Genomic DNA, 288,358 nt, shown 5'->3' with positions numbered 1-288,358 from the left:
TCTTGAACATGAACAGTTCCAAACAAGGCTGTTGTGACTCTGCAGCCAAACTGGACTGAAGTATACAGAGGAGAGAGGATCACTCTCAGATGTGAGATCAAAGATGGAGGAGACACTGAGTGGGAGTATGAATGGAGAACAACCAGCTCAGAAAAACCTTCAGATCAAAATGAACACAGTATTACATCTGTGACTGGATCCCACAGTGGAGACTACAGGTGTAAGGGCAGAAAGAAACATACACAGCATTCTTCAACAGATTGGAGTGATCCCATCAAACTGACAGTATCATACGGTAAGTCACATCACATTTCTTTCAGTGAAGATTATACAGCTCATTAACAGCCTGTTTTTGTTCATGTATATGTTTGAAGTAAATCTTCAGTGGGTACTGATTGTGCAGAATGTATCTGATCCACTATCAATACATGTTTTCATTTAAAAAATAATTTTCGAACAGAACTCCGCCCTGTCATCACTGTGTCTCCATCATGGCTGAGTGCTGGAGCCTCAGTAACTCTGAACTGCAGTGTTAAAGATCCATCTGCAGGATGGAGGTTCTACTGGTATAAGATGGTTCCTGATCCATCAGACAAGTCCAAGTCCTTCGCCTTTAGATTTGAGCTGCTACCTGGCAGCAGCAGTGGGACTGAACAGGATTCCTACATTGTTCGTGGACGGACACTAACAGCAGGATATAGTTGCAGAGTTGGAAGAGGAGATCCAGTTTATTACTCTGAGTACAGTTACTCTAGGTATACCTGGTCTTCAGGTCAGTTTGTTTCTATCTCTTAAGAGACAGATGTTATATCAGCTCTGTTCATCTTGTTTCTGAATGATGAGAAACAAACAGTATCTTGAAAAAAGTTAATTAATTTACTGGTCTTATGATCTTGCCTCTCACTCACTAGCATCAAGCTAAACTTCATGCTTTCCACCTTACTGGGTGGAATTTACTTGTTTCCTTCTGTCCTCACTCTTTAACACAACACACAAAAAGACAGATATGATATCTTGGCTAAAACTCTCATTTACAAAAAGTACTTTTAGTCTGGATACATAAGCTCTTCTTCTGCTTACATCAGCTGGAGTCACTTTGTTGTCTATCATTTAAAAATGTTCTCAAAATCATAGCAAGAGGTCAAAGTAGAAATCATAATTTTACCAAAATACTGAACTTTGTTACAATAAAAACAAAGCTAAGGACTATTTGAGTGGAAGGATTTTCTATCTGAAGATCTCTGTGCTCTGTTTGACCTCTTATCACATGTTGTTTTTCAGATATTCACTCATCAGCATCTCTCACAGTGAATCCTGACAGTGCTCAACACTTCACCTCTTACTATAACTCTGTCTCACTGAGCTGTGAGGGAAACTCTACTAAGTGGACGGTGAGGGCATTTTCAACTGCCTCCGTCCTATGGAAAAACTGCTCCCATTGGAAGACAATGACTGGATCAGGATGCTACATGGACACTCACAGCCGCCGTAGTAAAGTGTACTGGTGTGAGTCTGATTCAGGAGAGTTCAGCAACGCAGTCAACATCACTGTACAGGGTATGATTTCATTACATTATGCTTTTATTTGACTTATTACTTCAAACATCCCGTTGTGTGTTGAGGAGGACAGCACACTGACATGTTAAGAGTTCTGCCCAACACTCTGCTTCATCATCTCTCCAGTAATTAATGGTTTTCACTTCATGAACATAGTTGAGTATTTAATCACACTGTGATTTGAACCATGTATAAATATAGAATATAGATTTGTGGCTGATGTGTTCTTCAGTTTTTAGGTCCATGATCACCATTTAAAGTCCAGTGTGAAGGATTTAGTGATATTTAGCTGTGAGTTTACAGATTCAGCCAACCGAAAGGGTTCTTGAACATTAGACACACAGGGTGTATGAAGATGAAACGTCAGATTTTCACTGTTAAATCAGTGACAACAATGTAAAAGAAAAAAACCCAGTATGTCTTTTCTCATCTCTCTACATCAGCTCATTCTCAAGTTCCTCAACCAGCTGATCTCTGACTGAAACCTGGTATTCTTTGACTGTTTAACAGATGGAGATATGATCCTGCTGAGCCCTGCCCGTCCTGTGACTGAAGGACATTCTGTTAGTCTGAGCTGCAAATTAAGAAGTCAAACATTTGACTCCATTGTGTTTTTCTATCACAATGAGAAAGTCATTCAAAATGACAGCAGATGGGAGTTAAAAATCTCTGAAGTGTCAAAGTCAGATGAAGGATTCTACAAGTGTCAACACTCAGGAAGAGAGTCAGCACAGAGCTGGATGTCAGTTCAGGGTGAGTAGGATTAAAACAATTGCTGCATTTTCTTGTAAAGTGTTTGTTTTTCAATAGGACAGAAATTTAGACGAATATAATTTTCCTCGTTGATCAGTTGTATCCAAAGCACGATCAGACAGACCCATAGTGACGACACTGTGGGAGACAGAAGTCTGTGTTATAAGTTCACTCTGTGATGGACTGACAGTCTGTCCAGGATGTAACTTCGCTCTCATCACATGTGACCTTGATAATCACCCTGTGACCCTGCAAAGGATTAAAGGCCACTGGTAATTGAGAATATAACATTTGTCTTTCAACAATTAAAACCACAGTGAAAGTGTTCAACTTGGCTCTTCAACATTTAAACAAGGTTTTACCTTCACAAATGTAACATTCAGTGGTGAAACTTAAAAATTAGATAAAGAAACACAGAAAAGAGAGACATGAGATGGAAGAGAAGTTAGTGACCAAGTTTAAACTAATATGTCTCCAGTATTTATAAAATCATTCAGTGTTAATTTTAATTTACAGTTCCAGTATTTCTGAGCTGTGTGGGATGCACTATATAAAATGGACCTAATCACAGTGACATTAATTTCCTTTTTTTATGTATTTGTTATAAATCAAACAGCAAACAGACCAAAGGCTGAACTGAGGGCTGATGACAGAGACATTCCTGTAGGGGGCAGTGTGACCCTGACCTGCTCTGTGAACCCATCATCATCTGGTTGGAAATACTTCTGGTACAGAGGAGAGAAAACCTCTGAACCTCTGACCTCTCAACTCTCAGCTGGACCAATCAGAGTCTCAGAGGGAGGAGTCTACTGGTGCAGAGGAGGAAGAGGAGAGCCAGTTAACTACACAGAGTACAGTGATTCAGTCACTATCTACAAAATCAGTGAGCTTGACTTTTGTATTGGAAACAGAATAAAGATATATGTTGTATTCATTGATTGAAAAACATTGCATGTTTGATGTAGATTTAACTTTTCTTCATTTTTGTTTTCTTTCTGTGAATTCTTGAACATGAACAGTTCCAAACAAGGCTGTTGTGACTCTGCAGCCAAACTGGACTGAAGTATACAGAGGAGAGAGGATCACTCTCAGATGTGAGATCAAAGATGGAGGAGACACTGAGTGGGAGTATGAATGGAGAACAACCAGCTCAGAAAAACCTTCAGATCAAAATGAACACAGTATTTCATCTGTGACTGGATCCCACAGTGGAGACTACAGGTGTAAGGGCAGAAAGAAACATACGCAGCATTCTTCAACAGATTGGAGTGATCCCATCAAACTGACAGTATCCGACAGTAAGTCACATCACATTTCTTTCAGTGAAGATTATACAGCTCATTAACAGCCTGTTTTTGTTCATGTATATGTTTGAAGTAAATCTTCAGTGGGTACTGATTGTGCAGAATGTATCTGATCCACTATCAATACACGTTTTCGTTCAAAAAATCATTTTCCAACAGAACTCCGGCCTGTCATCACTGTGTCGCCATCATGGCTGAGTGCTGGAGCCTCAGTGACTCTGAACTGCAGTGTTAAAGATCCATCTGCTGGATGGAGGTTCTACTGGTATAAGAGGGTTCCCATATCATCAGGCAATTTCTACACCTACTCCTATGGGCTGCTGCTTGGCAGCAGCAGTGGGACTGAACAGGATTTCTACATTGTTCATGGACAGACACACACAGCAGAATATATGTGCAGAGCTGGAAGAGGAGATCCAGAGTATTACTCTTATTACAGTGACTTTAAGTTTGTCTGGTCTGCAGGTCAGTGTGTGTGTGTGTGTGTGTAAGAAACAGATGTTATATCAGCTCTGTTCATCTTGTTTCTAAATGATGAGAAACAAGCATTATTTTGAAAAAAAGAAAATTAATTTATTGTTGTCTTATGATCTTGTCTCTCTCTCACTAGCATCAAGCTAAACTTCATGCTTTCCACCTTACTGGGTGGAATTTACTTGTTTCCTTCTGTCTTCACTCTTTAACACAACACACAAAAAGACAGATATGATATCTTGGCTAAAACTCTGCTCTCATTTACAAAAAGTACTTTTAGTCTGGATACTTCAGCTCTTCTTCTGCTTACAGCAGCTGGAGTCACTTGGTTGTCTATCATTTTAAAAGTTACTCAAAATTGTTGCAAGACGTCAAAGTAGAAATCATAATTTTACCAAAATACTGAAATTTGTGGCAATAAAAACAAAGCTAAGGACTATTTGAATGGAGGCATTTCATATCTGCAGATCTCTGTGCTCTGTTTGACCTCTTATCACATGTTGTTTTTCAGATATTCACTCATCAGCATCTCTCACAGTGAGTCCTGACAGAGCTCAACACTTCACCTCTGACTCTGTCTCACTGAGCTGTGAGGGAAACTCTACTAAGTGGAGAGTGATGAGGTCATCACCTAAGGAGAGATATCCGTTTGACTGCTCCACCTGGGGGACAATGACTGGATCAACATGCAACATAAACACTGACAGGACCAGTGATGCAGTGTACTGGTGTCAGTCTGGATCAGGAGAGTTCAGTAATGCAGTCAACATCACTGTACAGGGTATGATTTCATTACATCATGTTTTTCTTTTACTTTGACATCCCGTTGTGTGTTGAGGAGGACAGCACACTGACATGTTAAGAGTTCTGCCCAACACTCTGCTTCATCATCTCTCCAGTAATTAATGGTTTTCACTTAATAAACATAGTTGAGTTTTTAATCACACTGTGATTTTAACCATGTATAAATAAAGAATATAGATTTGTGGCTGATGTGTTCTTCAGTTTTTAGGTCCATGATCACCATTTAAAGTCCAGTGTGAAGGATTTAGTGATATTTAGCTGTGAGTTTACAGATTCAGCCAACTGAAAGGCTTCTTGAACATTAGACACACAAGGTGTACGAAGATGAAACGTCACATTTTATGATCACTGTTAAATCAGTGACAACAATGTAAAAGAAAAAAACCCAGTATGTCTTTTCTCATCTCTCTACATCAGCTCATTCTCAAGTTCCTCAACCAGCTGATCTCTGACTGAAACCTGGTATTCTTTGACTGTTTAACAGGTGGAGATATGATCCTGCTGAGCCCTGCCCGTCCTGTGACTGAAGGACATTCTGTTAGTCTGAGGTGCAAATTAAGAAGTCAAACATTTGACTCCATTGTGTTTTTCTATCACAATGAGAAAGTCATTCAACGTGACAGCAGATGGGAGTTAAAAATCTCTGAAGTGTCAAAGTCAGATGAAGGATTCTACAAGTGTCAACACTCAGGACGAGAGTCAGCACAGAGCTGGATGTCAGTTCAGGGTGAGTAGGATTAAAACAATTGCTGCATTTTCTTGTAAACTGTTTGTTTCTGAATGAGAAATAAATTCAGATGAATATTGTTTTCCTAGTTATTCCAGCGGTGTCCAGGCCTGACAGCTCTTCATTTCCTGTACTGTTGATTGTTGGGCTGGTTTGTGGAATCGTTCTTGTTATTCCTCTGCTCGTTTTGTTTTGCTACAGAGCGTCCAAGGGTGAGACCTTCTTCTTCTGTTATTACATGTTCTTTAATTATTCTAATAGACTCACATACTCTGACCTCATGAGAGAGAACAGCAGTATAACAACCATCTAACAACAAGTGTCTCTTTCACAGATTCAGGCTTCGTCAGGTAGGTGCAACACTCTCTCATCTCATGTTGAACGTAACATCAACACATTTTTATGTTCTTATTTAAATGTTCTGCATCTGATATGTGTTGTAGACCAGTCCAGTCTGAGGGCGCCAACGTAAATCGTGTGGACTCCGAGAATGATCATTACTCTGCTCTTCTCCATGGTAAGCAGTTAAGCTAATCTTTTTTTGTTAGGTATCATATTTGAGATTATCTCATACATTTTTAGTCTGTTTAATAAGTATTGTAAACTCATCTTATCTTGATATTTATTTCTCTGTAGGTGATGTTTGTCTCAATGACACAATCAGAGGCCGTCAAGAAGCTGAACATGGTACAGTTTATACCTTTTATTCACCATGGAGCTCAAATAAGAGTATTAACTGCCAACGATTCTCTGATCAATCCTGTATAATTAATCCAATAATCTCACATATTATTTCATTGATCGTAAAAACACTGAGTGAGTCTTGAGTTTTTTATTGTGGGGGAGGAGAGAGAGAGAGAGGACAGTGAAATGTGATAAAACATGTTGATCGTGACATCGTCCTGAAGCTTTTGGTTGACTTTGTTTCTTTCAGCTCCATAAAGAAATCTGTATCAACTAAACCAACAGAACAGAAGACAACATGAAAAACTCCATCTGTACTTTGACAGCTTCTCTGTGATCACTGTGTGCAGCTGTGCTGAACAAATAACACACAGCATTTTGTAAAGTTAATCTAACAGCAGCTCATTTAAAATAACTGTACCATATGGTTTTAATCTTCTGTTGTATTTGGTATTAAGAGTTTAGATCATCACATGTAATCATTGAAATGTTTGTTGTTTATGTCCGGTATGTTGTGACACCTTTGTTGTTGTTTGTTGTTGCAGAGAACAAATATTACGTGTGGACACTCGGTACGAGGTGATAGTGCCACTTTAAAGTCAGCTTCTTTTGTAGCTTCTGATTAAAAAGAGTTAAACATTTGATGTATTTTATGTGATAAACATCCTGTTAACATACAAGCTTCCTCCGTCATTTTATAAATGCTTGATATTCTCTATATTTCATGTTTTTATATATCTAAATGTATGTTTTAAAAGTTGGTTGACCATTTTCTGCATCAATAAACTTGTTCCATCAATAAGCTGTCAGCAGTGTTCCTCATAGATTTAGAGGGGAACCAGGACCGGAGTGGGACTCATTTTCAGCCCTGGAGTTTCATCCCTCAGACCGGCCCACTTTAGATCACAACTCGTTATATTAAAATAATGTAATTATAACTTTACATGTTAAGCCTATAATAGTGCACTGTTCTCTTAAGCCTTGTAATTCTGTGTATTATTTCTAATATAACTCCACTTCAGGGCAGCTGTACCTCAGTGGGTAGAGCTGGAGGACCAGTGATTGGAAGGTTGCTGGTTCGAATCCCGGCTCCCTGGGCGGAACTGAGCTACCTGTCGGACTATCCTTGAGCTACTGAACCCAAAATTGCTCCTAATGTGCAGCCTCTGCCATCAGTATGGGTCCTGCGATGAGCTGGTGACTCATCAAGGGTGTACCCTTGACTTGGCCAATTGAGTAACTGGATTTGGCCCCAGTAACCCCGCAACCCCCTTGCAAAAGGTGCGATAAAGTGGTAACATCCCTGTGACCGTGATGGAGAATGCGGAAAGAAAACGGAACGGAACTCCAATTCTGCACAAGAAATGTTTGTATATGTATAATATAATTATAACTTTACATGTTAAGCCTATAATAGCGCACTGTTCTCTAAAGCCTTGTAATTCCATGTATTATTTCTAAAATAACTCAAATTCAGCACAAGTAATGGTTGCTTCACAATGTGGATTTATTTCAACATGAGTGCACATCTCAACACAACAGATTCTTTCACCAAATCCAAAAAGGAATAAAATAATTAAATATTACATTTAAAAAATAAGAAAATGTAAAAAAAAAAAAAAGTGTTAAAAATTAAAAATTGTCATAAAAGTGTTAAAAATTGTCATAATTCTCAACACAAATCAACCTTTTTTCAAGTCGGTTTCATTATTGTAGTGCTGAATCATCTATCATCATTAATTATCTCAGGGCATTTATCATACAGAGCAGGTCTACACCATACTCTTCATTATAGTAATTATAATAATATTCAGTGAATGAACAATCCTACCTGCCCACTCTGGACCTGTGCTGGGCTCATGGCTGCTGCTTCATGCAGCATCTTATATCTGAGGGGCTACAAGACAAAGTTTCCCAGTTATATTTCATCGCATCACACTATCATTTAAATGATGTAACTTCAGGTTAGCAGGCTATATGTTACAATGCCATGCAATTCATTGACTTGATGGGCTAATTAATTAACTTGAACGTTGCAGGTAAAGTTGCATTTTGTTAATCTTGCCTTCTTACCCGTTTCATCATTTTCATTGGTTGTTTCAGACCACGAGCTCGTTTTATTGAAAAAGCTGCAGATTTTTGCACATTTGGCTGCATCTGTCTCCAGTGACTTTTCTCTTTTTAATTCTCACGTTTTCAGCCTGGACAAGGCCTCTCATCACTTCCTCCTCCTTACATGACAATCAGTCAGTGTGTTTGTGTTCAACATTTTTGATCCCACCTGATGAAGACTTGTTCTCATTCTTCATCCACTAATGACTGAAGACTCACAAACTCATATATGTTTTTATTTAATTTAACTCAGTGGAAACAAACTAGGATTTCAACAATGCTTAACTTAAAGTTTGATATTATATATTATCCTATTATAATATAATGAAGAATTTATACCTTTGTCTTTTCACCCGTTTAAAAAGCATCAATTACTTTAACCAGAAAATTTGTATTTCCTGCGAAAATACAGTGTGAATGCTGAGGGCTGAAACGATTTGGGAAATCTGCTGAACGTGCTGCCGAAAATGCATAAAACTATAAGAATGTTGAAATAAAGGCGAAAAAGTGTAGATTAAGAGGGCAGGAAGAGGTAAAAATGGTGAAAGAAAGCAAAACAAGGTGAAAAGTTATAGGCTAAAAGAGCTTAAATAGGTGAAAAGAGGATGATAGGGATGAAAAGCTGTAGGGTAGGGGGGCTGGAAGAGGTTAAAAAGGTGAAAAGAATATGAAAATCTGTAGATTAAGAGGGCTGGAGGATGTTAAAGGTGTGAAGAAAAGGTGAAAAGCTGTAGAGTAAGCAGGCTAGAAAAGGTAAAAATGGTGAAAAAAACGCAAAAAATGTGAAAAGTTAAAGGCTGACGAGGACCAAAAAGAGGTGAAAAAGGATGAAAAGCTTTAGAGTGAGAGGGCTGGAAGAGGTTAAAAAGGTGAAAAGAATATGAAAATCTGTAGATTAAGAGGGCTGGAGGATGTTAAAGGTGTGAAGAAAAGGTGAAAAGCTGTAGAGTAAGCAGGCTAGAAAAGGTAAAAATGGTGAAAAAAACGCAAAAAATGTGAAAAGTTAAAGGCTGACGAGGACCAAAAAGAGGTGAAAAAGGATGAAAAGCTTTAGAGTGAGAGGGCTGGAAGAGGTTAAAAAGGTGAAAACATAAGAGAAGCTGTAGAGTAAGAGGGCTGGAAGCAGTTAAAAAGGTAAAAAAATAAATAAAGTGAAAATCTGTTGATTAAGAGGGCTGAAAGATGCTAAAATGGTGAAAATAGGTCAAAAGCTGTAGAGTATGAGGACTGGAAGAGGTTAAAATGGTGATAAAATATGACTAGCTCTAGGGTAAGAGGGCTTGAAGAGGTTAAGAAGGTGAAAAAAAGTATGAAAATGTAAAAAAGTTTAAGGGTGAAACAGCTCAAATACGTGAAACAAGGATGAAAAGGTAAAAATATGTAGAGTAAGAGTGCTGGTTAAGCTAATCTTCATGTTCTCTATCACTTCTGGTTCTTTCACTTTCCAACCAGTTGTCACCAGTGATGTGTGAGACATGCTCACTGGGATCAGTCAGCTGGATGATGGACTTCATACAGAAACAACTTTAACTAAACATCTTGTGGAAACAAAACATTTAAATCTTGACTCTAAACATTGAGTCTATAGAGGACATGTTCAACTATGAGACACATGATAACAAATTAAATCATGTTCCTGTTTATTTGCAGTTGTTGTCTCATGACTTTATATGGAGACACTGTTTATGTGTTTCTAATGTATCAGTGTTCCCGGCCGCATTTGAATGCAGCATTAGCCCCCTAATGAGCTGTCCGTGGTGCTGAAACCCTGAAGTCCCTGAACATCTCTCCTTTCTCCTCTGTCTCATTACATATTACCTCCCTCATTACATATTTGCATAAATAAATCTATGTCTATATGAGAGACGTTGTCTTGACTCTTTAAGTCTTTTAATGTCAGACACCCACAAGATGTAAACAACTCAAAGAGTTTTTCAGCTGCAAAGTTTATAGTAATACATTTTAACACTCACAGTTACAAACTGACTTTCAGGCCACGTTAATAAATAGAATGTTAAAAAAAACAAGATAATAGATGAATTTATGTGTTTTTATTGCTTCAGTCACAAATCACATGATGAAAGGTCCTCACATCGAGCCGTGACACGACAACTCTGAAATGCCACATTTAACCTTCTGTTCGTGTATTTATTTGTCTTTGTTTGCACAGAGATGGTTCATGTGAGGAACGTCCAGGGTCAAACTCACTTCTTTTGACAGCTAACAGGAGTGTTTGAGCCCAATAATAATATATCAAAATAATGACCTGAACCATAAACTGTACAAAGAGAAGATAAAATCATAAAGATGAACCAGGTTCACTTCAAAATACCTTTCAGACAAACTGCCAAGTAATGAAATATAATGAACATTTACTCTCAGTTTATCTAATTTAACTTTGTTTGTGACTAATTAAATCTCTGAACTGAATGTTGGACTTCCTCATGAACAGACTTCAGTCAGTTCCGTTGTAAGATATCCAACAAACCAAAAGCAAGGCTGAATACAATGTGAATAATTTAGATTAATGAACTTTGTGGATAATTTGGAGCAATTAGTTTCTCACATCTTTTGTCAGCCAATTTTGAAAAAATAGCACAGAATACTTTGTTACATGTTATATGTAATTCATCACAGACAGCTGCACTGACCCAGTGCCCAGCTCTGTGTGATTACTGAGACCATTCTAGTGTTTCATTGTGTCTCAAGCAAATCAACTCTCACTGTCTTTAACCTGCTTTCTATCAATAATCTCTCACTTCATGGATGGTTTGTTCAGAGTTTGAAGTCCACCTCCATCTGTGTGACCCTGCTCCTACCTGGTCCTGGAGAAGTTCGACCAGCAGAGGGCGCCCTAAGACTCCCTTAAGAAATCATGTAATTTTCAGACGTGTCGCATTGGGAGGAATTAAACAAACTTTGTGTAAGTGCTCTTACATATTGTAAGTTATTGATGCTTTCTTGTGAATTTAGCATTAAATAAAAACATTCAGATGTTACTTTTCATGTCTGTGTCTGAAGAGTTTCTTACCTCCAAGCAGCTGTTTAACTCAAACAACTCAACAGCATTCAGATTATGTAGCAACAACACTGAAGATAAGAAACTTCCTGTGAGCAGCTGCAACTTCCGTCAGTGTTCACATCAGAACTGAGTGATCAATACATCCTGCTGGAGTCCAGACAAGGATGGTAAGAATAATAATAATAATGAAAATAATGATGATAATAATAACAATAATAATAATAAGAAGAAGGAGAACGCGAAAAAAAATGATGATATACAAGGGTTTTTAAACCAATATGAAAACATATGGACTGAGGGAAATAAATACAAGTGTACTGTACTCAAAATACAACATGACATCAAGAATAAGTTGTTATAACACATCCAGGAAAACATAAAACCATTACATGTTATCCTGTCATAGACTCACTATTTCATTGTGTTCATTGTGTTGTTGTTGTTTTTGTTGTACAATTACACTGTGTGTATGTGTGCTTCATACTCTCTAAACTGAATTTAATATAAAATGAGGTCAGATCTTTTATTTGGTGTCAATTATATATAATAATATGTAACATTTCTACATTAAAATGTCTAAAATGACTTTTGTCATATATACATTTCACATTTCACTTTTATTTTGAAACTATCTCTGGTGCCAGTTTAGTATAAATCATGAATAAATGAAAATGAGACATTAAAAAGTTCCACAGTATGAAGCATCATGTTGAGACATTAAGATAACTGACATGCAGGACAACATTTGTCTGAACAGGCTCGACTCCAAGTCACATAATGAAGAGTGACTAGTGACACAAAGAGGAAGAGACTTTTCAAACTAACGTGACTTCAGTTAAAATTCCTTTTGTCCCCTCTAAATCTATGAGGAACACTGCTGACAGCTTATTGATGGAAAAAATGTATTGATGCGGAAAATGGTCAACCACCTTTTAGAAATACATTTATATATATATATATATATATATATATATATAAAAATATGAAATATAGAGAATATCAAGCATTTTTAAAATGACAGGAGAAGCTTGTATGTTAACAGGATGTTTTTCACTTGAGATACATTAAATGTTATGAAAGTTTAACTCTTTTTAATCAGAAGCTACAAAATAAGCTGACTTTAAAGTGGCACTATCACCTCGTACCGAGTGTCTGCACATAATACTTGTTCTCTGCAACAACAAACAACAACAAAGGTGTCAGAACATACTGGACATAAACAACGCAGGTGGTAGAGTGGGTCGACCTATGGCCAGAGGGTTGGCGTTTCAATCCCCGCCCAGCCAAACTGCATCATGGTCATTGTGTCCCTGGGCAAGACAGTTCACCCACCTTGCCTCGTGTGAATGTGTATGACTGCTCTATGTTTGTGGTGGTGGTTGGAGGGCCGAATGGCAGCCACACTTCTGTCAGTCTGCCCCAGCACAGCTGTGGCTGCTATCATAGTTTACCATCACCAGTATGACTGTGTGTGAATGAATGGAACCTGGAACCCTGTCAGGTGCTTTGGGTGTCTTGAAAAGCGCCATACAAATCCAATCCATTATTATCATCATTATTATTGTAAACAACCAAACATTTCAGTGATCATATGTGATTATCTAAACTCTTTATACCAAATACAACAGAAGATTAAAACCATATGATACACTTGTTTTAAATGAGCTGCTGTTAGATTAACTTTACAAAATGCTGTGTGTGTTATTGGTTCAGGACAGCTGCACACAGTGATCACAGAGAATCTGCCAAAGTACAGATGGAGATGGATGTTGTCGTCGGTTCCGTTGGTTCATTTGATGCAGATTTGTTTATTGAGCTGAAAGAAACAGAAAGTCAACAAGATTCAGGACGACATCACGATCAACATGTTTGACCATATTTTACTGTCCACTCTCTCTCTTTCTCTCCCTCCTTTCTATTTCCCCCAACCACCACCACCACCACACTCCAAATACAAAAGTCACTCTGTGTTTTTACGATCAATAAAAGAATATGTGAGATCATTAGATTAATCTTAAAGGATTTATCAGTGAATTATTGAGAGTTAACTGTCTTCTTCTAGCATCTCTTACAGGTCAATGGTAAATAAAAGGTATAAACTGTACCATTTTCAGCTTCTTGATGGCCTCCGATTGTGTCATAGAGACAAACATCACCTACAGAGAAATGAAAATAAAGACAAGGTGAGTTTAATAACTTCAATTGTCACAAATGACGAATCATGTGAGGCTTCAGATTCTTTGGATCATTTAAAATGTGTTTATAAGTTAAAAAAGACAATCCAACAATTCTTTCCTTCAAATGATAATATTAGCTTGATGCTTTGAAGAATTCTGGTGTTTCTTAACTCAACTCCAGTCTTTCATCTTGTTCACCAACGAGGAAGTGTTTCAGGGACGGCTGATTGTTCTCGAGACGACTACAAGTCAGCTTTCCATTGTCACTCTTCACCTAACTCGATTCTTGTGTGTGTTTATCAAATTCTATATCTGTGATGAAGTTGCTTTTCTTTCAGGGAGATGTTTGGACCCACAGATGAAGTCATTCACTGTGGATTTCAAAATGGACTCTGAACTGAACTCAGTGACCCAGAATTCACCATTGTTCAAACCTGGGTGCAAAGTTCAGTTTTAATCTACTATTGGTCAGGGAGACAGACCCCCCTCTTATCAGAACTCCAGCGCCTTCCTTGTTCTTTCTCTCACTTGATGCCGTCTACTCCTTCGACTTCTTATTCTCAAGGGCTCCTCTCCACCTCCCCCCATGGGGCTGCCTTCTCTCAAGGTCTCCTCTTCTGGGCCTAACAAGCTGCAGAGAACTGCAAGCTGCATTTGCAGCAGGCCCAAAGATCTTCTCCTCACTGCAGCGTCACAAGGTCCTGCCAGCATTCCAGATCAGTTAGAACCAGCAGCTGCGACGCAAAGCTTGCCAACTTCACAATCTAAGGAAAAACCAAGCTAGTAAGCACAAGCTTCTGTTCTTGCAAATGAAAGGAACAAACTGTTTCCTCCTCTGCCAACTTTCATCCGAACTTGAACAACAACAGCATTCAACATTGGAATCCAACCTTTTCCTGCAACCACAAGCACTTTCTCTTCAAAGGCTGCTTACCTTGAACTGGGCTTAGGTAGCATACCATAGCATAGCTTGGCACAGGACATTTAGATCTTGTTGATGTAATTGACATGGGTTGCTTTCCTAGATGGCCAATTCAATGTTAGTCAAATGCTGTCTCACACAGACTTAATTTGGTTGTAGTTGTCAAGTTAATTATTGATTTAATCAGAGTTACTAAGAGTTCAGGACCTTTTTATGAGACTGAATTATCTTCTTCAAGGGTGGTGCCCCAAGGTGATATAATGTAAATTGGATCATACATTTATCATAATTAATAATTATCCCTGATGATCATTAATTAATATTGATTGCCAAGTTTAACCTAAAACTCCCTTTTTATGTTACATAAACACTACTTAATTGTGCCTTGTATGAACAAACATAATGGTACCCCGTGCGAGGTAGTGTACTACGACAATCATTAAAAAATATGCAACATTAATTTCAGCATAAATAGGCCTGTGCCAAAATATGAGAGACACATCTTGAACCCTTTATCCAAAAGTCTTTACATTTACCCCCCCCCCCCCCCAGTCTAATACAGGAGAAGACATCGATTTGTACTAATTGGTTGATTTGTACTTTCCCGCCACCCCACTCCGGCAGCATGGCTCTCCTGCGGGCCGCCGGGACATATCTAGCCGTCCCCCGGCCCTCCCTCACATATTTCCCCCGGTCTAGGATTCCAGTAAGGATTCAAGGGGGTATACATCAGGCAATGGTGGAATCCGGCTGCATGAATTCTATAATCTATCTGGGCCTAGTCCAACCCAGGGCTTTGGTGGAGACATCCTGGGTGGAGATAAGGTGTGTGCATGGGTTATTCACAACTATCCCGTGGTGCCAGTGGAAATTAGACATGGGGGGGAAAAGCATAGCTTTAAGGCTGCAGTAAGCTCCCGCCTGGTGCACCCTCTAATTTTGAGTCAGTGTGTGGGGGTGCATTCACGACCGTTAGGGACATGGGATATGTGTGCGGTGCTCAGTGGCGTTGTGAGGTTGTCTGATGCTGCAGAAAGTGGGGAGAAATCTTCTATGGATTGTAGTAAGGGAAGCCTCCTGCGAAGACCCCGTTGGTTCCCTTATTACACTCCATGGAAGATTTTCCACTGGAACAGGCTTTTGATGATACTCTATGCTTTGCCCTGGACCAAGTGATAAAAATTGATGGTCATTCGGTGTGCCATATGTGCAGGAGAACAGCCACAATTGGGATAGGTTAGATCCTCTGTTGTCTGCAGTGAGTAATAATGAAGTTCAGTAAGTCCTGGACCTTAGAGCAAAACTCCACACACTTGGGCAGCTATCATGGGAGAATTTGCTTAAAGTGATAGTTCGGGTTTTTTGAAGTGGGGTCATATATAGTACATATCTATAGTTGATCTGTTTCCTTGAATCACCGATCAGCGCAGCCTCAGTTTGGAAAAGTAGAGAGCTGCTCCAGCCCAGACGCTCACTTTGTACTGCAGTGAACAGGGTTCAGCACTTGGCACTACATTTTCTCAACCGCAGAACCCCCGTATCCCTACGCATGAGCACTAATGCAGAAGGATACAGAGAGTTAAGTTTCGTTTTTATCGTAAGTGAACCTCTCGTCCAGCTGCCGCTCTTAGATCAACTGTTGTCCAGTTACGTTAATGCGTAGGGATATGAAGGTTCTGTGGTTGAGAAAATGTAGTGCCAAAAGAAAGCGCAGTCTGACAGTGATGTAAAGCGGTGTGAATTTTACCTATACAACGTACACTTGAACTGATGTAAAAAAAATTACGTGAGCCTTGTTTTAGATGGTTAATTTCGCTTTTTTGCTGAACCCCATTCAGTGCAGTACAAAGCTGAGCATCTGGGCTGGAGCGGCTCTCTACTTCTCCAAACTGAGGCTGCGCTGATCGGTGATTATGGTAGGAAACAGATCGACTATAGATATGTACTTTATATGACCCCACTTCAAAAAACCCAAAATATCCCTTTAAGGCCCAGGAGCATCAACAGTGCACAATAGAGGAATAGTACTGGGAGATAAAGTGCTTGTATTGCTCCCGTCATCCAGCTCAAAATTACTCGCCAAGTGGCAAGGACCCTTCGTGGACACACGAAGAATGTGCAGTGTCGACTATGAGGTGCTGCATTCTGACGGGAGGGGCAACACAGGTTTACTACATCAACCTCCTCAAAGCCTGGAGAGAGGCGGAGCCTGTTTCCCTGGTGACAACGGTGACAGAGAGAGATGAGCTGGGGCCTAAGGTGCCAAAATCCGCTAATTCCCCCTCGTTCCTCTGTGGTGACCATTTCACACCATCCCAGGGAGCAGATGTTGCAAGGTTGCATCAGCGTGACACTGATGTGTTCTCCCCCTGCCAGGATGTACAGACCTCATAGCCCCACATCGAGGTGCACTTGGGCATGACAGTGCGTTCACAGCCCTATCGGTTACCAGAACACAAGGGAAAAGTGATTCAGGAGGAATCGGCGGCAATGCTGGGGATGGGAGTAATAGAAGAGTCTAACAGTACCTGGTGTAGCCCCATAGTTCTGGTGGCCAAGAAGGATGGGACTGTTCAACCAGATGGCTCCCTGGCCTAAGTCGGGCGGTGGAGGTATGTGGAGGTGAGCGTGGTCGAGGTGTGGCTGCAGGAGAGAAAAAAGGGTGGAGAGCGCTCAGGAGAGCAGCACCAGGTGAGTGATTGGCAGAGCTGGCATACAGTTACTATTCACTCTCTCCCTTTAGATGCAGTAGCGTGCTGGACCTCAGATGGAGGAAGCCTGGGGGATGCACAGGAGAAAAGCCTGGGAGTGAGACGCACGAGCCGCATTCAACACATTGTGAAATATTGTGTATTATTTTTGTATGCGATTCGAGAAATAAAGGCTTAAATTGATCTATTGTGTGCGTTGTACCTAACGAGACGACTCACGGTAGCCATGAACAGGCTACACATGCAATGCCCCTTTAGAAAACTTGAGTCTGGAAATGATTTGATGCTCAGACTCACACTTTCTGACCACTTTCTGATTATGTGTTGATGTTATGTTCAACATGAGATGAGAGAGTGTTGCACCTACCTGACAAAGCCTGAATCTGTGAAAGAGACACTTGTTGTTACATGTATAACTCAGTCTAAAATATGTGATTTCAGACAAATAAATATGCTCAAGGATCGTCAATAGGTCATTCACAATTAAATTATATTGTCTTATTCTAGTATTTCTAACAGCTCCATGATGAATAAAGGTATAAACTGTACCATGTTCAGCTTCTTGACGGTCTCCGATTGTGTCATAGAGACAAACATCACCTACAAAGAAGTGAGTATCAACCAATGGTTAGTTTGCAATACCTTTTTAAATAAACTAAGAAATTATTAGATCATCTAAAATATAATATGTATCAAATAAAAATTTGTTCATCTGCTTACCGTGGAGAGGAGAAGAGTATAGATCATTCTCATAGTCCACATGGTCTGCATTGGTGCTCTCAGACTGGACTGGTCTACAACATGTATCAGGTTCAGAACATTTAAATAGTTCAACATGAGATGAGAGAGTGTTGCACCTACCTGACGTTGCACCTACCTGACGAAACATGAATCTGTGAAGAGACACTTGTTGTTAGATAGTTGTTATACTGCTGTTCTCTCTCAGGAGGTCAGAGTATGTGAGTGTATTTGAATAATAAAAGAACATGTAATAACAGAAGAAGAAGGTCTCACCCTTGGACGCTCTGTAGCAAAACAAAACAAGCAGAGGAATAACAAGAACGATTCCACAAACCAGCCCAACAATCAACAGTACAGGAAATGAAGAGCTGTCAGGCCTGGACACCGCTGGAATAACTAGGCAAACAATATTTGTGTGAATTTATTTCTCAGTCAAAAACAAGCAGTTTACAAGAAAATGCAGCAATTGTTTTAATCCTACTCACCCTGAACTGACACCCAGCTCTGTGCCGACTCTCGTCCTGAGTGTTGACACTTGTAGAATCCTTCATCTGACTTTGACACTGCAGAGACATTTAACTCCCATCTGCTGTCACTTTGAATGACTTTCTCATTGTGATAGAAAAACACAATGGAGTCAAATGTTTGACTTCTTAATTTGCAGCTCAGAATAACAGAATGTCCTTCAGTCACAGGACGGGCAGGGCTCAGCAGGATCATATCTCCACCTGTTAAACAGTCAAAGAATACCAGGTTTCAGTCAGAGATCAGCTGGTTGAGGAACTTGAGAATGAGCTGATGTAGAGAGATGAGAAAAGACATACTGGGTTTTTTTTCTTTTACATTGTTGTCACTGATTTAACATTGATCATAACACCTGATGTCTCATCTTCATAGACCTTGTGTGTCTAATGTTCAAGAACCCTTTCAGTTGGCTGAATCTGTAAATTAACAGCTAAATATCACTAAATCCTTCACACTGGACTTTAAATGGTGTTCATGGACCTAAGAACTGAACAACTGGTCAGCTACAAATCTATTATCTGTATGTATAAATGGTTAAAATCATTGTGTGGAAACCATTAATTACTGGAGAGATGATGAAGGAGAGTGTTGGGCAGAACTCTTAACATGTCAGTGTGCTGTCCTCCTCAACACACAACGGGATGTTTGAAATAATAAGTCAAAGACAAACATGATGTAATGAAATCATACCCTGTACAGTGATGTTGACTGCATTGCTGAGCTCTCCTGATCCAGACTCACACCAGTACACTGCATCAGTGGTATTGTCAGTGTTTATGTTGCATGTCGATCCAGTCATTGTGCCCCAGGTGGAGCCTGGGGCACAATGACCGACCGGTAGTTGCCCTCAGGTGATGACCTCCACACTCTCCACTTAGTAGAGGTTCCCTTACATCTAAGTGAGACAGGGTAAGAGGTGAAGCGTTGAGCTCTGTCAGGACTCACTGTGAGAGATGCTGATGAGTGAATATCTGAAAAACAACATGTGATAAGAGGTCAAACAGAGCACAGAGATCTTCAGATAGAAAATACCTCCATTCAAATAGTCCTTTGCTTTGTTTTCATTGTAACAAAGTTCAGTATTTTGGTAAAATTATTATGTCTACTTTCACCTATTGCGACAATTTTGACTACATTTTAAAATGATAGACAACCAAGTGACTACAGCTGCTGTAAGCAGAAGAAGAGCTCAAGTATCCAGACTAAAAGTACTTTTTGCAAATGATAGAGTTTTTGCCACAATATCATATCTGTCTTTTTGTGTGTTGTGTTAAAAAGTGAGGACAGAAAGAATGTTTAGCTTGACGCTAGTGGAGACAAGATAATAAGACCACAATAAATCAGCTTGCTTTTTCAAGTTACTGTTTGTTTATCATTATTTAGAAACAAGATGAAAGGTCCCATATTATACTGTCTATAAGTCGCTCTGCTGAGCTCTAATCAGAGCACTCTGTTTCTGTGCCTGCACCTTATAATGCTAAAACGCTCCGTCTGTCAATGCCAACTTGGGGAGCCCTTCCTGCTATGTCACTCTCAGGGATGCGCTTATGTTTACGGTGGATGTAACACTGTGGCTCGCGGAGATTTTTTGTTCAACCGAACCAGTTTGACCCAGAATCGGACCCAGAAGGAGAGGCTCCTGAAGTAGTACAGACTCTGCGGCTGCAGCAGGATGTTTCAGAATGGTTAGTGTGTCTGAAAAATGTTTGTTTTTGTTTGTATGTGTTGTTACAGTTATTACCACATAGCTGATGGCTAACAGCTAGCGAAAGCTGTGTTTGTCTCCAAGACAGTCTCCAAACTCTTGGACACTGTTCGCATTGTCTCTGTCTCCAGTCTGCGTGTGTCCAGACTTTTTACTGAGACAACCAAGCTCCTTCGTAATATTATTAAGATCAAACTCACTTCAAACGCCAATGCATAGCGGACCAAAGTGGAGCTAACTAGTCAGCCAGGTTTCAGCTGACTTCACCATACTCGTCGGCAACTGTAAATACTATCAAACCGCGGCGACACTTCTCGGTGGCTCAGATGCAGGTGCTGGGTCCGGTATGGTTGAGACTGATCTTTTTACGAGGGTCAGTGTCAAGGCAAAGCTAGCACACACATACAAGCTAACACGAACAGCAGACAGCACGTTGTCGTTAAAAATGAAACACAACCACTGTCTCCTCTGTTGTTCTGTAGCTTGGATGGAATATAAGCACTTCTGTTAATTTATACAACCAACAACAGAGCAATTACGTGTCTAGCTCTGAGCGACAACGTTGCGAAACACTGCTGTGTCACTGCTGGACACACCAAACTTAATCTCGGGGATGAACACCCCCTGTCTGATATCTCCTATCACCGCGCAGAGGAGGCCGGCCGATGATAATGACTCTTTCCATTACGTAACGAAAGGAGCAGAATCTGAACAGCCTGTAGGAGCGCCGTGTTATCAGTGGGTGGGCTGCATAGACCATGCAGGAATTACTTGTTTTCCTCATTCTAGGAGTTGGCAGGCTCAGGGAAGACCAGCTTATATATGTAGAGAGTAGAGAAAACATGTTTTTTTATGATAGGGGACCTTGAACAGAGTTGATATAACATCTGTTTCTTAAGAGATAGAAACAAACTGACCTGAAGACCAGGTATACTTAGGGTAACTGGTATAAGAGGAATACACTGGATCTCCTCTTCCAGCTCTGCACCTATATCCTGCTGTGTGTGTCTGTCCATGAACAATGTAGGAGTCCTGTTCAGTCCCACTGCTGCTGTTGAGTAGCTGCTCAACTCTGTAGGGGTTGTCTGATGGATCAGGAACCATCTTATACCAGTAGAACTTCCATCCTGCAGATGGATCTTTAACTCTGCAGTTCAGAGTTACTGAGGCTCCAGCACTCAGCCATGATGGAGACACAGTGAGGATAGGAAGGGGTCCTGTTGGAAATTGATTTTTTAAATAAAAACATGTATTGGTAGTAGATCAGATACATTCTGCACAACCAGAACATACTGATGATTCACTTTCAATATATACATGGACAAAAACAGCCTGTTAATGAGCTGTATAATCTTCACTTTGAAAGAAATGTGATGTGACTTACTGTCTGATACTGTCAGTTTGATGGGATCACTCCAATCTGTTGAAGAATGCTGCATATGTTTCTTTCTGCCCTTACACCTGTAGTCTCCACTGTGGGATCCAGTCACAGATGTAATTCTGTGTTCATTTTGATCTGAAGGTTTTCCTGAGCTGGTTGTTCTCCATTCATACTCCCACTCAGTGTCTCCTCCATCTTTGATCTCACATCTGAGAGTGATCCTCTCTCCTCTGTATACTTCAGTCCAGTTTGGCTGCAGAGTCACAACAGCCTTGTTTGGAACTGTTCATGTTCAAGAATTTCCAGAAAGGAAACAAAAGTGTACAGAAGCCCAGAGGGACAAGTGAGAATTCATTTCTTCTGGTGCTCCCTTTTCTAAGTTACACATTTTTTTTTCATGTGTTTAAGACTGCAAAATTCATCCTAAGGGAAATTCAGTGTCTCTTTCTGTAATACTTATTTTGACCTCCAGAGGCAGAAGTGCACCACTGCTATGTCCTGAATCACACTTCATAAATGTGATTATGTCATCATGTCTCATAAATAAGTTATACTGTTGCTTCTGAACTCTGTGACAGTAACAATAACTTTACAGAGCTGCTGGATACAGTTAAGAGTGATTTTCTTACTCATACATAGAGAATAGAGAGAAATAAAGTTTAAGGACGTACAGAAATTATACCAAAGAGCAGTGAAACTGTTCTGGAGGTTTGCAGTTTATGATTACTTTGATTATATCAGACACTTTAGTTTGGTTAATAATTTGTCATCATCTGTTTGTGAAGCATTTGACAACTTGTGACTGTTGCAGCTCCCAGAGGTCATAACGAGAAACACAGCATGTGGCAGCAAACACACCACGTCACCGCCCACAATGACTGAGTGAGTGACAGACTGTTGTAAGTGACTGTATCACACAACCATACACAGTGTTGGGCCATAATGAAGACTAAAAACTAAAGTATCTTTACAGTCACTAAACTTATTCCAGTGTGAAGTCAGTGGCATCATGCAGAGCTACACTTTCCAAGTAGCTTCCCTGAACAACTGAGCACTAATCCAGTCATTTCATAATGTGCTCTGAGTAAAATGACACATATATGGAAAAACACAGCTGCTCAAACAAGTGATCAAGAGTGATACAGCAGGTGACATACAGGACAAACATAATCAGTAAATATAGAAAAGATAACTAGTCACCTTCAGCATGTCCGTACAGGAGTGTATTCAGCACTAAAATAAAGATGAAAACTTCATTAGACCAGAATCAAATACAAAATCCAGCTGGAGTTTCATCAGTGGCAACTATTGTTTATCAATCAACAGTATCACACAGTTCTGTGATGATATAAAGCTACAGAGCTGGGAGACACATTTAAAAACCTCTTCAATATATAAAGGCCTGGTAAATAAGCAATACATGTAATTCCACAGCTATATACATAATACCTGTGATCATATACTGTACATGCATTGTCCAGGTACGTGTGCACAAACTAGTGCGTCAGTAACCAGTTGAGTAATAAACTTAACATAATCCTCCAATCTGAACCAAGACAAACAGCAACAAAGTTCATGTCTACACAACTACTACACTGATATAAATACTGACGATCACATAGAAAGTCACAGATGTACTCACAGAATAACCCGAGCACACCGAGCAGAGCGTGACCCATCTTCACATCCAGCACCGACACTGTCACTCTGCTTCTGATCAGACTTCCTACTTTGTATTGATTTATATGCAGCAGAGAGAAAAGAGAAGTTACATTTCTTAGAAATGTGAGAGCAGAGATTTGTATCAGCTTCTTCCTCAGAATGTCACTGTGACTGTTGTTGCTTCACTTTAACATGAAGCTCAGACTAATGCAGGGGTGTTGACCACAGCAGATTTTGACAAGATTATGTTTCCTGTCCAATGTGAATAAATGATAAGCTCATCTCCCTCACGAAAGTGGCATTAACAGTAATTGCACATACACGAAACATAGTATTAAATCATATCAGACCCTATACTAACATTATATTTTAGATATGTTTGTGCATCCACACTGCCTGTGTTTTGTTGTGGGCCTGTGTTATGTGTACACTATGTCACCCATACAATCTTCTTAAAAATCGACATCAGCAAATACTCACCAGAGTAAAACAGTTGTTTCATGTTTGGCTTTAGAAAATCAAGAATTGCTTAAGTTTTCCAAGTGTTGTTTTATTTTAGTTAAAGAATTAAATTTGACAAATTAGAAAAGATTTTCAGTCGGGTGTCTTCACATAGTAATCTAAAAAGGTGAAGAAGAACTTCTCATCAGCATGAATTAAATATGTTTTCAGTCCACTTATAGATGTGATACTGTGATAACAAGATTAGACAGGGCCACCATTCACACCTCAGCAGTGTTTTTTTTCCTCTTGTGGTAGAAGTTGAGTCGAGTACAGCAGGGTGACATTTTCAGCTGCAAAAGAGTCAAAGAACATGAAAAGTTTAAAATCAGATCACTATTACTTAGAGAGTACTACAACTTTATGAGAATGAGGCTCTCAGGTAACCTTGACTTGGCCTCCTGGGACTCAACTACAGCCGCCCTCGTCTCAGAGGTAAAAAGGAGCACATGCATTGTGTCGGTATCAGTTAGTGTGGTTTGGCGCCCCCTGTGGTGATCTGTGGAAGAAGCTTTTATTTCACCTGCACAGTGACTGGGGTCTATCAAGTACACTGACTGACTGACTCATCCACCTGATAGTGTTCATTTATAATAAAGTTTAGGACGTTTCATTGACCTGTCTCTGTATTAACTTAAATCACATGTCCTTATCATTGCTACCTGGTAACCTCACACTGGTACACTCAGTTACAGTCCTTTAAGAAGAAGAAGACTCCCAGTACAGCTCAGTGCTGCACCGTCAGGACTTACTGTTATAGTCAATGAACACTGGTCTGAAAAACTTAGATATTACTCTCCTTGATTCACCACTTTGTCTAGTATGAGATAATAAGTTCTCCACTAGTCTGCATACCTCAACACACCATCAGGCCAAGTGACAAGTGTTTCTTTCTGCAATACTCACTGTGACCACAGGAGGTGCACCTGTACCACTACTCATATACTGAATAAGACGAAAAGCATCCATGGTGCTCCAGTGGAGTTTTCATTTCTCTCTGCACTCCAAACACAACCTGCATCTATTATATGTTAACAAGTTATGTAACATGACTGTCATGTTTCTTTTGGTGAGGAATATGTCAAACATGGCACTAGTCTGCCCTCAGTGTCACAGCTGCAGTTCTGGGTATTATCAGCAAGTCACATCAAGGATTTACATTTTATGACCTCATACGTATTATTATTCATATTCTGATATATCAGCATTTTGTTGTCACACAATAGTTAATGTTCATAGTGTTCAGTGTCAGTGTCAGCAGTTAGAGTACAGTGTGTTTTTGTTGTCTCATGTTTTATGATTAAAATACCAGTTTAACATCAACAGTAGTAGTTACCAGCGGGCTCCAGCAGCGGGAGCATACAGCTGTTATAATAAGGTGTCCTCAGCCATCATCTCTGTCTTTATCTTGGGCGCTGTTTAGCTCAGTTGGTAGAGTGCGAGCCCCAGATGCCAAGTCTCCGCAGCGGACCCGGGTTCAACTCCTGGTCTTGGTCCCTTTCCTGCGTGTCACTCCCCCTCTCCCTATTTCCTGTCATATCTTCAGCTGTTCTATCAATAAAGGCCAAAAAAAAAAAAATTCTGTCTTCATCTGAGGCTCTGCACAACATTTAACTGTTTCTGTAAAAGCAAAGAAGAAATACGTTAATTCTATTGTGCAAAAGCAGCCCAGGTTCATGTTAACATGTGTAACATCTGCCCACAGTGCAGGAAGTGGTCACAATGAGGGAATTTCATTGGATAAAACACATTTTTTCAAAAGTTTTCACCAAAATGAACGGAAAATCTTAATGTATATTGTTTTCCGAATCAACAAGTTGGCCTAGATAGTTAAGATCGTGTTATAGACAGAGCTTCATGACATGTTTACAGTTACTTGTAACGCAACTCTTAAAATTTAGGGTTTTTTAAAATGAGTCTGGTGAGTCTATTTTCTCCAAAGAAGCAGTGTTTACTGGATATGTTACATTTTCAATGTTTACCATCCATATGTGATATTCTTGAATACATTTGTTGTAAATGTTGAAATCAGCTGAAACAGCTGTTGGGAGGTAAGAAACACGTCAGACACAGAAGCAGACAAGATTCACTTTAAAGACAAAGAACTGACACTTTTTACAAAGAAAGAAACATCTGAATGTTTTGTATTTAATGCCGGATTTGAAAGAAGGCACCAATTATTTATAATTTGTTGGAGCCGTTTCACAAAGTTTGTAAAGTGTCTCATCAGGATGCGACAACTCTTAAAATCACATGATTGTTAAGGGAGTCTGGTGACGTTGTCGTTGCTAGTAAATGTACTTAATTGCTTGGAACAAGTCCATGAATTTCACACACACACACACACACATGCAGCCGCTCATTTCTTGCACCAATTAGATCAAGTTGGTCAAAACAAGTTAAAGAGTTAAAGTTAGTCATATTGTTTGTATTGTTTGTCACGTGATCGTCCGTCTCCTCCACACATGTTCAGTCTTCCTGCCAGAGAGTGCGCAGTTAACAAAGAGTTCCATGTGAAGGAATGAAAGAGGATGTGTTGATGTGCACAGTTTAGTCTTTAGGACCAGAGATGAGACGTAAAGAGGCTCTGCTTCATGTTTACAGTCCGATCACTGAGGAGCGACACTAAAAGTCAAACTAACAAGTCGGTGATGTGGTGAGTTTACTCTCGACTGACTCAGAGGAGATTTGCAGCCTCCAGATCAGTTCCAGCAGCGGTTTTAACCTGAAACGGGACCTCCACCTCCTCAGTGATGTTCCTCACACTGTCACGACTGGAAGCGTTTCAGCGACAGAAGACGTCCTGCAGGTGAACTTTACTGTGTAACACGTTTCTGCAAACAGAGGAATGAGGAAAATGAGGAGGGGTTTTTCTTTTTTCGTCATGAACTTCATCATTAAATTTGAGACTTCAACATTAAAGTCGATCAGCTCATAAACAGTGCATGAGGCAAGAATGAGTTTGCTGATTTTCTAATTTTATCCTTATGTTATTTAAATATACATTTTGTACTTTAACTTTGGGTTTGCAGTTTAAATATTTTTCTAACAGTCATTGATGAGTAAATTTAATTGACGTTGTATATTTGTTAATCTTTTCTGTCTATAACAGGCTATTTCATTTAAGTTCAATACTCGCGATACTGCAGCTTTTAGAGGAAGCAGCCTCACACTCTGGCTCCAGAGGGGTCGTTGACCTGAGTGTAGCAGTGGACCTCAGACTAGCAGTGGAGACACAGGGTTATCATACCGTGTCTTTTCCTATATTGTTTTTAGGCCAATTTTATGGATAACTGAGTGACACTTGTGGAATAAAGGTTTTCTTTTTTTTCAACATTACCTGGACGTGGAGTGAATTATTACAGTTTTTCTCAATTGTTTACACACAAAAATTGGTACTTGAGACACAATGACCACAACATCTAACTCATGCACCAACCCCCTGAACCAATTCTGCTAAACTACAAGCACAATTCCTGCTTTACACTTAAACTGCAGTTCTAAAACACACTTTTTTCAAAACACAACACACAATTCTCTGCATTTGGCACAATTTTTATAAGGAAAATCTCTTGTTTTCATTCAAAATTCTAAGTCAATTGCCCTACTATGTGTACTGACCCATCACATGGGCAAACACCTAGACACTCTACACAACACACTCATTCCACCAGATCAGATCAAGTACGTTGTCATTTGGGACAATGTAAGTTTCCACTGGGCTGCTCTGGTTCGTAACTGGTTCACTGCCCAACCACGCTTTATAGTGGTTTATCTCCCTCCATATTCTCCATTCCTCAATCCTAGTTGGAATTTTTTTTTCTGCCTAGTGATGGAAAGTGTATGACCAAAATCCACAAATTTGAATGCCCCTTCTCCAAGCTATGGAAGACACATGTGAATATATACAAGTTAGAGGTTGTGATGCTTTGGGCATAGCAACCACTTTTAGTGTTTACATAAGCATAAGGCAAAAACTGTGAAGTCAAAAACCATCCAAAGTACTGAATACAGCTATGTTTTGCATAAAGCACATCTGTGTGTTGTTGCTGCTAGGAAAGAGTGCAAACAAAGGTGCATGTGTTTTGTGTTATGATGCTAAAAACAGTTTTGAAATGGGATTGTTAGGTTTTGTTTCAAGAGTTTCATTTTGCCCTATAAGTTAGGAGTTTATCTACATGTGCTGTGTCTTACTCGACCTGTGTGTTAAGTTATGACACAGTGAGCCAAAGTCTGCAACATGTGTGTAAGCATTAGGCAAAAACTGTAAACACATGCACCTTTGTTTGCACTCTTTCCTCGCAGCAACAACACACAGATGTACTTTATGCAAAACACTGCTGTATTCAGTACTTTTTGACTTTCAAAGTCTTGTACAGATTTTTATTTTTATTTTTTTTGTGAAAGATTGATCCACTACAGTTGATCTAGACACATGAAAACAGAGAGACCCATTTTTTTTTATTTTTTTTTTTGTCTTTCAGGTTTTTGCAAAAGTAAAATAAATTTTTTTTTAAAAAAAGACACAAAGAAGTGGTACATCTAGAATGTCCTACAAAACATAGTGTTGTAATGGAACTATTCAAAAATATTTAGGCTATGGACCCTGTCTCCTGTTGGCATTTGGCTACATTACCTCATCCACATCACAGGCACGTTGAGTGCAATAAATCTATTATGGTTGATGAACCAGTCCCGGACCGGAGCAGCCCGATGGGGACTGACATTATACCAGAAGACAACAAACTGGGGCTGCTCTGGCCCATCCTAGACAACTCTCTCATGAGGTGTGTCCAGAAAGCGAATAATGAGGGCTGTGTTGTAAGCCCGAGGATGAAGTGGTGATGCAGTGTCACTGTTGCCTGCTCTCCTTCTTCGTCCTCTTCCTTGTCCTGCTGCTGCTCTTCCTCTCCCTCTCCCTCTTTTTGCCTCCACGTTTCCAAAGTTGGCACAAAGGAGCTGAGCTCACATCAGGTGTATCTGTAGTGCTATGGCTTAGACTGATTGGTCTACAATTAGATTTTAAATGTGTGTGAGTCTGTGTGCTATTCCAATTTGAGTTGTGTTTTTTATTTTAAATAGATGTGTTTTCCCAATGATTGCATGAGTCTTCCTTTTTGAACAATGTGTCTTATGTAAAAAAACAGTGTGTAGCGTTTTGCAAGAAGTGTGTTGGAGAATTTCAAACACAGTGCAAAGCATATATTGTGTTTACAGGGTTGGTGCTTTTGTTTAGGGCATGGTCACCAAAGTTAGAGGTTGTGATGCTTTGGACATAGCAAGCACTTCTAGTGTTTAAGCATTAGGCAAAAACTGTAATGTTTTGATGCTAAAAACGGTTTGGAAATGGGATTGTTAGGTTTTGTTTTAAGAGTTTCATTTTGCCTTATAAGTAAGGAGTTTATCTACATGTGCTTTGTCTTACTCGACCTGTGTGTTAAGTTATGACACAGTGAGCCAAAGTCTACAACATGTGTGTAAGCAATCGGCAAAAACTGTAAGCAATCATGCTTTATTTTTACAGTCCAACAGAACAGTCCACAGGCAATACTGTACTACTGTACTCACTGAGTCCTGTACTGATATGTAGGACTGCAATTTTCTGGTGAGAGTAGATGTCTTACCTATTCTCATTTCGGAAAGTCTAGATGATGGATGCTACAGTGTACCTGCTCAAATTTGGCTGTACTCTTTGCCCAGTCTGCCTCATTGTTAGACCACATGGTCAACCAAAGTGGCTCGGATCTGACCAGAGATTACGGGCCTTGGCCTTCCTTGTCCTCCTCCTCTTACTCTCACTCCTCTGGCTCTGCCTCTGTTTCCAATGTTGTCATCCATTGCTCCAAAACAGAAGAGCTCACATGTTGCCTTTTTATGCTAAAGCTAATTGTAAAACTGTGTGACAGGTCTTTGCCCATGTGATGAGTCAGTGTGCATATTAGGGCAATTAACTTTATTTTGAATGACAGTGTGTTCCTTGTGAAAACAAGAGATTCTCTACATGAAAATTGTGCCAAATGCAGAAAATTGTGTGTAGTGATTTGAAAAATGTGTGTTTTAGAAGTGCAGTTTGAGTGTAAAGCAGGGAATGTGCTTGTAGTTTAGCAGAGCTGGTTCAGGGGGGTGGTACATGAGCTACATGTTGGGGTCATTGTGTTTCAAGTACCAGCATTTGTGTGTTGAGAAATTGAGAAAAACTTTAATACATGACTGCAGCTGAGAAGATTTCATTTTTCTCTCATGTTAGATGTCATGTTAGGAGTGTGATGAATTGATTTTAAACTTAATGTTCTTAGACTCCTTTGCAGATGAAAATGCCACCCTGCTTTACTCGACTCAACTTCCACCACAAGAGAGAGAAAAAAACAACCACTTTTCAGTTGGGAATGATGACACTGTCTAACACTATCTATGACACCATCATGTTGACACTTCACTGGAAACTTATTTCAGTCATGCTGATAAGAACTGGCTTCAGGTGTTACGCTAAGACACTCTGCAGTTTATTTTAGTATTTTGTTCATGTGATTTTATTTTCCCTCATGATGATCCTATTTGATATCTGGAGTCATTGTAGTTACATGAGGCAAAAACAAAGTCATCTCAGGACAGGTCACTTCTTAATGATTAGAAGTTGTGAAACATTGATAGCTAACATAAAACTCTGCCTTTTTAGATTCATATCTGAAGACACCCCATTGACAATCTTTTTTAATTTGTCAAATGTAATTCTTTAACTGAAGAAAACACCACTTTGAAAACATCTTTATTTTCTAAAGTCAAACACGAAACAGCTGTTTCACTCTAGTGATGTAGTATTTTTAAGAAGACTGTATGGGCGACATGGTGTACACATAACACAGACCCACAATAAAACACAGGCAGTGTGGATGCACAAACATATCTACAATATAATGTTAGTATATGGTCTGATATGATTAATGTTATGTTTCATGTATTTGCAATACTTTCCGGTAAGGCCCGTTTTGTGAGGGAGATGGGTCTTATCATTTAGTGACGGTTGACAGGAAATGTAATCTTGTCAAAATCTGCTGTGATCAACACCCCTCCAGTGGTTTGAGCTTGTTTTGAGGTGTTAAAGTGAAGTAAGAACAGAGTCACACAGACACTCTGAGGAAGAAGCTGATAAAAAATCTGCTCTCGCATTTCTAAGAAATGTAACTTCTCTTTTCTCTGTGCTGCATATTAATCAATACAAAGTAGGAAGTTTGATCAGAAGCAGAGTGACAGTGTCGGTGCTGGATGTGAAGATGGGTCACGCTCTGCTCGGTGTGCTCGGGTTATTCTGTGAGTACATCTGTGACTTTCTATGTGATTGTCAGTATTTATATCAGTGTAGTAGCTGTGTAGACATGAACTTTGTTGCTGTTTGTCATGGTTCAGATTGGAGGATTATGTTAAGTTTATTACTCAACTGGTTACTTACGCACTAGTTTATGCACACGTACCTGGACAATGCATGTACAGTATATGATCACAGGTATTATGTATATAGCTGTGGAATTACATGTATGGCTTATTTACCAGGCCTTTATATATTGAAGAGGTTTTTAGATGTGTTTCCCACCTCTGTAGCTCTGTATCATCACAGAACTGTGTGATACTGTTGATTGATAAACAATAGTTGTCACTGATGAAACTCCAGCTGGATTTTGTATTTGATTCTGGTCTAATGAAGTTTTCATCTTTATTTTAGTGCTGAATACACTCCTGTACGGACATGCTGAAGGTGACTAGTTATCTTTTCTATATTTACTGATTATGTTTGTCCTGTATGTCACCTGCTGTATCACTCTTGATCACTTGTTTTAGCAGCTCTGTTTTTCCTTATATGTGTCATTTTACTCAGTGCACATTATGAAATGGCTGGATTAGTGCTCAGTTGTTCAGGGAAGCTACTTGGAAAGTGTAGCTCTGCATGATGCCACTGACCTCACACTGGAATACGTTTAGTGACTGTAAAGATACTTTAGTTTTCAGTCTTCATTATGGCCCAATACTGTGTATAGTTGTGTGATACAGTCACTTACAACAGTCTGTCACTCACTCAGTCATTGTGGGCGGTGACGTGGTGTGTTTGCTGCCACATGCTGTGTTTCTTGTTATGACCTCTGGGAGCTGCAACAGTCACAAGTTGTCAAATGCTTCACAAACAGATGATGACAAATTATTAACCAAAGTAAAGTGTCTAATATAATCAATGTAATCATAAACTACAAAACTCCAGAACAGTTTCAATGCTCTTCGGCATAATTTCTGCACTTCTATAAACTTTATTTCTCTTGATTCTATTCTCCTCTTCTCTCTTTATTGTTACTGTCACAGAGTTCAGCAGCAACAGTATAACTTATTTATAAGCCATTTTGATATAATAATGTTTTGCACCGTGTATGTATGATTTGTGAACTAAAAACCTTTGACTGGTTTAGACAGTTCACAACAAACTATCAGACATAATTTCTTTGTGAAAGCCAAATACAGAACTCAACCATAGAAATAAGCCGTCCTCTGTTTTCCCTGCAAAGGCTCAGAGGTGATAATTGAACATTTAACAGCTGTTTAACAGCTGCTAGTGGCTTTTCACCATCAAGACTCGCATATGTTGTGTTTTTGGTGATGGTCTATGTTGTTTTTTTCAGCAGGGCAGTGAAAATGTTCAACTTGGCTCTTTAACACTTAAACAAGGTTTCACCTTCACAAATGTAACATTCAGTAGAGAAACTTAAGAATTAGATGAAGAAACCCAGAAAAGAGAGACATGACATCTAAGAGAGGTCCTTGACCAAGTTTAAACAAGTACATACACCACATATAATGTTCAGAACAGCACCAAACTTCAACTTCGGGGCATCAAAACTCCCCTTGCTTAGCTGGATTTTTATGGTGAGAGGAGCACAGCTCTCCACTGTCCTCCAACAGCTTCCTGTTGAGGTCTTTCCCTCAACAGGAAGCTGTTGGAGGACAGTGGAGAGCTGTGCTCCTCTCACGATAAAGATTCAGTTATGCTAGGGGAATCTTGATGCCTCGGACTATGTGCTGAGACACTATTTGTACTGTTGCTGAAGTTTGGTGCTGTTCTGAGCATTATTTGTGGCTTTTTCATGGTGGTTTCTTGTTGGAGGTGTATACTGCAGTGTATTGTTATCATGCAGTCTTTTTCTGGGGTTGCTAACTGTGCATTCAGACCAATAGCGCACAAAGAGAAAAATCCGCCTTGTCTGCCTTGTCCGCCTTGTCCACTCCACCTAAGTCACTTAGTCACCCTGTCCGTTCTTACTTCTAAAGTTAAAGAGCCTGCATGCCACTCGCGTTAAACACCACCACGCAACTACTGCTGTAGCACAGCCCATCCATTTACCAACATTGTTGATCACGGAAAGTTACTTGATGAACAGTAACTTGATAACGCACTATGCGCGCGCACACACACACACACACACACACAAACACACGCGCACACACACACACACGCTTAGACACATGCACAGCCACTGGAGAAACTGCCATTGCAGGGATGGACTGGCCATCGGGAGTACCAGGATTTTTCCCGGTGGGCCGATGGACGGCCGTTTTTTATTTTATTTTTATTCATTGATTTATTTATTTCTGCTGCGCCTATTCGCCAATCTCTCTCTCTCTGCCGACCCCATGAGAGAGAGAGAATGGCGAAAAAATCAAACTGAGCTTCGGCGTCTGTCCGAGGAGGATAGCAACAGGGCCAGGCTGCCTGGTGGAAGGAGGAAGAAGTCTAGCGAAGTCTAGGAGCTTGAGATAAACATGCGTGGATGGGTGATCAGCAAACGGGCACGCCACGAGAGAGTTTTCCGCATGATGATCAGGGCAATGCGACACAATTATTTGGTTATTTACGGTATGATAACTCTCCCGGCTGGGAAGAGAGACAAGCTTCACACAGCTCAACTGCAGACACAGTGGAGAGGTGACGAGTAATGACCATAATCTAGGTTTCAGGCGCCATCTTTGAACGAATGTTTGGTAGGAACCAAAGTTACGCGGGTGTTTCTCTCGGACCGACCTGACCGAGGGACGATAGCAGAACGAGACATCCCCATTGGTTATCGCATGGCTTTTCCACCTAGACGCGTCATAGCTCATTACATAAAGTTGGAGGATTTTTAACTTTTTTTCTCTCCTAATCTGCCTATTCCTCTGCCTTTTCCACCTTTCCCTCCTTGTCCGCCTGGCTCCCGATACACAATGAATGACTTCCGGGATATTTCTCCTCTTTGTGCACTTTCGGTCTGAACGCACAGTAAGACTCACTAAATTAGCGGTCTGCTACCTTGATCGCTGGACAGGGGGTCTAACACACTTTTACACAGTGTCACGGTGTGTTTGACCATGGATTAAACTTACAACGGAATATCCCTTTAATTTCCTTGTTTCTGTCTTTGTTCTAAATCAAACAGCAAACAGACCAAAGGCTGAACTGAGGGCTGATGACACAGACATTCCTGTAGGGGGCAGTGTGACCCTGACCTGCTCTGTGAACCCATCATCATCTGGTTGGAAATACTTCTGGTACAGAGGAGAGAAAACCTCTGAACCTCTGACCTCTCAACTCTCAGCTGGACCAATCAGAGTCTCAGAGGGAGGAGTCTACTGGTGCAGAGGAGGAAGAGGAGAGCCAGTTAACTACACAGAGTACAGTGATTCAGTCACTATCTACAAAATCAGTGAGTTTGACTTTTGTATAGGAAACAGAATAAAGATATATGTTGTATTCATTGATTGAAAAACATTGCTTGATGTAGATTTATCTTTTATAATTTTTGTTTCCTTTCTGTGAATTCTTGAACATGAACAGTTACAAACAAGGCTGTTGTGACTCTGCAGCCAAACTGGACTGAAGTATACAGAGGAGAGACGATCACTCTCAGATGTGAGATCAAAGATGGAGGAGACACTGAGTGGGAGTATGAATGGAGAACAACCAGCTCAGAAAAACCTTCAGATCAAAATGAACACAGTATTACATCTGTGACTGGATCCCACAGTGGAGACTACAGGTGTAAGGGCAGAAAGAAACATACGCAGCATTCTTCAACAGATTGGAGTGATCCCATCAAACTGACAGTATCAGACAGTAAGTCACATCACATTTCTTTCAAAGTGAAGATTATACAGCTCATTAAAAGCCTGTTTTTGTTCATGTATATGTTTTAAAGTAAATCTTCAGTATGTACTGATTGTGCAGAATGAATCTGATCCACTATCAATACATGATTTAATTTAAAGAATCATTTTCCAACAGAACTCCGGCCTGTCATCACTGTGTCTCCATCATGGCTGAGTGCTGGAGCCTCAGTAACTCTGAACTGCAGTGTTGAGGATCCATCTGCAGGATGGAGGTTTTACTGGTATAAGATGGTTCCTGATCCATCAGACAAGTCCAAGTCCTTCGCCTTTAGATTTGAGCTGCTACCTGGCAGCAGCAGTGGGACTGAACAGGATTCCTACATTGTTCGTGGACGGACACTAACAGCAGGATATAGTTGCAGAGTTGGAAGAGGAGATCCAGTGTATTACTCGGAGTACAGTTACTCTGGGTATACCTGGTCTTCAGGTCAGTTTGTTTCTATCTCTTAAGAAACAGATGTTATATCAGCTCTGTTCATCTTGATTCTAAATGATGAGAAACAAGCAGTATCTTGAAAAAAGTTAATTAATTTACTGGTCTTATGATCTTGCCTCTCTCTCGCTAGCATCATGCTAAACTTCATGCTTTCCACGTTACTGCGTGGAATTTACTTGTTTCCTTCTGTCCTCACTCTATAACACAACACACAAAAACACAGATATGATATCTTGGCTGAAACTCTGCTGCCATTTACAAAAAGTACTTTTAGTCTGGACACTTAAGCTCTTAAGTAAAATGTTCTCAAAATTGTAGCAAGAGGTCAAAGTCGAAATCATAATTTTACCAAAATACTGAACTTTGTTACAATAAAAACAAAGCTAAGGACTATTTGAATGTAGACATTTTCTATCTGAAGATCTTTGTGCGCTGTTTGACCTTTTATCACATGTTGTTCTTCAGATATTCACTCATCAGCATCTCTCACAGTGAGTCCTGACAGCGCTCAACACTTCACCTCTGAGTCTGACTCTGTCTCACTGAGCTGTGAGGGAAACTCTACAAAGTGGACGGCGAGGGCGTTTTCAACTGCTTCAGTCTCATGGTTAGACTGCTCCCATTGGAAGACAATGACTGGATCAGGATGCTACATGGACACTCACAGCCGCCGTAGTAAAGTGTACTGGTGTGAGTCTGATTCAGGAGAGTTCAGTAACGCAGTCAACATCACTGTACAGGGTATGATTTCATTACATTATGTTTTTCTTTGACTTATTACTTAAAACATCCCGTTGTGTGTTGAGGAGGACAGCACACTGACATGTTAAGAGTTCTGCCCAACACTCTGCTTCATCATCTCTCCACTAATTAATGGTTTTCACTTCATAAACATAGTTGAGTATTTAATCACACTGTGATTTTAACCATGTATAAATATAGAATATAGATTTGTGGCTGATGTGTTCTTCAGTTTTTAGGTCCATGATCACCATTTAAAGTCCAGTGTGAAGGATTTAGTGACATTTAGCAGTGAGTTTAAAGATTCAGCCAACTGAAAGGGTTCTTAAACATCAGACACACAAGATGTATGAAGATGAAACATCAGATTTTATGATCACTGTTAAATCAGTGACAACAATGTAAAAGAAAAAAACCCAGTATGTCTTTTCTCATCTCTCTACATCAGCTCATTCTCAAGTTCCTCAACCAGCTGATCTCTGACTGAAACCTCGTATTCTTTGACTGTTTAACAGATGGAGATATGATCCTGCTGAGCCCTGCCCGTCCTGTGATTGAAGGACATTCTGTTAGTCTGAGCTGCAAATTAAAAAGAAGAAAATTTGACTCCATTGTGTTTTTCTATCACAATGAGAAAGTCATTCAAAATGACAGCAGATGGGAGTTAAAAATCTCTGCGGTGTCAAAGTCAGATGAAGGATTCTACAAGTGTCAACACTCAGGACGAGAGTCAGCACAGAGCTGGATGTCAGTTCAGGGTGAGTAGGATTAAAACAATTGCTGCATTTTCTTGTAAACTGTTTATTTTTAACTGGGAAAGAAATTTAGAGAAATATTGTTTTCCTAGTTGATCAGTTGCATCCAAAGCACAATCAGACAGACCCAAAGTGACGACACTGTGGGAGACAGAAGTCTGTGCTATGAGTTCACTCTGTCCAGGATGTAACCTCGCTCTCATCAAATGTGAACTGGATAATCACCCTGTGATAAAGGATAAGAAGCAACTAATAGTTAATAATTTAACATTTGTTTTTCATCAATTAAAACCACAGTGAAAGTGTTAAACCTAGCTCTTCAACACTTTGACAGGGTTTTGCCTTCACAGATGTAACATTCATTAGTGCAACTTAAAAGAGAGACATGACATGTAAGAGAGGTTCTTGACCAAATTTAAAGTAAAATGTTTTCAGTATTTATAAAATAATTCAGTGTTAATATTAATTTACTGTTAAGGTATTTCTGACCTGTGTGTGCTGCCCTTTATAAACAGCAAACAGACCAAAGGCTGAACTGATGGCTGATGACAGAGACATTCCTGTAGGGGGCAGTGTGACCCTGACCTGCTTTGTGAACCCATCATCATCTGGTTGGAAATACTTCTGGTACAGAGAAGAGAAAACCTCTGAACCTCTGACCTCTCAACTCTCAGCTGGACCAATCAGAGTCTCAGAGGGAGGAGTCTACTGGTGCAGAGGAGGAAGAGGAGAGCCAGTTAACTACACAGAGTACAGTGATTCAGTCACTATCTACAAAATCAGTGAGTTTGACTTTTATTATGGAAACAGAATAAAGATACATGTTGTATAGCGACTATCCTGCCCTCCTGTAGTCACTGTGCATGGGAGTGGGAGACTGTTTTTGACGCACTCAACAAACAACTGTCCATGCGGTTGTCCATGTTCGGGTGGTGTTCCCATTTGATAGACAAAAAGTTACAACAAAACATGTGGGGTGAGTGAGTGAGCCAGGTGAGCAAGTGGTAAAAACCGCATGATCCTCCACCCCATGCTGCCCCTCATTACCGACACCCGTGACTATAAAGAAAACGCTATACTGCCACACGTCGAGACCTGATGAAACCCAAAAGACAAACAAATAAACAGATGTGGCTCCTAAACACCGGCCCCTAATTGTGATGATAAAACAATTATACAAAGCAAAAAATGGAGTCACAAAACAATCTAATCTACTGTCTTCTTTCTTCTGTGTCAATATCCTCCAACACGTGTGACTCAACGTGGGGTCATGACCTTTACACTGCTTGAAGCAAGAAGAGCTTGGATATGGGCCGCTCCAAATGCCCTGTCTTTGTCTTCAACTGTACTGAACATACAAATCCTTTCTTGTCCAGGTAAGTCTTTGTTACTCTTCCCGTAATCCATGATCCACGAGGAGCTGGTTGATCCATGACAACAAGTCTTCAATCAAGAAACTTCCTCCACTTTTGCCATTCCTGCAGTAATGGCAAATATTCCCTCATCCACCTTTTCCAAAACAGATCTGAAAGATATTGAACCTGCCTCCATCTTCTCTTGATGTAAAGGCCAGGAGCATGAGTGGGCTTACCTTTGAGCAAAAAGATATGATTTGGAGTGAGAGCTTCCAAGTCATTGACATCATCAGAGACCTTGGTTATGGGGCGGTCATTGAGAATAGCCTCCACTTGGCACAGGATAGCATGCAGGCTTTCATCATTCAAAGATTGTTGTCGCAGAACAGAAAAGACGACCTTTCTAAACATCGTGATGAGTCGCTCCCACACACCGCCATGATGGGATGCGGAAGGGGTGTTGAACAGCCAATCACGCCCCTCTGCAGGAGAACGCCTTGAATCTTCCTGTGGTCTATGGCTTTTCTTAACTCTCGCTCTACTCCAACAAAGTTTGTGCCATTGTCTGACCTCAAACTGGACACTTGACCTCTGCGACACACAAATCTTTGTATGGCATTAACACAAGAGTCCATGTCTAGAAAATTTGCAATCTCCAAATGTACGGCTGTGCTTGTCATGCAGGTGAATATTACTCAACACCTTTTGACCATAGCACATCCTCTCTTGACCTCAATGGGCCCGAAGTAGTCCACTCCTACATTGGTGAAAGGAGGCAAGTCTGGAATAATTCTCTCCTTTGGCATGTCAACCATTTTCTGCTCACTTGGCTGTCGTCGATCCTGTTAGCAAACCACACATTCAGATATTATTTTTCGACAGGCAGAGTTAGCATTTGTAATCCAATACTTTTGTCGCAAATGTGAGAGCATGTGATTTCTCCCAGCATGGCCAAGTTGTTGATGAACTTATCGCAGAATGAGATTAGATATATGATGACCTTTGGACAGTATTACAGGATGTTTCAGCTCCTCAGGTAAAGCTGACCTACTGAGTCTTCCACCCACTCAACAAACCATCCTGCAACACAGGATCCAGCTTGTAGGTGTCACTGGTTTTCTTTACACCTGATCCTCCACTCCCCAATGAAGTGATTTCTTCCATTAATGCTGCCCGCTGACTGAAGCCAATAATGGCAGATTCTATTCTGAGAGGTCACTCCCACAAAGCGGTTGACCTTCGATAGCATCTCTGGCCTTTCTCATCTCTTCTTCAACTGATTGCATGGGTGAGCTGGCAAAAGATTTAACTATCTCCTTCCTTTTTCTCTTTGGCTTAGGAGAATAGTTTTGAGCCTAAGGAACCAGGCAACTGAGGTCTTGAGCTTAGTCCACCAAGAAAAGTGATGAATAAGTTTTGTAGTGGCATCCTCAGAGCCAGAGGTGATGGCGTTTGCCCTTAGGTTCCTTTTGACCTCTGGATCCTCTTTCATAATGGGCTGTGGAGCGACAGGTTGTGGCCAATCTACTTCTGGCTTTCGAAGAATGTCTGGACCCTCAATCCACCTTTTACATGCCAGGAAGTTGTCCACAGACAGATCTCTGGATGTTTGATCAGCAGGATTGCTCTTTGAGCTGACATACCTCCACTGAACCGCATTTGTTGCTTCTGTTATAGAGGCTACTCTATTTGCCATAAGGGTGTGGAATCTTTTGGTATCATTATTGATTTACTTCAGCACAGTCTGATTGTCAATTCAGAAGCAGGGCTCCTCCAAATGCAATGGCAGTTCTTTCCTGAGCGTGTTGTCATTTTTAACTGCAAGCACAGCAGCAGTAAGTTCAAGGTGAGGAATTGTTGTTTGTTATAACGGTGCAACTCTAGCGTTTCCCAACATAAATGGAAGATATCTCTCTTTATCCTGGTTCCCCAACCTCAGGTAGAACACTGTGCCATAACCATGATGGTCACTGGCATTTGCCAAGTGATGTATCGTTTCTCCAAATTCTTTTGCTTTGATGCAGGGATCCACCTTAAACTCCACCACTTTCTCCAGGTCCATTAGCCACATTTTTTGCAACAGCGTCTTTTGCAACAAGGTGAGTGTTGACAAAAATCCTAATGAGTCATAGATGGAACTGACAATTGAAAGAATACCTCTTCTGGTATGTGGTCTCTTTTCCACTGCAGGCTTGAATGAGAAAGTGTCACTCTCAGCACACCAACTCAACCCAAGCAGTGTCTCCATTGGCAAGTTGTCCTGTTCCAACTACAGCTGCCTTGTGTTTTGGACCGCTTTACCTCCGGAATAGATGACAACATCTTTTGACTATTGCTGGTCCACTTTACCAGCTGAAATCCTCCCTTTGCGCAAATGTCAGCAAGATCAACAACCAATGACAGTGCATCCTCTTCTGTTGGCAGAGATTTCAAACAATAGTCGACATAAAAGTTGTTGTAGAGTCTTTGTGCCCTGTAAATTCAACTTCTTCATGCAACTGCATGCAACTGGTGGTACAAAAGTTTGCTGTACTTCCAGGGTCTAAAAAGGCATAGGTCTGCAGCACCTTATCTCCTTTCACAGACTTCAACTGTACAGGAATGATGGAAAGAGTACAGTCTTGGTCTCCTGCCCCAGTACAAACACCTGCTTGCAGAGAGACAAGTGCACTACTATCTGGTGTTTCTTGAGGTTTGCTGCCTTTGTCTTTATTATGAATATGCAGAATAGTTGGGTACTTTAGATTTATCACATGACAGACTAATTCTGCATTCCTTGCTGATGTGGCCAACCTTCAAAAATCCTTAACAGATTTCTTTATCTCTAAAAAACTCAATTTTTGAGGATTTTTTTTTTCAGTTTTGAGCATTTGGATAATAGATGTGGTTCTTTACGAGGACAGACTTCTGATGACTTCTGACTTCTTACTATATCTTGTACACTATGGGCATATGAGGTGCAGTGGGGTTGGTAGATGCAATGGTTGTTGCAAAGCTGCTTCCTTTGATGTTGCTCCGGGTTCGCGGCTCGCTCCTGTTAAGAGGCTTTGTTAATGTGCTTGGACATGGCTCTGAAATATCACCAAAGAGTGGATGAGACAAGATCTTGACTTGATTCTCCAGAAGGTTCACCATATTGGGAAAGGTGCCTTAATAGCACATGTCTACATGTTGTATTAATTGATTGAAAAACATTATATGTTTGATATGGATTTAACTTTTCTTCATTTTTGTTTCCTTTCTGTGAATTCTTGAACATGAACAGTTACAAACAAGGCTGTTGTGACTCTGCAGCCAAACTGGTCTGAAGTATACAGAGGAGAGAGGATCTCTCTCAGATGTGAGATCAAAGATGGAGGAGACACTGAGTGGGAGTATGAATGGAGAACAACCAGCTCAGAAAAACCTTCAGATCAAAATGAACACAGTATTACATCTGTGACTGGATCCCACAGTGGAGACTACAGGTGTAAGGGCAGAAAGAAACATACGCAGCATTCTTCAACAGATTGGAGTGATCCCATCAAACTGACAGTATCAGACAGTAAGTCACATCACATTTCTTTCAGAGTGAACATTATACAGCTCATTAAAAGGCTGTTTTTGTTCATATATATTTTAAAAGTGAATCTTCAGTATGTACTGATTTTGCAGAATGTATCTGATCCACTATCAATGGATGTTTTAATCTAAACAATCTTTTTCCAACAGAACCCCTTCCTGTCCTCACTGTGTCTTCATCATGGCTGAGTGCTGGAGCCTCAGTAACTCTGCACTGCAGTATTGAAGATCTGTCTGCTGGATGGAAGTTCTACTGGTATAAAACTGTTCCTGAGCCATCAGGCAACTTCTACTACAGAGCTAAGCAGCTACCTGGCAGCAGCAGTTGGACTGAACAGGATTCCTACATTGTTCATGGACAGACGCACACAGCACGATATATGTGCAGAGCTGGAAGAGGAGATCCAGAGTATTCCACTTATGACAGTGAACCCAAGTTTGTTTGGTCTGCAGGTCAGTTTGTTTCTTTCTGTTTGTTTCTAAATGATGACAAACAAACAGTGTCTTCAAGAAAAGTAAATTAATTAACTGTGGTCTCATGATATTGCCTCTCTCTCACTAGCATCAAGCTAAACTTGATGCTTTCCACCTTACTGGGTGGAATTTACTTGTTTCCTTCTGTCTTCACTCTTTAACACAACACACAAAAAGACAGATATGATATCTTGGCTAAAACTTTGCTCTCATTTACAAAAAGAACTTTTAGTCTGGATACTTGAGCTCTTCTTCTGCTTACAGCAGCTGGAGTCACTTGGTTGTCTATCATTTTAAAATGTACTCAAAAGTGTAGGAAGAGGTTAAAGTAGAAATCATAATTTTACCAAAATATTGAACTTTGTTAGAGTAAAAACAAAGCTAAGGTCTATCTGAATGGAGGCATTTTCTATCTGAAGATTGCTGTGCTCTTTGACCTCTTATCACAAGTTGTTTTTCAGATATTCACTCATCAGCATCTCTCACAGTGAGTCCTAACAGAGCTCAACACTTCACCTCTGACTCTGTCTCTCTGAGCTGTGAGGGAAACTCTGCTGAGTGGAGAGTGATGAGGTCATCACCTGAGGGCAGATACTGGTCAGTCTGCACCACCTGGGGGATAATGACTGGATCAACATGCATCATAAACACCGACAGCACCAGTGATACAGTGTACTGGTGTGAGTCTGGATCAGGAGAGTTCAGCAACGCAGTCAACATCACTGTTCAGGGTATGATTTCATTTCATTAGGTTTTTCTTTGACTTATTATTTCAAACATCCCGTTGTGTGTTGAGGAGGACAGCACACTGACATGTTAAGAGTTCTGCCCAACACTCTGCTTCATCATCTCTCCACTTAATAAACATAGTTGAGGATTTAATCACACTGTGATTTTAACCATGTATAAATATATAATATAGATTTGTGGCTGATGTGTTCTTCAGTTTTTAGGTCCATGATCACCATTTAAAGTCCAATGTGAAGGATTTAGTGATATTTAGCTGTGAGTTTACAGATTCAGCGAACTGAAAGGGTTCTTGAACATTAGACACACAAGGTGTATGAAGATGAAACGTCACATTTTATGATCACTGTTAAATCAGTGACAACAATGTGAAAGAAAAAAACCCAGTATGTCTTTTCTCATCTCTCTACATCAGCTCATTCTCAAGTTCCTCAACCAGCTGATCTCTGACTGAAACCTTGTATTCTTTGACTGTTTAACAGATGGAGATATGATCCTGCTGAGCCCTGCCCGTCCTGTGACTGAAGGACATTCTGTTAGTCTGAGCTGCAAATTAAGAAGTCAAACATTTGACTCCACTGTGTTTTTCTATCACAATGAGAAAGTCATTCAAAATGACAGCAGATGGGAGTTAAAGATCTCTGCAGTGTCAAAGTCAGATGAAGGATTCTACAAGTGTCAACACTCAGGACGAGAGTCAGCACAGAGCTGGATGTCAGTTCAGGGTGAGTAGGATTAAAACAATTGCTGTATTTTCTTGTAAACTGTTTGTTTTTGACTGGGAAATAAATTCAGATGAATATTGTTTTCCTAGTTATTCCAGCGGTGTCCAGGCCTGACAGCTCTTCATTTCCTGTACTGTTGATTGTTGGGCTGGTTTGTGGAATCCTTCTTGTTATTCCTCTGCTCGTTTTGTTTTGCTACAGAGCATCCAAGGGTGAGACCTTCTTCTTCTGTTATTACATGTTTTTTAATAATTCTAATACACACACATACTCTGACCTCATGAGAGAGAACAGCAGTATAACAACCATCTAACAACAAGTGTCTCTTTCACAGATTCAGGCTTCGTCAGGTAGGTGCAACACTCTCTCATGTCATGTTGAACGTAACATCAACACATTTTTATGTTCCTGTTTAAATGTTCTGTATCTGATACGTGTTGTAGACCAGTCCAGTCTGAGAGCACCAACGCAGATCATGTGGACTACGAGAATGATCATTACTCCGCTCTTCTGCATGGTAAGCAGTTAAACTAAACTTTATTTGTCACATATTATATTTAAAGTTATCTGACAAAATATTAGTTTGTGTAATAAGTATTGTAAAGTAAACTTGGCTTGATTTTAATTTCTCTGTAGGTGATATTCGTCTCTATAATGCAATCGGAGACCGCCAAGAAGCTGAACATGGTACAGTTTATACCTTTTATTCACCATGCAGCTGTTAGAAATACCAGCATGAGACAATTTAGTTTAACTGTAAAATACTTATTGACAATCCTTGAGCATATTTGTTTGTCTGAAATGATATATTTTAGACTGAGATACACATCTTACAACAAGTGTCTCTTTCACAGATTCAGGCTTCGTCAGGTAGGTGCAACACTCTCTCATCTCATGTTGAACGTAACATCAACACATTTTTATGTTTCTATTTAAATGTTCTGCATCTGATACATATTGTAGACCAGTCCAGTCTGAGAGCGCCAACGTAGATCATGTGGACCACGAGAATGATCATGACTCCGCTCTTCTCCACGGTAAGCAGTTAAACTAATATTCATTTGTTACATATTATATTTAAGATTATCTAATAAAATATTAGTTGTGTAATAACTATGCAAGGTAACCTTGGATTGATTTTCATTTCTCTGTAGCTGATGTTTGTCTCTATAACACAATCGGAGACCGCCAAGAAGCTGAACATGGTACAGTTTATACCTTTTATTCACCATGAAGCTGTTAGAAATACTAGAATAAGACAATTTAGTTTGACAGTAAAAGACTTATTGATGATCCTTGATTATATTTGTTTTTCTGAAATGACATATTTTAGACAGTTGCACATCTTACAACAAATGTCTTTTTCACAGATTCAGGCTTCGTCAGGTAGGTGCAACACTCTCATGAAAGTAACATCAACACATTTTATGTTCCTATTTAAATGTTCTGTATCTGATACGTGTTGTAGACCAGTCCAGTCTGAGAGCGCCAACTCAGATCGTGTGGACGACGAGAATGATCATTACTCTGCTCTTCTCCACGGTAAGCAGTTAAACTAATGTCATAAATCTAATCTTATATATTTACACAGTGGGGTCCAAAAGTCTGAGACCATTGAAAATCTCTAATATTGTCACGTGAACCTGGAAATAATCAGAAAGTGTGAGTCTGAGCATCAAATCATTTCTAGACTCAAAGTTTCTAAAGGGAAGGTGCAATTAACAATACAAAATGTGAAGCACTTGACAGAAACTGAATCAGTTGTATCCAAAGACACAAAGTGACCACAACATCAGAAGATCAATAAATCACACTTCACTCTGTTGGTCCTGTATTACACGAGGCACAATTAAGTAATTTTTATGCAACATTAGAAGAGAGTTTTAGGTTAAATTTGGCAATCAATAATAATGAATGATTATCAGGGACAATTATTAACTAACTCTGCGGCTCTTTGACTTTAAGTTTTGCTTAAACTGTGGTTTATGGCTGTAATGCTAGCTGGGTGCAGAAAGGGAATCTGAGGCGCTGTCACTGTCTAAGGGATTATGACTGTGCACTGAACTGTGGTCAGAGAAGCTGTGGTCATCATCTGAGCAGTTTGTTGACTGGTCATAATTGTGGGCCAAGATTTCTGCATATGGCCCTCTACAGCTCCTTCTGTCTGCATGCCTATCGCGACGCAGTTGGTGGTCATGGCGGTCACAATTGTTGTCCCTATGCATCTTTTTGTCACCCCCCTTTGGCTTGTTGGCAAGGTGATGTTTTGAGGCAGGAGACTTCTGAGACACTGCTCTGTTTAAGCAGACAGGCTCAGGTGTCTTATCCCTGGATTTGGGAGTGACAACAGTTTCCCAAATCACATATATCATCTTCCTTATCTCATTCAGTGGGATGTTTTCTTGGCACATCGTAATTGCATTGTGACTGCGTACACATGGTTAAAGGTTATTCACAAACAAAGACTTAAAGGTAGGGTTCTCTTCTAAGGCTGGTGCATTCTTGCCTTGAAAGTTAGCATGCCTCAAACGCATAATAATAATAATAATCTCTGGGATGTTCACAAAAGGGGAATGTTTAATTTCGATGGCTGCTGCATCAGCAGTAGAAGAGAAGTCTTCTTTCAAGGCAAAGCTCTCTATAGTCTTTTCTGACCCTGGGAGGTTATGAATGTATGAAATTACAAACAGCTTTAGAGCTGGTGTTCCACACAAGTTTGACTTTCTCCCTCTCGATTGCATCGGACAAGTCAATTAGACAACGTTCAAGTAAAAAGATCCTCAACATGGTGATTACAGTTGTCTGGCTCAAAATGTTGAATGTCCCTAGCTATAAACTCATGCTCTTCAAGGCGGGGGGACTCTAAGCGTTTCTATTGACAACACATGCTGCATTTCTGTCTAGCTGAGAGACAGTGGCAGGACGGCTGTTATCACTCTCATGGAGGTGCAGAGAGGAGGCAGAGCACTCCTGCAGTGATCTGGTCCCCCTTTCAGAGGGATGGTCACTGATGAAGGTGTCATGCATCAAAGACTGGGAACAGTGGATAGAATATCTTCTTGGGGATAAACTACCTGTGACCTCCCTGTCTCTTTCTAAAGGATGGGAAGTCAAGTTACTGTTATCTCTGTCTCTCAGTGGAGGTTGAGGAAGGGTCAGTTGAGAACCATTCACATCTTCTGAATGGAGAGGGAGTTAACCTTCCATCAAGGGAGGAGTCTGAATCGAAGTAACCAGAATCACATTGGCTGAACGACTGTGGTGGGGAGAGAATTCCTGACCTAAACCATAACCACTCTTCCTTGTGTGAACAAAGATCTAACTCTTCTGAGTGCAGGTCATCTACATAGCACATGGCTTACTTATTAGCAATTTGAGCTTCATGGAGGAGACTAGAATTATGCACTCTAAGGAGTTCTAACTCCTGTTCTAGGGTTGTTTTGCTCCGAACAGCAAGGCTTGTTTGCCTTTGGAAGATCAGAAGCAAACATCTTAACAACTGGCCTGTTGATTGGTTCTGCGCATCACACCTGTCCTTAAGTAGGGACTCTATCTCTTCATTGCACTTCAATGCACTGAGATTTAAACTGCTAATGACTTCAGGGCTGCAGGGTTGTACACTACATACCAGGGAAGAAAGCAATGGCTTTACATAGGGGCTCTCCATTGTTAAACAAGTTGACCAACACCGATCAGTGTGGCTGGCTATGGTGTTGCTTTGGCAAACACTCTCTAATGTAGCTTGGGGGAAGTACACTAACCTAATCAAAGTGTGTTATGGCTTACGCTATAGGTTGTTGCTTTCTGTGGAGGAGGGGTGGCTATGGGCATACATATTGGGGCCAATGGAGATGTCTCACACGGGGCACCATTACGTATATGCCCCGGGGGGGGGCACCATTATTTTGGATATTGGGTACAATCTGGCTGCGTTTTTTTGAGCCTATGAACACATTTTAAATGAGCCAGTGAATCTGAGGTTTCACATGATTGATTAGTTGTAACAGTTAAAGTGATTAAACTCACCTTGTCTTGATTTTCATTTCTCTGTAGGTGATGTTTGTCCCTATGACACAATCAGAGGCCGTCAAGAAGCTGATTATGGTACAGTTTATTTTATTCACCATGGAGCTGTTAGAAATACCATAATAAGACAATTAACTGTCAATGATTCAATGATCAATCTTGAAGATTAATCCAATAATCTTGCATGTTCTTTTATTGATCGTAAAACCACTGAGAGAAAGAAGGGCGAGGACAGAGAGAAGGGAGGGAGAGAAAGGGAGGGGAGGGGAGAGAGGACAGTGATATGTGATAAAACATGTTGATCGTGACGTCCTCCTGAACCTGTCTTGTTGACTTTCTGTTTCTTTCAGCTCAATAAAGAAATCCTTAGCAACTAAACCAACGGAACGGGCGACAACATGAAAAATTCCCTCTGTACTTTGACAGCTTTTCTGTGATCACTGTGTGCAGCTGTGCTGAACAAATAACACACAGCATTTTGTAAAGTTAATCTAACAGCAGCTCATTTAAAGTAACTGTATCATATGATTTTAATCTTCTGTTGTATTTGGTATAAAGAGTTTAGATCATCACATATAATCAGTGAAATGTTTTGTTGTTTACGTCCGGTATGTTCTGACACCTTTGTTGTTGTTTGCTGTTGCAGAGAACAAATATTATGTGTAGACACTCGGTACGAGGTGATAGTGCCACTTTAAAGTCAGCTTTTTTGTAGCTTTTGATTAAAGAAAAGTTAAACATTCATAACATACTGTGGAACTGTTCATACCCATTTACATTTCTTCATGTTTTTACTAAAATGGCACCAGAGGTACTTTCAAAATAAAAGTCAGGAGAATAAATGAAAACATTTTAGGGGTTTTAAACATTATTTGGAACATTTAAGATAGTATTAGCTCAAAACTCAAAGTATATGAAAAAGGTTATTTTAGACATTTTAATGTTGAAATGTTACGTATTATTATAAAAACTCGACACCAGATACAAGTTCTGACCTCATTTTATATTACATCCAGTTATGACAGTATGAATCACACATACAGGATGTACAGGCCTACACTGTATAATAAAACAACAACACACAAATTAACTCATTGAAATGGTAGTGAGTTAATTATGGAGCCAGAACAGTGACTTTAAAAATCAAAAAAAAAAAAATCGACATTGAAAACAAAACCAGTACTGAAAAAGGAAACATTGTCATTGAAACATTTGTATTGAAAACAGTTTTATTGGCACTGAAACAAGTATTGGCACTGAAAAAAAAGAAATTCAGATAATTCAAATCCAAAAATCTTATTTTATTTTATTGGGATTTTTTTGTATTTTTCAATGACAATCTTCAGATTTTTTCTTCATGTCACTTTTTTTTCAGTGGCAGATTTTTTTACAATGTCAGTTTTTTTTCCAGTGTCACTGATTTTCAGTTTCAACTTTCTGTCACTGTTTTGGCGTCGAGAGGGAGGAGCCTAAGGGGAGGGGCAAGTAGAGTGTGGTTTGCATATCATTTGAGAAGGTAATGGCAGCAGCCTGCGGGCGGGGCTGGACGGTCCAGCCATAAGACACCATGTACGACCTGTGTGCCGGCCGTTTCTGGGCAATACAGAGTCCAACTACCTCGCAGACTTTTCTTCAAGCTCTCACCTGATGTGTCCAAGTCTCTGTGTAGGTGGTTCTCTCCCGGAGCTCCCTAGCTTCGGTCTCTATATGCATATGGAGTGTGGTAGTAGTACCGGGGTGCCGAGCCCACTTTCAACCTCTGCAGGTCTTCTAAACTTTGAGCTACAGATACAGTTCCCACTTCTCAGTAGTTAGAAGACATTGAACTATTCATCTTGCATTCAACTTTTTAAAATCTTTAACAGTTTCTAAATGATCACAGTTTTAGTTCTGTGTTTTCGCCCCTCTTCAGATTTTACAATGGGTGTGTATTGCAGAATGTTCAGAGCTGCAGAGTCGAGAGCAGCTGGAAAAACTTATGGAAAAGTTCTCTTCAGCTTGATTTGGATCTGAAAGCTTTTACTTCTCATAGACAATATATACACAGAAATGTATGAAATCTTATTTCAGATGTAAGACTTAGAGTTTTGGCTGTAGCAGCCCCAGACGGACAAGCACTCCAGCAACTCCTCCATAAGCCACAATGTTGATTTTGAGCCTACATTTCTGGAGGAGAGAAGACGAGTTTTGCACTTTTTCTGCATCAAAATCACTACATTTCAATCGTGATGGTTCTATTTGACAGATTATAACCAATCAAGTCTTTTTTACCTGTTGAAATACATTTACAGGGCCAATACAACTCATAGAAGGAAGTATTTCACCTGCCAAAAAGTGATTGCATTTCCTACCTTGTGACTGAAAGGTTGTTTCTGCATCACAATGACTCGATTTTACTTTTGGTGGTTATATTTGACAGATTATAGCCCCCTCACTACGTATAAACTGTAGATATACCTTTACCTGTTCAGAGTTTGTAGGGATTTCTTGAGGAGCACCACAAGACATTCATCTCTTTCAGCGGTCTTCAACATCTGGAATTGTAGGAAATGTTGGATCAGTTCTTAGGGATTCCTTGAAGGTGGAGAGTGAGGCGGAGTCTCTGATGAGGACATGATCAGCCATTGTAGAACAGAAAATGTCCTCAGTGTAAACGCCGCCTATGAAAACTTGTAGCAGTCTGAATCTAGCCATGAACCCTTGAAGGCCCCACATCATCTTCAGAACCAGCAGGGTTCTCCTCCTGTACGAGACTCATCTCCACGTCTGTGGAGGGTCCTTCAGCACCAGATCCAGAGGACACATGTGGTCCACTTGGTCTGCAGAATTTTATCCACCAAATAAATCAAAGCCTGCTAGACCACCAGCCACAAACATGGACACCGCTACAGCGATGACAGTCCCACTGCAGGTTCCCTTATGTTCTCCAGCTGGTCACTGCGTTTGCTGCATAGGGGAGCAAACAGAGGAATCAGATCCAGGAGGACATGATGTGATGTGTCCATAACAGCCTGAAAACTGAAGACACACAGCTGAACTACACATGATGTGTCACTGTCAACACAACTCTTTGCTTTCTCTTCTTTGCTACTGTGTTATTGATTACATCATGACCTGTTTACACTGTTTGCTCCCAGTCAGCTCCAGTAGACGGCCTCATACCAACTACACAAACTTGCCTCTTGTGAAAGATACTCAACTGTTTGACACTTTTACTGGAGGGAAACTAAATCTACTGAAAGCTGAAGTTGGTAATTCTGTTCAGAAGCATTTTTTTTATATCTGTATAAAATCTCTCAACATCCAGACAGCCATCTGAATATCCCACTGGCCTTGTTCATACTCACTACCCTGTCAGCTTGTTCGTGGCCAAAAATGTCTACCAACAGATTGAGTATGTATTTTTTTATATTTTGAATGTTTTTGCTGCTTTTACTGCATAAAATGTTTAATTAATATCAGTTCTTATCATAAGTACAAAATATTAATTCCTTTTAAATTTGTTAACCCCTCAATTGCCAATTTGTTTGCACAATGCACTTGTTGGAAAACTACCACAAAAATGACCACTGCCTATCTTTTCGGTGCTACCGTTTTATCTTGTATTATCAGTAACACAGTCTGAGATATGTAACTGATAAACAACAACATTGATTATTATGCATTGTTATTTTTGTGCAGGGAAGGCAAAGTAGATAGAACTCCCTCTCAGCTTGTTCGTGGCCAAAAATGTCCACCTCCAGTTTACATTTCCAAAATACTATAAAACAAATACAAATATATATGTATATGTGTATATGTATATATATATATATTTATATATATTTATATATATATATATATGTATGTATATATATATATATATATATATATATATATATATATATATATATATGTATGTATATATAAAGAAATCCACCTTTTTCTAGTTTTTTTAATTTCTCATCTGTCCTGGTCATGAAAACTATGGTTTGTTTCAAAATCTGAATTTTAACCCTTTAAATGCTAATGATTTATAAGGGAGAAAAGCATTAAACCTTTGGTTTTACCAAATAATACATGCTACCTGAATTATTCTTCAGCCATCATTGCAGCTTATTGTGTGTGAATGATAAGCAGTATCAATGATTTTAATGCTTCAGTAGTTTTTTGTGCAGTGACAGAAAAACATAAAAACTCCCTCTCAGCTTGTTCGTGGCCAAAAATTGCCACCCGCTGTTTAGATTTCCAAAATGTTATCAAATCAATATATGTATATAAAAAATTCCACTTTTACTGACTTAATTTTTTGAATATGCATCAGTCCTAGTCATGAAAACCAAAATTTCATTCAAATTCTGAATTTTAACCCTTTAAATGCCTATTAGATCATATAATGCTAATGACTTATAAGGGAGAAAAGCATTAAATCACCATGTTTTTACAAAATAATACGTGCTACCTGAATTATTCTTTAACCATCATTGCAGTTTAATGAGTTTCAACAATAAGCACTATCAATGATTTTTATGCTTCATTAGTTTTTTGTGCTGTGACAGAAAAACATAAAAACTATCTCCCAGCTTGTTCCCAGTTGTTGAAAAATGCACACTAAAGTGCCCTCTTGGGTGCCAAAACGCGCGCTGAAGCGCCCTCTTTGGAGCCAAGACGCATGCTGAAGTGCCCTCTTGGGAGCAAAAAAGCACGCTAAAGTGCCCTCTTGGCTGGCAAAACACACCAAACTGCCCCCCTTGGCTGGTTAAAACATGATAAACTGCCCTCTTGGGTGACAAAAACATGCGCTAAAGTGCCCTCTTGGGAGCCAAAAATGCGCACTGATGTGCCCTCTTCAGTTGCGAGAACGCGCTGTTTGTGCCGTTTTTTTGCTTTTCACCCCTGCCTTTCAAAAGGTCTGTGCATGCCACTGGTCGAAGTCCACAACGACCTTTGAATGCAACAAGCTGCTCGTCAACACACACATCAACCCCTGGATTAAACAAGAGGGGGAGGCAAGCCACCCACTTTTCCCACAGGATGCGAAATGCAGCGAGCTTATCATTCCTGAAGCGTCCTAGGTGGGAGAGCCTGTCATGAAAGCAGATGTTAGCACTGATCTAAGTGAAACCGCAGAGCGGCATCGTAGCATGAAACATGGCCTGTCCTGTCTTTGCATCCCACATGCCACGTGTTGCTTCATGTCATGAGCGGTAGACGCCAGCCAGAATCAGAATCCCAATGTAGGCTCTCATATCCACTTCATCCACATCCCTCCAATCCTCACACCTTCGCCTCCAATGCAGGTTTGTGTTGGTGCACAGCAGCTGAATAATCTCCTCTGTTATAAACAGGTCAAAGGCAGACCTCATGTTGCTGTTGCGGGCAACTGCATACGGGGTGGGCCCTGGGGTGAAACCAGTGGATACTGGATTGTGGTGCAAGGTCTCTTCAGCAGTGGGAAACCACACAATTTTCCAATGACGAGACATCCACTCACCCGCCAGCTCTGCCATCAGCTGATCGGCCTCCACCGCTGTGTCTGTATCGTCCTCTTCCCCTGAGGAAGAGGAATCAGGCAATGGCTTGAAGTCGTTATCAGTGGTGTTGCTGTCATCCTCTGAGGAAGGTGTCCCATCATCTTCAGGAGAGGACGTGTCCTCATCTTGGGTAGAAGATTTCTCCTCCTCAAGCGCAGAGGATTTCTCCCCATCTTCACTCTCTGAGCCCATCACATACTCAAGGGCTTCAGTCAGGGAATATGATCTTCTCACCATCTTGCCAGATAAAGAACGATCTGGGAGCTGATAGGCTCACTTATAGCATTAGTACTTTCTGCACCTGCATAAACTCCAGGACAGACTTATAAACAGTGTCAGACCTTGTTTTTGTTTCTCCAGAAGCCAGAGGTCAAGATGACCTGTTATCCTTTTTTTTGGAGAGCAGCTATTTCAGTATGTAAGGGCTATTGTGTTGTTGTGCTCAAAGCTACAGGTGTTTTCAACCTGTGCATCAAAGCCAAGTTTGCCTTGGAAACTCAAAGCTCAACAGCTTGTACCAAGAGAAATTCACTGAAACTTCGAGGTATGATACACTGTAATTTATGTCACTCTATCTCGCTAATACATATTTGCAGGCACATTTTTTTCATGCACAAAAACACATCATTACCTAACATCCTTACGATCACCCCTTTGTCAAAATGGTGTCATTCGTTTGCTTCAATAGAGTGCAGTAAGCCATCATATGCCCATAGTGGAAACTAAGAATATTACCTGAAATTGCTACCTTGCCCAAAAATGGAGAAATGACACAATCTGGTAGAAAACATTAAAAACTAAAAAGTGTTGAGTTTAGAATGAGAGCCATTTTACCTAAATAATATGATTTTATACTGTAAATCACAAGGAATTAAAAAATCTAGTTTTCATGGGTTTCAATTGGCCAAAAGTGTCCAAGATAGAGCCACGAGGACAATTGTAGATATACAGTATAGTATTGACATATTTAAAGAGCAGGTATTGAAAATAAAAAAAATAAAAAACAGAAAAAAATCCAGACCCTTGGGAAATACCATTCAATATGCATTAACACAGCTAAAATGGTCAACGAAAAGGAAGTGAGGTGGACACAAATGGCCAGCATAGAGTCCAGAGGGATATAAAATAATATGGAGAAAAAACTTCCATGTTCTCTGTCAGCAGCAGGTCTGTAATGACTTTATCCAATCAAATAAGTGCCTGAGGATATTGTAAGGACAGATGACCTGTCAATCAAACTGTCCTGACCCACCCACCCTGCGCTGACTCCGCCCATTACGCACTATGAGTGACCGGAGTGTCTTCACCGCACTGCAGCAGCCGTTAACGGACCAGAATTAGAAAGTACAGACACACTTTTCATTAGCAGCTGTAGCTACAGCAGCTTGTACTGATAAACAGAGCAAGAAAAGAAAGACGAGCTGGAGTAGTACAGACAAAAATACGCTGGTGGCTCAAGAGCTGAAACCAGAGTCAACACTGGAGCAACTGTTGAAAGATGGCGACTGATGGAGTCCTGAACACATGTTAACGGTTTCTCTGTTGGACAGGTAATGAGCTGCTTTGTAATGGTTCGGAAATGTGTTATTAATCTGTGTTATGTAGTCAACGTAGCTACCGTTGGCTCCTTATTTTGCCGTGGTGTGTATTAACCCAACACTAACATGTTAGCATCATCAGTTTGTAGCTAACGTTTGCTAGCTAGTTATGATTGAGTACTGCCAGTATTTCCATGTGACATCACCGTTTCTATGCAGACCAACATCCACGAGTACTGTGGATCTGATCCATATAGCAGTGTTAACACATGCACTGCTACTTTGGACTGTTTGGCCTTTTTCCAGAGGAGCTGTATGTGAGAGGCCACTAATTCTTGTTTGCTACACATGTGAAAGGTCAAGTCCACTGTTCAGAGGTCATGTGGAGATTACATTTATCTGTGAATATGCTTGTATTGTCTTACAGAGACACCTGGTGTCACAAGAAACTAACATGAACAACATTTTCTCTAAATGAGAGGGGAACTGTTTTTTATCTGAGAGGGTTATATTATATGTGATTTAATAATAATAAAAGCATTACAAAACATCAGGGAAAGCAAATTAAAAAAGGTGACTCATTAGTTGTGATTTTAAAGTAGTTATAGATGTGCTCTGGTGCAAACTGTGGGGGAGAGCATTCCATAGTGTGGGGCCAGCCACACTGAAGTCCCTGTCAGCCATTGTGCGTAGTCTGTAGGGGGGAATGGAGAGGAGATGTGCATCAGAGGAACGTCATGAACTGGGTGGCATGTAGGGGTGAAGAAGACAGGATAGGTAGGGAGGCGCCAGGCCATGAAGACATTTAAAGACCAGGAGAAGTGCTTTAAAAGTGATCCGATATTGGACTGGGAGCCAGTGCAGGTGCTGAAGGGTAGGGGTGATGTGTTCCCAGGAACGGGTGTGAGTTAGAACTCTGGCAGCTGAGTTTTGGACATACTGAAGTTTTTTTAGTCAGTGGGTGGGTATACCGAGGAGAAGGCTATTGCTGTAGTCCAATCTAGATGTAACAAATGCATGAATGAGTGTTTCTGTGACAGAGTGAGATGGAGAGGGGTGGAGTCTAGAAAAGTTCTTGAGATGGAAGAAGGCTGTTTTTGTGATGTTTTTGATATGTGAGTCAAAGTCTAAGGTGATTCCTAAATTTCTAACTTCAGCAACAGAGGATGTGATGAACCCAGGGATGGTGAAGCACAGATGGGAGGTTTTGCTGAGAGTGGCTGGGGGAACAATGATGATGGCCTCGGATTTGTCTCGGTTAAGTTTGGGGTAGTTGTAGTTCATCCAGTTGTTGATATCATGAAGGCAGTCAGTCAGGTTGGATGGTGGTAAAGTGTCTGACGGTTTTGTGTGAATTTATAGTTGTGTGTCATCGGCATAGCAGTGAAAGTTGAAGCCATGCCGGCAGATAATGTGACCAAGAGAGAGAATGTAAATGATTCATTGTAATGGACCATGAACTGAGCCCAGGGGAACACCGTGAGAGCTGTTAATTGAGACAGACTGTTGTCTGGCTGTAAGGTAGGACTTGAGTCATTAAAGTCAGGTGTCGGTGAGGCCAAGTAATGTTTCTAGCCAGTTCAGCAAAAGGGTGTGACAGACAGTATCAAAGGCAGCAGTGAGATCAAGGAGGATGACTATGTTAAGGTGTCCAGAGTCAGCAGTAAAAAGGAGGTCTTTGATGACCTTTATTAGTGCAGTTTCTGCACTGTTTTTTTCCTAAAACCAATTTGACCTCTTTCCATAGGTTTTAGTGTGACATATGGAGAACTGAAAATGTCACCATGCTTTACTTGACTCAACTTCTATCATAAGAGAAAAAACAACCACTTTTCAGTTGTGAAACATGACATTGTGTAATTCTTGCATCATATGTATATGTTGAAATTTAACTGGAAACATATTTCACTCATGCTGATGAGAACTGCCTTCACGTGTTCTCCATCCATCCATCCGTTTTCGTCCGCTTATCCGGGGCCGGGTCGTGGGGGCAGCTGCCTGAGCAGGGACACCCAGACTGTCCTCTCCCCGGACACTGCCTCCAGCTCCTCCGGGACATGCCAGGAAAACCTGCCAGGAACACCTCCCAAGGGAGGCGTCCCGGGGGCATCCGAAACAGATGCCTGAGCCACCTCAGCTGGCTCCTCTCGATGTGGAGGAGCAGCGGCTTTACTCCGAACTCCTCCCGGGTGACAGAGCTCATCACCCTATCTCTAAGGGAGCGCCCTGCCACCCTTTGGAGGAAACTCATTTTGGCCGCTTGTATCCGGGATCTTATTCTTTCAGTCATGACTGGGAGGTCCTATGGCCATGAACTTTGACCCAAAGTTCATGGCCATAGGTGAGGGTAGGAACGTAGATTGACTGGTAAATCGAGAGCTTTGCTTTTCGGCTCAGCTCTCTCTTCACCACGACAGACCGATACAACAACCGCATTACTGCAGCCACTGCACCGATCAGCCTGTCAATCTCACGCTCCAACCTTCCCTCACTCGTGAAGAAGACCCCAAGATACTTAAACTCCTCCACTTGAGGCAGGAACTCTACCAACCTGTAGGGAGCAAGCCACCTTTTTCCGGTCGAGAGGTTCACGTGTTCTTCTCACTCTAAAACATGCTGCAGTTTATTTTAGTATTTTGCTCATGATATTTTATTTCCCCTCATGATGATCCTATTTGATATCTGGAGTCAGTGTAGTAACATGAGGTAAAAACAAAGTCTTTACTCCATCTTATCAGGCTGCAGTTCACAGGACAGGTAACGTCTTAAAGATTAAAATTTGTGAAACATTGATAGCTGATATAAAACTCTGCCTTTTTAGATTAATATCTGAAGACACCTGACTGATAATCTTTTCTATTTTGTCAAATTTAATTATTTAACTAAATAAAACACCACCTCGAAAACTTAAGAAATTCTTCATTTTCTAAAGACAATCAAGAAACAAAACACAGGCTCTGTGGATGCGACAACGGTTGGACAGAATAACAATACCATTTTTTTGTGATATAATATGATTAAATCCAATGGTTTTGTTTGTTGGGTGTGAGATGAAGTTGAGGAACACACTTTTGTGAGGGAGATGAGCTTATGGACAGGAAATGTAAGCATTGCAAAATATGCTATAGTCAGCACCCCTCTTGTAGTTTGAGCTTGTTAAGGGGAAGCAAGAACAGCATCAGAGAGACACTCTGAAGAAGAAGCTGATACAAATCTCTGCTCTCACATTTCTAAGAAATCTAACTTCTCTTTTCTCTCTGCTGCATTTTTACCAGTACAAAGTAGGAAGTTTGATCAGAAGCAGAGTGACAGTGTCGGTGCTGGATGTGAAGATGGGTCATGCTCTGCTCGGTGTGCTCGGGTTATTCTGTGAGTACATCTGTGACTTTCTATGTGATTGTCAGTATTTATATCAGTGTAGTAGTTGTGTAGACATGAACTTTGTTGCTGTTTGTCTTGGTTCAGATTGGAGGATTATGTTAAGTTTATTACTCAGCTAGTTACTTACGCATTAGTTTGTGCACACGTACCTGGACAATGCATGTACAGTATATGATCACAGGTATTATGTATATAGCTGTGGAATTACATGTATTGCTTATTTACCAGGCCTTTATATATTGAAGAGGTTTTTAAATGTGTTTCCCACCTCTGTAGCTCTGTATATCACAGAACTGTGTGATACTGTTGATTGAAAAACAATAGTTGTCACTGATGAAACTCCAGCTGGATTCTGTATTTGATTCTGGTCTAATGAAGTTTTCATCTTTATTTCAGTGCTGAATACACTCCTGTACGGACATGCTGAAGGTGACTAATTATCTTTTCTATATTTCTTGATTATGTTTGTCCTGTATGTCACCTGCTGTATCACTCTTGATCACTTGTTTTAGCAGCTGTGTTTTTCCATACATGTGTCATTTTACTCAGTACACATTATGAAATGATTGGATTAGTGCTCAGTTGTTCCGGGAAGCTACTTGGAAAGTGTAGCTCTGCATGATGTCACTGACTTCACACTGGAATAAGTTTAGTGACTGTTAAGATACTTTAGTTTGGTTCACTGAAGCTGTGTAGAAACAGCTTTTCAAACTGCTTTGTTAGAAATTAAAATATCAAATCTAATCCTAAATTATAACCGAATGTTACACAAAAGTCACAAAAATGCCACTCAGGTGAGTTTTACTCCAAAAGAGTCAACTTTGACGTTTAAACATAAAGAAAAGAGCAAGACAATAAAGCTCACTACTCATGGGGAAGTGCAGAATGTCTGTTTGGTTTTGTATCTAATGTCCAACAGACACTTGCCTTCCAAAAACTAGAGTCCAGATGAGAGCACAGCTGGTACAGTAAAAGAGGACAGAGAGGAGAAGCAATGGTGAAATAAAATAATAATAATAATTATTATTATTATATTATTATTATTACCACAGTATCACAGTTTCAATGCTCATTGGCATAATTTCTGTACGTCTTTAAATTTTATTTCTCTATATTCTCTATGTATGAGTTATAAAATCACTCTTAACTGTATCCAGCAGCTCTGTAAAGTTATTGTTACTGTCACTGAGTTCAGCACCAACAGTGTAACTTATTTATGAGATATAATCAGGGGTGCACAAAACTTTTTCAGTGAGTTGCTCAGTTGAGTACTAGGAGATGGTGTTTAGTACCCACCCCATATGTAGCGTGGTCTTAATAAGTGCAGTTTTCCTCACTGTCCTCTGCTTCAGCTCCCTGTATGGTAGATGATGAAGATGCTGCAGACTCACCTCCCTGTCCTTGGTCTAGCCTCTGATTAGCTGTCTCCATCCACAGGTCAACAGCTTGCTTTGGGTCAAATGTCTCTGTGGTCTGCTTTGACAGGTGAATGTGCATCAGCGCTGAGAGACGAGCATGTGACAGATGAGATCTGTACTTGGTTTTTATTATGTTGAGATGTGAGAATCCCCTCTCACAAGCTGCACTGCTTGGCAGTGTAATAGACAGCTTAACCACCTGGTTGATGTTGGAGTAAGCATCTGGGTTACTTGTATTTACTATTTGGACCAAGTCATACACAGAAGAGGCTCCCAGGCATTTGCCTGCCTGCTTTATGTCAGACTTTGGCAGAAAAAGAGGACTCAGATGTAGGTTGGCAGCGGTAAAGACAGGTTTTATTTCCTGAACAGTATCTACTGAAGACAGAGTGACAGAGCAATAGGCTATGGAAATCTTTTGTCCAAAGGACAAACAAACAACAAACCACACTACAAGAACAGAAAACACTCCCGCAGGAGGAAAAGTAAATATAACTACTATGATCCTGTCAAACACGCTCTATGAAAACTTGCAAACAAAAATCACTCAGAGAGGAAAATGCACACTGCTATAAAATTATCTACTCTTACTATGCTGAAAAACTTTCAAACAAAATCGCTCCAACAGAGGAAAATCAAAACGCTATGAAGAAACTGACTGAACAAACAAATGGCTGACCAAAAAATTATTAAATCAAAATCGCTCTTCTATGGAGGAATACTATTAAATGAAAACAAAACTTGGCAATACTTAACTTGATCAAGGCAAGGCTGTGAACGAAGGCTGAAGTACTTTACAGGACAAACAAAATACTCTGACATTGAGGACAGGGCAAGACAAAGAAACCATCGTGCTTTCTTTAGCTGGTTTAACCTGACTTACATGAAACGTCGGATGCACTCATAGGGACCGGGGCAGACGAAGCCAAACAGCTGCAGGACCCACATTATTAACCCATTATTTTCAATTCGCCAGCGAAAAGGACAAGAACGTAAAACACACACTCTGCGTTGGTGAAAAGCTTCTGTCGACTGCAAAAAATTCCACTTCAAATTAAAAAAACTGGTAGATCCTGAGTTTTACCCCTGTCCAGGATGTACTAGACCAGCTCTCCGTTATAAAGGGTTAGATCCCTATAACCTATAAAAGGTTGCTAAAAAGTGGGAATTTTAAATAGGATTTTAAGCTGGTAATGAGGAGACTCACCTAGCTTCTTGACACCTGACATGAATAGCCCTTGAGTCAGATACGGCCACCAGCCACGCCCGTTATGGCAGCTCTCCGGTAAATTATCAGTGCACTTGGTATGGTGCTAGGTTTGATTTTAAGGGCAATTGGTAAACCCTAAGGGCCTGTTTCAAATTGGTGGGCTAGAGTTACCTTTAAGAACCTTTAAGATATTATGCACACTTAACACCTGACTTTTACTTCCATCAAAGACACATAAAATCAATGTCCACAACTTTAACTTTAACTATATTATGTAGGTTTTATTGCATAGATTTCAGCAAGGGCAAAACATACAGCGCAATACTTATTTCAATTACTCTCAATCATTATCAAAAATACTAATTGATAAATCACAATACTTTAAATAACAAATTAATCTAAAAGAGCTGAGGCCTGTTTAGAAATACTTAAATTTAGGTGAGATGGAGAGGGTCAGGTCTATCTAATGGCTTGCCTTTCCCTTCCTGCTGAATTCCAAGCCCTTGAAGCAAATCACCACCCCGGCCGGAGGTCTCGTAACTTCCTCAAAGTCCAAACTTCACACCAGCAGCGTGAACAAAAGTATTCCTTCATCTGTTTCTGCTGAAGATTTCTTGAAGTCCTTTCTGCGATGTTTAGGCTGCTCACATTCTCCATCTCAGATGATTCTTCAAGGCTTGAGCGAGTGGAAGAATGGACTTTTGTCCGAGCTCTGTTGGTCTTATCCCCTTCATTTCAGAGGTTGGCTTTAGTTTTGTCCATATTTGGGCAATTTTTTAACATCTCTTCATCCACTGGCTGATCACTTCTCAATTAAGATTTCGTAATACCTTAACATGCACCGGTCACGATCTGTGCCCGTGCCCAACGTGTAATCAGGTTATGACACATCCTCTCGGCCTTATGCTAGCCCAACCAGTTCTTTAACATTTCATCATGAGCTCAGCTCAACATCTTTTTACTGATTTATCATTAGCTTTCCAAACTTTAACACGTTGGTTTTAATCACATTATACACTTTTCCACCACATTCACAACAGTTTTACATGTTCCAGTTTATCAGGTTATTTAGACTATGATCAGTGCAAGTGAGTGTTTTCCCTAACCACAAATTGTACCACTTTCTTGTTCTCCCTAGCAACCACATTTGCCCTTCCTTGCTTTACTTTTAATGCTTCAGCATTCCCTTCATTACTTTGCTAACATTCTTAACACATTTGATTAATTAACTAATACCCAATTAAAACCATAATCATTCAATCAATCAATTCTTTTACTTTGCAAATTCAGTATTTAACTCTTACTCTGATCCTCAGAGACAGAGTGACAAGCTGAGTGCAGTTCCCTATTTTACACAGGCAACATGTACCCCTCCCTCTTTCACTTCCTTATTCAACATTTCATTCATAATGATAAAAAAATGATTATAATATATTTTCTCTTAAATGAATATATCGCAAACATAATGCAGCAGGCCAAGCTTTAACATGTTGTAGAATCATCTCTACAACATGTTAAAGTGTGTGTGTGTGTGTGTGTGTGTGTGTGTGTGTGTGTGTGTGTGTGTGTGCATGCATACTGATATCTCTCAGCCAGGAGTAGATGGATCTCAACTCTTCTGACAAAACGCATGAGTATTCTAACGCGTTACTTTTGTTTATAGGTAACGCTGTAACGTAACTTATTACTTTTAATTGATGGTAACGTTGTAACCTAACTTTCCAAAGTAACTATACCCAACACTGGAACCGACACTTCCATTTCATTGTCTGGGAACAGAGGAGGCTGATAACCTAGGGCACAATGAAAAGGGGAAAGACCGGTAGCTGATGTAGGCAACAAATTATGTGCATATTCTACCCAAACCAGGGGTTTGCTTCATGACGTCAGGCTGGCTTTTGCTTTGATGAGTTGGCAAAACTCTCTCCAGAACCGGGACACAAACTGGGGCCCCCGGTCATAAACAATGTCTCTGGAAAATCCATGAACTGGAAACACAATGTTCATCATAACCTCACCGTTTCCTTGGCAGGTGGTAGTTTCGGTAGAGCGATGAATTTGACCATTTTGGAGAAACGTTCAACCACGGTGAGAACCGTGGTGTTACCTTGTGAGACCGGGAGCCCTGTGATGAAGTCAATCGAAATGTCCGACCACCATCTGGATGGGATAGGAAGGGGCTGGAGAAGCCCCATGCGGGACCTGGAAGATGTCTTATTTATTTATTTTTTTAATTTTAATTTATTTGCACAAAACAACAAAAAAATAGATAAAATTAACAACTTGCAGAGAAAGCAGATTGTGCAGGTGTGGTCAGAAAACCCGGTGGGGCTTATAGAGTGAATCTCACCTCCTTACTTCAATACAACATTAATAAAAAATAATAATCCACAACATAATAATAATAATAATAACAATAATAATAATAAAACAAACAACAATAATAACAATAATAATAATCAACAAAATAACCAGTAACCCTAAAATAATTTACAGCATAAAATCAATATACAGAAGATAGGAATAAAATGTATGTATGTGTATGAGAACATGTAAACTTAAGCATAAGTACAGTATATCAAGTCAGGTTCATCAAGAATATCCTAAGCTTATGTTTGAATTGATTTACAGAAATAGACTGGGATGAAATATGAATATATCTGTTCCATAGTTCTGCCCCTCTGTATCTTATAGAGAATCGACAGAGTTCAGTACGGAACTTTGGGAGATGTAACCAATTAGCCTGTCTTGTATTGAGTTTATGTACGTCACTGTTAAACTGAAAAAATGCTTCACAGGGCAAAGAAAACTGATAATGCTGAAATATATTTTTGAAAATAAATACGCAAGTTAGATATTTGTTTAAGTTAAAGACTGATAAGATATTCAGTTGTTTGAACAGAGGGGCTGAGTGACCAGACCAGTCACTGTATGTAGCAATTCTGCAGAATCGTTTTTGTAATATATAAAGTTTATGCAGATGGGTAGGGTATGTAGCTCCCCAAATTATATTGCAATATATTAGATATGGATAGATTAAACTATAAAATAGAGTTAGGAGAAATTTTTGATGAACCAAACTTTGAAATCTACAAATGATTCCAATAGATTTCGATATTTTATTACAGACAAAATGAATATGACTCTTCCAACTTAAATGTTCATCAATCAAAACTCCAAGGAAGTTTGTCGAGGAAACCTGAGTAATTGGATTATTTCCTATGGACAGACAAATGTTAGAATTACAGTATTTCTTATTTTTTGAAGTAAATATAATAAAATTAGATTTTTTAACATTAAGAGATAATTTATTTAATTTAAACCATTTGGAAATATTATCTAAATCATTATTAGCTTTGCCCATAAGTACAGATAAAACAGTATGTGAGAAAAATAAATTAGTATCATCAGCAAAAAGTACAGGAAACATAAAAGATAATGCTGCTGTCAAGTCATTGATATAGATAAGAAATAAGAGTGGTCCTAAAATAGATCCCTGTGGGACACCGCAAGTTAAATTAGCTCGCTCTGATACAAAGCCATTAATGGAAACAAACTGTTGTCGATTATGAACATAATTATAAAACCATATACGAGTTGTTCCAGAAAAAACATAATGTGACAGCTTTTGGAGTAAAATGTCATAGTTAACAGTATCAAAGGCTTTGGATAAGTCAAGAAAAATCCCCAAACCATATTCATTATTGTTAAATGCAGTATGAATTCTGTCAACCAGTTCAAGCATAGCCATATCAGTAGAATACTTTTTCCCAAACCCGTATTGATGTTCATAAAGAATATTGCACTCCTGGAGATGTTCCATCATTCTGTTATAAACCAGTTTCTCTAAAATCTTTGAGAAACATGGAAGGACAGAAATAGGGCGATAATTAGTAAAAAGACTATGGGCTCCGGATTTTTACACAGGGATTACTTTACTTTAGCAATTTTGAAGTTATTGGGTATTATTCCTGTTTCAAGGGATTTAGCAAAGATATAAGTCAATGGCTTGATAATGGTGGAGCTAGTATTAATAATTAAGCTTGACCTAATCTCATCATGACCAGCAGCTGAATCTTTCAAACTGACAATTATGTCCATAATTTCTTTCTCAGTAGGACGATTAAAGTTCTGTATAGAAGGATAGCAACCATTCAAGAACTCTGATGGAGACCCAGCAATATGATTTATCCTCTGAGATAGAACTGTGCCAATATTTCCAAAATAATTATTAAAAGCACATGCAATATCAGAAGGGTCAGAGTATTTTCTATTTTCATCAATAAACTGGGAAGGAAGAGTAGCTGAGGCCTTTTTCCTGTTTAGGAGCTGATTAATGATCCTCAAAGTACTTTTGGTGTTATTTGAGGCCTCATCAAATTTGTCTGAAAAGTATTTTTTCTTTGCATTTCTAATAAGATGATTGTTTTTGTTTCGATAAGTTTTATAATTATCAGTATTCAGTGGAGATGGATTACTAAAACATTTTTTATACAACCTATTCTTAGCTAGCAAAGACTTCCGGAGACTTGGGGTAAACCAGGGTTTTCTGGTAGAACTATTCTTTTTTGTTTGTTTACTAACCAAGGGAAAACACTTATTAAATACAGCGTTGAAAGACATAAAGAAAGATTGATATGCTTGTTCTGCATCATCATAAGTATATACATCATCCCAGGAAATGACATCGATCATCATCTCAAATTGGTTAAAATTTCTTTTGTTGAACACTCTAAAAACTTTCTCTCTTTCCTGATAACTAACTGAGGTCACTGACGCAAGATGAAATACAGGAAAATGGTCAGATATATCAGAATAAAAGACACCTGCCTTCCATAAATTGTTAAAATAGTTGGTAAATATCTGTCTTATTCTTATGTCTTATTCCGTGCACAGACTGAACATGCCTCGATGTACTACTGGACCTCCGGTTCCATAACCGCCCAGCAGAACAGACAGAATAGACGGTTATAAGGGCAACCTTTAGATGATGGGGCTTAGCTTGCTTTACCTCATTTTCTATAGGCCAAGTCACCGCTCAAACCACACAGTTCAGTGGAAGGATGGTTTCGGGTTGCTTGGTCTCTGGCTCTGGATCGAATAGGTGTGACAAGACATCGGGCTTATTGTTTCAAGACCCCGGCCTGTAAGAGATAGAAAAGGAGAAGCGATTAAAGAACAGCGGCCACCTGACCTGCCCTTCCGATAAACTAAAAATGTTTGTGATCTGTCCAGACAGTGAATGGATGTTCGGCCCCCTCCAACCAATGTCTCCACCCCTCCAAATCCATGAGTAATTCTCGACTGCCGACATCATAGTTCCGTTCAGCTCTTAACAGCCGTCTTGAAAGGAAGGCACAGGGATGCATCTTACCGTCTGTCTCCAACCACTGAGATAATACCGCTTCCACTCCCTCGTTTGACCCATCCACCTCCACCACGAATTGGCACTGTGGGTGTGGCAGAGTGAGAATGGGAGCTGTGGTAAATCGATGCATGAGGGTCTGGAACGCCTTCTCAGCTTCTGGAGACCAGCGGAATGGCACCTGAGTGGAAGCAAGAGCATGGAGAGGGGCAGCTATTGCCCTGAAGCCTCTGACACCGCTTATAAAAGTTAGCAAATCCCAAGAATGGCTGAACCTTTTTGCAGCTGTCTGGTGTAGGCCACTCTGCCACAGCGCTAACTTTAGCCGGGTCCATCTGCACTTTTCCAGGAGCTACAATGAGGCCCAGGGACGAGACAGATTTGGGATGGAAAACACTCTTTTCTGCTTTGACGTATAGATGGTTATCTAACAGTCTCTTAAGAACCTGGTTAACATAGTCTGGGTGGCAAGTTCAGGAGAATAGATCAGAATGTCTTCCAAGTAAACGTACACAAACTGATCAAGAAAATCTCTCATAACATCATTTATCATCGCCTAAAATACGGCAGGGGCGTTGGTGATACCAAATGCCAGAGTATACTGTCAGACTTTGGCAGAAAGTGATGCAGTGTACTGGTGTGAGTCTAGATCAGGAAAGTCTACTAACGCAGTCAACATTACTGTACAGGGTATGATTTCATTACATTGTGTTTTTCTTTGACTTATTATTTCAAACATCCCGTTGTGTGTTGAGGAGGACAGCGCACTGACATGTTAAGAGTTCTGCCCAACACTCTGCTTCATTATCTCTCCACTAATTAATGGTTTTCACTTAATAAACATAGTTGAGTATTTAATCACACTGTGATTTTAACCATGTATAAATATAGAATATAGATTTGTGGCTGATGTGTTCTTCATTTTTTAGGTCCATGATCACTATTTAAAGTCCAGTGTGAAGGACTTATGGTTACACTTTCTACGAAACCCATTCTTATAACGTATTATGATGCGATCATATTACGGTTATAATTATTTATAATTGGTATTATAATTACTTATACCTGTTCATGATGTGTTATAATAACAATTATAAACAAATTAGGATGTTTTTTTATAATGTTTTATAAGGGTTCAAGCATCATAATGTATCATAAAGTATTATACCTAATCTGTCATGAACGCATTATAATCACTATTATTATGCTTTATAACGTGATTATAATTTATTTTAAGTGTTATGTCAAATAATGGCCGTATGAGAGGGTATTATGCTTAAATAAACCATTATAAGCAGTCATTGGATGCCACCAGAGTGTCTTTACTTCCAATGACCGCTTATAATGGTTTATAACCACTGTTTAAGCATTATACACTCTCATACGGCCATTATTTGATATAGCACTCTTATAAAACATTATTAAAAAAACGTATAATCTGTTTATAATTGTCATTATAACACGTCATGAACATGTATAAGTATATATATTAATATAACACCAATTATAAATCATTATAACTTCATTATAACCGTATACTGATCGCATCACAATGCGTTATAGGAAGGGGCTTCATATAAAGTGTTACCGGATTGGGTGATATTTAGCTATGAGTTTACAGATTCAGCCAGCTGAAAGGGTTCTTGAACATTAGACACACAAGGTGTATGAAGATGAAATGTCACATTTTATGATCACTGTTAAATCAGTGACAACAATGTAAAAGAAAAAACCCAGTATGTCTTTTCTCATCTCTCTACATCAGCTCATTCTCAAGTTCCTCAACCAGCTGATCTCTGACTGAAACCTGGTATTCTTTGACTGTTTAACAGGTGGAGATATGATCCTGCTGAGCCCTGCCCGTCCTGTGACTGAAGGACATTCTGTTAGTCTGAGCTGCAAATTAAGAAGTCAAACATTTGACTCCACTGTGTTTTTCTATCACAATGAGAAAGTCATTCAAAATGACAGCAGATGGGAGTTAAAGATCTCTGCAGTGTCAAAGTCAGATGAAGGATTCTACAAGTGTCAACACTCAGGACGAGAGTCAGCACAGAGCTGGATGTCAGTTCAGGGTGAGTAGGATTAAAACAGTTGCTGCATTTTCTTGTAAACTGTTTGTTTTTGACTGAGAAATAAATTCAGATTAATATTGTTTTCCTATTTATTCCAGCAGTGTCCAGGCCTGACAGCTCTTCAGTTCCTGTACTGTTGATTGTTGGGCTGGTTTGTGGAATCGTTCTTTTTATTCCTCTGCTCGTTTTGTTTTGCTACAGAGCGTCCAAGGGTGAGACCTTCCTCTTCTATTATTACATGTTCTTTAATTATTCTAATACACACACATACTCTGACCTCATGAGAGAGAACAGCAGTATAACAACCATCTAACAACAAGTGTCTCTTTCACAGATCCATGCTTCGTCAGGTAGGTGCAACACTCTCTCATTTCATGGTGAACGTGACATCAACTCATTTTTATGTTCCTGTTTAAATGTTCTGCTTCTGATACGTGTTGTAGAACAGTCCAGTCTGAGAGCACCAACGCAGATCATGTGGATGACAAGAATGATCATTGCTCTGCTCTTCTCCACGGTAAGCACTTAAACTAATCTTATCAATCTAATCTTATATATTATACAGTGGGGTCCAAAAGTCTGAGGCCATTGAAAATCTCTAATATTGTCACGTGAACCTGGAAATAATCAGAAAACGTGAGTTTGAGCATCAAATCATTTCCAGACTCAATCTTTCTAAAGGGGCAGCGCATGTAACAATACAAACTGTGAAACACTTGACAGAACCTGGATCAGTTGTATCCAGAGACAGACACAAAGTGACCACACCATCAGAAGATCAATAAATCAAGCTTCACTCTCTGAAAGATAGAAAAGCAACTTCATCACAGATACAGAATTGGATAAACACACACAAGAATCCAATCAGGAGAAGTGTGACAAAGGAAAGCTGTCTTGTAGTCGTCTCAAGGATGATCAGCCGTTCCTAAAACACTTCTTAAGGCCCCCACACACCACCCAGACTCAAACCAACAGCCAACTGCCTTTATCCGATCAGTCCGTTGCCTCTTGTCCGCCCCGTTCGGCAGAAAAGTAGCATTGAACACACCGCTTCAACGTGCAGCCAACTCCATGTTAGCATGCATGTTCTGCGCTTATGCACGCAACTCTCTTTACTTTTGATCAAAACAAAATTTAACTATTTCAGACAAAAACAGCTGCATACTAAACATGCAGCGAGGCATTACCAAACGAACACTGATTAATTTGTCCTGAACGGACACAATAACAGCTAGTCTCGTGCCAGTACTGCAAAACATGAACACAAGAAATGACGGAACGGAGTGCGCAGAAAAACAAAGAGCACACAGTATTCTGCCCCTCCCACACACACCGCTGATTCACTAGCACACAACCAATCAGAGAATCCAATGGCTCAGACGGCCAACGGCCCACCTCCTCAGACTTCGCATGTTGAATCGGATCAGACAATGCCCGCATGGCTCCAACAGCTTTCGACGCAGCTGAACACACCGAACAGATTTGTTTCCGACCTCGTCCGAGTCTCTCCAAACGCTTCAGACGTCCAACGGTTGTGCCGGTGTGTTCCTGCCTTTAGTTGGTGAACAAGACGAAAGACTGGAGGTGGGTTAAGAAACACCAGAATTCTGCAAAGAATCAACTTTGAACTCAAACTGTTAAGCTGATATTATCATTTTGCAGAATAGAATTGTTGGGTTGTCTCAGTATTTTTGAGCCTATAAAGACATTTTAAATGATCCAGAGAATCTGAGGTCTCACATGATTCATTACTTGTTACAGTTAAAGTGATTAAACTCAACGTATCTTGAAATTTCAGATCAGAGGCCGTCAAGTAGCTGAGCATGGTACAGTTTATACCTTTTATTCACCATGGACCTGTCAGAAATACTATAAGATAATAAGACTATTAATTGTCAATGATCCATGGGGTGGGGGGGCAGGAATTGAGAGAAACAGCGGAGGAGAGAAGAAGAGAGGACAGTGAAATGTGATAAAACATGTTGATCGTGACATCGTCCTGAGTCTTTTTGTTGACTTTCTGTTTCTTTCAGCTCAATAAAGAAATCTGCATCAACTAAACCAACAGAACAGACGACAACATGAAAAACTCCATCTGTACTTTGACAGCTTCTCTGTGATCACTGTGTGCAGCTGTGCTGAACAAATAACACACACAGCTTTTTGTAAAGTTAATCTAACAGCAGCTCATTTAAAATAACTGTATCATATGATTTTAATCTTCTGTTGTATTTGGTATAAAGAGTTTAGATCATCACATATAATCATTGAAATGTTTGGCTGTTTATGTCCGGTATGTTCTGACACCTTTGTTGTTGTTTGTTGTTGCAGAGAACAAATATTATGTGTGGACACTCGGTACGAGGTGATAGTGCCACTTTAAAGTCAGCTTCTTTTGTAGCTTCTGATTAAAAAGACATTTTCAACATTTAATGTATTTTATGTGAAAAACATCCTGTTAACACACAAGCTTCTTCTGTCATTTTAAAAATGCTTGATATTCTCTGTATTTCATGTTTTTATATCTATAAATGTATTTTCAAAACGTGGTTGACCATTTTCTGCATCAATAAACTTGTTCCATCAATAAGCTGTCAGCAGTGTTCCTCATAGATTCAGAGGGAACAAAAGGAATATAACTGGAGTGACTTTAGTTTGAAAAGTCTCTTCCTCTTTGTGTCACTACTCACTCTTCATCATGTGAATTAGAGTCGAGCCCGTTCAGACAAATGTTGTCCTGCATGTCAGTTATCTTCATGTCTCAACATGATGCTTCATACTGTGGAACTGTTTTATATCTTATTTACATTTCTTTATGTTTTTACTAAACTGGCACCAGAGGTAGTTTCAAAATAAAAGTCAGGAGAGTAAATGTAACCATTTTAGGGGGTTTGAACATTGTTCGAAACATTTAAGATAATATTAGCTCAAAACTCAGCGTATACGAAAAAGGTCATTGTCACTCCGTCCTACTCGATCCCAACACTCTGGACTCACGGACTCAAGTTAAATCATTTGTAATGTCGTTATACCAGCCTCCCTTCACAAATCACGTGATTTTAAGAGTTGTATTGTCATGATAAAGGTAAACATTGTATAAACTACAACACATTCTAAATCCTTGCTGCCTGCCTGTTAATTCGGCATTTAATACAAAACTAAGTTGTTTCTTTCTTTGTAAAAAGTGTCGGTTTCTCAAGATTAAAGTTCCATGTCTGAAGTATTTCTTACCTCCCAGCAGCTGTTTGAACACATTGTTATCAGTGATTTAACTATTTACACCCCATTTAATTCAAGAATACAATTGAATGTAAACATGTACAATTTTTGAAATACATTAACTTATATAGGCTGCTTTTTTGGAGAAAGAAAAATGAAGTCACCAGAGTCCCTAGAAAAATGCTTAATTTTTTGACTTGTTGCAGTAGGAGGAACTGTATAAACTTTGTGAAACGCTGTCTACAACTCCGTCTTAACTATTTGAGCCTTCTTATTAATTTGTGAAAGCAAAACTCAAAACTCAATTATAACTCTGGTCAATCATCAGACTCACCATTTAGTTTCACTTTGTATGGCATGATGTACTCCATCATACTGTTTATTTTTTATTGTCTTTCAGCAGTATATCTAAAAAAAAAATAAATAAATAAAAAAAAAACTGAACTTGTAGATTCAACATGAGATGATTTTTTTTTTAGAACATTTTGTTGTTTGATCATCACAGCAGGTTGGAATATTTTTTTTAAACTTTGGCAGAAATTTGACAACATTGTGAAGATCGTATATTTCTATATTCACACAAAATAAAACAAATGAAATATAAACACCAGGGTTGGAGACCTACGTAGCAGGCCTCTGTCATTTTCAAAAAACAACTTATCTTAAAGGACACACTGAACTCACACAACATCTGCTGTATAATAAAAAGGAAATGAAATAATAGCACATATTAAATACAAATTAAGATAATAAGTCTCGTGTTAAATCTGCAATGACACAAGTCTTGAGGGAGATGAGGAATAACATGCATCATGGAACCAGAGGAGGGCAGCAGATACACACACACAAATCAAAAATCAAAATAAACCTGTGGTTCTCCTTCAGCATGAAGCTGCAGTCGACATACAGTATATTGTACTTACCACCTGATTCAATGAGGCAACAGAAGAAAAAATGATTTTGTTGAAAACGTATACAATGAATCACAGACTCTCAATGCCACATGAGAAAAAATTTTTCACATAAACTTGAACTATTAAAACCCTGAAAAGACATTCCTGGCAAGACAAAACAATGTCTGATGCCAGATGTTAAATAAATGTTAATTTATTCACTTCTCTGTGTTGTGTGACTTATGCTGAACCTGTTCAAAAATATATCTAAATCTAGAAACACCTCATGTTTCTGGGACAGAATGAGTCACATCTGATCCAGCTGCCCTCATCTGGCCCCATCATTCGCCTCAGTTGTAAATCTCTGCAACTGAAATAAACTTCAGTATAAGTTTGTTTCTGCACCTTGACATCAACATGATCACTGTCTTGTACAACAACTGTGTGAGTATTTTAACAAATCGGACATTTAAAAAAAAAAGAAAAATGATTCTTCACTGTGAACAAAGCCTGACCCATCAGTTCTGTTGTTACGGTTGGTTACCTGAAGGTTAATTTTGTATAGAACCAGTCACAAAGCTCTTTAACATAACTTCATGGTAGAAAACTGAAAATGACACATTTAAACAAGTTTGCTGATTTCACATTTCTTCTCAAAGAAAATCAACAGCCAGAAGTAATATTAGTATTTTTTGTGTCATCTTCGCAAGTTTCAGTTATTGAAACTGAGTGAAACAAGATAAAAGGAATCTGAACCTGCTGCGTTGGCGTGATGTTTACATGGAAACAAATCTCCTCATAAAATCGAACACCATGATCTGTCGGCTTGATGCAAAAGTTTCTGTAGCAAGTCACTTATTTCATTTTCATGTTTTTGCTGCAGATTTTTCTTTTCCTCCTCATTTTCCTCCCTCCTCATTTCCTCTTTTTGTTTATTCAGTAAGTCACGGATTTTATCCAGACTCCCTCTCTCCTTGGAAACACATTTCACCAGGTCAGAAATTTGACTATGATGTTTTTTCCTCATTTGTTCTTCATTGTGGGCTGAAAGTGCCTTTAAGATGTCGTACTGTTCCTCATGCTGTCTCTCCTTGTCTGCAATATCCTCGGTGTATTTCTTCTGGAATTCATTCAACTCTTCGGCTTTCTTTCTGGCTTCTTCTTCATACGTCTTCTTCAGTTTCTGCAATTCATTGTTGTAGGTCTCCACAATGTGTTTTTTCTCTTGTTCCTCTTGTTCTCTTCTGATTTGATCCTCTTCCTTTCTCTTCTTTTCATCATGTTTTCTCACTTTTTCATATTCTTCTTGAAGCTTTCTCAGTCTTTCTTGTTCCTCCTGTCGTCTCTGTTCATCTTCTCTGTATCGTTTTTCCCACCATTCTGTTTGTTTTCTCACCTCGTTCTCTCGCTCTTTTCTCATCTCTTCTCTGCTCTCCTCCACTTTTTTGTAAATGTTTTCCTTTGATTCTGCCTCTGATCTTATTTTTTGCTCCAAAGCTTGAACTCTCTGTTTCCACTCCTGTTTCTGACTTTCTTCCTCTTGTTTTCTCTTCCTGTTCTCTTCTTCTCTGATTTCCCGTTCTTTCCTTCTCTCTTCACGTTCTTTCTCGATGCTTTTCTCCTTCTCTTCAAGTTGTTTTTCTCTCATCTTTCTCTCCTCTTCAGTTTTTGCTCTCTGTTCTTCTAGTCTTCTTTTCATTTCATTCATTTCCTCCTCATGTTTTCTCTGAAGTTCCTCCATCTTTCTCTTCATCTCTTCTTCTTTCTCCTTCAGGATCTTTTCCATCTCTTTCTGTATCGCTGCCTCGGCCTCTTGCAGCATCTCATTAGTGTAGCAGCTGCCTCCATTTTCTTCCACCATGGTGTTAATCTTGGTTATCAGCTCATCGACCTGCTTGTGGTTGTGTTTATCCCGGTTATTGAACACATGATATCTTCCTCCACAGTCACGGATCAGATTCTTAAATGAATCATCACATTTCTTGTCAATGTAATCTTCAATGGACACCTCCTCATATTCTAGTAGATCTCCTCCGGTAAACAGAATGATGGTGAACCTTTCAGAATTCTTCCCGAAGCCTTTCTGGATAAGTTTTAATGTCTCCTTCTCCTCTTGTGTTAATCTGCCAATTGACATCACCAACAGGAAGACATGAGGTCCTGGAGCAAGAAGACTGATGCATTTCACCATCTCCTTATTGACTTCTTCATGGTTCAGAGTTGTGTCGAACAGACCAGGAGTGTCGACCACAAACACAGGATGACCGTTCACTTCACATCGTTCTTTCTGACAATGTTTGGTAACTGAATGTTGGTTTAATTCAGCATTAAACACTCTTCTTCCTACGATGGTGTTTCCTGAATCGCTTTTTCCACTACCAGTCTTTCCAATCAGCACGATCCTGAGACACGTTGGACTCTGTTCCTCATCAGCTGCAAAACAATAAGACCTGGAGTTATTTCAAATATTCAGAGTTGCTAAGATATAGCATCAAGTGCTACAAATGCTTCAGAAGACAGAAAAAACATTTTCAAAGTACTTACAAGTGATGTTGTTTTTCTTTCTCAGACTCTCACGTTCAGCTTGCTGCTTGATGAGCTTATCCCTTTGTGCATGTGCTAATGTTTCAGTTGTGTAGCAGGATGGTTTAATTCTTTCCACGATGTTGAACAGATCTGGGATCTGCTGCTTGTTGTTGATGTTGAGAACAAAGTATCTTTCTCCATAGCTCTGACGGAGCTCCTGAATGTCTCTGTTCTTGCTAACGAAGTCAACAACAGCTGGAGCTGTAGGATCTGAGTCCACAGTGAACAGAATCATGGTGAAGCGATTGACTCGCCAGCTGAATGTGTCCTGGATGGTCTTTAACTCTAACTTGTCTTCATCGGTGAGAGAACCCACAGGTAGGACCAGGATAAAGGCGTGGACGCCCTCAGGATGACAGAGGGAGATACACCTGAGTGATTCCTCCATCACCTCCTCCTGAGGTTTTCCACACAAGGCAGGCAGCTCCACCAGAGTAACCCAACGTCCACATACCTCTCCCTGGTTTTTAACACACTCTGATGAGTTGGAGACTGAAGGAAACGCTGTCTGACCTAAAATGGCCTTCACTGCTGATGTCTTCACTGCTCCTCTCCTCCCACACAGAACCAGGTTTACAGCTGGTCTGATGTGTTCAGACTTTGGTCTGATGGTCTCTTCACTGAAGGTGAGGAAGGCTCCTTTGTTTTTATGCACAATGTTCTCAATCTTCTGCATTAACGACCCGTGGTTGTCTTCAGACATGTTGTAGTGTCTTCCTTCACAGTCTTCAAGGAGCTGACGCAGAGTAGATCTAGTTTCCTTCCACTTTTGTGTGGTGATGACCATCGAGTGTTTAAAAGAGTCTCGACCAAACAAACTCAGGATGAACCTCAGTGTATCTCTGTTCTTCTGTGTGAATTTGGAGGGCTTCACTAGCAGCAGGAGAACATTTGGTCCAGGGCGACACAGATCATCACACTTCACCATCTCATCGGCAAATGCTGCCACAGACAGACTGAACATGTCTGGAGTTTTTACTACACTAAGATAGTTTCCCTTCCACTCTCTCCAGGCGTCCACAACTTGTTTGGAATGTTTTGGTATATTAAAATGTTGACTCTGCAGGATGAAGTTACCCAGCTTTGTCATTTTGTCTTCACTTTTCCCCATCAGTACAATCCTGACTGTAGGTGTTAAAACTGCAGGTGCTGAAAAAAAGGGGGTGGAGCACATTAGGGTTGATGGAAACAGGTAAGTTGTCCCAAATTCAAACACTGGGCCACAGCTGGCAGTTAGATCTAAAGATCACCCATAGCAGTGGGTATCAACCTTTTTTGGGGGACAGGACCCCTTCATCTATTGTCCAGGCCCCTAATTGCCCCCATCAGATAATATGTTTGGTAATATGTTAAGCTGAATGACTTCCCCGAAACTGATTTGGTTTGAAAGATAACATCCAACATTAAAAAGGTGTCAGCAGGCTTACTCTATACATACTCGGCTAGCTGCTTAACCCACTGCATTGTGATGGAGGCAGTGAAAGTAATCATATTACTATAGTGCATTACTAAGTACTGTTATGGCCCACTGCATGCTACACATTCTTAGATTTATTTAATGTACTTACGCTGGTTGCTTGTGCTTTCTACAGGTGAAGGAGTGGGTGATGTAGAAAAATATTTTTGCACTGTTGAAAAACAGAATCATCAGTATTAATTACAGTAAATCAATGTCCCCTCTAATTGCATGATTATCAGTTCCAGGCATACTCACAGCTGGTGAAAGGATTTTTTACTGAATGCACTGTGTCCGACAGATATTTCAGCCCTATGAAAAAGGTAACAACATCAACTGTAGAACTCTGACTGAATGTCATACTTGCCAACATTGGGTTGTGAAAAATAGGGAGATTTTTTTCATTGGTGTATCGGCCCAAGTAACAAGGTTCCTTCGCCAGGTGTGCGATTTATTTGTCATAATTTCTTGCCTTGTATTTTAAACCACACATGTCCAAAATTCTTAGAACAGTGTTTCCCCTAATTTTTTTTATAGCAGCTGTGCTCTGAGTTGATAACCTAGCAACACTAGGGGGTCTGGGGGCATGCTCCCCCGGAAAAAAAATTGAAAAATGACCCTTTAAATCTCACCTACTCGTGAGATTTTTGAAAAGAAAATCATTTTCAGAATTTCAGAATCAGAATCTAAGACATGAGACAAAATAGCGTAGAAGCTGACATTGCTGCTTGAAAATATGTTAACATCGTGAGCATTTCAGAAGTCAGTGAGCCACATGACATGGAAGCTATTGAGAAATAATTCATAATATTTATCATAATAATTCATCATAATTTCTGCATATTAATATTCATATTAAATAGAGGAAGCACTAAAATACAATAACAATAGGTGTCTTACTCGTCCAGTTTACTAATACAATCTGCAGCTGGTTTGGAGTCACTGGGTCACATGACATGAAAGATATTCTAAAAAACAGCAGTTATTTTGTATTAATTTATTTATGCTAAGTAATTTAGTGACGGTCCCTAAATCAGTCTCAGTGATTCAGCGCGAGGCTCTGAGAGGTGAGCTGACCGTCCTCCTGCTGCTGACACTGGGAGAGCCTTAGTAAAGTCTCAGCTGGACCCGAGAGAATATCCACAGAATATCCAAACTGAAACTAACTTCACCCCGGTTCGATGAGTCGCCTGTTGCAGCCTTTGAATAGGATGACGAGGATTTCAGTCACTCAACTTCAACGGTACAAATAGCAGTAATGACAATAATAATCGATTTCAAGATAACTTGGGGTGTGGTGCTTTCACTGTGTGCAACTTAAATTCCCCATTCGCTCGTGATATTAAACCGACAAAAATCACGTCATCATCAAAATCAAATGTCATTATGTTTATCAATACCCGACCGACCGTGCCTTGCGCAACGCCCCCCCCCCAAAAAAAAAGAAAAACGGATTTGCATGATTCACGAGAGCCTCATTTTCAGGTCGGAAAAGCCGGATTGCGGGATTTATCAGTAACAATCAAACACCTGCTCATCCACACAGGCAGGCCAGGGTTGCCAGATACTGCAACAAATATAGGGACACAATCTTACTTGTTTCCTTTACTGTAAAATCGGGAGATTAACGGGAGAAATTACTGAGCGGGAGCATCGAGGGAGATAGGGTTAAAAATCGGGAGTCTCCCGCGTGAATCGGGAGAGTTGGCAACTATGGAATGTTCAATTCTGATCAGGGATGACTTCTATTCATCACATTGTGAATGTAGCTCTCGTACTTACCAGCAGCCCCGAAATTACCCAAGTTTATATGGGGTTCATCTCCTTGTGTCGTGCCTTGAGGACCACCAGGTAAATCAGGTGTTGCAACTTCCAGCACCATTTTGTCCATTTGGTCTAACAGCTGCTGATGGTCAACAGGCCATATTATGTTGGATCTACACTTTGTGATCATGTCTCCCAAATGTGTATTCTGCATGCATTCCACGGAACTTGGACTCTCCTCTCTGGGTGGTGCTTTCAGAACCAGTGAATGATCAAATGATTGCTCACTGAAGTTTTCAAGGATTGACTGCAGCCTCTCTTTGTTTTGCTCAGTGAAGTCTTCAGGCTGAAGAACCAGCAGGAACACATGAGGTCCAGGAGTAGAGAATCTCATACAGGTATCTACATGTTCCGTCAGTTCTTCTAAGGAGATGTCGGGATGCAGCAGATCTGGGGTGTTGATAAGAACTATATGTCTCTTTTTAACTTGTCCTCTGACAATCAGACAGCTGTGTGGTTCTTCCTCGGTGTTGAACACAGTCTCTCCCAGTATGAAGTTCCCCACTGAACTCCTCTGAGACCAGCTGTTCCCCAGCAGAATCACCCTCCGCTCAGACACTGGAACGACAATTACTTAAATCACTGAATCAACTCTATCAACTAATATCATATGATAACAGATCTGTTGCACTAATACAATTTACATTGATATAATTTTGGCTCCCTTAGAGGGATTATCCATCAGACAATGTGAATTATAATTAAACACAAGAATAATTCTGACTCAGATGAGTTTGACTCACTGTGAGGTTGCAGAATCTCAATGCTCGCTCTGCGCTTATGGGGTTGATGTTCATCTGTAACTACAGGAAACAGAAATATACACATTATTTCATCTGTTCTCCTTTGACTGAGGCACTAACAATGGTATCATTCAAATTGTGTAATTATTCTATACTGTTAAAAACTGTCATTTACCATCTTGCTCTTACAAAATAATTACACCTTGACCTTACTAGTGTTAAAGGGATAGTTCGGGTTTTTTGAAGTGGGGTCATATAAAGTACATATCTATAGTTGATATGTTTTCTACCGTTATCACTGATCAGCGCAGCAGTTCTCAGTTTGGAGAAGTAGAGAGCCGCTCCAGCCCAGACGCTCAGCTTTGTACTGCAGTGAACGGGGTCCAGAGAAAAAGAGAAATTAACCACCTAAAACAAGGCTTACGTAAAAAAATCTGTATCAGATAAAGTGTACATTGTTTAGGTAAAATTCACACCGCTTTACATCGCCGTCAGACCGCGCTTTCTTTTGGCACTACATTTTCTAAACTGCAGAACTCCCATATTCCTACGCATGAGTGCTAATGCGGAAGGATACGGAGAGTTAAGTTTCGTTTTTATCGAAAGTAAACCTCCCGTCCAGCCGCCGCTCGCAGATCAGCTGTTGCCCAGTTACGCTAATGCGTAGGGATACGAAGGTTCTGTGGATGAGAAAATGTAGTGCCAAAAGAAAGCGCGGTCTGACAGTGATGTAAAGTGGTGTGAATTTTACCTATACAACGTACACTTGAACTGATGTAAAACATTTTAGGTGAGCCTTGTTTTAGGTGGTTAATTTCGCTTTTTCTCTGGACCCCGTTCACTGCAGTACAAAGCTGAGCGTCTGGGCTCCAGCCCAGAAGCTGCGCTGATCGGTGATTACGGTAGGAAACAGATCGACTATAGATATGTACTTTATATGACCCCACTTCAAAAAACCCGAACTATCCCTTTAAGTTGCACAGTTTTCTATCTTATTTGATTTAAGACTTTGAATTGTGATTAAAGTTCTTAAAATTGCCATTTGGTATATTTACCTTCAAAAAGGCAAAAAGCCATCTCTGTCATGATTTTACAGTTCATCATACAAAATATATAAAAAACAACTATTTAAACTATTCAATTTAAAGAATATTTACTTATTTTTCCTTTGGATTTTTGGTATTTTTATTTTATCAGCAGATGACAGTGATCATCACTGGGCAATGCATATTGTTCTGTATGTTATGTAAAGTCTCTATTTGACCCACAGGTCCACTGCAGTACTACAAACAGTTCAGAATATGGCAGAAATATATTTGTTGTGCAGCAAAATCATCATTGTGGTTTTGCCGACTGTGTGTAGCGGACCAGTTGTTTGTTGTTAAATATTACAGCTCTCTTCTTTCTAGTCATGACAGCTTTCTTTATGACCTCTGTACTTCTCAGATAAAACAGCCTAGGCAACCTATTGGACTGTAACACGCTTGTAAACTGTATATACTCCTAATAGTGGTTCTTTACTACATTACATTCCTGTCAAGCAGGTGCTTCACTTCATAAAGTTCCTGGCAACTGCATTTGCTGTTTCAATAATATGTTCTCACAACTTGACTCACAGTTAGGACGGTCAAGATCAGGGCTCCTGCTGCGCCTCTGGGCACCTGAATCACCATCTATAAAAATACAGAAAACACAGATGAAGCCTACTTTTCCCTTTAGACTGAAAAGGAATATTTTGTTAACATGCATGACAGAAACAGTGGTGGACTTTACTTTGCCATGGCAGCAGCCAGTAGCTCCTGAACACTGTGTTTCAATGTGTTTTGTGGCTTTTTAATCTTGATTACTGAAGCAGGCATAACTTATAACAGATAAGAACTCATCATCATTGAAAAAGGAAGTATGAGTAAAAATCAACACAGAAATTTGATCAATCAAACCACCTTGGATTGTGTTTTGAGACACATTATAGCCAGATGTTGAAAAGGTATAAATCCATTCAGCACTCTAAGAGAGTAATCTTTACTTGTCCCACACTGTAACTTACTGTAACTATGTCAGTGAGACGTCTGAGGGAAAACACAAACACCCAGAGGAAATGAAAATTGGAAAAGAGATCTGAGGAGTGTCTCATTCATTTCGCCTAGACAACCATGAGATCTATGTGAGACCAAAGTGAGGTTGTGGCTGATTTCTCCCGTTTCTCAATTGTTTCTCCCAAGGTTTAAGTGGTAAAATTTTCCTCTGGGCAGCTTCCATCTGCTGTAAAAGAGAAAAGATTCTCCAAAGATTTCAAGCATATGATTTGTTGTGCACTGCATCACACAAGGCACAATTACCTAGTACTCATGGAGCATTAAAATTGAGTTTTAGGTTAAATTTGTCTATCAATAACATTGTAGGCAAACAGAATGGGGCCAATAAAGATAAACACAGTTTACAAGCGTAACTTTGTTAACCAAACCTTAAACATGAACCAACTGGAATGCAGGTAGTAACAATCAGAGGATTGTCTGTTTAAGCTGACTCGGGCTGAAACACCTGGTAGTAACAGCTAAGTTGTCACGACTTCAGCCAGGATTTAGTTTTTAATTTGTCTGTTTTGCCTTTAGCTTGTTGTTGTGTCGGCAAGCTAAGGACGGTCACTACTTTCAAATTAAAAGCTTTTGAAAAAGGAGTAATATTACGCCATGGTTTTAGGAAGACAGGACGGCACATCGCCTTCCTTACCTTAGAGCAAATGTGCTGCCTTTTTGATCTAAAAAGGGCTACTGTTTCTGCACCTTAACTGTTTTCTGTATTGTGCTATTGGGTTCTTGCCTGCCATTTTGTGAAACATAACAGTAGTACAAAACTTCTGTTTCTCAGGGCTGGTAACACGCTGTGGCTCTATCTCTGGTTCTACTACTCAGGCTGAAATGCAAGGCAGTAATAGCCAGACGATTTTTTTATATCACAGGGCTGGTGGCACACTGTGATTAACACGAGGAACACTTTAATTGTCATGAAATTATGATAGCTTGACTACAATGCATTGAATACAGGATATTCAAATGCTGAACTAAAATTTTCACATTTTCTAAAGAGCACTTTAAACTTGAATTGATATCAGCAATATCAAATGGCTCAAAGTGGCAGTTAATAACCTTATAGATTTAGGTTAAAAATTAGATAAATCAATTGTTTGTAAGTACAAATCAGTGTGTGTGTGTGTGTGTGTGTGTGTGTGTGTGTGTGTGTGTGTGGCATGATAGAGAAACAATGATCACTGGATCAATGGTCACTGATATCTAGGGATGCACCGATCCGATATTAAGATTGGATATCGGCCCCGATATTGACAAAAGGGCTGGATCAGTAAAATGAAACAGATCCACGGGCCAGTCCAGTTTTTTTTTTTTTTTTTTTCCTCCATCGCAGCACATCCTAGTCATTCTTCAGCGCATGCTGGAAAAAAGAAAGTTGTTGTTTGACCAACTCTTTATTAGTTTATTCTTGTTACAGTTACTCACGTCACATTTCTCCGCTGATTAGCTCGTAGCCCTGCCATCAGTCACTCACAAGTGACATTTATATACTTATACGGACACATCTGAACAAATATTTCAAGTGTTCCCTTTATCATGATACCTTGATAATTCAAATAGACATTGTAATAGCAGATACACTTGGTTAATTATCAAGCAGAGACACAAAATAGAGGCTAGTTCTTAACAGGTTACCGTCTGAGGACAGAGACGTGTAGAAAGTGTGAGAAAAAGTGTTAAACCAGACTAATAAAGTCTCACCAGACTCACCAGATCCTGTATCCGCCATGATGTCACTGTGCTGCAGAGATCATAGACTTGTTCTGCTGAAGGGGAGAATAAAGAGAATTTAGTTGTTGTTGTTTTTTTTACACTAAATTAGACATAATTAACTAATGACTAGCCAACATTTATGTAGTGTCAGATCACAAGACAGGTTATCTCATGACCTTTTCCACACAGCAGATCCAGACCACAGACCTCTTGTCTTCAGTGGCTTTGGCTGATGAATGGTTGTTGAATTAATGACTTTGAATACTTACGTGTGTCAGTGCTGCTGCATTGTGTCCTCTAAACTCTGAGGGTGAAGTCAAAGAGCTCCGTGTCACCGACTGTCCTGTAATATGTGAACATCATCAAAATCATGATCAGACACAGGTAAAAATGTACAGTTCATTTATTCATTATTTGGTTAAGATTAAAGTCTGACAATCCAGTGAGTGAAATGTTAAACATAAAAAGAAGCAAAGGTAGTGAAGTCAATGGATCTCGCTTCGGAACGAACTCTGGTGACAGCTGGACATGAAAACCAAACAGATCTACCTCGTATGATTGATGGTTGATGGTAAACTCACCCTCTGAAGTGTTCTTTTTATTCTCTGGAGGCATTTCCTCATCAGAAGTTGTTATCAAGTGTTCCTCCATACATCTACCACAGACTTCAGAACAGCTGACACCACATTCAGTGACATAATGATCCTTCCTTCTTTTAGCTTCCTCGAGAGCTGCTACACTCTCATTCATTACCTCTTATCTTGTTCCTCTTGGGAGAGACTGAGTGTTGTGTGACATCTTGTGGTTGTATTTAGTATTACAGGTCCAGTCTGAGGCCTGATATCAAACCAGTTTTAAGATGCAAATAAGCCAAACTCAACAGCTGCAAACTTGAACAGCTCAGAAATGTAACAACAGATAATTGTGTTGTTTGAGTTCTGTGGGTGAATTATTTTCTTGATTCTGTTGGAGATTTGATCTAGGGCTGGGCGATATGGCTGAAAAATCTATCACGATATAAGTGTTTCATATCAGTTGATATCGATAATTATTGATTTTTATTTCTTTTTTTACTCATTTGAAATAAGTAAAATTTGAAAAATAGCCCCATAAATGGTGACTACAGGTGAGATATTTGGAAAAAAAATCGAATCGAAGACATGAGACAAAATAGTGTGGAAGCTGACATTGCTGCTTGACAATATGTTAATGGGATAGTTCGGATATTTGGAAGTGGGGTCATATAACGTACATATCTATAGTCGATCTGTTTCCTACCGTAATCACCGATACGCTCAGCTTTGTAGTGCAGTGCACAGAGTCCAGTGCAAAGCGAATTTTAACAACCTAAAACGAGGCCCACCTTAAAAAACCTATATTATTGCAAGTGTACTTTGTATAGAGAAAATTCACACCACTTTACATCGCTATCAGACCGCCCTTTCTTTTGGCACTATATTTTCTCAACCGTAGAACCTCCGTATCCCTACGGATTAGGTTCTACGGTTGAGAAAATATAGTGCCAAAAGCAAGGGCGGTCTGGTAGTGTCTGTGTCTGAAATTACGTTTCGTTTTGATCGAAAGTAAACAGAGTTGTGTGCATAAACCTCTCGTCCAGCAACTGGGCCTCGCACTGTATTTCGCCGCTCGCAGATCACCTGTTTCTGACGGAGGTAAGTGAAATTATCGAACGTTCTATCAAACATATTTACTATTGATATTGATCACGTGTCTATCGCGATAGATATCGTTATCGTTTTATCGCCCAGCCCTAAGTTGATCTAATTCTGCATATGTTCTGACCCACTACAGGGAACATGGAGAGCCTGTATGTATTACCATCTGCTACGCTGTTGTGTTAAATTATATTCTTGTGCATTTTTATGGAGGCACTGCATTTTATAACAAGCCTAACATGAAAAGAAGCTCCTTATTTGAAGGGAGTCTGAATTTCTATTTTTCTGGAAATGTATCTTCTCAGTCTGATTTAAATAGTTTTCTCTCCTGTGTTTATGACTTGATGAAAAATTAATAAGCTGTTATTAATTGTTGTTTCTCCAAAGTGTTTGTGTCTGCAGACTCTGCATGCTCAACGATCCACCAATTACATTAGTTCTTAATCAGTGTGCCGAAGCAAACCAACCCCTGCACATGGAGTGAGTCGCTGGTAACAACATTGACAAATGAGCAAGAAACAAGAGAACATCGGGAAAACGAAGACTTGGTGCCAAAAAGAAAAGCAACGTCAGTTATCTTGAGTTATTTCGGCTACAAGAAGGATGATATTGACCAAACACTAGTGATTTTACTGTACTGAATCTCTAGAATCCGTTCATTAAAATGATTCGTTCAAAAGATTCGTTCACCGAATCGTTCAGTGCTCTCCAACTCCCTGAACTGATAAGCAGCCAAACGATCCGTGATTCAGTTCATTAATCAGCCCTGAGGTTCCCGTTCACTTACTGAGAGACGGTGCGTTCACAGACTATAGTACACAATCATTTGCTGGAGACGCAGCGCTGCTTTGAGTGGTATACATGCACTAAAATTATTACACGGTGAAAGTGTCCTCTGTGCACAGTAAAATCACTCAACATGAGGCTACATGGATGTTAGCAACACAGCGCTAGTTTTAGCAGCACGGTTACTGAACGTGAATCAACTCCTCTGCCCTGAGTGAGTGACACAGCGCCACTTTCAGCACAGTACGTGAACGTGAATCACGTACTGGTGTCCCTCCCTCGTTCGCGAACGACCTGCTGAGAACGTGAATTACGTTACCTGCTGAGAATCACGTTCGCGAACGTTAGTGACTTTTACTGTGCAGTAAAATCACTTAACGTGAAGCTACACAGATGTTAGCAACACAACGCTAATTGTAGCAGTAGGTTACTGGACGTGAATCAACTCCTCTGCCCTGAGTGAGTGAGTGAGTGACACAGCGCCACTTTCAGCACAGTACGTGAACGAGAATCACATCCTCAGCAACAGTTCTCTGTATGCAGTAGGTTCACGAATCATGAACGAATCAGCGCGAACGGGAATCACGTCCTCACAGTTCTCTGTGTGAGTCGCGGCAGTTCCACTCCCCGCTGGCATGCTCACTGCTGAGCTCAACTGAACTGAGAAAGGAACGTATCAGTTCAGGAAGTGATTTCGTTCACTTCGTTCACTGAAAAGATTCGTTCTTTTGAACGACACGTTTGTGACTGACACAACACTACCAAACACATGTTCTGTGCCACAACGAGAGGTAACACAACAAATTTGTATTTACGTCTGTACCACACTTATCAAAAACTTATCATTTTGAAATGCAGGTATATTTTTGTAGATGTGTCGCTAATAATCTCCAGGCGTCCGACCCTGTCGTCCAAAACAAAAAACAGATTTCAGTCGTTAAATAACCTGTTCATCACTCATTGTTAGTTACTTAATCTAATTATGAAGCTAGAATGTTCCATTTTAAGATGGAGAGCTCAAAAGGTTCAAAGTTTTGTTTACTGTCATTCAATTCACGAATGATAGAACGAAACATGTACTCAGGTCCCAGCACAATAAAAGCAAACAATGAAAGATAACAATGAGAATCTCTCTAAAACACAGACAGAAGCCATACTCATAACATTGACAATAAGAGGTGAGATCAGTGCAGGTTAATTGTCCACAAGATAGCAGCAGTGCAGCATAACATGAAGTGCTATTCAGGTCATCTGATGAAAATTCCTGTATTTTTTCACATCGCAATATATATCGCAGGGTTCAAAATAATTGCAACTTAAGTTTTTTCCAATATCGTGCAACCCTACCCTCAGGGCTTCTATAGAGGGTTAAACATCAAGTGAAAACATCACATTTTGTTTCATGGATTTAAATCTTACTTCAAGTGTAACTGACTTCCGGTACATATAACATCCGTTGAGTTAATTCATTCGTTTGATGTTCACATATTCTGTTTAAAGCAGTTGTCTGCGTTGTTACATGTGTAGTTTTGATACAAATAGAAAAAAAAAAGTTGTACATCTTTGGGACAGATACTGTCCAGAGTGCACAGACCGTCCACATCAGGGCCGGTGATCCAGTGCAGGAGCTGAGCTGAGCCTTTAAAACGAAGTCTGTGGCAGTCGACGTTTGAATTTAAAGGATGTGCGTGAGATTTAAATATATTGATTAAAATATTTTTGAGAATCCTCGTGTCTCTGGTTTGTTGTTAAGGAACTTATTGTGGACTCAGTAGTATGTTGTCATAACCATGGAGTAACTACTCAGTATAGTCACTTTAGTAAAGGTAAGGGATAAGAAGAAATTACAAAACTAAGAGGTTGCTTGGCGCTCTGGAAAATGTCACACATGATGTTGATGAATATATATTTTTTGTGTCAGTGTGATATGTTATATCAGTCATAATCATACAAAAGAAACATATTTTGTTCTTATTTTAACAGACTGACAAATAGTGTTCAGGTTAATGCGTACAGTTATATATTTCTTTAAGAGGTCACGTATTATTTTAATGTATTAAAGTTAATATTTCAGTATGTTGTAACTACAGTTATTTCATGTAACGCAGAGTTACAGACAGAAGTGAAGCTTCGATTGTTGTTTGTTTCAGAACCCGTCCACACCAACAGGAACATGTCAATATGGACTCTGTGTGTTGAACAGAACCGAGCCTAGAAGTTCTTTGTTCAGTCTCTGTGTGACTGAAATAACAAACTTTAGTTTACATTCTTGAATCACACCATGCTGATGTTCTGTGGAGTAACATAAACAGGCACAGAAAAGGAGATTTTAGTCTCTTTCTAGACGTTATAGAAGGTTTAGATCTGTTGTGTTTCATGTAACAAGAATGAAATTAAATATATTTATACCATGGTCTGGGGGAATACTCGATTCTGATTGGCTGCAGGGTGTCCATTAACCCCTGATATATGGACACCTACGAAGTAGTTCCAGTCAAATTGACTGTTCACCGCTGTAAATTAATGCGCTAGCTGGCATATCAAATCTGAATATTTTATTTCCAGCACTGAGTTCAGTCCGTCAGTCCTTCAGTGTCTTATCCTCTGAACACCACAGGGTGGCGACTGTAACACACAAGCTGCAGAAAGTTCACTTCCCCTCTAAACTTACTGATACACGAATAATCTCACATCCCGTTCGCTGTTCAGCTCTCTGCTTCAGGCTGCGGCCAGAGTAACGTTACACACGGCCGGTCAATTGTTCGTGAAAATCTTGCTATTGATTTGGGGACAATGACATGACTGGTTAGCGAGCTAATCGTGTTAGCTAGCATACTGTCAAATTATATTTACTGTTTGTCAACCGTATGCAATGTTATTGACTTTGAATCTTGCTAGCATAGCGTTAGCTTGCTGGCTCATCGCTGAGCGGACTAGAATATCTCCCGTTGCCAAGTCGTATCTATGATCCGTCCTATTTACTGGAGGAGTGAACAACGTCTCTGTTGCATAAGAATCTTACGGGAGAGTAATGATTGTTCCAGGTATTAGTCAAACCCTCAGGCGTTACCAGGGAAACTAAGTTATGGCTTGTGAAAAACTTTATATTTTGATTGTAAAACGCATGAAAATGTAAAATAATGGTCCGAATTTCTTTTCTTTGGCAAGTGACCATGGTATAAGCGGGATAATGCCCTTCGAGGTGTCCATAAACAGGAGTTAATGGACTTCGCGGAGGCAACCGTCCTCCGCTGCGTGTCGGACGGTTCTTAGGCCTCCGCTTCGTCCATTAACTCCTGTTTATGGACACCTCGTCGGGCATTATCCCTTACTTATTCCTCCTTCATAATATATCAGACTGTGATCCTCTGTCTGACCAGTCCTTCATCTAGAAACATCTGTTTAACTGCTCTATAGAGGTTAATGGGCCATGTTGTGAAAGTAACTAAAAGTAGTGTAATGTATTACTCTACGCAGACAGTAATATTGTAACTCAATATATTACTTTAATATGAAAGTAACTAGTAATATATAATACATTACATTTAGAAAGTAAGTTGCCCAACACAGACAAAAAGAGGAACTGATGATAAAGTATCTGATGAGTTGTTCTCAGTGTTGGGAAGATTACTTTGGAAATGTAGTTGGTTACAATTACAAGTTACCCCGTTGAAAATGTAATAGTAGTGTAACTATTTCAATTACTTTCTCAAAGTAATGTAACTAATTACATTTGATTACATTATGATTACTTTTCTTAATTTTGAATGAAATCTCTCAACTGCTAACCATTTTCACATTTTAAGACCTATAGTGTGATAAACCTTTCAGTTCAAAGGTTGAACCATATATTATGAGTCTGACCTCAGGCCTGTACTGCAAAGGAGGCTCACTTCCTCACTTAATGGAGCGACAACGGGCTGATTTCAGACAAGAGGAGCAGGTTGTTTTAATGGAGAGAGTATGAGCGATATAAAAAAGCCTGATCACAGCCTGAAGCAACAGTGTTGCTGCAAATATGACAAGAGGAGGCTGATTTTAATTTCTGACAGCTCTACATTGAGCTGCTTTTAAATATGAAGCTTTAGAGCAACAACAACTGTTGTTTTAAACTGTGTTTTATATTGTTTTTAAATATTTCACTGATCGCAATTATAAAATGCCAGTGTGTGTTTTATTGAAAGCGAGGCTGGTGTGCGTATGAAAATAGGTTACAGTGGGTTTTTTAGGTGCTGTAGCTACAAGCAAATCTCATGTTGTCTCTGTACAAAGACCTTTTTAAATGTGAGAAAACAGAGTAGACTACTCAAGATTTGCGTTTGGGCAACACATAACAGGTGAAACAATTAATTTATTCATGGCCACATTAAGTTAAATAATCTGTCTTGCTGCGAGCGCACAACTTCTTTCAGTGGTGACTGACTGTATATAAAAGTAAATAGGCTATAGCCTAATAAATGACCTCCTGACGCGAGTCGGATCATCAGCTGAGCAGCGTATCCCCTCAGCTGAACATCTGTAGGCGGAGACGCTCAGAGAGAAAGTAAACAGCAGCGGATCAGCGCGATCTCTCCCTCCGTACAAATGCTCTGTTCTGATCCAGCTCCACTGGACTTTCAAAGTAAAGGTGACGCCAGCTGTAAATGAGTTAAATAGTGAAACAGCGGCGCTTTTATAGCCGATTTTATGATTAAACTCTGAACAGAACCTGGTCGGGACCAGGTTATGAGCTAAGCATAAGTTACCATGGTGATCTAGCCGGGTTAAAAGAGAGCCACCTTTGTAATACAGGGAAGCCTGGCTTCTGTCTGTATGAAATGTTTTTTGTATTTCCAGCCCAGGAACATCTTGTGTGCCGCCGACACTGTTGCTGCTGAATCTGACTGCCGCCGTACGGTTTGTCGGTTGAGTCGAATGGCACATGACCAGAGAGAGCCAATCACAAGCGTCAGTTTTTGAAGGAGGATGTTGATATGAAAAAAACTAAAAACAAACATGAATCCAGGGGGGGCGAAAAACAATTTGATAAATCCGAGCTTTTGCGGCGATTTTTCAAATGTAACTTAAGTTGTAATCATTGAAATTTCCAAAAGCAACTGTAATTTAATTACATATTTCCTCCCAGTAATGTAACGGATTACAATTACGTAAATTTTGTAATTAAATTACGTAACGTCGTTACATGTAATTCGTTACTCCCTAACACTGGTTGTTCTTCAGTTAATCATGAAGAAAAGTGATCAGCATGTTGATTCACAGATTTCTATGGATTCATTAATACCTGATTAAATTATTATCTTACAGTCTGTAACGTGTTACAGTGTTAGAATCATCATGTTTCTGTGCTGTCTGGTTTATATTATGGGAAACAGAGTAACTGTCGAGTACACTGTGTAACTTAAATGTTTATAGATATCAACTGTCAGTTTTTAATATACTGTCAGTGACAGCTGATCAGAGGTGGAAGTCTCATTATTAATATTTCACATCAATACATTTTCAGGCACTATTCAACAGAAGTTAAATGACTTTTCTACATTTTGACTTTGATTCTTCTTCCTGCTTCTTCTGAGGCGCAGATCGTCGACAATGGCGGAATCTCCTCGAACAATTCTCTGTTTGCAGCTCGCTGCGTGAAGTTACTGACACCTGAACTGAACCTGCACTGGTACCGACATGCTGCATATATTCAGGTCCACTTCATTAGCTAGATGGGTTCTGTTAGATTCTGTTAGAGGTGTTTACTCACCGGCGGAACTTTCTGCTTCGCCATCAGCGAGAGAGAAAATTAGAGTTGAAAGTGAAAGTAAAGTTGACTTCCTGTTTTGACACGTGACAGAAAATAAAACGAATATATTATTACATTTGTCTGAAAAGTTTAGACTGATTAAAAGTCTGTTTAAAGTATGAAGAATAATAGACTTAAAGTATTAAAGGTGCAAAATAATATATCTCGCTATTGCTCTGAGACTCATTGTGTAGCGGACCCTTGGCATCAACAAAATGAGGCGGAGAGATTCATGACGGGTGCTTAGTTTTTGTTGTGTGCTGTAGCACCGTGAAAACTATGCAAAGGGAATACAGAAAGAAAATAAAGAGATCAGATTAAATACATGAAACATTTGATTTACAATTTCCAAACCCTCAATACAATCACCTCCATTCAATAATAAAATAAGAGATACATTTATTAGAAAACATGTACACTCATTGTTAAAACTTGATTAACCAAAAATAAATCTGGACACCTCAAGGATAAAAGTAATTGCCCAAAATTTGAGTTCCACATACCTCGTTCCACTTTACCAAGGGAGCTAATTGTTTGTCATGCTGAAGGTGCCGTTTGGAGAGACATCTGCCTCCTAATAATAATAAAACAAACTGCAGACTGACAGACTGCAGCAACCTAATCAACATAAAGATGGTACGTGATTACAATACATGGTTCAAAGCAAACTTACTCGGAGTACCACAAATAATCCAGACAAAGGAGAGACTCAGCAGCACAGATGCAGCACCGACCCAGCGGAGACAAAGGAGAAGGCGATTGAGATGCTCACAGGTGACTTTACAGGGCTCATAGTCTCCTCCCTTTTATACCTTGCTAAAACTGGCCACTAGATGGCAGTACAGGGTCATTCACCTGCTCCACAAACGGATTACAGAGAGAGGCTGAGGTGACACCCAAAACAATTTACTGTTCTTCACACAATGTGTCACAATTTGTGTATCTGATCAGGTTATGACGCACACACAGAGAGCACTGAAATGTGCTCCACAATTTTTCTATCCATTCCCTTTTCATTAGTGTTTTAAAGGTAGAAAGCATAACAATATATTTGAGGAAGACAATCGATAAATGAAATTGTACTTATTATTAAACAGCTGCTGCCACATCTAGAGTTGTTAATATGAAGCTGCTGAAGCTCGATCATTGTGTCATCAGCAGTGCAGAGACGATGGGACTGAAACAGAAAGAAAAGAAGCCGGGGCCAACAGATGTTTCATACGGAAGCCCGAAACGGCCATGCATTCATACATTTTATTTCCTCAGTTTTTCCGTGACAACGAGTTAATTTCATTTGCTTTCCCGAGATAACAGGTTAATTTTCTTGAGATCTCGAGATAACAAAACTTTGTTTTCCTGAGCTAACAATATAATTAATTTGAGATCTTGAGAAAACAAAAACCATAGTGTAGGCTAGTATATTAAATCATGTCATGTCATTAAAAAAGTAGTAAGGTAACAGGCTTCAGTTTAAACAAGTAGCTTGTTGTCAGTATAACAGGAATAACAAAGAAGAAGAAAACAATGTGTGTCACTCCCTCTTTCTCTCACATACACACACACACAAACACACAGCAGAATGCATGTCACTGTGCAAAACAAGAACATTGCGGAGGAGCAATCCAAGTTAGCCTGATGTCGTCGTTAACTACATAGCTTTACCAGCTACATAGTCCCGGGCTTTTAGCAATGTAGTTAACGATGACATCAGGCTAACTTAGATTGCTCTGCCGGTGTAGCTGAAGCCTTGCTAACCGTCTTTTTAGATTAGGCTCACTGAAGTGTAAAGATATGTGACACGATGATCAATATGTTCCTGCACCTCCATGTTGCTACACTGAATTATGTTTCCTGCAATAATTTATACTACGCTATCGTTTTGTTTTCTCAAGTTTTGTTATCTCGAGATCTCAAGAAAATGTTCCTGGTATCCCGGGAAAACAAATGAAATTAACTCGTTATCACGGAGGAAAACGAAGGAAATAAAATGTATGAATGCATGGCCATCTAGGGCCTATGGTTGGTGCTCTTGTTTATAAAACTAATAATCTGTTACCAAACTAGTTCTCAGTGATTTTTTCTTTTGATTGGCTGATAAGTTGACTGTTCATCTCCAGGTCCATGTGCCACCTGTTTACCTTTATAAGCTCCTGTCACTCTGAGGGTCTCTGGAAGGAGTTCTGTGTCCAGTGATTCTGACCGAAATGTTCACTGATCATTCATCAAGAGGTATTTCTTATTTGACTGAAAATAAGAAATACATTTACAGTGTTTGATTTCATTTTTTGGAGGCGCATATGATGGATCGGTATATATTCTAAGACATATGAGGTCAGTGAGTCTTTTCAACAATTATACTCACTGAGTCTCTGGAACTTGTTTGTATGTAGTCAGCAGCTCTTTGTTGCTTCATTAACACACTTTACAGTTGGACAGTGACAGTCAACCCCACCCTGTACATACATCAGTCCTGCAAACAACATGTAGGAGGAACTGCACATTTAAAGAGCAGAGTTGAGGAAAATCACATTTCCATTTTAAGTTTAAGATTCTTCTTCATCTTGACATTTCAAGTAGACATATTTTGGAACCAAGGCTTTACTTATTTTACTTTACAATACCCTTGAAAGACCACAGATCAGCCTGTGAAAAAGGATGCATTGCTAATGTGAGACCTGACCACAACATAGACTGTGACTGTGTATCTACAGTTGCAATGTTTATATTCCAAGTGTACCCATGCAATGTTTACAACCACAGCACTGTCTCACAGTGAGACCTGTAATTTGATAAACATACAACTGGACTGGGGTTGATATCATCAGAGGTATGTGCACATAACTGACATGCCCTGGCGTGTTACGCACATGGTATGAGCTCCTGCATGCTCAAAAGACACAATGAGCTTGTTCACTTGTTTCACTTCACAGACACACTGCTCTGTCTCTGACTGTCTGCTGGTTTACAGTTTCCTGCACAGCTTCAGAGTGAAATCACAGTTTGTCTCCTCTCCAACTTCCTCTCATATATATCTATCTGTGTGTGAAGCATCAGAGTTAAATCATAAAGAAGCTGCAGATGTTTCTCTTCTCTCCACAGAACACAGTGCATGATGGGAAACACTCCACTGATGGAAACAAGTTTGATCTGAAGTTCTAGTTATCTTTAAATGTATCCGACAGCGATGAGCCGACAAAGGTGAAGAGTCGCATGAGGAGGCCACAAACTGACTCTTTTACAAATAATCAAACATCCTAATGTTTATATAGCATCTTAATGTTTGTTTCTAATGTCGAATTTACAAGAAAGCAACACCGATTCGTGTGTCATAGTCTGCTTGCGGAGAAAGTGGTCAATTTTGAGACTGTATAAACTCAGAGAAACACTACAACATATTGTTAACTCTTTGGACGTTGCAGTAAATTGAATACAAAACATTCCTCTGTTTGTTTTCATGTTAAGGTGTCAGTTCTTTGTGTTTAAATTCAGCCTGACTGCTTCCATGTCTGAAGAGTTTCTGACCTCCCAGCAGCTGATGAACTCACTCAGCTGTTTTCACCTCAACATTTACACCACAAGTATTAAAGAACAAAACATACTGAAGGTAACATGTCACATTTACACATACAGTCAGATAACTACAGTAAAGTGCATCTCGTCAAGACTGCATTAAAAAAAACGCTCAATATTGAGACTTATTTCATTTGGAAGAAATGTCTAAACTGTGAGAAACACAATTTCTACAACATGTTTTTTGGGTTTATATGGTCAAACAAAATCATGTAGTTACATTTAAACATTAAGAAAACTGCAGATCAAACCAGAAGTCAGACGTGTGTCAACAAGTTCCTCCCTGTCACGCTTCACCTGCTGTCTGCAGAGACAGATCGCAAAATATGATTGTGTCCAAAACTCAGCGCCTTATCATTCAACAGAGAACAGGCAAGTGAGGGTGCCGCAGTAAAACTGTCCTACTGTCCTACCAACTACACTGTCAAACTGGACACAGATGAGTGTGTGAGACCGATGATGAAGGTTGAAACATAGGAAGTTAATGGCGAGTTGAACTACTGAGTTGTTGGAACTGGACGTGTTATCTGAAGACTCTGGATGAGAGGTGAAACATTTATAATTCTGTCCAGTTGACAAAGATACAGAACTTAGATTTGTATCTGAGAATGTTGTTCTGATGTAAATATTGGATATTAATATCAACTCTACTTTATATTTGTATTTCATATTTTTGTTGGGTGTAAAATTGAACTTTACTGAAGTCGATGTGAAAAAGTCGATGATCGTGTCTTAAGACAGTCTTTGTGTTTGTGATCTGTACGGTTCGAACTTCAGCAGTTCGGTAAAGGTGGAAATATATTCACAGATTCTGGTAACTGGTAAGCGAAACATTGTTGAAACACAAACGACGACTCTTTCCTACCGTAGTAAGGTAGACAACGAGCTAGACAATGAGTTATTGAGTGAATATATTTCCAACTTTACCGAACTCCCACTCCCACCCCAAGGTCCACCTCTGATCTGCTGTCCCTGACAGACAGTACATTTAAAACTGACAGTAGTTGATATATATATAAACATTTAAGTTAAACAGTGTACTCGACAATTAGTCTGTCTCCCAGAATATAAACCAAACAGCACAGCAATGATTCTAACACTGTAACACTTACCAAACTGTGAGATCATAATTTGATCAGGTAATAATGAATCTCTAGAAATGTGTGAATCAACATGCTGATCACTTTTCTTCATGAGTAACTGTGAACAACTCATCAGTTACTCTATTATCAGTTCCTCTTTTTGTCTATGTTGGGCAACTTACTTTCTAAATGTAATGTATTATATATTACTAGTTACTTTCATATTAAAGTAATATATTACATTACTGATATATTATCAGGGAGGAATAAATATATTTAATTTAATTATCGAAACACAACAGACCTAAACCTTTTATAACGTACACACACAGTACATATTGACATGTTCATGTTGGTGTGAATGGGTTCTTAAACAAACAAACAAACAATAGAAGCTTCACTTCTGTCTGTAACTCTGATTGTAATGTGTTACGTGACATAACTGTAGTTATAATGTACTGAAATATTAATTGTAGTGAGTTAGAATACTGCCTGTTGTGTGAGGATGTTATGGTGTTTTCTTTCTCCTGTGTTTATAACTTGAGAAACGTTGGGAAAATAATCTTTGTTTTCCATCTGTGAAAATAAGGTCAGAATCAAGAAAAGAATTCAAGCAAAGAACTCAAACAACATAATTATCTGTTGTTACGTTGTCGAGCTGTTCAAGTTTGCAGCTGTGTTACTCATGCATGACTTTTTTTGTGTGTGTCATTAATTACAGTAAATTGTGACATTTATGGTTGCTGATACAGAGAACTGTTCACCTTAAAAGGGTTGAGTTTGGCTTATTTACATCTTCAAACTGGTGTGATATCAGGCCTCAGACTGGACCTGTAATACTAAATACAGCCACTAGATGTCACACAACACTCAGCCTCTCCCAAGAGGAACAGGATGAGGTCATGAATGAGAGTGTAGCAGCTCTGAGGAAGCTAAAAGACGGAAGGATCATTATGTCACTGAATGTGGGACCAGACTGTGGTGTCAGCTGTACTGAAGTCTGTGGTAGATGCATGAAGAAACACTTTATAACAACTTCTGATGAGGAAATGCCTCCAGAGAATAAAAAGAACGTTTCAGAGAGTAAGTTTACCATCAACCATCAATCATACTAGGTTTTCATGTCCAGCTGTCACCACAGTCTGACCCTGAAGAGAGATTCATTGACTTCACAACCTTCTTTTTTAAGTTCTCAAAACAACAATTCAGCTGAACTTTTCTTCTTCTAATGTCTAACATTTCACTCACTGGATTGTCAGACTTTAATCTTAACCAAATAATGAATAAATGAACTGTATGTTTTCATCCATGTCTGTTAATGATTTTGATGATGTTCACATATTACAGGACAGTCGGTGACACAGAGCTCTTTGACTTCACCCTCAGAGTTTAGAGGACACAATGCAGCAGCACTGACACACGTAAGTATTCAAAGATATTAACTCAACATCCTTTCATCGGCCAAAGCCACTAAAGTCAAGAGGTCTATGGTCTGAATCTGCTCTATGTGGAAAAGGTCATGAGATAACCTGTGTTGTGATCTGACGCTACACAAATGTTGGCTAGTTATTAGTTAATTATGTCTAATGTAAAGGAACCTAAATTCTGTTTATTCTCCCCTTCAGCAGAACGAGTCTCTGATCTTTGCAGCACAGTGACATCATGGCGGATGCAGGATCTGGTGAGTCAGGTTAAACACTTTTCCTCAAACTTTCTACACGTCTCTGTCCTCAGGCTGTAACCTGTTAAACTGAACTAGCCTCTATTCTGTGTCTCTGCTTGATAATTAACCGAGTGTATCTCTGCAACTACGAAGTCTATTAAAATAATCAAGGTAACACTTGAACTATTTGTTCAGATGTGTCAGTATAAGTATATATGTCACTGGGTCCGAGTGAATTAAGTTGACACACAGCACAAATGAAAGATTCTTTTTATTTATTATAGTTTATGAATTAATTTCTCTGAGGAATGATGCAGCTACTGCTGCAAATCTCTAGTAAACCATCTGAACATTACCTCTGACTACTTTGGTGTTTATAAAGTGTATCAGAACAACATTAGAGAGGTGTTAGTGCAGAGTACTCAGGCACAATCTTCAAATGTGCCATTTTACCAGTTTGACATATTTTGGCCTTAATCTGGACTATTTGAAATTCTCAGGTACTAAACTATACATTTCAATTATTTGTTACCATAGGTGCTCATAAAGAAGCCCAATTGGGCTGAACAGTTGAAGTCAGATCTGTGAGTCTTGAATCAAAGTCATCTGATCGACAGCCTCATTACGAAACACTGAACTGACAGTCACACTGATTGATGATGTACTGTCCTTCTTTGGTTTGAGCTTTATGCTTTGCAGCTGCAGCGATGACGTTCAGTGTTTTACAGAACAACTTGTTTACACGACGATGATCACTGTCATCTGCAGATAAAATAAAAATACAAAAGAAAATCAGTAAATATTATTTTAATTGAATAGTTTAGATTTTTTGTTATGGTTTGTACAAGATCTGAACCCAAAAGCGCGACTCTGAACCACAGGTAACAGTGAAAAAGTCTTAAATGTTAAAGTGAGAAACACAAGTGCAGGTGAGGAGGGGTGGTGCGAAGTGCCGGGGTCCTGCTGTGGCTTGTGAGGTCACCGGTGAAGACTAGAGTGACAGTGGCAAAGCTTGACGTCTGCTGCAGAGCAATGGCGGTGTAGTGGCACGGCTTGGCGAGGTCTGTCTCCTCGAGCGTAGTCACTAGATGAGGAAACACGGGAGAGCAGGCGGCAGGTCTGCAGGTCCACAGGCAGGCGGAGGAGGGGCAAACACAGGCTGCGAGGTTAACACGGCAATCTGAGGCAAAGTTGAAGAAGCACAGAAGTATTAGACACACAAGCTAATATGCAGGAGCACAGAGTCAATCATTTCAGAGCAGAGTCAGGAAATGAGCAACCACATATACTGAAGCAACGATCTATCGACAAGCAGGAGGGAATGCAGGGGCTTTAAAGGGGGCTGATTGCAGAGTGTATTCACCTGGCTGCTGCCTGTTGGAGAGAGACCACGCCCACATGCACACACACAGAACAGACGGGGAGAGACACAGGAGGAGCAATACAGACAGGGGAAACAACACAAACACCAGGAAGAAGGCGGGGCTGCCATGTTATTTTGTTATAGTTTTTCTTGGATCACAATCAAAATCTCAAATCAAACGAAGATAGAAAACTGTGCAACTTAACACTAGCAAGGTCAAGGTGGAATTATTAATTATTCTGTAAGAGAGAGATGGTAAATGGCAGTTTTTAGAATAATTACACATTTGAATGATGCCTCAGTCAAAGGACAACAGATAATAATGTGTATATTTCTGTTTCCTGTAGGTACAGATGAACATCAACCCCATAAGCGCAGAGCGAGCAATGAGATTCTGCCACCTTACAGTGAGTCACACTCATCTGAGTCAGAATTATTTTTGTGTTTAATTAGAATTCACATTGTCTGATGGATAATCCCTCGAAGGGTGCCGAAATTATATTAACCCTTGTTTGGTGTTCAGGTCTGTGGGACTCGTTGTCATTGTTCAGTATAAGTAAAATAATATGATTCATTATTTTTTCAACTTCAAACTCGTCGGCCTTGGCTCATTTTCTGTGAAGAACGTATATCAGAACCCATTTTCAATGACCACACACTGTACACCCCCCCTACACATTTATATTACATACAGGGTGTTCGGGTCCACTGGACCCGGGGCTAATAAAAGTGGGGGAATTCTAGGTTCTATGTACCTTCACTCTGTGCTGTCTGGGCCCATAGTACTATCTGGTGTGTTTGTGTGAGTTTTGTGTTTCTGCCCCTGCCATTCATGACCATTGTTTCAAAATTCAAGTACAAACAACATCTGACCTCACATTGATCTCATCTTTATATTCTCATACTCTATCCCAGCTGCAAATTGGGGGTGGAACACAATAAATATAGCTTTGCCGGTGTGGTTTCTTAGCACAACTGATCAAGATGGCCAAAAGATTCTCTGCTCAGAGGGCTTTGCAATTAATTTTGGAAGAGAGAGAAGCTTTTGATGATGGTAGAGGCAGATGATTCAGAATGTCAGGATCACCTTTCAGACTATGACTTTGAAGAAGAGAATGAAATTGAGCATCCTTTAGTTCAAAAACGAAGCCGAGCCCAAGGACCAGCCCATCAAAGAAAGGCAAGAATATGGTGCTCATGAGTACAGTGCACAGGGATGGAGAATCTGTGGTCAGGAGCATCAGAACCAGAGCTCATCATGGATAATGATGTCACCAAAGGAGTCCCGGACAACATGGACAGGCTGGTGACTGCCTACAGCTGCAAAAGGAGAACCCAACACTGGCCACTGGTGATACTCTTTGACATATTGGAAATCTCTGCATACAACGCTTTATTCATCTGGATGGCACTGAAGCCAGAGTGGAACAGAGGGAAGCTCCAGAGGAGACGCCTCTTCTCGAGGAACTGGGAAAGGTACTGATGAGACCTCAAATCCAGAGAAGACAACATGTTCCAAGAACCCCAGCCTCTGCAGCCATCCTGAGGAGGATTCAGGAGGAGAATGCTGGTGACCCATCCACCCGACCCATAGAACCACCATCACCTTCAGCTTGTGTTGTGTAAACTGACCCGAATGGGTTAAATAACTAATGAAGTTCAAATAAATTAAAATCAATAAAATCAAAACTTTGCTTCATTTGTAAATTTGTTGAGTTCCTTCCTCATATCTTGATTATAATTGATTTTCTTTTTTTATTACATTTAAAAAAAAACAAAGAAAAAACGAGTAGCACTTTAATTCATAAAAGTGATCTAACAGAGGTAAATGGTAAATATTAACCATATATGCTGTTTACATTGCTTGAAATTAGGATGAAGTAAACATCTGTTGAGTATTTTAACATAAAATTGTTTGATTGTGTTGAATTAAAGGCCAATAAATGCAGCGGGTCCACCAGACCCACGAACACTGGCTGAGTAACCAAAATACGAACACCACACAAGGGTTAATGTAAATTGTATTGTGCAACAGATCTGTTATCACATGATACTCGTTGATAGAGTATATTCAATGATTTAAGTAATTGTCGTTCCAGTGTCTGAGCTGAGGGTGGTTCTGCTGGGGAACAGCTGGTCTCAGAGGAGTTCATTGGGGAACTTCATACTGGGAGAGACTGTGTTCACCACCGAGGAAGAACCACACAGCTGTCTGAAAGTCGGAGGACAAGTTAAAAAGAGACACATAGTTCTTATCAACACTCCAGACCTGCTGCATCCCAACATCTCCTCAGAACAACTGGCAGAACATGTAGATACCTGTATGAGATTCTCTGATCCTGGTCCTCATGTGTTCCTGCTGGTTCTACAGCCTGAAGACTTCACTGATAAAATCAAAGTGAGGCTGCAGTCAATCCTTGAAAACTTCAGTGATCAATCATTTGATAATTCACTGGTTCTGATAGCAACTCCCAGAGAGAAGAGTCCAGGTTCCATGGAAGAATTCATGCAGAATCCACCTTTAAGAGACATGGTCACAAAGTGTAGATCCAACATATTGTTGCCTGTTGACCATCAACAGCTGTTAGACCAAATGGACAAAATAGTGCAGGAGAGCAGAGAACCTTATGTGACCCATGATTGTTACAAAGATGCACCATCTGATTCTCCTGGTGATCATCAAGTTACGACAAAAGGAGATGGACTCCCTAAAAACTTGGATCCTGTCAGGGCTGCTGGTAAGTACGAGAGTTACTTTCACAATGTGATGAGTACATTCCTGATCAGATTTGAACATTCAGTCAGAGTTTTTCAGTTGATGTTGTTATCTTTTTCATAGGGCTGAACCAACTAGCGGGCACAGAGCATTCAGTAAAAAAGCCACTCATCAGCAGTTAGTGTCATGACTGTAGATTCTTGTTCCTTGTTTTGTGATTGGTTGTCATGATTTTGTCTTGTCTATTTCCATGTCTATGTATTTTGTCTTGTGTCTTTTGTTTTTCCATGCCCTCATGTGTCCTTAAAGTTCTCCTGTGTATTTTCCTATGTTCCCTCTGGCTCCCTCTGTCTATTGCTTTGTTCCCTTCATGTTCTCATGATCCCTTCGTTACCTCACCTGTTGGTCCACCTCACCTGTTCCTTGTCTTGTCATCAGTGTCTGTGTACTTAGTCTCTGTGTTCCCTTCACTCCTTGTCTGGTCATTGTTCTTGTCAGCTTCTGTCTTCGTCCATGCTCCCATTCATGTCCCTGCTCCTGTCTGTTCCTTGTTCCCCCACGGTATGTGTTTTTGGATTTGAGTCTTGCATTTTGCCTTTTGATTTGAACTTTGCCTTTTGATTTGAACTTTGTGCTATTTGGTTTGTACTTTGTCTTGCTGTTTTTGGTTGCTACTTTGCCTCTTGCCCGTTTTGTCTGCTTCCGTTTTTTTGTGTTCAGCTTTAAAATAAAGCTCGCCTTTTGTTTCCCCATCCTTGCATCTCGTATGTAACTGCATTTGGGTCCACCTTCCCCTTTCCATAGTCTTCCCTTTTACCCCGACCTGACAGTTAGTATGCCTGGAACTGATAATCATGCAATTGGAGTGGACAGCGATTTACTGTAATTAATACTGATGATTCTGTTTATCAACAGGGTGAAAATGTTTTACTCGTACTCCTTCACCTGTGGAAAGCACAAGCAACCTATCTAAGTAAATTAGATAAATCTAAGAATGTGCAGCATGCATTGGGCCATAACAGTACTTAGTAACACACTACAGTTATGTGATTACTCAGCCTCCACACCTGAAGTGGCCATGGCCAGAGGCATTATCTTTTCTGGTTGTCCATTGGTCCCAATCTGATTTCAGCAACAACAGCGCACTCAGTAGAGTTTAGGTGTGTCTGACTGAAACAATCCATATATGGCCAACAACTTTAATGGAATGACTGGGCTATTAGTAGGGCTGGGCAATATGGCCAAAAGTGTTATCACAATATGTTTTTCAGATTGATCAATGTCAATAATTGTTACGATACATATTTAACAATAATAATTTACATTTTTAAGAGTATTCTCCTTAGGACAGGTCCCAAAACAAACCAGAAGGTTAAATATGGTTTATTAAATACAATTATTTATTGTCAGATACTAGATGACAAACATTCAACAGAACCTACCAACCAATAATAAATAAAATGATAAATATGTACAACAAATTGCTTGTTTAAAACATGTCTCAAACATTTTAGAGGTAGTATACTGAACTGAACATTGATTAAGGGAAAAAAATAAAAAGTTAAATGTTGAGGATGATTAAGCTGCTGTATTCTGTGAATATTGCACATTCTTGAGCTTGCAGATAGTTGTTCATTTCAGCTTCATCAGCCTCCTGTTCTGTAAGACCTGATCTTAATCTGGTCTTAATCATCTCTGAGCTGCTCCTCCACCTTTACCCTCCACTCTGCGTACAGCTGAGTGACTGATGTTTGGCAGATTGTACTTACCGTCCATGACAGTCATTAGCTTCTTGAAGCTCTATTGTTAAACTGTGCCTATAGGCATCATATCTTTAGAAGAAGAAGAAGAAGAATCTTTATTTGTCAGACATGAAACACACCTGAAATTTGTCCTCTGCATTTAACCCATCACTAGCTGCACATTGTAAGTATACACATACATATAGACACAAGCTAGGAGCAGTGGGCTATTATGTAAGCGCCCGGGGAGCACACTTGGGGGTTCCGGTGCCTTGCTCAAGGGTACCTCGGCAGTAACCTAGGAAGTGGACTGGCACCTCTTCAGCTACCAGTCCACCTCCATATTGTGGTCTGTAGCTGAACTTGAACCAGCCACCCTCCAGTCCCCAAGCCAAGCCTCTACTGACTGAGCTACTGCTTTAGCGGTACAGTACATAGTTGTACATGTTATGTCTTTGTCTTGCTTCGCTTTCTTCTCATATGGGGCAATGGCTGAAAAAGCAGCAAAGATTGTTGGTTGTCAGAAGCAGTGGCGCTGGTCTGTTGGCTACTTGGGAGGCTGACGCTAGCATGATGGTGCAAACTCATGCAAGAGTGGGAGGGGCCGGAAGCATGCGTCAACCACATTTCTCTGCTGTGCGATTGGCTGTTGGTGTAGTGTTTTCTAGGTAGAGGAAGACGGACTCAAAAAAAAACGTTATTGAAAATAAAGGTCAGAAATTTATCATCGTTATTGTGGAAAATTTTATCGTGAAAATGATCGAGATCATTTTATCACCCAGCCCTAGCTATTACCATTATCATGCTAATAGAAAGCATGCCTCATTCAAACATCTATGCTCTACTTTTCTATGTGTATGCCACGGCTGCCAGCTCTCACACACTGAGCATGACACTAAAATAGTTGACACAAATCTCATGCTACACATGTGATTGAGATGTTTTGCCTTAAGTTTTGGAGAGTTTGGAGCTGCAGAACAAAAAATGTTTCAAGTGAAACTCGTCAAAATGCAACCTAGGCTATTTTTGTTAATGTATATGTGTCAAACCTTCAAGTAAAAGCATAATTACGTCGAAAGAGACACTTTTAAGATTTACTGTGTTTTCATTTTCGGCTCAAATTCATTTTCAATGGGAGTGCTACGGGCACTTTTACGATGGCATCAAAATCGCTATTTTTAAAACGCTAAGAAGGCTCGACACAACATGAAACTGCTCCTAGTATCACCAGGGTCTCTACACATGAACACAAGCATTGAGAACATTGTTTGTATACACAGAGTTTACTAAAAAGAAGGTTTTTGACAACTCACCTTAGCAGTAGCTTCTTCTTCCTAGCTGTCGTCATGGCAGCCCAAACGTACTCGGGGATCAACACGGTGGGTAGAGTGTATGTGGTTCAGTTGAGCGATGTGTAGAGACCCTGGTAATACTATGAGCAAAGTTTCATTTTATGTCATGTCTTCTTAGTGTTTTAAAAATAGAGATTTTGATGCTATCGTAAAAGTGCCCCATGCACTCCAATTGAGTTTGAGCCGAAAAAGAAATTACGGTGCCTCTTTAGTTGTAATTATGCTTTTACATGAAGGTTTGACTCGGGTACATTCACAAAAGAAGCCTAGGTTGCATTTTGGTGAGAGTTTCACTTTAAAGCCGCACTTTTCACTGATTGTTTGTTTGCTGGAGCCGAAAGCAAGCATTGCAAGGAGCACTTTTTTGAAGTAGCCAATCACAATGACTTTGTGGTTGAGCTGAGTATGAATAGAGCAAACCTACTGAGACCTCATTAATGTTGGATGTTATCTTTCAAACAAAATCAGTTTTGGGGAACACATTCGGCTTTGGAGGACATATTAACATTCGTAGCCTCACCCCTAAAGCTGATCAAGTCCATCATCTTCTTGAAAACTCTAATTTAGATTTCTTATGCCTGTCAGAGACATGGTTACACAGCAATTCTCCATCAGCTGCATTGTATGTGCCAGGCTATAAAATCTTCAGACAAGATCGATCTAATGGCAGAGGGGGTGGAGTTATGATTTATATCAGAGATCATTTTAAATGTCAACAAATATGCTGGCCTTTTAATCATGACTTAGAATGTCTAGGACTGAATGTAATGCTCTCTCCTGAAATGTCTTTCAAGCTTATTGTCATATATCGTCCACCTTCTTCTAATAATGATTTTTACACCACATTTAAAAAACTGCTTCAAGCATGTGATTTTAAAAAAGAAGTAATACTACGTGGTGATCTTAATTGTAACTGGATTGACAAGATAAATAGAAAAGCCCTTAAACAGATAATGGATGGTTTAGATTTTATACAAATCATAGAAGGACCAACCAGAATAACTACCTCTTCCCAGACACAGATAGACTTAATATTCAGCAACAAGCCCGGGAGAGTTGTTAAAACACTTAATTTTATTACTGGTCTATCTGATCATAATTTAATATTAATATCCAGAAAACTTACAAAGAAGCGTTTCCATCATTCTCACAAACCTATGGAACAACTTAGAATCCCAAAGAGAGAATCTGTAAATTTTGAAAGAGCAGTGCAGCAGACCAATTGGGTAGACATACTAAACAGGAACAATGTGGAAGCAGACTGTAGATTGTTTGCAACCAAGTTAGACAATTTAGTCAAGGAGTTCACTCGAAAAGTCAAAAATAGGGACAAAAATAAGAACAATACACTTCCTTGGCTCAATAATGATATATTTAATTTGATGAAAGAAAGAGACCTGTCACTGAAAAGAGCTCTGAAAACCAAATCAATCATTGATAGGCACAGGTTCACTTCCTTACGCAACAAAGTTACAAACGCCAATAGAAATGCCAAAGCCAACTTTTTTATAACAATTATTAATGAGGCAAAAGGTAACACTAAACTGATCTGGGAACAAATTAAGAATTTAATGGGAATTAATCACAGGTCTAAGAAGCAGCTAGAGCTGAAGATAAATGATAAGGCAAAAATTGCCTCAGCTTTTAATAAATACTTTATCGACTCTGTGACTGAGATTGCACAAACATTTCCTTTAGTAACAGAAACCATCATTAAAACTGATAATAGTAAGACTTCTTTTTGTATTCAACTTATTTCTGAACTAAAAACTAAGGCAATAATAAACTCTCTTAAAACTTCAATGGCCAAGGATATATACAGGATGGATTCAGCAATGCTCAAATCTCTAAAAGACCATCTAGCCTGTCCTATTTCACAAATCATAAACCTATCAATATTGCAGGGAGCATTTCCAAGTGCCTGGAAGACTGCAATTGTATCTCCTATTTTTAAATCCGATGACCACCAGAATATCAGTAACTATCGCCCAATTAGCATTCTACCTGTAGTATCCAAGGTTGCTGAAAAGTGGGTATCAGAGCAGCTTGTCTCCTTCTTGAACACCAGTGAATTTTTTCTCCATCCCATGCAGTTTGGCTTTAGGGCCAACTACTCCACTGAAACAGCCAACTGCCTTTTCTTAGAAAAGGTCCGAGCTATGGTCGACAAAGGAGGTGTTGTTGGTGCAGTGTTCCTAGACCTGCGCAAAGCCTTCGACACACTCAACCATAAGGTCCTCCTGGCCAAACTATCCTCTTTCAACTTTTCTCCATTAGCACTTAGCTGGTTTGAATCTTACCTGACTGGTAGATGTCAACATGTTGTTGTTGTTGTTGTTGTTGTTGTTGTTGTTAACAACCAACTTTCTCCAGCTCTTGAGTTGTACACTGGAGTACCACAAGGGTCAATCCTTGGTCCACTACTGTTTTCTTTATATATTAACGACCTGCCATCCGTCTGTCCCGATGTGGAAACCCAGTTATATGCAGATGACACTGTAATGTATGTGCATGCCAGGACAAAGCAGTTGGCAGCTGCTAAACTCACTTCAGCGTTAGAGCAGATCTCTAAATGGCTAAACTGCTCCTGCCTCCAACTTAATCTAAAAAAAACTGTAGGAATGTTCTTCACTAAAAGGCAATGTAACATTCTGCCAACTATAACAATCTCAGGTCATAATATTGATATTGTGTCAGAGGTCAAATATCTGGGAATTGTTATTGACTCCAATCTAACGTTCAAAAAGCACATAAAAAAGTAAGAAAAAGAGTTAGGTTCAGTTTAGCAAACTTTAAATATATAAGAAACACAATGACTTTTAATGCCGCCAAATTATATGTGAATGCCATGGTCATGACCCATCTAACATACTGCCTCACAAGCTGGGGACAAACCAATGCCTCTACACTGAAGCCATTGGAAACCCTGTACAAACAAACCCTTAAAGTCTTGGATCAGAAACCGAACAGCTCACATTATTGTACCATCTTACACAAACACAAGCTTCTGAGTTGGGAAGATGTCATAAAATATAGGAACATCTGTCTGGTCTTTAAAATCCTGCATGGTTTAGCTCTCCCTCCACTGAACTCACTCATAAACCAGCGCAGTACTGTTCAGATCACTAGAAGCACCACACGTGGTGACTTATCAATCCCACAAAAGAAAAGTACATTTGGCCAGTTATCATTCTCTGTTAAAGCAATACATAATTGGAACTCACTTCCCACCCATATCAAAGACACACATACATACTCCACTTTTACAGCCAAGTTAAAAACATGGCTAGTCGACAGTTACACCTGCACACACTAACATATGGCTGTGTGTTATCTGCGTCATGGATGCTGCTTGTCTACAGTGTGTGATGTCTGTCTGCACTCCTGAATGTGATTGTATGTGCTGATGTGTGCTTATATTTTGTGCTGTTTCTGTATGCTTTGATTATGTGTTGTTTTTGCATGATTGTACTGATGTTTCACTGTTTTCTCTTCTCTTCTCTTATCCTTTCTTATCTTATCATCATTATTGATTTATCTTGTATCCTAGCTGTCGTAATGCTCTCTTTTTAATCAGTGTGCTGTAATATATTGTTTTTGTTTTTTTGTTTTGTTTTTTAGGATGCCTATTGTCATCTGGCCGGGGACTACAGCAGGATATTAGCCATGTTGGCTAAAGCTGCCCCTTTTTACTGTTGTTGATGCAGTTAATTAATTGGGATTGTCTTGATATAATAAACTAAAACTAAACTTAACATATTACCAAACATGTTATCTGATGGGGGCAATTAGGGGCCTGAACAATAGATGAAGGGGTCCTGCCCCCAAAAAAAGGTTGATTCCCACTGCTATGGGTAATTTTAATATCAGACTGCCAGCTGTGGCCCAGTGTTTGAATTTGGCACCGCTTACCTGTTTCCATCAACCCTAATGTGCTCCACCCCCTTTTTTTTTCAGCACCTACAGTCAGGATTGTACTGATGGGGAAAAGTGAAGACAAAATGACAAAGCTGGGTAACTTCATCCTACAGAGTCAACATTTCTGTTTACCAAAACATTCCAAACAAGTTGTGGACGCCCGGAGAGAGTGGAAGGGAAACTACCTTAGTGTAGTAAAAACTCCAGACATGTTCAGTCTGTCTGTGGAAGCATTTGCCGATGAGATGGTGCAGTGTATCAATCTGTGTCTCCCTGGACCAAATGTTCTCCTGCTGCTAGTGAAGCCCTCCGACTTCACACAGAAGAACAGAGATACACTGAAGTTCATCCTGAGTTTGTTGGGTCCAGAGGCTTTTAAACACTCGATGGTCATCACCACACATGAGGGGAAGGAAACTAGATCTACTCTGCATCAGCTCCTTGAAGACTGTGAAGGAAGACACTACAACCTGTCTGAAGACAACCACAAGTCATTAATGCAGAAGATTGAGAACATTATGCATAAAAACAAAGGAGCCTTCCTCACCTTCAGTGACGAGACCATCAGACCAAAGTCTGAACACATCAGACCAGCTTTAAACCTGGTTCTGTGTGGGAGGAGAGGAGCAGTGAAGACGTCAGCAGTGAAGGCCATTTTAGGTCAGACAGAGTTTCCTTCAGTCTCCAACTCATCAGAGTGTGTTCAGAGTCAGGGAGAGGTGTGTGGACGTTGGGTTACTCTGGTGGAGCTGCCTGCCTTGTGTGGAAAACCTCAGGAGGAGGTGATGGAAGAATCACTCAGGTGTATCTCCCTCTGTCACCCTGAGGGCGTCCACGCCTTCATCCTGGTCCTACCTGTGGGTTCTCTCACCGATGAAGACAAGTTAGAGTTAAAGACCATCCAGGACACATTCAGCTGTCGAGTCAATGACTTCACCATGATTCTGTTCACTGTGGGCTCAGATCCTACAGCTCCAGCTGTTGTTGACTTTGTCAGCAAGAACAGAGACATTCAGGAGCTCCATCAGTGCTTTGGAGAAAGACACTTTGTTCTCAACATCAACAACAAACAGCAGATCCCAGATCTGTTCAACATCGTGGAAAGAATTAAACCATCCTGCTACACAACTGAAACATTAGCACATGCACAAGGGATAAGCTCATCAAACAGCAAGCTGAACTTGAGTGTCTGAGAAAGAAAAACATCATGCGTAAGTATTTTGAATTTAAATGTTTTTTCTGTGTTCTAAAGCATTTGTACTTTCCGGTCTTGATGCTATATGTTAGCAACTGTGAATATTTAGAATAAATCCAGGTCTTATTGTTTTGCAGCTGCTGAGGAACAGAGTCCAGCGTGTCTCAGGATCGTGCTGATTGGGAAGACTGGCAGTGGAAAAAGCGATTCAGGAAACACCATCGTAGGAAGAAAGGTGTTTAATGCTGAATCAAGCCAACTTTCAGTCACCAAACACTGTCAGAAAGAACGATGTGAAGTGAACGGTCATCCTGTGTGTGTGGTCGACACTCCCGGTCTGTTCGACACAACTTTGAACAACGATGAGGTCAATAAGGAGATGGTGAAATGCATCAGTCTTCTTGCTCCAGGACCTCATGTGTTCCTGTTGGTGATGTCAATTGGCAGATTTACACAAGAGGAGAAGGAGACATTAAAACTTATCCAGGAAGGCTTTGGGACGAATTCTGAAAGGTTCACCATCATTCTGTTAACTGGAGGAGATCTACTAGAATATGAGGATCTGTCCATTGAAGAGTACATTGACAAGAAATGTGACGATTCATTTAAGAATCTGATCCATGACTGCGGAGGAAGATATCACGTGTTCAATAACCGGGATAGAAACAACCGCAAGCAGGTCGATGAGCTGATAACCAAGATTAACACCATGGTGAAGACAAATGGAGGCAGCTGCTACACTAATGAGATGCTGCAAGAGGCCGAGGCAGCGATACAGAAAGAGATGGAGAAGATCCTGAAGGAGAAAGAAGAAGAGATGAAGAGAGAGAGGGAGGAGCTTCAAAGAAAACATGAGGAGGAAATGAAAAGAAGACTAGAAGAAAAGAAAGCAGAAATTGAAGAGGAGAGAAAGATGAGAGAAAAACAACTTGAAGAGAAGGAGAAAAGCATCGAGAAAGAACGTGAGGAGAGAAAGAAAGAACGGGAAATCAGAGAAGAAGAGAACAGGAGGAGAAAACAAGAGGAAGAAACTAAGAAACAGGAGTGGAAACAGAAAGTTGAAGCTTTGGAGCAAAAAATAAAATCAGAGACAGAATCAAAGGAAAACATTTACAAAAAACTGGAGGAGAGAAGAGATGAGAAAAGAGCGAGAGAACGAGGAGAGAAAACAAATAGAATGGTGGGAAAAACGATATTGAGAGGATGAACAGAGACGACAGGAGGAACTAGAAAGACTGAGAAAGCTTCAAGAAGAATACGAACAAATAAGAGAAAATGATGAAAAGAAGAGAAAGGAAGAGGATCAAATCAGAAGAGAACAAGAGGAAAAGGAGAAGAAAGAGATTGTGGAAGAAGAGCGAGCAAGAATTGAAGGGGAGAGAAAAGTGAGAGAAAAACAACTTAAGGAAATGAAGGAAAAGATTAAGAGGGAGCGTGAGGAGAGAAAGAAAGAACAGGAAATGAGGGATTCAGCAGACAGGAAGAGGAAAGAAGACGAAGAAAGTCAGAAACAGAAGTGGGAAAAGAGAGTTAAAGCTATGGGGCAAAAAATGAAATCAGAAGCAAAGGAAAAAATTAACAAACTGGAGCAGAGCAGAGAAGAAATGAGAAAAGAGCGAGATAACTGGGAGAGAAAACAGAAAGAATGGTGGGAAAAACGAGATCGAGAAGATAAACAGAGACGACAGAAGGAACAAGCAAGACTGAGAAAGCTTCAAGAAGAATATGAACGAATAAGAGAAAATGATGAAAAGAAGAGAAAGGAAGAGGATCAAATCAGAAGAGAACAAGAGGAAAAAGAGAAGAAACACATTGTGGAGACCCACAAGAAGGAATTGGAGAAACTGAAGAAGACGTACGAAGAAGCCAGAAAGAAAGCCGAAGAGTTGAATGAATTCCACACCGAGGATATTGCAGACAAGGAGAGACAACATGAGAAACAATACGACATCTTAAAGGCACTTTCAGCCCACAAGGAAGAACAGATGAGGAGAAAACATCATAGTCAAATTTCTGACCTGGTGAAATGTGTTTCCAAGGAGAGAGGGAGTCTGGATAAAATCCGTGACTTACTGAATAAACAAAAAGAGGCAATGAGGAGGGAGGAAAATGAGGAGGAAAAGAAAAATCTGCAGCAAAAACATGAAAATGAAATAAGTGACCTGCTACAGAAACTTTTGCATCAAGCCGACAGATCATGGTGTTCGATTTTATGAGGAGATTTGTTTCCATGTAAACATCATGACAGCTCAGCAGGTTTAGATTCCTTTTATCTTGTTTCACTCGGTTTCAATAATTTAAACTTTTGATGGTAACACTTTGCTGTGGATTGCACTGTCATGTTTACCAGTGACACAGAAATACTAACACTACTTCTGGCTGTTTATTTTCATTACAAAGAAATGTGGAATCAGTTTAAACTTGTTTAAATGTGTCATTTTCAGCCGTCACAGTAACATTAAGTGTAACTTGGTCCAACCTTGTGAGTTTTCTACCAACAAGTTATTGTAAACGAGCTTTGTGATTCTGTACAATATTAACCTGCAGGTAACCATAGCAACAGAACTAATGCTTCAGGCTTTGTTTGCAGTGAAGAGCAGAAGAATTTTACTTTTTTTAAATGTCAAATTTGTTAAAATACTCACACAGTTTTTGTTCCAGACTGTGTTCACGTTGATGTCAAGGTGCAGAAACAAACTTGTACTGAAGTCAAACTAACCAACAAACTGTTTTAATTCAGTTGAAGAGATTTTACAACTGAAGTGAATGATGGGACCAGATGAAGGCAGCTGGATCAGATGTGACTCATCTGTCCCAGAAACATGCAGCATGTCTAGATCTAGATATATCTTTGAACAGGTTCAGTCTGCTCTGTTGCCTTATTGAATCCAGTATATGTAGACTGCAGCTTCATGCTGAAGGAGAACCTCAGGTTTATTTTGGACCTGTGTCTGTGTATCTGCTGCCCTCCTCTGGTTCCATGATGCATGTTGTTCCTCATCTCCCTCCAGACTCATTATCTTGATTTGTGATTAATATGTACTATTATTTTATTGTATTTTCTTTACACAGCAGATGTTGTGTGAGTTCAGTTTGTCCTTTAAGATGAGTTGTTTTTTGAAAATGACGGAGGCCTCCTACGTAGGTCTCCGACCCTTTTGTTTATATTTCATTTGTTTTATTTTATTTGTGATTATAGAAATATACAATCAAGTCATAGTGTTCTTATTTCTGTCAAAGTTTAAAACAAATATTCCAACCTGTTGTTATGATTAAACAACAAAATGTTCTAATAAAATCTGTTTACATTGAATCTATAAGACAAATTGATATAAAAATAATCTTTATGATGGAAAAAATGACCAAGAAAATGAAAATGACCCAAGACTTTACAAAGTGAAACTAAACTTTGAGTCTGATAATTGACCTGAATAATGATTGAGTTTTGAGTCATGAAATAACGGTTAGTACAGTTTTTACCACTATGACATTTGCCGAATTACCAGGAAGGCTCAAATAGTTTGTGTTTCACAAAGTTTATACAGTTACTTCTAACGCAATTTCTAAACATTTGGCATTTTTTGAAGGGAATCTGGTGACTTTATTTTTCTTTCTCCACAAAAGCAGCCTGTATAAGTTACTGTATTTTAAAAAATTGATATGTTTACAGTCATTATGTTGTATCCTTTATAAATGTGGTGTAAATAGTTAAATCAGTCATAACAGTGTGTTCAAACAGCTGCTGGGAGATAAGAAACACTTTCAGACATGGAACTTTAAACACAAGAAACAGACACTTTTTACAAAGAAAGAAACATCTAAATGTTTTGTATTTAATGCCGAATTAACAGGAAGGCAGCAAGGAATTAGAATTTGTTGTAGCCGTTTTATACAGTGTTTAAGTTTCTCCTGACGACACAACAACTCTTAAAATCACTTGATTTGTGAAGGGAGGCTGGGATATCAACACAGAATCAGAATCAGAATTTGAAATACTTTTATAATCCCAGGGGGAAATTATTTTTGTTACAAGCTCCAGATATACAAGTAACATAATTTATACAAGCAACATCTATAAGAGGAATATATATATATATATATATATATATATATATATATATATATATATATATATATATATATATATATATATATATATATATATATATATATATATATTATATACTACAAGATCAAATATACAGTTAAATAATGTGCAAGAACTGCAAAAAAGAAATGACTGTCCATGTTTGAGTCAGGTTACAGAAGGAGGGGTGTCTGACTCTCTAAGGGAGGTGTTATAAAGTTTAATGACCACAGGCAGGAATGATTTCCGGTGGCGCTCAGTGTTGCATCTGGGTGAGAGGAGTCTTCCACTGAATGTGCTCCACTGCTGGACCAGTGTGTCGTAAAGAGGGTGTGTGACATTATCCAAGATGGACTGAAGCTTGGACAGCATCCTCCTCCCTGCCACAGTCGTGGGAGTGTCCAGCTCCTCCCCCACGACATCACCAGCCCTTCTGATCAGTTTGTTCAGTCTGTTGTTATCTGCGACCTTCAGCCCACTGCCCCAACATGTGCCAACAAAGAATATCGCACTGGACACAACAGACTCGTAGAACATCCTCAGCATTGTCCGGCAGATGTTAAATGACCTCAGCCTCCTTAGGAAAAAGAGTCTGCTTTGGCCTTTTTTATAGACCGCCTCAGTATTTCTTGTCCAGTCCAGCTTATTATTAAAGTTCACCCCCAGATATTTGTATTCCTCAACAGTGTCCACAGGGACACCCTGGATGGAAACAGGGGTCACTGTTGTTTTCGCCCCCTAAGATCCATTATGAGCCTCTTTGTTTTTGTCACGTTGAGCTGCAGATGATTCCGTTCACTCCAAGTCACAAAGGTACCCACAACAGTCCTGTATTCATTCTCATCACCCTTCTCGGTGCAGCCAACTATTGCTGAATCATCAGAAAACTTCTGAAGGTGGCAGGAGTCAGTGCAAAAGTCAGAGGTGTATAGAGTGAAGAGGAAGGGAGAGAGGACAGTCCCCTGTGGGGCCCCAGTGTTGCCGACCACCCTGTCCACCCTGACACTACAAGTGATTTAACTTGAGTCCATGACTTACACACACTAAAACAATACGTCATCGCTTCATTATTCTATGAGCCCGCTACATCATCATCATCGTCTTTTTGTGTTTTTTTCCTATTTGAATGAAATGTTTCCATTTCCCGGCTGCATTTGAATGCAGCATTAGCCCCCTAATGAGCTGTCCGTGGTGCTGAAACCCTGAAGCCCCTGAACGCCTCTCCTTTCTCCTCTGCCTCATTATATATTTCCTCCCTCATTACATAATCAGATGTGCCGTCTCGCGCCGTCACGTTTGTTTGATCACGTGAACACACCGTTAATTATTTCTCTCATTATTTATCCTCTGAAAGCAGCACGAGAGCGCGGTCCGACGTCAGGTTAGCGTGGAAGGCTAGTGGGCGGGTGCGACGGAGGTGCGACGCGTTGACGTCACAGGCAACGTGACGCTCGCTTCCCTGCCGAAGATCGTTTGTGAGACAAGCTGCTGCTCTCCTCCGTTTCAGCGGGCGGTGAGCGCGCGTAACCACAGCAACGGAACAGGAGGAGGAAGAAGAGGAAGATGGAGTCAGCGGCCGCCGGACGTGGTGACACCTCCTCTCAGTAGACGGTCTCTGCTCTCTCTCTCCTGCTGGACTCGCTCTGTCGGACTGAAATAGGTCCAGCTGGGTTTGGTCTGGCAGTCATCGCCTTCACACTCCGACACCAGTTACACCTGAACAAACGGACAGTACCGACGTCTGGCGACCGTTAACCGGAGGATTTACCGCCATTTCCCGCTGCCTCGCTCGGTCTCGTTCATATATATATAAATCTTCAACGTCTTATTCGACCGTTTGGTTTTTTTCTCCGCCACCGAAGTGATGTCTGTCGCGGGGTTGAAAAAGCAGTTCCATAAAGCCACCCAGGTACGTGTTTGTGTTTGTGTTGTTATCTACACTTCTTCTTCTTCTTCTTCTTCTTCTTCTTCTTCTGCTTCTTCGTGTTTAATATTCGAGGAACCCTCTAGATTAATATTAGACGGAGGCACTGTGGAGTTTGATCGCATCCCTTCTTTCCAACATCATTGGAAATCGTGATGTTATCTGGAAAAACAGCATTAAAATCTGCTTTTTTTGTCCCCTTTGACTAACCGTAATCGAATTTTAACCGCACTAAGCTTTCAAATTAACAGATAAATGAGTGTGTTCAGGTGAAACTGTGTGTTGCACTGATCCATTACAGGTAGAACGAAAATAAATCGTGATTTTTGTCTGTAAAAACAGCCATTAATTCTGCTTTGTGTCCCCTTTGAGGACCCGTAGTCGTAATTTGAGGACATTCACACTCAGATTCTAGATAATTCTTCACATCCGGGTTATAAAAATCTGATTTGTATTTTTTTTAAGTTAACATGAAACATCTGTGTGATTATTATTCTCTCCCGACACAAACGTGATGTACACACAACACACAGCCTGTTGTCTCGCGGTGTTTTCGCGTGGGTGTGAATTCAGCAGCGGGGTATACCCCCCTCCACACACACACACACACACGCATACACAAGCATACACACACATGAAAGGATGTTACGTAACAGTGTATGAGTTTAAATTGTGTGTGTGCGAGAGAGAGAGAGCTGATTGGCTGTTGCAGCACGCAACAGGGAATTCCCTCCATCCTCCTTCACATCTGTCCATCTTTCTTGTCCTCCATCTTCTCTTCCACCTCTTTCCCTCTCTGATGTCATCCCTCTGTCAACCCTTTCTCTTCTTCTACACCCACATTTGTTGCTCCTCCATCCCTCCATCTCCCCTTCCTTGATGCTACACCCGTCTTCTCTGCGTCCTTCCATCTGTCTTTTCTTCCATCCATCATTGTTTACAATCATCCTAACTGTCCTTATATCTAATCGTCTGATTTTATGATGTGCCTCCATTTTTTCTAACATTCCATCATCTCTCTTTTCATCTATCCATCTTTCTTTTCCTTCCTTTCTCTCTGTTAGTAGATGATCCCTCCATCATCCGCCTCTCCATCCTCTTCTAGCATCCCTCGAAACCTTCTTCCATCCCTTTTATTCTTCTCTTGTGATACCGCTTAACATCCCTCCTTCTTTTTTACATCTCTATATCTGTTTTTCATCCATCAAACTTTCTTGTAATCAGTCCTCCATCCTTTCTTTCCCCTCTGTAGCTATCCCTACATCATCCACCCCTCCATCTTCTTCTAGCATCCGCTCGAAAACTTCTTCCATCCCTCCACCATTCCTCTATGTTCATTTGCGATACCGCTCAACATCCCACCATCTCTTTTACATCCCTCATCTGTTTTTCATCATCCATCTTTCTTGTAATCAATCCTCCATCTTTTCTTTACCCTCTGTAGTCATCCCTCCATCATTCACCCCTCATTCTTCTTCTAGCATCCCTAGAAACTTTCCTCCATCCCTTTATTTTTCACTTGTGATACCGCTTAACATCCCTCCATCTTTTTTACATTCCTCCATCTGTTTTTCATCCATCCATCTTTCTTGTAATCAGTCCTCCATCTTTTCTTTACCCTCTGTTGTCATCACTCTATCATCCACCTCGAAAACCTTCCGTCATCCCTCCATCGTTCCTCTATGTTCATTTGTGATACCGCTTAATATTCCTTCATCTTTTTTACATCTCTCCATCTGTTTTTCATTCATCCATCTTTCTTGTAATCAGTCCTCCATCTTTTGTTTCCCCTCTCTAATCATCTGTCCATCATTCACCCCTCCATAATCTTCTAGCATCCCTCGAAACTTTCCTCCATCCCTTTATTTTTCACTTGTGATACCGCTTAGCATCCCTCCATCTTTTTTACAGTCCTTCATCTGTTTTTCATCCATCCATCTTTCTTGTAACCAGTCCTCCATCTTTTCTTTGCCCTCTGTTGTCATCACTCTATCATCCACCTCTCCATCTTCCTCTATTATCCCTCGAAACCTTCTTCCATCCCTCCATCGTTCCTCTATGTTCATTTGTGATACCGCCTAATGTCCCTCCATCTTTTTTACATCTCTCCATCTATTTTTCATCCATCAAACTTTCTTGTAATCACTCCTCCATCTTTTCTTTCCCCTCTGTAATAATCCATCCAACATTCATCCCTCCATCTTCTAGCAACCCTCTAAACTTTCCTCCATCCTTTTATTTTCCCTTGTGATACCTCCATCATGTTTACATCCCTCCATCTGTTTTTCCTCCATCCAACTTTCATGTCCTTCCACCCTCCTCTACATCTGTCCGTCCAGCTGTTGTCATCCTTCCAAACTTTCCTCCATCTTCACTTTTTGACTACTGCATCCATCATTCATTGTTATTCATCCTTCCATCTTTATCTTCTCTACATTCCTGTCTTCGTCACTCTATCCATCAACATCCCTCCATCATTCGTCCGTCAAACACTCCTCCATCTTTGCATCTTCCTCTTTCGTCTACTTCCATTCCTCCTTCATCCCTCCTTTTCCAACGATCTTTCTTTTTCCTGAAATTATACCTTCTATCCTTCTTCTGTTGTTGGAAACATCCCTCCATGTCTTTCTCCACAATGATCCCTCTTTCATTTCGTCCTCATGTGATTGAAGTCGTCCCTCCTCCTTTCATCATCTTTACATCCGTCCATTGTTCCTCCATTTACATTTACATTTATTATCCTTCCTTCCTTCCTCCTGTCTTCATTTGATCGCACTCACATCCATCTCCATCTCATCCCTCCATTACGGTATCATCCCTGTAAACATCCTTCCATCTCTCCCGACACTTCCTCAGATTATTTTTGGGGCTGAATACATTTAAATTCAACCTCACCGACCGGAGAAAATGTGAAACAGTGCAGACAGAGCAGAGCGCCCACAGGTGCTGACAGGTTTCCCTTCAGAATTAAAGCAGCTGACAGGAACAGAAGCAGATTTACGAGGCATCTCTTTGACCTTTTGAGCCTCAGACAGACAGACAGACAGACAGTGGCTGTATGAGACCGACCTGACATCTGTTCACTCCACCCAAACACATTACACCACCTCCTCTCCTCATGTGACCGCTGTCTGCTTTTAACACAGCCTGGAAACCTTTTTTGTTTCACAGCTGACAGCTCTGTGAGGCTCGATGACAGCATGCTAACATGCTAACGTAGCAGGTCCAATGTCCATTCTCACCCCGTCCAAAACCAGACTGTGAAACATTTCAGCCAATCATGTTGCTGCACTGACGCGAGAGCACACCTGAGATTCAGGAGGGTTTGAACGAACCCGGCGTGGCTGCAAATGGACTTTAAATAGAAAGCTCCGGATGATCCCTGAATAAAGTTTGTGAATCCTGCGAGGGAAAAGGCAATTTAAACCTTATTTTGGGGCAAAGCAACTAAATCAAATGTTACAATTTACAATATAAATGAGATAATAATACAAACTTTAGTGAAAGTGAGTAAACAAACTGTTCTCCGAGGAAAATAAGGTCCAAGATTTAGTTTATTCGGGCAGAAAATCAATCAGTTAATGAAGATAAATCACAAAGAAAGAAATCGATTCAGTCTTTCTGCAAAAAAGTCAAACATTGTCTGGTTCCAGCCTCTCAAATGTGAAGGCTGCTTTTTCTTTGTCATTTCTGACAGTAAAGAAAGAGTCTTCGGGTTTTGGACTGTTGTTTCGGCATCACTTTGGCAGGTTTTTCAACAAGAAGAAGAAGGCGCAGCAAGAAGATTTGTTGCATTTAGCTTTTTTATTGCCACACAAACGATTCAGCTGAAAATCTTTGCAAAATTTCAATCAAAATTGTCAAACATTTGCAGTGTCCAGCTTCTTAAATCTATTAAACGTGAAGATGAAGGGCAGATTAATCATTAATTGCAGCCTTAGATAACAAACTGTCTCATTATACACCTAAATATATGATGTAACGTCTGTGCTGATGTTATTTTGGGGAGCTGAACAGCTGCATGGATGAGCTAAATATAGTCAAAAACTTATTTTTTCTGCGTCTGTGTCCTCCACTGTTTGAGTGTTGTTTCTCTCACACTTTCGTTCAGTAAAACGACCCTGAGAGCTGCAATAATGTCGTTAAACAAAAAAAACATATCGACACCGAGAGAAGACGAGGATTATTTCTGAAGATTAATTTCCTTCGTCTGTCTTTCGTCTCTGGCTGTCAAAAGGACAAATTCCTGCACATTTGTTGTGCTTATCAGATGAAGCGCTGCTGATAGAGAGGAGATGATGTTGATTGATCCCTGAGGGGGAAACTGGGTCACTGCAGCAGAACAGAACAGAACAGAACAGGAAATACTGTGTTCAGCAGCAGCAGACACCGAGCATCCTGAAGAGAAAACACAGGGCTGGAAAGTAACTGAGGACTTTAACTCAAGCACTTTATAAGGATTATTTGATTGACAGGATAATGAACTGTGTGGATCATCGATTAAGTCTCTAAAAACGTAAATAATGTTCTTGTTCCAGACTCATAAATGTGAAGATTTGCTGCTTTTCATCGATTTTAATAGTTTTTATGTATTTTTTTTAAGTGTCACAATTCAAATTCTAAAGTAAAATGACAAAAAACAAACCAACAATTAAAACAGCTAGCTTGACATTTAGCCTGTGTAAACAAAGACCAGATGTTTCACTGATTTTCTTCTTCAGAGACCCTTTATTGACTTGTTTGGGGAGAGTGTTCAGATTTTAGAAACAGAACTTTGTAACAAACTGAATTTCAAACTCAAACCTGTAAGAAGCCGCCAGGATAACGTCAATTTGTTGTTGACCAAGTTATCACAGAAGAGTTTGACGTGTAAATGACAGTAGTCAGGACATAAAACCAACCATCTGTTGATCTTTATTGATCCAGATGTGCTGACAAAATGTTAAAATCGAGAACTGAATCCAATCACATTCCCCCAATTTGACGTTTTGTCCCTCATTCTCTCCCCTCTTTAGTCTCTTCCTGTCGTGTACCTCTGAGCTCAATCCCTTTTTTCTCCCTCTCATGTTTTATTCAGCCAGGTTTACTGAGGTGTCCCATTTCCTGCCCCTGCTGGCAGCGGTGGCCATCTTGGTCTGGGGCAGTGTGACCTCACTGCAGTTGGCTTCGCGCCGCCTCCAGTTTTTTTTTTATCCATCTGTGAAAAACACGAGAGCCACATGTACGCTCGCACCAACGCACACACGCTGAGATGTGTCCTAGATTCAAGTCTCCGCGGACGGGAAGTCGGCGCTCATATCAAGTTTTAATGTTCCCACTCTGAGAGATCACATCTGATTGGCTGCGTCACCAGCGACAGCCACAGCACACACCTGAGAGCGCAGTCCCAATAAACCCTGATTGGAAAGAAACAGCGCTCATTCGTAATGACCTTCTTATTAAATAACTAATAAAAACACATCACAGCACAGAGATAATCGTGTCTTACTGACAAGCTTGTTAAAGCTGCTCAGAGTAGAAGAAATAGAGACATTACCCTAAGCATCTTGTATGTATGTTTATAATCTCATAATAATGTCTTCATGTCAGGCAACATATGCGCAGTTATTGATATAGCTGTAGTTTGGTAGGAATTCATTATTTTAGGCCTTTTTTGCTAAATTTGGGCAATCAACTTGGGGGGGGGGGGGGGGGAGCCAAAATAGCTGTTATAGTGACACAAAAAGTGCATTCAGCAGTGTTTCTTATACATTAATTTATTTATGGCGGCCACCACACATTAATTTTAAATTATCGGAGCTGCACTCTTTCTCGTACGGTGTTTCCCACACATAGACTTCACTTGGGAAGTTTCTTATTGTATATTTATAAGTCTGACACCAACCATGTTCCGATGACTCGTGGACAGTCGCTTAACATTTCTCGTACCTATTGGGCTGGATAACAAGCTTCGATACGATACTATCAAGTGTCATTTTTGTCTTGTCATTCGATACTAAATTGTGACACCAAATTGCGATAACTAAGGTGTTGATCTCTCGAGTGTCAGTGAGCCTGTGTAATGTTATCTCATCTTTAAACAAAGTTCATAAAATTATTATCGACATAAGTAACATTCAGGAACCGGTATTAAAGTCAAGTTGACAGTACTGGTAGTGAAAATATCTTTAATGATAGCCGTCCCTACGTATGCCTGACGAAAATCTACTTATGCCGTTGTCTTGTCAAAGTTTATAAGCGAACATTCGTCAGAAGTTGAAGATGGGGCAACGTTTTCTAATGCATGGATTTTATTTTGGATGTTAAACTGGCAGATTAATTCTGTAGTTTATTCGAGGTGATGCATTTAATGTGTCAACGCCACGAGCCGGTCTCTGGGCTTGTTTCCGTCCTCTGTGGTGCTCTGTGTTTGTAATCTGAATGCAGAACGTTGAGGATTTGTAGGTAAACCTGAATAATAACAGAGGCTTTGATTTGAGAGTTTAGTGACAACAGATGGTGGGCGGAGAGTGAACGAGTTGTTCCTCCTCAGGCAGCCGACAGGAAGCGGCTCCATGTGAAGAGAAACAAGCTGAACTCAGGCGACATGACTCTTAATTCCATAATGACTGTTTTCACCGTTATTTTCCCATTTTTTAACCTGCAATTACTTTGCGTTGTTGTGAAGTTTTGTCGTTCCGCCGCTGCACGTAATCGTCTGTAATTACCCGTCACCTCTGCCGCACCACATCCACCCTGTTCCCGCCGTTCACAGGTTCTGTTGGTGCCGCTCTCTGCCGCCTCATGAATAAACCATGTTGATGAACCAGATCACAGCGGCTCGATGGTGCGAGTCAGGTTCAAACACAGATAGATAAATGTGGACCGGGTGTGTGGCGGTTTCCAGAGTTACCGGTCTCTGACGTCTCGTGCCGCCCCCTCCTCTCTCTTTCCTGTTGAATCACAGATCTATTTCGGGCCTCGCTTCCCGCCTGCCGCCATCACACTGTTGACATCTCACCCTCACATCCAACATGTGAATCACTTTAACTTGATTTAATTTCTCCTGCTTCCAGTCTGACACAGGAGGAACATCTGTAACCTGATCAACGACTGAGTGGTGTTTGATCCACATAGTTTAAATCAATGTTTATCCATTTTTATTTAGTACAAGATAGTTTCTCTAGATTTATATTCATGTCTTGTTGTTATCAAAGCAGAAACACTCAGTGACATTTATCTTCAACACATGTAAAACTAATGCCATTCCCATCAGCCTCAGCTGTATAACTCTCTTCAAACATCTGTTGTCAGTATTGACAGCTGTGCCATTATTAGAATATCACATCAAATCAATAAAGTATCTCTCAGGGGTTAGACAAGTTCATATAATATTCAACAAAAGTAAAGATTCAAGAGTGACATTAGAATAAAAAACACCAGCCTACCAACAGATATCCAGTGTGTTACAAATTTCAGTTTCTCAAATATATCCAGAGTGAATCCTCTTCCCAAACAAATCAATATAAGATCTCTGACAGAGAAGATAAGAGTTTCGTCCGGCACCAGTCAGCCGATCGATAAGTTGTAGCCTAAGCTAACAGCTTGTCTAAAACCTTCAGAAAGTCATTAGCATAATGTTAAATTAAGTGCAGCGTTGTTTGATGTGGTACGAATTTTAGCTCAATCGATTCATTCGTGTATGATGAGAGTCAAGAAACTCAATAATCAGAACTCAAGAAGCCAATCCTCGACGTAATGATCAGCTGTAAGACGTGGCTGTACGCTCCTCACCGCTGAACTAACTGGACGGTCTTAAATTTCCTCTTAAATTCTCTTAAATGTTGATGGATGGTCGAGCGGGAGCGAAGATAATGGGAGTTAATCAATCAGCTTCGTCTGTTGACTGTAATTGAGGGTTATTATAATTATATTGATTCATACATGCATAAATAATCATTTTATAATCTCATTACGTTGAGCAGACGTTAGCTAGGTTATTACTCAGTCAGTGTGCAGACTTGATTGACGTCGTCCATATTGACATAAAATCAGAGACATTTGTGAGATACTGGCTGTTTTCATTATTGATTAATGTGCTGATTAATCTTTTAGTCCAAAACATGGCAGAAAAAAATGCTCATCAGAGTTTCTAAAGCGACTGAAAATGATTAGTTTGCAATTCTTTTGGTCCTGATCAACTAGTTGATTGACGAACGGTCGCTGCAGCTCGACTTCTAGATTCACGGTGAGAGAAAAGAAATGCTGGAGTGAGTGAGAGGAGAAGACGGAGGCAGAGAACGACATCGGAGCTGACAAAGTAAATTAATTCTGTCAAATTTAAAATCAATGTATGAATCAATGACGTGAAGCATCAGCAGAGACGAACGAGAAGACGACGGTTTGAATAAAGACGAAACAGAAGCGCCTGAGTCGATCTGTCCTCTTGATCAAACACACCCCTCTCCAGCTCTATAGACGGTGTTGTCGTGGCAACAACACACGTGTGAAGAGGGAGCAGGCGTGATGCAAACACACACACGCTGCTCTCTGGTTGGCTCTCTCAATAATTGATCAACCTTGAGGGCAGCACACGTGACGGATAGGCAGACGGAGGGAGACCCGAGTGTTCCTCGCTGTGTCCTCTGCCTTCACTTTCAGGTGTGTTCATCACGTTGATTACCTCTGCAGGACCTTTGACCTCTGACCTCTGACCTCGTCGCTGTCCGCTGCCTTTAGTGTCGTTGACGTGGCTGCATCAATCACTCGTTGAAGGAACTCATTCTCTCACAATCCTTTTAAAAATAAATGAACGCTGGAGGGTTGTCGCCAGGTTCCCTCGGACAGAAGCGCTCTCATTGGTTGGTTTAAACATCAGGGGGGCGGAGCCAAACATTTTGACTGTAGGAGAGTTCCATGATATTAATATATTATACATTTTTCATGGGGCTGGTTAATATATCGTTATTATTTAGTTATCATGATATGAGACTGTTGATCCTCTTAGATTTTGGTGATCGTTGTATCGTGAGAGTGTTGTCGTTCCTGGTTTTAAAGACTCATTACGGCAAAATTATGTCATTTTCTAAACTTAACATTACTGACATTGATAACATTACTGATGAGTATTGATCAGAAATCTCACTCAACAGTCATCTCTCCGCCATATTGTCACAAAAATTGACATTTTACCAGTTTAACAAGCTGACTTTAAAGTTTATGTTAGCAATATTAGCTTTTAGCAAGTGAAGGTAGCTCGATTATCAGTTATGGCAACAATTGCTTTGTTGTGCCTGTGATTGGCAGATATCAGTATCATTTACACACTGGCTGAGTAATGCTAACTAGCATTTAGCTACCTTTGTTTGGAGTAAAAAGAACAGAAGCCACTATCTAAATAACGACACATCAAATAAACACCATCAGTGATGGATATTCAGTATTGTTGTATGTTTTTAAGACTTTCTTTGTTTTTTAGCTCTAAGTTGAACACTAATTCTAGATTCAGTGATTATAATAACGCAGCAGTATGACATATTTATATCAGATATTATCTGTGTGTATCTGTTATTTGAGGCTTTCTTTCAGTTTCAGGTCAGTTTTTATTTACATCCGGCAGCTCCGTCTGCATGCTAATGACTCTAACACTGTGACCCTGCGCTCCCCTTTCAAAATAAAAGCACAGTTTGGCAGCTGAAATGACAGGTTGACATATCGATGCTGACAGCGACGCTCTGCCCGCCTCTAAAGAAACAAGAGAGGTTGAAGTGTTTGTGTTTGTGTGCTGCGGTCGCAGACGATTCATCTCCTGAAACAAGAAAATCGATCGGCAGCAGGAGAGATAAAAACCACAGCCGTTCATTTTCTGTCTTTCATTCCTCTCGTCTGTTTTGCTCTCTCCTCGTCTTGCTCCGGTCCTCCTCCTCATATTTGTGTTTTTATGAAGACGTAGTGAACATATTGCTGTGCCACCATGCATACTAATGCATCACCATCAATCTCTCTCTCCCTGTTTTCTTCTTCCCCATGTCCTCCCACGCTCTCGCCCTCTGCTACTCCACAAACCGTATACAGAGTAATTGTCTATATTCCAGCTGCCCTCAGTGACAGTATGTGTCTCTTTGCTGGGTGTTTTTATTGCTCCATCAATCCTGAGTGGCTCTCAACAGGGCGGCGCTGCAGGGCTTCAACACGACACGCTCACATTGTGAATGTGGTCGTCGTCTAACGTGGTTCAGTCACAGACGAGTGTTGGACGGACACACAAAGTCTCATCCAAGCTGATTATACTTAAACACAGTCAGTAATGTTTTTATTGTTGTGTATTCATTAAGTCAGTGGAGTCTGAGTTGAATACTAAAGAGATCTGTAAAGGTACAATCTGTAAAACTATTTTGTAAAACCATAACAAATGGGCCAGAGCCAGGCTAGCTGTTTCCCCCTCACTTACAGTCATTGTGCTAAGCTAAGCTAACCATCTGCTGGCTGTAGTTGGCAACGATCTTCTCATGTAGCCTTTTTTTTTTTTACCAGTATCAATCCATCAATGCATAAAAGTTTATTTATAACGCACCCTTCGAACAAATTAAAGACAATTCAAAGTGGTGCAAAATTTAGATTAGATTTAGATTTAAACGCAAAAATTCATCCCCAAGATCACAATAAAGTGGGTAGTTCAAATAATAGAGGATAATAATAATAAAAATAAAAATAATACTAATAATAATAATAATAATAATAATAATAATAATAATAATAATAAATTAAAACAAATTAAACAAACAAAATGCAATAAAATTAGATGCTTTACAACATATAATACTGGTGCACACAGCAGAAGACAAGAAATATAAAACAAGTAATTTAAAAGTAGAATTTAATTGAATAAATGATAATATGGATATGATACATGTTAACAAATGGCCTGATACAGAGAGCTAAATACAAAGAAAACATGTCTTAATCACTTAATGTTCCTTTTTTTAGTACACAGAAAATTGAATTGAATAATTATTTAGTCAGTTGAGTCTGAGGTGAATTCTAAAGAGATCTGTAAAGGTACAATCTGTAAGACTATTTTATAAAACCATAACAAATGGAGACACTTCATGTTAATCCGAGCAGAAACCCTCTCAAAACATTTTTGAACAAAGCAGATATTAGAAGCTTTAGTGGGTTTTATAACATTTAGTCAGAGTTTCCCCACACTTAAAGTCTTTATGCTAAGTTAAGCTAACCGTCTGCCGGCTGTAGTTGGCACCGATCTTCTCATGTAGCCTTCTTTTCAGTCCATCAAATGAATACAACTTTATTTATAATGCACCTTTCAAACAAAGAAAAGGCAATTCAAAGTGGTACAATATTTAGATTTAGTAAAGGAAAACATTTATCCCCAAGATGACAATAAAGTGGATAGTTCAAATAGCAGAGGATGATAATAAAATGATAAAAATAATGAACTTTATTTCTAAAACCAAACCATACAAGGTGGTTCACAGATTATAGTATCATACAGTACAAAAAAGACGAATTAAACAAACAAAATGCAATAAAATCAGATACGTCACAAAATGTTAAACCGGTGCAAACAGCAGTAAACAAGGAATATAAAACAAGCAATTTAAAAGTAGACTAGAATTTAAAAAATAATAAGATGAATATGATACATGTTAACAAATGGCCTGATGCAGAGAGCTAAATACAAAGAAACATGACATAATGAGTTTGGTGGGCGGCTGTTGGAAAAACTTCTGATTGGATTTTTCTGGTTATTATCTCTAAAAACCAGGAGGTGTAATAGAAGCAATAAGCATTAAAGTGTTGAGATCAAATAACAAAGAAAAAATATTTAAAATGTATAATACAAGCAATAAAAACGATGATAAAAATAATATTTTGACACACAATTAATTGATTGCATTTTTAAAAAATAGGATTGTATAGATGATAACATGACTAGTTGAATACAATATGTTGAACTGTTCCTTTAAATTAAAAGGTCATTTAAACAAACAATGCAGAATGCTAATAACACAGAAAACATGACAGTGACTGGACTTTCTTTTCCTTTTTTAAATACACAGAAAATTAAATGGAGTTTGGTGGGTGGCTGGTAAAAAACTTTGGGCTTGTGATGTCATTTTCTCTAAAAACCAAGAGGTGTAGAGTAACTCTAAATTGGTTGTCGTAATAACAAGGTAATAGTTTAAATATATGCTTATAAAACGTATTAAAAAGCAGCATTACGACTTGTTTAAACCTGTTGATTTAAAAAGTGATTCATGGTTATTCCTCTCCGACTGTGTCATCGACCTTCTGGAGTTTTAACAGTGTAGTAAACATCAGGATGAGTCGACGCAGCTGATCAGTTTGTCTTCATCAGTCTGACGGGAACGTAAACTCCATCAAACACGCCGTCGTCTGGCAGCCGGAGAGTCGGTCGTGACTCCAGCAGCTGATGATGGAGCAGGGGACTCTCCTGACGGGCTGAACGAGCTGCAATAGACTTCCACGCCTCAGTTTTCTGACATGAATACAGATTAATGGAGACGGAGCTCCAGTACGAGGACGTTTCACTCCGTCTCTTTCATATTACAGCGATCTTAGTCTTGAATATCTCACATCTTCTGCATATCGTCTTATTTTCTCGCCTGCTTTCACACTTTGTCCCCGCGCTGAGTCTCTCCTGGTGACATGGCGTCCTCTTTATGTGTGACTGTGTGTTACAGTAGTAGCGAGTGACCCCTGTTATATAACTCAGCTCACACACAGGACACGACTGAAGAGCCACTGAAGCATCAGCAGGACCTCGATACGCTCTGCAGTGTGAAGAATGACTCAGTTTTTTACCAGCTGTGCTCTGTTTTGGTACTTTTGGCATCATTCATGTTGGTTAATAACAGCAATTCTAAGAAGTAGCATCACTAGCATTGAGTCGCTAAAGGGCAAGAACAGATGATGATGATGATGATGATGATGATGATGATGATGAGGCTCTTAACAAACCCTGACAGAAAAGGTTAATTTATGTTGGAGGAGCCTACAGCCACTGTCTGTGAAGCTAGGGCTAAATGCTAACATCAGTATGCTAACATGCTCACAGCTGATAATAAGACAAAATATAAACAGTAAAACTATTTGAAACCAGAAACGTGATGACAAATATGAGTAATAATGTGAATTAAACACATTATTTGAGGAATAAGTGTATGAAAACAACAAAATACATGAAACAATGTATAGATAATGGTCATAAACATTGTAATTTATGGCTTTTTGCAGCTTAAAACACACACCAGCCTTCAGTGATTCAACAATAAATAACAAAACAGAGAAATCCAGTTTGGTACAAAGTTTGGTTTCTAAAATCTGTCCAGAGTGAACCATCGTCCCGAGAGAATCAATAGAGGATCTTTGGCAGTGTCATCACTGTAGTTCAGTTCAGTTTTCCTCCACAGGTGAGACCTCCTCTAAAAGATCATCTCCAACACCGTCTTCGGTCACACAGGTGTGTCTACAGGTGCAGCAGCAGGCTAATGCTAAGCTAGCTTTTGTTTTCAGACGTCCAGGTAGTTAAACTTTGCTGAAAACGTTTTAAACTCACAGTGAGATGAATAGTTTGTTTTGTAAGCAGCTCCACATGGCGACAGGTGGAAACAGGATTTATGGAGGATGAGCTTCATTTGTTGACGATCTCGAGGTCACAACATCGTGATGACACGTGTTGTCAATGAACGCTCCATGTGGCGTCTTTAACCTGAACCGAGCGGTATGAATATGAATCGAGGCAAAAATCTGTTCCTGCTCAGTTTCTTCTTCGCTCTCTGCTGTGCTATCGATCACAGCGCTTGTTTTCATTGATCTCTGGCACTCGCTGTCATTGGGTATAGACGAGCCATCGATCAGGTATTGATTGTGCGTTGAGAGAGTCCCAGAGGAGAAGCTGAAGAAACAAATGAAAAGACGTCTCAGTCAAGATGCTGTCGTTTGTTTTAATCAGGCTGAGCTTCACAATCTGCTTCGGTCTTCTTCTCAGAGCTTCATCTGCTCTTTTAAATCTAAACTTTGTACACTACGTAAACCATATTTGCACTTCTTTATAATGAACAGACATTTTGAAGAGAACTGCAGCTAACGATTGTTGTTAATTAAGTATTCTGATTATTCTGGTTATTTATCAAGTAATCGGTAAGAAATATTTCAGACTCATTCTGATTTTTTTTTAATTTAAGAGCGATACTAATATATAAAAAAGAGAAATAAGATGGGATGAATGAAAAGCTACATAATTGGTGTCTTTAAAAAAAACACACATTTGTATTGCAATAATCACTGCAGTGTGTGTGTGTGTGTGTGTGTGTGTGTGTGTGTGTGTTACTGACATAATAATACTATGAATATATCTCAGGTTTTAACAAATTGACTGCAGCATCTTATTTTCTGTGGGTTGATATTTTCATAGGCAAAATTTTGCTGACGTGGGGACAAATAAATCTACGGCAGAGGATTAGGGCCACTTTAAAGCGCAAACAGGATTCTGACTGTTTTTACAATTCTGAGAAGAAAGTCAGAATTTGGGGGGGAAAGTCTGACTTTTAAAGAAAAAGTCAGAATAAAAAGAAAAAAGAAAAAAGTCAGAATTTTAGAAATAAATCCGATTTTTTTTTAAAACAGTCAGAATTACAAAAAAAAAATCTGAATTTTCTTTTAAAATACAGAATAAAAAAAAAGACAGACTTTAACAAAAAGTTTTTAAATTTTAAAAGAAGAAAATCTTAATTTTGTAACAAGTCAGAACTGTGAGGAGGCATATATATTCATATAAGGCTTTGCCCAGTAGCCACTTTAGTGATTAACGTTCTTAATTTTTCATTACATTTAACCATAATTAACGTACGTTCTTTACTCGCCTCAATCTCCGCTAGCAGCTACGTTGATTAACGCTAAATGCTGCTGCTAACGTGACGTTAACGTTCCCTTGTTGTGTTGTGTCTGGTCTGGTCGGCTCTGGTCTGACAGACTGGATGATCTCTGCTGCTGTGTGGTTTAAAATAGAAACACTGGACTGTTTACTATTCATCCCACACTTCAGACATCTTCTGGACTGTTTTTCTTCTGTCTCTTCCTTCATTATTGGTCCGTCTGCTCTCACGTTCATGTTTCAGTGTGTCAACAGAGGAATTAACAGCATTATGCAACAGAAATAATCACTTTCACGTCTCCTTGATTACTAACAATCAAAACATCTCATCAGATTGTGCTCTCACAAATCAGCTCAGTCTGTATCAGGCTCAGATTAAAGTGTGAGCCGTGATGACTTCTTCTTCTTCTTCTTCTTCTTCTTCTTCTTCTTCTTCTTCTTCTTCTTCTTCTTCTTCTCCTGTGGTTGTGATTAACAATGCAGGCGTGTCGTGGTGGTGTCTGTGTCTCCGAGCTGCTGCACTGCAGCCGGTCAGAGGCTTTCAGCCGGATTCAAACCGTCGCCTCCTGAGAATTAAAATGCGTCCGGCGCTGTGAAACCTGCAGGAATTAGAATTCCGCTCAGGAAGCTGTTGACGCTCATCCTCCTCCTCTGCTTACCTTTCCTCCTCCCTTCTTTCCACATCCATTCCGACTCACCCTCTCCTCCTTGTTCCGGCCTCATTTCTGATTCTCTCTCATCCTTTTATTATCTCATCTTGTCCTCGTCCTCCTCACCGTCAGACTCCTGATCCGATCTGTCCCACGCTCGGGCTCGTTCGGGTCCGTCACATCTCCGTCTGCTTGTTGGAGGTTCTGATCGCAGTTCAAAGAGACTTCCAGGATCAGATAATGAGCTGATCTGATAGATGGATGTCAGAGGAGAGGCCATGACTCCGGCTGTCTGATCTCTGCGTGTCCTTGAGTGTTGAACAGACGTCCAGGTCGTTTTCTCATCTCTGTGTCTTACTTTAGTTCTTTCTGTCTGCTTGTAAGAGAAGCTAACGTTCACGGTCACATGACTCAAACGTCACCACCACTAAGAGTCTTACTGCACAATGTACAAGTTGTAAAGTCAGAGTTGGAACAGTGTGTAACTAAAGTGGGCCTGTAAAGACAGACTAGAGTAGATGAGACGTTTAATGTCCCCAACACCTCTGTAGTCTCATTTAGACAGTTTAAAATTAAACTGTGGGACATTTAATGATAGATTTTTACGTCGTGTGTCTTAATTCAGACATTAAACTTAAAAACTATTTAAAAGACTTTGAGACGAGGGAACAGGAAGTGCTCATTTTGCGTGCTTGCGTCGTTAAACTCAAATGTTCGCTCTGAATTCAGTTCTAGACATCGGCGATGTGAGCGGAACATAACTTTGAGTATCAGGTGGGAATGAGTCACTCCTCCTTTTGTCTGACTTGTTTTTCTTTCCTTCTCACTTTTTCCTGTCCGTCTCTCTTTCTTTTATTTCCGTCTCTCTGTCTCCGCAGATGTACTTTTATCTCCTCAAACTGAACCGTGGCTCCGCACGTCATAAAATATCAGAAAAGCATCACCGACCTCTCTTTTCTCTTCTCTCCGGTCTGTCGGTGTTTCCCTCTGATTCACTGCCTCCTCTCTTCATTAAACACGTTTCCTCTCTGACGCGCGACGCATCATTATTATCTCGGATATTTAAAACTGGGAGGAATAAATAGATGTTTCCTTGTTTTGCGTAATCTTCATCAAACCTGCTCCGGATGATGTAACCAGCTCAGGAGGTAATCAGAGGTTCTGGTTCGTGCTGAAGCTGCGGCGGACATCACATTGTGTCCTCCTGATGATCTGCAGCTGCACAGTTTGTCCTCACTCGCTCGCTCGTCTTCATCACATTCAGCTCCACACGGACGGTGATGAAACTTAAGGCAACAGCAGAAACACTGACAGCTGAACCTCCTCACCTCCTCCTCACAAGATGATAATTCAGCTTTCCAAACACTGAACCCCGACAGAAAAGTCAGCTGTCACTCAGCCTCCTTTAAATCCTCCTGGACATGTTGAAAAGGAAACAGACAACCGAGCCGCTCTTTGAAACAGAAACCTGAACTCCAACCGATGACACGACTAAGACTTCTACAGCTGCTTCTTCTTCTTCTCCCTTTTCCTCTTTTTTCTTCCTTGTCTTCTTCTCTGTCTTCCTGTTCTTCCTCTGTCATCTTCTTCTTCTTCTTCTTGTACAGCCTCTTCTTCTTCTTTACTTCTTCTTCTTCTTCCTCGTCTTATTCTCTGTCTTCTTGTTCTTCCTCCGTCTTCTTCTTCTTTTTCTTCCACAGCCTCTTCTTCTTCTTCTTCTTCTTCTTCTTCTACAGCCTCTTCTTCTTCTTTTACTTCTTCTACAGCTTCTTCTTCTCCTTCTCCTTCTTCCTCGTCTTCTTCTCTGTCCCTCTTGTTCTTCCTCTGTCATCTTCTTTTCCTTCTTCTTCTTGTTCTCTGTCTTCTTCTCCTTCTTCTGCCTTCTTGTTCTTCCTCTGTCATCTTCTTCTTCTTCTTCTTCTTCTTGTACAGCCTCTTCTTCTTATTTTACTTCTTCTACAGCTTCTTCTTCTTCCTCGTCTTATTCTCTGTCTTCTTGTTCTTCCTCTGTCTTCTTCTTCTACTTTTACAGCCTCTTCTTCTTCTTTTACTTCTTCTACAGCTTCTTTTTCTTCTTCTCCTTATTCCTCGTCTTCTTCTCTGTCTTCTTGTTCTTCCTCTGTCATCTTCTTTTCCTTCTTCTTCTTGCACAGCTTCTTCTTGTTCTCTGTCTTCTTCTCCTTCTTCTGTCTTCTTGTTCTTCCTCTGTTGTCTTCTTCTTCTACAGCTTCTCCTCCTTCCTCTTCTGCTTCCTCTAAAAGTAGCAGAGAAGGTCTTTGATATCTCCCATGATGTCAGCCCGTCCTCATCAGAAAAAACAACCACATAGCTCGACTGTGAAAGCAGCTTATTATGACCCATGGATGGTGACCTCTGGTGGCAGGAGTCAGTCCACATCAGGGATGGATGGATGGTGGGGTTAGTTTAGTAACACACTGAAGTAACTAATGACCTCACATTATAACTAAGGTAACTTGTGTTTCAGTGCGAGCGACAGCGAAGGTCTGCACCTGAAACACAGAGTTTTAGTAAATGTAGGGATGCTACATGCTGCTGCTGCAATGTCTGTGTTTTTGTTTGGGCACTTGAACGCATCACACTGATATACAAGCCAAAGCTCAGGATTTCTAACTTTAAAAGAAGTAAACTAAAGTCATTTTCTGCCACTAAATCACTTCTCAGGAGTCATCAGTGGTTTATAAATATTGATAGAATTATAGAATTGGGTTGAACATGATTTTTTTCCTCAAACAGACGTATTACAGTTTGGATAAATAGCCCGTGTTGGCCATCAATCTGGCCTTTTTATCCATCTCCAGTCCAAGATGGCGTCTGAGTGTTTTGGCAGCCGTTCAGACTGATAGATGAACCGGCGGCGCCTGCCAAGCTTTTCTCCCCGGGTCCTATTTCTCCCCCCCGATAGGCTAATTCTCCTCCACACAAGATTAATGTCAGCCGGAGAGGAGGGATATCTGCTGCATCTGCTCTCGGGCCGCCCTGACCTCTGCACCTTCTGACCTCCTCGCTGGCGGCATCTTCTGATTTGTAATTAAGCTTATTTTTCTGGGGATGACTCAGCGAGAACCGTGAGCTGAATATGATGTGATGTTAAAGAAACAGAGAAAGAGGGAGCAGAGGGAAAGAAGTGAAGGATGGAGGAGGAGAAGAAGAGGTGGGAGAGAATATAGCTGAGAAAGTGGGAGTAAAAAACAAAAGAGAAAGTGAGAAGTGTGGAGGAGGAGAGAGATGTCGAACAGATGGGGTGTGTTAATGCCTCAGTGGTCTGAGAGGTGGTTAGTTCTACTTTCTGTGTGAGTGAGTTCATGTTTAGTCCACTGTGAGTCTTTATCTGTGAGTAATGTTCGACTTTCCTGTGGTGTAGTAGAGAAAAACAATCCGATCTATTACAGAGGGATGGCTCAGCACAGCGCCCTCTGCAGGCCAATGTTGGAATCAGATTTGCTTTATTCAGAACTTGCTTTAGAAACATCACATTTTAAAGTTTTCTTCCGTATCAAAGCGATCCAGTGACAGCTGTCTGTACATCTGTTGGTTCACAGCAAACAGGAAGTGCTAATCGTTAATTCTGCAAACTTTAATATATCCTACAGCGATGTTATACTTCCTGTTTACACCCCCAAAAGCTCCCAAACAAAAGACATTCCCATCAGCCTCAGCTGTACATGCTGTAACATGCTAAACAACAGTTGACATGGTTAGCATTATATCTGCTGAACGTAAGCATGTAAGCATTGTCATTCTGACATTAGAAACCATATGAAAGAAACGCTCCTCATAACCTCAGAACTCCCCTGAGAATCATCACACTTTTAGTTTTTCTTTAGTATCAAAGTAATCCAGTGAAAGTTGTCTGTACATCTGCGGGTTCACCACAGACAGGAAGTGCTAATTGCTAATTCGGCAAACTTTTATTCAGCCATGGCATTGTTATACTTCCTGTTTACACCCCAAAAGCTCCAAAACTAAAGATATTCCCATCAGCGCTGATTAGCAATAGATATGCTAACACGCTAAACAACAGTTGACACAGTTAGCATTATATCTGCTGTAGGCATGTTAGTTGTTTAGAAAACTATATAAAAGAAACGCTCCTCATAACCTCAGAACTCCCCTGAGAATCATCACATTTTTATGTCTTCTTCAGTATCACGGTGATCCAGTGATAGTTGTCTGTACATCCATGACTTCACTGCAAACAGGAAATGCTAACTGCTAATTCAGCATGCTTTTTAGTCTTTTGCTTAAATGTAAACAACTACAAATGATAGCATGCTAACACATCAAACAACCACAGGGGACATGATTAGCATCACGCCGGCTTAACATGTGCATTGTCATCTTGAGCATGTTTGTATACTGACGTTAGCATTTAGCTCAAACTGATATGCTATAGACAGATGATGTGTTTTAATCTGAGACACATCTGAGTTAAAGCCCCACATGGAAAGGAAATCACAAAGCTAGCTAGTTAGCATTTAGCTTAACCGTGCTTCAGCCTCACAGAGCTGCTAGCAAGGCTTTAGAGTTGGAGTGTTGTAGTTGTATCCTTTGTGTTTTCTAACTTTATATGCACTAAAGAGGATTAAAAGCGCACAGCAGAGACATCGTGTGAAGTGAAGCAACTGTCGGCGCTGCTGCTGGATGTTAATCTGACTCAACTGAACTGAACTGACGTCGGATACAGTGGAACAGCAGAAGATACTGACTGTACCGAGAGAGAGACGCAGTTATGTAACTGTGTCAGTACACCTCTGTGTGTGTGTGTGTGTGTGTGTGTTGTTAGAGGACCCAGTCAGATCCCTGTCTCCATGGCAACTGCATCTTCCTCCTCATCTGTCCGTCCTTCTCACTTTTCTTCCTCTCGCTACTTGTTGTGTTTTGTTTTTACATTTTAAAAATACCATCTCTCTCTTTTTAAAAAATCTGCACTCATCTCTCTCTCTCTCTCTCTCACACACACACACACACACACACACACACACACACACACACACACACTCATCCATCTGTCTCGTTCTGATCAAAGCCTGTCCTCTGTAACACACACACACAGGTGTTCAGGTGTGTGGTTACATAAACACACACACATTTACCTTCATGTTTGCACGGTTTGTTAGTTTGATGAAGAAGACGTGTGGCATCTGCTGCACACACACACACACACAGCTGCTTGTCTTGTGATTTGAATTTTTACATAATCAGCTTCCGTGTGTGCAGCGGTGGAAAGTATTCGGATCTTTTATTCAAATAAATGTACCTGTATGCTGCTACTATAGTAAACTGTCCCCTGTGGTGGATATATTATAAATACGGCTGCATTTGTGTATGATTTAACAGTTGTAGCTGTAGGTTTGAGCTAGTTGATATTCAGTTTGCTCGATTCGGCCGTTGATGAACTGAAAAATCAACAACTATTTTGCTTATAGTGTTGCTTTAATTGTCCACTTTTTTATTCTTTATGTTCACTTTCTTCAGGATCATTACGTTTTATAAGTTGCCCAATAAAACACACCTGGTGTTTTGGGTTCAGGTTACCAACATCATACCGAATGTCATCTCACAAATCACATGCACTTACCTCTTCTTTGGATCAGTCTAGATGCTGTAGGGCCCCTCTTACTGTTATTAGTTTAAATTTTTAAGAGTTAATTACATTTTTTATACAATCCAGTGTGCTGATATTCTATCAGTTTTGTATTTGGTGACTTGTGTTTTACAACTGATATGACATATTTTATTTTGAAGAGAGTAAAGTACCGTAGATGTTGGCATTGGGTTCCAGTGCAGAAATCCAGGCACTAATACTGATGACAAATTTGAACAGTATCAAACCTCAGTTTCGATAGACGGAAGGTGTAGAGTGAGGGCAGATTGTCCACTCCTTCTTTTTTTAATATATATAAGTCTTATTTTAAGGATGCAAGATCTTACGTACGCGTTCTTATTTATAGCATTCTTACAAAGTCTTTGCTTTACAGTCAGAAAGCAAAATAAACTCGTACTTCTGTTACTGCTACTAATCGATTGCAGATGGTGCCAATCTCTCCAACAGATTGAAAATAAGTACCAAATGCAAAACAAAGTCTGCCAAACATTCCCAGGCAGCCCGTCAAGATAAAGTCTATGTGTGGGAAACACTAAACACTGGCATGGATCGGTGCTTCTGTATCTGAGCTGCGGTTACATACAGCTGTTTCCATGGAAGCTGTTATTGTTTATGTTGTTATGTTAATTTTCAAGCTCAATAAATGTATATTATTATTATTATTATTATTATTATTATTATTATTATTATTATTATTATTATTATGTATAAACAGCAGCAGTATTTGTGTTAAACATGCTGCTTCCTTCCACCCTGAACCTTTCTGTGGGAGTTCCTCTGCTGTGTGTCGTCTGATATGCTGCTGCACATACACTGCATGAGTAAGTGTGTGTGTGTGTGTGTGTGTGTGTTGCCCACTGAAGTGTGTGGGCGGCTGATGTGAGTCACGATTGTTGGAAAATCCCACTCTCCTCTCTGCAACCTGATGCGATTAGAAAGCGTGAGGTGTCACTCTGCGGCTCCTCCTGGTTATCACCGACGGCAGAACGATGAATTCGAGGTCTGGATGTCTGAATATGATGCAACATTTACGAGTCTGCTTCGATGTGCAGACGTTAGTTTTTGTCCTCTGACTTGTTTACATCTGTTGAGACCAAAAACCTGCTGTGGTTTGTGGTTTGTTGTTACAACGCCGTCTTTGTTGTGTGATTTATTAGTTTATCCTCCCGACATCCATGAATCTGTCGAGACAGAACTTACACTAGTGTGAGAACAGGTTTCTAATACAGGTTGTTTGCTCTAAATCTGAGAGAAATCGACCTCCTTGGGTGCATAAAAAAGTCTTAAATCTTTCACTTCAACATCTAAAAAATGGTAACAATAAAATAAAAAGCAACAATAAAAGTCACAAAATCACCGAGCTCAAGCAGGAACACTGAGAAACACTGCAGCAGCTTTACATCACACACAATATGTATTCATGTGTCTTCTGCTCATCAGCAGAAATCTACAACCTTTTAAGTCATAATACATTAATTCATTCATAACTAATAATCTAAAAACTGACCCAAAGTAAGCCACGTCTCTTCCAGTGGACCTCATGGGACCTTGTTTCAGACAAACATTGTATGTTAGTGAATGAAGAGACAAATAAAACGATGTTTGACACTTTATTGACTTGAAACTGATCTTTTAAATTGACAGTTTGTTCTAATTTAAGTCAAAGATCATGTAGTTTTGTGTGAAAGCTCAGTGAGCTACATCATCTCATCAACACCAACAACTGGGTCAGAAAAGGCCCTGAACAAGATGAACATCACAATAAATCTGCTCATATTGATAACTGAAGTTCTGTGGACGAAAGTTCTGTGGTTCTGGATACAAATAACAAAACAGAAAAGCTTTGGAGTCACACAAAACAGAATCTAGATAATCCTGTTAGTCTGTAAACAGTTTTCATCAGGTTTGACTGTGAGAAACTTTTAAAGGACGACAGCACAAACGGTGAAACTCGTCTTGCAGGGAGGCGCTTGTGGAAGGATGAAGCTGCTCGTTCGCTGCCTTCACATTCAAGCATGCAGAAGAATAAAGTGTTGGTGACTCACTTTAATATATTTTAATGACACGAACAACCACGCCGCGGAAATTAAAGGTTAAAACTCACACCAAACAGTCCTCAGTGTGATGAGTCATCTGATGTTAGATTACTCATTTTGTCGTCTACAAAGGGAATGTCAGAACTTCATATTCGATGTCTTCTTGATGTCTCACTTTCATCTCACACTAATAATCAGTATTCTCTCCATGACCCCTTTGAAATCAGTCGAGTCTTTCATGTTTTTAAACAACCCTGAGAGACGAGAAAGTGTTTAAGAGCAGAAAAATCCTAACTTTCTTTCTTTCCTTTGTCCTTTCTTTGTTGATTGCTGCTACAGAAAGTCAGCGAGAAGGTCGGAGGAGCAGAAGGAACCAAGCTAGACGATGACTTCAAAGAAATGGAAAAGGTAAATATTCATGAAATATTTTGATACGTGACGAACCATACTTAGTTTTCAATGTTTGGATTTTTTATTCTGTCTTATTTAGAGTTGTCACGATACTAAAATTTTCAACTCGATACCGATACTCAGGAAAATATTCGATACTCGATACCATTTTCGATACCACAAGGATAAAAAAAGACCCCAAAATTTAAAGGAAATATTTTTATAAACAAGAAAAATGCAAAAATAACCTCTGTTACATCATGTAATATTTATAATAAAAAACAGTTGTGCAAAAAGAAACTGCAAATATGATAACAAGTTTCAGGTCTGGTATCGATACTTTTGAAAATGAGAATCGTATCCGGATACAACATTTTAGTATCAATACTTTTTTGAGTTTCGATACTTTTGACAACCCTAGTCTTATTTGACTAATTATGACAGCTTTTTGTTCATGAAGCTGTTTTACAAACGTGCTTTCAGTAAGTTAAGAGCTGCTGGCCTCTACAGAAGCAGTGAGGAAACATTTCTAGGGCCCTATGATTTCCGCGATCACGGAATTGCGGACGGAATCGCGGAATTGGCCGATTAAAACGGAATCTGCTTTTTAACACGGAATATCGCGGAATTTGACATAATTTCACTGAAATGTTGTTCTTGTGTGGAAGAGGAACTTTTGTCTAGGGAAAACTGCACGGGGGGAACCAAATCTGGGTGGCACAACAAGTCGCCGCCCCCCTCCCCACAGACTGAGCTCCCCCGTCAAAACATTGCAAGCATGGCGAAGTGGCTGCCCACGGCGCCGTCTTCGTCGGCGAAAAAACTGAGAAACTTGACATTTACCCCTCAGTACAGAGCCGAGCAGTTCCCGAACGACTTGTATGTGTCAGGTGAACTGTTGTTTTGCAAAGAAGCAGACCTGAGAAATCATAATTAAAGATGTAATGCGTCAGAGTTAGCCACTGTCCGATTCATATTATTGGCATATAATACCAGAGTGACTGTTAACTGCTGCTAACAGTAGCTGCTGTTAGCTAGCTAGCCCCGTTAGCCACAGCCCTCTTAGCTGACTCTGCCTGGGCTGGGAGGCTTTTCTGGATCTGCCTGAGAGCTGACCATGTTTTTATTCAATGAAACCCATACAAACACAAAATATACTACTGTATGAAGACATGATGAAGTCAAAATATTTTTGATGCACTTTACTGTACTGTATGGTACAGTATTGAGGAAATATGTTTGTCCCCTCAATTAATTTAAGGTAATTTCTATTTAATTTGTGTACATTTGAGTTATTTACATTAATAACACACTGTTTTTGGTAGTACAATAAGAGTAAATCAGGATTCACAAAAATTAAAACGGAAAAAACGGAATTCCCAAAAATTAAAACGGAAAAAACGGAATTTGGGAAAAAATAAAACGGATTTCATAGGGCCCTACATTTCTTTCATGTCATCTATTTTCTATTTTCTAGGTCTGAAAAAAAAGAATCATGTCAGTGGCCCTTATCTTTGTCTGTTTTCCATATTTTTGCCTTTTACCTGTTTTCCCCCCAGAAAAAGAAATAAGAGACTTAGATTATCGTGGTGGATCTTTATGCTTTATTTAGTTTAGTTTAGAAAACAGTTTGGATCAGACTAAGAAAATGGTTCACAGAAAAATGTTAAATGTGTCACTTGTCCCCTCAGGGCTTCCATATGCTTCGTATCTGTTAGCATACATTAATATCTAGACTTAATCATCGTTCAGTTCGTTTACGTTTGTCATCTCTTGTTCTCCTCTGCAGAAGGTGGACATCACCAGCAGAGCAGTGTTGGACATCATGACCAAAACTACAGAATACCTACAACCCAACCCAGGTAGAAAATACACAGCTAACTCCAAGTGCTGTATCATAAACAACTGGACTTGTTTTAGTTTCCTGAAGACGTTTCAGCTCTCGTCCAAGAGGTTTCTTCAGTTCTGAATAACTGGAGGGGATTTGCAGGCTTTTAAACTCTGTGTAGGAGTGTCCTTACAGAGTCGTTAAGGACACGTGTGAACTCTGAGTTTGGGAGTCGTTAGGGTCTCTTGTGGGTCGTTGATCCAACCGTCCTTCATGTTGGTTGGTGAGCCCAGTGAGCGCCCACTGGTTGCAGGCTTTTAAACCCTGTGTGGGACAGAGTTTAAAACCCTGCAGCTCTTTTCCAGTTTGTTAGAACTGAAGAAGCTTCTTGGATAAGAGCTGAAACACTTCCAGTCGCCTACCATACAGCACTTAGTGTTACCATGACCTGGATGATCTAATCTAACCATTACCGCCCTGCAGCATCCAGAGCCAAGCTGAGTATGATCAACACCATGTCAAAGATCCGCGGGCAGGAGAAGGGACCTGGTTACCCGCAGGCTGAGAGCGTCCTGGGCGACGCCATGTTGAAGTTTGGACGGGAGTTAGGGGAGGAGTCCAGCTTCGGTAAGTCTGACAAGCTAACAGTGCTAATCTTAGATCTAATAAAGCAGGAGGGCCCACACTTTTCCCGCCAAAACTACTGGACTAAAATCAATTTTTTAAGGTTTTTGACCTACAAATGATCAAAATGGTGCTTACAGGTCGTTACACACATTTAGAATATATGTAGAAAAGAGTTGAGGGTCACCAGTTCCTTGAGAATGGAGTCTAAATAACTATCATACTTTCACGTCTTCCACCAGCCATCTTCAATGCAGAATTTCTGGCATTCACTTATTAGATTTAAATCAGGCCGGACTGAGGTCAAGTTGTGTTTTCAGACATTCATAAAAGGCTCTCTGTCAGACTTTTAAGTAACCAGAACCCAGAAATGAACCACAAAGCACTAGAAAAGGTCAGAGGATGCCAAAGTAAAGAGTCCGTCCGACTCTCTCGACATCAACTAAACACACTCAAATCAATAGATGGCTTTTTGACTACTTCCTGTCAAGGATAATCCCTCCTCACTATTTCTCTCCATCTTCCCTCTATCCCTTCCTTCTAGGTATGGCACTGATCGACGCCAGCGAGGCGATGAAGGAGCTTGGGGAGGTGAAGGACGCTCTGGACATGGAGGTCAAACAGAACTTCATCGACCCGCTACAGAACCTCCACGACAAAGACCTCAAAGAGATACAGGTGAGTAAAACACCATTATCGGTGAGATTGTTATTGAATGATTTCCGTGTTGGAGCTTACTACTGTCCCCGTCCACTGCAGCACCACTTGAAGAAGATGGAGGGCCGCCGTCTGGACTTCGACTACAAGAAGAAGCGTCAGGGGAAAGTCCAGGAGGATGAAATCAAACAGGCGCTGGAGAAGTTTGATGAGAGCAAAGAGATCGCAGAGCAGAGCATGTTCAACCTGCTGGAGAGCGACGTAAGGACGCCTGATCTGCTTCTATGTTTAGGACTGGAACTACCAGTCATTTTCAAATGATCTGCCAACTGTTCGATCAATCAGTCGTTTTAACGTCCGTGTTGATTGTAAAGAGAGTTTTATTTACACTGAAGTCATTTTTATCCGTCATAGTTTCTGTCAACTTTATTTCTAATGACTTTATGAATGAAAGAGAGGAGGATGACATGCAGCAAAGGCCTGCAGGGTTCCACATTCAAACCCTGCGGCGAGGACACAGCCTCTGTACACCGGGCACACACTACCAACTGAGGACACAGCCTCTGTATGCAGGTTGCACACACACTACTGACTGAAGACACAGCCTCTGTACGCAGGTTGCACGCACACTACCGTCTGAGGACACAGCCTCTGTACACAGGTTTCACACACTACCGACTGAGGACACAGCCTCTGTACACAGGTTTCACACACTACCGACTGAGGACACAGCCTCTGTACACAGGTTTCACACACTACCGTCTGAGGACACGGCCTCTGTACGCAGGTTGCACGCACACTACCGTCTGAGGACACGGCCTCTGTACACCAGGAACACACTACCGACTGAGAACACAGCCTCTGTACACAGGTTTCACACACTACCAACTGAGGACACAGCCTCTATATACAGGTTTCACACACTACCAACTGAGGACACAGCCTCTATATACAGGTTTCACACACTACCGACTGAGAACACAGCCTCTGTACACAGGTTTCACACACTACCGACTGAGGACACAGCCTCTATACACTGGGCACACACTACCGACTGAGGACACAGCCTCTGTACACAGGTTTCACACACTACCGACTGATGACACAGCCTCTATATACAGGTTTCACACACTACCGACTGAGCTAGTGAGGCATCAATTTTTTGACATTTTTTAGATATTTTATGGACCAAACAATTGATTAATTGATAATTTAATTGTTAGTTGCAGCACCAACAGAAAAGTGTTGAGGATGGCGTGGGTGAAACTTTACAAACATACATTTCTAAACCATAGTGAATCAGCATTTTCATAAACATGGACGTCAGGAAAAATTTTATTGGTGAAGGACACACACTTAATCAAATATTCATTATGTTGATGTTAACATGGTTCCCTTGTTGCCATAGTTACAGTTTTCAATAGGGTCCCATCCTGTGCCATGCTGTGTGGAGCCAGACTCAGGCCCAGCATGGATACAGAACAGGGATGGTAATGGAAACAACATATGTGTGTGTGTGTGTGTTGCAGATAGAGCAGGTGAGCCAGCTGGCAGCGTTGGTTCAGGCCCAGTTGGAGTACCACAGCCGCTCTGCCGAAATCCTCCAACAGCTCTCCAGCAAGATGGAGGACAGGTATTGATCCGTTGGCTCGGCTGTGATAAAAATAACCCAGCTGACATCGATCAATGTGGATACACAAACTTTTTTTTGTTAACTGTCCAGGATAAAAGAAGTGTCCAGTAAACCGAGGAAGGAGTACGCTCCGAAACCCAGAATGACCCTGGAGCTGCTGCCCCCCAGCGAGAGCCACAACGGAGGGATCCACTCTGCCAAATCGCCCGGAAGATCACCAGGTAAGGAGCTCGGGGGTGTTGAATGAGCGTCAGACGGCCTTCTGCCATGTCACGACTCAACACACAAGGGCCGCCAGGAACAAAAATTAACATCAGGAACAATAATTGTTTGATTCATCTCATTTAGTGTGTCATTATGAAGGTCAAACAACAAAGCAGCCGGGACACCTCATGATGTCGAAATGAGACGAGTGTGTTGGAATTTTTCGTTCCTCAGTTGACAACTCACGTGAAATAAAGTGTGATGTTGACCAATAGAAGCACTATAACACACACTGGAATGTAAATGCAAGAAAGCTATGAAAAGCTAACTGGCACAAGGGGCTGTAGCACTTTATTTACAAGTCTGATTAAATCTCACACTTGCTGTTTCTGTCTCCTCACAGCCCCCATGGACCAGCCCTGTTGCCGAGCACTCTACGACTTTGAACCAGAGAACGAAGGCGAGCTGGGCTTCAAAGAGGGCGACGTCATCACCCTGACCAACCAGATCGACGACAACTGGTACGAGGGCATGATCAACGGCCAGTCGGGCTTCTTCCCCATCAACTACGTGGATATCCTGGTGCCGCTCCCTCATTAGGTCCCGCCATCGACCTGATCCTTCTCCCCTCGACCAATCCAGACACCCTGAAAACAGCCTGTAATTGCGTATAAAAACAACAAACCACGCCCTCCTTCTACTTCTACTTCTTCTTCTGTGCTTCTGTGCGATTCTGCTTTCACAAAATGGACTGAAGTGACTGTGACAGAGACGGAGACGCGGTGGACGAGGCAGTAGGACAGTGATTAGAGGAGGATTTTTTTAGCGTGAGACATGCAGAAGAGAGGGAGAAGAGAAGGACTGAAGAGACGAGAAGATGATGATCTTTTGCAGCACAGTGCTCACTCAGTAGTGCTCCGCTCAGCCGGGCAGCGCCGGATACCAGTGAGGCTTCGGAGACTTGCGAAGAAGGCACGGTGTATATGTACGTGCATGTATGTGTCTGTATGTGCGTTTCGACTTGTTCTTACTCTATTATGATCAAGCCAGCACAAATTCCTGCTCGTCAGTTCAACTGCCTGGCAGCTTTTTTGTGAAAACTGTCTTCTCGTCTTTCTTGCTGTCTTTCTCTCAAAGTACTTCTGTCTTTTTCTACCTTGACTTGCCTTCCTGTGCTTTTCTTCAGCCTAAGAGCTCTCAGCACTCCCTGTCTTTTCTTTCTTTCTTTGCTCCTTCCCTCCTCGGCTAGCACTGCCTTTCAGCATGGTTCCATACCGATATGCAGACCTTTCGACCGACCATCCAAAGCTGCAGACGGTCACCAGACCCTCCTGCTTTTGATTGAGTACATCTCTTGTAACATACTCTGCTGTTCTCAGCTCAGTGGCTGCATGCATGAACCAGCCAAACCAAAACGTTTGAGTGTTAAGACGTCGGAGCGAATATGGCAGTATCTGCAATAAGTTTCCAGAACGAAGAGGAGAATGAAGGAGATTTTAACAGGTGATGAGGGTCAGGACACTCATTCATCATTAAACATGTCAGCTCAAGCGATGAAATGAAAACTCTGGGTTACATGTTTTTTCTCAGCAGCGATATGCTAACACAACCAGCACAGGCCAGTTGTACCGAACAGAACTTCTTACCGGGTCGATGCACAGATAAGTCGTGGGGTTATTACAGCAGGCAAAAGAGGAAAGGATGCTTGTTTTTTCTCTGTATACAATTCTGAGTCACCCATCCACAGTGTTGTGTGTGTACTGTGTGGAGTAGATGCTTGTTGATTTGTCGTACTCGTGGCTTTTGCATGCAAGACTACGGAGGTAGCTGTTCTAAAAATTCCTGTTTTTTAAACACGAATGATGCCCAGTGTGTCCTGAAGGCAACAGAACTTCCTTCATTAAGACGTCACGTTAGCTGCCACTCTAGAACCCACAGAGATTCTAGAACTCTTGCGATACATTCCAGAACCTTCAAAGCGTTCTAATGGTCTTTATAGCGTGTTACTATGGATCCCACTGCTTTTACTCCACCTCTGATTGGCTACTCTGCCTCTGACGCACACCCTGATATTCTACTTCCAACCCTAAACAACCCAACCAATGATGGCAACCATTCAGAGACAGATTCTTGGCAACAAGAGCAACAAGATTCATAATAACCCCTCTGTACCCACTTTTTCACCAAACTTGCTCTGATTCCTGAACCGGTTCTGATATTTGGAACCTTGTTGCTATCTGATTCTCGAGTGGAACTACAGTAATCAAGGATGCATCATCGACGGAGGGCGACTTGTATGTAGATTATGATGGACGAAGTTCAGTTCCCACTTGAGAATCCCTGCTACTTTTGGTCTCAGCTGGAAAACAGCTTCTCAGACTTGTAAATAATTTATTTATAAGTGCTACGAAAGGTTAAAAATTACCCGTGTTTACTGGAATGGAACTGGTTCCAAGTTGTTGAAAGAAAAGGCACCATGTACTCATCAGTTAAATGTTCTAGGACATTTGTAAATCTTGTCTTGCTCAAGTTCTCAATTTAATATTTGAAAACCTTGACAGCACAGAATAATTTAGAAACATTCTGGACTGTATGAGAATGTTTCCCGTTCGTTTATAAGGTGCAATCTCATTTATTCAGCCGTTGTCAGAACATTCTAGAAGCCTCAAATTCCTCTTAGGTTAGAGAACTTAAGTATTGGTGGTAACTTTAAGCCGTGGTCGTTCAATGGAGTATCATCACATACGATATAATGTGGGACTTGTTCAGTGGCTACAACTGTTACTGCACCAAAGTGCTACCTGCCTCTGTGTGCGTATGTATCAGCAGTGTTTGTACGGCAGTATTAATAAGTCTACTCAAACAAAGATTCATGTTATTTGGTGTTGAATGCTCTTTAATAATTCAGCTCTTTATCGATGATGATAGATTAAAAAATCAAACTTTTAAAGACAATGGAAACCATCAGTTCAGGTGAAAACATTTATAAAAACCAAAGTTTGGGTGTTTTGACTTTAAAAAGCAGCAAAACATTTTTTAACTAAAAAATTTTACTGGCTTTTGTCTCGCAGCTTTAGCACGTGTTGACTATTGCTAACTAGAAGACAAGCTGACGGAGGGATTCAGATACAATCCAAATCGAGGCTAACAGAGATGGAAATGTTGTGGCAGTGTTAAGGGATTTGTTCAAATGTGTTTTTCTGTTTTTATGATTTGTTGTTCTGTTTAAACGAGACGTTAAAGTGAAGAATTTACCATTTTATTCATGACTTGTTGAGAAGGACATTCAGAATGGTGCTGGGTTTATATCAACTCCATTGTACATAACAAAATACTTTCAAAGATTCTGGTTCTGGTGCAAACAGGAGGCTAAAACCAGTTAGCTTAATGGGTTTGTTGCTCTCGTTCACCATGCTAACATTTTTAAATATTTTAACTGAGATTTTTTCTATCCAGGCATTATTTATTACCGCATCAAACAAGCAGCAGGAATCTGTGCTAGCATGGCTAATGCTAATGCGCCAGATGTGGCTAACCAGCTAGCCTCTCGCTTCACATTCCTGTGCAGGCATTTCTCTGTGATGCAGTGTTGTGCAGAATACCTAAACGTTGGAAGATGTACAGATGCTTCACTTTTGTATCCTGAATTATTCTGAATACTTGTGTTCCGTTACGGACGGCGCTGTGGTGATGTCACAGTGTCGGGATGCTTCTGTAGCCGTTTAGCCAAGTCGGAAAAGTGAGACGTTGTTGATGATATCGTGCTGGTTCTTGACATGTTAGTTGACAGTAATAATAATTTACCAGGTAAGAAAATGTTACAAAGGGGAGACGCTACAGGTGAAAACACCATTTTTTCATGCTCTGGTCACATTTGAGATTTTGAGCTATTTTACTTCCAACCGTGTCTTATTTTAGATCAAATATCAGTTCTGGACATTAATGCTAATTGGTGCGTATATTCAGTGTTTTTGGTCTAAAAATGTACGTAAATATAATGTCACAATTCAAATTTTTTGAGCCAGATATATCCAGTTCAACAGCTCCAAACGTTCCAGTCTACAATCTGAAGGGTTTTACAGAGGTTGTTCATATATCCTTCACAGCCTGATTTATAGATCATTTTATTAAATAAAAAAACATAGCGAAAATAGCTTTTTACGGTTGTTGACAGTGTTTTCGGATGTGACAGAAACGGATCCATAAAAACCTTTCACTCCAATATATCAGCAAAATGAAACGAGAAGTTTTGAACCTGACTTTAAGATATCCAAGTTCACCTGTAGTGTCCCCTCTTAAATATTTGGTTGAAGGATGTGAAAGTTGAAGGTTTTCCTGGTGTTTTGGACACAAATAGTAATAAATAAGTGCATTTTTAACCAATATAATCAAGACAATAAACACTTAAAAGGCAATAAATGATGATCTAATACTAAAATGAGGAAGAGATGGCTCTGAAGGAAAACTGCAGTCAAATCGATCAATCTATCTATCTATCTATCTATCTATCTATCTGTCTATCTGTCTATCTGTCTATCTGTCTATCTATCTGCTTTAGATCTTATAGACATCTCTTCCATTGCCAAAGCACACGTGACAACGACAATACAATCACAAACAGTCAATCTCGTTGATATTCTCTTTTCACGCACCTGTTTCTGTGTTTCAGGTGGTTGTTAAAGACGAGGGTTCGGAGCACACCTGTGTTCGCTGTTTTTTGTTTTTATTTCTTTGATTTTCTTTGTTCCGTCTCTTGTGATCTGAGTCTGAAACCTGTGGAAAAAGTCTGTGAGCTGCATGAAACTGAACTGCTTCACGTCTGCTGTTTGAGATGGCTTCAAAACTAAAACAAAAAAAGGGGAAGATATTCGTCCTGTTGGCTTTTTCTCGCGCTGCATCGAGCCTTTGTTTACTGATGCCCTTCATTTTCTAATGTTCCGTTTCTGTGTTATTGTTTTTTTTATTTATGTTTTGACTTGGTTTAGCTATATTTGTATAGCTCTCCTCTTTAAATTACAAAGTGCTTTAAGACTGTTTTGAATCTTCTTGAATATGTTTTTATTTATTTGGATCTTTGTTGCTCTTCTTCTTTTTTTGTGTGTTTTCCTTTCTGCTGATTTGCCCTCTATGGCGAGATGTATTCTAACCTCAATGAGGGACTTGTACAGTGTTACGCTCCATTTTTCCCTTTTCACCTACGTGAGAGGCAGACCTCGGCCATGTTACCCGCCAGAGCTTCACTTCAACTGGGACTGTCTTACACTGCAGCTCGCAGAGCAGAAATACTCTCATTGGTTTGTCTTGAGAAGAGTGACTTTATATTCAGGAGCCGCTGAATGTTGACTGTTTATTAATGTAATAGAAAAACTGAAAACTCCATATTATATATTCAAAACAATGAAATGGAATCATACTGAAGATGATCACTTGGTTTTTGGAGTTGGCCACATGATTAACCCATTAATCACACCATAAAACACCAAATGACCAATTGCTCGTTTTTTTCCAAGAGACCATCGATACTTCTCTCATAACTCTACGATAAAAATGAATCTAGCCAGCACTCCAGACTAGAAGCTCATACTGGTTGCACTGGTGCGCCGAACCTGTTCATTTAGATGCACCAGCACATAATTTAATTAGTAATTTACATTTTAATTTAATTTCTGAACACATTATGTAAATTATTGTAAACAGGAATAATCATCCACAGACATGTTTTTCTTCATTTAAGTCACACGAATCAGGAAATGGCCATAAACTCAATTATTTAAATAAACTACATGACTTCAAGCGCAACAGTGCAACGAATGAAAAGGTTTAGCTGGACTTTTTCGGGACCAAATAAGTTATAAGTTGCACCCTGGAACCACACTAGTGCCAGCAGCTAGTTAGCTTAGCTTAGCATAAAGAGTGAAAATGGGGAAACTGCTAGCTTGATAAAAAAATAAGCAACTCTTCCACTAAAGATTTTTGGATTCATTCTTTTACTTTTGGGGTTAATGTTTACATTTTGGGACCTTTAACATGTAATTTTTATAAAACCAATTAATTATTTTAGTTACTTTCCAGGAAAAAAACAGTGATTCTTTTTAGGCCCCGCCCTCCGATGTTTACGTGAACCAATCAGATTGATTCTGCTCTTGGGGTTGCTGCGGCTTTAAGGAAACGAGATACATATTTTCAGGATGTTATTAGCGTGGCCTTGGTCTGACCTGTGGCTGTGTTACATTAAATGCCTTGTGGCTGTATAAATTAAGCCCTTATGCCTACGGAACCTGGTGTCTTCTGGTGAGCTATGTATGTGTATGCGAGTACATACACACCTTGTTGATATTTATTTATGTATTGTATGTATTCATTTGATTATTTATTTATTTATTCCTGTGTCCTATTTATTGGTTCGGCACCTGTGGCGTATTTGACGATTGTCAATACATTGGTGTATGATGTGGAGGACGGGTGGGGGTGTATGAAGGTATGGGGGGGTTTTGGGCGTGGTCAGTGGAAAAACCTAGCTGTGATACTAACTCTAACTGTTGCGCTCCTCGTATTGGATGATGATATAATCTAAGACCACTGTATGTATAACTGCTTGTCGTGAAGATGAACTACAATGTAATGACAATAAAGAATTAACACTATGATGACACACTGCAGACAACGAGACTCAAATCTGTTCTTCATCGATAGATAAAACACAGAGCAATCAGTCACTTTTAAAATGGTCAATGTTCCTTTTCAATGAGAAATTCTGCTTGCTTTCTTAAGATTGCTTATTGTATTACTAGCTTGTAACACAAGCTACTAAATGTCGGTTATAGCTCAACATATTCTCTAAATTTATGTAGTACTTAAGAGCATTTAGGTAGGAACACTTTGAGGGACAGAGCTGCTACTTTGAGTAAGCTATTTCAATTGTATGCTAGGCTATAAAGCTATATAAGGCTAATTTGAACTGTAATTAAAGTTAGATTTGACCTACAACATCATGGTAATGTTTACATATTAACACATTAATAATACGATCTAATTATTAAATATAACTGACTGTAGCTCCACTGTATTGAATTTTACACATTTACTCATGTGGAATTTTGAATGCAGTAGCCTTTTTAACTTGAGTATTGTCATACTGTGGTGTTGCTTCTGTTACTTAACTAAATGATTTCACTACTTCTTCCACCAACGACTGTAGTTATCTTATAAAACATGCCAGTTATTGAACGCAGCCATCCATTGTTTTTTTAGTGTAATGAGCCAAAATGGCCGCCGATGGCGCCATGGAGACGTGTTTCCCTCCTCGCTACCGTTTCCCTCCTTTTACTCACCAACTTCTGATGCTTTCAAGTGCGCCTCGGAATCTATACACTCACATTTTTTCGCCCCAAAAAACACGTATTTTTTAATCAGGCGTTGTATTAGAATAACCCAGTGACTCATGATTTTATCTTCAACGTTTTCTGATAATTACTTGTAAAAACCAAGCGTGATGAAAGAGTGAAGAGGAGGATTTAGATACGGTTACAACAACAAAAATGAACATTCATTACCATTAAACAACCAGGATTTGACCCAGCTTAAGAGCATGGTTGATAGCTTGATCTCACTCTGCATTTAGTGAAACATCTTTCATTTTGTCAGTCCTTCTTGGGTTTACTCATTTGCTGGATCGCCAATGTGCGCTGTGAAAGCACAAATTCCGATACTTTCCGGGGCATTTTAAGGTTACGAACGGCTTGACCCACTTTTCACACACGACACTGGAACGTCTCACCCGCGTCAAGCTCGACAGGAAGAGAGAGGCGACAACCGGAAGTACGATAGTCGGCCTTCACAATCAATGTATAATATGATATCTCTTAATACATGAAAGAAGACGATTTGGACGATATTAAAAGTTAAACATACAGTAAAATGCATTGTTGTTCGTCTGTAGAATAAAACTGCGTCTGTTCATTCAAATTTATTCCCGTGGCGCTTCCGGTGTGATCATATGAACTTTACTTTGGAGGTCTTACCCGGAAGTCTTATATCGTCACTATAGCTAGCTTCACACTGGTTCCGCGTGTTGATACTGAAGAGAGGATCGAGGAGAAACAAGTTTTTCGCATCGCAGAGACTCAAACTCAGGCCAAAATCACGGGAAAATGGACATGAAGAAGAGGGTCAACTTAGAGCTGAGGCACCGGTCGCCGACAGAAGTGAGTAACCCGGTTTGTTGTCTTGTTTATGCGGTGTAAACTTGACCGGCCGGAGGAAGGAGGGGTGGCGACTGCCGAGCACATGGCAGAGTGTCTGCAGCTCCCGAAAAAGTGCTAAAATGTCTATTTACTATCCAACGCTACACGTGAAGACGAGTAAAAGTCCGGCAAACAGTTTAATAATGGGCATTTTGTATATTTAATCCACTACCAGAGGTCATTAGTTTGATCGGAGGTAAACAGCCCAGTTGCGCAGCTGTTTACCGCCTTGTTTTCCGCTTCATGTCTTCATTTATCTCTCTTATTTAGGTAAAAACTGTGCTGCACATTGTTAATTATCAGTAATAAACGATGCCCGTGCAGCAGAACGTGCATTAACCCGCTGCGAGTGCGCTGAAATAAACATCCGTGTCCGCCGGGGCCCGGCTAATATCTGGAACACGCATTATTTCGAGGTTATAATACGGTTTATAACGGCGCTGCATGAGCCGGTTTCGATTTAAACACACCGGAGACTTCATATTCTTCTGTCGACGAACTTTAACGCTTTGTGTTGTGGGATAATCGCAAAATAAGTGACCAACTAAAACGTTATCAGGCGTAAAATGACTCATCACGTTATCGCTTTTTATCGCGTAATACTCGTGCAAAGCAGGAAATGCGTCATTGTTTTCCAAAATTTACTAACTAAGTTTCTAAAATATTTGTAGTTTACACGCTAGTTTTCAGCTGCAAACTCGTCGTCATCAAGTTTGTAAAAAAAAAATTGTTTTTAGATTTATTAATTAAAAATTGACGTTAATATTAACGGTCCTCCAGAGATTAGTCGGAGCCCGTGTCCATAAGGTGCTAAGGGCGCGTAGCTAGTGGCGTGCTAACGCTAGCTAGCTAAAGCGGCTACTTCGTTACTGCTTCTTCTGCTGAAGTCTCCTCCATTAACGTTACCACTCATTAAAACACCATGTAGCCCGTGTCTTTCTCCACCGGGTTCACGAGCCGGGATTATAAATAAGAAGCGGGTGGAGGTGGAGGTGCAGTTAGCAGGGAGCTAGCAGAGGAGCTAACCTAGCAGCGTTACATGTGTGTGGAGTTTATAAACAGAGTCCCGGCCGGGATCCGTTCCATTATGAAGCCACAAGAGTCCTTTTCAACAAGACCGCAGCGTGTAGCTCTTCCTAGTGGTGGATGTTAATGTTGTTATGACCTTTAGACCAGATAGTTAATATTAAAGAGGCTGCAGCTACTTTAAATCTGTTAATTAGCTATAAAAACATGATAAACTCGCTGCCTCACCGTCTCAAGATGCCCAAAAATAAAATTGGTTTCAACGTCTCAGGTGTTAATGAACCAAGCTCTTAATTGATGAATTAATGGAAAAACTGACTTATTAGAGCTGGATAATGTTTCAAATACTGTTTTTTGTTTTTTGTTTTTTTACATGTATTAATTTGAACCGCTGTGATTAATCGAATAGTTGTCGACTCTTAAATCACACCGTTTTTTTTTTAAGAAGAAAACAACTTACTTCTCTCATTCCAGCTTGTTAAATATGAATATGTTGTGGTTTCTTTCCTCCTCTGTGATAGTAAACTGAAAATCTTAAGGTTGTAGACAAAACAAGACACTTGAGGACGAAACACTGATCAACATTTTTTACCCGTTTTTCTTTTAGGGATCAAAAACAAATTAGTTGTTATATTTATTTGTTTCAGCCTCAGAATTGATACCAGAGTGAGAAAAAAAAAATCAGTTTTTCACTTGAGAAATAAATCCAAAATCTAACATTTCATAATTTCTTGAATAATAATAAGAGAGAAAGTAAACAGTTCAATATAGAGCTGCAAGGATCAGTTTGATTAATCAATGAGTAGATCAGATGAAAAGTAACTTCCATCTGTCTTTGGTTAATCGATGCAGTTAAAAATGTTAAAACATTTTCTGGTTCCAGCATCTCACATGTGAGGATTTGCTGCTTTTTACCTCATTTCTGACAGTGAATAAAGAGTCTTTGGGTTTTGGACCGTTTGTTGGATCAAAGATGTCACTTTTTTCACAATTTCTTTGACATTTTATCTAATTAAACTATTAATCAACTAATTGTGAAAATTACAGGCAGATTAATCAACAAAGACGATTGTTAGTTTGCTCCCTACCAGAACAAATCTTGTCCTGTTGTGTTCTAGTGAGTGTTTGAAAGGGAAATACGGTGGTTTCTGCACAGCCGCCTGTGGTTTTCACCTGTTGTCATTTGTAATATTCAAATTGTCTTTCACGTTAATTAGCAGAGCTCGTGGGGGTAAAGTGACTATCAGGATTAGTCACACGACAACGCGATAGTCAAATCAGGAAATGAAAGTACTTGAGAAGCAGATCTGCGGCTCATGCAGACAGTCAATAAAAAGATCACAGCCGTACATTTGATAAAGGCCGATCAGGAGTCCGTTTGACTGTGTGTAACATATTATATCGGTATAAAAACACTCATTTGAAACCCTTCCTGACCCGCCCTCAGGTCCAGGAGCTGGTTCTGGATAACTGTCGCACTGGCGAAGGGAAGATTGAAGGAATCACAGAAGAGTTCTCGAACCTGGAGCTGCTCAGCCTCATCAACGTCGGCCTGACCAGCGTAGCAGACATCCCCAAACTGGACAAACTCAAAAAGGTAACAGAAGCAAAACGCACACGGACGGTTTCACTTTGAAGTTTTTTAACATAATCCGGTTTAACAATCTATCATGTAAATCAAAAATCTTTGATGTTTGAAATGAAACAATCTCCTTTTTGTTTTTGTTTGTCTCTTTGAAATGGCTATCTTAAAATCTTATGTGCAGAAAAAATAGATCAAAACTAGGACTGATTTTGTGGTTCCTGTGGGTTTAAAAACGTTTCCTTGTTCTTCTGTGCAGTTGGAGTTGAGTGACAACAGGATATCAGGCGGTCTGGAGGTTCTGGCGGAGCGGCTGGTGAACCTGACGCACCTGAACCTCAGTGGCAACAAGTTCAAAGACATCAGCACCCTGGAGCCCCTGGTGGGTTTCACTCTCACCCAAGACCTCACAGAGTTTAAATGACGGGACCGTGGTTGTGTATTTTGTTGGGAGGGTTTCAGACAGCAGCTCTGTCTGAAACCCCTCTTTGTTTAAGCTCCTGTCTCTTTAAGGCCCAGAGTCTGCTCTGATTGGTCAGCCATTGATTGATCCACCTGTTGTTTTTTTGTTAACTTGCATATTTTCCACTTTTTTTGGGATTATTCTGTTTGAATCTAAACAAAAGTTGTATCTGAACTCGCCTGTGATCTCGTCTGTTTGCTCCTCCAGAAAAAGCTTCCCCAGCTGAAGAGTCTCGACCTGTTTAACTGCGAGGTGACCAACCTGGCCGACTACAGAGAGTCCATCTTCAAGCTCCTCCCCCAGCTCACCTACCTGGACGGCTACGACATCGACGACTGCGAGGCGTCCGACTCCGACGGAGAAGGAGACGGCATCGAGGATGAGGACGAAGAAGGAGAAGGTGAGCGTTGCTTTCACTCTCAGTGACCCAGAGATGATCGTCCTCTTCCGTCACAATCGGCTCCCTCAGCTGCAAGTTATTGATCCACTGTGTTTCTTTATTCCAGAGGGCGAGTCAGAGGACTTCGAGGAGGAGGAAGAGGAGGATGAGGAGGACGTAGTGGCCGAAGAGGACGATGATGATGATGACAGCGCTGATGATGAGGTGAGTCCAGAGCTTTTCTGCAAAATCAGTTAATTTCTTTGTTTGTTTCCTTGCTTGTGTTCTTTAACTTACACTAAAACACACAGTCGTGCTGCAGCTCTCTGCTTCGTTGTGATTCTTTAAGTTGACAGTATTGACCTTTCTCTCTGCAGGATGGAGAGGTGAACGGAGACGTGGACAGTGAGGATGATGACGACGATGATGACGATGAGGATGATGATGGTCAGTAACAATGTGTCTCCTTTACCTCCACGCAGTCCTCTTCATCATCAGCTTTTATTTTACTTTTCTAGATGAGCTCACAGACTCATCGTCTTTGTTCTTCGGTGCCAAAAAGAGGAAATGCTTTTAAAAACTTGAGATTTTCCACGTCAAACATTGTATTCTGAAATATTTCCTCATCGAATGACCTAAAAATCATCATGAAATGAGAATATACAACGTCATGTTACATCACGTTTATGATAACTTGGCACAGTTGTTTAAATCAAATAGATTTATTGTCAGAAATCCTGAGTTTAATTTTTTGTTTTCAGGTTTTTAAAAGTTTTGTGGTTTTGGATAAAATGCTTGAAATTGTAAGAGCATTATTTTCATAGTAGTAAATCTCTTGTGTGATTGTTGTTGGCGTCAGCTGGGGTTGATGCAAGAGTAACTAACAGTAACATCTGATTTAATGTTCATCATGTTTCTATCAACGGTTAAAAATCAGTTCACCCTGATCTGACGGTTGTTGTTGTTGCCATCTTATCAACAGATGAGGATTCGTCTCCAGCCAAAGGAGAGAAGAGGAAGAGGGACCCTGATGATGAGGACGATGAAGATGATGATTGAGGACCCATGAAGACCCCGCAATCCCTCCCCCTATCCCCGACCTCCTCCCCCTCCCCCACCAACGCTCGTCCTCCTCCTCCAGCTCCTCCACTCACTTGTTCGACTCCTGGGCTGCGTTCCATCTCTAAAAACAGGTCTCCTCTCGTTGGACCCTCGTCAGTTCCTCTCCTGCAGACCGGAACAACCGTCGGCAACTTCCGTTAATTAGTACCATTCATAATAAATCCCAAATGTTCTCCAACATTTTTAATCGCACAAGTTTCCTCTAAAAGTGTCCTAGAAGAAGTTCCTGTTGACATGATTAGAACTTTAAATTCACAAAACTGGTCGGAGCTCCAACCAAAGGTAGAAAGCCTGAAATTTGTGAAAATTATAGAGCAGAAAGTTACAACTTCAGATGTCTTATGTCCAACCTACAGCCCAAAATCCCCAAACAATCTGTTTAAATATCATTTGAGAAGAAACAAGTAGAAATATTCTCATTTTTGGAGCTTTAGAACCAGTGCAGAACAAAAGACGGTCGCCGAGCAGCGCAAACTATGACGTGACCAGAAAAACACGTACATAGGTTGATTTCTGTTATTGGTTTTTGATGTTAATTCTGTCAGAGAAGATGTAGGAAATTGGACTTTGGTGATTGTGGCTTCCGGTCTAAAATTAAAAAAAAATCAGCGACTTTGCAAACCAGAACCTCGGACGAGAGTTAAAAACATGTTACTTTTCTGCGTACTTTGCATCTTAATTTTGTCAACAGGTTCGACTGGACACTTGCAGAGAGATTTATCACATCAACTGAATTTGTTGTGTCTCAGGAAATTAAATCTAGGAATTTGCGCTCCAATTTCCTACTCTGTTAACGAGACGTAAACGCATCACAGGAGCTTTAAAGCGACGCATTCCTGAGGCGACGTTTAAGACATTTGGCGTCACAATCGAGTTATTTTGTGATCAAAACATGATAAGCTTGAGTTTTCTGTATTTCTGTAATTTTTCTTAGGTCACAAACTATCTCGATTACAAGAAAAGTTGGTCATTTAAACTTTTCCAATCAATTTCTATGTAATATTTCAAATGATGTACAATGTCAGAACCTTTATGAGTGATCGTGGTAAACTTACTTCGTGCACACGCTTGAATTTTGAGGCCAAATCTGCAGAAGGAGACTGAACAAAGGCTCATGGGAGGTAAACCAAACTCTAGATTCCCATCATTCCTGTGTTCCCCTTTAACATCACCTTTCTCTGGGACTGAATCAGCAGCTATGACGTCATCACCACGCTCCCGACAGGCACTGTGATGTCATCGACAGATGGTCAAACCAAGTGATCCCCCCCTCCTGAAAAACCTCCACCCACCTTCCCGTTCCCTCCCCCCCGAGGCCGAGCGCGCTCAGGGCAAACTGTGTTCTCTCTTTTTTGCCAACAGAGCTTTTTAAAAGAAATATTTTTTCAGAGAAATTGTTTTTGTTTAATTTTGTATGGTTGTCTGGGGACACTCGCTCTCTCTCTCTTTCTCTGTCTCTCTCTCTGCCTCTCGATTCTTTTCTCTTCCTGCTCAGTAGAGAGATCCAGTCGATCCTTCACACTTACACTGACTAGTTGAGGTTTTGTTTTTTCTTTTATTTTGTTTTTTTTTACTTTCTGTAAGTTAAAGGAAAAACAAACAAAAAAACACACAAAAAGGACTTTGTAAATAAAATCTTAACATTTTGCTCCTGGCGTCTCCTCTCTGGTATTTGTCTCCATGATAAGCTCGACTGACTTTGCTCTGACGTCGCTTTTGCAGGCATTTCGGCGTAAATTTGTTTAAAAATAAACAGAAAAGTTTGACCATGAAATGTCAGAAAGTCACTGAAGTCGAGTCAGATAACTGCTGCTTATTGTTATCAGTGCACATGTCGGCTGACAAGTAACACCAAGTTGCAGTGAAGAAATCCAATTGTCTTTTCAGCTCTTTCAAATAGTGTTGTCATTACATCTTTATTCCAGCAGAGGGCACCAGCCAGCAAATTTTCAACTGTAAAGTGCTCAGAAGTGTTCAATAATGGATACATGTGCTCAGTTAATGTACATGAGTGCAAGTTGGAGATGCATCATTGCAACTGATTGACCTGGTTTTTATCTTTTATCAACATAGCAACCTGGGAAAAAACAGGAAATATCTGTATATAGAAGTTGATATTAGTATAATGTTATACATTATGAAAGAGTCTTAAACCAACACTATTTATCTAAATCCAAACACTTAATTTATGTTTGCTTAACCCAAATGAAACTGGCAGAAAAAGGAACTGTTAAGTGTATTTGCTCCACATGTACAGGATAACAATAGCTTCCATGTGGTCTCCTAAGACAAAGTTGACAATGAGCCAGAGGTGTTTACCCAGCTTCTACAAATTTCAATTAGATGGAAATACATTAGACATGCTGGAACAAGTCCAGTCCACGGACGCTCAATGAATCCCCTACTCTGTTTCCCTACAAACATGATAAAGAGTTTAAGGCAGCACTCACACTTGGCCCAGTTTCCCCCTACCATCCCACAGCACAATGGTCCCTCCTCCCCAGTCCCTCACTGACCTGCGCTCACTTTGCTCCACTGCCAACTGGGCCTCAGCACGGTTACCTCTTGTACATACATTGTGTACCTGTGCTTGCGCTCGTGCATGAGCAACCGTAATTGCAGAGGAACACCTCTTCAAACCGAGCCACGGCCAAGAAAGGGTACCAGGCTTGATCTCGGTACCGAGCACTCACATTACTCACACAAACCTGGATTCAGGGTTGAACATGATTAGGCGCACACTAACCCCCAATTTCCACTGGATACGTCTCCGCTGCGTTGCGTCTCCGCCACGCCAGCGGAGCAGATACGTTTCACAACCCACAGGACTCAAAAGGATCTGCGATCAACACTCGGTGCCATGCCTTAACCTTTCAGAGCCAAGTCTGATCCACAGATATACGTCCATGGATTGAACAGGTCACAGACCGTCACATGGATACTCGATGCATCGACTAACCCTAACTCGCCAAAAACATCTTTAATTGCAGGCTTTCATTTACCTACTCCAGGAAGCATTGGTTAGTTTGGTGACCTAGATCATGATGCCACAACCCCCCAAAGATATCTGGCCCACCCATATATTTTGTATCATGACAAAGACCCCAGGAGTCAAGGACACACGTTAAGACTATTCACTTTTCATCTAGAATCTACCTGACCTGATGATTACACATTTCTTATCCACATACACACTTTATAAAGAACCGAAACCAGCTGAAAGTGTAAACGCAAACACCTAAAACACGTACAGATGTCGGCAGTCTTTGCTTTATTGGTTGAAACTGTTGATTGGTCCAGGTTTTACACAGCAGCGTGAAATGTGATTGGTTGAATCAGAAGGTCGCCCTCATGTTGTTTCTGGTGTTTTTGATCTCCAGCTCCAGCTGAGTGATCCTCGCCTGCACAACACAAACAAACGGTCACTCACTAATTACACTCAGAAGTATGACAGCCTTGGACTGCTGACATCACAGGGCTATAGCTGATAGTATTTTATCATTTTCATAATTCATTTGGTTTCCTGACCAGTCCAAAATGCTTCCTTGATTTTGATTCTCTTGGATGATATATAGATGTTGGCCGATTGCCCTGTGTGTCTTTGTGCGATTGTGTTTGAATACTCACGTCTTTCTGATTAAGTTGTTCTCTCAGGCCTCTAATCTCGTCTTGCTGTCTGTAAAACGCCTGCAGAAGCTGAAATAAAACATGAATATCTTGGCAGTGAGAGGAGAAACTCTTGTATTCTCATCTACATATGTCATAAATTCACTCCCCACCTCGCTCTCGGTTGTAGGCGGCGGTCTCTCTGCAGGTTCACAGCAGTGTGGGGTGCAGCAGTACGTCCACAACGGGATCTGGGTCTCATCTGGCTGCCATCCCGACAGATCGCTTACCTCTCTGAGGTATTTAGCGTCCTGGTATGCCAGCTGCTCCTCAAGGAAGGCCTCAAGAGAGATGATCGGCTGGTTTATACAACAGCAACAGAACAGCTTGACAAAACTTTCAGCTGTCATCTTTACACACAACACACGGTTGATTCAATCCATCTACCTCTTCCATAAAGTTAAGATCTGTCCTGGTCACGGCACCATCAGCTGGACCCATCTCGAATCTCAGGGAGCTCAACTGCCTCACAAGCCCCTTCTCAGCAGGGGTTTCTGGGTACGGGTTGGCTACTCGAGTCCCAGGCTTCATGGACATAAGCACAGGGCCTGACGGAGACAGAGAGCCTGGTGGATCACTGAGAGAAACTGATGCATGCATCTGTCATCCATCTGAGTTCATCACCGACCTCTGTTGATCCCAGACAGCCACTCCTGAGCCGTCATGGCTGCCTGGTTTCCAGCTGTCATCGGGTACAGATCCTCTTGGAAAACACCTGACTGGAAGGACAAAGTAAATCTGTACCGCGCACTTTCTGTCCTGTGTAAATGCAACATGATGAGGAATAAGAGGTAAAATAAACCTCCTTCCGTGGAACGATCATCGACAGTGGTTCGACCAGGTCTTTGATGGCAATCAGACGGTAAAATCGGAAAACCTCACAGACGTTCACGTCCAGGCCGCGCTTTGGCATCACTCCTAAAGTAAGGTCCAAGGTCAAAGGAAATTGTCTACTATCTATCTACTTTAGTGAACAGTGTCAGTGTTAATGTTGTGTACGAACACTCACCGATTCCTTTCTGTGGCAGCAGCGACCTATACTCCGTCAAGAAGTTGATGTAAGGTTTCTCAGTGCTCAGCTCATAGTACCGGATGTTTCCGTCACCCTGTGGCACACAAATGCATCACACCCTTTGTGGTGACCCTTATAGAGAGACTCTGTTCTCAGACAAAGAGCTTCATGGGGAAGTTAATCCAAAGAGGTATTTATTTTGTATGACCTTTCCAGCCAAGTAGAGCATGTTGGTGTCGGGGTCGTAGAACGGAAAGAGAACTCCGGCAGACCCATCCAAATCTTCTTCATACAGAGGCTCCGATAAGTCGTCCTGCAAACAGACGGAGTGACAAAGAGACACTATTATAGTTTTGTTGTGAACAAGAGCAATTCAACTAATCACTCAGTAACAGTTCATGTAGAAGTGTGTGTGTGTCGTACAGGATCCCAGAGGACGATCTGTCGGTGATTCCAAGGTGAGCTGCCGGTGGACAGAAGCATCTTCAAACTTCCAATGTATAAAACCTTGTTGGCCCTGTGGGACTTACTGCTGGACACCTGCAGGAACATCAGCAGCATTATTACAAAGTATGTTTTCTGTTTTTGGAAACAAACTCATAACGCTTCAGAACACCTGTAGGATCTTTCCTGTGCGCGGGTCCAGGACTCGGACTCGTCTGTCTTTGGACGTGACAGCCAGCCTGCTGCCATCGCTGTTGAAGCTGACAGACAGCAAGAGCATGTCAGACGGGTAGCGGTGGTAGACAGGCATCAGAACCACTCGGACCGGGTGCCTGAGCACCGAGCCTGCCTGGGACACATCCCAGAGGAGGACCTAAAGAGAGACAATGTCAGGGCTTTTCTGCCAGGAGAGTTTATCTGGACCTAAATACACCAACACAGATTGTTCTGATGAAGCTACTTATCTTAGTTTAAGCCTTTTTAGTGGTTTTGTTTGTTGTCTTATGGAAGCTCAATTAACAAAGAGATTGTCTGTGACCCAGGAAGCTAAAATCCCCAAACACCTGCCAAAATCTGGCATGATTGGTTGCTGGACAAAAACAACGGGCCAGACATGTTTCATAAGCTTTTCACATCTTCTGTATGCAAAATTCTTTTCTAAAAGGTAAATGAATTGGAAACTTATGCTGTTAGTAAACAAAGGGAAGTAAAAAGTAAACTAATTCCATCTGATTTGGTCGAGTAAATGTAGAAAGTGGCATTTCGTTCTTTAGTGCAGTAATCGAGTACATGTTTGGCTTTTTAAATTAGCTCAGATTAGCTCAAATCAAATCTTAGCCACATAGTGACCTAAATCTGGCATGGTTGGTTGCCAGACCTGGATCAGATTTCGTTCAGTTCTGGCTGTAAAATGCTGCTAACTGCAACTGATTCTCAGCCAAAATCAGCTGAGGTCAGCATCCCCAAAACCAGACAAACGATATGGGACATAGCTGGAACAGATTTGGTCCTCGGTAAGAAAACAGCCGAGCGCGTCAACACTCAGCCATGATGTGTATTTTCTTGAAGTTGAAGTATCTGGATGACAACACATTCTGATTTTTGAGTTTACTTAGCTTAAATTGAACGATGATTAATTGTTTCTCCTTATGTGAGTTGAGGAATGCAGACAGAGTGAGGCTCACAGCTCCAGGGGTCCTAGAGTAGTTTTCCAACTGTGTGAGTGCTAAAGGTTAGCAGGCGGCAGACCATCATAAAGTACTAAACCTGAGGTTGGCCCGCATGCCAAATGGTGGGAGATGTCCAAATGTTTATGTGCAATTAGAAGAAGTGGGTGTGTACTGGAAAAGGGACTCTAAAACTCTTGCATAGGAAGAGAAGGGGGGGGTGGCATTTGGTGGATCTCCAAAGATCGAAGGACTCAAATAGGATTTCCGATGGAGCAGAGGGCAAGCATTTTGGCATTGGTTTTGCCATAGATTTGATAATATCAGAATGCGGCCACTTCTGAATCGGATGCTGGCATTGAGGTCTGGTTCAATAAAGATTGCTCTATCATTCCACCCAGCCTTGCCACAAAATTATTTTATCAACATACTACTCGCTGACACCTTCGAGGAAGAGAGCCCAGAAACTTCAAAGTCATGGACAAAAAAGAGTGTCCAGTTTTAAGGGAGCACTAAATGTTAAAACTACTAAATTCTGACCAATGAGGTGTCTGACCTTGTAGTCGTAGGCGGAGCTGAGCAGCAGGTTCTCAGCTGTCGGGTGCCACTCAATAAGCCCCACCCTCCTTGAGTGACCAATCAGAGTCTTCCTGGCCTTGGTGAGGTTCTGTTGGACGCCACAGACCGGGATGTCCCAGATCTTCACCTGTGTTCACACACAGGAGCCTCGTTTTATGAACCCGCCTACAGAAAGATATGAACCATAGATATGACCAGGATCGGCTTACTGTGCAGTCCTCTGAGCACGAGGCGATGCAGTGATCGTCGAACGGGTTCCACTTGACGTCCAGAACTCTTCCACTGTGACCGCACACCCTCGGGTGCTGAGGGTCCACCCTGCCGGTCTGAGGCACCAAAAGTATATGATATTTAGGTCACAGCAGCAACTTAACAAACATAAATACATCTTAATAAATAATTGTTGCTCTTTACAGTGTTGGAGGAGATTCAGATCTTTAACTTAAAGGAACAGTCCGCCAAAAAATAAGAATTCAGTCATCTCCTCGACCTGATGCCAAGTCGAGTGAAGTTCAACTTGTCTAATTTTTAGCTTTTATTGTGTCAAACAGGAAGTGGTGACTAAAGACTACACACATGATGGATGGGCAGGACCAAAAAGGACCCGCCCCCGGCACACTCCGTCACCACGGCGATGAAGCAGGGGTTGACTGAGCAGTAGTGGTTGTCATGGACGCTGCGTGTGATTGGCACCCCGTCGTAGCTGTGATCCCGCGTGGACGGCTTCCCGAACACGTGGCGAAACTTTGAGCAGCGGAAAGATGAACGCCACGACATCTGGAAGACAGGAAGTACCAGGAAGGGAAGTTTTAGGGTTTTTTTTAAACTTTATTCAGAATTTAATTAAACATGAACAAACACAGAACTGTGTGTGTGTGTGTGTTCGTAATCTCATAATAGTGTTGTGGAACTTCAGCAGCCGTTATTATCTGCTCCAATCAATAATGCAGTCAGCTATCATTATTGGCTTTCATAATCTTATCAATAATAAATCAATTTCTTCAATAACGTCTTAACCATGCACACACACACACACACACACACACACACACACAGGTAAATCCATCGTCCAGAACAATTTGCTCAGGTTATTAAAGATTCATCGGATACACACACACTTCCTGTTGTTACAAATTCCTCCTGACCTTTGACCTTTACTGCAACAGATCAGCTTACTGTAGGGAGAGGAGAAGAGGAAGAGGAGGAGACGAAGAGGAGGAGGAGAAGAAGAGAGGAGAAGAGGAGACGAAGAGGAGGAGGAGAAGAAGAGAGGAGAAGAGGAGGAGACGAAGAGGAGGAGGAGAATAAGAGGATGATAAGAAGAGGAGGAGAGGAAGAGGAGGAGAAGAAGAGAGTACAGAGGGGCTGCATAGAGGGAAGAAAGAAGCTTTTCACATAATTCAGTCTTGGATATTATGAAGCTGCATCAGTTAAAGGAACATTTCAAACATGTAAATCCAGTCGTTATCTCAGGTGAAGTTTCCACAAAACACTTTTGGAGCTTCACAGACAGAGTTGCAGCATTCTGCTAAAAAACCTGAAGTAGCTGGAGACTTGTATATTATTATTTTAAAAACATAAAATGCCGCGAGATCCCAAAGTGATTTTGAAAGACTTTATTGACACCCTTTTTGAGCCGAAATCTTCACTGTAGCTGCTGAACCAAAAGCGTTTTACTGCACTGAAGGTGTAAATAACGTCTTTTCAGGTCGGTTTAGGACCTCAAGGGCTTCTGGAGACTTGGATTACAGCAGACGAGCTGTACGGAGACATTTTATGTTTTTTAAATCAAGTCTCTAGCTACTTCATGTGTTAAGCAGAATGCTGCAACTCTGTTTTACTGTGAAGCTCCAGAAATGTTTAGTGGACTATGAGACTTCATCTGACAGGAGTGAGACATCTCACTACTTTCTGATCTCTGATGAGTTGCACATGCTCAATACCGATCTGGGTTCAGACCACAATATCTTTAACTTCAGTCTCTCTTTTTTATCTCAGTGCCAACTGACCGTCAAAGCGTCACCCAGATGTTAGCAGGTGTAAGAAGTGTAACAAAGGCACTGAACTTGATCGCCTTTAAAATCTTCCCATAATAAAAATAAAGGATATCGTCTTACCTCAGATGGAGTCATGTAGAATCAGACTCTTGTTTTGTTACCCACCGCCACACTGTCAGGATGTACTGCTCTTCCTCTGCCTGCCAACGTCCAGCAAACAGAACCGGTCAGTCTGCTGTGTCCTACTGCTTTCTCACTGCAGTGTGTGTGTGTGTGTGTGCATGCATTTTCCCCTCTGATCCATGACGTCTGGCCTCTCCTTCCACATTAGCTGAGCTGATGTATGCACGGCTGCACACGCACAAACACCCCTCTGCATCCGATACTACTGACACACACACACACACACACACACAGATTGATTTGTAGTAGTAGTATAACCTGTGTCACTGCTCATAGAACAAGGACAAATATGTATTTTATATCTGTTCAATCTCATGTTCAGAACTCTGGTGGGACTTCCCGTAGACCACAGAAAGGGACTCCAAACTCACATGTAGCTGCACTCAGTGTCTCGTTAGATGCAACTCGTCACTGACTCTCGTCTTGTCTCAGCTCGACCACAAGTGGAAAGATGCAGCTTGTCACTGCACGAGGCTTTATTCTTAATTGTAGGCTCAGTGATATGAAACACAACAGACCTGTACCTTCTATAATGTAGCTTATAATGACGAGACAAACATCTCTTCTTCTATGCCTTTTTATTTTACCTCACAGAACAGGGAATGCGTGGTGTGATTCAAGATTGTAGGTTAAAGTGCACTTACTGTACAAAATTAACACCATACCCCCAAATTGGTCGATGTGTGGTGAAGATGACGTCATTCAGGATGTAAAGGCCACGAGAGTTTGTCAGTGTGAAAAGGGATGTATGTTTCAGTGTTGTTTTCTACACAACAATCATCACAGTACTTCCCTGATCCTCACACATTGATCATCAGATCTGCTGAGCAGAGGAGGTAAGACAACTGACTCTAACTTTGAATGATGTTAAAGATGTTTATCACCCAATACTGAGTGTTGATTGATTGTCTGATTAAGAGCCTTTTTAAAGGGTTATCACATATTTTGTGCCAATGTTAAATCTTTAAAAAAAGAATGATGTTCCAGCTCAAAAACTGATTAAATGAACATGAAAGGAAAAGAGAAATCAGTACAACAAGGTCAAACACAATCAGTGGTGGAGTTTAACTAAGTGATGCAGATGCAAATTAGTAATACAAACTATAATTAACAAATTCACAAAATAACACATTATGTTATTTTTTACCAGCTTTACCATTAAAGTGAAACTTACACATTAATCATAATCCAGTGATATAATGCATTTTATTCTGAAATGAGCCACTTTGCACAATGAATACTTTTAAAGTGTTCTAACTATGTTCATAGTTGTACTTCATAGTTGCAATAAAATATTAAATAAGAAAATGTACTTTCACTGAAGTAAGTGTTAAAATACAGGACTTTAATTCAATTCATGCTTTACAGGCAGTTTGCTTTGTTTGATATATCAGTGTGACTGTTTTAGGGCAGGGTTGGGGGTAGGCAAGTGAGGCTAGCAGCAGCAAACCACAATGTCGAATTAACAAGGAGGAACAGAAACAAGTGTGGTTTTCATGTATACACATAAACCACACTTACCTTCACTTCCTGCTCAGCTCGTCTCAAGACTGAAACCACATCTTTTGGTTCCTTTTCATTTTAAAAAAACACTCCGGTTTGGTCTGAGATTAACGTTTATGTGGGGAAAGAGATGGACGTGTGTTACTTATTCAACTAATCAGTTCTGCCTTTCTTTATATGTGTGAAAAATGTAAATGTTCACAAAGGTTGTTGATTCTGCGGTAATACCAAGGAGGCCCTTGTGAATCAGTATGGAGTGCATCATTTCAATGGTGAGGACAAACATTTATTCATTCACTGTGGTGGAACTGAATACTTAATGCTGTTCTTCTCAGTTACTGCAGCCAGAAAACCCTAAAACATCTGGTCTGATTATGACTGGCTAAGTGTTTTTGTGCTTGTCATCTGCAGGATCAACACGTAGCTGCCACTGCTGGACAACATGCACATGCTTTGGGAGCCACACAGCGGTAAGAAAACTCCTAAAACATCTCAACAAAATAAAAACAGAAGCGCCTAAACTATTTTACTGTCTGAATCTGAACTGTACGTGTGACCTCAATGTGTGGGGGAAGACAGAACATTAAGTGTGTGTGTGAGGCGTAGGCTTGTGTTTGACTAGCAGTTTGTTCAGGTTGAGGACAGTATTTTTGTTTTTTTTTGTTTTTTGTGTTAAACCTAGATGTAAATAGAAATGTACAGATGATTGATTTGAAAAGGCGACAGTACCTGCCTTTAAATGTGTCCTTTGAGGCTCCATACGTCCATTCAGCTGACAAGTTTGAGCAAAGAATTTAATGTTTCTTGATTACAGTACTTGTTATTGTTGATTGCACTATGACACCTCTGTTAAACTGTCTTCTTGATGGTCGCTGACCTTTAAAGTAATCAAATAAACACAATCATCAACACAATAATTCAGTTGTTTTGAGCTCTGCTATTTGCTTACGACCCTGTGGACTCTCCTGTTCTGAGCTTGGTTACTTCAGGCTGTTAAAGTAACTTGTGTAATCGCTCTCTTCTCTGTCTTTCTGCCCTTCTGGTGGCAGCAGACACCCAGAAGCCTCCAGGTAAGGTGCGCTTTGCAAATGCTTTGTAGTTCATATCTGTTCCATATATGCTGGAAAACTTCAGACACTCCTCTCTTCAAAACATTTTGTGTCAACTCACTTAATATTGTTGATTTTAGTCTCCTGTCTGTGTAAGTCCTTATGAAGTCCAGCAGTACCATTGTCTTCATCATTATCAACACTGTTTTCTCCAGCTGCTGTAACATCCTGCCTGGGAACTCTCCAGAAAACTCAGAAATTGCCCGCGAGGCGCTGAATTTGAACCTCCCTCTGCACCTGGTCCTCGATGCTGTCCGGCGCAGGGCTCAAACCAGCGGTGCCAACTATGCTGACGTGCTGGAGCTGGTTTCAGATCTGTTGCCATCAGCCTGTGCAGCTGAAAACCAGGAGGTTCCAATGGAAACAGACCAGCTGGAGGAGGCGCTGATGATGAACGGCCCGGTGGTGAAGAAGGCTCTGCAGAAGGGTGTGCCTGACACCAACGAGAAGAAAACTACAAACATATCAATAACAGTTTCATATTAATCCACTGCATAGCGGATGATGCTTTCATATAACTGTACTGCAAGCTTGCAAAGGTCTCATATTGTTGTCATTTTCAGTTCTGCGCAATACTTTTGGGTGTTGACTTTTGGAACTGTTCACATGCTTTAATGTTAAAAAAAGCATGTTGTTCTCACCCTGTCCATTGCTGCTGCACTTTAATCACCCTCCGTGTGAATGCTCCGTTTAGTGCCTGTCTCTTTAAGGGCCTCTCATGTAAAGCCCAGTCTGCTCTTACAGGCCTGAGAAGGGAATGCCAACCATGTTTTCATATCAGCTGTTGTTTTTGAAACTGGACAGTTTGGATTGCGTTTTTTGATACGTTGGTGGTATTTAGACAGAACCTAGACCTGCTTTATAATCTTGTGCTTTTCTGAAATGTTGTGCAATATAAGTACTTATTTTTAAAATGAGAAGACATCTGTGTATGTGACATCCACAGTCTCCCTCCTAAACTATGCAAATCACACACTTTCTCTGAATTGTAACCAATGAATATTACAAAATGTAATTGCACAAACAAAAAGCTAACAATCAAACAACAATTCAGAATTGGGTTGAAACCAGATTTTTTTTCCCCCCCATTGGACATCTGTACAGATGTTGTATTTGCTTCTACAACTTTGTGAATTTTGGCCAAATAAACTGAAACTGACAACCAACAAAACCTGCTTTGATTGATTTTAATATATATGAGCTCAATCAGATCAATTGTAGAACAAACAGTATACACAGTGTATGAAATAAAGATGACAGTTCTTTATTAAAAAATCATAATGTTCCATTGATTCACTGACAATGTCTTTGAAGGTGAATAGTCAAGATTAAAAAAAAATATTTCAACAAGGGACAACCACAGAATTAAGCACGTGTTGTTTTACTAAATTATATGTTGATTAAAAATCAATCAATAATCAAAAAACATGATTTGACTGATGTTATAATACATGAGCTGCCGATCAATGGTAGATAATCTAGATACAACAGTCAGTAAATGAAATAATGAGTATTCTTTAAAACATTACATTCAAATGCGAGACCATTGAACAGTCAAGATATACAATAATATCATTAATAATAATAATAATAATGCAATTTCAAAACAACAGAAACTTAAACTGTGGAGATTTAACATTGTCATTGAGGTTTCATTTTTCATTAAGTGCAATTTTGATGACAGGATATGCATCTAACGCCTCTTCTGCTGGCACTGGCATCATTCTATATGATTGTACTTGCAATTCTGTTAATTAGTTACCAGCAAAACAAACAACAGACAAACGTAAACAGGAGGAGGAAGTAAAGGAGCTGAGGAAGTCAGAGGGCTATGACTGGTAGTTTGGAGTTCAGATGTTGTAGCAATGGTTGTTGATACCTGTTTGGTTGTGTTAGTTTGGGGTTCAGAAGTTGAAGTAATGATGGTCGTTGACACTTGAGTGGTTGTGTTCATTTGGGATTCTGAAGCTGTGGGAATTAAGGTTGTTGATACTTGGTTGGTTGTGTTAGTTTGGGGTTCAGATGTATGAGTAATAAAGGTCGCTGATACCTGAGTGGTTGTGTTTGTTCCAGGGTTGGAAGTTGTCAGACTGACAGTCGATGTGTGGATTGTTGCATAAGTTTGGGGTTCGGAAGTTGAAGTAATAACTGTTGATGATAACTGAGTGGTTACGTTAGTTTCTCGTTCGGAAGCTGTGGGAAAAAAGGTTGTTGATACCTGGTTAGTTGTGTTAGTTAGGGGTTCAGATGTTATTGGAATGGCTGTTGATGTCTGGTTGGTTGTGTTAGTTTGGGGTTCAGATGTTATTTGAATGGCTGTTGATGTCTGGTTGGTTCTGTTAGTTTGATAGGTTGCAGGAATGAAAGTTGTTGATAAATAATTGGCTGTGTTAGTTTGGGGTTCAGAAGTTGAAGTAATAAAGGTTGTTGATACCTGAGTGGTTGTGTTTGTTTCAGGGTCGGAGGTTGTCAGACTGATTGTCGATGTGTGGATTGTTGCATCAGTCTGGGGTTCGGAAGTTGAAGTAATGACAGTTGATGATAACTGAGTGGTTACGTTAGTTTGGGGTTTGGAAGCTGTGGGAAAAAAGGTTGTTGATACCTGGTTTGTTGTGTTAGTTTGGGGTTCAGATGTTGAAGTAATGATAGCCGCTGATGTCTGGGTCATTGTGTTAGTCTGGGGTTCGAAAGTTATAGGAATGATAGCCGTTGACACCTGGTTGGTTGTGTTAGTTTCAGGTTCAGAAGTTGTCGGACTGAAGGTAGATGTCTGAGAAGTTGCATTAGTTTGGGGTTCAGAAGTTGTAGGGATGGTTGTTGATGTCTGGATGGTTGTGTTGGTTTGGGGTTTAATAGTCGTTTTAATTGATGAGATAGATATTGTGATTGCTAGAGCAGTGGTTGGTGATGTATCGGTAGTATCTCGTTTTTCTTTAGTCGCAGGTATCATGGTCGTTACAGCGGGAGAAACAGCAGTTGAGGGATTGCTAGTTGTCACAGCAATTGGGGTAGATGTTGTAGTGGCAGTTTGAGATGTAGCAGGTATCGTTAGACCTCCACCTCCCAATGTGCCATCACCTCCTCCTGCGCCTCCTAAACCACCACCACCGCCTCCTAAACCACCACCACCTCCCGCACCACCACTACCTCCTCCTAAACCTAATACCTCCTAAAGACATACCTCTGGCTCTATCTTCCAGGGGGTTTTGGGTCTTCCCTTGTCTCCTTCCCCTCTGTACTTGTAAGCAGAAAACACTGGAATCTTGCTCTGTGTGTCGTAGAGCGTCACAAACCTTCTCTCATTCTTGAAAGTCTGGCAGATGGCTTTGTATCGGCTCTTGTTCGTGATGTTGCCGCCCTCCAAGATTCCTGGGACCTGTGGTGGAGTGTTCTCAAGGAGAAACTGGTCGCAGTCTCTCATTGAATCCACCACTTCAGCTACTGTGGGAATGAAGGACAGGAGGAGGAAGGCAGCGATGGGCAGGAGACACCAACTCTTCAGGGATGTCATCATCATCACACCCTGTGGATTGTTCCGTCAGAGGAAAGAACAAGGATCATCAACACTACAGTTTACTTTAGCACCAACTGCTGTCTTTCTTCTGTTTAACCCACAAAAAGTGTGAGAACCAAAATCTTAGTTAATGATTGTTGAACCAACACTTCTGCCAGTGCTGCGGTGTTTTCCCATGGTACTTATACTGTACCTTGAAGGACCAGCATCATTGTGTACACAGAAAGTTTATCTGGACTTCCTTCTTGGATGGAAACCAGAAAGGAAACAGTCTGTGGTAGGTGATTATGGAGATTGAATGTTGAGTCTAATTACCAATGCCCAGGGTCAGTGGATCCGACCTGAGACCCAACCAAAAGCATTGGTATGACCAGGTACGGCCTGGGATTGAGACTCATAAATCTATCTTTCTTGAAATGTGCAGCAGTATGACCTCTGAAGTGTATGGAGGCTTAATTCAAGAAAGTGCTTATATTGTTTTGATGTATGAGTTCTTAGTTAGAACTGCAAACTGCACAACTAACTGAGCTAACCAGCTATGGGCAGCTTTTTTACATATTCCCCCTTTAATAAAAAGACAGCTTTGTTAGTGGTCTAGGCTTACATGTAACTTAAAAATCTATCAACTAACATGCAATGGGAATACTCAGGTACAGTACAGGTAACTAAGAATGATACTTTAGTACTATACTTGAGTTTGTTTTCATCACATACTACAGAAGCCTCCTCATCCACATTGGTGATGGATGTCAACCGCCATGATTAGCTAACAAGCTAGCTAACTGTCACAGCTGAATCGTGACTTCAATGATGGAGAAAAGAAACTCATACATGGGGGAAAAACATCCTAACGATCTCTGGAGGATTTCTGAAGGATTTAATCATGTTGTCAAATTTGTGGATTTGTTTCCCGTCGTTCTCAAATCAAGAACCAACAGGTGAGTTTTGGACTTTGATAGAAATGTTTGTTTCCGGACAACATTTAAATCCAGTACCGTTACTTTCACAGAGTTGGGAGTACATTTACTCAAGTACTGCAGGTGTACTGCTACAGACACTACTAGTACTTATACCTCAATATATATTAATGAAGCCAGTATTAACAGTTTTGTTATCTTATTGTCTTCTTCTAGTAGCTTACGTTACTTTGCAGATTTAGGTAAAAGAAACAAACAGGAATGTAACCGGGTACATTAACTCAAGTACTGCAGGTGTACTACAACAGACACTACTACTACAGACACAACTAGTGCTTATACTTAAATATATAAAAATAAAGCCAATATTAACATTTTACTTCTAGTAGTTAATGTTGCTATGGAGATTTAAGTAAAAATTAAACAGGAATGTAACTGAATACATTTACTCAAGTACTGCAGGTGTATTACTACAGACACAACTAGTACTTACACTTCAATATATTGATGAAGCAAGTATTAAAACTTTACTTATCTTACTATCTACTTCTAGTAGTTACTTTGCAGATTAAGGTAAAACATGAATGTAATTGAGTATAGTTACCCAAAGTACGGTAGTATTTTGATATAAATGCAAAAGCGAATATCTTTGTGTTACCGACTGTTGATCAGACAAACAACACATGCAAAGATGTCAGGGGAGAACAGAGAGGAACTTTCTCTTTTGATAATTTCTGACTTTTTTATAACATTTACAACTAATAGATTCATTTAGAAAGCAATCAACAGGTTAATCAATGAAGAAATAAATATTTAACTAGTTTCAGCCCATGAGAATATAACATATAGAACTTACCATCTTAGACTAGATCTTCATGAGATCTGCTGTTCTTTATTAAACAGTAACTTAATGCAAACAGTGTGAGTGCACCTCCGATATTATCTCGAACTATGAAGGAGCTCTGAAGTGTTCCCACCTCCCACAAGTGCTTTTCATATCTACAAGTCCTGACTGTAGTCTCATGATGGAAACTTTCCCTCAAACTGATTTACTCTCTTATTCACCACGAGCCTGGTTTCACTGTGCAGGAAAAAGATCATCACTGTGATTGTTAATTTCAATTCAAAGTCTCATTATAACTACATTTAATCATCATTTTCTTGCAGTCAAAATCTTTTGTTCTTTCAAATTTATTGTCACTAGTTTTTATTATTTTTTAAAAACAGAATATGAAACTGTTGAGGGATAACAAGTGGAAATGTCGCTGCTTTGGGTTTCTGTGATGGTGTGTATGTGTGTAATAGCAGACTTTAACCAGCAAGTGGTGATGTTGTATTGACAGTTTCTATTTGTACCAGAGCAGTTTGTGAGTGTAGATTTACCGTGTGGTTAAAAGCATTTGGACACTGGGTCAGACACTTCATATTAGAGGGGAAAAAAACAATCAAATATCGGTGTATCGGCCCACATGCACATATTTTTTGCATACCTTGTAAAGGACATCAAAACTGCACGACCCCAATTACCTTCTCTTGCATTATAATCTTGTCTTTTCATACAACATATGCACTGGTACCATATCTCCCTTATAGGCAACAGTTGAACCTCCTGCAGGGATTTGATCCCAGTCAGACAGCAGGCCATCAGTGAGGTCCAACACCGATGTTGGTGATCAGGTCTGACTCCAGTTCATCACAGAGGTGTTGAATGTGGTTAAGGTCAGAGCTCTGTGCAGACAGGTCATGTTTCTGCACACCAAACTGGAATCTATAACGCTATGAGCAGAGCTATATGGACCAGTTGTGCAGGGTTTAAAAAAAGAACGTTGTCTTCCAGAGATAAATATGTTCATATCAGTTTTACCTGACAGCACGGCACATTTCTGTACCTGTAACAAGACAAAATATGTCTGTGTGTTAATACTGGGTCACGTAACATATCTTTAAAGGTGCTTATGTCATCCCTTGTCCTTAAGATGAGACTTCAACCTTAAAACTTTAAGGTTGAAGTCTCATCTTAAGGAGATTGGATAGTTTGGTAAACTCACATGACCTCAAAGTTCATGTGGGTGGTGTGTCAAGTCTCACTCCTCTGTTATCTAATCAGTCATCAAAATCAGTTATCCAATCTGTAGAAATCAGATAGAACCTGGATCCAGTCAGCCATGGAGCTGACCTGAATCCTTGATTTTAAAGCTTACTGTCTATAATTAAGAGGAATGATGGCCTAAACTTTTTAATAGAGGTGGTAAAAGTACAATAAGCCAGATCCTTTTAAAATGCTTCCGTAGTAACTGCAATATGACCTCAACAAAACGCAGAATTCTGCCATCATGCCTTCTTATAAATTCGGCATTAATTCCAAAACATTAAGTTGTTTCTTTCTGCATAAAAAAGTGTCAGATTGTTTCTTCTGTGTCTAAAGTGCATTTAACTTGCCAAAAATGAGCAACTGTTTGAACACAGTTTCAACTGATTTCTACTTTTTTAACTCAATTTATAAAAGAAGACAACATTTTATTTACAGCAAACATGTCAAATTATTAAGAATTTAGTGGACTGTGTACTGAATAGGCTACTTCTCTGTCACATGTGGAGACAATGTCCAGACTTCCTTTAAAAATCTGAGTTTTGTGAGTTACTGAGTTAAGTGAAACTTTATAAACGTTGTGAAACACTGTCTCTGACAAGTCCTAAACTTTTTTGGCCCTCTTGTAAATTCAGCAAATGTTTTACACAAAGATATTGTTTTCTTCTTGTAAAAAAAAACATTGTATCTGTTTATCCTAGTGAAGTACAAACAAAGGTGGTGTGAACTGACAGACTGATCAGCCAAATGTGGATTTATTTGCCGCTGAATACTTTATTTTTAAACTGTATATTTGGGTGCTGTCTTGAAAGATTTACTATAACGTCTAATGATTCTTTATTTGGTAACCAGTTAACTGAAGACATGAAGAAGCAGTAATTGGTTGAAAACACACTTTTATTAAACCCAAGTAAAAGCCACCACACAACCCTGTATATCTTTTTTAGACTGAAAATTTCTTCAATTACAGTCATGACATTACTGATTTATTTATGTTTTTAAAGGTAAATTTACAACATTGGTCTCTTCGGGCATTTCTTATCAGCCTTGCATGGACTAATTTTCATTAATCCAAGAATGATTTTGACCTACAGCTGCTAAACGTGTAAAGAAACACTTATAGAGGGAATGCAATTCTCAAATGTGTGCTTGAAATCAAAATCATACAATTGAAATATGTAAAAGTCAAGTCAAACACAAAGATGAAGGGAAAAATTAGTTTGACATAGGAAAACAATTGGTAGAAGTGTCCCTGTCCTGCTGTCTTTAAAATGTCAGGAAATAGTTAACAAATATATCACAATATTCCCAGAAGCCCAGAATTTACTTTACAGACAGAGAAAGGCTATAATGTCTCATATTTCAATAATTTCTCACTTTTTTTATTAAGATATGTTTAATCAGCTTGGATTCAATGAAGCACAAACCCTCACACCATCGCAGTATGAATAATAAGTCATGAATATGATGAATGTCCTGCTTATTTTAGCCATAAACAGACACACAGACTCAAGGCGGACAGGGAGGTTGGAGAGCTTCAGGGTTTGATCTCGAAGGTGCAGCTGCCCTTCACGTCCCTGAAGGCGCTGCAGTCGAAGTCGGCCACCACCGTCTTCATCCCGGCCTTGTAGGGCATCGTGATAACCCTCAGCCTCACCGTGCCGTTTGGCTCCAAATCTTTCACATTGCTGTTGATACACAAACATGGCGTTAATAACTGCACTTAACCTTTGCAATCTAACTTTAGAAAATGGAAACAGACTATTTCCAAAAAGGGTTGATGATGGTAGTTTAAGTGGCTGTTTTGGCATCAAGAGAAGGTGACAACAAAATCAAGAAAATGAAGGACTTTACAAATCCTTGTCAGGTTCAGGTAATGATGGCCACATGCTGACCTTTCTACGTAATCAGATTTGAAAAGGCCACATCCGATGACAGTCAGAGAGCAGTTCCACAGCTTTTCATTCAGTGGGTTTTTGAATTCCACCTCCAAGGTCAGGGTTTGAAACACACGAGCCTCACCCAGAACCTAAAACACACACACGCATAACACATCATTAGTTTACATGGTGTCTGGTTCTCTGGTAGTCTTACTGACCACTGTCTGCACTTTGTAGCAGCATAGACACATTAACACATTAACAGAACTTGTTCATGAGCACATTCAGTGTCAAAACAAGATATAGAGATTATTATCATGCAACCTGCCGTTATTATTGTAGCTGACAGTCATTCATTCCTATGATAGCGGAATGAATGACATGCTTCACTCATGCTCAGTGGAGCATGGAGATAAAAAAGTGTGATTTCCTGGGTGTGAGGCTAGTGTTGGGGTTAATCACCTGGATCTTGCATGACATGAGAGACTGAGCTCCCTGTTTAGCCCTCCGCTAACTTGAATGAGGATAAAACAATGTGACAGTGCAGCTTCAGACTTTTACAGATGTTTATATTGGATTCTATTCATGTTATGTACGAAGTGTTTTATTTGCGGACCCACTACTGCTGTAACAAAATAATTTCCCAGTCTGGGATCATTAAAGTAATTCTATCTATTCTATCTATATTATTGGACCTAAAGTATTAAATTGAAACTGATAGTTTAATGAAGTTTTTGCAGTTTTACATAACACCTGAGAATTAGGGGTGCTACCAATGACAAAACTCACGGTTTGGTTCCCATCACTGTTTGCTCATGGATTGGATCATTTTTAAGGATAACATTACAAGCTCTTGATCTACCTCTATGATAACACGTACTCCCAGTTTCCCAGTAACACCAATGAAAATGCCCAAGAGTCTCATCCATCCACTAGCAACTGCATCTGGGTGTAGGGAATTAATATTTCCGTGTCAAACTGTGAGGGGCTATACAGATCATAGATCAAATTGTGTACATCACAGAGGATTCTGCTGACCTTAATGGAGATTGAAGGGTCCTCCAGGGCGATGTCAGTCTCAGTCTCATAGATGTCATCTTCCTGCTGTTTGTCAATGGCCACGGCTGAAACCTTCATGCTGTCACAGTTCGCCATGAATTTGTTGTAGACTGAGAACGGGATCCGAATAGGTAGGATCACGTCTGTGGAACATGAGGACGTGAGCAGAGGAACATGAATACTTTTTTTTTTTTTTTCAGTTTGTAAGTTCTGTAAGCTTTTATTAAAAAGATGTTTAACTTTTTACAGCACCAAAAACTCAGTATGATAATCAAGATACCTTCAAATAAAAACGTTTTACTGTCACATAGTGGTATAAGCAATTTTTTCAGTTAGATGGTGAAAAACATAATTCAAAACATGAAAACTAGTTGTAATAGAAGATGATATTGAAGAGTAGTGAAGGGAATAACTGCAGACCTTGTCCAGGCAGTATCATCTTCTCCTGAAATGTGCTCTGGATATTGTTTGCTGGTTTGCCATTGTACCTCATGGCCTGAGCATTGACACGGATGAACATTGTCTTAATGGTTCGATCTTTGTTGCTCAGCTTCAGCTCCAGTTTGACGTCCTGACCATTCACCATCGTGCTCTCCTGGTAGAGAAAGCATAATCATAATCAATTAACACTTGGTCTGTATGAAAAAGTGTTGAAGTTTTATGTCTGGCCCTGCTTCTTGCTGACTTGAAAGTCTGATTGTACAAAAAATACAACTATCTAATTGAATGCCTTCAATCCACAGACATTCATTAATTCATTCAGAATTTGTGCATGTTCCCACCTCGCTTTATAAAGTTACACATTGCCCTTCAGGATCTCAGTTTTACCTCTTCGAATTTCATCTCCAACTTCAGTGGCTCGTCTCTGGTATCACCCTCTTGATCACCTCCTGAGTTCATTCGGTTGAGTGCTCGCCTGAAGATGGCCCTCTCCTTTGCACTGCCTGTACGGAACAAACTCATAATGAACTTAATGTAGAGCACCATACAGTAACAAATAAAACATCCGGACTATTCTGAAACACTTCACATGGCACAATGATGACCATAGAATCTACTCATATAATAGACCATTTGATCAGCCCCTCCATGATATTGCAATGTTGCAATGTTGCAATCACCAATTCCTCTGAGGTCTGCACGAACTTTTAATTTTGTCTGAAGACCACATCATTATGATGACTGGTCAAATTTACAGAAAGCAGCGGTGATTGGACAACAAATTCATTATTGTGCAGAATTCACTGGAATTGGCGATTGCAACATCGCAAATTCTTGACACGACTGTTTGATACAACATGACAGTGCCTGAAAAAACTGACTTGTTTTGGATTTGGCAGTCATATGCCCATGTACACCAAGATGGGTCTGTTTGAGGACCTACAGGAACATGGGTATATAAGGGTTGATCTTATAAAGCATTTGATTTCTTGGAGCGTTGAAAAGCCTGATCAAATCCTGAAAGCTCAGTTCTTACTATGAGATATTCATCAAGATCATCCAAAACCAGTTTAAGGACCCAACGGAATCAATGAATTTGTGCTTATTACCTTGTAAAAGTGTTCTTGAGTTTCACTGGTATGAGTTCCTCAACTCTTGAAGGACTCAAGAAGAGCCAAGCAAGACAGTGAACTATTTCTTACACAAAAGATAGATACTTCGAAGGATGCAGTCTTTACCTTCTCTGTGTTTGTAGCTGTCTGTGATATCATTTCTCATGTTGGAACCAACAGCCTTGGTAGAGATGTTCTGGCCTACTGTTTTGGTGTCAGAGTGCATTTTCTTCTTCAGACCACGAGCAGTGACCTGAGGATGGGAACATGGTCGAGGAGAAAAAAGAAGCATTGAAAAAATAGAATAAAAGAACTTAATTATTTGGGGAGTTTTGACACCTGTACATGTTCCAAAGTTCTCATCATCATAAGATCATGTGTGGTCACTGACCATCCACTTGACAATGTCAGCGTTGACCTCAGCAAAGACAAATGGCATGTCATATTTCAAGAGAGCCTCGCCCTGGAGGATGCCGTTGACTGAGGCTGGACCACAGCAGTACACCCCTGGGGCAAGACAAACAAAATTTGATATATATTTTAATCTTTTGATTGACTTGTAAATGCAACAAAGACTAAGCCAAAGCCAAGGACTGAACCCTGTGTGGAGCACTATTTGTAATTTTACATCACTTACTCAAGTTACTCAGTCTTGAGTATGTTGGTATGCTTTTACTAGTTTAAAGAACAAAACTGTGTTCACCGTCACTTAATTCCTGTGGAGTGGGGTCCAAGACTTGCCATCCATCATAGCTGTTTCCTTTCTTGAGGTCTGGTCGTTTCATCCATCCTTCCGTCCACACGTGGAAGTTCCTGCATTACACAGATAAATACAATTCCCAATCTCCCAGTCATTCTCAACGATGAAAACTATTGGGACTTTCTGATTGATAGGGATGTCATGTTGTTAGGGTGGTGGTCTTTGATTGCTAGGGTGGTTAAAGATGGTTGACAAAGTGTCAGAAATGGTAGGTTGTTTTGGGAGTATTCAGGGTGGTTACCAGCTCAGTGGTGTTTATTGTGGGCTACTTGCCATGATGGTGTAAAGAGAATTTAAGCTGTGGAAACTGGTTGTTTTGGGGAACAACACCTGCTTAATGGCCTTGTCCAATTATGAGAGTTATTATATGATAACATTATTTGCTACAAATACTTGCTTCAGCCAAGTATATTCACTCAACCCCAACCATAACAAAGTGCTTCTCTTACCAGACACTGTCTTTGCTTTCTGTGGCTCCGTTGTCGTTATAATTCTCATCGATGGTGAGGCTGTTGTTTGTGTCATGAGCTGACTGGAAGTTTGTGACAACACGACATGGGATCCCCAAGAACCGCATCACTGGAATTAAACAGATTTAAACATGCAGAGACTCAAATACTAAAGCATAAAGAGTAATGATGAAGTCAGACAGTAGCTCAGTTCTGCTAATATTTAATACCAACACTGCACCAACACATTCACATTAACACCACACCTGTACACATGACAGCAGCAAACACCCAGCACTGTCCGTACTTCACTGGGTTGCAGTTGTTTTGATACCAGCGCTGGAGGATGCTAACGCTTCCGATCCAGTGGGTGGGCCTTTCTCCACCAGAGTAGTCTCCAGTCCAGCGTCCCACTAACACACCTCGATCACCGTTAGAGTTGATCTGCAGATTAGATATACAAATTAGTAATAAATCATGAGTGATATTTTGTTTATATCCCCCATTGGTGGAGGAAATACTACCCTTCTTTATTTTCTGTAAAATACCAATGCCACATTTGAAAAGTACAAGGAATTGTGCTAGTCATACTCATACCATGGCGCTGACCACACGGCTAACATAGATGGGGTTACAGCGAGCAGAGACGTCATCAGCCGGATCTTTTGCATATTTTGGGTTGACATCCAACATCTTGAGACAAATGTCCACCATTTCCTCCTCAAACTGTGTAGTAAGACACAAGTTGGAACTGCCAGTTAGCTAAGATACCAACTTACCCATGGCTGCCATACAATATTTCTGTCAGGCTCATGATATACTTGCTTTTTGATTGAAGATTAAATGGATATAACACCAAGAGAAAAATCAAGTTATAATCACTCCGAGTCAACATGTATCTGATATTTTCCCTGAGCTTATGAGGTCCAAATTAAACAACAAAATGCATAGATTTTGACCACCTAAAATACTTACCTGTCCAAATTCCCAGGACATCGGGCGGAAGTATCTTGACGTTCCCCTATAGATAAGTCCGTGTTCGTTCATCACATACTCTTGTCTTTCCCTTTCATCAGGTAGATACACCGAGTCATCTACAAACAAACACACAACCCAGTGACATAAGTAAAATAGGTTAAAAGTGCACATCATAGTCATTTTTACCTTTTTATTAAGATATTATTAACTTTTAAATAAATAATTCAAAAGTGTTTGCTTGAGATGTGACCCTAAGTCTGTACCCAAAATTTTCACGCTGCAGTCTATATATATTTTTTGGCCTTTATTGATAGATCAGATGAAGATTTGACAGGAACCAGGATGAGACAGAAGGGGAGTGACACACAACAAGGGCCCCAGGCCGGGAGTCGAACCTGGGTCCGCTGAGGACAAAGCCTCTGTACATGGGAGGCCTGCTCTACCAACTGAGCTAAACAGCAGCCCTGCAGTATTTTTTAAGCTGTCTGAAACCCTTTACAGTACTCTGCATCATACTATTATTGTTTTTGTAACTCCATAGAATAAAATTATACATTTTAAGGAAGGAGAAAAATCAGTGTAATCCTGCCTGACTGACATTATTATTTGGAATAACACGTTATGTCTTTCTGCGTGAATTTTCATTTCAACACTGCTTAAATGGGAGTGATGGTCATAAATAATGCATGTCTACATTATGCAAAGGCAATCATATAAAGAAATGCTTTCCTGAGTAACTTTACAAACCCAGTATGGCCTTTTGTGAATACTGCATGTCTAGTAAATCTCAAACTTTGTAATATCCTGTTGTGTTACTACTTTGATTACTTTTTCCCTGTTTCACACTGGTACCTCTTAGCCCAGAGTTTAGTTGATTTTCTGTGGATAACCCCGTAAAGTCAGGGCCAGCAAGCCCTACACTAAAGTCTGGGTTAGCCCACTTTGGAATATGTAGGTGTAAAACTTTTTTTTTAGCCTGGTGCCAAGTGCAGCATGCCAAAGCACTTTTAAAAGTTTGATATGTTGTTTTGAATCAAATCCCCAAAATTGTAAATGAACTGCATATTTTTTCAATAGGCTTCTTATTTCTTAACATATTTTCTCCCGTGACGTTTAAGCACGTTATTGGAACTAATACTGTGAATGCTCAGTTCCATTCGGACACATCCTGGTATTAGACATACTGACACACAGTCTTATGGGGTGAGGGGTTCCTTATCTGCCGTAAGTTTAGAGTCTAGTCCAACTCTGAAGTTCTCAGGTCTCAATGGACTCACGAAAACCTCTTCATGGAAGTGCTTCACATCCATGATAGAAAGTCAGAGTCTGCAGTATCGCCACTTACCTGAGCACCAGGGGTTGAAGAGCACCACCAGAGTTCCAAGGGTGGTCCTATCACTCAGGGTCTCTGCAAACAGTGAGTACCTCCCCACAGGAGCATCGACCGGCGGGGTCACGGACAGGGTCACGATCCCTCTCTGCAGATTGGCGCTCTGGTCAATATTGTACTTCCATATGGCCTTGACGTCACTAGTGTACATTGGAGACGGGTTACCAAACTCAGAACGGGTCCCACGCTTTTCTGAAGGAGCAGGACCTGGTGAGGATGGTGGGTGGGGTTAGATTGGCGGTGGGTAAATATCTTACATCAAAATAGTTGCAAGTGACTATAACAGTGTGAATTGTGAGGTAATCTACCTGTCTCCACAATGAGGGTGAGCGGGTCGTGGGTCCTGAAAGGTTTCACCATTTCCAGAGTGATGAGGAAGGACTGTCCCCGCCTCACAACCAGCTGCTTTGTCGTTATTTCAATGGTGCGATGGGCCGAGTTGTTAGACTGGCAGTGGAAGTCCACCTTCTTAATGACTACAACAAATAAAACATTAACGTGTCGAGTAATCTTGCAAATCTTGTAAAATTAAGAAGCCAGTTTAGAAATAATTATTGGAAATAATTCCAAAATGTTAATTAGAATTTTGCAGATTATACATGATATGCATGTAATACTTTGTTTGGAGATTTTAATGAAATGATTAGATGGTATGTTTTTAATCTTTTGCAAAAGTTATTATAACATATTTTTTCTGTTAGCGCACAGCCTCCATACATTCACCTCCAAACAGGGTAAAAGATAACAGAATAAAAAACATTAAAAAACATGTGAACAAAAGTGGAATTTATCAGTCATAATAAATAAAAATAAACCTACCAAACAATCAAAATTTAGTCTCACTCTGACCCTGATAAAATGTAATCACCTTATAAATCCTGCTCATAGTCAATACTTACTCTTTGCCATCCTGTCAGTGTTCGCAGTGCGCCGTTCTTTCTTCAGAAGGTTTAAGAAACAACTGAAGTGAGCAGCTGAGCAGCCTCCTGCCATTTAAACACTCAGTGATGGGGCGTCTTCACTTCCTTAATTAGATAAAATTCCTGCTGAAACCTAGAACAATGCGGGATCTTGCAGGACTGTAAACCAATGGTAGAAAGGCAGCTTGATTTATTTATTGGTTTTATCTCGTGCTCACATCTACTAACGCAGGAGGAGGACACCATTAAGGAGTAATTTTTCAAGAAAAGTGACAGTTAAACAACAAGATTTTATCATTTGAAGACGCCATCAGACTCACAGATCACTAACAAGCACGAAGAGTATTCACTGATGCCACAGCAAAGTTGTAGAAAAGTCAGCTGCAAGAAGTGCAACCTCAAGTGCAACTAAACATTTTATTGGCTGACCACTGAATTCTGTTCCACATTTCTTCCTGTTAAAGGCAGTTTTTTCTCCCACTGTCGCCAAGTGCTTGCTCATGGCTGGAACTGTTGTATTGATTGATAGTCTACTGATCGCAAGTTAACCTCATCTTTCCCGAGTGGCTGTGTGAACTGTGGCAGACAACATTGTGTAGTGATATCGATGTTAATGGGGAACTAACTGGAGAACAAAGACACCAGGGATGTGTGGAGTGGGATGAGAGAGATAACTGGCTTCCAGAGGGGAGGTGGAGGATGTTCAGTAATGAACAACGACCCCCGGTGGTCCCCCTGCTGCTCCTCTGAGCAACCACTCCTGGACATTGTGGATTCACACAAATACCTGAGTGAGGTGCTGGACAACAACCTGGAGTTGACTGAAAACAGGGAACACATGGAGCACATGTTTTAAGATAGATGTGAAAAAAATATGAACCCATCCTTTAAATTCTTCCTTTAGTGTTAAACAGAATATTACTATATGCAGGAATGCTGGAAGTCAGTCACAGTTGCTGGTGTTGTAGTAAATGTACAACAAAAACACAGAACAATTTGAGAACAATTTGCATTACAGAACAACCTTGAACACCAACATACTACTGGTCAAAGCAGCCACATCAACTACAGTCAACAACAGCGAGGAGATGCGGAGGAAGAGAAATTCCCCAGACTTCCTTATAAAATCTCTCTGTTTTGTAAGTTGTTGAGTTTGGAGAATCGTTATAAACTTTGTAGAACACTGTCTATGACAAATTCTTAATTATTTGGTCCTTCTTGTAAATTCGGCAAATTACATACATGAATTAATGATGATTATTTATGATTAACCAGAGAATTGTCAATTAACAATGGGCTTTATGATCAAATAAAGTTTTTTATGTAAAGTGTACAATCAATTTACTGGTTTTACCCTCAGCATCCCTACTTCTACTGTCCATATGGTAGTTTATTATATGTTGGTTTTTTTTTGATAATGTCATTGTCGCTGGGACCGATGTGACCTAAAAAGTTTCAGACATGCAGACACAGTGTCAGGCTCGATCTATAGAGAGGAACACATTATCTGATGAGACGAGACAGCAGTCAGATGAGATGTGATCAGATGGCCTAAAGTGGCATCAGGTGAAACATCAAGACGAATGTCACGAACCTGTTGATACGATTATTTATTCAACATTTTTTCCTGTTCATGCATGAAACTGGTAGCAACAAATACTCCTCTGAGAAAATATTCCTCTCCACACTGAGTTGCCTCCTGTTGCTTTGGACTACTCGGTAAACTTACATTTGTTTTGAGTTCACACCTTTTCACAACTACGAAGATGATTTATAGTTGAGCCAACGAGAGATAACAAAGAATCAGCTTACATTACAGGAGGAATGTTTCCAATTGTACTGAAAATTTCAAATTTAACTGCTTTAAAATATCATTATTGCAGAAAGAATGCAAGTAAACTCTTAGCTGTTGGTGAACAAACCGTATTAAAATTACTAAATGCATCTTTTTCTTTTAGTTGATACTGAAAGTTTGACTGGAGACTGAATTTTATTTTGAAATATACTGAAAAGAACTGGTTCTATGTGGAAGGAATATTGTTGTTAATGTTGAAGATATTTTTTCTCTAGGATATTGCTTTGTGTCGCACTGGGACTTACCATAACTCATCAGTCTGCACATCACATGACCAACAACACTGGGGCCTGAAACAATAATCTGTGTAGTTGTCAACCACCGACCCACTATTGCCATCTGGTGGTTTGACTATAAAACCCCAATCTTTAATAACAAAATAACAAAAATGTGACTATCGCTGCTGCATTTTACTCACTCAAAACTGGACACTTTTATCCTCAGAACACTCAGAACACATGGTTTACAATCAGGCTTTTCTATATTCATTAACATTCTATGAATCATGCACTTTTACTTCTCTTCTATCTGAAGTCTTCTCCAGCCATTTCGTATCTTATCCAGAGTATCATTGTAACAAATACACTTAAACAAATTACACAAAAGTTTAGTATAGTAAGCCTCTGTCTATATCTTAAAACATTTGATATTTTTTAACAGAACAGTTGAACATTGGTTCATCATTCTTAAATGTAAAGGGAAAGGGTGAAATTGTCTACATTACTTTATTGTACTGTTTGTAACCTGCTAATAAATTTTGAAAGTTAACCTAAGCATTTGTTTTATTTTCATTGACAAAGTAATTTATTCTCCTCAGTCATACCAAGGTAGAAACCCAAAGAAACAACAGTGCTCACAGATGTGGTAAAGAGAGAGGTAGATCTTAATGGGCTGGTAGACCTAACAGGACTGGAGATGGTGGTGGAAACGACAGATATTGCAGACATGTGGGCCAGATGTTGTAGGGAATCGGTCAGATGTTGTAGGGACTGGTTCAGATGTTGAAGGGACTGGGTTCTGGTTCAGGTTTTGTAGGGACTTGGTCCTAGGTCAGTTCTAGTGGGGACTGTGTCAGAAGTTGTAGGGACTGTGTCAGATGCGGTAGGCGCTAAGGCAGATGTTGACAGGACTGGGTCAGATTTAGTGACTGAGTCAGATGTTGAAGGGGCTGGGTCAGATGTTGACGAGACTGGACCAGATGTTGAAGGGGCTGGGCCAGATGTTGAAGGGGCTGGGTCAGGTGTTGACGGGACTGGGTCAGATGTTGACGGGACTGGGCCAGATGTTGAAGGGGCTGGGTCAGATGTTGACGGGACTGGGCCAGATGTTGAATGGGCTGGGTCAGATGTTGAAGGGGCTGAGTCAGATGTTGACAGGACTGGGTCAGATGTGGTAGGGACTGGGTCAGATGTTGAAGGGGCTGGGTCAGGTGTCGAAGGAACTGGGTCAGATGTTGAAGGGGCTGGTTCGGATTTAGGGACTGAGTCAAATGTTGTGTCAGATGTAGGGACGCGGTCAGATCTGGTAGGGACTGTGCCAGATGTGGTCATTGAAGATGTTGAAGTGTGAGGTTTAGAAGTGGTTGAAATGCTTGGGCAGGCGCATTTTCTAGTCATTTCTGGGTAAAACCCAGTAACACTTGTGTGGACAGGACACTGTGTTCCAGGAAAAACATTAAATTCATAGTCTGCTGTATTCAATTCTTTGTGGAGTTCCGCCAGAGTCTTTGTCTGCAGATATTTGTTTTTAAAATCATCTGGAACATTGTCACCCCAGTGTGCACTTGATATCCACATATTCATGGTGGAGCTGTAGCAGCAGAACGCTGACCAGAGCATAGAGGGAATATTAATCCTGTTGCTGAGGATGTTCTCAGTGCTGGGTTGTGCTCCAGTCACCACAAACCCTTCGATCCTACCATTGTTGTTAAAGCAGTATTTATCCATAACACATTTGATGCACTGTTCCATTCTGTTCCAGCTTCCCTGGTTGAATGTTTTCACTTGCGGAACAATGTTGGTCAGGGTGAAGGTGGACACTTTATCAGTCTTGTTGAACGCATGAGAGCTTGGAAATAAATGGCCCCTGTCAAACTGCTTGTTGTTTCTGTAATCCGTGTTCCCAGCCTGGTTGTTGTAGGTTTTGTTCTTGTCTCCGACGATCATGTTCTTGTCATCTTCATTCTCAAACTGTAAGACTTAAAGGATTAGTTACTGATGCAGTCAGAGTAGCCATGAGGACATAAATTGTACAGTAAAAATGTCTTTCAGTTAGTCCTTTACTAGTCAAAATGAAAAACCTACCTGTGGCTCTATCTTCCACCATGTTTGGGGTCTCCTGCCTTCTCCATCCCCTCTGTACTTGTAAGCAGAAAAGACTGGAATCTTGTTCTTGATGTCGTAGAGCGTCAAAAACCTCCTCTCATTCTTAAAAGTCTGGCAAATGGGCTTGTATCGGTTCTGGTTCAGGATGTGTCCACCCTGCAAGATACCTGGGACCTGTGGCGGAGTTTTCTCTAGAAGGAACAGGTCACAGTCTGACACCGACTTTACCACCTCAGCCACCATTGCATCGAAGGACAGGAAGAGGAAGGCAGCATGGAACAAGAAATACCTTGTCTTCGTGGGCGCCATCTTCAAACAATGGGTATAATTTGATCAGAGCAAAGACAAAACATTACTTAACGTTAGGCTGCAGTTTTGGTTCCAAGCTTTAAACTTTTATTTTTACACCTGTGTCCGTTGGTGTGTTGGTTGGTTTGTCAACATGATTTACACAAAAATTACTTAACAGATTTCTGTGAAACTTGGATGGAACATGGATCTCAGCCTAGAGTAGACCTCAGTAACTTTAGGTGTGGATTTGGATGAAGGGATGGAATTTTTTCTCGATTTCTTTACATTGTGAGATAGAGCTGGCTTTTAACATTTTCCATTCATTTTTCGGGGAGTAAAGCATGGATCATGATGAAAAAAAATCAACATTATTAAAATGGGTGGTGACTATGAGTGAACAATAAAGTTGGATTATGGGCCTTTACATAGGTTTGCCCTCTACTGAGTGCCGTTCTGTCTTTGATTTATTAAGTGCCCTCTATTTAAACCAAGTCAGCTGGAAAAATTGTAAAGGTTTACCAGGAATTGTTTTTTTTTAAAACTCAGCCAACATCAGCTTGATTAGCTAAACTGCTACAACTAATTAAAATTATGATAGTGACAGTTGTTTTTCTATAGGCTGGAAGTGAGAAGCATGCTTTTCTCTTCTTCTATCTGAAATCAAGGACCCATTGTTTGAAATACTGCAGTGGATTTCAATGGTAAATCTGTAGTGTTGATTGTTTTGGCAGCCATAACAACGGTTACTATGAGGGGCAGGGCTTACTTCTTGTTGTCAAGATGGAAGATTCACAGGGACTTTACATCAGAGAATGACTCGGACTCAATTCAAAAGAAACCATTGTGTCAGTTGTTCCACTGTGGGCTGGCCCAGTTTATCTAGTGCAACATAAAGTAGAGAAAATTAAATTAATTCTTCATTACCAGGCGAGAAATCATTGCCAAAACTGATACAAATCACCAATGTAAATATTTTCACATTTTTAACATTATTTATTATCTATTGTTGTCTTTATCAGTGTATTGATTTTAAGGTTAGAAAGTCTAAAGTAACAAGAAAACAATGAAATATCCGTAACATGTGTAGCAGCTTTTGTGTTTAACTCTCTGTATCCGTGACACAGCTATACAAATTAAGGCTCAGTCATATTTATGATGCAATTTATGGCATCGAAAATTGGCTTGAGATGTAATTTTCTTTTTCGAAACTGTATTTATGAAGAGGTTTTTTTTAAAATACTGGTTTAGAATGTAAGTATGACAAAGACCAGATTATGGCTGTAGCATTTTTCTTTTTGACAGGAGAGCACATAATGCAAAAAATAGTTTCTTTGTATACACAAGTACTAGTTTTGATCAATATTTAAACATTTAAAAGGCACATTTAAAATCAAACATATATATTACAACTTTAATATCAAAAATAATGTTGCTTTGCTTATTTTCTCTGTCCAATGTGAGGAAAAAGAGCGTACAGATAATAAAACTTAAGTATGAACAGGAGAAGATAAAACTTACCTCCTTACATGTGCACAGGTTTCACAAGAATCTGCTAAAGGGTGTCTTTGTCTTTATACAGTTGTAGAAACCAGACGGACTTCCTCAAATATCACCCAGCTTGTGGAGGAAGTGTTAATTATACTGAACACTCAGCAGTCTGACCATGAAGGAGAAGATGTGCATGTGCATTCAGCAATACCTTATTTAACCCTTTGACCACATTTATGGGATCGTTATCTGCAGGTGTATCATTATTGGGAAGTTTTTACTCCTTAATGTCGGCATAGGCCCTGAAAAATCAAGTCAGTCTGGCTGCACCCGATTGCCTACCTGACCCAAATCAATGACTTTCTCATAACAGTACTTTAATGGTAATGTGAGAAATGTTGATGAAATGACATAAAAACAAATGTACCCTGCAGCTAAATTAGTCAGACATATGAACTAAATAAACAAACAAAACCAATGTCCTTATGTGGCTGGATTTCTTAACTGTTCAAAGCAAAAAAAAATCACACAGCTGAGTCCTTGTTGGAAGATTCATATTGTGTGTTGTGGTTCAATATACATTTGATTGCGAAAAAACTCTCTCCGTCTCTGTCAGGGGCAGACTCACAAACAAGTAGGCAAAACATTTGCATGACAATTACGGAGTTCTGTTCATCATGAGGGCCTTCTACATGTTTTCGACATCATTGTCAGTCATCACTATTGTGGTTTGAACGCAGCTTCAGTTGTCACAGCTGTCAGTGTAGCTGTTTAGGGTTTTTGTCACTGGATCAGATAAACCAAGTGGTGGATGAGTGGGTGGTCCCAGTTGGTCCCTCCTCTCAATGTGGTTGGTCAGTTCCATTTCACCGTCTCTTCCATGTTCTCCGTCCTCTCGTGCTGCATATTAGACAATAACTGCCATAACTCTTGGTTACCATGGAGCTGGAGTTAGGGACCAACATGGCCGCCACAGATGGCGCAAATGGTGGAAGCAGCTGATTGGTCAGTTGATCAGTTTGGTGGAGTGGTGTCACCCTCCAGAGCGTCGGAGATCAACAGGCAGAGCTGGGAGAACGACGGACGCTCCTCCGGTCTCTGAAACAGAGAACACAGGCTGTAAATGACAAGTTCCCCCTGAAAGTGACCTATGGAAGTGCAGCTGGTGGCGTTAATCAATTATAGATTCAGATATTGTGGAGATTTGTTTTGGAACCTGGAGTAAATTGACTGCTTGTAAACAGGAAGTCTGGAAATAACATTTTCATTAGTTTTAATCATGTGTTTGGGAGCTATAGTTAATACTTTAATACAGTACAGTTATACAGCACAGAATAACAACAAATACACAGAAACCAATGGCTTCTCACAATTCCTACCTCGTGCCAAGAGAGCTGCATGATGTCATAGATGGCGGCAGTGGCCATTTTGGGCCTGTAGAGGCGGTGACCCTTGGTTACCAAGGTAACCACCTCGTGGTTCTGATTCTGTTCAAACGGCATGCGACCCTCAGTGAAAACCTCCCACATCAACACACCTGGAAACACACAGATGACAGAGGTTCAATAAGAGTCTGGAGCTTTAATGTTTAAATGCTGATGTGTTTAATAAACCTTAAAATATATTAAAAAAAGGAAAATAAAGCGTTCCTACCGAAGGACCAGACGTCTGACTTGCTGCTGTATTTGCAGAAGTTGAAGACTTCAGGAGGCGACCACTTCACAGGAAACTTGGCACCTGATGAGCTGGTGTACTGGTCGTCCAACACATATCTACAAAATACACATCAAGTTAATTCTGTATACCTGCTGGCTTGTTTTAAAGGGACAATTCACCCAAAAAACTAAAATTGATCTGTGGATTATCTTGAGTAACCGAGTCATGGTGTCTGTGAGGTGACATTGCTGTTGAGTATTTGTATTCTTTTGGCGCTTACAGCACCACATATTGTAGAGAAGGCTGTTGTCTCTACAGCCGATAACTCAACAATCTTGATAGATAAATAGCACTGTGAACTGTCCCCCAAAAATAAACAAGTAATGTTAATGTGTGGGACTAAATTCGTACCTGGCCATGCCAAAGTCAGACACCTTCACCACCAGAGAGTCATTGACCAGGCAGTTTCTGGCAGCCTGCAGAAGAGATTAAAAGAGTGAAGAGAAAGAAACAGAAATTACAAATTGGTCAATAAATAGGTTTAAGGATGGGACAGGATGAAGCTAACGCAATAACAACACCTGTTCAAGTATCAGTTACCAGATCTCTGTGGATGAAGCCGTTGGCCTCCAGGTGCTGCATGCCTTCGCTGACGTCCAGGCTGATCGACAGCAAGGACCCGAAACTGAAGCTGCCTCGTCGCTGCCTGAGGAAGTTCAGCAGGCAGCCATGCTCCATGAACTCTGTGACGATGTAGATGGGCTTCTGCTGGCTGCAAACGCCGTACAGCTGCACCAGTTTAGGGTGAGACAGCTTCCTGGAGACAACAGATCCATTCAGTATAGTGAAACAAACCATTAATATCGTTATGTGTTGCAACAAATGCCCGAGGACACCGAGACCAGCTGATATGGACCAGTCAGAACTGTGGTAAGTGCTACAGATCAACTCTTTACTCTTAAAACCCCTAAACCTCATGAACAACTTCCTCAACGAGGTGTTACAAACTGAAGCTTTAAGCAGCTTCTGTCACACATTATTTAAGTAATCATTGGTCTGATCAATATAAGTGATTGAAATGGAGAATACAGTTTGAAATCAGGAGCACAGTTCAGAGAAGAGACGGATCAGAGTTCATGATGCTGCAGTTCTTACTAAACTCCTGTAGAGGGCAGCAGAGGTTAACGGTAGATATAGAATTAGATCCTAATCCCTTGTCGTATGTTTCCACCTTTCCTCTGGTCTCTTACTGATCTTTTTAAAAGACTCTTCCCCTCCTTACATCATGACCTTGGCCTCCTCGATGAAGTCCTCCTCGTACATGGCTCCCTCTCTGATGGCCTTGATGGCCACTTTGTGCTGAGCCCTCCACTTCCCGAGCCTCACCAGACCGAACTGACCGCTGCCCAGCTCCTTCATGAAGGTCAGCTCGCTGGGGTTGATCTCCCACTTGTCTGCAGGTGAAGATGAGAGTTACATTCATGGATAAACATTGTTTAAAGTGTTTAAAGAGAGCTGAGCTCTGCTGGACTCACCGTAGCTGAAGCCAGCGGTGGACGGAGCGGATTTGTCCTGTTTCCTGACAGGATACCTCAACCTGGCAACAAGACCTGAGATATAGAAACAAAGGCAAAGAGACAGTTTCACAGATACGGAGGAGGATTAGGGTCAATTTGAGTTTGACTTTTTTGAACTTACGACAAACTTGTTTAAACAAACATTTTCAGTGGCCCTAAACTTCTACTATACAGAGAAAAGAACAGTATGTATGGAAGAACATTTGGAAGCTTGGATTCTGAGCTCCATCTCGTTACTTTAACAACCTGAAACCTAATAAAAACTGTTAATTGGGTTTTAAATGTTTTAGAATATTAAGTGTTCAGTCTCCACTGTAGCTGCTTTTTTATTTACAACATAGAACAAAATGTCAGCAATTAGGTTTGAGTTTCTTGTGACGTACCACCTAATAGTCATTCAAAGCATGAAGCATCCAGAATTATGAGGAACTGTGACGATATCAGAAACTGAATTCTGAGAAAGAAAGTTGGAATTCTTGGGGGGGAAAAGTAGGCATTGCAATTCTAAGGAGAAACAAAAGTCACAATTCAGAGAGAAAAGTCGCAAATCTAAGAAAAAGTTGGAATTCTAAGAAAGAAGTTGCAATTCTAAGAAAAAATTTTGGAAATACGAGAGTAAATCGGAATATCGAGAGAAAAGTTGGAATTCTGAGGAGAAAAAAATGGAATTCCGAGAAATAAGCCGGAATTCTTACAAGAAAAAAAAGTTGGATTTCAGAGAAAAAAGTTTGAATTTTGAGGAAACAAAGTCTGAATTCCAGGAAAGAAGCTAAAATTCTGAGGAAAAAAAAGTCATGGGTCATGACAAAACTTGACGGACTGCACTTGCTCAGCTCGGATGGTGTAGCAACAGTCCGGACGGATAAAGTAGACGACGTGTTGTTTACCTGCTGCGTTGTGTTTGTGGTACTCGATCAGGTCGGGGATGGAGCTGAACAGGTGTTTCTCTGCCAGGTAAAACTGTTTGGGTGAGCCTTGTGTGTCCTTGATGTGGTAATGTTTTATAGCTGCACCTCCCTCCCTACAAACACAACAACATAACAATGAGCGCTACACGGTATGGGCTTTGTTTTGACTACATGATCGTGGCAGGTGTTTCTAATATTTTGAGCCATGTAAATGGGGTGGACAAAATATTAGGAACACCACTCATATTCTCCCTCCGTTTTGTAAAGTATCCGTGATTTGTAGTTTAGAAGATAAACACTGTTCTGGTCCCTGAAGGCGGCTGCTTTTTGAGCTCGGATTAGTTGGTCAAAGAGAATCAGTACCCTGCAGCAGACTTGGTGTACAGAGAGACGGTGTAGGTTCCTGCAGTGCTGGAGTCTCTGACGATGAAGGCTCCTTCTTTGTCCTGCAGGGGGCGACACACAGCAGAGTTTACATTTTGTTTCATGTGATTAAGAAAAGTTAGTCTGTAGTTTTTAGTGAGTGGTAAATTAACTGAATAACTGTTTTTGTGATGGACAAAAGAAAGACAGAAATGTAGGGAAATCAAATGATGAAGTATTCTAGAGAAAGACTCACCTCCTTCCTCAGCAGCTCCTCGGCCTTGTTCCTGTTGACTTGTTTACTGTACCAACTACACGAACAAAGACATACAAATCCATTTAACAACGGTATATTCATTCTTATCTTACAATCTCCTTATCCTGATCTAGTTAACGTTTTAATAGGCTTCAAAAGAAGGAGACCTGGCTGTACAGAATTGTGCTGTAGTTCATCTAACCTTTATGTTAAATTGTTAAATTGCACCAGTATGAGTCCATAAAGTTATATCAGCTGTTGTAGTGCGGTTACTTTGATCGTGACCGTTGGCTGCTGTTGATCTACTGTGAAATGATTAACAGACTCACACAAACTGTACCAGGTTTCCGGATTTCTTCTCTGTGACATAGTTACTTGGGATGTAGCCTTCCTCACTGTGAACACAAACACACCAGGAAATATGTGAGGCCGTTAACACTGTGGATCGAGTGTTTACTTTGCTGTGGCAAGACAGTTTTGATTGTTTGATGTTTATGCTCACCATCTTAAAAATGAACAGTTCACCCAAAAATTAAAATTCAGTTACTGGGCACTTGTATTAAAATATGAACAAACAGAAAATGTCACCAGAAGCCCCAGAGAGGCCTTTTTTTGTTAAGCTGAAATCGTCACTGTAGCTAGTAAGCTAAAACTCTTAGCATGTGAGCAACAAAGTGCTAAATTGACAGATTTGTTTATGGAGTTTTGTATGGCGTTGTAGTTACGACGACGAGGTTGTTTAGGAGAATGCTGCACCTCTGTTTTAGTGTGAAGCTCCAGAAATGTTTTGTGGACTACAAAGCTTCCCCTGACATTCCATCAGCATGGGGGGAGGAGATGATGACGGAACCTTTTGAGTGAACTGTTCCTTTAATTTGGTTTGCTAGCATGCTAACAGTTGAGGCTAATTCTGTGGCGTTCCACCCAGTAGTTGAATCACTGTTGAAGAACTCATTGACATGACGACTCTCCAAAAGTGAAGTCAAAACATTGGATCGCCCCCTGGTGGCTGGCTGCAGTTTACACGCATTCACACGAAAACTCAATTATCCAGCCGATGATGTTGAGATATTTAAGTCTGGAACAAAATGGTGGACGCGTATTGTTAACATGAATGTACACGGTGATAAACACACTCACCCGTACTGGTTACGCGCCTTGTACCAGTTGACGTCACACTTTTCCAGGATGACGTACTCGTCTCCTTTGACGAGACTCAGGTCATGAGACTCGGCACCCGGGAAGTCATACTGCGCCACCACCACCTCCTCTTCATCATCGTCATCATCGTCTTCATCGTAGTCATCATCATCGTCACCGGGTGGAGGGAGGGGCGGAGGGGGCCGTCGCTGGGTGACGAGGAAGAATAACAAAAAACTCTTGAAGTTTTAAACTGAGGTGGATGTGTTAATCATAAGTGTGTGTGTGTGTGTGTGTGTGTGTGTGTGTGTGTGTGCGTGTGTGTGTGGGTGTGATAGTGGTTACCCAATTGTTTCTAGGCTCCTCTCCAGGAATCGGGGGTAAAGGTTTTCTGGAAACTATAAAAGAGGAACAGAAACCAGCAGATACATTGGACTGTTGAACGTCTTTGTTTTCGTCGACCATCTGTGCTCTGACCTCTGACCTCTGACCTCTCACAGCTGGTTTAATATCGTTTTATTATCCTGTACATGTGATGATGAAGAACTGAAGCCTATCATACCGTTGCAGCAGTCACAGATCATCTCAATGAGGCCTAAATTTAACGTTATCAGTGTGACTTCCTGTTTTTCTTTCACACTTGATGAATCAACTGTTTCAGGTTCTACACTGCAAAAAATATCCACGTTAATGGGCCATCAGGTTCTGTTTTGAAACATTTTTGCACGTTTTGGTACATTTATCAAAGACCAAGCAACTTTATATCACTGCTGAAGAAGTACATTCGCCCAAGTACATCAAATACTTTCCTTGAATGCATAAGTAACGGGCTACTTACTATGAATACTACACTATAGAATAAATAGGTTATTCTTAAAACATGAGATGAGTTTATTGAGATTAACTGTCCAAATGTGACTACTTAGGCTTCAGTAGTAGCCGCCAAAGGAGTGAGTTAGCCTTTCAGGGAGGTTGGTCCTGCCACTGTGGCTCTGTTCTTCGTCTTAGCGGTTGTGTGCTTTGTGCTAACGTTAGCTATTAAAGGAGTGCGTTAGCCGCTAAAGGAGTGTGTTGGTGCTGCCGCAACTCTGGTCTTTGGCTCACGGGCTGTGTGCTTTGTGCTAACGTTAGCTGCCAAAGGAGGCTGTTGCTCTGACTCTGTTCTTCAACTTGGGCTATGTGCTCTGTGTTAATGTAAGGTGCTGAAGAAGTGTGTTAGCTGCTAAAAGAGGCTGTTTCTGTGGTTCTGTTCTTCTGCTCAGGGGTCATGTGCTTTGTGCTAATGTTAGCCGCTAAAGGCGTGTGTTATCCACCAAAGAATACTACAAACTTGTGCTTCCAGAATAAATTACCAATGCTAGTTTCAGACATAAACTTATATAAAGCGCAATTAAATCAACTTTATGTGAAGCTGACAAACCAAATCAATGCACTATGATAGGACAAAACTCTATAGAGCTGCAGAGTTGATATCATATTGAATGCTCACGTCAAAAATACAAGTTTCAGGTAAAGTTTGTGGTATATGAGTATATGAGTTCTGAATATCTGTAATTCTAATCATGATAACTATGGTAGAATAACTTTAAAGTGATCAACAACACAGTTCAACAGTGGACTGGTTTGGGGCGTGTGGCTATGTTTTCTTACTGTCTCCAAACAGGTTGTACTCCTCACAGCCGGGAGCCAGTTTTTCCGCCTGGCGACAGCAGAGCCATGCCCCCTCCTGCCAGAACTGAGGGTGGAACTTCGTTAAGACCCCATTGTTGTCCTTGATCTCTGCAGACAGAAAAGGTTCAGTGTTAGATACTGAAACTTAAGAACATGATATTCCTAAAGCAACTTCTGCAGACATTAGGAGCCTTTTCTTCTATTATTTGTTTTAAGCGGATTTATAGACATTTAATTGCGATCCACATCCAGATAATGATATCCTCTGAGAGTATAAGTCACGCTGGATCTAAAAACACCTTTATCCTGTTTATGTTTCCAGACTGGACGGCGTGATGTCTCAGAGAACCAGCAGGAATGTTGAAACAAACTGCTGTATGGGTTTTGTAATTCCTTAACTGTGTTACACATCCAGCAGCAGCTAATCTGGCCAAACAATAACTAACTTCCTGTTAATTTTAAAACCTGTGCCTTTCATTTCACATGATATTGTCACTTCACATTACACTGAAAACCCTTGAGCAGCTAATTTAATCATCATTTTGCATGATCACCTATATAACTTCCAGGCTCTGTTGTTTCTGTTGTCGGTAACGTTCACACTAATTATCCAGACGCTAAGTGGTAACTAAACTGTGGGAAATCCGAAGCCTCAGACTCCAAGTCAGCACATGACCTTGTTTACCTGTCTGATCTCGAAGTCTCAGGTAAAATGTCACACGCACAAAGTGCCAGCAAGAGCAGTGGAAACAACGGGGGCTGCTGGGAAATTTGACCCATGTGTGAAAACCGGTTTCACTCTTGTGGCTTTTAAGGTGTCAAAACATCTTTTCAGCCTAGCAGTTAAGCCTGTCGACTGTGAGTGTGATCTGTCACGCTTTCACCAGTGCTGTTGATCTGCAGTAGAACAAGACAGAGCAGAGACTAACCCTCTTTGAGGCTCTGGACCCACAGACTTCTGCTGTTGTGACTCGGCGCGAACACGTAGAGGATGTTGGTTCCGTACACCACCTAGAACAAACACACACAGACGCATTGTTGCGTGTTCTCTGCCCTGAAAACACAAACTGGTGAAAAAGAACTGCAAACTTTGGTCCATTGATTAAAGATATAAAACGTGGCTTGTCCTGTAGACAAGGTGGAACTGGTAGTAAGATTTATTTCTAGAAAGTGTCAAAACTCTCAAGCAGTTGGACCACGAGACACTTTGTGGACAAACCAACGTTGTTTATTGACTTAAAAACAACACCAGAGAAAGGAAAGATCATAAAGATAACACAAAATAAAATGTGTACTGAACACAAAGACACCACACGTATACTTTTAGTTTCAGTTTGACTTGCACTTTCTGAGAATATCACAAATAAATATCCAAAATTCCACTTAGAAATCATAGACAGAAGATGCTACCTAGGACTGCAGAACTTGCCTTAGAAATATGTTGTTTTTACGCTTTCCTCGGCATCAAGTGACTCCAGTGGTGGTTGTTCGTACATTAATGAGTAAACTGCAAACAGGAACTGTTATCGTCTAATTCGGCACAGTTTTACAACAGTCTGATAAGGTAACCGTTTAACTGTTCACCTTAGACAACTAATTATAAAGAAATTTGGCTAACTGAGAGTTTCTGGACGTGTCTGACTTTTCTTCTGTGATTATAAGCCATAAAATTAAAGGCCAACACACAGAGCAGCTTTATGTGAGGGAACTTGTGGTTTGTTGTGTGTTTGTACCTGAAAAGGGTATTTGTTCTGGCAGGGGATGATTCCTCCTCCGTTCTTGACGATCTCTGCACATCGGATGCGACTCAGCTCGATTGATCCTCTCTTGAACTTCTTCTGTTGATGGAAACAACATGTTGACCACAAGTTTTTAATATCTCTATCTCTTCCGGAGATATCAGACTTGTATTTTGTTGTGTGTTTGTCCGGTTTCTTGCTGTGAAACTGAAAATTAGATCTGAAATCTGAAAGAAATGACCTCGGCTTTTCCATCGTAGTAAGTCAGCCTGCTCCTGGTGAGGACAAACAGTCTCTCCTTGTAGTTCAGCGGTGACGTCCTCTTCTTCTGCTGCGAACGCTTGATGAGCGTTTCCTCCAATAGCAGCTCGCCACTCATCCTGGTCCCGCCCACGCCCTCAGCCCATTGGAGGATATGGTCAGAACGGAGCAAGCTGGAGCTGAGCTGAGGAGAGACATGCACAGGTTTACATTTTCCCTCCAGAGGAATCCTCTCCTCAGCTCTATAGAGTCTTTTAGCGTCTTTCAGCACTTTGTTTCGGTTCTCGCTAATTAGCATTGTTTACAGATATTCCCTTCAGGAGCTTTTATAGACCAAACACGAAGACGACTGCAAATGAATGTTGCTACATATCGTCTAGAAGTGTTTTCTCAAATGTTAGCACGCCTGCTAACACACTAAACTTAGATGTCAACATGCTAAACATCAAACAAAGGACCTTTTACAAGAACCTGGATACAGTGTTGGAGGTGGAGCTCCATTTCTCCCTATTAAAGCTGCTCAGTGGCACTTTGAAGCCGACAAAAGCTCAACGTTGTCCGTGTTGTGCTGTCCATGCAGCGAGCTCACCACAGACCAGGCCAGCTAACTTCCGCTTTAGCGCCTGGCTAACTTGAATGGAGATAAAACTATTTAATGGTGTAATCAGCCCCGCGAGAGAAGAGGAGTTTCTCATTCCTGTGTACTGAGACTCAATAAGTCAGAATCAGGTCTGTAGCATCAGTGCGGTCACAGACAGGAAGTCCTCCCACACAGGAGCTGACTAAATAAAACTTCAACAGAAATAGAAACTGAGAATTCAAGGTGCTTACTGCAGGGATTCTGTATGAAGTTTGGCCTTTACTTTGTCCTGTAATCTGAAAAAATAGTCACGTAGTCACTTTGACTGGGTTTCGTTTTGACGTCCTCGCTGTTTATCTTTTTTGTCCTAAACTATCTGAGTGCATGTTGTGTTCATCATCCTGATTTTTATCTGATGTTTACATGTTTCACACTGCAAAAGTCATCATCACTGCTGGATGAAATGCAGTAATACACAATTTAATTACTCTACTGGGTACGGTACATGTTATTTTACAGATTTCTGTTTAGTTTGGAGAATATTTTAACCTTTCTTTTTCATATAACAGCCAAAATGCTCAATAGGCTCCGTGTGGGTGTCTTAAACAAATAATCTTAAAAGTGACATATCAGGAAATGGTCTGATCAAAGAATACGCATTTGAATACTCTTGACTCGTTTCAGTCCATGCCATAAATAACACTGAGGTTTGACACTCGACTGTGCAGCTGTTACTCTCACATTGATCTACAGATATGTTGATAAAGTTATAAATAAATAAGTTATAAATAAATACACTTTGATGTAGTTAACTTGAGCTGTTGAAACTGGCTGCTGTAAGCTTGTAGCTCTTTTAGCTGTGGAGGTAAGAGGCGTCTGACAGGAAGTGGGACTGAACGCAATATTCAAGAACAACAAGGGTCAGTGTGAGGATTGTGGAAACAGTATGGAGGCGATTTACATCAGCTCTGACCAGGACTATGACTCCAGAGATGGAAGAGGCATGACGAGGTGACTGTAGAGACAAACCAACACTGTGCTGTTGACTTTTATTTAAGTGCGTCCAGTTAGAATGACGTGGGTTTTACAATGAGTTAACGAGACGATAGGTAAAAACTGACCACCTCGAGTTTATGCTGGTTAGCGCAGTTAGTTTGTTAGCTAAGTTAGCTCAAGTGTGTACACAACTAGTACCAGATCTTAGCGAGACGATTAACATGCTAACTTCAGTCTATATCTCCAAGCATATTTCCGACTGGAATAATTGTCCTGAACACTCCCTCAAGTCAGAGCAACAAGTTGGAAAGTCAGAGAAAATGTATGGTGCATTCAAGTGAGCTGAGAAGTCGGAATTTCTGATGTCCCAGTCAGAAATTTCCCCTGAAGCCCCCCTGAACTCTGATTTCTAACACGGAAAGTAGAACTCATCACGCCAAGCCCGACCTCAGAATCCAAGATGGCTGCTCCGTGCATCAATGGCTGTGAAAGCTGCAGAAAATACTGTTTGTTTAGCAATTCTGTCTCCTTAACTCAACTCTTATTATCAACTGGTATTGCTAACAATGATTAGAGGTCAACGCAGGTGTGACGTCATTCCTGACTCGGATTCCCAGCTCTGAAATCGACTTCTGAGGTAAATGAAATAATTTTGCACGAGTTGCCGAGCAGACGTAAGTTTATTTTACATTGAAATGTGGCGGAAGACGGTGAAAATGCATTTTTGTATAATACATTTTGTGCTTTACATTTTTCAAGTTTGCTTAATTTTTTTACTCAAACCATCTGGACACCACTCTGAGAGATAAAATGCAAAACAATTTACTTTTGTTGCTCTCACTTTCCAACTTGACTCACGCGAACACTCCCAAGTTGGAAGACCAACTTCCAAACTCGGGAAGTGGGAGCATCCAAGGAGCACCTGAACGCAGCATCAGAAACCCCATACCTGTTCTTGATTTCAAACATCTGCCATGTTTTACTGTTTCATCATGTTCACCTTCAGCTGGTTCAGGATTCATGTTTAGTGACTGCTGCGGAAAACGTAACGTTTCCTGTGACGCTGCTTCAAAATAAAAGCATTTAAATGATTTAATAACGGGGCTTTTATAGTGAAGAAGTTGTAGTAAATTAAATGTGTTTGCAGCTGAATTAGTGGAGCAGCTTTGTTAGCGGTGATTCTTCGATAGTGCTGCACAGATTGAGACAAACCGAGCAGAACCAGGCAAAAACTGCAGCATGTCAATACTGAGGACTGTTTTGTTAACATCAGCACTTTCAAACGACAAACTTTTACTAACAAGTTGAATGCTAGTGGTATTAAACGTTTACTTAAGTAAAATATCCACTTCCACCAAAACTAATGCAAAAAAAAAACAAAAACAGCGTTTTAACGTGTCGTCCGTTCTTCCCGATGGACCATGAATGCAGCATCAGGGAATAACAGAAGCCTCACAGTGCACCTGCTCTCAGGTAAATATCAGATTGTTTAACTTAATTAAAACACATTTATGAACGGCAACACTTGCAGACGAGTCGTTTAAGTCATTATTACAAAACCAGGTGGTGTCTGTGATAATTGAACGCACATTGTGTTGTTTGTTGTGTTGTTTGTTGTGTCTCTTTCAGACACATTCAGGTAATATTCCTGTAATAACTCGTGTTGTGTGTATTTAACATGATGTCTAACGTGTCAGCAGCAGGTTTGACAGCAGACCTGCAGCACTGTGACTCACTGGTGGCTCCGCGGGTTTCTGCCGCAGAGTTTGATCGACAGCAGCTTTAACGTGTTTAATCTAATGCAAGTGACGTAATAAACGCAATGAAAGGTAAACGTGTGTCTCACCTGTTGTCGTCATTCTGCAGGTTCTACTTCGTGAGTGTGCGTCTGGCTCCCATGTAGCTGTGAGAGAGAGGAGAAGGATTCAGGAAGTGAAGAGAAGGAGGGAGGCGGACACACAACTCACCAATACACACACACACACACACACACACACAAGAACACATGAACTTCCTCGTACACTGCGGGTAGAGCTGTGTGTGTGTGTGTGTGTGTGTGTTTGTGTGTGAGAGAGAGGGGGGGGGGGGGTCAGTGGTGTATGAGGTCATGTGTCTATTCAAATCAGTCAGAAAGTAGAGTGGAAAATATTGTGTGTGTGTGTGAAAGTGAACATTTTAATACTGACAGGTTATAATTGTTAATGATAATATTAAATGTAACTAAATGGCGCTTCTCCACCAACATTAGTGGGTCTGCACAGGTTTTTTTAAACGCGGGTCAACCCTTTAAAAGTCACCGTATCAGATACATGATCAGAACACCGAACCACCTGATGGTGACTGCGTGTATCAACCCGCCACTGGGCGCCAGTTCAAGCCGAACTCCTCCAATCGGTCGTCTGTGTGTCACAACAACAACCTCCACGCTGAATATGGCAAATTCATTAGGTCTTTAAATCTGGACACTGTAGCATTTTATACTGTCGATTCATAGCTCATAATAAATGTGCAGTCCGATCGTCAACCCACCACCTGAGAGCTCACACTGTACATGTGGACTGTATGATAGCTCTGAGGCAGGTGTTAGCAGCAATGCTAACAGGACAGAAGCGTGCTGCCTTGACGATCTGTGCAACCCTGTGTGTCGAAACCTTCAAGAATAAGAGGCGACGGCTTGGATGGACTCAAGGCGTCATGTTGCCATGGCGTCTTTTCAGATGCTGTTTGTCACTTCGAGCTGGTGCAGTGAGAAAAACAAGGGGCATTGACTTGTGGATCTGCTTCAAGAAATTCATCCGACCGTCCAATGCTTAAAAAGCTAACGGCGTACAGTGTATATGTAACGGTACAAAACTTAATGACCTAGCAGCTCTTAAGGCTCCCACACACCGCCCAGACCTCCAACTGCCTTATCAGACCACTCTCCGACCACTCCGTTGCCTCTCGCCTGACCCGTTCTGCAGAAAAGTTGCATTGAACACACCGCTTCGACGTGCGGCCTACTCCACTGTAGCGTGTACGTTCTGCGCCTGCGCAAGATGCAGTAAGCCTCCTTAACAGTGGGTGGTGCTAGTCTCGTGCCAGTAACCCAAAACACGAAAACAGGAAATGATGGAACGAAGTGAGGAACGGAGCGCATAGAAAAACAAAGCGCACACAGTATTGATTCAGTATTCGACCAACCCAAGAAGACGTTTGTGGACTAATACTTGGCACACATGAAAGATGACTACGGTTAGGCTGACACTCGCGTTGTGTGCTCTCGGGCTTGTCATGATACGAAGCCGTCACCATCGTCACTTCCGCCCCTCCCACACACGGCGCTGATTCGCTAGCACACCGCCAATCAGAGAATCCAATGGCTCAGATGTCCGACGGCCCACCTCCTCAGACTTCGCATGTTGAATCGGAGCCGACAACGTCCGCGCGGCTCCGAAAGCTCCCGACGCAGCTGAACACACCTAACAGATTTGTTCCCGACCTCGTCCGAGTTTACCCAAACCAAACCCAAAGTTTAAAACTGTGTGTTAATAAATAATTTGAGAACATTTTCAGACGTAAAAGATGAATGTTAAAACGGTCAGACATGTTTGATAAATGGAAGCTTTTCTTGGAATATGAAGGTTGTTGTTAAGAATAGAGACATTTTTAAGAAAGTCATATTCGGAGAGTGAGGACAGTTTGAGAATATGAACACATTTTATCATAACCTATGAAATATGTCATTTTTGGACGTTATAGAAAGTAAGACTATTGTGGGAAATTAAGTTCATGCGACGGTGAGCGGATGATTTGTTTCCACGATGTTCCTCTTAAGTGTAGAAGCACAAATGTTTGTGTGTCATCGTGAAACCGAAAGCTTTACATGAAACCTTGGAGTTTAATCATAATCAGCTGACTTGATACGTGACGACTGGAGCAGATTAGAGACTGTCCTGAAGTGCATCCATCAACACTCATCACATGTCTGAAGATCACTTCTTTAATGTCAGTCTGAAGCTGGTTTCAGTTCTTTTCTTAGAAAATCAGCCTGCAGAGACGTGAAACTTCATGCGAGGACACACCTGTTGTTATTATTATAACAGTAGTGGTGACAGTTAAATTAGTGGTGCTGAGAGAAAGTTTTGTTTTGAAAATGCCTCGTGATGCCTTCAGGTGCACAGGAGACTGTTACTAAAGAGCTGAAACTGGATGGAAACAACACAACTCTGGTACCGGCCTACAACCATGCGTACCTGATCACCTCATCATCGTTCTCGTCAGGTCGCTGGCTGAGGTTTATTCAGTCAAGAGTTATAAAAAGAAATATATAACGTTTTCTTCCTCTTATGATTAGAAACTTTGATCCGAGGCTCAGTCCTGTTGCTGTTTTCTAATCATTTATACATAGAACAACTTCCGGTCGGCACAGATTAGTTTCAGGCTCCTGTCCAGTTAGCCACACCCACAGCTGATTGAAGATTATTTCTCCTCTCCACTACTGACTTCAGTGATCATCTGAAGATTTACATCAAATATCTCAACAACCAGCCAAGCGGCAACAATCACGTGTTGCTGTTATATGTTATATATGTCTGTAAAGGACAGTAGCATTGTCATTGTGAGCATGTTAGCATGCTGCTGTTAGCATTAAGCGAAGCAAGCCATTTGCCAGAATAAATGCTAGCTAAGTACGTTTCTGTGAAAACTACAGATACGTTTTTTTTTTCATTCCGCTGTGTTTCTCCTCTGGTTAGGTTTAGATACCTGATTTGGGGCGCGCAGGTGGTTGAGTGGTTAGAGCGCATGCCGTATACTCAGCTGACCCCGGTTCGATTCCGGCCGGAGGTCCTTTGCTGCATGTCACATCCCCCTCTCTCTCTCATATTTCCAATCTGTCTACTGCTTAATAAAGGTGTCTATGCCGAAAAAATAAAAAAGTACCTGATTTGGTCGCCACAATCGCAGATAGAGATGGTCTGAAGTGTTTTTGCCACAAACACATCAGGAGATGTATGCAAGAGTGCTTGAAAATTTCCAGTGATGAGAGTTGAGCTGCGGTCGACCGTTTGACAGCCGTGTAATAATAGCACCTCTGACACCTTTGGTGCAAATGTCAACCTTGGACACATCTGTGGTTTGAAGAATGGTACATCCTGGAGACCGGGCTGTGATAGTTTTGATGACACGCAGAGAGTCTCTTCAGATCTCCAACAAAACAAGTCATTTTAGGCCGAAAATGTTGTTTTTCCAACCCGGCCAAGGGCATAAATGATGTAACATGTAACCATAAACAAATGTAAAGTTGAAACATAAAGAAACATCGAGTGTTAAGTTATCTGAGGTTTTGCAGAAACGTACTTGTTAATGTTTATTCTGGTGACAGGGGTTTGATGCGGTTGTTAGCATTTAGTGCTGCTGTGCCTAAATCCAGCCCCGCTGAGCTGTGAACTGTCCAGTTCAAATAAAGTTAATCTGAATGCGATTTTTTGAAACACATATCAAAAAATGGCAAGAGTAAAAAAGAAGAAACAAAGAGTTTTTCAAAGATTGGATTTAATGATGTAAAGTTCACATTCACGGAGTCAGTTGTCTTTTTCATTGTGGTTTTGTTCAGTGTGTGTGTGTACGTGCGTGTGTGTGTGTTTGTGCGTGTGTGTGTGTTTGTGTGTGTGTGTGTGTGTGTGTGTGTGTGTGTAGGTGTGTGTGCGTGTGTTCTTCCTGGACTCGTTCAGAGACGGATGCTCTGTGGTTTCATTCACGTCATTCTTTCACTTCCTCTCCATCTCTTTGTCTTCGTCTCTCGTTCTCTCTGTAAACACCGAACGTACAAACGACTGAATGTTTTCAAATCAAACTTTATTTGTGCTGCTGAAGCCGACAAACACAAACTTGAAATGATATTTATCTTCTTCCTTCCCTCCCCAACCGTGTCTTCTATTCTCTTTGTTGGCCTCCCTGCTTCACCTTCTTGACTTCCTCCACCCACCTCTTTCTATCTCTCTCTTCATCTCTTCCTTCACCTCTCTCTCTCTCTCTCTTTCTGTCTCTGTCGATCACCTATTTTAAGGTTTCCTAACCTGTGGCATCGCATCAGCCCCGTTGAAGCGCTCGAGATCTACGAGAAAATCATCGCTGACCTTAAAAAACTTGAGCTGAAGACGAAAAGCTGGAGCTGAAGAAGAGATAGAAGACGAGGAGGAGGAGGAAGAGGAGGAAGAGGAGGGAGAAAGAGAAGAAGAAGATTCGTAAAAACGGTCGATGATGATTCAGTCAAGTAAGTTCCTGTACCATAGAGTATCTGCACATTAAACTCCTGATGATTAACTACGTATGTAAACTCTATATACAGAAGGGAGTTTTAAAAAAATACATTAAATCTTAACATTCAAAACTTTCACAGAGAAAATATATGGAACTTGTAAACTTGGCTAGTCTTTCAAAATAAAAGCCTGTTGTTGGGTCACATCTATGCCGTCCTCACCAGACCGCTTTGTCAACGTAAAGAAGGTTTAACATAGCATGTTAGCATCAGAGCGCTAAATTGACTTGAGGTTTGTTTAAGGAGTCTCGTCGTGAGAAGAAACGCAACTTTCTTCCTCTCCGAACAGCAGCAGGATACATGAAGCTAAAACTGCAGACACATTCAACAAATCTACACGATCAACACTCTCAGCAGCAGATGATATCTTGTGCTTGTAAACTTGGCTGATAATGTGAAATCCTCTCAGTCAGCAAAAGTGTTGACACCATGATTTATTTATTTCAAAATAAAAGCCTGAAGCCAGCCTCACTGGACCACTTTGACAAATGAAGTAAGGTTTTACATAGTGTGACTCTTGTGCAAGCAATATAGCACTAAATTGACAGATTTATTAATGGAGTTTTGAATGGGATCATTGTAAAGAGCAGGAGGTCGTGAGAAGAAACGTAACTTTCTTTCTTTCTGAAACAGCAGCAAGATGCAGAGAACAAAAAGTAAAAAAACAAAACATAAACACATTCATCGAATCTAGAGAAGGATCATGAATTTTAGCTTGGCCATCGTGCAAAAATCATGAATAATCTTCTTAGTCAAAGGCGAAGTTGTGTGTTAAACATGCACAGATGGATAAACTAGGTCTAAAACTGTCAGCAGCTTAATCTTGAGTTAAAACTTAATTTAGTGTGTTTGCTTCTAAAACTGTAAGTTCACAATAATAAGACAACAGTCATTTCAGACTCACTGTACTCTTCGACTCTTTTGATTTCACTTTACTGTTTGGGCGTGCAGAGAGGTGGAAACGTAGACGGAAAGCTGGTGAGAATCAGAGACACCTGTCTGCAGAGTGCTACCTCTGACCTGCTGAGTTCATAGAAACCGTCAGTAGATAAAGTCAAGTTTCACTTCTGTTTCTCTCTCTGGCACAAACGGACAGTTACCCTGACAGGAAGTTGACGGCGTCCTTTTAAGGCCACACAGGCTCTTTCAGCTTCGCAATAAAACTTTGTGTTTATTACCCCGATGGAGTCAGAGTTAGAGGAACAGTTCACCCACAGAAATCCAGTCATCGTCTCCTCCCTCCATGTTAATATAGAGTTAGGTGAAGTCTCGTAGTCCACAAAACAGATCCGGGGCCTCGCAACAAAACAGAGGTCAAGCATTCTCGTAAACAACTGAAGTAGTCAGAGGAAGAAAATATAAAATGTAATCTCGTAATCTAAGTCAACAAAAGATTTGAACAGAGGCCATTATTTACACCTGTGATGATGTGCAGTAGAGCTTCAGACACTTTTAGCATAGCAGCAACAGTTTTCTACTTAAAAAAGATAAATAAATAACAACTTTTCAAATCAATTTGGATCACGGGTCTTCTGGAGACTTGAATTACCGCTGACGAGGTGTATGGAGACATTTGATGTTGTTTTGGTTGATTTTTTTTCCATTTTGAATCAAGTTTCCAGCTACTTCAGCTGTTTAGCAGAATGTTGCAATGCTAACCCCTCCATCAGCATGAAGGGAGGAGATGATGACTGCATTTTACATATTTGGGTGAACTGTTCCTTGGTAAAGACATGACCTCACCCAACGCTGCCTAGGATCGGCTGGTGCTCATTGCCTTTATCAGTTGGATACAGTAGGCTACTTAGGCACTTAGCTTAATGCTAATGCTAGCCTTGCAACTTGCTCAAAGTGACAATGCTAATATGGTTATGCTAAGGATGTATAATATGATGTTAACAATGTTCGTTTAGCGTCTTAGCATGCAAGCATTCACATAATTTGCATGCTACAGTAAAGTACACTGGAGGCTGATGGGAATGTCTTGATTTTTGCACACATTTGGTGATAAACTGAAGTTTTGGATGCTTTACAGCTCTTTTGAGAGGATCAGGAATATTCACACCAAATTTCAATTCAGTCCCTCAAATAGTTGTTGAGACATGTAAGTCTGGACCAAAGTGCTGGACTGCTAGCATGGCTAAAAATATATGTTTCAGGAAGTCCAGTGTGAGAGATGGATCTACTTCTTTAAAGCAGATGTTTTCGTCTGCAATTAGCATGAACATCTGTACTTATTTCCTGAGATATCAGTCAAATATGACCATATGAACGTAATACCAGTATTCTCAGATTTAGTGTAACTTACATTTCAGGAGGGATCATTATCTGTGTCTCCATTTGGACTAAAAAACCTGATATATCTTCAGAAACAGACAAAAAAGATGCAACATATTCCTGCAGAACTTGCCTTAGAAATCTGCAATTTTTAAGTTTTCTTTAGAATCACAGTTATTTAGTCGTACTTGTCTATACATCCATGATTACACTGTCAACAGGAACTGCTCACAGCTAATTCAGCATATTTTAATCATGAAAATTTGCAAAATGTAAACAAATATAAGGTTAAACAACGGGGACTCAAGTTGTAGCCCACAGCATCGCTCAGTGAATCCATAGTGACAGCATACTTTTGTTTAGCACACATCCTCCATCTTTAGGATCAAGAAATCAATCATGTGGTATGCTATGAAAATTTAGCTTAATTAAAAATTCAGAATGCATCATATTCTGTATGTTTTACTCCAAAATCTGAAGGTTGAAGTATAAAGTGGCATGAATTAGTAAAAAGGCGTGGAAATCTCTTTGTTCTGTTGTGATTCTCATGTGTAATACTGTGTCTGTATCACAGTACGATACACATCCAGTGTTATGAGGTTTAAATGTTTCCATAAACCCCCATATTGAAGTTTTCAGTCAGCCTGTGGAGGAAGGAATCTCTCGGTTACAGAAACATTAGAGAAAGTGTATCGATGGGATGTTGGTTCACCACAAACCACCAGAAGAGTTCATCGCTCCTCATGGCATCGACATGTCGTGAGGGGATCCGGAGGGCTGCTTTTATTTTGACAGTCACCTTTAAGTCACATGACAGGCATCGATGTTGTGGTCGTAGACAAGTTGTTCTTCAGCTCAGGAACATAAACTGTGCACATACATCACAAACGGTGAGAAAATTACCCACACTCAGCTCGCTGTTCATTCGCCCACAGAAACACACACACACACACACACACACACACACTTACAGCGAGATAAAGAGTGTGTTAGTTCTGTAGAAAAGGAAACTGTACTTCCTGACAAAGACCTCCCACTCCAAACCACAAAGAGAGAGAGAGAGAGAGAGAGTTAAAGTTAAAACTGAAACACTCTCAGAGACTGTGGGAGAAGCTGCCCTGTTTAATTAGCAATAAGCTTCTTCACTGTTAACTTCACTTCAACTGGATCTTGGACTTTTAAGGCCCTGCAGTAACACTATCGTCTGTTGGCCTTTAAAGGTTCCATTTTGTTTATTTTAGAGTTCATACTTTTATCTTTAGTGTTTACTAAACAATGTTTACATGCTTTAAAACATTATTTTTATTTATACTGTCCATCGTTGCTGCACCGACTGTATATTCGGCCTCTTTCCAATCAGCTCTGAAGGAGAAAGTCCGGTGCAGAGCCAGACTCTCTGGAGGAATAAACACCTGCAGTAGCAACACATTCTGTGGCTTCGACCACCCTTGGTGCTTGCTGCTGCTCATGAGCTTAACTAATAAGGCTGATGTTCAGGAGAGTGATCTGGTTGTTTGCACGATTAGTGTGAATAAACACAACAGCTCCATTTCACACAGAGGCCACACCTTCAGGAGGAGTAAACACCATGGTGGTGCTGAGGATGTTGACTGTATAGTTGTCACACGGTGGTCAGGTCTACACCGATTACATTACTTAATTCTGGCAATACGTCAGATTTAAACTTGGTCATAACAGAGAACCTGATAATGGTAATGAGGCGAAAGGAGTTAGTTTCTTCACTGAGAAGTTGGAGGTGTGCAGCCTGTGACCATCTAACAGCTCCATCGTGTCCTGTTACTCCCAGAGACGGAATGAAACGTCTCCCAGACATATTCAGAAACTGATCCGCACTCAAACAAGCGTAGAAATTGACTGCAAAAAGCTACACTCAACTGAACACATTGCATTTCCTGTGACTTGCCTACTTTCAAAATAAAAGTCAAGCTGCAGCAGTAAATTAACGCTCCATGGACAGTGAGCGTTTTGTCACAAGCATGTTGGTTCGTGGGTAAAACTTCATCACCACAGCAGCATTGGGAGCATCGTTAAAGTCCGGCCTCGACTCGTATAAACAGGAAGTTGGTATTTAATTGTGTTGACAAGGATCTTAAAAAGTCTCAAATTAAACCTCAGTGACACTAAAGACCAGCACAAAAACACATGCGAGTATCAGAGTTTGGTTTCATCCGATTCTCCAACTTGTGATCTATGATGCTCCAGTGATCTTTGACTCATTTTAAATCTTAAAGGATTTGTATCGTGGATTTATTTAAGTAAAAACTTCTCCTGTTTCCTCGCCCAGATCACTCCATCCACTCCATCTTCTGCTGCTGCTGCGCCGTTCAGACCAGGTACAGCCTCACATCTCCAAGTGAACTAAAATATAAACTATATATTCTTTATTTACTTCCTGTTTTCTTAAGTAAATGAAGTAAAACCCGGTATGGTCCTTTTAAAAAGCTCAGAATTGATTGTTTGATTTCAGGGAGTTCAGCACCCGCATGGAGCTGGAGGGAAGCACCACGCTGTGTTTCCAGAGCAGACGATACCCGGGACACGCCTATCGGGTAAGAGTGTGTGTGTATATGTGGGTGTGTGTATGTGTGTGTGTTTGTGTATTGTGTGTAACTCTTCTCTCTTTCTCTCTCAGGTGGACAGGTCGAGGAGGAAGCTCCCCCTCCCTCCTCCTGAGGACGGTGAAGATCAGGGGTTGTTAAGTGTCGTCGCCATGTACGACTTCACCGCCAAGGAGGACACTGACCTCACACTCAAACAGGTACACAAATGCACACGCGCACACACACACACAAACACACACACAGATACCACAAAGTAACAGAGTACATCTACCATCTACTCTACTAGGTATTTGTACTTTATTGGAGTTTTTCATTGCTTTATTCATCCAATTCACTTCATTTTTGAGGCTAATATAATACATTTGTTTGATTTCTTCAGTTACTAGTTACTTTACAGATTACGTGCTGCATCAGAGCAAAAGGAGAACATTTCTAAGTGAAATAATTAATGAACAATCAGAAAAAAAACACTGAAGAATATGTATCCGTTACTTTTACTTGTAAGTTTGATAAAATATATTTAACATCAGATACTTTCAGACTTTTGGGTACTTTTTACAAGAGTCAATTGATATGTGATATATATTGATATGTCGTCTTCACTGTGCAGGAAGGTAATCTGAAAAGTAACTAAAAAGTAACTAAAGCTGCCAGATAGATGTAGTGGAGTAGAAGTATAAAGTTCTATAAAATAGAAAACACTTGCGTACAGCACCTTGAATTTGTTCCTGTACAGTACTCGAGTTAATGTACTCAGTTACTTTCCAGTTTAAAAACACTGATAAATGATCATAATGTAGTTAAGAAAAAAGTAAAATACAGGAAGCGTTTGTCAAGTTACACAAAGAACTTGTTGAGTTTTCTGTTTCCACTGATGGAATGTAACTGAGTAAATTAACTCATGTACTGTACTGTACTTTGGTAAAATTATGAGGAGGTTTCTACTTTCCTTCTGCTGCTTTTTGCTTGCACTCCACTATATTTAAGTACTCTAGATATGGGTTAGTTCCACGTTTACCAACACGGTATCTTTACTTTTACTCGAGTATGCCCTCTGAGTACAGTAACAGTGAGGTGATACAGAGTGTCGTGTCCACAGGGAGAAGAGTACATCATCCTCCACAAACAGGACCAGCTGTGGTGGAGAGCGCAGGACAAACACGGGTACGTTCAAGACTAAACGTGGAAAAGTCTCAACGATAACTGGATTCAATGTCTGACCTTCCATCTAGCGCCACTTCGAACTCATCCAACACTTTGGTTTGCTAGCATGTTTGTCTGAAAACATTGTAAAATGGCCACTGATGTACGCTCCTTGTTTCCATCAGGAATAAAGGCTTCATCCCCAGTAACTACGTGACAGAGAAGAACAGAATCGAGGCAAACTCGTGAGTCTTCTGCTGCAGTTTATTACTTTTAACGTTTGTTTGTTTGATGACAACATCTTGTAGAAAAGTGTTCAACAACTGCTTAACATCGTAAAAGGCAAAAGTTATATCATTAGTCATGTTTCGTTCGTCTCTCTGGAGGTGGTACTGCAAGAACATCACCAGGACAGAAGCAGAGCAGCTGCTGAAACAGGAGGTAAACACCTGTCTGTCTGTCTTAATGTGTCTGTTCGTATGTTTAGCAGGGAGGTAGATATCTAAAAGAAAGTGACATGTTTGCTGTATGTGGAACTGAAGCAACTTATGAATTTGTTGATCTACAGAAATGTGATGACTCTCTGCTGTTCTTTGTCTAATTTGATAATGATATGATGTATTTTGACTTTGGACTGTTGGTGATACAAAACAAACTGAAAACTGTTTTTGTGTTTTTTTTTTATTTCTGGTTGTTTCCAGGACAAAGAGGGAGGTTTCGTGGTGCGAGAGTCCAGTCAGAAAGGAGTTTACACCGTCTCCGTCTACACCAAAACACTAAGGTGCTTCACGTCACAGCTGAAACAGACACACCACAAATTCACACATGATGAATATTTACATATATATCTTTCTTTCTTTTGGTTGTCAGCAGTGCTAGCGGGGACATCAGGCATTACCAGATCAAAATAAGTGACACCGGGCAGTTCTTCCTGGCTGAGAAACACACCTTCAACTCCATACCTGACGTCATACACTACCACGAACACAACGCAGCAGGTACATGAGTTTACACTGTGCGTGCACGCTAATATCCAAACAGGGCTACATTTAAAGCTTCATTTCATCTGGTTTGGTGTGTGTGTGCAGGTCTGGTGACCAGGTTAAGGTACGCGGTGGGACCGATGGGAAGGTGTGTACCTGCCACAGCAGGATTCAGCTCAGGTGAATAAAAACTATATATATATTGTGTTGTCAGTTTTTTCCATGATTTCTAAGGTCGTGCAGCCCTGTCATAATAAATGATGTGATGCTAAATGAGTTGAAATATGCTAAATCACCAGAATGGTCTTGTAAAGAAATGGGCCTCTAGATGGGACTGATTGAGTTCCAGTCTGGAGTTGTTCCCTGTGTAATGCGCCAACAGTCAACACAAATCTTCGGGATATCCGTGCATCCTGTGGAGTGGTCATCATTCTGATTATAGCAATTTGGTTGCTAACAAAATAAAACATATTTAATAAAGCCCTGCAGCGATCCTCCAAGAGCAGAGACGATAAGTGACTCCCCACAAAAACAGCATCTCCCTGATGAATCCCGAGCTCCTTAAGAAGCTTTTTCCTCTGGAGAGTTTCCTCCATCCTGTCAAGTTTAATACTCGCTCTTCTTAGTTTAAATCACTGAGAGCTGCCTCTTTAATCATAGATGTATGTTGTTAAAAAAAATGATTTATTTATTTATTTATTTATAGATCACATATAGAAACAAACGTTGGCCAAAGTGGGGATAGTCCTTCCGATTGAGATGTCACTATGCTTAAGTCGCTTGTTTGTCTACATTGAATTTATTCTCGAAGGAGGTCAGAATTTGAGTTCAGAGTTGTCTGGAAAGCAGCATCACATGTGTTTCTCTCTCTTCTGTCTGTGCTGTATCTCCCTTCCTCTTTTCTCTTCTTCCTTCTGTTTCCCTCCCTGCAGAGAAATGGGAGATCAACCCCAGCGAGTTGACCTTCATGAAGGAGCTGGGCAGCGGTCAGTTCGGTCTGGTGAAGCTCGGTAAGTGGAGGGCTGAGCAGAGAGTGGCCATCAAAGCCATCAGAGAAGGAGCCATGTACGAGGAGGACTTCATCGAGGAGGCCAAGGTCATGATGTAAGGAGGGGGGAGAGGTCCAGATGCAGACAGGCAGAGATGAGGGAACAGAGACGAGGAAGTGAAACTGGGTTTGTTGTTGTGTTTCCCAGGAGGCTGTGCCACCCTAAACTGGTGCAGCTGTACGGTGTTTGCTTGCAGCAGCGCCCCCTGCTGATCGTGGCCGAGTTCATGGAGAATGGCTGCCTGCTGAACTTCCTGCGGCAGAGGGGCGGGAGCCTGAAGGAGGTGTGGCTTCTGTCCATGTGCCAGGACGTCTGTGAGGGGATGGAGTACCTGGAGGCCAACAGCTTCATCCACAGAGACCTGGTGAGTGTTTTCAGCTATGAGATGATTGATTTTACAGCCAATCCAAGACGGTTGACAGATCTTTAGAAGAAAGAGAGTTTTCTCAACGCATAAAAGAACACTTTATCAGAAAAACTCAGAATCACAGATGTGGACATTCATAGTTTTCACTGGCCAGGAAGTGCATGAAAAATAGTAATCTGAAAAGTAACTGAAGCTGTCAGACAAAAAAAGTATATTTGCTTCAGAGATGTACTTTTTTTAATAAATGTACATAGTTACAATCCAATATTGCAAATAGTACATGGTCATTGGTTGAAGTTGACCTTATTCTAATGTTTTCATATACTGTTTGGGAGTATAATCTGTAACATTGTCTCATGTTTTGTGTGTAAAATCTTAATATTCAAAGGTAGCTAGTAGTTGTACTGCTTTACAACACCAATATGCAGTAACTACATGTTTCATATCTTCCAATAAAAGTTTATTATAGCATAGAATAATTAATTTGTGGGAGAGAAAACAGCTCAAATTTAATGCAGGCTTGTTAAGGTTTGCTGGCAGCATCAGTTTAAGCTAATTGTCTTAAGCTTAATATATTTTTCCCTGTATCCTGGAGTCAAAAATTCAATTTTGATGCTCCAACACCTTCAGAATTTAAGTTATTTCACTACATAAATTAGATATATCAGTCGTTCTAGTCCTGCTAAAAGCTAATAAGCCTAGATTAGTATTAGTATTAGTAGCATTATGGCCCTGACCGTAGTTGAATTCACATTATTTCTCATGATTATTCTACTAATTATGTGTACTTTTTGGACTTAAGTACTTAAGTAAATCTACATACATATCCACCAGTCACATTTCTCTCACACAGCCTACTGGGAAAACTGGTCCCGGTGCAATTTTGTCTGAAGTTTCTGGTTCTTTGTCTGAAGTTTCTGGTTATTTGTGTCTCCTCCAGGCAGCGAGGAACTGTCTGGTGAATGAGCACAACGTGGTGAAGGTCAGCGACTTTGGGATGACCAGGTACATCAAACATTAATTCACCTTTCAAAGGATACGTTTGACATTTCCATAATTGGCAACATTCGCTTCTGGCAGTGAACTTGATCAACACCATCCTCATGTTTGTTTGGTAAAATTGAATCCAGGGCCAGTAACTCATTAGCTTAGCCTGGGTTAGCATAAAGACTGGAAACAGGGAGAAAATGCAAATTGTAAACCGTGTAATGTGTTTCAGTTCTCACTCTGTTCATGTTTGCAGGTATGTTCTGGACAACCAGTACACCAGTTCTAGTGGTGCCAAGTTCCCAGTGAAGTGGTCGCCTCCTGAAGTTCTCCACTACAGTAAATACAGTAGCAAGTCTGACGTCTGGTCGTTTGGTGAGGAAACCACAGATTCATGTTACCGTCCACTCGCTCTAATTAGTAGAAATACTAGTACCAGTAATAATGGCAGCAGGACCCGCAGAAGTGTGTATCTGATCTGTGGATGATTTGAGTTTGCAGGTGTGGTGATGTGGGAGATCTACTCGGAGGGTCGGACTCCGTTTGAGAACCTCACCAACTTGGACGTGGTTAATGACATCACCAGAGGAGTCCGGCTGTACCGACCGCACCACGCCTCGCAGCCACTCTATGCCATCATGTACCGCTGCTGGCACGAGGTACTTTTGTTCATTAATGTGTTCAAGTGATGAGTGTTTATTCATTTTCCATTTATTTACGTGCTTTTGTCTCAGCAATAAAAGATCAGGGATGCCCTTCAGCTTTCAGCCACATGGAATAATATCCTTCACCAGATCAAGCTTGTTCTTCCTATTGGAAGTCTCTCATCTGACAGTTGGGAAGAAGTTCTTATGACTTTTTCAAAGAAGTTCTTTTGATTGTTTGTTCATTGTTCTTCTGAGAGTTAGAAAGTTGTTATTTCAACTGTTTTGAAGTTGTTCTTCCAACTGTTTCAAAAAAGTTATTTTGACTGTTTGGAAGTTGTTCTTCCAATGGTTTGAAATCCGACTGTTCCAACGGTTTGGAAAATCGTTCTTCAGACTGTTGAGAATTCGTACTTCTGACTTCTTGATTGTCATGATTGTTTTGATAGTTGTTCTTCCAGCCATTGGATAGTTGTCCCTCAGATTGTTAGGAAGTTGTTCTTCCGACTGTTTGAAGACGTTCTTTCATTTTTTGTTGGTTGTTCTTCCGACAGATTGAAAAAAGTTCTTCAGATTGTCTGTTAGTCGTTCTTCCGACTGTTTAAAAGTCGTTCTTCCAACTGTTTATATCAGTTGTTCTTCTTCTTGTTGAGGAAAGTCATTAGATGTACCTGAAAGTCCTGGTAACATCGCGTATAGGTAGTGACAAGAACCTTAAAGCTATCACTTTAATTTAATTAAGTTGATGATCACACCTTTTGTTAACGACTGCATCAACTCTTCCCTTTTCTCCCTATCTCCTCAACACCTCCTCTTGCTCTTCCGCTTCCTCTTCTTCTTCGGTGGTGGTCGTTTAGAGGCCTCAAGGTCGGCCAACTTTCTCCGAGCTTCTGGAGGACATCAGAAAACTGGCAGAAAACCCGGATTAACTGACACATATCCAGTATTATATTGCTGTTTTTCAAACTAGTTTTTTTTTCTGTAACTGTTATCGTGATTGTACAGTCTGTATTTTTTATTGTAAATAACAATTTTTTCATTAAAATTCTTCTTCTTCATTCATTCTTCTCTGCCTTTTAATGAGGATTTGGTCTCATGAATTTTAATCTGTTGTGTGATTTTGATCTTAAAAAACACCAAAACACATATATATATGTAAAAAAAATGTTAAAGTTTAATCTTCAAATGAAATCAACTTGTTACCCTGTGTCTTTATGGAATAATAGACAAACCAAGCAAATGTTGTAAAAAGTGACCAAGTCATTAAAAGTGCAGTTCTTCAGAAATGACAGCAGGAGGCGGTAGAGAGCTGTCAGTTTACCTCCTGTGAGCTCACAAGGCTGATAGTTCAGCATTTCATCCACCACTGTGGAGAAAACTACATGTCTTTTTAAAGTTTTAAACATAATATAGGAGATGAATAATAATAATAACACACAGGATGAGGTCAAAGTGAAGACCTGAACATGGCTGTAGTCACAGAGCCTTCACTCCTGCATTAGACATCTACTGAATTTAAACAACAAGAGAGAAAACAGAAGCCTGCAGGTATAACGATTATTTAAAATAAAAATAAAAACACATACTAAAGACACAAAATTTACAAATAAGTTCAGGAAAAGTCATCTGTGCTGCAACAACCATCTCAAATGTTGTGATATTCACATGTTGTGATCTAAAAAATTCTTAAACACTACAGTGTCACGTCACGTTGAAGGACGCGCTGACGTAACCGTCTGCCCAGAGCGTGGCGGGGGGCGTTACCATAGCAACACACACACACACACACACACACACACACACACACTGAGAGGGAGAGAGGGACTCAAGTTGTCTTCTCCAGTGACACACACACACACACACACCCACGAAACGTTACTCCAGTGTTTACGTTGATAATGGAAGTTCAGCGATTAAAACGATAAAGGAATTCCACACAAGGTTAGTGTGTGTGTGTGTGTGTGTGTGTGTGTCTGTCTGTCTGTCTGTGTGTTAACTTTCATCACTGCAGCCGGTTGTTGTTTGTGTTTTGTTGTATCTGTTGTAATAATTCTGATAATACTTCTCACCACGCCAACCTGTCTGATCTCCAGTGACACTGTGAAGTTAGAAGCTCATCACGTCTCCAATGAAAGACCAAGTATTCAGATCTGTTATTCAAGTATTAATAACACACTGTACAAATACTCTAAATTACGTTACAAGTAGTTACAAGTAGAATTGATAAGGCTACTTCAGTAAAAATATTCAGTATAATCACTAAAATCTAACAATTTAACAATTTAAATGTCTCCTTGACTTCAATTTCTTACATGACTGTTTTTTACTTTTACGTTTAGATTATTCTGTTTATCTGTCGTCTTATCTTTTTTATTATATTGTTTAATGTTATAGTCTACACATTTCGTTCTTACATGCTTTATCATTTTATATAGTTGTTTTTTCCTGTTACTTAGGTTACTTGTTATCTTTGCTTTTTAGTTCCTCATCGTCTTTTTAAAAGAAATATTTCTTCTCTGTTTACTTTCTAAAAACTGTGGATTCAGGTGATGGTCAGATCAAAGTTATTGAGTATGTTTGTTAAAATGTTTGATATAACATGTGTTAATGGCACAGAAGAGGAGTAGGGTCACTGTAAAAGACAAAAAAAAAAAAGCTATTACTTTTTTCTCAGACTTCTGAAAGTCAGAACTTGGAGAAAAAAGTGAGAATTGTGAACATTGTGATTTTTTTTTTGAAGTGACCGTATTTTCCTTCTGTAGGTTTGTATAAATTTCTTCTCTTCCTGTGTTTAGTAGCTAATGGAACGCTACGAGTCTCTGGGTCTGGTCGGGGAGGGCAGTTACGGCACCGTGTTGAAGTGCCGTCACAGAGACTCCGGCCGCCTTGTTGCAATCAAGAAGTTCGTGGACTCGGATGACGACAAGACAGTGAAGAAGATCGCCCTGAGGGAGATCAAGCTGCTGAGGGTACCCGTCAATCAATCAGTGAATGTCAAGCGGGAAACCTGAGCGAAGGGAAGCACAAAAGCAGCCTGTCAATCATAAAACAAAGTCCAAACAACTGAGAGTCATATTCTCACAGCTGCTTTAAAAACATGACAGGAGAGGAAACAGTGGAAGTCTTAAAACAGTGTTGGAGCATGTTCAGAATAAAGTACAGCAACATCAGTCCTTCACTACTGTGCACTCAGGATGTGGAGAAATAACAGTTTTGATGTTATGTCAGCTGCACAAGATGTCTACTGAAGTTAACATGCAAACCTGCTAGCCCCAACTTGTCGTGACTCATATTACTAGTTTGTAGTGGCAAGAGGTGACGGTCTGATAACCCCACGTAGTTTCAGCAGGGAGAAGTATGTCAGTGGTTTCACCAGTCAGTAGCTACAGCCATGGATAGCTACAGCAGTTAGCGGTACTCCATGAAATGCTGCCCACTTTTTGTTTGCAGCGACCTGTGACAGGTGGCCAGATCTCACAACCTTTAAAGTAATGTTGGATGGATGTTTAACCATGTCAAGTTTCAAATGTTCTCAAACTTGTATTTCTGCTCTCATCTTTTTAAACATTAAGCAACTGCGCCATGACAACCTGGTGAACCTTCTGGAAGTGTGGAAGCGTCGTCGCCGCTGGTATCTGGTGTTTGAGTTCGTTGAGCGAACACTTCTGGATGATTTGGAGCAAAACCCAAATGGACTGGACCTGAACACCAGCAGGCAGTACCTGTACCAGATCCTGAGGGCTGCGGCTTTCTGCCACCAGCAACATGTGAGTGTGTTCGTGTGGAGGCACAAGAGGATTACGTATTTAAAGGATCCTCCTAAATCTGTGCTGTGTTTCAACTCAAGTAAGTTTCAAGAAAGCTGAGCAAGTTAAATGCTGCAGTACTGAAGTGATACTTAGCTGAGCAGATATAGTTAGCCAGCCAATTATCTGGAGTAATCTAAACTCAAGCTCTTTCAGAGTGATTTCTGATGAATTGATTGGTCAGAAACAAATGAACCATGTCTTCAAGAAGCGCTGATGACCACCACTAGGGTTGCCAGAGGAAGAATCAAAACTTGCTCCTGCATCTTTCCTTCTAAGGTCATCCACCGTGACATAAAACCAGAGAACATACTTATCTCTCAAGGGGGCGTGGTTAAGCTGTGCGACTTCGGCTTTGCCCGGACCATGACATCGTCCTCTGAGGGGGGTGTCTATACGGACTATGTGGCTACTCGCTGGTACAGAGCCCCTGAACTGCTGGTGGGGGACACCAAGTATGGCAAGTAAGTGTTAGCATGCACACCTGAGGATGTGTTAGTGTAGACTGTCTGTTGATGAAATGTTAATGTGTGTGTCTGTCTGTGTTTGTAGACCTGTAGATGTGTGGGCGGTGGGTTGTCTGTTAATAGAGATGTTAACAGGTCAACCTCTGTTTCCCGGAGACTCCGACCTCGACCAGATTTATCACATCGTCAGATGCTTCGGTAGGCACACATACAAACATTTGTCAGATCAAAATATGCAAAATCTCCTCTTTTGAAACTCAACACAACTGTATTCTTTTGAGTTCTCCATTTTTTCTATGCTAGGTAACCTTACAGCTCATCACCAGGAGTTGTTCTACAGGAATCCTGTGTTTTCTGGAGTTAGACTGCCTGAATGTTCTGGCAGGGTCCCACTGGAGGAGCGCTTCCCCTCAGTTAACACCACCGCCTTGGACCTGGCACAGGTACTGTTTAGTTTGTGTACTGACTTAAATGTCACAATACAAAAGAGCTGAAAAGTCTTGAGGATGCATATTTAGAGTTTAAGAAACTGAGAACCTTTGGCGTTAACATCGAGTGGACATTGGAGGATTGGCAGCTTTTAATTCTGGTACCAAAACTCTGCCACTTTATCTGTATTTCTTCCATTTGAACTTTTATTTATCTTATTCACTTTTAGATCCCTCGTTAGACATCGCTATTACCTTTGTGTTGTTGTGTTGTCTCTTTCAGAGTTGTCTCCAGATGGATCCAGAAAAACGAACTCAGTGCTCAGAACTGTTAGAGCACCCTCTGTTCACACAAGATTCTTTCCACATCAGGTATTTGTGTTTATGCTAAATAAGTTCAATAACAGGCAGTTAGAAATGTTCACTGTTATGTGTAGTTTATCGATACAAACATACCATAGATGCATCCTTCAGAGCTTCTTGTATGAACTCGAACCTGAATATATCCTGGCTTTTAGCTACATTACCTAGTCTCCCTGTGGGCTATGACTCTAAATGTAAAGGAATCCAACCATGAATCAACAGACTATGGTATAGTCTGAAATCAAGTTACTGATCTGCTGCATCTATCTACCTATGTATCTAAACAGGGTTTTGGATGAGCTGAATGCTAAGATCCAAAAGGACCACAGAGAAAACTCCACCCTTCCTAAAATAGCCAAGACCTCAAGACGGGAAAAGGATGAAGGGGATGACAAGAACCGAAGAGGCAAAGACAAGAAACAATCAGAGGACATGGATGTGAAAGTCAACAAGGAAAAGGAGAAGAGAAACAAGGAGAGTGGAGAGGAAAAAATACAGAAATCAAAAGGCAAGCTACCTTTAAAGACCCCTAAGACCATTGGGAGTCCCTTAGAATCTTTGAGCGTTAAGCAAACCAAAACATTAGGCACCAAGAGTATCGATAATGCATCAAAAACCATTGTGGCTATTAGAAGTAAACCGGGAAAAGCCATTGGTACAGAGCTCAGAAAGGACCCTGATATTTGTAAACTTGCTGAAACCCCTACTTCAGATTCATTGGAGGCTTCCAAGAATGCAACAGATCAAGTAGCTAAACCTAAACATGGGGAAGTTGCTTCTCCAGAGCCAAGGAAGTGCCATTCGAAAAATATGGATACAAAAGACAGAGATTCAACTGGCTTGCGTTCTAGTTGTTCCAACAAAAATGTGTCAAGTAGGACTGAGAAAGGTGTGATGGAGATCTGGAGGTCTAAATCCGAGCCAAGTCAAGACTCTGGGAAGAGCCAGATCAACTCAAACACAAAAGTTTCCAAATTGTCTAAAAGCTCAACCACTGATCATCCGAATGAGAGTCCATCTCGAAAAGCTTCTTTGAAATCAATCATTTATCCTGCAGGCGCCAACTCATCACGGAGTATAGGTAAAATATCCTCTACAGAACACCCTGAAAGTGCTGCAACAGACATTTACGCAACAGGGTTGGCACTAAAAGCGTCTCATCCATCGAGTAGTGACCACACAGAGGACGCCACTTCAACTACCCCTTCTGTTGCCAAGCAGTGCAAGACAAATTCTACCTCAGAGCATCAGAACAATCATTCAAACATAGACACAGAGCCAAGAAGGACCTGTGAATGTCCCCAAGTCTTACCCTCAAACCCCAAACCATCTAAAACTACCTCAAACTTTGGCCAAAAAGTGACCACAACCAAATCACCCTTGTCCACCAGCCCATCAAAGACTCTTACCTCAAGTCTTTCAGAGCTCCCGTCCACAGTTTGTAAGGAGTCCAGTCCTGCCCACAGCACTACAACACTATCTAAAGAAACCCTTCAAACTGGCTCATCTTCACATATTAAACCCACATATAACACACGCGTACCCAACATGCCTTCCAGGGACCTTCCAATGGACCCAATCAAAAATCATCAGGATAGTTTAAATACTTCAAACCAGGACATCAATGAGGATCCTGGGTGCTTGAAGATGAGTCTGGCATCCAAAATAGCTGCAAACCACCCTGGGATATCTAAGTCTTTTGAGCCCTGCAGCCTCCATGGGCAGAGTGTTTCCAAGCACAAGATCACCACAGAATCCAGAACCTCAACCACCATGCCTATTGAAACCCCTAAAATCAGCACACCAGTAGGGACAACTATCCCGAAAACGTTGAAAGTCTCAAACAAAGAGAACAGAGAGGATTTTGCGCTTTCTATGTCCATCATTGCAACAACCAAAACTTTGGTAAATCAAACCTCAAAGGTTTCTAAAAGCAAAAATATTGAGCAAAAGAACAACAGCAGTGAAGATGAACCTAACATTAAATCCTCAAACCCCTCTCACTGCAAATCTTTGATCAAAGGACCAAAAGCAAGGCTTGGCTCTTTTACCACCACAACAATGACTCAGAAAACAACATTTTCTACAGAGACACGAAAGAAAACAGGGAACCCTGAAAGGAATAACACAACAAATATACCGACCTCATTCACTTCTACAGTGACTCCAGACCACAAGGCTTCAGCAAGAAGCTCTGTATTTCACAGCAACACAGACATTAACGAGTTTGATTTAAGTCAACTCCATTACTCTCCACCACCTCCTCCTCCTCCCCCTTCCTCGACTCCTCTACTCCTTCCTCCATCTTCCACACCCCTTATCCCGTCCTTCTCTGTCGTCAGTACTGACAGCCCAGTCTCCAGCGATCAGCTTAACCCTGGGGCGAGCTTCCATCCTGGGACCCTCAGCGTTTGGTAAGTTCTCACAATGCACTACAATAGAGTACTTTTGATTGAAATTACAAAACTACAATCAAATGATGTGTAGTTGAACACATGGTAGAATGTGTTTCTGTGTATCGCAGGTGTGTAGACAACCCAAGGCATCATGGTGGCATTACTAGTCGGCTGGCCCAACAGTCTCTGTCCAGTTGCATTACAGGATCATTCACTGCACAGGTAACCCTGTTTGTTTCAGTTACAACAGAGCGTTAAACATACATATGCTTATTCAAGGTAACCACTCTCCCTCTTTCAGGTGTCGCAGAAGAGTCTGATCCCGGATCATTCCTTCCTGTCTGACCGCTGTAACCATGGTAACAGCGATGGCATTACAGTGGCCAAAAGGAAGTCGGACATTCACTTACCAGATCTGAAAAGCTTGGTGCTGCCAGAACTCAGAGGAAGAGAAGGTACTCACTCAACAGTATTTACACATGCCATCATACCTGCAATTTAGCAAGTAAAAACAAACACATTGCCCCTGATTCATTTTGAAAACGTATAGATTAAAATCCAGTCCTTCTGGTAACTTTATACCTGCTGACACTTCCATTTCCCAGGTTTCTTCTGTGTTTCCTCCCACTGTGTTGTTATGCTAAGAAACTCAAGCTGCTTAAGACATATACAATCTTAATGGTATTCCCCTCCTGTAGCTGTACCAACCTATTTGGGTGAACAAGGGTTTGAAAATAACAACAATCCCTCAAGAAAACAACCAAAAAACTCCAAAACATTTTAATGAAAAGCATAGTTTCTGCCTACCCAGCGATTTTTGATTCTTAACCAATTCACGGACTACATACATGTTAGCTATTAGCTTTAACATAAGAATAATGACGATTAATTGAAGAAATATGTACGGTAAAGGTGCTTAAGTAAATAAGTTGTTACTTAACATGGATTTTGTTGTCAGTATGTAAATGGATATGCTTGTTTGTAGTTATCGCGATGCACTTAATATTTATTGATATCTGACTTATTAATCTAACTGGTGGAAAACTAAAATAAAGTGATAATTGTTTTCTCAGGTAAACATGACAAAGGAACTTCCAAGGATCAAAGGAAAGAAAACCATTTGGCTCCGTCTGTTCGTCCATCAGAACCACAGCAGCACGGGTACAACAGTACTGATTCACACTCACCCTAAGAAAAAACCCATTTCAGACTCCTTTCTTCTATTGGTACTATTGTTATCACACTAACATAACAAAAACATTTTATGGTTCTAACTTTACAAATTGGATTCTCTGCTTTTTTACAATCCAAACGTTCGATTAATGGAAACTAATAATCAGCAGATGAATCCAGAATGAACAAAAGACAGTGCTATAAACAAACTGGTTATATTGACATGTCAGTGTTGCTGACGTCAGTCCTGAAATCAAAGACATGTGTTGCATTCAAGTATTAAACACAATTATGATGTAAATACAAGAATGAAATGATGATCTATGAACATCTTTAGTCAAAACAGAGATGGAAAATGTCTAAAAAATGTATAAACCACAGTTAATCAACAATTCCAGGTTTGTTTTTATTATTTATATTACATCTTTTTAAAACAGGTCATTAACATATGAATACATTTTAAATAATGGTTCAACAAACTGTGTTACTGCAATTGTCTTACATGTAATATAAATAAAGAAGCTTTTTTAAAGTGTTGATCTTGATTAGTGACAGCAGCAGCAGTAAATCAACATTCACACATCTTAATACTTTAGTGCACAATATTCAATAACAACATATACAATATTACAATGATATCGGAAGCTACAACATTTTTTTGGCTGACAAATTTCATGGTTGTCTTGGGATTCGTAAAGTTTTCGAAGAAAAACCCTTTCAGGAAGCAAATTTTCTTAGCTTTGTTTAACAACTAGAATTTAAAAATGCCATTAAGACTCGTCACTTGAGTCTGAAGATGACGAACCTGTATTCCTCCGACCAACTATTCTATGCCGCCTTCTGGCTGCTTCATTGCTTTCAGATGAACTTTGAACCCTGCGAGGCTGAGAGATAACCCTGGGTAGAGAACCACCTGTGTGGCGTCTGCTGTTGGCCAGGAGGTATTGCAGGAGGATGTTGATACTGGCGTGGTCGATCTTCGGTGGTGGTCGGGTGGCTGGCTTTGTGGTCGTGGTCACCTGATAAAAAATTTTATATAACACAGGGAGGTTAAAGAGGGCCAGTTCATTTGGGCACAGAAATGCATTTCAAAAACATTTAATCACAATGAGGTTGAAAGTAACATAAATTTTATTTAAATAAAATCAGGACTTTGGAGGAGTTTTTATGTTTTCTAAAACTGCAGGTTCTATGAGGCTACAATCTGGATGTTTACAGGACAAAGTGAAGCTGAAGCTCATCCTTCATAATGTAATTACCTTCCTGGTAGTGGGTGTGGTTGTGGTTGTAGTTGGAGTTGTTGTTGGAGTTGCTGTCGTGGTGGTTTGGGGTGTGGGGAGAGGGAAAATCCTACAGCAGTCCACAGCAGAACCGTCGATTTCAGGAAGATCGAAAGTCTCCAGAGAGTTGTCCGGAGCTGATGGAGGGATGTTAGAAGTTGTTAATGTTAAGCACTTAACAACAGAGATAACAACAGCTGGAGATATCTGATTTGCCTGTACAGAGTCATGTGGTTACTCTAGGATTTAATAAGCTTGTGTTGTAATTTAATACAATTAGTGGTGGACAGTGATCGATGACAGTGAGCCAGCTTAAAATGATTCATTCTGATAGAAAGATTAGTTGTTACCAGTTATTTAAGCCCATAAACTGCCTGTTATTACTGTTGTGTAGCTAACTGTAGCATCTGAAAAAGGTGTGTTAGCTCGCCTTTCATTGTGTTAAAATACAACCTGCTGAGAGTTAAACAGATAAATGCTGATTATAATGATGATAAACTTTAAAATGACTTTAACAAAAACAGCTCATACCTCAGAAAACAAAATGTTTGAGCCCCAGTCATTTAGCGTTTTGCTAAATGAATGGTTGTTGGTTACGTTGGCATAAACAGATATTTCCCTCCTATAAACTAAGTCTAAAACACAAATGTGTGCAGATTTAAATAGTCCTCAAGTTTGAGAAATCTTGATCCTGTTAATTAGTGGTTTGTTGTGACTCTTTATAGACTAAACCAGCAAAGAATCTTAACGGTAATTATAACAGGACATATTTGTCTCACAGGCAACAGCTGCCTACATAGTGTGCTTCCTCTGTTTCCTTTACACTCCTCAACAGTGAACCTCTGACTATGAGTTCAACAGGTGTTGTCGTCCTCATGTGTCTGCTGCCATCTGAGCTGTAGGTCGTTGTTGCATATTTCATGATGACAGGTCTAAGGTGTGTTTTACTTTTGTCTTTTGACAACACGGTAATGAATAATAAAAACAGGTCCAATCAAGGCAACAGTTTATCTGTCACGCTGCAGATTAAACTAAGATTCACAAATAGATTCTCCAGATATTCGTACTCACCAAGAGACGAGTCGATGCTCTGAACTCTGAGGAAGAGAACGATGAAGACGGACGGGGCTGTCCACCTGCAGAACATGACTGTAGATGGAGAGGACGGCAGCTGAATGGTGAGCAGTTAAGAGACAGACTGCAGACTGACTGAAGACGACCTGTGGTGGAGGTTAAAAAGGGAGTGAGGGAGTGAAGAGGAGGGAGGAGAAGTGAAGGAAACCACTGATGATGTCTAGACTGGGAAGTTCTGTCTGAGCACATCTGATGTGGTTTGTGGTTGTGGAGTTGCAACACAGTTAATCATCGCTGCTTTTAAAAACTTACTAGTACAGGGAAGGTTTACGGAGCAGCGTCAACCACCAGCTACACCCTTCTTCACCACACGTTTCACACTGTGGTCACCTGGGAGCTGTTTTCCATTATTGCAAATTACTTTCCAGAAGATCCGTCTCAAGTTTACATTCATAACTCATAACAAGTTATATTTCACACAGAGGAAGACAACAGCAACGTGGTGCTAGGTGGCTAGCAAAATAAGCTAACATGCCTTTGTAAACTGAAAAATACAGCTTCAGACTCTTTAGTGTTTAAAAAGGAGAATATTGCTAATTGTTAAATGTGCACTTGCTGGCCACATACATTGACATGCTCAAAGACTGAGACTAAAGCTAACATCCTAGGTAAAATGTTAGCATGCTCGCTAGCTGACGATCCATGTAAACAACACAGTGCAGTGTAGAACTATTACGTAATCATTCAGAAAGTGTCAAATCAAACTATTTGTCTTAGTAATCACACAATTCAGCTGCTTTTATGTCTGTGTTTTCAAACTGTTTAGTTTTACATGGTGGCTAACATTAAACCCTGTTAAACCTGGATTCCATTTTGTGGTGTAATGCTACAAGACGTTAACAGGCTTTCTTTTTAAACCTTTCGGGGGGTGAACAGCTTTTTTTTTATGATGCTGATATTTGCTGGTCTTTGGAGAAAGCTGCTGTGAAATTAATCTGAAAGTAAATACTAACTTTCATTGGAAAACCAACAAATTTCAGATTGTTCTGTGTTTGTTCCTGCAGGCATTTCATTTTACATTCATTTTTAGGTTTATTTATCAAAATATGGAGGATTATTTCCTGATATCAGTGTTTTGGTTGCAGTATGTTTATTTAATGACTCAGTGTGACTGAACTGTTTTCATTTACACCTTGACATCAGCTGTTTTGGAGGTTTCTTCAACCTGGAGTTTCCCTGGCGGGTTATTAAATCCCTTTAAGCATCTAACTTAATCTCATAACAGCTTGCGTCATTTTATTGAAGCAGAAATAATTGAGTGATTACATGATGAATCAAAGAGGAAACACCAGCATGATGTTATGATTCAGTTTGTCTGGGATCCAGTCTGCACGTCTCTCGATCCAACACGCAGCGTTGGAAAAAGTACACAGAAGATATATATCGAGTAAAAGTTATCATGTAAGAATATTATTTTGGTCAAAGTGAAAGTCAACAAAGCCAATAGCACTCAAGTAAAAGTATCTGATATTAAAAGTACTTAGGTAGCTAAAGTAAATTATAACCTATTTGGCTCTGACACTTCATGTAATCTGCAAAGTTACTAGTTACAAGTTATAAAGGGCAGTAGAATAAAAGTACAATATATACCTTCAAAATGTTGTGGAGTGGAAGTATTGAGAAGGAGAAAATGGAAATACTCAAGAAAAAAATATTTTTGGAGTCAGTACTTGAATAAATGTACTAAGTTACATGTAACTTTATATTTACTTTTTATATGTGCGTTTTTTGTCAGCATCGAATTTGTGTAAGAGTAAAATAATGCTCGAGGGCACATTGAGCAGTTTATGGAAACAGTTACTCATTAGCTTCACAGGAAAATCTCCCCCAACACAAGGTGTGTGCGTCTCACTCTACCTGTTACTCAACAGCAGGTGAGATTTCCTCACATCACACACACACACACACACACACACACACACACACACACACACACACACACAATCATGCTGTGACTGTTTATAACCACAGTTGCTATAGAAGCGAGTGTCGTCTTACACACACACGCACACACACCAGTCAGCTGTCGAGCTCTGATCTAATCTTGTGTGTGTGTTTGTGATCCTCACATTATCTCATATCATCCAAACAAAAGGCACGTTGTTCTTTTAGCTAGCAGCGTAGCTCTCTGTGGTTAGCAAAGCCACTCAGTTCACCACCTTGCTTCAGACTGAAATATCTCAACTTATTCTTGTTGGATTGGAATGACATTTGGTACGGACATTCATGGCACCCAGATGATACATCATACTGATTTTGGTGATCCCCACATGTTTCCTCTGGCGCCACCATGACTTTTAAATGTGTGGTTTCCAATGACCTTTGTCAACAGCTATTAAATGGATTAACAGGACTTTTGCTTTGGACATTTATGTTCTTATTTCAGATTAAGATTTCATTAACTTTTCATGTAGTGCCATCATTAAGTCAAAATATGTCCAATAATAAAGATCTAATTCGTAAAATAATACGTCTGCAGAGCTTGTATGTAAAAAAATGTACAGAAGAAAATTATCTCGTCCTTAAAAACATGATTGTGAATTTATAATTTGGCTCCAAAATGCTTGACAAGCCAGCAGTATGACACTGTTGGTATCATGTGATATCGATGTTAATCAGTGATCAGCACTCATTGTAGTTACTAGTTTGTGGGAAAAAAGTAATAATGGGTTCACAGTACTGCTCTGATGAGCTAGCTAGTGTTAGCAATTTAAGCTAGTGCGATATGAACAAACCGTGAGACAAGGTTAGAAAATTGTCCCAAGTGGACTTTGAGTTTACATTTATTTTGTCATAAAACTATTTACACGGTCAATGTTTAACTGTCCAGTTCATAAAAGTATGTGTTTCAGGCTGCACCAACCAGTTTTGACCAGCAGGGTTAGTAAATGAGCTCATTTCTGTTTAAATAATGTAAATTATGCTGAAGTCACAGATGAGAGCAGGACATAAGATATTCACAAAACCAGCTGAAATTAAAATAGAAAAGATGCTAACATCAGAATGCAAATTCAGTGTTTCATTTTATTTAAAAAAAATCATAAATATGACATTTTTGTGTTTTTGCGTAAATAATCAATTTGTTTGTCTCTGAACTTTAAAGTGCAAAACTTCTGTCACAGTTTTCTGATTGGATATCACACTGAAGTGCTCTAGTGTCAGTAGGGAGTGCATCAAGACTAATAACTTCCACAAACAAAAAAATGTTTTATTTTACAAACATGTGATCAGTGTTAGAGATCTGGAGGATTTAAGTGTTAATGGTAATGAACAAAATTAAGATTTACAAACAGTCCTGAGCTCCCACCACAAGTCTGCCTCTCAGACTGTATCAACATGGTGGCAATGATGAAGATGAAGATGATGAAGGTCTAGGTGAACTTCCTGATGAAGCGCAGTTTGAGGTAAGCGATGGTGAGGAAGCAGATTGTCATGATGCCCAGAGCCATGTGGTTCTGCCACAAGCCCCAGGTGGAGTAATCCACACCCTGCACCTCCAGGAAGTCCTCCCCTGTGCACCCGGAAACACTGGAAAAAGGTTCCCCCATGAACAAGACGACCAAACAGAACTGATGTTAAAATTTCTGACAATCAAAACACCACAGCACAAATAACCATGGCAGGAAGCTGTGGGGGTGTCATGTGCCATGCAGCCCAGCAGGTGGAGCCATGACTGTAGCCCAAACACGTGTGTGTGTGTGTGTGTGTGTGTGTGTGTGTGTGTTTCTTACCGAGTGGTGACGTTACCCGTACAGAAGTCCAGCCCAGTAAACTCATTAGCCAGTAGAGCCTGAAGATACAAACATCATCATCATCATGCAGCTACAGGAGGTGAAAACATAATTGTAGGTGTGTGTGTGTGTGTGTGTGTGTGTGTGCGTGTGTGTACGTACACTGATGCCATATCGTGGTATACTCAAGTATTTTAACCAAGCGAGCCAGCTGGCGACGGAGGGAAGGTTCACAAGCAAACCGGCAAAGATCTGATGACGAAGACACAGAGAGAGTTCACAGATGAGATACTGATTAGGTTTCATCCTTCAACATACCGGTAATAACAATAACAACAATGGAGTCAGCAGATAAAAAATTAGGCTGGATTATTATTATATTATTTATAATTAAAAGTAGGGATCGACCAATATGGATTTTTTAGGGCCGATACCGATTTTTTTTTCCATCTGCCTTAGTCAATGACCGATACGGACTGTCGATTTTCCTGAGCCGATATTTGGAGCCGATACTACTTTTCTCCCTCAATTTACACCATAAAAATCACACAATGATGACAACAAATGTTACGAGTCTCAATTTAAAAAGAAAAAAGTAACATTAATCAGAAGTTAAAAAAGATGAGGTAGAACAAGAAGTAAACAATATTTAACAAATATAAAAAACAGGTGAGGTAGAACAGTGCTCTGTGAAATGCTGCCACATTGGATTGGTTTTCTGCTCTGCCAATTCTTGCAGCGTCTCCAGCAACATGGAGCTGCCTGTGGATGCGTGTCTGTCAATACTGCCGGATCGGTGAATCAACAGCCTTATTGGCTGATGCCAATACACGTAAAAAATTGCCAAATCGGCCGATAATATCGGCTGGCCGATGTATCGGTCTGTCACTAATTAATAGTTACCATCATGAAGACGCAGGCGATGGTCATGAAGATGGTGGCGATAGCCACCACCGTCTGGTCGGCTGAAATGGCCAGAGCCATGGAGGTGGCCGTGTAGGCGACCAGAGTGACGGTGAACATGAAGAAGAAAAAGGCCTCAGCTGTTGGTTTCAGACCTGCACACACACACACGCAAATGTAATTTCTTGGTGTTTAATAACTGGAACATGAGGCATTTGTAACATGTTGTGTCTGTCTCCCACCGATCATGAAGTACGCCACACAGGAGAAAACAAGGGCGGGGATGGTCCTCAGCGTGATGATGTCAGACAGGATCTTGGACAGGAAGTAGACCGACACTCTGTAGTAACCGCTGATGTACTCGTGACTGATGGGAGACAGAAAAATACATCAAGAGATTTATTAATAAATCTCATCAGTAGAGTCGCCCAAGAGGCCGCTGTTCAACTCCAGAGTGAAACCAGAAGCTGTGAGTTCTTTAAACTTAACATTTCATGTACGGTAGGTGCGTTTGTAACTTAAGATATGTAATGTAGTTACTTCCACTCAAACCCTGATGAGTGTGTGAATATTTGTGTGTCAAACCCACATGAAGAGTTTCCTCTCCGTGATGAAGAGTTCGGCAGATGACATGGAGCTGAAACACTGATTCACAGTGATGAAGAAGAGAGCGCCGAACCTGAAAACCATCAACACTCAAATGTTAATCAATGTGCAGCTCTCACCACAGATTGAACAGAGGTGAGATCTCTCACTCTGTAGCTAAGATACAGTGTGTAAAGAGATGAGAAAAAATGTTGTTAAAATTGTTTTGTTTGCACCAGAGTAAAAGTAGAATAGACACCTGTTCTGTTGTCCACTGCCATCCAGCTGGACGTCAAAGAAAATGGCTCCGACCACCAGAGCGAGGAACAAGGTAACAGCCACCTGGACAGAATAAAAACACAGTACAGGCAATGACCAATACGAGAAGCTGTAGTGAAAGATTGGCAATGCACTGGGCAAAGCAGTAGTCGAACATAAAACGTCATAAAAGGACAGATGATTGTTCTTTTTGTACAGATTATAGCATTGGTGATGCTTGAGGATGAGTTTTGTTTCCCTCAAAGTGAAGTCAGACCTGGCTTTAACATGCTTCTCTCTTCCCCAATCAACATCCAAATGTACATGTTTATTTGCATTGTTATATTTGCTGAATATAAAAGAAGACCCAAATAGTTCAGGACTTATCTGAGACAGCGTTTCATAAAGTTCATAAAGTTACTTCTGACTCACCAACTCACAAAGTTGAGCGTTTTAAAAAGGGAGTCTGGGACATTTTCTCAAAATGCTTGAAATTTCTGAAGTTGCAGTTCCTTTTATGGCCACTAGCTGCTGCTCCAATTACATTCAAACTACTTGATTTGATTTTGATGTTACATGATTTTGGGAAAGACTTCCTGGATTTAGTGATGGACAAAGCTAAAATAAAACATACATTGAATATATTCCCTGAAATGTAAGGTTTTTTTCTGACAGTTACACTTTAGACATCAGCTCGATGTTCCCACCTGAGCGACGGAGGTCTGCGGGTTCAGCATGAGGTTGCGGAACGTTCTCTTGAGGACCCATTTGAACTGGGTCAGGAAGCTGGTGTTGTAGGTGATGGTCCTGGAGGGACGAGTTGTGGTTATCGGCTTACCCTGAATGATCCTCTCTGAGGGAAACAGAAGGAGTTTTATTTGATATTAATTCACCTAAGTCATCACAGGATTCTGTCCTCAGTCTGAATTTTATTTCAGAAAATTTCTTTAATCTAATGAACAGTGACTTCACCAGAGACTGAAAAGTTTGCTTAAGCCCAGAAACTGCAGCTGTGAGTTGCACCTTTAAATAGAGCGGGACGTTTCCCAACACCAACTTAAAAGGGACAGTGTGTAATATATCAAGTAGTTAGCGCTATCTAGCTGTGAGATTCTAAATTGCAACACTCCTTTGCTCACCCCTCCCATTCGAGACGTTCCGGAAGCTACATTGGCCCTGACGGACAAGAAAGTCATTATCAAAATATGGACTCTTTCCCAACAGCGTCGAGTGTTTCTGCTGATTCAAGTAATGAGGTAAAGATGTAGTTAGTTAGATGTTAGTTAGTGACGAGCGCTTTCACTGAGCTCCCTCTCAGTTCCGCAGTCAAGCTAGCTCTGAGCGAAGAACACGTTTAGCCTTACTACGTAGTACCACGTAGTGCTTTGTGTCCCTCTCGGCAGTCCGTAGTTTTTTTAAAACCGGAAAGACATGGCAGCCTCCATAGAGCTTGGCCTTGCCATGTATATTCAGATAGGTAATTCTTCGCTCAGGAGGAAAAGTCAGATTGTTGGCAGAGGTAATTGTACACCAATGAGGACTTACTTATGAACGAAGACTTTGATTTGAGTTTATAAGTTACCTAAATCGTTACACACTGTTCCTTTAAACTCTGTAAATGATCAGCTGGCTTTTCTTTCAAAACACCTTGAGGAGATTTTGCTGCAGCAGATTCTGAAGATTAGGTACTGAAGAGATAAACTCTGTGACCTTGTCATTGTACGTACCCAGCTCTGCTTTGGTCTGTCTGTAGTAGTGGCAGTTTCTGTATTCCTCTACCAGCTTGTCCTCGATCCCCCGTTTGGACCCCAAAACAGACTCTGGATCTGGAAGGGAAGAAGGAGGCATTCAGGATTGTCCACCGAACTGAACTCATTCTCCTCAGCGCAGGAAACTGTTTTAATGCCTGTTGGTTTTCAAATCTGACCTTCGTAATCGCTGCTGCTGCTGAGGGCAACAGCGGTTGAGTCTCCATTAATAATGTCCAGGAAGAAGTCAGCGGGGTTGTTGTGGGCCTCACAGGTGTATCCTGGGAAATTTAATTAGGAGCAAAATTACATGACATCAGCTTTGCGTCGGGCTGTGTCATTATTATTGGATTAAAGGTGATTTAAAGTTTCTACCGATGTCTGAGAAATACTCCAGAGCTGTCTGAGCCGGACCGTGGTAAACCTGATCGACAAAACAAGTGAGAACAAAGTGACAAGGAGGTAAGATGGAGAGGATCAAGGAAAAAACATGAAACAGAAACAATAGAAAAGATGGAGACACTTTGAATGTATGTTCATAAGCAGGTGGTGAGGCACCTGTTTGCCGTTGACCAGCAGAGTGAGGTTGTCGAATAGACGGTAGATGGAGTATCGAGGCTGGTGGATGGACAGAATGATGGTGCGACCGTTGTCGGCCATCCTGAAGGAACAGGAAGACAAACATGAAAGATTCCTCCTGAGTAGGCGTGTAGATTTTAACTTTGGACAATTTGTTTAATGAAAAGTGCTTCTCCACAGCAATGCCAGCTGTGGCTCATGGGTAATAGTGAAAGCAGGAACCTATAAGATCAAAACTAATAGTAGGAATGTACATAAGATGGCAGTATTTATGTGTGTGTGTACCTCTTGAGCAGCAGCAGCACCGAGTTAGCGGTGCTGGCGTCGAGCCCTGTGGTCGGTTCGTCCAGGAAGAGGACGGACGGGTCAATTATTAGCTCCATGCCGATGTTCGTCCTCTTCCTCTCACCGCCGGAGATCCCACGAATCAGCTGGGTGCCCACCTACAACACACACACACACAGTTTGTACTTGTATACTTACCAGGACCCTCAGTGATGTAACACATTCCCCAACCATCATTGCAACTCGTCTTCCTCTCTACTCTCCCTGCCCATTCAGAAATGTTTTGGCCTGTCTATTTGTTGGTTGGGTGGTTGATTGATGGGGTTGTTGAGTTGTTGGTTGGTTGATTGGTTGTTTGAATTGTTGGTTAGTTGGTTTGTTGGTTGTTTAAATTGTTGGTTGGATGGTTGATTGGTTTGGTTGTTGGTTGATATGGTAAGGAACCCTTTTTTGTTGCTCTACTCTCATTTATTTTTTTAGTCTTTATCTTGTCTCTCTCTCGGTCTGATAACAAACTGAATCATCAACTCCTTACACTCGTTAGCTCAGTCGACTCGATTCAAAGACTCCTTCAGTCATTATATTTTGTCACTCTGTCTTTCTCCTCACCTTGGAGTCGGCCACGCGGCCCAGTCCCAGCTCCTGGATCAGTTTTTCAACTTTTTGATCTTTCTCCTTCTGAGAGATGGACGCTGGGAGACGCAACGCTGCAGAGAAGGTGAAGTTCTCTCTGACCGTCAGAGTTCCCATCACCACGTCGTCCTGGAGACAAGAAACCATCATTTTATTTCGAGGATATCTTTAAATATCAGTTGTTATTTTTGGTGCTGTGACTTTATGCGACTCGAAGAAGCTGCTCTTATTGTTGCGGTCACTCCCTTCCTGCCCCGACCAGGAAACTCTGCTGAATCAAAGCCATTCTATTGGCTCCTATCACAGAGTTGGCTCCTGTAAATATCTGACTTCCTGTCTGTGTTCCTGTCCGTCTCACCCACCTGCACCACATATCCAGACAGACACTTAAAGTTTGGAGGCTGAGGAGCTCCGTCGATCAGAACTTCTCCTGTCAGGCCTGCCGGGTCCTTCCTGGCTGCTAAAACATCCAGGAACCTGAACAACAAACATCAGGTTGTTTCATTCATAGAGAGGCTTCGACTGTCCCTGACCAGGGTCTGAAACGCCCTTCATAATCACTATACCTAATAAAACAGCTTTATATATGTAACAGATGTGCGACAATCCCATTTCTCACTGGACATATGCCACTTTAAAAGGAAAAGTTCACACCAAAACAAAAATTCCAGGTCATTATTTACTAAAAAACTATCAAGCAGTAAACACAAAATGGTCCCATAGAGTCTCAAATAACGTCTTTTCAGGTCAATTTGGGATCTCTGGGCTTCTGGAGACTTGGATAACAGCAGTATGGTTTCTTTCCATTTTAAAAGCACAGTACTCAACATCACTTTCTGTAACACTCACGATGACTTGCCGCTTCCTGTCGCGCCCATGATGGCGTTCAGTCCGGGCTTCATGGTCCCACTGAGAGACAGAAAAAGGAATAAAAACACGAGCCAAAAACACAAGTTTTTATTATTGTACAAAAACAGAAGAGGGGAAAAAAGCCTAAACTCAGAAACTGTCGCTTTTATGCTTCAGGTTTTGTACAGATAGAGAGTGACACCAGGCATAACATGTTTTAGAGGAGACAGAACCAGGCTGTTTTATGCTAAGCTAAGCTAGCAGTCTACATATTGCTAATTCATCTCGCCTCTCATGATCAGATGTTTGTAATGACGAGGCAGTTTCACTTCTGTGTTTCTGTGAGGTGACCGTTGGTGAACGTCGTGGCTCCACGTTGTCGTATTTTTTGAGGAACTGAAAGTTTCTTTGTCGTCGTGGTTTCCCAGACTGAGTAAATGTTTTGAAATAGTTTGATTCATCTCTTGGTTTTTTCGCTGAGTCAGTCTATCAGCTCCTTTATTCAGCAAATTAATTTTCAACACTTGAACATGACACTGCAGTTTTGTTTTGCTTTGTCGCTTCTTTTCTTTACGTCACTTCTTTCTCATTCTTAACCTTGCTTCTTGTTCTTGGTCTTTGTTCTTCTTAATGTCTCTTTTTTTTCCCTTACATCCAACATAAATCTGGCTAATTCTTTGGTACAAATATAAAATCACAAGGCTCTGAAAAGCTTTTAATGTTTTTGTCAATGGAAGTTTAGTTTGTGACTCTTGTCAGTGATTCAGTTAAACCCAGCTGCACATCGTCTGTCATGAGTCAGCAGGTTTTATGCAACACCACTGAAAGCATGACGCTGCAGTTCTGTTTCGCTTTCTAATGAAAACATTTCCACCCTCTTTTTCTTTTCATTAATATTTTAATATAATATCTGGTTTCCATGTCTGTCTGTTCTTCCGTCTTTTCATTCCTTCTATCCTTCCTTTTCTAGCTTTCCCAATTCTTTGCTTTCTGTCTTTTCCTTCCTATCGCTTTTCTTTTCTTGACTGTCCGTGTCTTTTTCTGTCTCGCCTTCCTTTTCACTCTTGTTGTCTGCCTTTCTGTCTTTCCTTCCTACTCGTTCTTTCCATCTCATTTTTTTCTTTACGTCTCATATTTTTAATTCTTTTTTTGTGATCAAATTTTTTATTTTCAATTATTGTTGTCGTCGTCATCATCATCATCATCATCATCATCATCATTATTATTATTATTATTATTATTATTATTATTATTATTATTATTATTACCATTATGCATGACAAACAACAAACATGGCCCTGGACAGGGGAACGTGCCGAGGGAGCTTGAGAAACATTAGCAACAAGGAAAAACTAAAAAAATCTTTTTAATTCTTTCATTGTCTCCTTTCTGTTCTTTGCATCTTTTTGTTTTCCTCTTTCTGTCTTTACTCATCATAATTATGAGAAAGTGCTTCTCGTCGTAATCTTTGTCTCCATTTTAGATTGGATTAGATGAGATTAGACTCAACTTTATTGTCATTGTGCACAGTACGAGTAGTTGGTTCAAAACTTCAGTCAAACAAAACCAATCTGACCTACATGTCAATAAATGTGTTTTTTGAAGTAATAGCTTAAAATCACGAGGCTCCGAATGATTATTTGGAGGTTCAACATTCACAGACGAGTCAAAAGTCAATTCAGTACAGAACACAAGTATCCAGCCGGGTTCATCCACTCCTGTATTCAACCTACATGCTCAAAACAAATATTTAATTTCCTGTCCCCTCGTGATTACAGATTAACAGGAGCTGCTTTCAAACTGGTGTCAGGTTCGAGGCGCTCGGAGAAGATTTATGTAAAAATAAATTATAAGATGTTTATGTCAGGACAGACATCATTAACAGACTAAATGAAGCAATGTATAAAAGCATCTGAACAGGCTGCACACACTGACCCAACCTTCACTTTTGAGTCAATGATTACACACTGAACAATAAAATACCAGAGATACCACCCACTATAAACACACACACACATACGCTGAACTTTGGCCGATTGCTTTTTCATAACAATCGTACATAATCAAAGACTTTAACCATTTTCATAACGAAGAGCAATCAAACACTTGAAGTCAGGTGCTATAACCTCTGTGTCTGTTCACTCTTCACCTAGATGATCCACTTTACAGTTTTAAGAGTTGTCAATCCACAGCCACGATAACAAACATTTGAGGACGTAAATGCTAAAAATACAACCGTGTGAACACAAGACTAAAAGGCTGTATTTATGCTAAATGCTAACACCAGAGTGCTAACATGCTGTTTTGGTTTAAATAAGTTTGGGATGTTTTAGTTTTTCACTTGATTGTTTATTCTATGACATATTTGTTTTTTCATCTCTCACTGATTTGGAGTAGTAACATATAACAAAGCTGTGGATCTTATCTCGGCGTGTTCCCACCTTCCGGAAATGTTTAGATCCTTACTGTGAAAAATCTAAAGTTTGACCCGGTGTGTGTTTTTCTGTGAATTAAACACTCTGAGGTTTCTCACTCAGAGGTGTTCCAGAGGTCTGGAGGCAGCGCAGCATCCTGCCACTGGGTCTGTTTGTTGGTTTAAGCTGACAGCCATTGTTTTCTAACGAGCTGCTGAATGTGTGTGTTTGGCACGGAGGGAAAGTTGGGAACCTGAGTTTTTTTGACAAAGCAAATTTCCTTCCCTTCGCCTCCAAACATAGTGTGTGAGTGTGTGTGTGTGTGTGTGTGTGTGTGTGTGCTTGATCAGTGTGCGCCTTGATCGTGTCACGTTTGCCTCCCAGGTGGGCTCCTGTCGGCACGTAGACAAACAAACACACAATAACCCCACATGTCGACCGCCGCCTCTGTCGGTTTGCTCGTTGGGCGAAGTAAAGTCAAGAAAATGTCTTTACATGAGTTCAACTTTCACACACAAATTTCAACCCATGACACGTTTGACCTTTGGGAAAGCGACAAACCAACCAAAATGGAGAAAGCTAGAATCCTAGCTTATTAGCTGTGTTGCACACATCAAGTTTTATCCAATCGCCAATGGCCATGTATAAACTGCTTTATATTTTAAAACAGAAACGGTCTTTTAAATGAACTGTCTGAAGTTATGATTCCATTAGCGACAGAGCTAACAAGCATACTAAAGGTTTGTCTGTTTTAACAATAGCTGCTAATGTTAGCTCACTGGGCAAACAAACACTATTTATAATAACAACCAAGTATTAACTGAAGCTAATTTTAAGCTGACTGGATAATTTTGTGGGGTTACTACAGGTTTGTTAGCAAAACACAAACATTGCTATGTCAGAGTTTGAGCTAACTTTAGCAGCTCTGTCCTGCTCTAAAAAGAACTTGGTTGTGTCTCTTTAGATCTCTTTTCCAAAACCACAAACACAAGAGCAAAAATGTAGAGAACAGATTAAACAATATGTTTTTTTTGTTTTAATGTTAGTTGCTAATGTTAGCCTACTACTGAAAATAGTAACCAAGTGTTACCTCTGAAGCCAACTGGAGCAAATTATTAGCTAACAAACAACATTATTTTGTTGGGTTAAGGGCTTTGTTTACACGACACAGTCTGTACTCGTCATGGCTAATTGCTATATCAGAGTTTAAGCTAACGTTAGAAACTTGTTGTCAAAGCAGCGGCACGTTCCCGAACACAACAGCTAGTTTCCATCTTCAGTCTTGTGTAGATGAAGATGAAGTTTAGCATGTAGCACTGTGATATTAGCTTTGCACCACACAACTTATTCAAAAGACACAGAGCTTAGTTAAAACAGCTGTTTGATGACTGGGTTCATGGTTTTTCACTCACTTCAGGTCGATGAGGATGTCTTTAGTCGTACGCTTCTTCCGACACAGGAACCCTCCTCCTTGTGTTACCTTGTAGTGGATGTTGTGAAAGCTGACAGTGGCGCCATGACGCTCTTTGCCCAAACCTGCAGACTGAAGAAGAGTTAATTCACCCAAGAGTCAGAGTTTACAACATGTGTGGTGTTAGCATAAAGAAAATAAAGGTACCTGGTGTTTCAAGGCTCCGTTCTGCCCGAGCTCCATCGACACCTGGCTCTCGTACATCCTCTCCCTCGTGCCTCCTAAATTCAGAAGACTGAAGAAACATTTTATTGTCAAGAACACCTCAGATGAAGTCCTGTCCGGTTGTGCCTGGACGGTAACCCAAGACCAGCAGAAGATCCAACCCTAACCACATTGTACATGATTAGCCAGCTAGCCTTCAAGCTAGATGAGCTGTTTAATATCTAAATGTATTCAACCTTTTTTATATTAATTATAAAACTTGCTAATGTATTAAATATAAAATTGCTAATGAATTAAACGTGAGCTTTAGATAACATAAAAGCACCACTGATTTTGAAAGGTTCAAATTGACAGACAAGCTTGCTAAAGGTGTCAAAGTTGTTCTGTGTTACAAAAATATAGCATTAAAAAGATAAAAAAAGAGGTACTGTCAGCCAAGATTAATGAAATGATGAAAAGTTAAAGCGCTCGTTACTTGACAAAATGCTTCCAGTGACTGTTATGTTAAAATTGTCAGACTGTTTATACTGATCCATCAACAGTTGAGCTGGTGTAATGTCTTGTTTGTGGGGTCGTAGATGTTTAACGGGAGTTCTTATAGTTCTTATACGCATATGTACTTTTCTTGTCTGTTTTTTTCAAATCCTGGTGTCAAATATTGGTGAGTTTTACCTCTTTTAGCCTCAAAGACTGATTTAAATTCAACAATATTCCAATTTTGGCGGAAGTGCTGACAACTTACAGACATCTGTCCCTGACAAGAAGACAACACACAAAAACGACGACCACAACAAGACATTATATGTTGTAAGATTGTTTTTTCTATGCAACATGTTAAAGATGAAGGCAGTGGAGTTTAAGTTTAAAACTACATGAACTCTGCTGAAGCTGAACATCCCATTGAACTCAACTAAACTTTAGTTTCACAACCTATTTCTGTTCTACAAACAAACCTATTCAGTCAGAAATGCTCTAATCTCTCTGTGGTTGAACCTGATGTCGATTCATGTCACTGACTTCAGACTTCAGATTCACCGAAAGATGTAAATTAGAGTTCAACGCTCACCTGCTGAAGCCAGAGAGTCGCTGTGAGACGAGCTGCTGAAGGACATCCAGACGCCACAACACTGACTGTAGTGATCGATGTGTGTGAGAGCAGCTGGTTCAGTGTTCAGTGTGAGTGTGAGCCCTGTTTTATGACTGAAGGCATGATAAGAGAAGTGAGGAGGAGGAAGGCACGTGTGTGAGGCGCTCTCTCTCTCTCTCTCTCTCTGTTACGCCTATAAGGAAGAAGTGTTTACATGACTTCACCACAGCAGAGGTAGTAAAACTGCTCTGTTAAAGTCTTTCGTTTACAACTGTACTGAAGTACAAGAACAGATAATCAGTGGCATGTGCAGACAGTAACAGAACTGCTGCTGCAATCCTTGAAATGAGAAAGGATTTATAAAAAACAGTCAATAAATACATAATCTTAAAATACTTGAATTGATTTTATAATTGATTATATTTATACATGCCGTTTAAAAAGAGAAATTCATAACTTGAGATCTACAGATGAATACAAGTCACTTTACTTTTAAATTAATATGACTTTTGTGTACTTTATACAACACTTGAGTAAAAGTAAAGTTATTGTAATAAACTTTGGTAAAAGTAAAGGTCACACATATGATTAGGATATGAGTAAAGGTCTGAAAGTATCTGATATTAAATGTACTTAAGTATCATAAGTAAAAGTAACAAGATATATATATTTATATGTGTGAACATTCTGTATATCCACTGATATAATAATAACTGGAATAACTAGAATAGAATACATTCATTCAAAAATATGCAACGTGTAATCTACAAAGTAACTAGTAACTAAAGATACCAAATAAATGTAATTAAGTAAAAATGACAATATTCGCCTCCAAAATGTAGTGAAGTGGAAGTATAAAGTAGCAAAAAATGGAAATACTCAAGTACAAATACTTCAAAACCATACTTAAGTAGAGTCCTGTTGAAAATACTCATTACAAGTAGAAGTCCTGCATTATTAAATGTTATCAAAGTAGAAAACGTGTATAGTTAAATATGTGCAGTTTAAAAAGACAAATTCATAACTTGAGATCTATAGATGATTAAAAGTTGTGTGTTTTTATACGATATCTTTACTTTTACTTGAATTTTACTTTTGTGTACTTTATACAACACTTCAGTAAGGTGATGATATTGTAATAAACTTTGTTAAAAGTAAAAGTCACCCATACGAAAAGTACATGAGTAAAGACCTTAAAGTATCTGATATTAAATGTACTTAGGTATCATAAGTAAAAGTAACAAGATATACATGTGTGCATATATTCTGTATACTTTATATCCACTGATTATTAGAATAACTGGAATAACTAGAATAAGATATGTTAATTCAAAAATATGCAGCGTGTAATCTGCAAAGTAACTAGTAACTTAAGATACCAAATAAATGTAATGGAGTATAAATGACAATATTCGCCTCCAAAATGTAGACAGAGATATTCCTGTAGTAAAAGTCATCCATACGAATAGTAACATGAGTTAAGGTCTTAAAGTATCTGATATTAAATACTTAAGTATCGTAAGTGAAAGCAACAAGATACATATATTTACATAATGTGTATATTCTGTATACTTTGAGTCCACTGATCACTAGAATCACATGAAATACATTAATTTGAAAATGTGCCTGCTTGGCTCTGATGCAGTGTGTAATCTGACAAGGAACTAGTAACTTAAGATGACAAATAAATGTATCAGAGTAAAAATACCAACGTCTGCCTCCAAAATGTAGTGATGTTGAAGTGGAAGTACATCAAAAACTGTATTTAAGTACTGTTAAAATACTCATTACAAGTAGAAGTCCTGCATTATTAAATCTAATCAAAGTAGAAATAGTGGCTGATGCTCCTATTTAATGTTAGAGCGAGTAAGTGAAGTTGAAAATCTTTATTTACTTACAGCTCAGGGTCTTTTTTTACGCAGCTGACACATTTCTGTGTCTGTGAAGTGGTTGGACTTTGGATGAAGGATGTAGCGGGAGAGGAAACACTGGATCACTGGAGCTCTCAGTGTGGACTCTCCTCTCCAGATCAATCATACCATCAACAGCTGCTCCCTGATCACCACGGTCTCAAACACAAAGTCACTCTGAACGGTAGATTGCTGGTGTCTCCACTAAACTCTCAATCAGACTGGAAACAGGTGACGTGTGATTGATTCCACCTGGATGTTCAACACATACACACAACCTCAGGTCTCTTCTGACCAATCAGGAGCGAGGATACATGAGAACAAATCTTCTTTAAATGACAGTAAAGTGCAGAAAGGGATGGATATATAAATTTGTTTCAGCAGCTTGAATGTTTGTGTGACTATATTGATTGTTGATTCTGGTAAATGGACGAAAACTAAAAAAATTGTGTTTAGGTAATTTAACCAATAATAATACCAAGGTCAAAGTAAATAAAGACCCAAGATGTGTTTCAGTTTTGTGTCACCTCCATTTTGCTGTGAAAGCAAGATTTTACATCACAAGTTATTTATATCATTATCACTGAATAAAAATTGTTTTCTCGAGATATTATTATTATTTTCTTGAAATCTCAAGACTCCAAGTTGTAGCAGCATAAAATAGAAATGTACCTTATAATTGTACTTACATTCTTAGACTTATATTCCACCACTGCAGTGTGTCTCTCTAAAGGATTCGGTTTCAGCTGAAATCACATCTTATCCACGGTTCATTTAATAATTGTGACTTTATCAAGTCTTTTTTGTTTTGTCTCTCTAAATATGTGAAAAATATGATGAAACTTAAACATATAAACATTTAATCTCTTCCTTTTGCATTGGAGCAGCAATCTATGTTTAAGGTGCATGAAGTGATCTCCATCTGCTGGTGAACAGTGACAACTACAACACCACTGATGGAGCGAGTCCTCCTCCATCTTTTCATGTTTAATGTCAAACATTTTGACTTTATTCATGATTCTAATCAACTTTAAAAAGCCAAAATACTTTCTTTTACTCTTTTTACTTTTTTATATATAAGTAGCTATATTCACACATGCACAGGAAAGGATGGTAAAGGAAAGGGAAGGAAAAGAAAAGAAAGGATGGGAAAGAAAAGGGTGGGAAAGGAAAGGAAAGGAAAGGAAAGGAAAAGGAATGGAAAGGAAAGGAAAGGATGGGAAGAAAAGGGTGGGAAGGAAAGGAAAGGAAAGGAAAGGAAAGGAAAGGATGGGAAAGGAATGGGAAAGGAAAGGAAGGGAAAGGAAAGGAAAGGAAAGGAAAGGAAAGGAAAGGAAGGGCAGGGAAAGGAAAGGAAAAGAAATTATGGTAAAGGAAGAGAAAGGAAAGGACAAGGGTTAGAGGAGGTAAAGTGACTTTTCACCTGATTATTTTGCACACACACACACACACACACACACACACACACACACCTGTCTCTTTATACAGACGTGTGTTTGTTCGACCTCGTTGTTGTTGCGTACAGACACACACTGACATCACAACATTGTGAAGTTGTGAACATTTTATGAAGGTCATCAAACACACAGTCGGTCACAAGGTTTTTTAGGCAAAGTTCATGTGTGGCGATGACTGCTGACGTACAGTGTGTGTGTGTGTGCGTGAGTGTGTGTGTGTGTGTGTGTGTGTGTGTGTGTGGTGTCACCTTCAGTGTCATCTTGTGTTCACGTGATGCAATTGGCAGAATCTCAGTTTTCTATATTTACACACCACCTTGTCGCACACTGGGAGGGCGGGAAACTCCTCTGGCGCTATTGGACGCCTGAGAGGCAACCCAGCTGTCAGTCACTCAGTTGAAACTTTCCACAACAGGACTGTTGGATAATGATGAGGCCTGTGTGAACTTCATGTTCAGGTGACAGAGTTAAAAGTAGCAACACACGCACTTCATGAACTTGATAACGGACATCAACGTATTGACTTGTTGGCTGAACAGACACTTTAATGTTCTGACAGACAGAACCACAACGCAGCAGAGAGGGAATCACACAGTAACTCACAAAACCATTCACAAGAAGTGCCCATGATAACGATACTGTCACGATACAGATGTTCGTAAGTAAAGAAGAAGAAATACCCCATAGTCATGTCTCTTTGTTGTAGTCATTTTGTGTCTGTTTGTAGTTGTTTTGTGTCTTTGTAGTTGTTTTGCGTCTCTTTCTGTCATATTGTACCATCCACAGACATTTTGTGTCAGTCTGCAGTTGTTTTGTGTCTCCTTATCAATGTTTTGTGTGTCTTTGCAGCTATGTTGTACCTCTGTAGTAATTTTGTGTCTCTTTGGAGAGGTTTTTTTGGCCTCTTCGTAGATGTTTCACATGTCTTTGTAGATGTTGTGTGTCTTTGTGGCCATTTTGTACCTTTGTAGACGTTTTTTTGACTCTTTGTGGTTGTTTTGTGGGTCTGTAGTTATTTTGTGCATCTATGCGGTCATATTGTACCATCTATAGACGTTTTATGTCTGTATGTGGTTTTTTTGGTGTCTCTCTGTAGTTCTTTTGTGTCTCTTTATCATTATTTTGTTTGTCTTTGTGGCCATTTTGTACCTTTGTAGACGTTTTTTGTCTCTTTGTTGCTGCTTTGTGTCTCTCTGTAGTTGGTTTGTGTGTCTTTGTAGTTATTTTGTGTGTCTTTGCGGTCATATTGTACCATCTGTAGACGTTTTGTGTCTCTTTATCATTATTTTGTTTGTCTTTGTGGCCATTTTGTACCTTTGTAGACGTTTTTTGTCTCTTTGTAGTTGCTTTGTGTCTCTCTGTAGTTGTTTTGTGTGTCTTTGTAGTTATTTTGTGTGTCTTTGCGTCATATTGTACCATCTGTAGACGTTTTGTGTCTGTAGTTGTTTTGTGTCACTTTGTCGTTTTTTTGTGTCTGTCTGTAGTTGTTTTGTGTGTCTTTGTGGCCATTTTGTCTCTTTGTAGACATTTTGTGTCTCTTTGTAGATGTTTAATGTGTCTTTTGCGCCCACGATAACAATCGTATCATAGTAAGGCGATTCTGTGAAGTAAAGAAGACAAAATATCCCCAAAGAAGCAGGATTTATGTGGTTATTCAGTGCGGAACAGTCCTGTCAATCTGTTGAAATCACATTTACAGAAAAATGTCAAAACACATTAGTACGCAGTTATGACACACAATACCAGGCATTATAGCATAACCAACTTGTTTCATGTACAGCTGGACTCCAAAGAGACAAACCCTCTTTGGTGTCCAGCTGGGGCAACACAAACCCTGTGTTGCTGAAGTACACTACCTTCACCAGACACTTCTTACATATCCGTTCTTTATCAATTGTGTTTGTTCCATAAATGTTATAAGAAGCAAAAGTGGGTCCAGACTTTCGGGTGTCACAGACTATTATCGCCATTATCCTTCAACTGATGAATACCACCACACAGTCTTGAAATAGTCAAACTGGCAGATCAATAGTCATATGACAACAGGAAGCAATACACAATATTACCTTATTGAATATTTAGTCCCACCCGTATTACAGAACAGAACAATAGAAAACAAATGAGGAACATTCAGAGGCAAGTTTTATTTAGTCTTTTATTTCTTTATGAAGTGTTTGTCATCGGTTGTGTTTCCCTTCAGACGGACAGACTTCAGACTCTCCTCCATTCAAACTTGCATATAAATGTTGGACAAAGTGGTTCATACCAGGGGACAATTCATTCATTTCTGTATGTCTATTACAGAGGAAGATAAGAAAATTTATCATTGTATCTATATATTATAGCAAAAACATCATTGTGAGTTGTAATTTATTGATAACATACCATAATTTGTTTGTTGGTTCTCTGTAATTCTTTTAACCCCTTCAGGAAATACTGACATCCACTCTGAGCTCAACCTGAGACAGAACTACATCTATAACTTCCTGACAGCAACAAGTCAACAATCACAAACTCAACACTGACACACACACACTGCAGCACACCTCTCTGTATGTACAATATATTAATATACATGCTATATACACTGCCGACTACTCAACTGAGAAATTACAGTCAAACTAAAGCCAGCACTACTGTGGATTCTGTGACGGGTCTCAACCTGAGACTCGGGGCTGAGGGGTGGTTTGCAGAGATGTTTGGGTTTGAAAAGGAATAAAAATGTTTGTGTCCTTCAAGTTCTTTTGTTGACCGTTGCAGATGTTTGTTTCTCGTCTTCTACGCCCATCTCCCACTTGAAGTGAAGTTCCTGCTCATGCTGTAGCCAGAGACCGAGCTCTGGTGTTTTCCCCAGGCTCCGAAAGGAACGACAATGATGGTGGAGTTGTCCTCCGAGCCGTACTGCAGCGCCTTAAACACAAACATTAGCTGTCGTTAATTTAGGTCGCCTCATATTTAACTAACAGAGCCATAGAGTCTTATTATTGTTTATTTTTGTTTTGTGTCTATGCAATCTGTGTTGTCTCTTTGCTGTAGTTTTGTGTGTCTTTGTAGTTGTTTTCTGTGTCTTTGTAGTAGTTGCTTATCTCCATGTAGTTGTTTTTGTCTTCTTGTGGCAGTTCTATGTCTGTTTGTGGTAGGTTTGTGTCTCTGTAGTTGTTTCATGTCTCTTTGGGATTTGTTTTCTGTTTATTTGTAGTTGTTTTTAGTCTACTTGTGGCAGTCTTGTGTCTCTCTACAGTAGTTTTGTGTCTCTTTCTAGGTGTTTTGTGTGTCTTTGTAGTAACGTGTGTCTCTTTGCAGTTATATGATTGACTTTCCCAAAAGAAATGTTATCAGTCATTTCAAACAGACACTCATGGTTTGTGCCCAGTGTTCAATAACCCATCCATGCTGCTGAATTAGCAGCTGTCCAGAGGTTGACAGCAGAAGTAAGAGATATTTCTGTGTCTCTGGTACCTGCTGAGTGATGACATCGGCAGCCTCTGTAGGGTCTTGGCACTGGCTGATGACATCACAGATCTCCTGGTCACTCAGCAGGAAGTTGATGCCATCGGTGGTCAGAGCCAGGAAGGAGTCGTTGGCATGATGGACCTGCAGAGACGGACAGAGAGGTCAGGCTCAACCACATCTTCCTAAATGACTGAAGGTCAGAGGTCAAATGAAGCGGTAGCACGACTCACAGTGACTCGTTTTGTGTCTGGCTCAGCGATGACGCCGCTGTTTTTCAGATGGAAGTCTCCGATGCTGCGTGTCATGGCGAGCCGTCCGTTAACGTTAGCCTGACCAACGCTGTTCCACGTCACAAAGCCGCCAAACCTCTGGATCCTGAAATCAAACACAAAGGAGCAGTCCTTTAATGTTGGAGGGACAGGTTCGGCTCCTTTTTTAGATTCTGCTGGTGAGGCGATCCTTTTTATTACATTCAAATGAATGTACCTTTATAGCGAACCAACATATTCGGAGAGCTAAGTACTTTGACTTTATGTGTCTATAGGTCAAGAGCTCGAGGCTGAAGCATTGACATGTTTGGGTGAGCTCCAGAGTTAAACATAGCTTCATTTCACCATTGCATAACAGCAGCTGCTTCATGCTAAAGGGAACCCCAAACCTGTCAACCTAGAGCTCTGCTTTCACTTTATCTACTGGATGAACCGGACCTCATGTACTGTATGCAGGAGAGTTGTTGAGCAAGGCACTGCCTCGCTGCCAGCTGGCAGCCTCAGTCCAACATGCCGCAGAGTTTATTTACAACCTGATTTGCTGCTGGAAACCTGAACCCTGCAGCTCCACCATCCTCCCTCTTCACTGTTCACTCTGGATTAACACCTTCTGGACTTTGTGTAATTTTTGACTAACTCCCAAAACGTTTCTCTGCTTACAATATAAATATAATGGTCAACATGCAAATGTCCTTCAGATGTTCCATCAGTGATTTTCCACTGCGATGTGAACAATACTTTCCTTTTGCTCTCTCTGTGCTTGTTCTGTGTCTCTTTGTAGATGCTTTGTATCTCTTTGTAGCTGTTTTGTGTCTCTTTGTAAATGTTTTGTGTCTCTGCAGTTGTTTTGCATCTCTGTTGTTGTTTTGTGTCTCTGTAGCTGTTCTGTGTCTCTTTGTAGTTGTTTTGTGTCTCTGTAGCTGTTATGTATCTCCATGTAAACATTTTGTGTCGCTGCAGTTGTTTTGTGTCTCTTTAATTGTTCTGTGTCTCTTTGTAGCTGTTTTGTGTCTCTTTGTAAATGTTTTGTGTCTCTGCAGTTGTTTTGCATCTCTGTGGTTGTTTTGTGTCTCTGTAGCTGTTCTGTGTTTCTTTGTAGTTGTTTTGTGTATCTCCTAGTAGTCACAGTACTATTAACGGTATGTACCTTTGTCTCTCATCCTCGCGGTCAGGTGTGTGATCTTTGGTGAGCTTGCTGGCTCGTCCCCTCCTGCACAGCATCGCCCGGCTGTCACCAACACTCGCCACCACCAGCTCCACCCCGTCACGTAGCAAAGCAACCGTCGCTGTGGTGCCAGCGGTCAGGAAGGAGGCTGGAGAGGAAGAGAGGGATGGAGTGTTGATGAGTACAGAGTATCGTGTACTTTTCATGTACTTTTACTCAGTTCTTAGTTTGTACTTTACATACTGAATATGAGGGTACATAGTAAGTATACGACTTCTGTGTTTGAGTCTCACCATTGTTGAAGTAGCTGAGGTGTGTGTGTAGAGCCTTGTCTGTGTCTAAAAAGGCTTTCTTCAAAACTTTCTCCAGATCGTCCTCCTCCTCCAAAGCATCTCTGCACAAAGACAATCAATAATTCAGTCAGTGTCGTAGAGAGAAGGAGTAAAATTTTAATTATTTATATTCTAATGACTAATATATTTAATAAGTAATATTTAGAGGTTTCAACCTGATAAACTTCTCCATAAAGGTGTAGCAGTAGTCTGCAGCGTGTGGCCCGGCGTGGCCGTCAAATACAGCAAAGTAAAGCAGGTTGTCATGGATACGAGCGACGCGGAGGCGGTCCTCATTCTGCTTCCTGAGACCTAAAGCAGATGCACAGCCGACACGGGACAGACTGACCTGAAAGAGGGAGGAGGTCAGTTCATTATTTCACCCATACATCTGTCAGTTCATCCATCCAGACATTTATAGACCAGTTCATCCATCCATCCAGTTACCTGTGGAATGGGTTTCCCATATTTGATACTGGAGGGCAGCAGTATTGGTTCCTCTATCCTGTTGTCCCAGATGCCAAATGAGTCCCAGGTGACTGGCAGGCTGCTGCCGTTGCTGTTGATGCTGACCGACCTGCTGGCCTGTCGCACGGCCACCACCCCGAACAAAGCCCCGCCCACCTGCAGGATGTTAATTCATCAACAAAGTCAGGCAAAAGCTTTCTAAGGTCCTCCAACCTTCCAAACGCATCAAATGTAGAAAAGACTCACCTGTCCGGACGCTGTGGAGGTTTCTGGCGAGGAGCGAGCGGTGAGGAAGGTCTGCCTGGCGATGGTGCAGCGACCACAACGCAGCAGATTGAAGAGCACTGTAGACGACATGGCTGACTGTCTTTAACAGCTGTGGAGGAAACACCTGTGCAGGCGGCGGGTTTCTGAAACACAAATGAAATAAAATGCATTTAACTGCTGATTATTTTGATTAGAGATCAAACTGTAAATCATCTTTGTTAAAGAATCAGAAGGAGTAAAAGAATCCCGATCACGTTTTGTGTTCTGAATCACGTACCCCAAACATTTAGTTTACAACAATATAAAGAAGAAGATAAAAGTTTGCCTTGAGGAAAAAACTTTGAGATTTCACTTTTTCACATGTGAAACGAGACAGACTGTGACACGGAAGAGTAAAAGGAGTCAGCTGAGAATCGGAAATTGAATCCCTTCCAGCCTCTCCTCTCGATCACACCTTCCACTCCTCGTCTCTGACTGCTGTTTGTAACCCAAGAATAGCCTTTGATCTCCAGCTGTGATTGAGCCACGTGTCGTCTCCTATCCATTACAAGTTGGAAAAATACACCTGAACCTGCCTCTAAAAATACTGCATCTGACTGCATTGCAAAAGAAAAGTTTATCTCCAACCTTTTTTTTAAACAACAGCTGACAGAAACAAAACCTTAAACCACTTTTTAGTAGAGTTTTTTAATATTCTACAGCTTTCATTTTGAAGGATACGTACGGGGGGAATCAAATAAACTTGCTTCAGTTAAGCTATGAAAAAGAAATGAAAATGCTGTATGTAGATCACACAGAAGTCGACACCTTTACTCAATTTCCCTGTGACACAGTTAGTTTTTTGCCAAGCGTCTGTGTGAAGGGGTTTGCCAGAGTAAACGAAGCTGTGTGGTCACTATTAATAACATGGACAACTCCCCTCGTCTCCTCTCCTGTCTGTCTTCACCTTCACTATCAGATGTGGGCACAAAAACAAATCAATACTGACCACCCTCCTGTCCAGAAACACACATCAGAGACTTTATCAGTTGTGTGACCTCTACAAAGGACTCCAGAACAGTGTGTCCACACTGACACACATGTGACCCACTTGTTGTTGACAAAACATAACAATGCACATGCGTGTTTGGGTGCACACCAACAGATCGGGAGGCTAAACACACACACACACACACACACACACACACACACACACACCAGTACAAGTTCAGATTAACAACAACAAAAAATCCTCATCTTCTTTGTGTAGCTGGATTAGACCTTCCCGAACTACTTTTTTTTAACGCATGTTAAAATATATATATATATGTATATATATATATATATATATATATATATATATATATATATACAAGGAATTTGACTGACTTCAGATTTATTTGACGGCTTTAGTCACTTTGTCACTAAGAGGCTAAGAGTCTACAAACAGGATTGTGATGCATCATGTTTTGTAAGCTTATTATACCTCCACAACAATGCTTATTATGATACACGTGCATCATTCAGTAATCTAAAATATAACAGTACAACACCTACACAGTTAATATTTATCTATTTGTCATTTAAATAAATGCTAAATGTGTAGTTTTACTTTAGTTCCTGTACTTTTGATACATTTTGTGTTTACATGCTTGTACTTGAAAGTTTCCAATGTAGGACTTTCTTCAGTCTCTTCTGCTACCTTTTTAGCTGATTAATTAGATAGATAGATAGATAGATAGAAAGATAGATAGAATTACTTTAATGATCCCAGACTAGGAAATTATTTTGTTACAGCAGTAGTGGGTCCTCAAATAAAACACTTTGTACATAACAGAAATAGAATCCAATATATACATAGTGTATATATACAGTGCACAGTGTGCTATAAACAATAAACAATAATAATATATACAACAAAACAAAATATACAAAATATACTATAACAATAATAATATATACAACAAAACAGTAGAGAGACCAGAGTTCTCTGTCAGGCAGAGGTGAGAGAGTTGTTGTATAAAGTGATGGACTGTGGCAGGAAAGATTTCCTGTATCTATTGCTATGACAGCGAAGTTGAAGCAGCCTTCCGGAGAAGGTGCTCCGCTGTCTGACCAGTGTGAGTTGGAGAGTTGGAGAGGGAGATTATACTCTACATGTTATTAATAACAGACATAAGGTCACTATAAACTGTGAGGCTTACACCCATATCTGTAAACACACCAGTTAACAGGACATCAGAGACAAAATGGCGGATAAAAACTCACCTTGTTGAGTTTTGCCTTCTTTTAATGCTGATGTTCCCGCCTGGGCTGTTTCTGTGGCAACAGGTGTCCAGCAGCTGCCTCCAGCGGTCACTCGGCCTCGCGCTGTGACTGTTGAGACTGGGGGGCTCGGCTCGAGGGCATTCAAAGCAGAGCCCTGGCCGTCCAATCAGAATCTGAGAGATCCTGACGTCATCGCTGAACACTGCCAAGAGGGTGTGAGTGTTTTTGGCGCCAAGCCAGAACAGGCAGAAGGAATGTAGAGTCTCTTCCTCTCTGTTCCTCTACCACTCTCTCCCTTTCTTCTTCTTCTTTATACATTTATCAGCTTCTTGTTCTTTTTAAATTAAAACTAACCATAGTAACAGTCATGGCAGTAACCAAGTAGTTGGTTGCGTCTGAAATGCCTACATACTCAATATGTGTACTATCGTTCAACATACTCTTGAGTGAATAAATGTAGTATGCATCTTTTCCAACGCACTTCCTGAGAGCCTCTTGCCGGTTGGAGTGGAGACGCGTAACCGTGCTAACCCGTGCCAACCTCACCTCTACCGGCAATCTGCGATATTAATACATCTAATTATAATAATCTAATAATACATCCTTGAAATGCATCCAATAAGAAGCCGCACAATAACACATGCGAACTGCAGGCGAACTCATTCTGTAACTCGCAGGCATCTTCGTTGCCAGATAATCATCAAAACATTACTCCAACGGAGTTTAACCTTAACTGTTAGCAGCAAGTTTATGTGTAATTTAATGGTTAAGTTTATCAAATATATACAGTATACAGTATACTGTGTGTGTATGAATACACACACTGTAATAATATGCACTGCAACTTAATGTTACTTATATATACTGTAAGTTATATACAGTCAGTGGCCACTTTATGAAGTAAAATCAACTGTTGCACATTACAATCTAATTCAATTAAATACAACAACACTGCCATAAGTTCTGCCGAGGTCTATAATGTTCAGGTATTGGTGACATTGTCAGTTCCATGTTTATTACTGCGGTCATAGTTAAAGGCACTGTTGTACTGGACCGCTATAATATAATATCAGATAAATATAATGCAGTATAAGTATAAATAAATAAATAAATAAATAAATAAATGCATAAATAAATAAATGCATAAATAAATACATGCATAAATAAATAAATGCTGAAATAAATGTATAAATAAATAAATGCATAAATAAATAAATAAATAAATGCTGAAATAAATATATAAATAAATATATAAAAGTATAAATAAAAGAATAAATGCTTTTTATTTATTTATACATTTCTGTTCACCTACATTTATTTATTTCTGTATTTCTGTTCACCCACATATATTTATTTCTGTATTTCTGTGTCCATATGTAAATGAGGAGGTAGGAGGTCCTAGCCTCAGTCAAGAGCATGATTGGTTACAGGAGTGTGCTCGATGAGGGTCTACTACTTCTGCCTTACTAGCAGCGCTGATTCCTGTACACTGTACAGGAATGTTGCTGGCCACCAGCAAGCCTGCTCAGCTAACTGTTAGCTGCAGTTGTTGACATTTGTTCATGTAGCTCTGGTTTAGTTATGAATTTGACTGGCGTTCATTTTAACTTGCGAGGGTCCCAGGTGTGCTGGTGGTGTGGTTTGAGAATCCCGTCTGGAGAGAGAGGGGTCCTCAGCCATGTCCGCTAACCAGGAAAAACATTCTGCTCATCGCTCCAAGATATGTATATGTGTGTTCAAGACGAGCGCTACAGAGTACAAATCGTCCAAAAGTGCATGTTGTCGGTCTCATATCTTTGTGGTGAATGTCTGTACTCTCAAATAACTTGTGTGTGGAACAGGCTGAGGCATTTGTTCACGCCGAGCGGCTCGAGAGCGGCGTGGAGACCCCTGTTAGCTCTTATGTTAGCTGTTAGCTGCTCGCTGTAGCGCAGCGTCCAGCCTACCTTGTGACACCGGTTACCATCGGGTATTTTTCATTCCGCACTGTTCAAATGGTCGCTTAAAGCCATCGTTCCGAGCCGCATACATCGTTATTAAGCTGAAGCTAAGTCAGTGTGAAAACTGTACACTGTCATACAGCCTGCTGGTCAAACAGCCTGCAGAGTACGTTGACATCCAGCCCGAGCTCAGCGTGAGGTCAATCAGCTGTGGCAAACCGTGAGACGTCCAGATCAACCTGTCATACAAACACCAGTAGCAACAATGGTTCATAGGAAAGCCCAGACATGTATCTCACTCGGTGGTAACATGTGTCAACAGTTAACCTGGACGCTACGCTCTTAGCGCTACAGCTAACAGCTAACTGCTAACAGCGGTGTCCACGCCGCTCTCGAGCCGCTCGGCGTGAACAAATGTAGCCTTTTAAGGTACATGCACAGAAACAGAGTGCTCTGAATAGAGCTCAGCAGAGCGACTTTTAGACTGCTGGAGTTCAGGACCACGAATGTGTTTGGGGCAATACATATCGAATACAGAGTTGTTGGACCTCTGACAGCTGTGTGAAATTGATGAAAAAAAACAGTATAATATGGGACCTTTAAAGTGAAACTAAAATTGTGTTACATTGGCAGCTGATGTTTAGGAGGAAGAACGTGACAACTGGCTGTAAACTGAATGTTTGAAAAGAGAAGCAGATAAAATGATATTTAAAATTGTAATTTTTACAGGAAGATGAAGATGTTTGTGGTGTTTGTGATCCTCATGCATGGTAAGATAAATTACCTCCCTCTGATCTAATATTCACCGTCATGGCCTGCTTCTGTAATTCAACCTCTCTACCTGTGTGACCTCACAGTGTCCCAGCATGCCTCAGCTGTGGAGCTGTATGAGGGGGAGGAGTTTGTCCTGCTGCCCTGTGAGTTTCCCACTTTTGATGTGGACGGCCCCTCAGTGGTGTGGAGTTGCTACGATCTCAATCCTTCAACTGTCCACAAGCGTCAGAAGGAGGGTGATGAACTTGAGGATCAAAACAAGCTTTACAGCGGCCGAACATCCATGATGGCTGATGCTCTGGAAAGTGGAGACCTCAGCCTCAATCTGACAAAACTCTGCATCTCTGACAGTGGCAACTACACCTGTGCCATCAGACCAGCCTTAGGAGACGAGTGGAGAGTGACGGACGTACAGCTGCAGGTCAAAGGTCAGCCAAAATCCTTGAAACCAGCTGTAGATACAGGTCTGAGGTCAGTACTGTAGATAAAGGTCAAAGGTCATGTTCATTATGTTTCTGTTTCCCACAGAAAGATTTCCATCCTGGGCCAAAGCTCTCCTGGTTCTCCTGGTTCTCCTGACAGTTGGTCTCATTGTTTTGGGGGGTCTTTTAGTGTATATTCGGCACTATTTCACATCAGGTGCGTCACTTCTACAACACTACTCAAAATGTCAATGGTTGTCATCTTTTGTCTTGTAACTCGACCTTGATTGTTGAGGCAGACTGTCGACAGTAAGTTCTGGGATTGTAAGAGAAGAATGAGACAGTGAGCTCCTGTTAACATCACAGTTCCTGCTCCTGTCTTTACAGCTGATGTTGTGGTTTGTTGTCCTCTCAGTCTACCAGGTGGAGGTGGATTCAGAGGAGAAATCTGTCCGACTGCCGTGTAAAACCAACCAAAGCTAACCTGCCTGAAGACGTCAGAGCTGAGTGGACAAAGGCTTACTACATGAAGGTCCACGTGTATCAGAATGTCTCTCCGTCTGAAGAGCAGGATGAGATTTACAGAGGCCGAACAGAGATGAAAAGAAACCCACTGAAAAATAGAGACTTCAGTCTGACTCTGAAATACCCCACAGATATAGACAGTAACTTTTACACCTGCACCGTCTACAGCAGGGAGGGAAACATCCTGATGAGTAAATATGTGGAGCTCAAGGTCAAAGGTGAGTACTGCAAAACTGTCATCCATAAAATACTTTTATTAAACCAAAGCCACCTTTCCTGATCCTGTAAGTGTTTTAGTATCCAAACAGACAACATGGGGGACTCGACCTCTGACCTACGACCGCTGAGTGAAACATGAGTTTAAAACTTTCTGGCCAATTAAAAAAGAAATGTCAGTGAACAAAATACATAATAATCAATAGGAGCGAATTTGATAGGGTTCACTTCCCCAAAGCCAAAAAAAGATAAGATTAAAAGTGACCCTTGGACCCTGATAGACTTATTATTTAAAAACATGAATGAAAATGTCAAAAGATGAAATATTACTTTGAAGTGTAATATGGACAAAAAAAAATAAAAAATCAGGACGGCATCAAGATTCTGATCATTTCAAACAATTTATGAACCTGATTTTAATGCTTATAGTTCTGTCCTCTGTTACGTGCTGGTCTCATTTGCTACTGTCCATCAAGTTTCTGTACAATGTTGTATTAAGCAAATTAATTTATCAAAAACTGCTTCTGCTGTGTTCACAGCTGATGTTGTGGTTTGTTGTCCTCTCAGTCTGTCAGGTGGAGGTGGAGGAGGGGGTGGAGTCTGTCCAGCTGCCCTTTAAAACTACACCTGAACTGCCTGGTGACACTAAAGTTAATTGGATACGTAATGATCCCAAACCCACAAAGACAGTCCACGTGTATCGGCACGGCTCTGAACGACCTGGAAAACAGAACCAGGTTTACAGAGACCGGACAGAAATGAAGAAAGACCTGCTGGAAACTGGAGATTTTAGTCTGACCCTTAAAAACCCCAAACACACAGACACGGGAAGATACGAGTGTGCCATCTACAACCAGGATGGAATATTTGTGAGAGGGAAAACAGTGCAGCTTGAAGTCAAAGGTCTGTATGAAGATACAGGTCAGAGGTCAGTCTTTGTGTTTGTCTCTGGTTGTTTGTCTCTGTCCAACTGTCTCCTCAGCAGGGAGATCAAAGATGAAACAATCAACATCAGGACCAGAAGCAGTTCATCTGATGGTGGATCAATCTGTTTGATTGGTTGGTTTATCACTCTGACTATTGATCTGATCTGACTTTGGATCAGAGAGATGATGAAGGTGAAGGAGCTGATGGACGATGGATGACAACATGACGCTGTATCAGCTTCTATACAATCACTGTTGGTTACTATTGGTATCTGTGTGTGATGTCACATGTTGATCAGCTCTGTGATTTGGACTGAAACATGTTCTTGTTTTTTTATTTTTTTTTTTTCAAACTTTCAGTGTCCATGAAGGCCACTTATAGTTCTGATCCTTTGAGCTCAGACAGAGGTCTCACTCTGGAGGAGACACTTGACACTAATGTTTAATTGTGACACTCATAATATTCCAGTTTTTATCAGTCGCTTCAACATTTTCTAAAGCACTTGCACTGTTTTCCACCTTAATCAACCTTGTTCAGAAAAACCGTCAGTCACGCTGAACATATAGCTTCTTTGTCAAAAGCAACTTAGAGTAACGTCTTTATCATTGTTGATGTCCAGGTAATTAACTTATTTAACATATTTAGTTGTTTGTCTTTGAGACTTCTGTCCAGTAAAATCTCGTCCACAGATGGAGGAAGACGTCCTTAAAATCAAGCCAACATCTGTTTGAACAAACAGTTTCAGACAGATGTTGGCTTGAGGAACAACAACTGATACTATGAGACACGATGTCTCGATATCATCTGGTTATTGATTGGTCTGATGACTTAACAGTAAAAGTGAGAATTCAAATATTCAAACTAAGAAGCATCATCACAAAAAATGGATCTAAAGCTAAAGCTAAAGCTGAAGGTTTCAGTCTTTGGGCTCTTCTGTAAGTGTGACTGCATCATTTATTACGTTTCACTAAAACACTGTCAACAGCTGCACATTCATTGTATTCTCTCTCTCTGTTGTCAGTGCTGTTTGTCTTCTGCTACTTTGTGAGCGCAGGATCTTCATCTCGTAGTGAGTATTGTACAACTGTCTCTCTGTATTTAGCAACCATCAGTGGCATCCTAGCTGTATAGCTTATGGAGTGCATGCATATCATTAGTGTTTCATGCGTCTTTATCAAAATATTTTACAAAAACACCTGGCAAGCCAACCACTCATCATCCTGGTTGTCTTCCAGTAATGCTCCTGGTGTGTATAAAAACAGAAGAATTATCTTCTGTCTTAGTGGAGATGTTGAACACTAGGACCGTACATCTGTGACCATGGACACAGAGCAAAACTATATCGAAACGAGGCGTAAAATGTAAGCACAGTGGATAATCTGGGATCTGATCAAGTGGATGACGGAAAGTTTGGAACAGGTGAACAGGTATAAAGAGTGAGTATTTTGGCAAGAGATGAGTGACTAGGAGTCGGCAGGAGACTGTAAAACATAAAAAATAACATATGAAACATTGAAAAAGAAGGTCATGATGTACATGATTGATAAACCAGCTAATGTTATAACCTGTTAAATCAGTGGAACTTCTTCTCTTTCTAACATCAGTTGTACAGTGACGGGAGACAAAGAAGTATGCTTGAGTCCTGCCAACACGGATGGTAATTTCTCCGACCTGGTACGTCAGTGTGGGCGACACCGTACAGCTCAACTGTACCTCAGGCAAAGACAAAGGGAACTACGGGCCAAGATGGGACCCGGAGAGAAGACTAAAAAGGTTTGGGACAGAATTGTGAAAAAAGGAACAAAGTCAATGTGTGAAGAAGTTAACTGGACATGCTAACAGAGAAGATCTTTTCTTAGATAGCGAAGTTCAATGCCACGTATGCAGCCGACCGTAGTTTAAATTTAAAGAATATACTGTCTATGTTTAAGTGTTGGGTTTGCTGTGTATTGGCAAATGAATAGCAAACACTTTGGGCAAAATTGGACCATCCTTTTTAAATTAAATCATGTATGAGAGTGCACAACAACTTCAGGTAACTGGTCATGAATGACACATCTGGACAAAACAGAACTTGACATACCATGCTTAGCGGGTAGAGCTCCAGACACTGCTGGATCACACTCGTCTCTCACTATCTCCTGATCCTCTGGGTGCAGCTGGTCAGCTGTGGGAATACACCAGATATCTGAGAAATCTGAGACATCAATAAGTTAGAGGTTCTGCTACACACACATTTATATATATATATTTTTTTACACTCACACATTCATACATATGTACATACATACATAGATACATTACATTATTATGCACATTTTATTATTGTTCTTCTGTCTTTTACAACTGTTTTAACTATTGTTCTTGTGTAGTGATGTTTCAGACAGTTGTAATTGTGTGACTGGAGTGACAAACAACTTGAATGTGAGCCTACATGGTAAATTCAAACTATCCAAGCATGACCTACCATCCTGTGCAGGGGGAGCTGACTGCTATTCATCACTTCTGCTGTACCGAGGCTGCTGACTGGACCGGGCCTTTCACTGCTGCTGGTAGAAGCTGTGGCTGGCTCCGACTCTTTTCTTTTTGAAGAAGGAGAAACTTTGAATATCTGTGCTTCTCTTCATAGCTCTTCTCTAAATAACCCTGGGGAAAATGTAATTCAATCATTCAATCACTCAATCAATCAATAAATCAATCAGTCAGTCAATTCACTTTGAAGTAATAGTTATAACTACAAACGTCAAGCAGGATTATTGTCAAATTGGGTTAGAATCAGTGTGTATAGGTGTTGGTGGGGCTCTGGAACCCCTTAAATAACAGCTTTGACTCCATTAAAATGTCAAAAAGAAAGGAGGTGTCAACAATGTGCCTAATTATGTCTATTTATAGTATCTACAAAGGTTTATTTTTACATAACTACCCACATCTTCATCACTTTTAATTACACAATTAACACATATTGCATCTCAAGCATTGGTGGCGTTTGAATGCAATTTGCTCTGCCTCTGCCTATTTAAACATCTAAATATGTGAACTGTGAAGATGAGCTTATTGATACAAACAAAAAGTCCTTTGTCTCCAAGAGAAAAATTCTTTAAACAGCCCTGAAATCGTGGAGTAAATAAATAAATCCCAGCTTGTTCTTGTGTTATAGCTACTTAAATCTAGACTGTCACACTATATTTCACACACTGGTTGGTCAAAAATATAACATTAGCTCTACTGAACACACACATCTGCAAAAAACACCCTCAGCCTTCAGTCCAGAAAACAGCCGTTCGTATTTCTTGGCGGGATCCAAATAACAATCAAAAACAAAAAAATTGCTAACGTTAAATGCTTAACTTGGTTTGCAGGCTGCTAAACTAACTAGTGCAGTGTAGTTCGTCTTTTAGCTGACACTTAGTGCTAGATAAAGTTTTCCTACAAATTCAGAGGGAACTACGACATAACTAAACATTAAATTACCTCTCGATCGACAGAGTTCAGCGTTTTTCCCCAGCATTTGAAGTTGTCACTGTGACCGTCCTCATGTTTTATTAAAGACTGGACTGTGATGTAAAAATGTAATGTAAAACTGGCCCCGTATCAGCTGATCAGCTGTCATCATTGATTGACAGCATTTCTCTTGTTTCTTGTGTTGACGACCTTGGCCTATCAGATCTCGGGTGGCCAATGAATTTTCAGGGGTGCCCCCCCCCCCCCCCCCCCCCCCCCCCCCCCCCCCAGGCCACCCCCCTAAATAACCATTGCCTCCAATCAGAAACTGAGAAGTCCTGATGTCATCGTCGAACACTGTCAAGAGGGCGTGAGTGTTTCTGGAGCCAAGCCAGAACAGGACAAGGAAGGTAGAGTCTCTCTCTCTCTCTGTTACTCTCTCTCTCTCTCCCTTTCTTCTTCTTCTTCTTTCTACATTTATTATATATCATTGTTCTTTTTTTGATTAAAACTAACTATATTAACAGTGATTGCAGTCAGTATCAGTAGTGAATCCAGTGAGGTAAGTGTCCGGTTTCTTCCATTTAAATTGTTAATATAAGTAAGTTAAAGTGGTTTGACCTCACATAGGTAGGTCACTTATGCTTGCTAGTAGGCTTCATATTAGTTATATCTTGTATCTATTGCAAAACATAAGTAAGAAGTATCTGTCATTAAAATGATGATTAAACAGCTATAACTTAAGACATTGTGTAGGTTACACCTATTCTTAATCCTTACTTCTATGTTAATAAGAGTAACTTTAGCTTTAACTTTAGTTAAATATTAACTTAAGTATTTATCTTTTTTCTTCTTTTTTTTAATGAATGGTAGAACTGAAGCACTGATTATTGGTCCACATTATATTTCTAACACTGTCACCTGTCACCTTGGACCACTAACAAAAAACACAAAACAATCAGCTAGAAACCTCTGTGTTGTTTTTGATCACCATCTCAATCAACACATTAACGGTCTAGTTACAACTTGTTATTTACAAATCAAATAATTACTTAAATAATGACTCATCTACACCCTCATTTTCTCCTGTCTAGATTACTGTGAATCATTATCACTTGTTGGAACAACACAGCAGTTGTTCGTCTACAGTAAAAACAAATACAGCAGCCAGACTCCTCACTTAAACTCAGCACAGAAAACACATCACCCCAGTGCTGGCTGATTTTCACTGGCTACTAATCCATTACAGATCAGTGAACCAAATCCTTTTTACACCATCATGATTGAGCGTTTATGGTTCTTGATCCAGCACTGTGGAACAAACTCTAAATATCAGAGCAGCTGAGCTAGGGCCATAATTTTAAAAGCTTTTAAAAACACACCTGTACAGATAAGGATTTGCATGATGTATTTTCAAAGTGTTAGTCTTGCTCTCTGACATTTTGTCTTATCTCTGTGTTTTATATTTCTTGTTACGGCTCTTTGCACCGATATTGTTTAGGTATTTGGTTTTTTGGTAGCAACATAAGTATTTTTTTCTTACATCTTTTCGTTCACATGTCAGCTGGAGAAAAGTAAAACTTTTTATCAAATTGAATTGTAGATTAAAATATTGATTTCTATTTATGCTATATTTTGGCTAAAACTGAAAACGTTTGTCTCTGTCTTGTAAATCATAACTAACATTTAACAAAAAGCGTGTCTTCATCTGCACGAAAACTATGAAAACATGGTTTACTTTTTACCTGTTATTGCTTCATATCATTATCTGTCTTTTGATGCACCAGTATGAGTTCCAAGTTGGTCAGTGTATAGAAATGTCTTCATTATTTAGATATATTTCTATAACTTCCCACTGAATGCAGATTAGAGACCAGCTGACAATTCTGCAACTTGAAAAATAGTAGCCCTTAATACAGAAGATACATTTTAGTACTAACTTTGTTAGTAGTGATAGCAGCCTTATTTATGTATTGTGTGAAAGCTGCTCAGCCTGTTTCTTTAAATGCCAAAAGCTGTTGTAGTGGAAACACTAAAGTGAAACTAAAGTTGTGTTACATTGGCTGATGTTTAGGAGGATGAACATGACAACTGGCTGTAAACTGAATGTTTGAAAAGAGAAGCAGATTAAATAATATTTTAAATTGTAATTTTTACAGGAGATGAAGATGTTTGTGGTGTTTGTGATCCTTGTGCATGGTAAGATAAACTTCCTCCATCTGTAATCTACTTTCATCAGTCACATTCTTAAAGGTTATAATCATGTATTTAATAAAAAAAAAAACAACCCTTGCAGACAGCAGCATCACATGTTAATATAAATGTTAAGCTGCATTCAAAGTTTGAGAGGATTTTTAGCAGCATACAGATTGTGAACACCTGTCCAACCACAACACCTGAACATCATTTCTTGAAGACTAAAACGAAGCAGCCAAGATTGTTTTGAATGAAGCGTCTCCACATCAGCTCTGCCTTTTCCCTGAGTGTTAGCTGCTCCCATTGAAGATGTGATGGAGAGATTGGAAGAAAATGAACACACCCACTTCATCAGCATGTTGAATCAAATAATACAGTACATCTTAACAGTATCCCCTTTTACACAGATTACACAATTGTGCCACAACGAAGGCTTACTTCTTCATCCCGTTTTTTTTTACACTGAAGTGGCCCTGGTGTTGATTCACCTCTTTTACAACTCTGTTTCTACCTCTGCTGGAGGATCAGAACTGTCTCCCCATTTCGCTTCTTAACTTTTAGACAGACTGTGAGGCAGAACAAAGGTGCAATATTCCCACCTGGAAAAGGCAGTGTAAAATGAGAGAAACATGGCTGCGTCGATTTTGCTTTTGGGAGCTGTAGATGGGATTTTAAAGCAGCCACACAATCACAAACAATCCCTCAATGAAGGAAAGTCCTCCTTTTCAAACGACGGCCATTTTCTCTTGATGTCACAGTCCGGGTGGGAAATGTAAGCTTTGTCGCACAGATATGTTCTAGTTTGCAACTTATAAAAATGTAAGGAGTCTGACAAATCATTATTGATGAAAATCCAAAGGGACACCAGGCCATATTTAGACATAATGAACATAGTTTTCCACTTCCTAGCTAACAAGACTATTCGATAGTGTGAGGTGATATGATAGTAAAAGTGTCAATGACTTCTCAGATGTCAACACACATGTTGGACTGCTGCTGTAATTTAACCTCTCTACCTGTGTGACCTCACAGTTTCCCAGCATGCCTCAGCTGTGGAGCTGTATGAAGGGGAGGAGTTTGTCCTGCTGCCCTGTGAGTTTCACACTTTTGAATTGGACGGCCCCTCAGTGGTGTGGAGTCGCTTCGATCTCAATCCTTCAACTGTCCACAAGCGTCAGCAGGAAGGTGATGAACTTGGAGATCAAAACCAGATTTACAGCGCCCGAACATCCATGATGGCTGACGCTCTGGAAAGTGGAGACCTCAGCCTCAATCTGACAAAACTCTGCCTCTCTGACAGCGGCACCTACACCTGCACCGTCAGAGGAGCCTTAGGAGATGAGCAGAGAGTGACGGATATAGAGCTGCAGGTCAAAGGTCAGCCAAAATCCTTGAAACCAGCTGTAGAAACAGGTCTGAGGTCAGTACTGTAGATAAAGGTCAAAGGTCATGTTCATTATGTTTCTGTTTCCCACAGAACGATTCCCATCCTGGACCACAGCTCTCCTGGTTCTCCTTGTTCTCCTGGCTGTTGGTCTTATTGTTTTGGGGGGTCTTTTAGTGCATTTTCGGCAGTATTTCATGTCAGGTACGTCACTTCTACTACGCTTCCTAAAATGTTAATGGTTATCATCTTTAGTATTGTAACTCGACCTTGAGGCAGACTATTGACAGTTAGTTATGGGATTATAGAATGAGACGGTAAACGGTCTGGATTTTTATAGCGCTTTTCCAGTCTAACAACAGCTCAAAGGGCTGTACTACACATGCCACATTCACCCATTCATACACTGATGACGGAGGCTGCCATGCAAGGCGCCAACTTGCATGGCAAGTCAGGAGCAATTTGGGGTTCAGTATCTTGCTCAAGGACACTTGGACATACAACTAGGGGGAGCCGCGATTCGAACTGGTGATCTTCAGACCACTAGACGACCCGCTCTAACCACTGATCCACAGCCGCCCCGGTGAGCTCCTGTTACCATCACAGTTCCTGCTCCTGTTTTTACAGCTGATGTTGTGGTTTGTTGTCCTGTCAGTCTACCAGGTGGAAGTGAAGGAGGGGGTGGAGTCTGTCCAGCTGCCCTGCAAAACCATAATTCACCTGCCAAAGGACGTCAGAGCAGAGTGGACTGACAATGACAATGATATGGTCCACGTGTATCAGAATGGCCGTCTGTCTGAAGAGCAACATCGGGTTTACAGAGGCCGAACAGAGATGAAGAGAAACCAGCTGGAAACTAGAGACTTCAGTCTGACCCTGAAATACCCCACAGACAGAGACAGAGACTTTTACATCTGCACTGTCTACAGCAGGAAGGGTAAAATCCTGATGAAGAAACGAGTGGTGCTCAAGGTCAAAGGTGAGTACTGCAAAACTGTCATGTTGTCATGCTGTCTGTTGCAGTTTCCTTCTAAACATATTTGTCAGAAACTTTTAGTTCTTCATTCAAAACTAATTTGTAGGCTTTTATGTTAAAAAATCACCATCACCAATAATCAAAATTTGATTTGATTTGACTTCCCCCAAAGCCAAAATTGAATAAGATTAAGAGTGACCCTTGGACCCTGATAGACTTATTGCATAAAAACAAAAATTTAAATGTCACAAGATAAAACATTACTGTGAAGTATAACATGAACAAAAAAAGATTCTGATCATTTCCAACATTTATAAACCTGGTTTTAATTCTTATATTTCTGTCGTCTGTTACCTGCTAGTCTCATCTGGTTCTGTCATCATGTTTCTGTACAATATTGTAATAATTCAATAAAGTTATTAAAAACTGCTTCTGCTGTCTTTACAGCTGATGTTGTGGTTTGTTGTCCTCTCAGTCTGTCAGGTGGAGGTGGAGGAGGGGGTGGAGTCTGTCCTGCTGCCCTTCAAGACTACACCTGAACTGCCTGATGATACTAAAGTGAAGTGGAAACGCTATGTTCCCGAACCGGCAAAGACAGTCCACATGTATCACCACGGCTCTGACCAGCCTGAAGAACAGGACCAGGTTTACAGAGACCGGACAGAGATGAAGAAAGACCTGCTGAAGACTGGAGACCTCAGACTGACCCTGAAAAACCCCAAACACACAGACACAGGGACATACAGGTGCATTGTCTACAACCAGGATGGAGAAATCGTGAGATTGAAAACAGTGCAGCTTGAAGTCGAAGGTCAGTATGAAGATACAGGTCAGAGGTCAGTCTTTGTGTTTGTTTCTGGTTGTTTGTCTCTGTTCAACTGTCCTGTCTCCTCTGCAGAGAGAATTCAGATCAAAGATGAAACAATCAACATCAGGACCAGAAGCAGCTCAACTGATCCAACTCCTCTGATGGAGGATCAGTCTGTTTGATTGGTCTGTTTGTCACTCTGACTATTGATCTGATCTGACTTTGGATCAGAGAGACAATGAAGGTGAAGGAGCTGATGGACGATGGATAACAACATGACGCTGTAACAGCTTTAATACAGTCACTATTGGTTACTTTTAATATCTGTCTGTGATGTCATATGTTAATCAGCTTTGTGATTTGGACTGAAACATGGTGGTATTTTTTTCACTTTCAGTGTCCATGAAGAACTTGAAGTTTTGATCCTTCGAGGTCAGACAGATGTCTCACTCTGGAAGAGACACTTGACACTAATGTTTAGTTGTGACACTCACTATATTCCAGTTTTTACAAGTTGCTTCAACATTTTTTCTGAAGCACTCACACTGTTTTCCACCTTAATCGACCTTGTTTAGAACAACCGTCACTGACTCTGAACATTTAACTTATTCATCAAAAGCAAACCAGAATAATGTCTTTATCAATGTTGATGTCCAGAAAATTCACTTATGTATTTAGTTTCTCTTTGAGACTGTCCAGTAAAATCTCATCCACAGTTGGAGTAAGACGTCCTTAAAATCAAGCCAACATCTGTTTGAACAAACAGTCTCAAACAGATGTTGGCTTGAGGAATAACACCTGATGCTAGTAGACACAATGTCAGTCATTATCTGGTTATTTATCAGTCTGATGATTTGACAGTATAAGTGATAATGCAAATATTTAAAACGGAAAGCTGAGGAGCATCGTCACAGAAAATAAATCTAAAGCTGTGAGAATAATAGATTCAAAAGACATAACACCTTTGATTATCTGGCCCACATGTGGCAGACTGGTACCATATTTCTCACAGAGGCTTATTTTATACCTGACTGATGGCTGAAGTAAGAGGTAAGTTACATGTAGCTCAGATTAATGATTTCATGGTAAATGAGAAAATGTCAATAATAACCCTTCAAATAGAATCACAACAAGAGTTTTGAGTTTAAGACTGGTAACAGAATTGGTTTTGGATAGCACAGGATAGCACGGCTAAGCACAGGAATTTAAACTCTCGTTGATGTAATACATATGTGTTCAATTTATCTTTTTGTTCACTGTTTTGGTGTTATGGTGATCTAAGGTCAGGTTATTGGTAGTTTGCTTTCCTAGACGGCTAATTTGATGTTAGTTGAATGATGCACATGTGGTATCAGTGACCACCATTGCTTCTTTGTTCACACACACACACACACACACACACACCTGTACATTTTAGTTAGTTGTCCGTTTTCATCATTGTCCGAAATAAAAGGCTTTGAACCTCCCTGCTGTCTATTTAATATTGTACAAGAGTGAATGTTGCCAACCTCTTCACTGTCAAGAACTCCAAAATCGTTCAACCATTACAGCTATTATGATAAATATGCTTTTAGTTAAAAAGTTAATTATTAATCAGAGTTACAAACAGTTTTGTACCTTTTAATGAGACTGGATTATTGTATTGACTATCTTTCCCCTGGTGCCCAGGGGTGATCTAATGTAAATTGAATCATATTATTAATCAAAGTTAATACCTGTCCTTTATAATCATTATTATTGATAGCCAAATTAAACCAAAAACTCCCTTCTAATGCTCCATGAGTACTACATAATTGTGTGATGCAGTGCACAACATTATGGTGCTCTGTGTGAGGAATCAGCATAATGGCCTCAATAAGGACGATGACCAGAAAACAAACAAACATTAAAGTTCCAGGAGCACTCAAAGGTTTAATATTCATCAGTGTGACAGAAGAAAGATGGGTTTGCTTTCCTAGACCACTAATTTGATTTTAGTTGAATGATGCTTGACACAGACTCATAGTCTTTGCATGCAACTGACCATCTTCTCTAACCTGGCATCATGTCACACACACAAAAATCCATTGTCTTCTTTGTGTAGCTGGATTAGACCTTACTAAAGACTTTTTATGTGTAATCATATATAATGTAAAAAGTACGACTGAATGGCATTAAACCACATCCATGAATAGATATTATTTAGACCAACAACATCCTGCATATATATATATATATATATGTATATATATATAAATATATATATATGTATATATATATATATATATATATATATATATATAAGCTATGATACATGCATCGTCCAGTAATGTAAAATATAACAGTACAACACTTTAGTTAATTATCATTTATTTGTTTTATTGTTTTATTTATTTTGGCTGAATATGTAGTTATACTTTAGTTCCTGTATATTAACTACATTTTGTACGCATATGCTTTTACTTGAAAGTTTTTAATGCCGTCTCTTCTGCTACTTTTACCTGATTAATTATACTCTGCACATTATTATTAACAGACATAAGGTGACTATAAACTGTGAGACCACATCAGTGGAAAATATCTCTATAAACACAGCAGCTGACAGGACATCAGAGGCAAAATGGTGGATAAAAACTCACCTTGTTGAGTTTTGCCTTCTTTTAATGCTGATGTTCCTGCTTGGCCTGTTTCCGTGGCAACAGGTGTCCAGCAGGTGCCTCCAGTGGTCACTCGGCCTCGCGCTGTGACTGTTGAGACCGGGGGGCTCAGCTCGAGGGCATTCAAAGCGGAGCCCCGGCCGGCCAATCAGAATCTGAGAAGTCCTGATGTCATCGTCGAACACTGCCAAGAGGGCGTGAGTGTTTTTAGCGCCAAGCAAGAACAGGAATAAGGAAGGTAGAGTCACTCTCTCTCTCTCTCTCTCTCTCTCTCTCTCTCTCTCTCTCTCTCTCTCTCTCTTTCTCTCTGTTCCTCTACCTCTCTCGCCCTCTCTTCTTCTTCTTTCTACATTTATCAACTTCTGATTCTTTTTAAATTAAAACTAACTACACTAACAGTCAGTAGTGACTCCAGTGAGGTAAGTGCCCTGTTTCTTCCATTTAAATTGTCACTTTAAGTATGTGTAAGTGGTTCTACCTAGCATAGGTAGGTTACTTATGCTCGGTAGTGGGCTACATATTAATTATATCTTGTATCCATCGCAAAACACAAGTACGAAGTTTCTGTCATTAAAATGATAATTAAACACCTAAAACTAAATACAGTATGTAGGTTACACCTATTCCTAATCCTTGCTTCTATGTTAACAACAATAACTGTAGTAAAGTATTAATTCAATTAAGTTTTCACTGAAATCTTTCAAATAAAATGGATTTTGGTACTGAAGTACTTGTTATTGTTCCTAATTGTATTGTTAACACTGTCACCCGTCACCTTGGACCACTAACAAAAAACAAAAACAATCAGCTAGAAACCTGGGTGTTGTTTTCGATCACCATCTCAAATTCAATCAACGCATTAACATTTTGGTTAGAAGTTGTTATTTAAAAATCAAAATAATTGCCAGTGTCAAACCAGTGCTACCCAGAAATATTGTTGAACAACTCATCTACACCCTCATTTTCTCCCGTCTAGATTACTTTAACTCATTATCACCTGTCGGAACAAAGCAACAGTTGTTCGTCTACAGTAAAAACAAAATACAGCAGCCAAGCTCCTCACTTACACTCGGCACAGAAACCACATCACCCCAGTGCTGGCTGAATTTCACTGGTTAGTAATTCGTTACAGAATTCAATTCAACATTTTACAGATACTATTAAAGCCCTAAATGGTTTTGAACAACTTTACATCTCAGAATTACTCATCCCTTATTCTGCTTTAAGACTCCTCAGATCAGTTAATCAAATCCTGTTTACACCACCATGGCTGTGCTTTTAAGGTTCTTGATCCAGCACTGTGGAACAAACTCTAAATATCAGAGCAGCTGAGTTAGGGCCATAATTTCAAAAGCTTTTACAAACACACCTGTACAGACGAGGATTTGCATAATGTATTTTCAAAGTCTTAACCTTGCTCTCTGACATTTTGTCTTATCTCTGTTTTTTATATTTCTTGTTACTGCTCTTTGCACCGATATTGTTTTATTTGAAGCATGTGATTTTATTGCATTTTATTGCTTAATTTGTCTTTCTTGTACTGTATACAATTATATTCTGTGAAGCACTTTTAACTTTGGTTTTGAAAGGTTCTTATAGAAATAAAATGTATTATTATTATCATTATTACAAAGTAATCAGAGTAGTTAACACAACATTCTAGAAAGTTCAGTTTAACTGTACAGCACTTGTGAGCTCTAACAGTTAACAGTTAACCCAGGACTAGTAAAAGTGCAGTGTGGATCATATAGACCAGGGCTGGGGTTAACCTGAGTTTACAATCTGTGTGTGAAAAGTGGCTAAGTTACAATAATGTTCAGTGGATTTTCAGCTGTGTTTGTACCGTTCAAACACTTTGAGTCATATTTAGATGTGCCGTTCACTTCAAGTTGTGCACAGTGAACATTTTTTAATTCATAAAACCATTGTCACTCCTTCTAAACTGCATAATATTCTGACCCAACCTGTGACTGCATGACGTATCATCATTATTTTTTTTTATAAAAAATGAATTCCAGAGACGTATTAGTGCTTATATTATTTTAGCATTTTGTTTTTTGGTAGGGACATAACGTACTTTTTTTTTTTTTTTACATCTTTTCTTTCACGTCAGCTAGAGAAAAGTAAATTTTGTATCAAATTGAAGTGTGCATAAAAATATACATACATAATTATTCTACATTTTGGCTAAAACTGAAAACTTTTGGCAGCAGCATTCTTTGTATATCATAACTAACATTTAATATAAAGCGTGTCTTCATCTGCACAAAAAGTATGTTTTTTTTTTGTTTTTTTTTACCTGTTATTGCTTCATATTATTATTTGTCTATTGATGCGCCGGTATGAGCTCCAACTTGGTTGGTGCATAGAAATGTCTTCATTATTCAGATACATTTAAATAGCTTCCAATCGAATGCAGGTCAAATCACTGCACTGTTTAGTGTGATCCTAGATTTCCCCCTAAAGACCAGCTGACAACACTGCAACTTGAAAAATAGTAGTCCTTAATACAGAAGATATTTTTAGTACCAACTATGTTAACAGTGATTAGCAGCCTTATTAATCTATTGTGTGAAAGCTACTCAGCCTGTTTCTTTAAATTCCAAAAGCTGCTGTGGAAGCATATAAGTAAAATTAAAATTGTGTAACATTGGCAGTTGATGTTTAGGAGGAAGAACGTGACAACTGGCTGTAAAACTGAATGTTTGAAAAGAGAAGCAGATTAAATAATGTTTTAAATTTTAATTTTTGCAGGAGATGAAGATGTTTGTGGTGTTTGTGTTCCTCGTGCATGGTAAGATAAACCTCCTCCCTCTGATCTGATCGTCACTTATCTTATGATAAGTGTCTCTGATCTACTTTCATCAGTGACATTCTTATAGATTATAATCAAGTATTTAAATTAAAAAACTTTTTCACACAGCAGCATCACATGTTAAGGTAAATGTTGGGCTGCATTCAGTTAAAGTTTGAGATGATTTTTAGCAGCATACAGTCTGCACATGGGAGAGGAGGATATTTATTTTATTATAGACAGTAAACACCTTTCCAACCACAACACCTGAATATCATTTCTTAAAGACTGAAACAAAGCAGCCAAAATTGTTATATCAAAGTGAACATCACATCTCATATGAATGAAGCGTCTCCACATCAGCTCTGCCTTTTCCCTGAGTGTTAGCTGCTCCCATTGAAGACATGATGGAGAGATGTGTTAACACACCCATTTAATCATCATATTGAATCAAATAATAAAGTAAATCTTAACATTGTGCCCTTTTACACAGATTCCACAATTGTGCCACTTATTCACTTATTCACTCACTTATTCACCCCGTTTTTGACACCAAACCAAGTAGCCCTGATGTTGATTCACCTCTTTTACAACTCTGTTTCTACCTCTGCTGGTGGATCAGAACTGTCTCCCCATTTCTCTTCTTAACTTTTATACAGATTGAAAGATGACAGCTGAGTTGACTTTGTTTTTGTTAGCTGTTACTGGCGTTAAACTCTGCGGATGGGGTTTTAAAGCAGCCACACAATCAGAAACAAGACCAGATTTATGTCTGAGTCACCTGAAGATGCACAAGGAATAATGGTGCATTTCTGTGGTGAACAATTCCTCAATGAAGCAAAGTCCTCCTATTCAAACAGCGGCCATTATCGTTTGATGTCGCAGTCAGATTAGGAAGTAAGCTTCGTTGTACAGATGTGTTCTAGTTTCCAACTGTATAAATGTAAGGACTCTGACAAATCATGATGAGTGACAATCCAGAGAGACATCAGGCCATATTTCAACATAAATTAACACAGTTGATAAGCCATTACTTCCTGTTAGACAACAGCTACCGTTAGCATTCAACTACTTCCTAGCTAACAAGACTGTTTGATAGTGTGATGTGTCATGATAGTAAAAGTGTGAATAAGTTCTCAGATATCGACACACATCTTGGACTGCTGCTGTAATTTAACCTCTCTACCTGTGTGACCTCACAGTTTCCCAGCATGCCTCAGCTGTGGAGCTGTATGAGGGGGAGGAGTTTGTCCTGCTGCCCTGTGAGTTTCACACTTTTGACATGGACGGCCCCTCAGTGGTGTGGAGTCGCTTCGATCTCAATCCTTCAACTGTCCACAAGCGTCAGCAGGAAGGTGATGAACTTGGAGATCAAAACCAGATTTACAGCGCCCGAACATCCATGATGGCTGACGCTCTGGAAAGTGGAGACCTCAGCCTCAATCTGACAAAACTCAGCCTCTCTGACAGCGGCAACTACACCTGCACCGTCAGACGAGCCTTCGAAGACGAGTGGAGAGTGACGGACGTACAGCTGCAGGTCAAAGGTCAGCCAAAGTCCTTGAAACCAGCTGTAGATACAGGTCTGAGGTCACGACTGTAGATGAAGGTCAAAGGTCATGTTCATTATGTTTCTGTTTTCCACAGAACGATTTCCATCCTGGGCCAAAGCTCTCCTGGTTCTCCTGACTGTTGGTCTTATTGTTTTGGGGAGCCTTTTAGTGCATTTTCGGCACTATTTCATGTCAGGTACGTCACTTCTACAACACTACCCAAAATCCCAATTGTTGTCATCTTTTGTCTCGACCTCGATTGTTGAGGCAGACTGTCGACAGTTAGTTCTGGGATTACAACAGAAGAATGAGACGGTGAGCTCCTGTTACCATCACAGTTCCTGCTCCTGTCTTTACAGCTGATGTTGTTCATTGTCCTCTCAGGCTACCAGGTGGAGGTGGATTCAGGGGTGGAGTCTGTCCAGCTGCCCTGCAAAACCATAATTCACCTGCCGAAGAATGTCAGAGTTGAGTGGACAAACAGATACAACATGAAGGTCCACGTGTACCAGAATATCTCTCTGCCTGAAGAGCAGCATCAGGTTTACAGAGGCCGAACAGAGATGAAAAGAAACCAGCTGAAAAATAGAGACTTCAGTCTGACCCTGAAATACCCCACAGACATAGACAGAGACCTTTACACCTGCACGATCTACTGCAGGGAGGGAAACATCCGGATGAAGAAACAAGTAGCACTCAAGGTCAAAGGTGAGTACTGCAAAACTGTCATCCATAAAGGACTTTTATATTGAACCAAAGCCACCTTTCCTGATCCTGTAAGTGTTTTAGTATCTAAACAGAAAACACGGAGGACTCAACCTCTGACCTATGGCCTCTGAGTGAAACATGAGTTTAAATCTTCCTGACCGATTAAAAAATGCTGTCAGCGAACAGAATCCAGACAGTTTCCTTCTAAACATATTTTTCAGAAGCATTTAATTGTTTATTAAAAACAAATTTTTGGAGGCTCCAGGTTTCATGTTAAAAAAAATCACCATCACCAATAATCAGTAGGAGAGATGTTGTGAGGGTTCACCTCCCCCAAAGCCAAAACAAAATAATATTAAAAGCGACCCTTGGACCCTGATAGACATATTAACTAAAAACATGAATACATGTAAATGTCATAAGATGAAACATTACTGTGAAGTATTACATGAACAAAAAAAAAAAAAATCACGACGCCATCAAGACTCTGATCATTTCCAACATTTATCAACCTGGTTTTAATTCTTATCGTTCTGTCCACTGTTACCTGCTAGTCTCATCTGGTTCTGTCATCATGTTTCTGTACAGTTTTGTGATGGTTCAATAAAGTGCTTAAAAATCTTTACAGCTGATGTTGTGGTTTGTTGTCCTCTCAGTCTGCCAGGTGGAGGTGGAGGAGGGGGTGGAGTCTGTCCAGCTGCCCTTCAATACGATGGCTGAACTGCCTGATGATACTAAAGTGGAGTGGGAACGTATTTATCCCGAACCCACAGTGACAGTCGACATATATCCACACGGCTCTGACCAGCCTGAAGAACAGAACCAGGTTTACAGGGACCGAACAAAGATGAGGAAGGACCTGCTGGAAACTGGAGACTTTAGTCTGACCCTGAAAAACCCCAAACACACAGACACAGGGACATACAGGTGCACTGTCTACGACTGGAGAGGAAACACTGTGAGATGGAAAACAGTGCAGCTTGAAGTCAAAGGTCAGTATGAAGATACAGGTCAGAGGTCAGTCTTTGTGTTTGTTTCTGGTTGTTTGTCTCTGTCCAACTGTCCTCTGTCTCCTCTGCAGAGAGAATTCAGACCAAAGATGAAACAATCAACATCAGGACCAGAAGCAGCTCAACTGATCCAACTCCTCTGATGGAGGATCTATCTGTTTGATTGGTCTGTTTGTCACTCTGACTATTGATCTGATCCGACTTTCGATCAGAGAGACAATGTAGGTGAAGGAGCTGATGGACGATGGATGACAACATGACGCTGTATCAGCTTCTATACAATCACTATTGGTTACTATTGGTATCTGTGTGTGATGTCACATGTTGATCAGCTCTGTGATTTGGACTGAAACATGTTCTTTTTTTTTTTTTTTAGACATTCGGTATCCATGAAGGCCACTTGTAGTTCTGTTCCCTTGAGCTCAGACAGAGGCATATTTTATACCTGTGTGATGACGGAAGTAATTATAAGAGTTAAGTTACATATCACTCAGATTAATGATTTCATGGCAAATGTGAAAATGTCAATGTAGTGACAAATCGGCAACTGGGTCATGATCATGCATATAAATAGATTTGGGAATATCCCATGCAGTCCCAACTGTGTTCTAATAACGAGTTTTGAGCCTGATAAAAAGACCAATGTTTGATTCACCCTTTATAATAACAATGTTGAAATGAATGAGCAACAGGTGCAGCCACAGCTCACCCAAGACCACGGATAGGGGCCTGGGTGAGACACTTTGTAGGCTTTTAAAGAACACATTCAAAAATCAGTATTGTAGATGACAGGTCTCGTGTGATCATGACAAAGGGGGGTGGTCCAAGAGGGCGATCTTGACCACAGGTATAAAATCAGGGAGAAATCTCAGTTATCCCGGGTTACCTCATTGATTTATGTTTCCTTCATTTTGGACTGAAGACCTGCTGCTTCGCCTCTGATTTGGACTTTATTTTCAAGCAAATTTCCAGGGACAGATAGTGAAACATTTGGACAGATAAGGAAGGTAGTCTCCCACTACATCAACGCTAACTGATAAGATAGAATCACAACAGGAGTTTTGAGTTTGAGTTTGTTTTACCAACATAACACAACTGACATCAACAAAATGAGGTAAAAGAAAACACACACAGAAATATGCTTTTGTTTATTTAACAAAGCTTAAACAAGCCAACCATCACAGAGCTTGGAGTGAAATCACATGAACCAATGAGAGTGTTTCAGGGCGATGAGCAGAAAAACAAACATTAGAGTTAAAGAAAGGTTTGATATTCATCAGCGTGACAGAAGAAAGACAGGTTTGCTTTCATAGATGGCTAATTTGACGGTAGTCTATTGATGCTTCATACAGACTCAGAGTCTCTGCATGCAACTAACCATCTGCATCTAACCTAGCATCACCTCTCTCACACACACACACACACACACACACACACACCAGTACAAGTTCAGAGTAACAGCTGGATTAAACCTTCCTGAAAGACTTTTTATGTTTAATCATATATATTGTAAAAATGTACCACTAAATGGCATTAAACTACCTCCACCAACAATTAATGTTTATTATGATACACATGCATCATCCAGTAATCTAAAATATAAGAACACGACACCTACAGTTAATTTCTATTTCTTTGTTTTTAGCCATGTAAGTAGTTTTACTTTAGATCCTGTACTTAACTACATTTTGTGTATACATGCTTGTACTTGAAGTTTCTAATGCAAGACTGTCTTTTGTCTCTTTTGCTACTTTTACTTGATTAATTATACGCATGCACATTATTATTTACATACATAAGGTGACTATAATCTGAGGCTACCATCAGTGACAAAAATCTCTGTAAACTGACCCGTTAACCAGACTTCAGAGACAAAATGGCGGATAAAAACTCACCTTGTTACTTTTACTGCTGATGTTCCCACCTGGGCTGTTTCCGTGGCAACGGAAAATTAATGTTAAAAAAATTAACGGTGTTAAAAGGAAGTTGCATTAACGCGCGATTAACGCGTTAACTTTGACAGCCCTAGTATTTATGTATTATGCACATTTAATTATTGTTCTTCTGTCTTTTACAACTGTTTTAACTATTGTTTTTGCGTATTGATGTTTCAGAAAGTTGTAATTGTATAACTGGAGTGAAACAACTTGAATGTGAGCCTTCATGGTAAATTCAAACTATCCAAGCATGACCTACCATCCTGTGCAGGGGGAGCAATCAATCAATCAGTCAGTCAATTTACTTTAGAGTAATAGCTATAACTACAAATGTCAAGCAGGATTATTGTCAAATTGGGTTGGAATCAGTGTGTACAGGTGTTGGTGGGCCTCTGGAACCCCTTAAATAACAGCTTTGACTCCATAAATATGTCAAAAAGAAAGGAGGTGTCAACAATGTGCCTAATTTTGTCCTTTTATAGTATCTACAAAGGTTCGATCACTTTTAATAACACAATCAACACATACTGCATCTTAAGCATTTGTGGCATTTGAATGCAATTTGCTCCGCCTCTGCCTATTTAAACGTCTAAAAACATGTGAACTGTGAAGATGAGCTAATTGATACAAACAGTAAGTGCAAGAGAAAAAGTCTTTAAACAGTCTCGAAATCACAGAGCAAATAAATAACTTGTTTTATAGCTACTTAAATCTAGACTGTCACACTATATTTCACACACTTGTTGGTCAAAAATAACATTAGCTCTACTGAAAACACACATCTGCAAAAAACACCCTCAGCCTTCAGTCCAGAAAACAGCCGTTCATATTTCATGGCGGTATCCAAATAACAATCAAAAACAAAAAAACACTGACGTTAAATGCTTAACTTGGTTTGCAGACTGCTAAACTAACTAGTGCAGTGTACTTCGTCTTTTAGCTGCCACTTAGTGCTAGATAAAGTTTTCCTACAAATTCAGAGGGAACTACGACATAACTAAACATTAGATTACCTCTCAATCGACAGAGTTCAGCGTTTTTCCCCAGCATTTGAAGTTGTCACTGTGACCGTCCTCAGGTTTCATTAAAGACTGGACTGGACCGGAACCAGCAGCAGCAGCAGCAGCAGATGCAACGTGCTCATCTCTCATGGCTCACCTATCAGACCTCTATAGCCAAACGACCACTGACCAGAAATCATCTCTCACAGCCTCAGTACGACCATGACTGTGTGAGTTAAAAATGTAAAATTGGCCCCAAATCAGCTTCTCAGCTGTCATTATTGATTGACAGCATTTCTCTTGTTTCTTGTGTTGACGACCTTGGCCTATGAGATCTCGGGTGGCCAATAAGTTTTCAGGGGTTGCCCCGGCCTCCCCCAGAGTCACCACTGCGTCCAATCAAATTCTGAGAAGTCCTGACATCATCGGCGAACACTGTCAAGAGGGTGTGAGTGTTTCTGGAGCCAAGCCAGAACAGGAGGAAGGAAGGTAGAGTCTCTGTCTCTCTGTTCCTCTTTCTTCTTCTTCTCTCTACATTTATTTTATTTATTATTGTTCTTTTTTTGATTAAAACTAACTATTTTAACAGTGATGGCAGCCAGTATCAGTAGTGACTCCAGTGAGGTAAGGTGTTTCTTCCATTTAAATTGTTACTTTAGATAAGTATAAGTGGTTTGACCTTGCATATGTAGGTCACTTATGCTTGCTAAGTGGGCTTCATATAAATAATATCTTGTATCTATTGCAAAACATAAGTAAGAAGTATCTCTCATTAAAATGATGATTAAACAGCGATAACTAAATACATTGTGTAGGTTACACCTATTCCTAATCCTTACTTCTACGTTAATAAGAATACTTTTAGCTTTAACTTTAGTTAACCATTAACATAATTAAGTATTTATTTATTTTTGTTTTTTTAATGGATGGTAGTACTGAAGTACTGAGTATTGGTTCACATTATATTTCTAACACTGTCACCTGTCACCTTGGACCACTAACAAAAAACACAAAACAGTCAGCTTGAAACCTCTGTGTGATCCTAGCACATGGTGAGATAAACTTCCTCCCTCTAATCTAATATTCACTGTCATGGCCTGCTGCTGAAATGTAACCTCTCTACCTGTGTGACCTCACAGTTTCCCAGCATGCCTCAGCTGTGGAGCTGTATGAGGGGGAGGAGTTTGTCCTGCTGCCCTGTGAGTTTAACACTGCTGACTTAATTGACCCTTCAGTGGTGTGGAGCCGCTGTGATCTCAAGCCTCCAACCATCCACCTGTGTCATCAGGAAGGTGATGGACTTGGAGAACAAAACCAGCTTTACAGCGGCCGAACATCCATGATGGCCGACGCTCTGGACAGTGGAGACCTCAGCCTCAAACTGACAAAACTCCACCTCTCTGACAGCGGCACCTACACCTGCACCGTGAGAAAAGGGTCAGGAGGAGAACGGAGAGTGACAGACGTACAGCTGCAGGTCAAAGGTCAGCCAAAATCCTTGAAACCAGCTGTAGATACAGGTCTGAGGTCAGTACTGTAGATAAAGGTCAAAGTTCATGTTCATTATGTTTCTGTTTCACACAGAACGATTTCCATCCTGGGCCACAGCTCTCCTGGTTCTCCTGGCTGTTGGTCTTATTGTTTGTGTTGGTTATTTAGTGCATTTTCGACACCGTTTCATGTCAGGTACGTCACTTCTACTACACTACCTAAAAAAATTTACCATAGTTGTCATCTTTAGTCTTGTAACAAGAACACAATTGTTGAGGCAACAGACAGTCAGTTCTGGGATTACAACAGAAGAATGAGACAGTGAGCTCCTGTTAACATCACAGTTCCTGTTCCCGTCTTTACAGCTGTTGTGGTTTGTTGTCATCTCAGTCGACCAGGTGGAGGTAGATTCAGGAGTGGAGTCTGTCAGGCTGCCCTGCAAAACCATAATTCCCCTTCCAAAGAATGTCAGAGCCGAGTGGACAGACGGTAACAACTTGAAGGTCCATGTGTATCTGCATGGCTCTCTGTCTAGAGGGCAGAATAAAATTTGCTCAGGCCGAACTCAAATGAAGAGAAACCAGCTGAAAACTAGAGACTTCAGTCTGACCCTGAAATACCCCACAGACATAGACAGAGACCTTTACACCTGCACGATCTACTGTAGGGGGGGTATCATCCTGATGAGGAAAAAAGTGGAGCTCAAGGTCAAAGGTGAGTACTGCAAAACTGTCATTCATGAAGGACTTTTATATCGAACCAAAGCCACCTTTCCTGATCCTGTAAGTGTTTTAGTATCTAAAGAGAAAACATGGAGGACTCGACCTCTGACCTACAATGTCTGAGTGAAACATGAGTTTTAAACTTCCTGGCCGTTAAAAAATGCTGTCAGCGAACAGAATCCAGGCAGTTTCCCTCTAAACATATTTGTCAGAAATTTTAAATTGTTTATTAAAAACAAATCTGTAGGCTTCAGTTTTTATGTTAGAAATTTACCATCATCAATAATCAGTAGGATACATTTTGATAGGGTTCACTTCCCCCATTGCCAAAATAAAATAAGATTAAAAGTGACCCTTGGACCCTGATAGACTTATTACCTAAAAACATGAATAAATGTAAATGTCACAAGATGAAAAATTACTGTTCAAATAACATGGAAAAAAGAAAATCACGACACCATCAAGATTCTGATCATTTCCAACATTTATCAACCTGGTTTTAATTATTTTATTTCTGTCCTCTGTTACCTGCTGGTCTCATCTGTTTCTGTCCATCAGGTTTCTGTACAATGTTGTAATAATTCAGTAAAATTATTAAAAATCGTTACAGCTGATGTTGTGGTTTGCTCTCCTCTCAGACTGTCAGGTGGAGGTGGAGGAGGGGGTGGAGTCTGTCCAGCTGCCCTTCAAAACGACAGCTGAACTGCCTGATGATACTAGTATGGAGTGGATACGTCATGATCCCAAACCAACAAAGACAGTCCACATGTATCAGCAAGGCTCTGACCAGACTGAAGAACAGGACCAGGTTTACAGAGACCGGACAGAGTTGAATAAAGACCCGCTGGAAACTGGAGACTTTAGTCTGACAGTGAAAAACCCCAAACACACAGACACAGGGACATACTGGTGCACCGTATGACAGCAGAGGAGAAATCGTGATATGGAAAACAGTGCTGCTTGGAGTCAAAGGTCAGTATGAAGATACAGGTCAGAGGTCAGTCTTTGTGTTTGTCTGTGGTTGGTTGTCTCTGTCCAACTGTCCTCTGTCTCCTCTGCAGAAAGAATTCAGATCAAAGATGAAACAATCAACATCAGGACCAGAACTGATCCAACTTCCCAGATAGCGGATCAATCTGTTTGATTGGGCTGTCAGTCACTTTTTGACTATGGATCTTGATAAAATTAAAGACTGTCTCTCTCTGTGCAGTTGTGAATAATGTCTTGGAGAGTCCGCCACTTCCTGTGTTGGAGAGGGAGGACGTGTTGCTGCCCCATGTGCACATAAACAAAACCACCAAGGAAGTCACCTCCAACCTCAGAACCACCTTCTACAAGACCAAACGTGTGCTCAAGTAAACATTCCTCAACCTGAGTTTATTATTAACATCAAACTTACCTTCATTAACATATTCCTTGAATCTTAATCTGAGCATGAAGTGTCTATCAGTTTATTTTTCTCTGTGTGTTTTTCTCTCAGGTGTGAAACTCAGGGCAACTGGACTCTGACGAAAGCTGATAAGGACACTACAAATCTGTCATCCATGGTCACGGAGACACTCATGAGAGGTACGAACATGCTCAGACTCTATATATACTCTACAGGGCAACGTTTGATAATAATAATCCTAATAAGTGTTAGTTTATTGGTAATGAGGCCTTCAATAAGACTAACGTATTACAGATATAAAACTAATAGATGCTTATTGACATTAATAAGAAGTGTTAATTACAGCATAATGACGGAAGGTTAAAAACATTTTTTCAGTTATACCTTGTTTTTCAGAATTGTAGATGTTCCCCTGAAATGCTTCATCTCCAGGCTCCAGTCAGCTGCTCTCTGATTGGTCAACTCAATTTTACCTGCTCTCACAACATTAGACATGAGAGGCTTCAACACTTCCTGAATGTGTTTTTGTTATTATTATAAATACCTACATGTGGCAAACTTTATCCAGTTCTGCACATAATATTCAATGTTAAAAATTACATTAAAAGTGACCCTTGGACCCTGAATGTAAATGTCCCGAGATGAAACAATACAGTGAAGTATAACATGGACCAAAAAAAATCTCCTTCAAGATTCTGATCATTTCCAACAATTTATAAACCTGGTTTTAATTAATATATTTCTGTCCTCTGCTACCTGTTGGTCTCATCTGGTTCTGTCCATCCATCAGGTTTCTGTACAATGTTGTGATAATTCAACAAAGTTATTAAAAACTGCTTCTGCTGTCTTTACAGCTGATGTTGTGGTTTGTTGTCCTCTCAGACTGTCAGGTGGAGGTGGAGGAGGGGGTGGAGTCTGTCCAGCTGCCCTTCAAAACTACACCTGACCATGTAATGATCCCAAACCCACAATGATAGTCCATGTGTATCAGCACAGTTCTGACCAGCTTAAAGAACAGGACCAGGTTTACAGAGACCGGGCAGAGATGAAGAGAGACCTGCTGGAAACTGGAGACCTCAGTCTGACCCTGAAAAACCCCAAACACTCAGACACAGGTACATACAGGTGTACCGTTTATAATAGTAGAGGAGTAACCATGATATGGAAAACTTAAATGGTAAGTATGAAGATATAGGTCAGAGGTCAGTCTTTGTGTTTGTCTCAGGTTGGTTGTTTGTCTCTGGATGGTTGTTTGTCTCTGAGACAAACAACCATCCAGAGACAATGGAGGTGAAGGAGCTGATGGACCATGGATGACAACATGAAGCTGTATCAGCTTCTCATTCACTCTGACTCTGATGACTATTGGTTACTATTGATATCTGTGTGTGATGTCACATGTTGATCAGCTCGGTGATTTGGACTGAAAGATGCTCTTGATTTTCTTTAGACTTTCAGTGGCCATGTAGCTCTGATCATTTGAGCTCAGACAGAGGTCTCACTCTGGAAGAGACACTTGACACTAATGTTTAATTATGTCACTCATTATGTTCCATACTTCCACCTGTTTTCTAATGTACTTGCACAGTTTTCCACTTTAATGACCTAGTTAAACCATTTTTATCACTGCAAAAAGCCGTCAGTCATTCTGAACACTTAAATTATTTATATTTAGTTTCTCTTAAAACTTCTGTCAAGAAATCCTGTCCATGTCCTCAAAATCAAGCCACCAGTCTTAAACAGATGTTGGCTTGAGGAACAACACCTGATGCTATGAGACGTGATGTCAGTCATTATCTGCTTATTGATTATATAACATTTCTGTGTTTGTTCATGTTTTGGGTGTTATTGTGATCTCAGGTCAGGTGGTAATTGTGTGTTTTCATCTTTGTGTTAAATGAAAAGACTTCTGAACCTTCTCTCTATGTATTTAATATTTTACAAGAGTGAATAACGCCAACACTTACACTGTCAAGAACTCCGAAATCCTTCAACCATTACAGCTGTTATGGTAAGTTTCGTTGTAGTTATTAAGTTAATCAGAGTAATAAAACAGTGTAGTACCCTTTTTTCAGACTGAATTATTGAATTGGCTATCTTTATCTTATCTAGCCCTCAGGTGATCTAGTGTAAATTGGATCTCATTATTTATCATAATTAATAATTATCCCTGATAATCATTAAATATTATTGATAGCCAAATTTAACCTAAAACTCCCTTTTAATGCTCCATGAGTACTACATAATTGTCACTCGTGTGATGCAGTGTAAACCATAATGGTGCCCCATGTGAGGAGCAAGGGCGATATATAACTTAACTTATAACTTATAAGGAACATGTTTACGTAGAAATATTGGCGGTCCAACTTATTAAAAATCACCTGTATGTTGAGACACAGTTATTCAGATATATTAACAGAAGTCTATTGGTGCAGTAAGTCATTATCATCACTTCCAATGGAAGACAGGTGGAGGCTCTGCAGTGTTTCCTGTGATTCTAGAGGTCCCTCTACAGATGAGCTAATAACACTACACATTGAACAAAAGAGGCCGTGTACCAGGGAACACATGTTTTTTAAAAACCAAGCACATTTGCTCAACAGTCAAATCTATCACAGTAATCTTTGTGTAAAACTTGCTCAGCCTGTTACTTTACATTCCAACAGCTGCTTAAGTGGAAACAGGTTAAAGTAAAACTAAAGTTTTCTCACAGTTAGTGGATTATCAGGAGGAGGAAAGTGTTGACTGCTGTAAACTGAATGTGTTTTTGCAGTGTTAGTGTGAAACAGAGTTAAGAAGGACTTTGTGGTTCTACTACTTTTTTTACTGGAGGATGAAGATGTTTGTGGTGTTTGTGATCCTCGTCCACGGTAAGATAAACTTCCTCCCTCTGATCTGATCAGAACCTTGTGTTTCTCCCCACTGAGTAAAATTCACTCAGGTTCTCTCTCATTTGTATGAAGTGTCTCCACATCAGTCCTGTGTTTTCACTGAGTGTTAGCTGCTTCCATTAAAGTCGTGATGGTGAGACGGAATTAATAGATGCAAGGAAAAGCTTTTAATTTTAAGACCATGTATTTTAAGACCAAATGAACTAAATAATGAGAGAAAGATGACAGCTGAGTTGATTCTGTTTTTGTCAGCTGTTACTGGTGTTGAACTTTAAAGCAGCCACACAATCACAAACAAGACCAGATTTATATCTGAGTCACCTGAAGATCCACCAGGAATAATGGTGCATTTATGTGGTGTCACAATAATCTGAAAATGAGTTCACGCCTGCAGAAAATTCATGTAAACTTCCCCTCGAGTCAGAGCAGAAATTTGAAAAGTCTCAGAAAAAGTTTGGTCACAACTTACTAACTTTGACATCATATATGAAGAAAGTTGCTAGATGAAAGTAAATGTTTTGTGGATGGTTAGAGACTTTATATTAATCCATGTGTTGCATATATATTTATTTACTCACATGTAATCTGTACTAGGGTTATAAGTTGTAAGTGTTAGTTTCTGTGCACTAAGAGAGACCTTGACGATCAGTAAAAGATCTATGAGCCTTAAACCTGATAACAAGTCAGATAAAGCAGAATTTTATCAGCATAGAAGGTATCGAAAACTCATTACAGGGAGGAGACACATTAAAAAGAGAATTTCTCTGGTTCTATGCAATGAAAGCTTCCCACGTCTGAATGGGGAACTAGACTCTTCTTCCTTTTTTTTTTCCTACCAAGGCATCTGAGGACTTAAAAGGCTGAAAAACTTATTCTAGGCGTTTGAGAAATGACCAATTGATACTTTTCTGAGTTTGAAGATTTTGTGTATGTATATTCTTTGTGACTTGTTTTCTAGTAAACATGCTCAGTCTTATGATTTAACTGCCTGATTATGTGACAATCAACCTGCTCATACTGATCTTGTGATAATTGACCTTATCTGCATAGTCCGTCCTGGGTTTTTTGTCTCGTGAATTTCATGTTTTATTTTGAAAAGTAACTTTCCTCTCATTTCAGGTCACTTGCCCTTCCTCATGTGTCACCAGTCTGACGTCTCCCCTGATCCCTGATTGTTTCCTATTACCCTCATGTGTCTTATAGGCCGTGTATTTATTTTTCTGTAGCTGTTTTCCGTTTTATTTCTGGATTTTACTGTTTGCCAGGTCACTAGAGAATTATATAGCCTATTGGTTTGTCACTCTATCTTAAGAGTAGATTAGTGAAATTTCAGAATAAAACCCTGCTTGAACTGTTCTTGCTCTGCATCTGGGTCCTCCTTTCAGTCCAGGCCTGACATTATTAACCTCTTGAGCAGAGGTGGCAAGTAACAAAGTAAAAATACTTAGTTACTGTACTTAAGTAGAGTTTTCAGGTATCTGTACTTTACTTGAGTATTTATTTTTCTGACGACTTTTTACTTTTACTCCCTACATTTAAAAACAATTGTTTTTACTTTCTACTCTTTACATTGTCAAAACAGGCTCGTTACTTTTTTTTTTTTTCCTCCGCGGTTGACGACACGACATAAGACGTACCTAGAGAGGGAAAGTCAACCGTGGAGAGAAGCTCCATGAGTT

The 288,358-nt window shown here is 40.2% G+C and overlaps 15 protein-coding genes, 2 long non-coding RNA genes and 1 pseudogene across 21 annotated transcripts; 10 read left to right on the top strand and 8 right to left on the bottom strand.

The window, feature by feature from the left end:
- The first annotated feature begins 68,438 nt into the window (after positions 1-68,438).
- Positions 68,439-70,855, top strand: LOC115588994 (uncharacterized). Its single transcript, XR_003985439.1, has 4 exons — positions 68,439-68,475; positions 68,598-68,613; positions 68,707-68,780; positions 70,297-70,855. It is a non-coding gene; the product is annotated as an uncharacterized LOC115588994 (long non-coding RNA).
- A 968-nt stretch (positions 70,856-71,823) lies between these two features.
- Positions 71,824-84,223, bottom strand: LOC115589084 (uncharacterized). Its single transcript, XM_030429782.1, has 9 exons — positions 83,054-84,223; positions 82,782-82,837; positions 80,601-80,657; positions 78,985-79,044; positions 78,200-78,799; positions 76,676-76,729; positions 76,530-76,589; positions 74,920-76,110; positions 71,824-74,808 (listed from the first exon to the last, which is right to left on the bottom strand). Exons 2-9 carry the CDS (start codon positions 82,798-82,800, stop codon positions 73,172-73,174), a joined length of 3,678 nt encoding a protein of 1,225 aa, XP_030285642.1. The 5' UTR covers positions 82,801-82,837; positions 83,054-84,223; the 3' UTR covers positions 71,824-73,171.
- Positions 84,224-95,078: 10,855 nt separating this feature from the next.
- LOC115589344 (GTPase IMAP family member 8-like) lies at positions 95,079-110,842 on the top strand (annotated as a pseudogene).
- Positions 110,771-112,890, top strand: LOC115589163 (vicilin-like seed storage protein At2g18540). Its single transcript, XM_030429900.1, has one exon. It carries the CDS (start codon positions 111,045-111,047, stop codon positions 111,849-111,851), a length of 807 nt encoding a protein of 268 aa, XP_030285760.1. The 5' UTR covers positions 110,771-111,044; the 3' UTR covers positions 111,852-112,890.
- A 2,375-nt stretch (positions 112,891-115,265) lies between these two features.
- On the top strand, positions 115,266-150,852 carry LOC115589621 (endophilin-A1-like). Its single transcript, XM_030430632.1, has 9 exons — positions 115,266-115,631; positions 139,197-139,265; positions 141,037-141,109; positions 141,559-141,702; positions 142,244-142,377; positions 142,459-142,617; positions 143,886-143,989; positions 144,080-144,210; positions 144,597-150,852. The coding sequence occupies exons 1-9, from the start codon at positions 115,587-115,589 to the stop codon at positions 144,791-144,793; spliced, it is 1,056 nt and encodes a 351-aa protein (XP_030286492.1). The 5' UTR covers positions 115,266-115,586; the 3' UTR covers positions 144,794-150,852.
- A 1,365-nt stretch (positions 150,853-152,217) lies between these two features.
- On the top strand, positions 152,218-158,663 carry LOC115590221 (acidic leucine-rich nuclear phosphoprotein 32 family member B-like). Its single transcript, XM_030431502.1, has 7 exons — positions 152,218-152,397; positions 154,910-155,059; positions 155,304-155,426; positions 155,715-155,907; positions 156,014-156,111; positions 156,264-156,333; positions 156,869-158,663. Exons 1-7 carry the CDS (start codon positions 152,344-152,346, stop codon positions 156,943-156,945), a joined length of 765 nt encoding a protein of 254 aa, XP_030287362.1. The 5' UTR covers positions 152,218-152,343; the 3' UTR covers positions 156,946-158,663.
- A 1,608-nt stretch (positions 158,664-160,271) lies between these two features.
- coro2ab (coronin 2Ab) lies at positions 160,272-166,044 on the bottom strand. Its single transcript, XM_030431501.1, has 14 exons — positions 165,993-166,044; positions 164,452-164,652; positions 164,085-164,201; positions 163,853-164,002; positions 162,303-162,503; positions 162,110-162,226; positions 161,895-161,999; positions 161,684-161,780; positions 161,477-161,592; positions 161,303-161,393; positions 161,062-161,222; positions 160,788-160,973; positions 160,636-160,704; positions 160,272-160,409 (listed from the first exon to the last, which is right to left on the bottom strand). The coding sequence occupies exons 1-14, from the start codon at positions 166,005-166,007 to the stop codon at positions 160,344-160,346; spliced, it is 1,692 nt and encodes a 563-aa protein (XP_030287361.1). The 5' UTR covers positions 166,008-166,044; the 3' UTR covers positions 160,272-160,343.
- A 10,022-nt stretch (positions 166,045-176,066) lies between these two features.
- On the bottom strand, positions 176,067-185,473 carry LOC115590215 (protein-glutamine gamma-glutamyltransferase 2-like). 2 transcript variants are annotated; one of them, XM_030431495.1, is made up of 15 exons: positions 184,156-185,473; positions 183,565-183,732; positions 183,212-183,463; positions 181,864-181,982; positions 181,486-181,614; positions 181,155-181,332; positions 180,889-181,018; positions 180,383-180,492; positions 180,071-180,186; positions 179,806-179,932; positions 178,955-179,070; positions 178,547-178,721; positions 178,106-178,269; positions 177,083-177,216; positions 176,067-176,875 (listed from the first exon to the last, which is right to left on the bottom strand). In XM_030431495.1, the coding sequence occupies exons 1-15, from the start codon at positions 184,247-184,249 to the stop codon at positions 176,725-176,727; spliced, it is 2,163 nt and encodes a 720-aa protein (XP_030287355.1). In that variant the 5' UTR covers positions 184,250-185,473; the 3' UTR covers positions 176,067-176,724. The 2 variants fall into 2 exon arrangements, 1 of the variants encoding a protein (XP_030287355.1); XR_003985711.1 differs by lacking the exon at positions 176,067-176,875 and having other exon boundaries at positions 177,092-177,216; positions 178,106-178,286; positions 178,548-178,721.
- A 298-nt stretch (positions 185,474-185,771) lies between these two features.
- On the bottom strand, positions 185,772-190,240 carry LOC115590217 (mucin-1-like). 2 transcript variants are annotated; one of them, XM_030431497.1, is made up of 4 exons: positions 190,165-190,236; positions 189,413-189,525; positions 188,335-188,664; positions 185,772-188,220 (listed from the first exon to the last, which is right to left on the bottom strand). In XM_030431497.1, the coding sequence occupies exons 3-4, from the start codon at positions 188,662-188,664 to the stop codon at positions 187,054-187,056; spliced, it is 1,497 nt and encodes a 498-aa protein (XP_030287357.1). In that variant the 5' UTR covers positions 189,413-189,525; positions 190,165-190,236; the 3' UTR covers positions 185,772-187,053. The 2 variants fall into 2 exon arrangements, with proteins under 2 accessions (XP_030287357.1, XP_030287358.1); XM_030431498.1 differs by lacking the exon at positions 189,413-189,525 and having other exon boundaries at positions 190,165-190,240.
- On the bottom strand, positions 189,922-203,241 carry tec (tec protein tyrosine kinase). The gene is made up of 18 exons (XM_030431496.1): positions 203,128-203,241; positions 199,686-199,889; positions 199,439-199,543; positions 198,635-198,716; positions 197,685-197,813; positions 196,380-196,432; positions 196,035-196,243; positions 195,224-195,289; positions 194,895-194,949; positions 194,639-194,721; positions 194,255-194,388; positions 193,326-193,400; positions 193,073-193,244; positions 192,391-192,607; positions 192,202-192,266; positions 191,788-191,906; positions 191,514-191,671; positions 189,922-191,232 (listed from the first exon to the last, which is right to left on the bottom strand). The coding sequence occupies exons 2-18, from the start codon at positions 199,821-199,823 to the stop codon at positions 191,149-191,151; spliced, it is 1,944 nt and encodes a 647-aa protein (XP_030287356.1). The 5' UTR covers positions 199,824-199,889; positions 203,128-203,241; the 3' UTR covers positions 189,922-191,148.
- LOC115590218 (uncharacterized) lies at positions 192,578-193,643 on the top strand. Its single transcript, XR_003985712.1, has 2 exons — positions 192,578-192,720; positions 193,056-193,643. It is a non-coding gene; the product is annotated as an uncharacterized LOC115590218 (long non-coding RNA).
- A 3,883-nt stretch (positions 203,242-207,124) lies between the features above and the next one.
- Positions 207,125-218,672, top strand: txk (TXK tyrosine kinase). Of its 2 annotated transcripts, none has more exons than XM_030429863.1 (16): positions 207,125-207,537; positions 212,165-212,213; positions 212,348-212,429; positions 212,513-212,638; positions 213,541-213,605; positions 213,770-213,829; positions 213,971-214,025; positions 214,286-214,365; positions 214,458-214,582; positions 214,673-214,747; positions 215,500-215,671; positions 215,764-215,980; positions 216,924-216,988; positions 217,227-217,345; positions 217,472-217,629; positions 218,472-218,672. In XM_030429863.1, exons 1-16 carry the CDS (start codon positions 207,522-207,524, stop codon positions 218,541-218,543), a joined length of 1,536 nt encoding a protein of 511 aa, XP_030285723.1. In that variant the 5' UTR covers positions 207,125-207,521; the 3' UTR covers positions 218,544-218,672. The 2 variants fall into 2 exon arrangements, with proteins under 2 accessions (XP_030285723.1, XP_030285721.1); XM_030429861.1 differs by having other exon boundaries at positions 207,126-207,537; positions 214,455-214,582.
- A 764-nt stretch (positions 218,673-219,436) lies between these two features.
- LOC115589186 (cyclin-dependent kinase-like 5) lies at positions 219,437-226,729 on the top strand. Its single transcript, XM_030429940.1, has 11 exons — positions 219,437-219,555; positions 220,410-220,583; positions 221,187-221,381; positions 221,700-221,884; positions 221,973-222,085; positions 222,191-222,330; positions 222,599-222,687; positions 222,966-225,092; positions 225,203-225,296; positions 225,376-225,529; positions 226,148-226,729. The coding sequence occupies exons 2-11, from the start codon at positions 220,416-220,418 to the stop codon at positions 226,264-226,266; spliced, it is 3,384 nt and encodes a 1,127-aa protein (XP_030285800.1). The 5' UTR covers positions 219,437-219,555; positions 220,410-220,415; the 3' UTR covers positions 226,267-226,729.
- On the bottom strand, positions 226,652-229,253 carry LOC115589187 (probable serine/threonine-protein kinase nek3). Its single transcript, XM_030429941.1, has 3 exons — positions 228,599-229,253; positions 227,507-227,664; positions 226,652-227,266 (listed from the first exon to the last, which is right to left on the bottom strand). The coding sequence occupies exons 1-3, from the start codon at positions 228,672-228,674 to the stop codon at positions 227,018-227,020; spliced, it is 483 nt and encodes a 160-aa protein (XP_030285801.1). The 5' UTR covers positions 228,675-229,253; the 3' UTR covers positions 226,652-227,017.
- A 2,412-nt stretch (positions 229,254-231,665) lies between these two features.
- Positions 231,666-245,476, bottom strand: LOC115590621 (ATP-binding cassette sub-family G member 2-like). 2 transcript variants are annotated; one of them, XM_030432061.1, is made up of 20 exons: positions 245,268-245,476; positions 243,349-243,562; positions 242,265-242,352; positions 242,059-242,189; positions 238,233-238,292; positions 237,746-237,860; positions 237,360-237,512; positions 236,751-236,908; positions 236,445-236,547; positions 236,262-236,310; positions 236,066-236,167; positions 235,866-235,964; positions 234,846-234,991; positions 234,140-234,222; positions 233,885-233,974; positions 233,538-233,662; positions 233,296-233,450; positions 232,555-232,644; positions 232,393-232,451; positions 231,666-232,189 (listed from the first exon to the last, which is right to left on the bottom strand). In XM_030432061.1, the coding sequence occupies exons 3-20, from the start codon at positions 242,319-242,321 to the stop codon at positions 232,033-232,035; spliced, it is 1,932 nt and encodes a 643-aa protein (XP_030287921.1). In that variant the 5' UTR covers positions 242,322-242,352; positions 243,349-243,562; positions 245,268-245,476; the 3' UTR covers positions 231,666-232,032. The 2 variants fall into 2 exon arrangements, with proteins under 2 accessions (XP_030287921.1, XP_030287922.1); XM_030432062.1 differs by having other exon boundaries at positions 243,349-243,482.
- A 3,406-nt stretch (positions 245,477-248,882) lies between these two features.
- Positions 248,883-255,065, bottom strand: ppm1ka (protein phosphatase, Mg2+/Mn2+ dependent 1Ka). The gene is made up of 9 exons (XM_030429710.1): positions 254,938-255,065; positions 252,670-252,833; positions 252,403-252,579; positions 252,132-252,304; positions 251,917-252,017; positions 251,606-251,771; positions 250,420-250,564; positions 250,196-250,330; positions 248,883-249,646 (listed from the first exon to the last, which is right to left on the bottom strand). Exons 2-9 carry the CDS (start codon positions 252,778-252,780, stop codon positions 249,515-249,517), a joined length of 1,140 nt encoding a protein of 379 aa, XP_030285570.1. The 5' UTR covers positions 252,781-252,833; positions 254,938-255,065; the 3' UTR covers positions 248,883-249,514.
- Positions 255,066-265,371: 10,306 nt separating this feature from the next.
- On the top strand, positions 265,372-268,852 carry LOC115589162 (uncharacterized). Its single transcript, XM_030429899.1, has 6 exons — positions 265,372-265,381; positions 266,507-266,755; positions 266,856-266,966; positions 267,418-267,741; positions 268,214-268,549; positions 268,637-268,852. The coding sequence occupies exons 2-6, from the start codon at positions 266,611-266,613 to the stop codon at positions 268,726-268,728; spliced, it is 1,008 nt and encodes a 335-aa protein (XP_030285759.1). The 5' UTR covers positions 265,372-265,381; positions 266,507-266,610; the 3' UTR covers positions 268,729-268,852.
- A 5,087-nt stretch (positions 268,853-273,939) lies between these two features.
- LOC115589342 (uncharacterized) lies at positions 273,940-278,170 on the top strand. Its single transcript, XM_030430186.1, has 6 exons — positions 273,940-273,976; positions 275,179-275,523; positions 275,624-275,725; positions 276,061-276,237; positions 276,894-277,229; positions 277,319-278,170. The coding sequence occupies exons 1-6, from the start codon at positions 273,940-273,942 to the stop codon at positions 277,408-277,410; spliced, it is 1,089 nt and encodes a 362-aa protein (XP_030286046.1). The 3' UTR covers positions 277,411-278,170.
- The last annotated feature ends 10,188 nt before the right edge of the window (positions 278,171-288,358 follow it).

The sequence above is a fragment of the Sparus aurata genome, chromosome 10 (genome assembly GCF_900880675.1).
Source record: "Sparus aurata chromosome 10, fSpaAur1.1, whole genome shotgun sequence".
Classification (NCBI taxonomy): Eukaryota; Metazoa; Chordata; class Actinopteri; order Spariformes; family Sparidae; genus Sparus; species Sparus aurata.
Note: the sequence above shows the minus strand (reverse complement) of the source record. Positions and strands in the feature narration are given on the sequence as shown.

What these genes read in the sequence shown, in the direction of transcription:
- LOC115589163 (XM_030429900.1), top strand. Translation starts at nt 111,045, where the DNA reads ATGAAGGAAAAGATTAAGAGGGAGCGTGAGGAGAGAAAGAAAGAACAG.
- LOC115590621 (XM_030432061.1), bottom strand. Translation starts at nt 242,321, where the DNA reads ATGTACGAGAGCCAGGTGTCGATGGAGCTCGGGCAGAACGGAGCCTTG. An exon ending in TGTCTGGATATGTGGTGCAG is followed by an intron (nt 237,513 to 237,745) that starts GTGGGTGAGACG and finishes TCTTGTCTCCAG; the next exon opens with GACGACGTGGTGATGGGAAC. An exon ending in TCGCCTGCGTCTTCATGATG is followed by an intron (nt 232,645 to 233,295) that starts GTAACTATTAAT and finishes CTTCGTCATCAG; the next exon opens with ATCTTTGCCGGTTTGCTTGT.
- LOC115590221 (XM_030431502.1), top strand. Translation starts at nt 152,344, where the DNA reads ATGGACATGAAGAAGAGGGTCAACTTAGAGCTGAGGCACCGGTCGCCG. An exon ending in GGCACCGGTCGCCGACAGAA is followed by an intron (nt 152,398 to 154,909) that starts GTGAGTAACCCG and finishes ACCCGCCCTCAG; the next exon opens with GTCCAGGAGCTGGTTCTGGA. An exon ending in TCAGCACCCTGGAGCCCCTG is followed by an intron (nt 155,427 to 155,714) that starts GTGGGTTTCACT and finishes TTGCTCCTCCAG; the next exon opens with AAAAAGCTTCCCCAGCTGAA.
- LOC115589187 (XM_030429941.1), bottom strand. Translation starts at nt 228,674, where the DNA reads ATGTTCTGCAGGTGGACAGCCCCGTCCGTCTTCATCGTTCTCTTCCTC. An exon ending in GAGCATCGACTCGTCTCTTG is followed by an intron (nt 227,665 to 228,598) that starts GTGAGTACGAAT and finishes TCCCTCCATCAG; the next exon opens with CTCCGGACAACTCTCTGGAG. An exon ending in CCACACCCACTACCAGGAAG is followed by an intron (nt 227,267 to 227,506) that starts GTAATTACATTA and finishes ATTTTTTATCAG; the next exon opens with GTGACCACGACCACAAAGCC.
- LOC115589084 (XM_030429782.1), bottom strand. An exon ending in GGGTAATTTCGGGGCTGCTG is followed by an intron (nt 76,730 to 78,199) that starts GTAAGTACGAGA and finishes CCTTTTTCATAG; the next exon opens with GGCTGAAATATCTGTCGGAC. An exon ending in AAAGAAAAACAACATCACTT is followed by an intron (nt 74,809 to 74,919) that starts GTAAGTACTTTG and finishes ATTGTTTTGCAG; the next exon opens with CTGATGAGGAACAGAGTCCA.
- tec (XM_030431496.1), bottom strand. Translation starts at nt 199,823, where the DNA reads ATGAGTGGCGAGCTGCTATTGGAGGAAACGCTCATCAAGCGTTCGCAG. An exon ending in TCTGACTTTGGCATGGCCAG is followed by an intron (nt 191,907 to 192,201) that starts GTACGAATTTAG and finishes TGTATTTTGTAG; the next exon opens with ATATGTGTTGGACGACCAGT. An exon ending in TGCAGCTCTCTTGGCACGAG is followed by an intron (nt 191,233 to 191,513) that starts GTAGGAATTGTG and finishes TCTCTGTTTCAG; the next exon opens with AGACCGGAGGAGCGTCCGTC.
- LOC115589621 (XM_030430632.1), top strand. Translation starts at nt 115,587, where the DNA reads ATGTCTGTCGCGGGGTTGAAAAAGCAGTTCCATAAAGCCACCCAG. An exon ending in ACTTCAAAGAAATGGAAAAG is followed by an intron (nt 139,266 to 141,036) that starts GTAAATATTCAT and finishes TCTCCTCTGCAG; the next exon opens with AAGGTGGACATCACCAGCAG. An exon ending in TCCAGCAAGATGGAGGACAG is followed by an intron (nt 143,990 to 144,079) that starts GTATTGATCCGT and finishes TTAACTGTCCAG; the next exon opens with GATAAAAGAAGTGTCCAGTA.
- LOC115589342 (XM_030430186.1), top strand. Translation starts at nt 273,940, where the DNA reads ATGAAGATGTTTGTGGTGTTTGTGTTCCTCGTGCATG. An exon ending in GTTTGTGTTCCTCGTGCATG is followed by an intron (nt 273,977 to 275,178) that starts GTAAGATAAACC and finishes GTGACCTCACAG; the next exon opens with TTTCCCAGCATGCCTCAGCT. An exon ending in CGTACAGCTGCAGGTCAAAG is followed by an intron (nt 275,524 to 275,623) that starts GTCAGCCAAAGT and finishes TGTTTTCCACAG; the next exon opens with AACGATTTCCATCCTGGGCC.
- LOC115589186 (XM_030429940.1), top strand. Translation starts at nt 220,416, where the DNA reads ATGGAACGCTACGAGTCTCTGGGTCTGGTCGGGGAGGGCAGTTACGGC. An exon ending in CCGCCTTGGACCTGGCACAG is followed by an intron (nt 222,331 to 222,598) that starts GTACTGTTTAGT and finishes TGTCTCTTTCAG; the next exon opens with AGTTGTCTCCAGATGGATCC. An exon ending in AGAACTCAGAGGAAGAGAAG is followed by an intron (nt 225,530 to 226,147) that starts GTACTCACTCAA and finishes TTGTTTTCTCAG; the next exon opens with GTAAACATGACAAAGGAACT.
- ppm1ka (XM_030429710.1), bottom strand. Translation starts at nt 252,780, where the DNA reads ATGTCGTCTACAGTGCTCTTCAATCTGCTGCGTTGTGGTCGCTGCACC. An exon ending in ATGGGAAACCCATTCCACAG is followed by an intron (nt 252,305 to 252,402) that starts GTAACTGGATGG and finishes TCCCTCTTTCAG; the next exon opens with GTCAGTCTGTCCCGTGTCGG. An exon ending in TTTATGGAGAAGTTTATCAG is followed by an intron (nt 252,018 to 252,131) that starts GTTGAAACCTCT and finishes GTCTTTGTGCAG; the next exon opens with AGATGCTTTGGAGGAGGAGG.
- LOC115589162 (XM_030429899.1), top strand. Translation starts at nt 266,611, where the DNA reads ATGATGGCTGACGCTCTGGAAAGTGGAGACCTCAGCCTCAATCTGACA. An exon ending in TATAGAGCTGCAGGTCAAAG is followed by an intron (nt 266,756 to 266,855) that starts GTCAGCCAAAAT and finishes TGTTTCCCACAG; the next exon opens with AACGATTCCCATCCTGGACC. An exon ending in TCGGCAGTATTTCATGTCAG is followed by an intron (nt 266,967 to 267,417) that starts GTACGTCACTTC and finishes TTGTCCTGTCAG; the next exon opens with TCTACCAGGTGGAAGTGAAG.
- txk (XM_030429861.1), top strand. An exon ending in TGCTGCGCCGTTCAGACCAG is followed by an intron (nt 212,214 to 212,347) that starts GTACAGCCTCAC and finishes GTTTGATTTCAG; the next exon opens with GGAGTTCAGCACCCGCATGG. An exon ending in CTGACCTCACACTCAAACAG is followed by an intron (nt 212,639 to 213,540) that starts GTACACAAATGC and finishes TCGTGTCCACAG; the next exon opens with GGAGAAGAGTACATCATCCT.
- coro2ab (XM_030431501.1), bottom strand. An exon ending in AGATCGTCCTCTGGGATCCT is followed by an intron (nt 162,000 to 162,109) that starts GTACGACACACA and finishes GTCTGTTTGCAG; the next exon opens with GACGACTTATCGGAGCCTCT. An exon ending in GCTGTCTGGGATCAACAGAG is followed by an intron (nt 161,223 to 161,302) that starts GTCGGTGATGAA and finishes TGTCTCCGTCAG; the next exon opens with GCCCTGTGCTTATGTCCATG.
- LOC115590215 (XM_030431495.1), bottom strand. Translation starts at nt 184,249, where the DNA reads ATGGCAGGAGGCTGCTCAGCTGCTCACTTCAGTTGTTTCTTAAACCTT. An exon ending in CACCCTCATTGTGGAGACAG is followed by an intron (nt 183,464 to 183,564) that starts GTAGATTACCTC and finishes CATCCTCACCAG; the next exon opens with GTCCTGCTCCTTCAGAAAAG. An exon ending in TGGAGATGAAATTCGAAGAG is followed by an intron (nt 178,722 to 178,954) that starts GTAAAACTGAGA and finishes TTTCTCTACCAG; the next exon opens with GAGAGCACGATGGTGAATGG.
- LOC115590217 (XM_030431498.1), bottom strand. Translation starts at nt 188,664, where the DNA reads ATGGCGCCCACGAAGACAAGGTATTTCTTGTTCCATGCTGCCTTCCTC. An exon ending in GGTGGAAGATAGAGCCACAG is followed by an intron (nt 188,221 to 188,334) that starts GTAGGTTTTTCA and finishes TAAGTCTTACAG; the next exon opens with TTTGAGAATGAAGATGACAA.